At 45.2% G+C, this 237,552-nt stretch overlaps 12 protein-coding genes and 1 non-coding gene across 33 annotated transcripts; 5 read left to right on the forward strand and 8 right to left on the reverse strand.

The window, feature by feature from the left end:
* Nucleotides 1–1,801: 1,801 nt before the first annotated feature.
* NDUFA8 (NADH:ubiquinone oxidoreductase subunit A8) lies at nucleotides 1,802–4,104 on the reverse strand. The gene is made up of 4 exons (XM_076355471.1): nucleotides 4,001–4,104; nucleotides 3,736–3,899; nucleotides 2,525–2,690; nucleotides 1,802–2,049 (listed from the first exon to the last, which is right to left on the reverse strand). Exons 1-4 carry the CDS (start codon nucleotides 4,049–4,051, stop codon nucleotides 1,912–1,914), a joined length of 519 nt encoding a protein of 172 aa, XP_076211586.1. The 5' UTR covers nucleotides 4,052–4,104; the 3' UTR covers nucleotides 1,802–1,911.
* Nucleotides 4,105–4,245: 141 nt separating this feature from the next.
* On the forward strand, nucleotides 4,246–19,497 carry MORN5 (MORN repeat containing 5). Of its 2 annotated transcripts, XM_076355217.1 has the most exons (6): nucleotides 4,246–4,292; nucleotides 4,363–4,510; nucleotides 4,856–4,967; nucleotides 5,879–6,010; nucleotides 18,112–18,227; nucleotides 19,461–19,497. In XM_076355217.1, exons 1-5 carry the CDS (start codon nucleotides 4,246–4,248, stop codon nucleotides 18,189–18,191), a joined length of 519 nt encoding a protein of 172 aa, XP_076211332.1. In that variant the 3' UTR covers nucleotides 18,192–18,227; nucleotides 19,461–19,497. The 2 variants fall into 2 exon arrangements, with proteins under 2 accessions (XP_076211332.1, XP_076211331.1); XM_076355216.1 differs by lacking the exons at nucleotides 18,112–18,227; nucleotides 19,461–19,497 and adding an exon at nucleotides 7,783–9,212.
* A 62-nt stretch (nucleotides 19,498–19,559) lies between these two features.
* On the reverse strand, nucleotides 19,560–37,287 carry LHX6 (LIM homeobox 6). Of its 4 annotated transcripts, none has more exons than XR_012996753.1 (10): nucleotides 37,183–37,287; nucleotides 36,794–36,976; nucleotides 36,594–36,715; nucleotides 30,429–30,649; nucleotides 27,582–27,682; nucleotides 27,405–27,500; nucleotides 25,229–25,403; nucleotides 24,420–24,523; nucleotides 21,944–22,633; nucleotides 19,560–21,717 (listed from the first exon to the last, which is right to left on the reverse strand). XR_012996753.1 is itself a non-coding variant. In XM_076355213.1 (9 exons), the coding sequence occupies exons 1-9, from the start codon at nucleotides 37,285–37,287 to the stop codon at nucleotides 22,613–22,615; spliced, it is 1,128 nt and encodes a 375-aa protein (XP_076211328.1). In that variant the 3' UTR covers nucleotides 19,560–22,612. The 4 variants fall into 4 exon arrangements, 2 of the variants coding, with proteins under 2 accessions (XP_076211328.1, XP_076211330.1); XR_012996752.1 differs by having other exon boundaries at nucleotides 19,560–21,736; XM_076355213.1 differs by having other exon boundaries at nucleotides 19,560–22,633.
* Nucleotides 37,288–41,507: 4,220 nt separating this feature from the next.
* On the reverse strand, nucleotides 41,508–53,349 carry RBM18 (RNA binding motif protein 18). Its single transcript, XM_076355763.1, has 6 exons — nucleotides 53,281–53,349; nucleotides 53,071–53,187; nucleotides 46,749–46,875; nucleotides 45,420–45,506; nucleotides 43,527–43,612; nucleotides 41,508–42,137 (listed from the first exon to the last, which is right to left on the reverse strand). The coding sequence occupies exons 2-6, from the start codon at nucleotides 53,181–53,183 to the stop codon at nucleotides 41,978–41,980; spliced, it is 573 nt and encodes a 190-aa protein (XP_076211878.1). The 5' UTR covers nucleotides 53,184–53,187; nucleotides 53,281–53,349; the 3' UTR covers nucleotides 41,508–41,977.
* MRRF (mitochondrial ribosome recycling factor) lies at nucleotides 53,141–68,423 on the forward strand. Of its 3 annotated transcripts, none has more exons than XM_076355761.1 (7): nucleotides 53,141–53,202; nucleotides 54,372–54,608; nucleotides 55,063–55,218; nucleotides 56,452–56,570; nucleotides 59,469–59,560; nucleotides 65,448–65,607; nucleotides 67,153–68,423. In XM_076355761.1, exons 2-7 carry the CDS (start codon nucleotides 54,434–54,436, stop codon nucleotides 67,228–67,230), a joined length of 780 nt encoding a protein of 259 aa, XP_076211876.1. In that variant the 5' UTR covers nucleotides 53,141–53,202; nucleotides 54,372–54,433; the 3' UTR covers nucleotides 67,231–68,423. The 3 variants fall into 3 exon arrangements, with proteins under 3 accessions (XP_076211876.1, XP_076211875.1, XP_076211874.1); XM_076355760.1 differs by lacking the exon at nucleotides 53,141–53,202 and adding an exon at nucleotides 53,367–53,417; XM_076355759.1 differs by lacking the exon at nucleotides 53,141–53,202 and adding an exon at nucleotides 53,868–54,225.
* A 10,662-nt stretch (nucleotides 68,424–79,085) lies between these two features.
* On the forward strand, nucleotides 79,086–92,072 carry PTGS1 (prostaglandin-endoperoxide synthase 1). Of its 2 annotated transcripts, XM_076355459.1 has the most exons (11): nucleotides 79,086–79,209; nucleotides 85,085–85,201; nucleotides 85,365–85,505; nucleotides 86,302–86,445; nucleotides 86,866–87,047; nucleotides 87,155–87,238; nucleotides 87,648–87,894; nucleotides 88,479–88,765; nucleotides 89,717–89,864; nucleotides 90,226–90,601; nucleotides 90,679–92,072. In XM_076355459.1, the coding sequence occupies exons 1-10, from the start codon at nucleotides 79,086–79,088 to the stop codon at nucleotides 90,579–90,581; spliced, it is 1,830 nt and encodes a 609-aa protein (XP_076211574.1). In that variant the 3' UTR covers nucleotides 90,582–90,601; nucleotides 90,679–92,072. The 2 variants fall into 2 exon arrangements, with proteins under 2 accessions (XP_076211574.1, XP_076211573.1); XM_076355458.1 differs by having other exon boundaries at nucleotides 90,226–92,072.
* Nucleotides 92,073–99,623: 7,551 nt separating this feature from the next.
* PDCL (phosducin like) lies at nucleotides 99,624–105,088 on the reverse strand. 7 transcript variants are annotated; one of them, XM_076355149.1, is made up of 7 exons: nucleotides 105,043–105,088; nucleotides 104,622–104,654; nucleotides 103,757–103,790; nucleotides 103,393–103,436; nucleotides 102,758–102,932; nucleotides 101,493–101,674; nucleotides 99,624–100,380 (listed from the first exon to the last, which is right to left on the reverse strand). In XM_076355149.1, the coding sequence occupies exons 5-7, from the start codon at nucleotides 102,924–102,926 to the stop codon at nucleotides 99,829–99,831; spliced, it is 903 nt and encodes a 300-aa protein (XP_076211264.1). In that variant the 5' UTR covers nucleotides 102,927–102,932; nucleotides 103,393–103,436; nucleotides 103,757–103,790; nucleotides 104,622–104,654; nucleotides 105,043–105,088; the 3' UTR covers nucleotides 99,624–99,828. The 7 variants fall into 7 exon arrangements, with proteins under 7 accessions (XP_076211264.1, XP_076211263.1, XP_076211261.1 ...); XM_076355148.1 differs by having other exon boundaries at nucleotides 103,745–103,790; XM_076355146.1 differs by lacking the exon at nucleotides 103,757–103,790.
* Nucleotides 105,089–105,212: 124 nt separating this feature from the next.
* On the reverse strand, nucleotides 105,213–136,109 carry RC3H2 (ring finger and CCCH-type domains 2). Of its 5 annotated transcripts, none has more exons than XM_076355689.1 (21): nucleotides 136,048–136,109; nucleotides 127,447–127,743; nucleotides 125,883–126,000; nucleotides 125,207–125,440; nucleotides 124,088–124,263; nucleotides 122,589–122,789; nucleotides 122,053–122,185; nucleotides 121,682–121,800; nucleotides 121,193–121,305; nucleotides 120,251–120,559; nucleotides 119,279–119,493; nucleotides 117,872–118,299; nucleotides 117,278–117,448; nucleotides 116,003–116,158; nucleotides 114,448–114,661; nucleotides 114,206–114,290; nucleotides 113,601–113,682; nucleotides 113,075–113,209; nucleotides 112,410–112,517; nucleotides 111,202–111,331; nucleotides 105,213–109,544 (listed from the first exon to the last, which is right to left on the reverse strand). In XM_076355689.1, the coding sequence occupies exons 2-21, from the start codon at nucleotides 127,675–127,677 to the stop codon at nucleotides 109,513–109,515; spliced, it is 3,390 nt and encodes a 1,129-aa protein (XP_076211804.1). In that variant the 5' UTR covers nucleotides 127,678–127,743; nucleotides 136,048–136,109; the 3' UTR covers nucleotides 105,213–109,512. The 5 variants fall into 5 exon arrangements, with proteins under 5 accessions (XP_076211804.1, XP_076211802.1, XP_076211806.1 ...); XM_076355687.1 differs by having other exon boundaries at nucleotides 105,213–110,573; nucleotides 111,183–111,331; XM_076355690.1 differs by lacking the exon at nucleotides 105,213–109,544 and adding an exon at nucleotides 110,464–110,573.
* Nucleotides 122,274–122,387, reverse strand: LOC143168879 (small nucleolar RNA SNORD90). The gene has a single exon (XR_012996796.1). It is a non-coding gene; the product is annotated as a small nucleolar RNA SNORD90 (small nucleolar RNA).
* Nucleotides 136,110–136,510: 401 nt separating the features above from the next.
* ZBTB6 (zinc finger and BTB domain containing 6) lies at nucleotides 136,511–141,338 on the reverse strand. Of its 2 annotated transcripts, XR_012996790.1 has the most exons (2): nucleotides 139,828–141,338; nucleotides 136,511–136,868 (listed from the first exon to the last, which is right to left on the reverse strand). XR_012996790.1 is itself a non-coding variant. In XM_076355812.1 (1 exon), exon 1 carries the CDS (start codon nucleotides 141,282–141,284, stop codon nucleotides 140,001–140,003), a length of 1,284 nt encoding a protein of 427 aa, XP_076211927.1. In that variant the 5' UTR covers nucleotides 141,285–141,338; the 3' UTR covers nucleotides 137,040–140,000. The 2 variants fall into 2 exon arrangements, 1 of the variants encoding a protein (XP_076211927.1); XM_076355812.1 differs by lacking the exon at nucleotides 136,511–136,868 and having other exon boundaries at nucleotides 137,040–141,338.
* Nucleotides 141,339–144,989: 3,651 nt separating this feature from the next.
* ZBTB26 (zinc finger and BTB domain containing 26) lies at nucleotides 144,990–150,051 on the reverse strand. Of its 2 annotated transcripts, XM_076355811.1 has the most exons (3): nucleotides 150,012–150,040; nucleotides 149,678–149,758; nucleotides 144,990–147,287 (listed from the first exon to the last, which is right to left on the reverse strand). In XM_076355811.1, exon 3 carries the CDS (start codon nucleotides 147,275–147,277, stop codon nucleotides 145,961–145,963), a length of 1,317 nt encoding a protein of 438 aa, XP_076211926.1. In that variant the 5' UTR covers nucleotides 147,278–147,287; nucleotides 149,678–149,758; nucleotides 150,012–150,040; the 3' UTR covers nucleotides 144,990–145,960. The 2 variants fall into 2 exon arrangements, with proteins under 2 accessions (XP_076211926.1, XP_076211925.1); XM_076355810.1 differs by having other exon boundaries at nucleotides 149,678–150,051.
* Nucleotides 150,052–150,133: 82 nt separating this feature from the next.
* On the forward strand, nucleotides 150,134–225,381 carry RABGAP1 (RAB GTPase activating protein 1). Of its 2 annotated transcripts, XM_076355757.1 has the most exons (26): nucleotides 150,134–150,194; nucleotides 157,142–157,343; nucleotides 163,764–163,998; nucleotides 164,552–164,756; nucleotides 165,393–165,567; nucleotides 165,915–166,072; nucleotides 169,652–169,762; nucleotides 170,863–170,929; nucleotides 172,430–172,532; nucleotides 173,751–173,920; nucleotides 176,660–176,834; nucleotides 178,577–178,670; nucleotides 181,583–181,733; nucleotides 205,996–206,109; nucleotides 207,078–207,152; nucleotides 209,420–209,545; nucleotides 210,141–210,284; nucleotides 211,864–211,905; nucleotides 212,262–212,390; nucleotides 216,751–216,843; nucleotides 217,591–217,701; nucleotides 220,490–220,594; nucleotides 221,075–221,158; nucleotides 222,014–222,085; nucleotides 222,643–222,840; nucleotides 223,660–225,381. In XM_076355757.1, the coding sequence occupies exons 2-26, from the start codon at nucleotides 157,194–157,196 to the stop codon at nucleotides 223,780–223,782; spliced, it is 3,210 nt and encodes a 1,069-aa protein (XP_076211872.1). In that variant the 5' UTR covers nucleotides 150,134–150,194; nucleotides 157,142–157,193; the 3' UTR covers nucleotides 223,783–225,381. The 2 variants fall into 2 exon arrangements, with proteins under 2 accessions (XP_076211872.1, XP_076211873.1); XM_076355758.1 differs by lacking the exon at nucleotides 157,142–157,343 and having other exon boundaries at nucleotides 150,151–150,194.
* Nucleotides 188,406–191,245, forward strand: GPR21 (G protein-coupled receptor 21). The gene is made up of 2 exons (XM_076355287.1): nucleotides 188,406–188,472; nucleotides 188,912–191,245. Exon 2 carries the CDS (start codon nucleotides 189,285–189,287, stop codon nucleotides 190,329–190,331), a length of 1,047 nt encoding a protein of 348 aa, XP_076211402.1. The 5' UTR covers nucleotides 188,406–188,472; nucleotides 188,912–189,284; the 3' UTR covers nucleotides 190,332–191,245.
* Nucleotides 225,382–237,552: the final 12,171 nt, after the last annotated feature.

Consider the following 237,552-nt stretch of genomic DNA (forward strand, 5'->3'; position numbering starts at 1 on the left):
CTTAAACCTTTAAGGCTGCAGCATAAATCGCTATTTTTTTTTTGCTTACAGTACTAGCCAACTTAAGGGTGGGGTTTGTAAAAGGCTGTTTAAAAAAATTGCCCCCCTATTTATGCATGTCATTCTTTTCAGAAGCAATCTAATGGGAAAAATACTCTAATTATGATTAGAGGCTGACTACTGGAATGCCCATGCCTGTTTATTCAAAAGCAGATGTTCAGCAGTGCAACATTTCATACGTTATGCTGACAATAGTACGTTATTAGCAAAACATAGTAAGTAATATCTGAAGTGTCTTTCTGCAAGGTTGCCTAACTATTGGAGTGGGTCAGCAACAAAAGATCAGATGTGACACATGTTAACATCCCAGAACAATTTATCCTCTACTTGGCCAAACCTCATTGCACTCACTCAGCTGAATGTAATTAGACCTCAAGCTTGTCCTAATTTCAATCTCTGCAGAAGAGAGGTTATCTTTCTTCAGTAATACGTGGCTGCTCTGAAACGCCGGCGGTGATCTGGAAGGAGAAACTGCAAAGGTGCACACCATCTCACAGATTTAGGCAAGGAGCTGCTAAGACAGTACGACACGCACATTAAAATGCAAACATGTATGCCATAGCACCTGCTTGGAGTTTCAGTCAGCACACCCAAGCAGGAAGCAGCAAGAACCCATGAGCCACACAGTGCATGAGCTATTTTTAGATACAATTTATACAATTTCCCCTCTAGTTCCACGGATCAGAAACATATGCTGCAGGTACAGACACATTACAGTTTAATCCTACCCCAAACAAGGAGATGGTAAATCTTCAGATCCTAATAAAGGATCTAATATAGGCTACTCAAGGAGCAAAGCACTATTCAAGTCTTCGCTATGGTTCAGGCTACACAATCTGGCACGGAGCAAGCTAAACTGCATGTGGCTTTGTTAAAACAAGTTCATTTAATTTTTTCTGACCTTTGTAATAAGGTTCTTGCTATTGGGTGGAAGTGGAGGAAAGACTAGATCTACTTCCTATGAAACATATGACTTTTAGATATTGTAGAAAAGATTAATTTAAGAAAGCTGATTTACTCTTCTATCAAAAATATCACAGTGAAACAATGGGAAGGATCTGCCCCAAACCCCTCAAGTCAGGGCCTTGAGGCAGAAGACAAGCCACCTTCTTACACTGCGTAATGGGACAGGAAGATCCTTTAGGAGATAATTTTTCCTTAAAGGTGTTGAAAATTTAGTGTGATTTTTCTGAAGTAGCCTGTGTTCCCCCTCCCCCCCCCCCCCCAAAAAAAAAAAAAAGGAAGCCACTAACCTAGCCGCATGAGGAATGAGTAGCTGGTAAGCAGAACAAGGATCTTTGTGTCAGAAACAGTACTGACCTCATACCTAGCAAAAGCCAGATTCAGACTAAATCCCTGCTCCAAGACAGACTTTAGGTTAAACCTATACAGAAGGACTCCTTTGGAAAAAAATGCACAATTATCAGTTACAAGACTAAGGGAAGACATTAACGACTTGTTTGTTCCCAAAGTTTCCTTGATCCAAGGAACAGTGTTCTCAATAAGTAAACAAAAAGTCTCACATCAGCTTCTGATTGTGTGAAGCAGCAGTGAAAGGCTCAGGCTACATTCATACACATCTCAGACAAACCTGGTAGCCACTATCAAGCAACCGACATCACTAGCGTTAAGATGGTCCTAAGGGCTATATGACTGCAGAGAGCACTGTGCAAAACAGAGCAACACATTTTTTGAGTTGCTATGATGTGTGAGTACGCTTAAAGAAGTCTACTAAGCCATGTAACGGTTTGGGGTTCTTTAATCATTAAAGTTATACCCAACGCATACTGGACAATTTACATTTGCAAGCAATCCATCTTTGCACTTTAGTTACAGCACAGCCTGCCCACTTTACCAAGACCAGAAAAAGAGCCTACTGCCAAAGAGAGAAGGCTTCAGCTCTCCTTCAATGGGTGGATTTGGCTCTGGTCTAGGTCTAGAATGATAGGCATTCTCAGGCATAGGACGGTCCGTCTTCACTTTTGTAACCTGGAAAGAAAGAGTAAGAAATGATACAACTTCTCACAGCATTTAATAGAAAAGCTAGACTGAGTCAGAACTTAAAGGAAGAACTACCAAGAAGTACCAAACGACACTAAGGACACATTGTTGATCTGATGAGAGCTCCCATCTCCAGACTACTTCTAAAAAAAAAAAGGGAGGGGCATTTCACTCATAACTACAGAGTAGATCTACATGTGTGTGAGCTTCACTCCTAAAGGAGAGGTCTCTGCACTAGGAAAAGCAAAAAAGTAAGAGTAAGTGGCATTGTCTAAAAAGAGTGCAAGTCTTCTGGGAAGAACGCTGACCGAGTCTTGACTTCTAGTAAAGTCCGCAAGCTTTCAGTGTTGAGTTCATGAATCACCTTCTGGCCAGGAGAAGGGTTTGAGACCTGGTCTGGACAAAATGCCCCTAAGAAGGGAAAGAAGAACCTGGCCATCTGATCAAAAAGGTATGAAGTTACCTTAGAGAGCTGTCCCAGATCAGGTCTCACCCAACCCAACTTCTCCAGCACACAGTTATCAAATACTGCCTGCTGCTTTCGGCATCGACGGAGCTCCTGCAAGTTGGTATAGTCAATGCACGTCCAGTAGTCAGTGAATGGCTCCGCACAGTGCGTCTTAACCTTCCTGTAAGAGATTGCAGAAAGAAAATGGTTAGCAAGTGTTGTAGCTTTAACGTTCTTCTCTCTTACTCATTCAAACTTTAACTTGTGATTAAAGTGTTTTTGGAGTTTTAAGTTCTCAGGAAGACCTAAAGTCTTCAGAGAAGTTATTATTTGAAGCATCATTAAACAGAACTTGATACCAGTACCAGTAAAGTTTGTATCACTGTAGCTACAAGTAGGGATAGCAATAACTTAACCAATACGTGGAAGGTATTCTTGCTAGGTAGGTGTACACAGCTCCTCCATATGGGACACTTGTTTTGCTAAGTAACACAGTGTATGTTATACAATGCCCTAATGCTTCCAAATTAATTTGGTGTCTTAAGCTCAAGAAGACACGCTTAGGACAGAGGTTTCTGATTACTAGCTGCTATACTGGAAACGGACGTGCTTTCAGCTAATTAAACTAGGCCTTTTGCTAGCAACTTAAGAATGTGATGCTGGCACATGCCTTGATCTACATTTTTGGTCACAAGAGGTAAACTGCGTGTCTACTCGAGCTTGCACAATAGTACACCTGTGAAACAGAGAGAACAGACAATGCAAAGCTTAGGTTGGTTTCCTGGATTTCATAATACAGATGCAAGGTGCAGAAGCAGCCCCCAGCATTCCTTTGCTAACCTAACAAAAATCCGAGCCAGTTTCTCTGGAGCAGAGGCCACGGAACTGCATATGAAAGGATAAGTTCATGTATAAATAAATAAAACAAAACGGGCAGGGCTTCTATCCCCAAGAGTTAAAGTTTATGAAGCAAGAATGAAGACTCTGAAGGCCGGGATGGTGGCGGCGTTTTTAATTAAACCCAGTGACCGCCAGCGCTCGAATAACAAAGCTCGGCAAGGACGCGCTACACCGCCAGATGCCCCGAAACACCTTCACCTTCAGGGCAGACGAGGGCCTCCGGCGGGCGGGCGTCCGCAGCAGCGGGTCTCTCCGCCCGGGCGCCCTCCGGGGCGCTGGGAGGCGGGCGGCCGCCGGGGGAAGGCTCGCTGGGGGTCCCCGCTCACCTGAAGAAGTCGAGGGCGCACTGGTTGACCTGGCGGCCCTCCCGCAGGCACTTCCGCGGGTCCTTCTCCTCCCAGCGGCACAGCATGAACTCCTTGTTGGGGCGGTCGCACTGCGCGCCGTAGTGGTGGGCCGCGGCCTTCAGCACGGCCGAGCTGACTCTCACCTACAGCGGGGCAGAGCGGCAATGGGGGCAGCCCGCCTCGGCGCCGGCCCGCCGCGCTGCCCCGCGGGGGAAGGGCCCGGCAGCAGCGAGCCCTCACTCACCTCCTGCACGTCGAGCTCCTCCAGGGAGGGCACCTGCAGGGAGCCGGGCATGGCGATGGCGGCGGCGGCGCCGCTCTCCTTGAGCTCCCCTCAGCGCCCGCCCGCCACCGCGCATGCGCCGCCGGCAGGGGGCGGGGAGCGCGCATGCGCGGCGGCCGCGGGAGGTGGCGCTTTATGGCCCCGCGGCGCCCCGGCAGCGGCGGCGTTGCCATGGCGACGTCGCCGCGCCGTCGGGCCGGGCCGCCATGGAGGCGGCGGGCGGCCGTTACAGCGGGGGCACCGTGCGCGGCAGGTGGGCCCGGCGGGGCGCGGGGAGCGCGGGGGCGCCCGTCCCCCCTCCCCAACCGCCCGGTCTCTTCCAGGATGGAGGGACAGGGCTCCTACACGCTGCCGACGGGCACCGAGTACCGGGGAGCGCTGAGGGATGGGATGTTTGACGGCGAGGGAGAGCTGCTGTTCCCCAACGGCGGCAGATTCCGGGCGGTCTGGCACCGCGGGGTGCCCACGCAGGTACCCCGGGCGGGGGGGGGGGGGGGGGCCGGCCCCCGCCCCGCCTCACCCCGAGGGGACCCCGCCGCCGGGGAGCGGAGAAGGTTTGGGGTGAAATAAGCGGATTTCCCAGCCAAGGCAATTTTTCGTCCCCTCGGCGGCGTCTCGCACCCAAACGTGCGAGGGCACGGCTGCTCGTGGCCGGGCATCTTGCAGACGCGGTTCCCAACGCTACTTGAACCCGAGCTGAGGCCGGCACTCGCTCCGCTCGGCTGACGCGCGGTTTTGGCAGTGGGAGCACTAGCCTTGTTCGTACTCGATCCATCCATCATGTTTATTAACTCTGTGCTTGAACTTGTTTTGCAGGGGAAATACATTTTTGCAGATGGTCTCGAATACAAAGATAAAAAATGGCATTACTGTGATGGCTACGACAGAAGATTTTATACAGAAATCTGTTCTGGTCTTAAACCAGCAGGTACTGAATTGCGTTTGCGATCCTAAGAGTCTGGAAGGAATTAAACTAACAACTTTGCTTAAGAAAGATTAATTCGGCTACATGAGTAACATGGAGCAGAAATGCTCTGGCTAATTTCAGGACCCGACCATACGACGCTGCCAGAAGAATGCTGACACCACCTTCCACCAGCGCGGCGCAGGATGCAGCATTACATCCACAGCGTGGTCTCTTCTTGAGTGATGACCTGCAGGACAGGGCTTTGTTATCTACAGCTTTTGATACGCTGATTAACCCTTTTATACATTTCACCTTCGCTGCATTAGCAGTGTGCTTTTAATATAGAAAAGTTGAGCAAAAGCAATTAGTTTACATCCAGGACGTCAAATAAAGTTTGAATGTGTCTGTCCTTTTTTGTAGATACCAAAATAAACGTTTGTGTCCAGTCCATATTTTTGCTAAAAACTTTTATAATATTATTATTTGTCTGTAGTCCAAAGGTGAAAAGATTTATAAGGAACAAGTGAGTAAAATATGTAACGTAATACATAAAATACTCTTCTTTATACACAGAATATTTTAGTGATGACATGTAGTTCTGTGAGGCCAGCAAGACTCTCCTGGCCCCGTTTTGGAGTTCGGGGTCATATTTGTAATGTTAGCTTAGTGGGCTGAATCACAGGACCATGAATGAGGAAATCAAAGTGATAGCTTTTTATCACACACTTTTTGTGTATGGATTTTTCCATTTCCATTTTCTCCATCTGCAAAGTTGGCAAAATGTTTTATAAAATTTATTTTAAGGTGACTGCATTGTTTTTGTAGCAAATGCCATGGAGATGTAATATTTGTTAGTTATCTTGATCAAAGGCACAAATGCAAAAAAAAAAAAAAGGCAAAATAAAGCAAACCCTTTGTTTTTTTTTCTTCAGGCATTTCTCGTCTTACAAATCTGGATCCTCCCAAAAAAATCCCGGAAGGATGTTATGACTGTGGTGATGGATTCTATAATCCTGAAACCAGAGTTATTGTTGACTACAAACTCAAATTTCTGAGAAACGCAGGTATGATTAACTACTTCTGCAAGGTAAACTGAGTTTATTTGTCATATCTTCTAGGATGCGTGATTAAAGCTAAAACATAAAAAAAATCTATTATTTGGTTCTGTTATCACTGAGCTAAAATATTTTTTACTTATTTATTTTTATCAGTGATCTATGTATCCCCAGAGTTGTATAAATCATATCTTGCAAAATTACAATGAAGTATTCCCAAGCAGATATGAATAAATATATTTTATTGCCATTTGGTACGTTAATCTCAGGAAAATCTTCTATCTCTTCCATTACGATCTCAAGCAAGGGAGTGGTTGCAAGGTGTACGTCGTTGATCCTGAAAGCTAATAAACTCTGTGTTGTGAACCAGCAGAGTGCTTAAGCATGTGCTTATCTCTGCATGTTAGAATAGTCCATTTTATTGAAATGAGTCTTAGGGCTATGTTTAAATACCATGCTGAACAGGAAACTTTCTTGTCACCTTGGAGAGCTGTGGTTTGAGTGGAGTCTGGCAAATACTGGGTCTTGTGGGTAAGTCCCCAAATTAATAAGCCTTGGGGAAAATTAGTTCTCATCAAGCCAAAAGAGAAACTTTGCAAATTAAAAACACACAGAAGGTCCCCAAACAGTTGACACTGGGATAACTCAAAAAATGTAATCTGACCTGAAACAAACGCTTTGCGTTCTGGCTATTTAACCTTTGTGTTTATCACCTTTTAAGTGCAGATTTTTTTTTAAATGAAAGTGATTTCTGAAAGCAACAACCCACCCCACTTTTTTTTTTTTTCCAAATGTCCAAATTGCAAGGCCTGTTTTTTCTAGAAGACAGAACATTTCATTTTCAGTGTGCCACAGTTTAACAGTTTTGTTGCTTGGAAACTCCATTTTTCAGCAAATTTACTATTTGTTGAAAAAAATTCTGCTCAGCTCTACTTTCAAGAGCTTTTATAAGTATGCACTGTGATATTGGAGGAGGGAAGTGAAGGGGGGGTTAAATGAATTGGAGATACCATCTGCTATAAAATATACCCTATGATACATGGCCTGTTTTATAAACGTTGAATAAAAACTGATCTAGATTATTACAAATGGCATTGATCCAAAATACTGGAATGCAGTGGGCCTACTGATGAGGAAGATAAGCAACATGCTTTCCAAAAACACAGGAACCTACACAGATTAGTACAGGAGGGAACGCCTTGGAATTCAATTTATTGTTTTTTAATCTGTTCTTTGAACTCATTGTCCTTTATGACATTTATCTCAAACCCTACAAATTATATCAATCAATATTCGCTAACCAGACCAGCGCAGCGTGCAGTCTCACGGAGTCGTTGGAGATGTGCTTTGCGTGGCCGTTCCATTGAGAGCCCTGCACACAAAGTTAAACTTGTTGATGTGAGTGTGAAGAAGGAATGTGTCATGTAGGCCAGACCCTTCCTCTCGAGAACATGAACACAATTGAAAAACCCGGCACTTGTTCAACATCAGAGGAACTCTTACCGCCCCAGGAGAGATGATTCAGGGCACAAGGCCACTGCAGTAAAGAGAAAAAAAAAAAATTAAAAAAACCCAGCTGTAAGCAGAAGAAACTGAGGAAGAGGCTGGGATGACAGGGAACAGATCCAGAATTACTCCATTATAGGTTGGGCAGGAAGGAGCAGGAAAACCTCCAGGCTTCCAGCCAAGTCTTGAAAGCATCAAAAGCAGATGGTAGGAAGCATTCAGGAAGTTCTTACAACAGCTTGACAGGTTTACCAAAATGACACTATCTTCCTCAGGTCTGGCAGCAGGCTTTCAGAATACTCCAGTTCTCACCTTTCACCCTGGCCCTATTATGAAGCAATTTCTGATTGTTTCTCGGCTGTTTGTGAAAGAGGGCAAGGAAGCATACAGCCTTGGCACCGACTTGCCTCCAAACTGGCAGCATCCAGGTACCATTCCAGGAGAGAAGAAAATAGACGCCATTTGAAACTACCGAGTTTGCTTCCACCACTTCTTTGTCAAGATGAGTGGATGTAGAGTACCGTAGAGACTCCTGTTAAATTTGGCAAGCCTTGCATTTCACTAGCGTGGAGATCTGATACTCATTTACTTAAAGAGCTCTTACTGTTAAAGCAGTGCAAAAGCCCATCATGAAAACATAATCAGGCCCAGGGAATGAAATGACAGCAACAGTTTTGTTACATGTTTTTATCTAGCAAAGTTTTCCAAATTCTCATTACAATCTTGCAGTTATTACTCCGTCCCTAAACCTCTGTTTCCTCGGGGATGCTCAAATTTCTCTTGATTCTCCATGTGTTCTTCAATCTTTCCTTTTTTCCAGTATTGCGAAGTACGCAAAATTGGACACATAAATAAGAATGGGAGTGCTCATTTGTAAGAAGATACGTTGTTTATTTTGAATAGATACTGGGACTAGACTCCTGTTTCACTAGGAGTATTACTTTTTTTTTTTTCCCCCCAGAAATAGGACTCCTGGCACCTTTGTAACAGAGTTTGGTCAATAGAAAGATGGGAAGATTTCCCAATTTTTCAGTGAAAAGTAGAAAATATATGATGTTATGTTCAATGCAAAGCAGGGAGGTACAAGAAGAGCTGTGACATTCAGGTTTTAGGACACCTGAATATCGGAGAAACCCATAGCTTTCAAAGAGAAAATACTGTCAAAAATAGACATTTTCTTACACTGAGATGGAAAAGATTATAGGAGATTGCCTGGATCACCTCTCTTTTGATGAAAAGCAATGATACTTCTCATGAAAATTGCCCTGGTTCTCCTGTGGTTCTCTCAAGGATAGGTTAAATAATATAAAACATGCTTTTGCTCTTTGTAATAAGAGAATATTTGTGCTACTACTTTCATATTCTATCTTCAGGTTTAATTAGTGTGTGTATGGTGCACAGGGTAACTTTCTATACTGCACTCAATATTAACCTGAAATATATGCACCTCTTCATATAACATCCAGAGCAGGAAGGCACAAAGCCTGCCTTTACACCAAAAGCTCAGTCAGATAACTGAATTAACATGCATGTTACTGAGAGCAGGATTAGGCCCAGAAAACCAGGACAAGTGCCTTACTAAGAGGAGAGGTTTTGGTGTTGCTGCAATCCCAAACCAGCCAGCAATCAGCTTAGGATTTCTACAAGCCTGGAAGTCTTGTAAAAAGGAGCAGGAAAAATCCTGCTGCTTCAGGAATCATTATGAGCTGAAAAGGTCAAGATTCAAGAACATTATTTTATTATAGCTTAGAAAAGTCCGGGGTTAAAATGTCTGAGGTTCCTTGGTTGTGAGGCTGACCCAACTCCACAGGCAAGGGTTCAAAGCCATTTTAATTCTAAGCCTTAGTAATCACAGACTTACAGTTTCCTCACATTGTTACCTTGGGATGAAGGTTCTCATGCTTGGTCTGAAAGAATTTAGAAGCAAAATGTTTTGGAAAGTCAGCAGCGATGTATTCATCCATTTCAGGTTTATCCAAGTATGCAAATCCATGAGATAAATCTCCTACATTTAAACTTTTTTGTCTTACAACTCAGATCTGACTTGCACCAAGTGCTTTTTGGGAAATGTAGACTTTGACTTGTCTGAAAAATGTAGTTGAGAAACAGAGCCATAACCACTCAATAATTATGCAGGGTAATATTTCTGTACCTACCCTCATGTACCCCAAATACATGCAGATGTTTGCGTGCTCTTTCTCATAAACTACTGGAGAACTGGGTGTGGGATGAGGACCTGGCAATTTTTCAGGCCTGGAGTATTTCTGGAAAAAAGACAGCAAGTTTAACTTAAAGTCGACTGTGGTGCAGGAAAAAAGATTGACTGCACTTAGGGATCATGCACGGAGCTTTATTCCCTGTTCTTCTTTGAAATTGCCCATTCTGATGATGGAGGGAGTGGATGAACAGTCTGATTCCAGGCTAGTCCCTAGTCATTGCCTAAGAATGTAAGAGTTGTTTTGGCAGATGCCCTTAGCAGTGGAGAGGAAAGCCCCAGCAATACACATACAGAGGGAATATAGTATTTTTGTTCGAATGAATTTAGCTTCCCATAGATTTAAATGTCTACTTATAACGCAGGACCATTTAATCTTTTGTACATTTGTTTCTTTTTTATTTGACTTAAGATACTGAATTTAGATGAGGTTTAGTTCCTACATATTGAAACTCTTAAAAGCTCTTCAAATAATTGTTCTTTGGATACTTGTTAAGCTAAAGAAATCAGTTTTGATCGGCAGTAAAAGTTCATGCTATTTTAAGTGCAATGCTATAGCTATTTTCTGTTGTATATTTAATCATTTTGAATTATATGTCATGTAAAAGATTTTAGCTCTGGGGCATTTGCCAGATGGCTGATTCTGCATTTCACACAACAAAAGAAATAATGTTTGTGTAAAGCTCTTAAAAATAGTTGGTAATCAGTATATTCTACAACGAATAGGATCCAGACCTGTTTGGAAAAAAACCCAGCTTTTGCAGAAATTAATTTAGAGGATTTGGTCTCTACCTCTGGGCTCTGAACAAAACAAATTGTGTCTATTGTTTGCTGATTTTTTAACATTTAACAAGTTAACTGAATTGTAAATTTTACTCATTTTTATGTTAAATGCCATTTATTGCAATCCATTGATCTTTTTCTCTTTACTTTGTCTGACAAACTTATTTCTGAAAACAGGGTTTTGTAAAACAGAGAGCCAATACTACTCTCTGTTTACACAAGTAGAGCATACAAATGTGAGTAGCCCTTTGCTTTTCTTGCAACAGCTGGAGTGCTTGTCCTTTTTACTGCTAACTCCTCTTTCTGGCCTCTTTGATTCATATTCCTCCACAATACCATTGCAAAAAATGTTTTCTCTCTCCTATATGGCACTCAGCTCGTTTTCTTTGCCCACAAGGCTCTACACAAGTCCATACAAGTTCACCTTTCGGCCTGTCTCCTCTATCTCCCATATACACGTTCTTCTCTTGTGTCTAGTCCCAGGACATAGTTTTTCTGCCCACATTCATACCATTCCAGTTTGCTGGTACTTGCTTTCAAGACTCACTGCTTCTATGATAGTCAGAAGATTTGAAAAATATTATGTTAAGAAGGAGGATAGAAATTGTATTATAACTCTTTCATCTGGACCTCCAAGTGTCTCCCGTCTTTCTCTCCCTATTTTTTAGTTAGAAAGATAGCTTTTGTCCTGCTGTGAGAGCTTTGGACCTAAATAGGACAAGAGGAAATGGCCTCAAGTTGCGCCAGGAGAGGTTTAGATTGGATGTAAGGAAAAATTTCTTTACTGAAAGAGTGGTGAAACATTGGAACAGGCTGCCCAGGGAAGTGGTGGAGTCCCCATCCCTGGAGGTATTTAAAAGACGAGTAGATGAGGCACTTAGGAACATGGTTTAGGACATGGTGGTGTTGGGTCGACGGCTGGACTCGATGATCTTAGAGGTCTTTTCCAACCTCAATGATTCTATGATTCTATGATTCTAAATAGTCTTCAACGCTTAGTTGAGGAGCCAAATCTTAGAAGGAGAGGCACACTGTTAGCAAGTACCAAACTGGGGACTGCTGAGTGGGCAAGGCAAATGAATGAGTATTGAAGTGAAGATGGCAGAAGGAAATTGAGACTACTTCATTTAAAGAGAAGATCCCAGACTCCTACGAGAAGTAGCTCTACCCTAAACACTTTTTAAAACGTTGGACCAATTCTCCTACCCATCATATGCTCTTTTCATATCTTTTTATACAGAAATGTGTTAAGATCAGGCACATTTTGAATGCCATTGCAAAATGCATACTTATTATGTCTTTCTCGGTGTCAAAGTCTGCTCAGGCGACAGAGGTAGTTGGAGACCTCTCATCCATGTAACCAAGAAAACATTTTTAGATTAAATTTGGCTTGCATGTTTTAATATAAAATATCCTCCATTCAGTAAAATAGATTATGAACCAATATGATTTATATTCAATACTATAACCAACCATCATAATATTAATATATGCATCACAGTGTAGGTTACTACAGTAATTTCAGTAGCTATAGCTTTTGCAGATATATTGTTCCTTGTGGTTTCCTGGTCTTAAAATACTTATCATTTTGAAAACTGTGAAAGTTTCAGTTCCAAATAGTGGCATGCCAAGAATAACAACTTTGTGTGCTAGCCATCCCACTGTGAATCCATTAGATAGGTTATACACAAGTCTTATATGCACTTATATTCAACTATACAGTTCATGTGAAAACAAGTTTTACAAGAGGTGGAAAGTTCATTTGGGGGCCATTTTGGAATTACAGTAATTAAAAGTAAATGGAAGGGTGAGAATTTGTGGGTGGAAGCAAAGGTTAATTGAAAACATATTTTCCATTTTCTTGCCAGCCTTGATGTTGGTGGGGTCAGGTGCAGTAAGGAAAGTGGTGCTAGGGACCCGGAGAGGGCAGTGGAAATGAAAGGGGTGTGCCAGGCAGAATCCATGGCTGAGATGCTATCACATGTGATTGTAATTGTGTAGTGGAAGAACATGATAAACTGCACTGCGGGTGATGGGAGGAGTCAGGCATGCGAAAGAATTAAATGATATTGTTGTTTACAATGGTCTGCGTGTGCCTGGCCCTCTGCAAACAGAGAGGAAACTCAGCTCTTGTTCAAGGATTGTCTATTGTAAACACACCCTCGTACAAACCGTAGTCATGGAAAGCTGCTCTTACCACATGGCTGTGTCCTCAGGGTACGCTGGGGCTGTGAGCCTCTGATTGTCCTGATGGAGGCACATACCAGGGCACATCTACTTCCCTCCTTGCTCACATGGCCTTTAACAGAAGTGAGGGTGAACGAAGGGACGATGCCCACTCACGTCTGGTCCCACCTTGCCTTTGGGCAGAGGAGGGAGCCAAGGATCTGAATTTTGAAGTGCATCGGGGAGTGCATCAGGCCTCCAGTGTAGACAAAGCCTTTAAGACACCAGGAACACATACAGCTGCGAAGTGCAGTACGAAGACCTAACACAGAGTCAGACAAGGTTTTTAAGGTGAACGATGTAGTTTTTTCCCCTGTGTAAGCCACTAGGTATTCTAATTTCAATGCAGTACATCTTCCTGTGCACCTCTAGGTGATTTTCTGGGAAAGCATTAGTTAAGAGGGCAAATCCAGAAGCCTACATGACAATACTGCTGTTTGCTGACGGTCTCCGCTCTGCATCATGGCAGACACCTAAGCATGCAGAGCCCTAAGAAGTCTCTCACGGCTGAGGTTTCCATAAGCAACACAGAAACGCGATAGCTAGAAGCAAATAATTCTAAACTTTGCAATATGCATTTAATATAGGAAGATTAAATGCACCTAAATTACAGTGTATTTTCAAGTCGTCCCTTGGAAGCACCCTGAAGCAAGCCCACCCTGACTTTTCAGCTGTTTCTAATCCCAGTTGAGAGATAAATCTGGAGTGTGTAGTTGGGGAAGTCTCTTCTGCCACTACTTTTAGACTGAACATTGAAAATTAGGCAAGTGGTTTCATTTTGCAGAGATGCTGAGCAGAAATCCACTGATTTAAGTGGGCTGCAGTTTGAGCTCACCATAGAGTACACCTAGCAGCATTTTTGACCGACGCCTGTTTGGATTTTGCTGGTGTTCGGAGCTTCCCCTAAAGCCACCCAAAACAAGGAAGAAACTTGCAAAGCAGTATTTGTTGAGAAGAACTAATTTTGAAATGGACTATTTACAGGAACACAGTACGACCAACAGATTTAGTTGGGTCTTGCCTAGAAAGACTCTATCCAAACTGACCTGTTGACTGTGTAGACAGTGTCCAACAGTAGATCAGTAGGACTTGCACCCCTGGTTAATCATCTACTGTGGGCAGATGCTGTTTCTGGGGATCAGTTGTGCAGGTGGCTACCAGGGTTGGCTCCGTATGCCTCTGCCTGCTTAATGAAAACAGCTTGAATTAATTACAAAAATAAAAGAGAAGCTATACCAGTTTGAGCTGGCTGAGGATCTGACCCGCAATATTCAAAATATATTTTGTGGGCGCTAGAAAACTGATCTCATTTTTGATAGAGACACGGGAAAATAATTCAAAAGAATCAGTCGGTACTTACATATATTCTAACAGCTCATCCATTAAGATCTCTCGCTATCTCTCTCCGTTTCAAGATTTCAATGATATGTCATTATAATAATCATTACATTTCACTAACTTTGGAAGAAATAACTTGTTAACATTTACTAACTGAACAGGGATACACCAGATTGCAATAAAATTTTCAGACAAAGCTTTTTTTCTTTACCTTCAAATATCAACATGGTTAGTCCTCTTTCAGCAAAGTCTGTTCCATGAATGTTTATTCTACTGACAAAAATCTAAAAAAATGGATAAACTTTTAAAGATAAATATGCTGACACAGAATTCAGCACACAACATGAAGAACCCCATACTACCTAATTGTGCACAGGGTGATAATTTACCACTGATTAAAGAGTTTGGTTTTTTTTCAAATCTTTTTTAAAGGGAAAATTATTTCTGAAGGTGAAGATGTGCTTAGACAATCATATTAACATATTCAAACAATTGCAATTTGCAAAATAGTAATTACAACTCACTATCTGGTAGCATTAATCAAACTTCAAGGTTTAATTCCATTTTAAATATTGATGAAATGTGATTCTCCAATCTAACCCTGGTGTTGCAGGGTTATGGAAGCAGCCAGTGACAGAAAAAGAGGAACATGTAGTTAACAAGCAGCTGCCACAAAGAAGGATCGGCATCTGTGATTTAAATTGTTAGCTGCACAGTCAGGTAGAGTGTAAAAAGGGTAGTCAAGAGGCTGTTAAGTCCATTGCTGCCAATTACTAACAATCAGGGAGGAGCTTTAAGACTTGTTCAGTACAATAAACCCAGTTTGTCTTGTTTCAGGGGTTACTACTGAAGAGGTTGCAGCTGCACTGATTCAAATAGCCCTAAAACTACAGTAATTATCAACCAGTCTTCTTTAGTGTAGCAAAAGTATGTTTTACCATAGCTTAACTCTTTACATTCTAATATTTCCCTGCCTCTTCTCACATAGCTAGCCCCGGAGCCATTCTCATCTCTGGGGTTGTGGTTCTCACTATGCTGGATCAATTCTTTCATTTCCCCCTACCTAGACCAAGGACCAGTAGCACGGTGCGCTGGGTTGGATGGCAGTTCTAGGGATTTGCTTTAGGTTATTTTTTGGGATACTGAGTCATTACATCTATTTTTCCTTTTCATATACGAAGTTGAAATTCATATAGTTCATTCAGTTTTTACATCTGATTAAACTATATGCAAGCTAAGCAGTGCTTATGAACAAGTATTTAATTTGCACGGGATCAGATCACTGCATGAACCAAGACATTTTGGGACGGGTCTGGGGAGGCTAAAATCCTTAGAGCAACCTGTCTTGTGTGCTTTCCTAGGAGACCATGAAAACCCAGAGTGCAGAAGGAAACAATCTAGGCAAACCAAGGATATGTTGGAAACCTGTTATATGAAGCCAAGTTAGCACCTGCCTTTCTTAGTGCTTATACCCTTGATGCTCAGCTAAGTGAGCGCTGTAGATTTCTCACTAGGAAGGCAGGCTGATTATTTCTAGTACTCAGGTGAGCCAGGTATATCTGTACCCAAATACGAGCTAGATGGTGGTGATGTATCGCATGTGTAAGTTTTGTTTATTCCTTCACCATGGCAGAAACAGAAAAAGTTTCATTTTTGTGTAATTATTACAAGCTCAGATAAACTATTTTTTTAATTAAGGCGATTCCAGCTAAAATCACAGAGCTACCCAGGCTGGACAATATGTTATAGCCGAGGCTCACGTGATCACGTTGTTACCGTGCTGGAACACCTAGTGCATAGAACAAAAGCCAGCACATTGATTATGGCTTTGATGTTGTTTTTAAGAAAGCTTAAGGACCACATTTGCATTCCGGCTGCAGCCCTCAGTGGAATCTCTGCCTCTGTAACGATTGCGTGGTCTTGAAGCAAGATTCAGTGCTCATCTTTTTAATTTCCCTTTAGCATATTTTTCAGCATTTATTTTCTCCTAGTTATACCTGAATAAGAAACGTGCCATTAACAGGATATTTTGTTATGGACCTATTGATTCATAGGCATAGGGAATAAAAAAGAGATCACGTGAGTGAAACACAGAAAGAGCTGAACTTAGCTATTCTGTCCAAATGGTAACCATTTTCCAGTCATTAAAGCAAGCCTACAGGCTGAGCTGTTGGAACAATGGCAGAACAAGTGTGTTCTCCACCCATTCACCGTCACTGGGGCGCTGCTCAGAGGTGGGCGCTCACCACCAAAACCGAGCTTCTGCAAGCCAGCACCCCTGAGTGGGAAACGAGAAGAGGGTCAGTAGGCACAAGCCAGCACTTTGTCTGGAAACCAGTGACTGTATGCGAAGAGCAACTGGAGAGCAGGCTCCAAGGGAAAACCTCCTGTGATTCACTGGCCTTTCTAGTTGTCGAGGGTGGCGGACGAGTGCTGCCGTTCAGACAAGGGACAAATGCCTTGGCACATGCTTTCCTTAAGCCCGCTTTTACCAGGATGCCAACAGAGCTGCATGTGAGCAGCACCTTAGGACAAGCGAACGCCTGCACTCAACTCACTCGGCCAGGAATGAGAAAAAGGGGAGGGTAGCATGAAAAAAAAAAAGGCAGAAAAAAAGGAAAGACAAAGCTGACTTGATTCAAAACCTACTGCAATCAATAAGATTAACCCCCAAGCCTGAAGATTTGTGCATCAGACCTAATTTGTCACATACCCTTCTGTGAACTTTCACTTCTTAGATCAGCACAACTTCATTCCCAGGACCTTCCTACCTTCTGCATTTCAAATGCCACTATGCCGCTTTAACTTAAAGGTACAACTCCACAGTCAAAAGATCTCCATGAAAATTTGACTCCTTACAAGCAACATGCTTCTTTCTCGATCTATTTTGACCTACCTAAGCAGGGCACTCGGCTGTGCAGGGCGGCTGTGTAAATAAATGGGACTCTGCTATGCCAAGCGATGGTCACAATACTGGGACTACAGCCCCCTTGGCTCCGTCCTTCTTGCAATCAACTGTTCTTTCAGGTAATAAGGGCTGCTACAAACCCCTTAACATTTAGATGGAGGCAGGTTAGACACACACATCACAAGCAGCTAATCTGAATTTGTTAAGACAGTGGTAAACACAAGAAGCAGCTCTAATACATTTCATTTATATAAAAATAAATACAGGTATTGTTTTAAGTAATACTTTGATTTTTTTCAAGGCTTTTTGAAGTTTGTTTTTCCTGGTCTACTACACAGATCTCTCTTCCCATACACAAACACAAAAGTAAAGGCTGAAGAACAGTTTTTGGAGACAAGACCGTTTAAATCCCTGGAATTAAGAAGCCACAACTTAACATTTGCCAACTTATTTTTTTGTAATCATACGCAAAATTTCTATTCAAACTTTGCTGGACAGTTGGTTTTCTCTACATTGTCTTTGATTTTTTTTTTTCTTTCCACACTGTCATTATGCTCTGAGAATAAATATGACAGACATGAATACTAACAAGGGACACAGAAGATGGTCTAAAATACGTCTATCGGCCACTATATCAGCTTATCAATACCTGTCATAACGTACATTTCAAAAACAGCACTGAAAGAAAAGCTTGAAGACAAGAACCTAGGTTTTGACTATAGATTTTTCTTCACCTTCACTTTTCATAAACCGACAAGCAATGCAGACACAGAATTTTAAAAATATGTTGAAACTATCAGAAATGAAGATACACATCTCCTGCACGTCTCCTGCCAAAAAGTCAAAAAATAAAATATATACGTGTAAATCTCATAGTTCCACCCAAGCTAATCTTATCAAACAGATGAATAATCAGAGTCATTGCCATAGATCCAGTATCTCCTGCCTTGACAAATTCCAACACAACAGCACACAATCTTTTAAAGAAACAAAAAAATGTGTTCTAAGAGATGCCGATGGCTAAAAATGGATTTATTTCTCAAAGGAAAAATTGCTTGTTTGAGCTGGACCCTAGTGATGCAAAGAGCAGATTGGACATGGTGATATTTGGCATTCTCTTTATCTCCCTTTCAGATGATGATGAGCATGAATGGATCATTCGGACCTGCCGGAAAGCTTGGGATGAAACAATTGGACATAAACCGAAACCATGAAAACAGTTCTTGCTAGACAATAATATTCCAAAGCAGGTAATCTGATTCACAATAAATCTAATTTGTCCTCGTGGATTCGTCTCACCCTTTCCATCTACAGGAATATAATCTTTTTGTCATCTTTGTCAGCACAAACAAAAATGGAAATAATCATTTAATCAGTCATACTGAGAAAAAGCCACGGGAAAAAAGCAGACTGTACTCACAATAATATTCCTGAGAGGTGTGTAGTGTAGTATATATACACATTATTAAGCCTGAAAACAATTTGTTAAAAAGAGTGCCTCAGATTCAGTGTTGAAGTCATTCAAATCCATCTTAATCAACATTATTTTCCCAGATTTTAGTTAGCTGTCCTGGTGAATTCCTTTCCTCTCTTTTTGCTCAGTACTTTGATATTGATTGATCATTGTAATAATGTACACCAGAGGTATTCTTTAATGACTGGTTTGCTAACTAGGAAATTATATCCATTTACTACGAACGTTTGTTGAACTCTCCTGAAGCCAGAGTTTAACAAAATAATAAAAGAGGAAAACTGGGTGGGTTGCTGCTTGATTAGTAAGCCAGAAAATATTTAAAAATAAAATAAAATGGAATTACATCATTTTCTGGATGTAAGTGCCAGCACTTCTACTTGCATTAACTTTATTTATTACACAAATAAGACATTTACAAAGCACAACATTAAAAGTATGTAACAAAACAGACATTGGTTTTACAAAAAAGTGCTTACAATTTAGTTTTACTTTTTTAAAATAAATATTAGTCTTGACTGTCCACTCATTCAGAGATTTTTTTTTTTTTAACCATTGTAGCCAAGACATGCAGAATTGCAACATGCTACAACAAAATGATTGGCGGATGAAATAAAACTGATGTGTCTATAGTTGGCATCCTACAGATGTATCACTGATAGTAGTGCAGGATTGGTTCCCACTCCCCCGTCCCAACTAGTAAGTTGTGTAAGCACCTTTAGCTTGGGCATTGGGGTTAACCAGCATGAGCCGAAAAAAAAATAATTGGTAATAAAACTGTAAACCATTCCACTTTCAGACCCTAGCCATATTTAGTTACCTTATTAAACTTGAGGGAAAAGCCTTTCACTGGCTATCTTCGTTGCATTTTGACTGCAAAAGGTTTTGTAAATAGCAACTGGAAAAGTTTAGTACGTGGAGTCTGCATTGCTGCACCAGAACCCATTTGGCAATTACCGAATAAACTAAGAAAATGAGAATGATTTTAATTTTATTTTTTTTTAATCTACAGACAGGAGATGAATGCAAATGACCTGAGATAAGGTTTGGTTCAGTGGCAACAGTCAGTGTGAAATATGTTGTGAAACAATGTATTGAATAAATTAGAGGATTTCTTACATTCTTGGTACAGTTGAGTATTTTCCATACACATAATTAGCTCTAAAACTGCACAAGCTGAATTGCTTCCAGTTTTTGCAAACAATTTGGGCTTAATATAAACAGAGCCTGATTTCTGAATTAGCAAAGCTGCTCCTGGCTACTTATGGGGGAAAAGCGCCCCGGAGCACAGTCTGTGCGGGGCAGTTCGCCCCACGGGTAGTGGTGAGTCCACTTCCACTGGAGAGAAGCACCTACGCTCCCTTGGCCCTCTGCTTTGCACTCCGGTCCTGCCAGTGGTATCAGTTACAAACACGTTGATATACAGTACATTTCACAAGTGGGTTTTTTTTGATCAGTAACTAAGTTGATATTTAGCAGATACATATTTAATAGTTTCCCTTTCATTGCACCGCCGAGACAGAAGAGAAATGCATCAAACCATTTTCTCCCTCAACAAAACAGTTGTGGAAATCTCAAGTACTGTGGGATGTCGGGTCAAGTTACAGCCTGAAGTCTCTCCTTCAGTCCTAAATGAAGTAGCTACCCACTCATTTCTGGCACTAATTCCACAACTAAACGGTCATTAGGATGCGCGAGCATAAGTGGAGAAGAAAGTCGGGCCGGTGACCCTGCCGACCACCACCAGCGCCTCAAGGCTATTGCGTGTGGACGCAGCAATCCACTTCAACCTCGCAGTTACAAACGCTCCAGCGGCCAACAAAGGGAACGCCCGTCCTGCGCTCCTCGCTACAGACAAGGAGAAAAGTGACTGCAACGGATGCGATTTGTGACCGTCCCCTCCCCGAGGGGATGCTTCTGCAGCGGTGGTTCCAGTCAGGTCAGGCGTACGGGAGTGCCTTGCCTGGCTACACACTGGAAATGGTTATTCGCACATCAGGAGGTGACAATAATACTTTGCGGACTTAATTTCCTCTCTCCTTTCAAATGTTATTTTAAATTGGGGATAGAGCTGCTAGCTGCTGACTGCAATTAGACAGAATACTGGCCTAACTGTCCAAGGTATTACCATCGCTCTCTCTCTTTTTCTCTGTATTTTTTAAAATATATATATATATACGCACACACGTATACACACACAGAGGTATGTGTGTATATATACATATATATTTGTTCCAACAAATATCAATGCATGCTTGTACTCTGTTACTTCTCAAACCAAGAGATCTTGGTGGCCACCTCAGCAGACATCCACATCTCCTTACGCCATTCCCCGTGCGGGCAGAGCGGCGAGCGTGCCTCACGGTTAGCTGGAGCCGTATGTCCGGCCATCGGTGCCACACAGAGCCTGGGGGCACGGGCAGGAGAAGGCTTGCTGTGTGTGCAACAGGGGCTGGCCAAACCAGTGGGATGGCTGCCCACCTGGCCGATGTTGGAGATGATTGATCCAGGATCTCCCAGAGAGAAAAACACATGTATCTACAGTTCAAATTGAAAACAAGTTACGTAACGGATGGATTCCTGTCTTCTGCTCCTCAGGCACAGTTCGGTCATATTACGCACTAACTGTGGCTCATAGTAGGCTTTCACATTCTTGGGAACGTGGCCTCACAGACACTTAGCAGCAAGACAGACCCGTGCGCTTGCATGGAGAGAGGTTTCATTACAGACCTGCTCTTGGCTCGGTGCAAACTGAGAAGGGCTGGCAAAGGTTACTTGTTTACTTTTTGTTATTACCGTCAATGAAGGATCATTTCGGAGTTTTTTTCCTGATTTGTGGCCAGACTGCTGAGCGCTTCCTTTGCTGTTGCAATGAGCCCTGCGGTGCCTGCCCCGCCGGCAGCAGTCCTCCTGGGCTGTGCCTTTGTCCGAGGACTTGGCCGGAGCAACAGCCGTACTCCAGCAAGGGAGAACAACAGGAGGGCAGAGGGACTCAGAGCGACGCTGCCAGAAAAAGGAATATGCCATCATGTTTCTGTCCACTCAGCTAGCGACTGTTCCTGCTGGCCTTACTGCTGTTTTCGCCTTGTTAGCTGGTCTCTGGTTTCTACCCCACTGCTTCCACTGACTGAACTTGGGTCCACACCAGGGCAGAACATTTCTGCGCATTTATGGTCAGCTTCCATTGAGGATTTCCCAGTCCCGGAGTACAGTGTCTGAGAGTTTTGTGTAGATACATTCTGAAATCACCCATTTGTGATCCAATATGACTCCAAGGAAATAAAGTAGCTTGTTAATAAAGAACAAGAGTAAAAAATAAAAAAAACAAAGAAGATTTGGCAGATGGCTGTGAGAGGAGAGAGATATTCAGTGCTCTAAGAACAAGTCAGAGTGCTAAACCTGGCTCTGCCACCAACCCCCACGGTTCCTCTCGGTTTAGGACATCTCGGTTTCCCCTCCTATAAAACGGGGGGAAAAACACTAAGATTTACTTACCTTAGAGTGATCAAAGGACATGTGATTCTAAAGCACTTTGAGGAGGAAGAAAAACTGCCTATTTCCAGCTGGCATCATGTTTTCCACTTAGTGGAGTCTCAGCTACCTGCGAGTTTGGCTCAGGAAGGTCTGTGTATATATCGAGTTGCTGAGCCAAAAAAAGCCCATTTCATTTTTCACACATGCAAGTGGAAATAAGGAGGGATGTCCGGGAACCGGCAGCGCTTCACTGGTGCAAAAAGAGAATCAGGCCAAACCACGTAAATTCCTCCTTCCTTTATGTTCAGAGGTGATCATCGACCCCCCTGCGACTCGGCATGTTCTGGTTTGTTCATATTCCCATGGGTTTGGGAGCAAGTTTTGCAAGCACAGTAGAGTCACTAATTTTGACTGTGTCTGGCATTGCCTTGGAGAGACTCACGGTCATTCTACAAGTCCACAAGAAACAAGTGAAAAATGTAACTCTGCACTCAACACACACATACACAGTGTCGCTGGAGAAATAATAGTGGATGTTAGGTGCTGGTCAATGGAAATAACTGAGAATGCTGGATCTGAGTTTCTCCTGCATGACTGATAACAGTTGCCTTGGGCTGGACGCTGTGTTTCAGCGGCTGAGGGGCAGTGGTGCTGGTAGCGCCATGGGCAGATGAGGAAGAGTTCGCGCAGTCAGTACTGAAAGAGGATGACCTAGCGGGAAAAACGGGAATCGAGCGTTAGCTGCTTTCAGAGGCAGACAGCCCTCGCAGTGGAAATGTGTTTTCAGGGACCAGCAGAAGAGACATGTGCCCCGCTGCGGCAGCGGGCGCCCAGGCAGCCGCTTCCCCGTGGACAAAGCCCTCTCTGGAACCACTGTCTGCCCAGGAGCCACCAGCCCTGCCCACGGAACGGCGCCGGCGGGGGAAGGCACAGGCGGAGGTAATGGGACTGTGGCAGCACACAGCCTGGGAGGGAGGTGCACCTCTGGGCACGCCTTTAGCTGTGAAACTATATCATACTGGGCAACACACTGAAACCAGTATTTATTTGCTCTGTGATACAGCAGCTACCAAGAAAAATGAAGACCATTGCCAATGGTCCTTACTCTATCCGCCTCACTTGCTAATCATCACAGGCTTCCCTCAAACCGCTATACCTTGCTGCTCTGCAAATACAGTGTCTGTCCTTGCCATCAGTCAGGGGAAGCAGCCACTGAGCTGGTCACAACTCGGTTCTCCCACGGCTGCTGCGCTGGGTACCCCAAGAGGAGCGGGGGTGTGCGCCCCACGTGCAGAAGGAAACAGAGACTTAGCATTTACATGTGTTTTCCCAGGATCTCAGCTATCACTGCTTTTAAAAAATTTTGGATGTGGAGAAGGAAGCTGCTTCAGATTTCAGGAATTAAACATGCAAGTGATTGTTTGGAAAAGGAGCTGGTTGGGGGGCAGCTCCATGTCCTGAGAACCCGGTTCTGCAACAGCTGCGAGCAAGTAATTGCATTTAAAGCACAGGAACTACTTGCTGCAGTGAAGCTTCTCTGAATGACAGCACCAGAACTGTATAATATTTCCTGAAAACTCTCCAGCTTGCTGTGCAGCTATCATGACAAAATGGTAGCATTTAGACTGAAAAAGTAACTTCGCTGTGCCCCTGCTTGTGCTTATCGAAGCAGAGCTCAATAAGCTACTGTTGCTGCACTGAATAGAGATTTGAAAAGAGATGCTGAGAACTTCTAACAGTAAAGACCAAAGATTAAACCAATAAGAGTTGCCAAAGGCTCAGTGTTTCCTCAAAATGAAGCCACTTAAATTGGGATCCTAAATAAAATCTTATGAGCCTAAGCATGTTTCAGAAGTCTTGCCCCCAAATAAGCTGCGTGTTAGAGCAGACAGCTACTTTAAGTGCTGAACAGAAAAATATCAATATGCAATATGTTTCCTGGCCAGACATTGTGAAATAACATTCCTACTTCAGATATTGTAACAGCCAGTTGTTATTTTTTTAAGCAATACTGGAATCCCCGAGAAATGAATCTTTCTTATTAACTCATGGAAAACTGGAAAGTCAGCACATGCTAAAGGTCCCCCCCGCTCCATCGCTAACAGCCAGTCGCTGCTCGCACTGACAACGCGTGCAGACAGCTGAGGGACGGAGCAGGAGAACAGAGCTCATCATTGCACACGGGAAGGGGAGAAACCACAGAGGGGAGTTCAGGCAGGAGGATGTCAAAAGCCTCCAGTGAATGCAGGCGCAGCATCCCAGCACATCACAACAACGAGGGGTATTCAGTGAAGAACAAATGCCATTTTGACCAACAGTTGGTACATCGATCTAAGGCCCCCAAAATTAAGAAAAGACACATGAGCGGGCAGCAGCTGCCAGAGGTCATGGAGAAGCAGTGATGCTGACAAGAGACGGCAGTGGCAATGATGTTACACAAAAATCTTTGCTACAGTTGAGGTTTGGCCCCAAAGCCTGAAACAGGGACTACAATTACCTTCTCACCCCTATTAGATAGTGGTCCTTCCATGTCTGCTTTGAGGTGCACTGGTGGAGCAGTGTAGGGAAGTCTACAGTGCACTTGTCCACACTGTACCTGACCTGTGGATGAGAAGAGGCTTCAGCCTCTGTTACTACAAACAACACACGCCCTGCAACCGGCACGGTCAGGCTTCCACCAAGGAGCAGCTCGGGACACGCGTGGAAGAAGAGGAGCCCGGTGAATCAGGCGGAGGCGCAGCAGGAGCCACATTTTACTACGGCCGCGTGGGCAAGGGCGGAGAGAAGCCTCACAAGAGTCACGGAGCCAAAACCTCCGTCCAGGCATGACGAAAGCTGCCTGCCACTCGCAAATGATTCACCGGCACTTGGCAACTGTTAGAGAAAGCAACTCTGATCTTGTGAGCAGGAAGGAGACCACTTGACCACCGAGCTCAAGAGGGCACATTCACACCTCTTCTCCATGACAAAGAATACACAAGGAGAGCCAAGGACCAGTCAGGTAAAACCCGGGCAGTGACTTTCCTGGGGATGAGGTATGGAGGGAAAGAGGCTGCAGCAGCCCCCTCTCCCCTCCTTCTCTCATCTGGGGCTTCCCCGTGAATGGCGCTTCAGAAAATCCCAAAGACAAAGTTCATCAGACCACGAGGAGGAGGAGGAGCATGTGCACCAGCCGTGCGCCCGCAGTACACGGGCATTTTTGACAGCGCTCTGTGCCGTGGTGCTACCGCCTGCTCCCAGGGAGCACCCCACTGCCCTGCCGTCCCCCAGCACCCCGCTGCCGGAGCCCTGCGAGCCGGCACTTACTTTCTATGTATCCATGCAGCGTCACCATCCGGGCTCGCTCCGGGCTGCTGAAGGGCGAGTAGTGAATGTCATCGGAGAGCGAAGAAGGGATGCGGGACGGGGGGGCTCCCGAGGGCGGCACTGTGTGCTGGGGGGTGTGTTTTTTATGGCGGGCTCTGCAGTTTTGAAACCAAACCTGAAACAAAAGCAGCGAACCCTGTGTCAATGGAGAGGCAATTGGATTGAAGTGTGGTCCTTCACCAAGACCCTATGATGGGTATCTCTTCCAAATATTTTTAAAAAAGGAATTAAATTTAGAAATCTGCACACTGAAATACCTCACCAGCATTCCACCAGCTTTCGTAGTTTTGTTTTACACTCACTAGAGCAAGCGTTTTGTCTCAAGATGGTACAGACATTAGGGTGCCCAAAGCGGCATCTCTACTATTAATTTGCCTTGGTCAAAACCAACACCGTTCTTTATTAGGGTAAATAAAACTTTCAAGCTTGTTGCAGGAGTCACTGGGTGAAACACCCTGACTAGGTGATGCAGAAACTCACGTTAATGATCACACTGTTCCCTTCCACACTAAAATAATGTTAATGGCAAGCTGCTCCCTGGGCTCGAAGGGCTGTGAAAGCCCTGGGTAACAGCACCAAACCGGCCAGGGGAGCGGCCGGGTGGAAACATCCCCTGTACCCGAGCTTTGGCTGGGTTCATCCATCCCTGCAGGCAGAAAGCCTCATCCCTGCATGGCTTCCACGGCAAACGATGGGAGCACCCTTCAAGGTCTTATTTAGATTTTAACCTTCAACCCCAGCTAGCCTGGCCTAAAAGCACGGCCAAGATCAGCTGGGAAATGCGCGAGCATTGGCGAGGCAAGGCGAGACAAAACCCAGTAAAAGCTTAGACTAGGAGATGATGTGACTAGGGATGATGAAAACAATATTGTTTTAATCACTTGTGCTTTATTGTATTCAAAAACCACATCAGCAGAACATTAAAGCTGAGAAAAGAGTGTACTGTGGGACGCAGCCCTACTCCATCTGAGCAGCAGGTATGAGCCCTCTGACCATATCTCACTGCTTCTAATTAAAGGAACAGTTAGGGGATTACATCCTAGAGTTAAAACATGCAGGGGGGGGCGGGTATGCTAATGTGATGATTTCTTTCTTATGCTTTAATTTTTGAAAGATAGCTGGGAGTAAAAATCTTCTCCAAGGCTGAGCGAAGATCAGCTCTCTGAGGCCGCGCACGCTGGACCACAGAGAAGGAAACAGTCGTAAGCATTTGACAAATTGTTTCCTGTTCAAAGCGCCTTTAAAAAATATCCACATAAAAAATAGCCCAGTGTGCAGACTGCTTGATCTTTAGCTAAACGAAGAATCTCAATAACTGAGGCTTGAGCCAGATTTTCACACACATGAAATTTAAATGTGTCATTGGCAAAACAGTCCTGGATGAAAGCTCCAAATTTATTTTAATCACTCATGTTTTTATTGCATGCAGAAAGTATGTCAGCAGAAGATTAAAGTGAAGAGTATAAATGTCACCGAGGGGCAAAGCTGGGCTGTCTATGGGGATGGCGAGCTGGGAGTTGCCGCAGGGGCATTTCTCTCAGTCCCTACGGCACCGCTCTCCCTCCCCTCCCGAACAGCACAAGCATGGGGACTTTCCTGCCACCGCTTCCCCTGGGGCTGCAAAACCCTTTTTTTCTTTAAGGTTCTCAATCCCAACGCTTCCCAAAGCAGCTGGCTTTGCCTGCTCCCGGCGGGGACGGCTGCTGGCTGCTGGGGAAGCGCCCGCGCTGCCCGCGCCCATTGAGCTCCAGGGCAGCATGCTAACGGCAGCTTTCCCACCCTGCGGTTTATTGGGACTGGCTGGGGTAATGTGGTGGGGTTTTTTCATTGCATCATAAGAGGGAAACAAAAATAGAAAACACATGAGCAAGACAGAGGAAGGACGGTGTTGGCATCACTACGGGACCCGGCGAAGCCAACACGCCGGTGAGGCAGCACGAAGGGGCTGGATGCTGCAAGTCCCGGGTTCGATGTGTGGGAGCGAGGGGCTGCGGGAACGTGAGCCCTGTCTAGCACCAGCCTTTTGGTGCACCCCCCTCTGCCCCTTTCCTCAGCTCTGCTTGGGGCTGCTCGGCCGACGGTGCCCGTGCCCTGCCCGCCCCTGGCTGCCCCTCACCTGAATGACTCTCCGACTCAGCCCCGTCATGTCCGCCAGCTTCTGAAGCGTTTGTGCGTCGGGGTTGTTGTCCTGAGCAAACTGTGCCTGCATGACCTGGGGGGGAGAGGAGAGAGGGGGTCAGGATGAGGCCGGGGAGCCGCGGCCCCTCCAGCCCCCCCGGCCCAGCCCCGCTACCTGCAGCTGCTCGGCAGTGAAGGAGGTGCGGGCCCTCTTGGCTGGCTTTGGCTGGCTGTCCTGCTCCGAGGGCACAGCCCCCTCCAGCGTGATCCCGTTGCCTACGAGAGAGAAGCCCCGTGCGCCGCAGGTCAGAAACTCCCCTGCTCACCTGCCTGCCTGCCTGTCGCCCCCGCGTGCAACAGCCGCTCGACCGGGGGACAACACGCCTGACATTGCGGCGTGGGACACCCGCAGCATCCTTTTGCTGCGAGCAGTAGCAGAAAGAGCGGAGCACCGCCGCTCAGGAGCTGCCCCAGGCTGCTGAGCCCCTCCAGGAGACACGGCCGGCCCCGAGGAGTTAAGAAAAATGCAACAAGTTGGTGGAAGATGCGGGGAATGAGGGATGGGGAAACAGCAGCAGGAAGGTGGATTTCAAGGTGATGGCCCGCTGGCCCTGACTCACGGTCACCACTTGGCCGCATCCTCCAGCGAGCGGCTCAGAAGGGGACCCTGCCTCCACCGGGCTCACCAACATCCATCACTCCTGCCCCGTGCTGCTCCCTGTGACCCCGTCTTCCCCTGCGGGCACTGCCTCCATCAGTCGTTTCATTTGCTCAGAGCATTTCGATGGGCTCTTTGCTCCTTTCCCTGGCCCCAAATCCTCCCAGCACCCTGACCTCCTCCTCCTGGCTCCTGGAGCAGCAGCAGGAGCAGCGCCGTCCCCATGGCTTCGGGGTGCCCGTGATCTGAGCAGCAACCACACTAAGGGGGACGCGCCAAGGTGGGGACTATCCACCCACTCGCCAAGTACAGTGTCGGGGTGAGCCCAGCCGTGCTCACACAGCTATGGAGCCTGTGGGGAGGGCAGCCGGAGCCAGGGTCCCTCATTCCTCACTGGAGTCTCCACTGCAGCCCGTGTCGTGCCCATCCCGGCTGCTCTCGGTGGTACGGGTGACGCACCGATGAGTGATGGATGAGGGAGGATGCCTGAGCGGGGCTGGCGCTCGCCCCCGCTCCCAGGATGCGCCTGCACAACCCGGCGCTCGCTCTGCAAGCTGGACTGGGCTGTGATTGTCTTGGCTTGAGTTGAAGGACTTTCTCATATAGTTTGACTTGTTCTTTTAGGATGATGAATGGGACTCTGACTTCAGCAACATCTGTTTATTTTTCTTGTATGTAAAACCTCATGTGCAGAAGAAATTGCTGGGTAATTACTGGAGGGGGGGAGCGCAGCCCTCCAACTCCACAGCAACTGTAGCTCTCCAAAGCAATCCCATCCCCTTCTCAAAACCAGGGGACACTTGGACACAGGTACGCATGCAGGCCACTTGCCATGTGCCCCAGCACTGCCCCAACACCCTGGGGCTCAGCCCATACCAGCAGGACCCTACAAGCGGCAGCAAACTCACCGCCCCAGCCCTCGGCTGGGGTAACAGCTCTGCAGGACCCCCCGGCACCAGACCCTACCATCCTCACACCAGCCTGCTCCTCCAGGCCACGCGGCTTCTCCCCCTCCATCCCTGCTCCCTGCCGTCCCTGCTCCCCGCTGCCTCGCTCGCGCCTCCGCAGCAGCCGACCATATGGACCAAAATGCCGCAAGCCGCATCCCGACCCGGCACCCTCCCAGCCCGACTGGGCACTCTGTTTTCATCCTCTTACTCTAACACTGTAAACAGAAACACTGATTATTTTCATGTCAGGTTGTTAATGGTTTCCACATGCTGCACGGGCCGGGACACGGCGTTTGCCTCCCCGTGCCCACCAAGCACTAGTGAGGGGCACAGAGGGCTGGAGCCCTGCTCCCGGCCAGGGGCGATGCCCCAGTGCAGCCCCGGCCACAGGAGGGTCCTGGGCTCAGGAGCGCGTGGGAAGGCAGCCCCGGGCACTTCCCTCAGTGACTCTGCGGCTGCACAGCATCCCTGGGCAGCCTCCCCTTGCCCGGTGCAGCGCCCACGTGATAAAAGCAAACAGCCTCGCAGACGTCGCAGCCATCGCTCCCCACAGGCACGAGCGTGGGAGGGAGATGGACCAGGCCTCGGCCCCAGCCAGCGGGGCAGGACCCGGCTGGACTGCCTACTGCCCCAGGCACGGCCGAGCTCCCGTGGCACCAAGCCCAGGAGGCTGCCTGCTTCCCCGAGCTGTGATCGCTGCCACATCAACGTATCTCAGGTGCTTTCCGATGCAGGACAGCCCCGGCACTGCCTGGCCTCCCCGTGCACCATGTCGGACGAACCGCACTGATTCATTCCTCCGAGCACCTCTCTGGCCGCTGCCATGCAGGAGGATGGGGCTGGGCTGTGCCCAAGGAGAGGGGGGTGCTGCACTGCGTGACCTCGGTGTCACCAGTCCAGCCCTGGTGGGAGCGGGACTTGATTGGGAAAGCAGAGGCTGGCCGGCTGGTCATGGTGTGCCGCGGCGGGGACGGCAGCATGCAGCGCAGTCCAACTGGGAGCGGCATGTCCCTGGGCGGGCAGGGTGGGTGGAAAATGATAGGAAGGTTTTTGTCGGATCGCCAGCTTTCCCACCTTCTAGATTTATGACTCACAGCCTCAAAATCCCAGTGGCTTCCTCACTCACTGCACGCGGCGCGCCGGGCTGCGTGGGACCGGGACCGGGACCGGGGGCTTGTCCCCGGCATTGCCCACGGCACACAGGTCTCCCCCAAGCCGCGGGCGCTGCCGGGACATTGGCCACTCCCAGGAGCCCTCTGCCAGCCCGGGGCCTCACGCTCAACCCCCTGCGGGGCCACCCATCACCCCCTTTTGGCGATGACAGGACTGGCCCCGGCACCCTGTGATGGGGGTCACCATGGGGGACAGGGACGGCCCGGGGCAAGGCCGCGACCGCGGCATTGGGGCTGCATACCGTTTTCCGCTGCTCGCTTGAGGTTCTCTATCATGGTGTCGTAGTGAATCCGGCACAGCACCTTCTCCTCCACCAAGCCGAACTCCTCACCGGTGGAGAGCTGCCGCTTGCAGGAGAAGCAGGCGAAGCAGGCGAGGTGGTAGGCGTTGCCCCGCGCTCGCCGCACCCAGTCGCTGGCGTAGATCTGCCTGCCGCAGCGGGCGCACTTTGTACCAAACCGGCTGCGGGAGGAGAAGAGGCAGGGTGAGGGCAGGCAGCACAGTGCCGGGGTGTGGGTGCTGCTGCCAGCCCCATCGCTCACCCCGTCCAGCCCAAACCCCACAACACTGAGGCGGGGAAAGGGCTGCAGCGAAACCGCCCCACCAGTGCCATTCCCCTGCGGCAGGGTGGCATGGGCAGTGGTGTGGGCAGCGGTACAGGCAGGAGGCAGGCGTGACTCGCCGCATCCCCGTGGCACCAGACGTGGCCAAGGGCCTGAGGTGACACAGCGCCATGAATCAGCTTCCAAGCCCATGGGCTTTTTATTTTGATAACAGCCAGTGTGAGACTCAGATGGAAACTGTGTCAGAGCGGGTTGTCTCCCGTTGCCATAAATCAAAACATGTGTTTTCTCCTCACACGTACAGACGCGTGCATCTGCTTTTCCTCCTACGAGGAGGTCTCCTCGCTGTGAGAGGACGATGATCGCACTTGAGTGAGTTACACTGGAAAGTAGCTCAGTGCAACGAAGAGGCAACAAGGCAGCCAGGATCCCCGTGCCGGGCGCAGGACGTTTGCGTGCGCTTCTGAAAAAAACCCATTTCTGTCAGGATGTGCCGGCTGAGGGTGGGCGATTCATGGGGAGCAACAGACGTGGCCCCCACAGCCCCGTGGCCTTGGGCCAGCACCTGCCAGGAGGTGCTGCCCACAGCGCAGGCAGGGTCAGGCACGGCCTTGGTTTGGCTTCTGCATTTTAGTATTACTGCTGCTTAAAAAAAAAAATGCAATGAGCAGCAGCAGCAAGAGCAGCAGGGGAGAAGCGAGCATCTCTTCTGTCACCGCAGAGCTGGTGCTGGCTCCAACACAGCCCTGATCGCAGCCCTGCTGTGCTTCCCCGTGCACCCACCGCCTCGGGGTCCCTGGGGGCTCCCACCCGGCCCCACACCGCAGCCAGGCCCAGCACGCTCCTGACCCCCGCACTGGCCAGGGAGCGGAGCCACCGCCACCCCTGCCCGACCAGCTCCAGCATCTCTCAGCGCAGGCACAAAACACCAAGAAGAGCCGACCGCACCAAGCGGCAGGAGACACCTCGCACCGCAAACCCCTCGGTTTTGGCTGGCCAGAGCAGCCCCAGCCACTGCAGGCGGGCAGTGGAACAGCCCAGGTCAGCCCACCACAGCCAACGCACACTGCCTGTGCCCGACCCGACGCCGCAGAGCTGCTGCCCGCTGTGGGCTCAGCAAGATGCAGAAAGACCGTCCTGTGCTGGAATTACTAATTGCAAAACTATTTGGGAGGAAAAGAAAGGTTTAAATTTTTCAGCCTGACCATAGCTGACCAAAAAAAAAAAAAAAAAAAAAAAAGAAAAAATAAAAGGGCTGCCTTAGAGAGGACATTTCTGTGCTGAAATTATACAGAGACTTAGCTAAGAGACTTCACTAATTTACTTCAGATGGGAACATTGTAAACTGACTTTGTGCCAGCTAGTTTATATAAACGCACAAACAAAAGAACTGTATTAATTTTTTATTTAGAAGTAAAGATCATTCCTGTAAATTGAATTACTTTGAACAATGTGCTATGTAAACAATCGTACTTGCTGAACGGTATCAAACGAGGGGCAGGCTTACCGAGCTAATAGCACGTGGTAATCGCCGCTCCCCGCTCGGATCACAGCCTGCTGCGGGGAGGGGGGGGCACAGCACAGGAACGGGCACGTCCCGGCGCCTCTGGGACTGAGGGGAAACTGAGGCACAGGGCACCATGCAGGAAAGGACGCACGTCCCCATCACACACCAGCTGGGATCTGGGGGAGACGCCCAGATGGCCCCAGACCCACAGCACGGTGTCTCCCCAGGGCCAGGCGGGAGCCCCAGGTTGGCGGCAGTTCCCAGGGAGTGGGGCAGGGGCTGCCGAGGGCGCGGGGGCTCCCGGGGCCGCAGCAGCCAGCGCAGGCAGGGGCTGACACCACTGTCCCTGCAGAGCCGTGGTGCGAGCAGCACCCAGCGAGAGGCCAAGCCTTGGCAGCCAGATGTGGGCACGGGGGCTGCGCGGGCAGCAGCACCGGCAACCGCTGATACTGCGCCCGCGGCTCTTGGCCAACACCTGCCTCCGGCACCAACCGCAGCAATCGGGTTTTACAGAAACCAGGCTGAGCTGGGGCCGGGCACAGGCACCCGCTGTCACCCAACAGAGACTGCCACCGCAGGGACCGCCACCGATGCAGGAACGGGGAGAGAAATGCCTGCGAGCAGGCTGCCCCGACCTGTCACCACTGGAAATCACGGCTCAAAAATAAAATAGACTTTAGTTCACAGAGCTTGCGGGGCAGCAACAGCCCAAAGAGCCCCGTCCACTCGGGGTGGCAGAGCACCAGGTGAGGGGTTCCCCGTGGCTCCTGCCACCTGTCTGGCGGAGATGGGGACGGGGACGCACTGCAGCAGGAGACGCAGAGCCAGAGGCTTTCCCCAAGCCCAGCACTGCAGCACAGGTCGGGGCATCACCAACATCTGCCGGAGTCATCGGCTCACACCCCACACACGTGGTTTGTGGTCAAGTGAGTGGATGCTGCCGGCTCTCCACGACGGTTAGCGCCAGGAGATGGAAACTGCCAACAACATTACCAGGAAAGACTCATCCCAGAGAGACTCCCCCAGGGGTGGCCGCAACATCTGGGGAACAGGAAAAGCAGAGGCGGGAGGACGCCCTGGTGTGTCCTGGTTCTCACATGTCGCTTGTACCCGGGTGCCGCAGCTCCCTGAGCCCTGCTGTCCATCCCCCCCTGCGGGGATGGGGCAAGGGACACCCAGTGCCCAGGGCCACAGTTCCAAATGTCCCCATCCCCTCCCGGGCCTGCTCTGTAGGAAGCCCCTAGCACAGCCCCCGGAGTCAGCCGCAGCTTCCAGACATCATCTCAAATCACACAGCAGACCAGCGGCGAGTTGCCGCAGCGACTCCATCTCCGTGCTGAGCCATGGTGGTGCTCGAGTGGGAGCACCATCCCAGTGGGGCACGATGGCGAGGGGCGATGGAGGCCACCTGGGCCACAGCCGGGCCACAGGCGCCGGGCCACAGGCGGCACAACTCTTTTGCTGTCCCAGCCCCCAGGGACACACGCAGGGGCCAGCGACCCCACGCTCGCGTGCCCAAGGGCTGCCCAGTGAGGCAGGGAGCCACGGGGTTCACAGCGGGGCGCTGCGGGAATCACACCAGGATCACACCGGGCCCCCCTGTGACCACAGCCATGGGAGCTTGGCCACAAGCAGCCCTCACATCGCCTGGGAACACAATGTTCTGCTCAATGAGCTCCAATTTTAATTTGGTTCTCCTCGAAGCGCTGGAGCCCTGGATGCCAAATGCAATTATTTGACAAGACACAGGAAACAGCAGCGTTCGCTTAAAAACGCACACGAGGCCGCGGAGCCACGGCAGCGCCAGCACTTACGCAGCCCCTCACGTGAACGGGGAAGGGAAGGTCGGACAGACCAGGCGAAAACACGCTCACCGTCGGGCAGCGGTGCCTGCCCGGCAGCGGGGCAGTGCCCGGGGACGGCCCCACGCTTGACGGCCCCCCAGCCCCGGCTGCCCGCGAACAGCCCGACGGAATTCCCGGGGAATTAGCGCTGGTGCGATAAAAGCCGCCGTGTGCTCCATGCAGAGCGCATCCCGCCGCCCCTTCCCGTCTGCCTTGGCTCCGAAGACCCGGACGTGTTAGGATGGGTTTTCTGCTTTGCTTCAGAAAAACCCCAAACCCCGCACGCTTCATCTGCAGCAAATAATAAATAAAAAAAAAAAAAACCACCTCAAGAGTCAGATCTGCCCTTTGCCAAGTGCCGGGTCCCGGCTGTCCCGGGCTCGCCAGGCTGCGAGCCAGGATGCTCCCGGGGACCGGGGCTGGGCGAGCGGCCCCGGAGCCGGGTTTGCCGGGGGGCTGCCGGGGGGCGCCCGCCCCGGCCCCGGCGAGCGGTTCCCGGCCGCAGAACCGGCACCGACGGCAGCGGCGGCGCGACTCAACCCGGCGGGCTCCGCCGCGGCTGCCCCCGGAGGCGACGGGAGCGACCCCCGCCCGCTGCCCCCGCGGGCTCCGCAGCGGGACCGGCCCGGGGCTCGGCCGAGGGTCGCAGCGAGCCCCGCGGACCCGGGGGCTGGGGAGAGCCCGCGCCCGCCCGGCTCCGAGCGCTGCCGCTCCCGCCGCACGACGTTTCACCCCCCGCCCCCAAAAAAAAATATCCAAGCCATATTTTTCACCAAAAAGGCAAGTGCGAAGCGCGGTGTGGGAGCCCCCCCGCCCCCCAAACCAGCCGCCCGGGAATCGGCGGCGTCCTGCGGCGCCTGCGGCGATTTTCGTTTTAGTTTTCCTTTGGCATCCCCGGTCCCCGGCGGGCAGAGACCCCGCGCAGCGCCCGCTGCCTGCGCCGGGCGGGGGGCGCCGCTCGGGGGTTCCTCCCTGAACGGGTTTCTTTTTAACAGACGTTGTTCGCTGTATTTGCTCGAGGGCAATTTAGAGATCCGGTCGCTACTTTGAAACCGCCTTTGGAAAGGTCCACTCTTAGAAAAAAAAAAACAAAACCGAAAAACATTAACGGCACCGGAACGGTTGTTAATTAATGAAAAACGCTGGAAGTGCCCCGAAGCAGCACAACGGCACCGCCGACGTCCCAAAACCTTTCTGCCGAGAGCGATGGAAATGTCGGTGAAATAACCAAAAAAATAGCGGTTTAAAAAAATAATAACAAATAAGACCCGGGCAGGACGCGGAGCGCCGCGGCCCCGCGGGGACGGATCCGGCCCTCGGCAGCGCTCGCACCCGCCTCCAGGAACCCGAGGAGCCGCGCAGCCCGCGGCGGCACCGAGCCCGGCGGGGACGGGGGCTGAGCCGCGGTTTAGCGAGTATTTGGAGACACTCACAATAAAAAAAAAAAAAAAAAAAAAAAACAAAAAACCAAAACCCCCCAAAAAAACCCCAAAACCGCTGGAGAAATCTCAAAGGTTTTTCCTCCCGAGCACGCCCTGCCCACGGCACCTTTGTCCGCGGAGGCAGCCCCGACCCGCTCCGCCGCGGCGGGAGGATGCTGCCGGGCCCCCCGCGCCCCTCGCCGGGGTCATTCTCATCGCCCGCCCGCGATTCCCCTTCCTCCCGGGGCAAACGGTATTCCCTCATCCTGATGAGATGGGGACAGTCAGAGCGGGGAGCTCTGATGTTTAGTTAAACGCCAGCGAGGAGCTCAGGGTCCTCCATCCCCTCGCGCCACTCCTTTGGGGGAAAATTCGTGGTTTCAGGTTTATAACCAAAAGGCTGTCGAAGCCAGAAACTGCCTCCCTGCAGGACGCGCTCCCCCGGGGGATGCGGGTCCGGACCGAACCCGACGGCGCCCGGCGAGCCCCGGCCCGGCCGCAGGGGCTTGCGCTGCCGGGAATTTGTTTCGGTTCTTTAACACGCTCCCGCCAAGGACGCTTCGGCATTGGTGATGCTACGTCGCAGACAGAGGTTGCTAAAAGCCGTTCGGCACCGCAGACCCTTAGGTAGGCATTCACCCTCCTGGCAGAAGCCGGGGCGATGCCGTTCCGCCAGCATTTCCCCAGGCGAGGGGACAATTCCCCGCCGCGCCGTCCCCGCGGAGCCGGCGCCCAGACGCTCCCGCCGCGGTGCCGAGGGGCGCCGGGGCTCGGGGCGGCCCGCACAGCCTCGGCCAGGGGGCACGGGCACCCCGGCAGCGAGGCGGGGGGGGGGGGGGGTGTCAGGAACCCCTCCGGGAGGTGGTGCAGCTGCACCCCAAATCCCCTTCCTCCCCGTGCCCCGAGGGGACGCCTGTCCGCCGGGCTGCTCCGGGGAGCCCGGCGGCTTTTTCAAACCTTCTCCCCGCCAGCGCCGGAGCGGACCCGGCCCCTCGGCAGCCGGCGAGGACGCTGAGCCCCCCCGGAGCCGGGGCTTCAGCGCGGAGCTGCCCCCCAGCCCGTCTCCCCTACCTGAAGTAGTCCATCTTGCAGAAGATCTCCTTGTTCTTGATGTAGCAGCTGTGCTGCTGCCGCAGCGAGGTGCGGCACACGGAGCACTCCAGGCAGCGGACGTGCCAGATGAGGTTGTTCACCTGCGGCAGAGAAGGGGCTGAGACCCGGGGCCGCCCGCCGCCCCCCGCCGCCCCCCGGGGCCGCCCGCCGCCGCTCACCTTGAGCAGGTACCGGTCGAGGATCTCCAGCCCGCAGCTGGAGCAGACGTTCTTGCCGGCCGACGGCGTGGAGGAGGAGGAGGACGGCGGGGAGCAGACGGACGGTGTGGAGGGCGTGCTGGGCGCCGAGCGGGCGTCCTCCTTCTCCAGGGCGCCGGGCAGCGGCTCCCCGTCGGGCTGCGACTGCGGGCAGAGCCGCCGCGGGGCCGTCAGCCGGGGCCCCGCCGTCCCCCGCAAGCCCCCGGCCCGGAGCGTCCCGACGGGTCCCCGCAGCCCCCGGCCCGGAGCGTCCCGGCGGGTCCCCGCAGCCCCCGGCGTCCCCGGCCCGGCGGGTCCCCGCAGCCCCCGGCCCCGCAGCCCCCGGCCCCGCAGCCCCCGGCCCCGCTTACCATGGCGCGGGCGTGCGGGTCGAGGCAGCGGGCGCTCCCCTTGGGCAGCGGCTCCGGCGGCATCACCTTGCGGGAGAGAGCGGGAGAGGGAGGCTGCGGCTCCATGCGCCGGGGGAGCGCGGGGCACCCTATATAAACCGCCTCAAAACAATAAATAAGAACTTTCTAGTGGCCATTTAAATCCTTTGCAACAAAAGCTGCGTCTCTTTAATGAAGCAATTTGAATGTGGATTGAATTCTCTCCCTGCCTGCACTTAACCCGGGCCTCTTGAAGTAATCGCTCGGTTCCCATGCGAGCCAAAGCGCTGAAAAAACCCCACAAACTACCTGCAATTAGAAATTGCCGTAAATGCCCGAGATAAGAGGTACCCAGAGTGTCAATTCCGGCTGTCAATCAGGGAATCCATCAGGCCACCCAAAGAATTGCAAATTTGATTTTTTTAATGGTAGTAATTAAAAATCGAAATTCTTCCCCCTCTCCCTCCGCCGCGCACAAAACGCCCCAGAAAACGCCGGGATGGAAAATCCTCCCCTCGGGCAGGGGAGGCAGCGAGCGGCCCCGGCCCCGGCCCCGGCCCCGGCCCCGGCCCCGGCCCGCGCCCGCTCCGGGGTGCCCGGCCCCGCTCCCGGCCCCGCTCCCGGCCCCGACGGCAGCAGCGGCGGCGGCGCTCACCTTGCCCGCCTCGGCGCCGGCCGGGGCGCGGCGGCCCGGGCCCCGGGGCTGCCCGCCCTCATGGCTCCGGTGCATGGGGCGGGCGCGCCCCGCTCCGCCCGCCGCCGCCGCCGCGCTCCGTGCCCGCGGGCGGCGCGTCCCGCGGCCGCGGCAGGAAGGGCGGGGAGCCGCGCCGGCCCCGCTCCCCCGCCGGGGGCGGCCGCGGGCCGGGCAGGAAGCGGCGCCCCCCCGCCGCGCCCCGGGGGCCGCCCGCCCCGCCGGGCCCCGCTACCTGCGGCGGCGGCACCGGCGGCGGCGGCACCGCCCGCGGGCGCGGCGGGGCGGGGGGGGAAGGGGGGGCCCGGTCCGGCGCGGCCCGGCCCGGCCCGGCCCTCCCCCGCCGCACGGGCGCTGCCCGCCCCGACGGGGCGTACGGGCCGGGCCGGCCCCGGGGCAGCGCCGCCCCGCACCGCCGGGACCGGCCGCGGCCCCGGAGCCCCCCGCTGCCCGCGGGGCGGGATCGGGTGCGGCAGCGGGGATGGCACCCACCGCCGCGGCGTCTCGCCGCCCGCCTCTGCCCGGGCTTCATTAGTAACCTGATAATTCCCCAGCAAAGCCCCGGCAGCGGTTCCACCACGGAGTAATTGCAGGACGGTAACGTGAGCTGATGGCAGCCGGGGATGGATCCACGCCGTTATTGATTTTGACAGCTAAATTGTTAACCGAGAGGGAAATCAGATGAAAGCCATTTTAGAATAAATACAAGACATCAGGTTTAAACATTGAGGTTGCAAGAAAGCCCAGGAAACCCCTGGGAAACTCAGCCCAAGGCCCGCTGCTCGTCCTCCCCTCCGTCCTCGGCTCTGCAGAGGAAGGCAGAGTGGCAAGGGGACACGCACAAGTGCGGAGGAGCAGTGCTGAGAAAGGACGATTTAAACCACTCGTCCACGCTGGCGGTGTCTGAATTAGCTCCGACTACTCCAGAAGAAACACGTAGGAGTTTTCACGGACACAGCCATGAAAGCTGCCTGTCCCCCTACACAGCGTCGATCGGAACAGGGCACTGTGGGTTTTGTTTGCATCTGAGAGCGCGATGCAGGGCTGTAGCTGCCACGGCACACCACAGCACAGTAACGCTGGCAGCTTTCGCTACTCTAATAATCACAGACCAGGCACTCGGGGCCCTGCGGAGTCAGAACAGGCTCAGGAACAGGGTGAATTCAGCCCAGCCTCTGTCTTTCCCCAGCCTCGGGATCAAGTCTTGGCCCTGCAGGCAGCTGAGAACAGGTAGATCTCCAAAGCGCGAGTTACATGGCTGCCTGCGCCAGGAATGCAGCCCGTGCAGTGCTTGGGGAACGCAAAGCAGTGGAGTCGCCAGGTATTAGCACCAACTTCATCCCCTTTCTTTCCCCCCCCACGTGCTCCCTCCCAACAGCAGCGGAGCTCCTAGGAGGCTGCCTGTCACTGAGCACCCCAGCCAGAATCCCGAGATTTGGGGTTAGGCATGTTACATGCTCCCACAGGTGAAGGCATGGTTTGGTACCTGTCCCAAGTGAGGGACTCTCACCATCGGCAGGAAGATTGTTGAAATACTGAGGAAAAACCACACACTGACGACATGGTGAACATCGTCCTTGGTATCCCACCTTGCCCCCAGGGATTTGCTTGAAATACAGGGGAAGCAAAGAAACCCCTAAGGGGATAGGATCGTATGCCAGAGGTAAGAAACAGCCCCTAGATGACTCCTCACGGGAGCCAGGAGCCAAGCCCAGCTCTCCTTCCCACCACCAGCCTGCCAACCTCCACGCTTACGGCTCCAGAGCCAGCCGCATCTTCCACCAAAGCGATGTCACGCTTCCCGGTGCTTTTCAAACCTATTTTCTGATGGTTGATATGCAAAGCCCCAGAGCCGATGCTCATGAAAAACGTTACTGAGCGTTTACCTCCTCCCAGCTCCAGGGTTAGAAACCCTCTGGTTTTGCTGCGCTATCGCCGCCGGCTGCCGAAGAGGCGCGGGGCCTTCGGGAAGCCGCAGCATTCCTGGGAAGCGCAGGCAGCACGAGTGCCTGCCAGGCCGGCGGCAGCGGGAATGACCGACACAAATACCGACCTGCAATAAAGCTCCCCCAGGTCTGAGTCTGGCCAAACGACAGACAAGGCACTTCTGTTAGTGACTGTGGTAGTGGGGGAAAAAAAAAAAAAAAAAATTAAAAAAGACTAGTGCTATTGTACCCAGATTTGTATCAGTGGACTTCGGCTGATGCCAAGCATTTACCACCCTCACTTCCTGCTTGCCACCCTCACTTTCCTGGAGGAAAACATGCATTTTAAATGTTTATTTAGAGCCGTAAGAATTTCAACAAATTGTACTTAAATACAAATAAATATCGAAGTATGTTTCTGACAGGAACACAATCACATACCTGATTTGAACCTAGGTATTTTCTAAATTCCTAATAGAAATAGAATTGATTGCTCTTCTAAATAATGCAGATACAGATCCGGAGGACTACAAACGTTAGAGCACGCAAGAACAAAACACAGGCTGTTCACAGAGGAATGTAAACGGGTGTTATTGACATTCATAGGGGTACAAACTCCCAGTGATACTACTTCTCTCTTTACTCAGGTACCCAAAAACTAGAAAGCAAATATTTAACAGCACAAGACCTACTTTTGAACAAGTCAGGCTTTTAACAATCCACCCGTCATACACAAGCACAGCTCCATTCCAGATGCTCGGTTCGGAAGCAGGAAGCGTGCTCTGCTTGGAGGTAGGTGCGCCGCTTCAGGAATACAAACCTTACTCTGCCATGCCAGTGAGCAACACCTGCATACAGAAACGAGGGGCTGTTTAAAAATTAATTATTTTCCTCCTCTTGTTTGAGACTGCTGTTAACCAGCTTGGGGAAGCAACTCAAGAGCGACCGACGAGGTAAAGATGCACCATAGAAAGGACCAGAGAGAGCAGACATCGGCAAAATCAGACCAGCATCTCCTGGACCCGAGCGCACACGTTCTCCAACATCCCCCTTGCGCACACAGTCACAGCACTGCGTGTACTAAGGAGAAAACGCTGCCAGACAATGTTTTTTCCTCAGATTTCTATTTTGCAGGTAACATTTAGGGAGAAGAATGTGCTGCAGATCAAATGGTTTAAGTGAAGTGCCATCCATTAGACTTGTAAATTAAGCGCCTGGTGCAGGTAATCCTCAGCACACCGTAGAACCGTTTCGCCACAAACGCTTGTGCCACTTCGCACCAGGAGACAACCGACCACCTTTAGTTGGTCTGGCTGGGGGGCAAACGCCGAGGTCCTGTGCTTGACAGATGCCTCTGAGGCTGCAGTGTCATTCTCACACCGTCACATCTGGTTTATGAAGAGCTACCACTGAAGGTGATTACTGAACGCAAACATCAGATATGCCACTGCCGTGCCCTGAAGCTTACGGCACAGAGCAGACCTCCGGGGTGTGTAAATACACTCGTTCCTACACGGAGGCACATACCTACAGCCTAAATGACACTGAAAATACCCGTGCTGTGTCATGACTTCTCTTAAGGTTATCACATCATAAAGTCACACCTTAAAGTTTGCAAATCAAAATGCAACATAAATTTGCTTTGGTGCATATAAAATATTGCATGCACAGTTACTAAAAGTGTTGCAAAGTCTATTTAAAATTAATTTTATTGAGATGAAAGAGTTTTCCATGGTAACTACAGAACGTTAATCAAAACCAAGTGCTTCCCCTCCATTAAAAACACGAATTGGAATACTTTTTGTTCGAAAATACTTTAAAAAGTAGTCAGTTAAATGGAGTATTTTTGGATGTGCTTTACTCCATACACTGGTTACTGTTTCTAATCTTGCTAATGAATGCACACTAACGAGAGGTTGTCTGCGTGTTCATCAGAGGCTTTGAAGGGAACCTACTTTTCTGAACAGCGTTCAGCTGTGAAGCTGCACTGGCAGTAAGGAGTATTCAGCAGACCACCTAAGGTGTTACAAAACACTGTGCCATGGACAGTGGTGGTGTGCGCAGGTGGCAGTATCCTTCTCACTCTACAAAGTACAAAAGCATTGGAGGACTCCAGGTATACAAAGCAGTGTTTCTTGCTACCATCATCCATTCATAAGCATCATCTTCTAGATTTCCAGGCAGCTCTGGAATAAGGAGTAGTCCTTTTCTTATCCGGTGGTTTGAAGTAAGAATAAACAGGTGCTGCAGGGTATTCCGCATCAGGGTTTTCTGCCATCATTTTCAGCTTGGCTTCAATGGCCTTTATTTTTGCACTGACACTGGAAAGAGAAAAAGCAGAAGAGAAATTGAGCTTGATCTTAGCATGCAATCAGACTACAGCAATCCAGAGATTTTGTTGACATGCAAATACTTAGTCACACAAGGAGGGGCTAGGCAGCCCCCATCGCTGCATTCACAGCGGCGTGAAGTTGGGAGGCAGGAATCTACTGCTTAAAGCCCACGCTATTTCATTTCAATCCTCAGCATGGATTTGCTTAGGAAAGGTCCTCCAAGATATATCACAGCACCACGAAATAACGGTCCTTGCACCTACTCAGCACTTTCTTGAGGACACCGAGCAAGACAAGTACATAACAAGGCTTCCTACTTCATGTAAGATGATGTCATTTAAAGAGGTCTGAGCATGTGCAGCAGAGCGCAGCTCAGACAAGGCTGCTGGAAACAGCAGAGAAATGAAAGCCAGACTTCCTCCCAGCTACAAGACCGCTCGGGATGGGAAAACCCCAGACCCTAATTAAGTCAGGAAGAAACATTATTTCAGCATTAGCAGGGTTTATCCCAAAGGGAGAAGCTATCCCAGGTTACACCCCAAATTCCTAGGACTTTTGTTATTCGCTATCCTCCATTGGGTATGGACCGAGGCACGTTCCCTTCTCTGCTGTGGCTTCTTGCAGCATCCATCCTCGCTAAAACAACTCCTTTGTGCCACTGACGTGGCTGACAATCTGCATGACTCAAGTCTTTCTGCTCATTACTTCCTAGCGTGTTGCTTCTGAATTGCAAGCTTATTTTATCTGTAGGTAAATTCATTATCCCCAGTCCTGGTTCCTTATAGGGTTCCACTGACAGAACACAGAGGAAAATCACATACCCTTTCAACCAAACTGTGAATTAGCAAAGCAGTACTATGTGCTTTAGGTAAACAGAGGGGTTGGAGAAGTTAACCACATCCCACAGAGAAGACCTACCAGCCCTAACGCTCGCAAAAAAAAAAAAAAAGTTTTACGTGAAGTACTACCTGTGATTTTGTTTTAATCTTTTGCCACTGTAGTAGAAATTCTTGCTCATAAGCATTTTGCTTTATCAAATTAGTACAGTACAAAGCCTCTCACTGAAATTCATATGAAGAAGTGCAAAGCACATTCTGGCCAAAGGAGCTGGAATGTTACACATTCTCAATTCCTCTCCTCATCTCTTTTCCTTCCTAGTGCCCTAGTAGCTTCACATGTTAGAAAATTAACTTCAAGTCCGAAGCGTCCCACATCAAATGAGTTACTTTGCAGCATGCTGCCCTTCTAAAAACCAGTTTTTCTGCCACGTTATATTTTTAGCACAAAGATAATGGTAACAACTCCAGATATTATTGAAGAAGTTAGTTCCCCGCCACTCCCATGGTTTGGTCACCTCTCACCCACCCCACCTCCTACCTTAGGTTAGACTGGGGCGGCTCTGTGCTGGAAGATGGCTCCAGGCTGATTGGAAGGATCTTCTCACTTTTATTGTGATCAAATCTCTGCGAACAAGAGACCAAGGATTGAAGTCAGCTGGAATTACGAACAAAGAAACATTTGCCCACAGATACACTTTAGAGTTGGATTAACACCACCTCAGATTTTGTGAAGCTTTTGCTAGGAATAATTTTGGTGGCCACTGAAACAAATCCCAACCATAACACTTGTTTAGTACCAACATGGAATGTAGATTCTGATACCGAACACTTATGTGCACTGTACTATGGATCCTTAAACCTTACCCTGTCTTATCACTTCTTGTTCCCCTCTATATAAGACATGAAGCAAAGATGGTAAATTTTAAGGTAACTACTGTACTGTATTGCTATGCTCTTTGTACAGACATTGTGCAGATTCAGAAGGTAACCCAAGCACACAACTGCACAGAATCATGCAGTGCTGGGAGAAAAGAAAAAAAAAAAAGACCAGTTAGGAACCACCAAGAAAGCAGCTTGTGAGTCTGCCATCTCTGTGGGCAACGGGCCTCCTGAACTATTCGCAGTGTTCTGCTTCCTTATTTCATTTGGCACAAAGTCAGGTTTGTTTTTCAGCAGAGCTGCTCAAACTGACAGTGTCTGGTAAGCCTTGGCCGCTCATCTTAAAACTACTTAGCATGGTGCTGGTATTGTCTAAAATAAACACTTGTTACAATAAGCCAAAGTTTTGTGTTTTTAAATCTTTCCATTCACAGATTAGAAAATGCCATGCAAACTGAACTGATTATTTATGCATGTTCTTCACTGTACCCCGGACAGCCAAGCACCGAGCTACCCCGCTGAATTCCCAGCTGAGCAGACACTCACTCCTCTGGCCGAAACGCCTTTTAAGGCCTGATCATCCTTCAGGCATCCGGAAGCACGTGGCGAGCTAGTGGCTACAGAGCTGAAGAAAATGGAGACTGGATTTGCACAAGCTTGGATGTGCCGACAAAAGCCTGGAACCCTTGGAGCCAATAATTAAAACAACATGGTCTCCTTTAACGAAGATACCTGTTTTGTTTTGGTTTTTTAGCATCCAAAACAGATGCGCTGGTATACTTGATTAGAGAAAGGGTAGAAAGCTGCCTGTAGGATAATCAACACATGCTAAAAGCAAACTACCCAAAGGAAAGTGGCAAGAAGCAGCTCCCCCCACCTCCCCCAAAATCCATTTATCTGCAAATAAAGTTATTAAAAATAAATTGCTTTATCAAATACCAGATAGTAAATAACTGCAGGATAAACAAGACAAGAATTTAAAAAAATTAAAACAAGGATGTTCCAGAAAGTACTGCCTAAGTTAATATTAAAAACTTGATGTTTCAGGCAACAGAGCAAGCAATAAAAGGATATTTAGCTTAGATGTGAAATACGTTGCTTTAAAGTCAAAAGTAATTAGAGATGCTGCCACATAAGTGCTTTCAGAAGTGGAACAAAGTACTCAGTAATTGGGAATTTCCATGCATCTCCTATCCAAACAGGGAGCAAAACCACAAAGGGAAGGATTCAAACCTTCAGCCAATCACTCACTGAGTTTGGGAAAAGTTAAAACGTGGACATTTATAGAAGTAATCCGTTCACACCACTTTGATCAGAAACTCCCTTTCAAAGAACATCAGGTTAAATGGCCTATTTTTACTCACAGCTAATCCAGCACAGTTTAGGTAGACAGGAGAAGTGGTAGATTGTTAATACCGTTTCTATCAGGGTCATTTCCTAGAACAGACTGAAATTATCTTGCCAGGCTAAGACAGCCTTGAAAAGAATTGTTCCTTAATATTAAAGTTTTTCGATTTTACAAATTAAAAGCGGTTTACAACCACAAGCTTACCTTGACTTGTGCATGTGCCCACCGCACCACCAATTTCTTGGAAAGGGCCAGCTTCCCATTGAGGCATTGGATCGCTTTTTCTGCTTCCTGCACAGGAAGACAGTTCAATAAACAAACCAAGTCGTTAGTCAAAACCGACTCAGATTTAAAGAGCCTTCTTTCTTTGTTAATCAGTCTTCTGTAAGTACAGCTAACTGACAGCAAAGAAAGTTTATCCCATTGTATCCCAACCCAGGGATATCTTTGGAAGGCTCCAACATCCGAGTAACCAGACTTTTATCAGCCTTATTGGTTTATTTTTTCACCTGTTTTTGGGGGGAGGAAATGGGGAAAGTGATCAGTTTTGAAGATACCAAACCTAGAGGCCACTGGAACAGCATTCTGAGGGAGGTTTATGCTACAGGAGTTTCTCTAGAAAATATGGTGACTCATTACAGTGATTACGTGTCTCATCAACACCTATCTATGCTTACGCCAGATCCTGCTGACGTGCATGGGGGACATTATCCACTTGGTCCTGTTCTAGGCTCAGCAGTGGGATCTCAGTTTTGGGACACTCCCATAAAACTTGATTCACAGCAGCTGAAGATTTATGTTGCAATGCTGTTCCACCTTGCCATGAATAATTTTCTAGAGCTAACGCACTGTGTCAGGGCTCTTCTGACATCCTTACTGGCAACGGCACAACAAAAAGATGAGATCATACAACCACAAGCAATCTCCAAACACACCATTCTTCCTAACTTTTGAACAATTTTAGCAGAATTATGACAAAATAACTACAACCCTGATGTTGCAGGTGAGCATGACTTGAAATTTTGGTTTGTAACAAGAGCTAAAATCCCAACTGGACAGCCAGGGGCAGTTCACTCCAGGATGCTGCAGATGTGTCATGTTGTACATCTGGCAGCATCACACAAGTTGGTGTTTGTGCATTCATGAAGCCAAAAGAAAAACTAGGAGGACTTTGGAGCAGTTCTGGATTTCAGGTGGTCTGGCAGGCTGATCCAAGGCTCCGTGTGGATCACAGCATCTTCACGGTACCACTCCACAAGCTCACTACAAACGTGGACCAAAGAACTGACCCTTTCCGATTTGCATTAGAAAGCAGGATTCAGGAAAAGCCAGCACAGGAGAAAGGAAATCACTATTGCTACTTCCAGGAGTGGTCACAGAGTGGCTATCACAGAGTGGAGCTGTTAGAGTCTGTAGGTTTGTGTAGACAAGGTATTCAACTTATCCCTTCCTGTTTTAGCTTTACATTAACATAAAAAAGATGGGGAAAGAAGCCAGCCATTTAAATCAGAATTTTAGATAAAAGCAACATACCTGTTTGGTTTCAAAGTTCACAAAACAGTAACCCCTCGGCTGCCCCTCCAGAGCACCAGACTTGTGAAAGAGAAAGTCAAATTGCTTTACTTTGCCAAACTTCTGAAGGAGTTTGAGAAGGTGGTATCTGAATGGGAGAGAAGATGTTTATGAAACCTTTCACCACTCTCAAAACGAGGAGATAGAGGGGAACCCCCTGACACGCACACACGTATCATAGTCAGTCACATAAGCAGTTCAGTTGTGTCATACGTGTATTCCCAAATATCCGCAGAGTTGGGCGCCCTGTACAGCAACCCTTCAGCATCCGTAGCTCTGAGCTGTGTTATCAGTGACTGCTCTAAAACCCCAAGGCACAAAGCTTCCCTCCCAGCGGTGCCAGCTGAAGGGCATGCAGAAGATCTATTAATAGTTGGCTTTTGGACAATTATGCAATGGTTTGCTAGGAGTCTAGGAGGGCTTTGCCTCCTGCCTCTCTAAATCACACCTACTTTCAAGCGTAAACATCGTGTCTCCCCATCACACAGAAATGCAGCCACTCTCCCACTTGCCTGGCAGAGCTGGGGAAGCAGGAAGACAGAAGAATAAGCAGAACAAACTGCAACCAGGAATTGACAGTAGACCAGGCAAAAAAAAGGCACCAGACAGACCTCAGCATCATCCAGGCCAAATCTGCCAGTGCTTCTGGCTCAGACAGCTTTTCAGCAACATGCACATGGAAGTCAGACACTTATTTAGCCAATTATCTTCCTGCCATCCAGTGGGGAGTGTGCTGTTTTCAATAAAACTGGGAAAAGCCAGAGTAAATCTGTCTGCTTAGTATCTAGTGCACTGAGCAACTTAAAATAAGGAGCACATTTGTTGTACAAGCCACATCTAATCCTGCAAGTTCTTTGCAGCTTTTCTGGTTCCCTGTATCAAAGCATTTAACAACACTAACTGACCTAGAAGGAAAACGACACCTGTTACTATTTCACTGCCTGACCCCATCCCTAGAGTTTAAGAATTGTCTAAGGGTTTAATAAGGGTGTCTTAGTCAGGACTCATCTCCTGATCAGCTGTACAGCATTCAGTAGCAAGCCACATAGTCTAAGCCAAATTTTCAGCTTGCAAGATAATGCTCAGTGCTCTGAAAGCCTACCAGGATAATGCAACATGCACATGGAGCACCAGGCTCTGGATGAAACCTTGTATGTCCAGACATGAATGGTCAGTAGTGGCCCAAGACGGCCAAATGCACAAGGCAACTTTAGAGACAGTCCAAATAGGAAGAGCAGACAACATTTTTCCTAATAAAGCCCGATAGGATGTTTGAAAAGGGCCGTAGCCCTTTGTTGAGCTCCAGGAGCCAGGCAAGAAAGTTCCAGGAATGTGAGTCATCTCACAAGGTCACGGAGGACACTCAGGATATGCACTTTTAAAGAGGTGAAGGTGCAGCAAGTGTTCAGACGAGCAGTGCAGACGGGCCAAGTTATCTCCCAGGGGAATAAACACATTGTAATTGATTATGGAAGGCTTCCTACATCCTTCGGAATACAGACGAAGCACTGTGGTCTTCCAAGAGGCCTACAAACCTTCGGTCTCTGCTCAGAAGGCAAGGGAGACAGAAGAGCAAGAGCAGGAAAAAGAACGAGCTGGTTACACGGTAGCCAAGTTTCACCACGGCACCTCAAGCTACCAACGAGCAGTCACAGATGTACAAGTAAAAACACTAACTTTGGAGACGTGATGTATATAAAACCCACATGTTGAACTTTCAGAGCCTCCAAAATATGTAAATGCACCTCAGGTTTGTTTCTGTAAATATGTTGCTACAAAAAGCACTTGCAATTTCAGCAGTATGAAAATAAAGCCCTTACCACTAGAATGCTGTTCCCTTTTTGGCAATTACAGAGGCAGTGGAAGGGCAACGATGATTCTCATTGCATTCTGTTTAGCAACAACAAAACCCCTGCAGCTGCCCTGCTAAAAGGAATACTTTGTGGTTTGTTTTTTTTTAATCTGAGAACCTCTGCATTCATATAATACTTTCTTAGCAAAGTGGTAGTTCTTCCTTTAAAAGAAATTTCATTAATAGTCTAGAAGCAACCTATGTAATCTATTTTATCTAGAATCTTTAGATGGTAGATGATGCAAACGCTATTGTCCAACCATGCATGTGATTTTTACAACTGCAGGTCACCTACTCTCCATGGAACAGCTCAGAACTGAAGTCTTGTATAACTAAAAGTTTCAGGCTATGATTATGATTTGTTATCGTTACTATAGTGAGGGCATTAACAGTAACTCGACAAGTAGTTCTCCAAGCCAAGAAGAGTTCAGTACTGAAGGAAGACCTGTCACGGAAAACCTGAAGCCTTAAAAAAAAAAAAAAAAAAAGAAGTGAGAACATGTAAAAAGCTTTACTATGGCAACGACTTGGGTTATCCAGAGCTTGGAAGTTGCTCACACAGATGTGGCCCCACCGTGCTGTACAGATCACCGCAGCCAACCTCAATTTCCACTTCCTGTCATCTGATGCGAATGCGAGACAAACCAGCAGCTCCCCCATTTCCTTTTCCTCCACTCTTCCTCCTGGCACCCCGAGCGCTATTCAAACACAGGCAAGGCTTCCTCCGAACAATGCTGTCCCAAGGATACCGCAAAGGTACCGGGCCACATGCGAAACCTATTACTGCGAAGAATTTTGCCCCACTGGGAGTCAGTAGGAGTCTGTAACAACAACTCATGCACACATTGTTTTCTAGGTGAGACTCATCAAGATGGGATCCTAGACAAGCAGCACAACAGCCAGGGAAGTTGAACACCCGCTATTTCATACCCGCAGAAAATGAATGGTCATTCAAAGGCTACTGGAAACTAGATAATATGTATGTGTAGCTGTAGAGCTGGAAATGCAACATTTTGGACAGACAAAAGTTTAAAAATCTCAAAAGACTTTACAGACAGGAATGGGCAGAAGAGGCAGCCCTACTCTGCTTGCCACGTGGGAGATGTAACTAAAGTACAGTTTTTTTTCCCTGCAGGATGGGAGCAGTGAGAGGTGACGTGAACAAACGGTTGTGCCACAGCACATCTCCTACCCCACTGTGTAGCTGGGGGACAAATGCTGCACCAGGCAATGCGCACGGTGATGGTGAGGGGACTTCACGGCTTCCTTGCTCAGTGGTACCAAACCCAGAACCGATCATCTGCTGCCCTCCTCGTGCACTGCCGCGGCAGGCCCCACAGCAGGGATCATTCAGCATCAGAAGTGCCTGGAAACGATGTCCTACATCACGAACAGCTGCGTGGTCCTATGGTGGCGGCTCACCTGCTTCCAGCTGCTAAGAATACACTCAGCAGACTACTAATACTATCTTCTTCCACAGGCAGAACAATCCCCTAAGGATGCTGGATAAAAGAAGAGAAGTCACCCAAACAAACATTACTGGTAAGGAGGAATGCCCACCAGAAGACCCACCATACCCCAGTACGTAGGGTACGTCAGCGTTCAAGATCCTTTGAGACTCCCATTTGAGTCAGAGTTATTCAGTATGCGCAATAACCTCCTATAAGACATCAACTTGCAGGCTGTAATTTGTGGGCAGCCCTACATTTATAAATTCCTATTACTGCAGCTTGTGCTCAAATGTGTACGTTACCTATTAACTCCCTAGCACTTGATTGCAGCTATAGGTTGCTCTCTAAATCAAAATCTTGGATTAATTCAAGACTTTCTGAACTCATCTTTGCTCAAGAAAGTCACAACCAGTTATTAACCCTGCTAACAACTCAATCAATCAACTTTACTCCATCTTAAACAAATCTAACATAGAAATTGCAGGGGCAGCCCTTTAAAAATCAGATAAAAGCAGCAAATGAAGAAACAGTTATTTAGTTTTCAGGTGTATGTTTTTAGTCATGTGATCAGTAACCTCAACAGGGATAATTCAGATGAACAACTATGAGCAGAGATGCAAGCCCTTAGGATAAGAAAGTAAGGGCCAAGATGAAATCTCATAAAAGAAATGTTTTACGCTGAGGGTGGTGAGACACTGGCCCAGGTTGCCCAGAGAGGTGGTGGATGCCCCATCCCTGGCAACATTCCAGGTCAGGTTGGACGGAGCTCCGAGCAACCTGATCTAGTTGAAGATGTCCCTGCCCACGGCAGGGGGTTGGACTAGATGACCTTTAGAGGTCCCTTCCAACCCAAACTATTCTATGATTTATAGAAACTTACTGACCTGACACAGAACTGCACTCTTTCTCTCTACACTGACAACGTGTTAAAAGGAACTTCCTCTTTTTTTATTCACAAGGAAACAGAGATTACAACATAGTTTGCAGGAAAGAATAGCCATTTTTAAAGTAAAACCAAAAGCAAGACACAGAATTATAAAGCCCGAAATAAGCAACAAGCACTGTCACTCATCACTGGGCGCGCTTTAAACATTTAGTAGCATGGAAGCACTTTAGGTTTGGTGACGCTGGGGAACGAAGCCCCTTGCCCCCAGCCGCGATGCTGCTCTAGACACGGTCCCCGGCAGCGAGGGTACCAGGGCAGCCGTACCCCACACCCAGACTGCCGAATTCACGCAGCTGCAACGGGTTATTCGAAAAGGAACTGCCTGCCCATGTAAGAAGCCGACTGAAACCCACAGAACTCATTTCACCCAAGCTATGAAAACAGTAAGTTTTGCCATATAAAGCTATTACTTTTCTGGCCTAGATTCAGAGAAACAACCTGAAAGGTTCTTTAAAAACACCACTAACGATCACCCTGGGAAGTGAAGGATCTAATGCATTTGCAAACACCCACTATTCTTCCCCTCACACTAATCCACTTTCCTGAACCTTTAAGGACCCAGCAAACAACATACTCAAGAACTCCTATATCTAATTTTACGTGGTCAGTGAATGTGGACAAACCGGAGTAACGTAGCTGTGGGATAAAAATGGTAATTAATGCAGAAACCACCCAAAGCTGAAAGGCTGAAAAGCACAATGCATTAATGATTCCATTTAGAGGCTATTAGAAAACTGCTCTGCTAAGATGAACCACATTTAGAATAAAAACCTAGCACCTGCACACACACAAAAAGAAGCAGGAAGAAAAAGTATTCCATGACAGGCATATACAATAGTTAATCAAAAATGCTTGTTTCTTAGAAGTGTATAAATCCCAAATTGTTTTGGTTTGGTGTTTTGGGTTGGTTTTTTTTTTATGCACGACCTACTGATTTCTCAGCACACTATCCAAATATTGGACAGCAAGTCATCTCCTTGACAATTTAGCTGTTCAAATATTATGTTTGCTCAGAAGATCATTATCTGTAGCCTGGAGAAAACACAAAATGCATACACAGACACGTTTGATTTATGCACTTACCCACCATAAGCAGCCAGTCACACCGCACCCTACCTCGTTACCACTCAGTTACTCCAGTAACTCTCCTCTGTTCAACCTACACCCCGCTGCTGACACCAGCAAAATAACGAAGCAAGGCCCTTCGTCACCCTGAAAGCCTCAAACCTGAAAGTCTAACATTTCCCTAGAAATGAAGACGTTTTCAACCCCCGGCCTTCCAGCCCGAGCGGCGACTCAGAGGATCGCCGTACGCAGCGGTTAAGCGCCCGCCGCCGAGCCCCTTGGTCCGTGGGGCCAGCGCAGCCCTGGAGACACCCCACATACCCCCCCCCCCCACACACACACACACACGCTGCGGGCCGCAGCGCCGAGCAGACACGGGGCCGCCCGCTCAGTGCCGCGGGAGCTGGGACCAGTCGGCGAATCTGCTCGAGGGGGCGACCGTGACTCCTCGCTGCGGGGCAGAGGCGAGAGCCGGGCGCGCTACATCAGCCTGAGCTGCCCTCCTGGGCACGGGGGCAGCCCCAGCGCGGGTCCCCCAAACTGTCACCCATCCCGCACGCGGGCGAGCCCCCGGCACCGGAGAGCGGGCAGCGCTCGGACCTAACGCCGGGCCCTCGGGGGCAGCCAGGGCTGGGGAGGGACAGGGCAGGAACGCCAGCGGCCGGAGGGGGGGGGGGGGGGGGGGACCGGGGCGGGGAGACGCGTCACTCTCCGGGGATGCTGCGCTGCTAGGCGGGGGGGGGGGGGGGGCAGCACCGCTGATTGGGGGGGGGGGGGGGGGGAACGGCTCCATTGACGGGGTAACGGGGAGGGGTGGTGCCGCCGCTGGGGGCGGGGTAGCGGGAGGGAGGCGGCGCCCCGGGGGAGGCGGGGCCGCTGACGGGGGGTACCGGGAGGGCCGGCGGGACCGGGGGGGGGGGGGGGGTGGGGTGTGGGGGGGGGTGTGGTGCCGCGCACGCAGTCACTCACTCGGTGATCTTGGGGTCGAGGTTGCCGATCCAGAGGCGGTGCCCGTCCTGCAGGGCGCCCTCGGAGAGGATGGAGGCGTTCTCCAGCGGCAGCGTCTGGCGCCCCGGCTCCATGGCTCTGCGGAGGGCACCAGTGAGAGCGGGGCGAGAGCGGGGCGAGAGCGGGGCCGGGGCCGGGGCCGGGGCCGGGGCCGGGTGCGCACTCACTCACCATGACACCGCGGGACCGCGCGGGCCGCGGCCGCTCCGTCCTCGCGCAGGCCTCACCCCGCCCTTGGCGCCGTTTTGTGACGTAACGCCACGGCGCAGCCCGATGACGTTGGCTGGAGCGCGCGGGGCTGCGCGACGGTGAGCGGGGCGGCGGGCGCCCGCCCTCCCCCCTCCCCTTCGCCGCCCCCGGTCTCCGGCCCGGCCCGGCCCGGCCCGGCGGGCGGGGCAGCCCGGCCCTCCGCGGGGCACCGGGGAGCGGGGGGCGCGGGCGGGGGCGGGCCGGCGAGTCCTGAGGAGAGGGGGCCAGTGGGGGCGGGGCGGGACGAGGGGCGGGGCCTTTTGCCGGGGCGGGATCGGCTGGAGGGGGCGGAGCATCGGGCGGGGGCGGGCCCGGGCCCGTGGTGGGCGGGGCCCGTGCGCACGCGTGGCGGGGCCGGGACCCCGTGGGCGCGGGGCGGGCGGGACCCAGCGGGGCTCGGGGGGGGCCGGGATCCCCCGCGGGGTCCCCGCCGCCGGGCTTGGGGAGCAGGGGGCGAGGGGGGCGGCCGTCGTTACCCGGGCGCGGGGGCCGGGTGCCCCCGGAGCGGAGCCCGCGGCCGGGAGCGCAGGGAGAGGCCGGTCCCTCCGGTGGCCGCCAGCGGCAGCTTCCCGGCTCCCCCGGACGTCGCCCCACTTCCCCGTCTGTGTTTCTGCGGCTCTGGGCACAGCGGAGCCGCGGCCTGCGGTAACGCCTCGGAGCCCCGAACAGCCCGGGCTGAAATAAATCCCGTAAAATCGGGGCAGCTCGGGGGGTTTGGGGCCTCAAACCTCCTGTGACAGAAATTAAAGTTTCCACTCAGCTGACGTGCAAATACCAGATACTCTGACAAGCTGCTCCTACTTAGCAGACTCTTGCGTCACAGGCCCCTGCCCCTCTGGACGGATGTGCAGGGGCCGCGCAGATAAGGTGGGTAGGGGCTGGCTGCCACCGAGCCCCCTCCACTGAATTCACCCCTCGGTCACTGCAGTACGCCCAGGCCCGCTGCCCCACGTTGCTGAACTGTCACCTTGCACCGAGAGGTACAACTAAGACCTGAATCTGTTTCTTTTTAGCACGCCGAGTGGACCACCTGCCTTTTCTCTTCTCCGTGTGAGTTAGAGAAGAGCTGTAAACGATGGCTATGGCAATAAGGCGCTTCCGTCATCTGCCTTCCCTGCTTTACCGTTCTTCGTTCGCAATGATACGGGGGCTGCCGCAGGCTCCTGCAGGCTGCCCAGCCCTGCCCCTGGATGGCTGCAGGCAGTGTGTCCCTCAGATGCTGCTGACCAGACAGCTAGCTACCAAAAAAGGTAACGGTGGCAGCCTTTTTCCTAGTGTTTGCAACCCTTCAGTATGTTGCCAGAATTTCTTTTCTTGCCCCTTTTATCTCGCGTACCAGTATTGATCTAGCTTTGGCAGAACGCAGCTCTGGAGGAGCTGGTTTGCCTGACGGTGTTGCAGTGTACAGGAAACCTTAGCCCTTCCCGCGGGAGAGGTACCGCATGGAGCTGCTGCTGCGCTGGGGCAGTAGGTAGCAATCGTCACAGTCCAGGCTGGAGTCAGCGCACACAGCGTGACCTGCAAATACATTTCAGCTTATGTGCTCAAGTGCTGGGCTATTTACTCATTAAAAAATACAGTTACTTCGGTTTATCTTAGACTCGATTCTGAATCTAACAGTGGTTTTAATGTCTTCTTTCTACTTTCTAATGCAACAACTAACTGTTGTCAGAAACAGAAATTAATTTTATGTGTAATCTGCAGCTAAAGGTAAAGGGCAGACTCAAGCCAGAGTGAATATCAGTGCTGCCCTAGTTGAGGATATTATCAACTTGGAGGAAACCAGTGAGGACATGCAGGCGGTGGTGGAAGCTCTGAAAGAAGATTTCAGCAGAAATCTCAGTGTTAGAACCTCACCAGGTTGGTAACTTTCTTGTATGATGCTCTATTGCCTGTAAATAAGGATACCACTCCCAGTAACAGAGAACTCTTGATTTTTTCAAAATTGATTTTATTTTTATTGAGTTATTCACTGGGCACCCCATTACTACAACCTTGACGTCCCCAACTAAAGGCTTTCTCCACCCTGAGCTTGACCAGGAAGAATCCATTTTTGTTAATAGCTTCCTGGAAATAGCTTTTGTAAGTGGGAGATGTCAAAAGTGTCTAACTGAACTGTTTGCAGATGTGATGAAGAAGCAGGTTGTCAGCTAATGGTGCAGTAGGGCAGGAAAAATCCAATTGCCATTAAATTAGCCTTTTGGAAATTGCCATCAGGCTGGTGTCTGGCATATACAAACTTTTTTTGCTGTGCGTCTTTGTGGTTAGTGACCTTTACAAGCCTTGTTCGCTTAGTGAATTTTGTGTTTTAGGAAGAAATGTGAATGTATTTGACTAAGCTACAGTTACTATAACACTCTGAACATACGTATTTGTAAGTAGTATCAAGTTTCAGGGATAAAATTTAACATTAAACAATGACCAAATTTGAATCATTCACCACCCCAGCTCTGGCAAGGCCACTTCAGTCTTTAGTGGAGTTGGAAAGCATAGCTCAGTCTCTTAACTATTTATTTTAACCATAGGTATTTTTTTTAATTGCACTGATAAAGTACCTCTTGTCCCATGTGCCTTTTGGCCTGTTAACATTTTGCAGCAGAAACTAGAGAGCAGATTAAGAGTAGCTCAGGGAGAAACTGAATACTTTAAATTAGGCAGTGTACAACACCTCCTCTTGGGACTTGGAAAAAAAAAAAAGAGGGGTTTAAGAGAACACTGTTAAGTTAAAGACAATAGTTGTCTTGATTTTTATAACAACATTTTGATTTTAAGTTCTAAGAATTAAAAATTATTTCCTTTTAATTCTTAACAATCTTGCTTAGTTTATCTATTTGAGTAACAAAAACAAACGAGAGTTTTGTTTTCATGTTTTTGTGCTCTAGAGTAGCATTGAAGTATTTAGCTTGCAAATACCACAGGGGATGCATGAACACAAACAGCACCTGAAGTCTGAATAAACATGTTTTTTTTCTTTTGTAACATCTACATTTGGCATACCAGAAGGGAAGTGGGACACTGCGTACGCGTTTTTCTTCAGCATCGCTGTCAACTGCTGTATCATACTGAAACTCCCCTGTGTTTGGTTCTTTTGAGGGGTCCTTGATCACATAATCGTGGTGACAAAAGACGGGAAGTTTCCGCTGAACCAGCTGGGGCAGATCTCACAGAAGTCACCACAGCTTCTTATAGTGAACATGACCAATTTTCCAGAGGTAAGGACGCATTACTGAAGGCATCGCGAGGGGAGATAATTACCACGGGAACAAACAGGTTGATGCTGAGCAAAGGGACATTTAGACAAAATCAGTCAAACCTGGCAGGGGTGAGAGCTCTGGCTGGGCTGCATGTCACTTCGCGGCTGACACAAAACAGAAGCAGTATTTTGCTGCCGACTGCACACCGCGTGGGGCGAGCGACTCTCCAGCCCTGCCTGGTGCCCAGAGCATCTCACGTGCAGCGGCACAGGGCCAGACGAGAGTTACAGGCTGCCCGTCAGGCTGCGATTGCTCTCAGGGTCGTATCCAATAAATGCCACAGTATGAGGGGTTTGCTCTGGGGACTGGTTTCCCGTCAGTTGGATCTGCAAGAGCTTGGTTGAAAAACGGCGCTGAGCATGTCGCAGACCAGATGCCTGGATTAACTGCCCTGCCAGGTCTCCCCATTTCCCATGCTTTTACGGCACCCAGTAGTCTTGAGCGCACACACGCGTTCCTTTGGTTCACCTGAATTACACACGTGGAAGCAATGCTGCATCTGCCCCATTGCGTTTATGTCATTTCAGTTCCTTACGAAGACGTGGCCATGCATAGAACCAGATGTCTCGTTGGAATAGTCTGTATTTGTGCTGGGGACACCATCAAACTCCTCAGACTTGCTTACTTATTACCAGGGCTGGGGACACCCCCTGAGAGCTCATGGAAGAAGCTGCCGATTTAGCCTACGAGCTTCTGAAAAGCCTCCCTGGTAGGACTAAGCGGGGCCCGTGCTAAGTGCTGTCACAGGGCCTGACTCAGGCACTGCTGAGGTTAGCGAGCTCCTCCCTTGGCAGCGCCTGCAGGTCAGAACCCGAATTAGGTGCTTTGACCTCTCCTCTGGGAGAGCTGAGTTCCCTTAATTTTCTGCAGGAGCCTTAGTTAGACTCACCCCTAAATGAGGCAGCAAATCTGGATCCCACCTCAGGATCAAACACTAGTGGTCCCCTGCAGCGGGCTCACACAGATAGAGCCGGGCAGCCACGCAGATAGGAGCAGTAACGAGCGCGAGGTTAGCTGTTCATCCCGCTCCAGGTCTGGAGGTTTGCCAAAGCTTATCTCTATTTATTTTACAAAGGCTTTCCCCAGTTAATTAAGTCAGCAGTCTCAGAGGAGGTCAGTGTAAAGCACTTGATGCCTAAGTGTTTCTTAAAGTGTATCCAGCATGTATAATGGCTTTGAAGAATGAAGGCCCCTCCTCAGCGAGTGCACCGAGGTCCCTCAGAGTGCCGGGGAAGTCACTCCATGACTTAGCCCGTGTCCAAGCAGGAGCTCAGGCTGAGAAATGGGTATGTGAGAAATTAAATATCACACTATATAGCATTGCCTACATTTGCTTTCTAAGCCAAACGACCATTTTTCATTTGAACTAGAGCTAGAACTGTTTTTCTCAATGGAGTTGTTTTATACCATAACTGTTCCATGGATAGATTGAACTCTTTAAAACAGACATGTTTACTTGATGTCATTATTTACAGCATATAGTCAGTACTTCATGGCATTGCAAAGCAAATAACAATGCCTGAAGAGTCTGGGAAAGAAAATAATCATAGAAAAGGACTCGCAGGGCCAAATTCTGTTTGCCCGAGAGTTATAAAACCAAACCAGACTATGGTTTTTAAGCACGGCTATTTATTTCATGGGCTGTAAGAGGATGGGGGCAATATGGCAATATTTTCCCCTTGCTCTGTCTCCCCCAACATGTATGTTAAACACCACAGCTTTTACTGAGCGTTTCCTTCCTACAGAGCAAGCACTGTCCGCAGAATAACACGTTTACATTCCTAACGTGCTGAGATCATCTTGGTTACATTTTCTCTGCCCTTGCTGTGTTCTAGAGGACAGCAGTTGTCTTACAAAACACTAGCAGAGCATTCGTTTCATTCAGTGATGTCACGTGTCAGAGACCTAAACAAATATGCAGAGCTTTAGTTTGTGCCTCAGTTGACAAAAGCTGAACTTCATAAATACAGTCTACTGCAGCAGCCTGGAGCTAAAGTTAATGATGGGAAAGAGTATCAGAAATAGCAACGTGCCTTGTAGGAAATGCCACGCGAGTGCCACAAGAATACAGACTTGCTCGGTCTTGTTATTGTCAGTGTCAATCGTCAAGAACGAAGCAACCTGGCAGAGCCGGAGCTCCTGGCAAAACTCTGATTTAACTGTAAAGCCTGACACTCTGTAAAGGTACACCAGTGCCCTGGGATGGGGAAGGAAGCCTTTAATCACTTTCCAGTTACCAGGTGAACCTGCGCACCCCACCTTTTAAGCAGAGCAGAGTGTCAGCCAGCGGTGGTGGAGTTTTGAGAAGTTAATCCTAAGTAATAAGCTGTAAAATAAACACAGAGCTGGGCACAGGCGCTATTTGTCAACCAACTGCTACTGCCCTGATGTAATGTGGTTAGGTTGTAGTGCTGAAGTGGTTAAGTTAGTTAACGTTTCTAAATTGGCACTGTGTGATTTCTAGTGGGAAACATTCAACTGGAATTTTTAAATGCTCAGAATCTTTCATCTCCTTCGCCACAGTCAGGCTATGCCTTGGGAATTTATTGCGGTTTCACTCTGCATTGCCTCAAACCATTCAAATAGTTTCAAAGAAGCAAAACAGTTTTCTTTTGTTGTTGCTTCCCTTCCCCTCTCCCCCTGCTTCGTGCCCCCCTACCCCGATACCGAGCACGGCCGTAGTTTCCCATTCGGTTTGATCAAAGCTCTCTGCACCAATGTAACTTCCTGATCTTACTGGTAACAGAAGTAAATGTTTCCATGTTCCATGGAGATGGATTGCCAACTATTGACAGAGTTCTGGCATATGGGAATGATTATTTCCTAATTCCCTTTACCTTTTGATCTGTTTTACAGAGCACAGCTGCAGCTACGAAGGCTATAAGGGAGAGCGGCATGAACCTGAACCCAGAAGTGGATGGGACAATAATTCGGGTGCCAATTCCGAAGTGAGTATTGATGGCTGCCTGAGTTCATCATCATGCAAGATAACGCAATAGGTTGCAGTGAGTGCCCTTCAGAGGGTAAGCATGCATGATTGCTGTAATGTCGTGATGCAGCTGCTTTCCAAATAGCTGTATTTCAGGTTCAGAAAAAAATCTGAGCCCCTAAAGACGTCTGGTAGAAGCTCTTCCAAGTGTCTGAGCTCTAAGTCACCACATTTTGGCATCTGGTGTTGGTCTTATTGTTCTTTATCTTCCCCCTGCAGAGGAAAGTTGGTCCTAGCTGGCTGCAGCACTTTGCAAGAGACAGCTAAAGGCTTTTGAAGCTGTATTGCCTTAATTCAGGGGCTGATTCTTTGCTGCCCTGCTGTAAATTCCTTGAGTTACACCAGCGTAGAGCAGGAGTAACGCAGTAGCGAAACAGTAGTATTAGGGGTGAATAGCACCTTGCTGCAGAGAACACTAAAAGAAAGTGATGAAAGAAAGAGGGAGGAAATTGATAGCTTTGACTAAAAAAATCCACTCCCTCTTCTCGTGTAATACACATTGTGTAACTGACGGCTGCGTGGAAACTTTGGTATAGGGCTGATAGAAAAGCAGGCTACTCCTGGCCGAGGACTGAGCGTCGCTTCCCTCACCCATCACAGGTGTCTCCCAGCCCTCGGACAAGGCAGGAGGTGCCACTGCATCAGTGCTTCAGTTTGGATCAGGAGAGCGCTTTTGAAGCGATCCTGCTGATCCCTGCTTAGCGTGCTTTGGGCTGCAGTGCGCTAGGGTCTCTGCCTGTGAACGGATCCTTTCAGAGGGGTACCCTCTGGGAGCGCACCGAGTGCTCCCACGCTGCGCACACGTGTTCGGTCACTGGGACCAGGCTGGACCCTGCGTGGAGTGAGACCTCCCAGCAGCTCCGCTCATACTGTGCTGCGCAACTCGCTAGCGCAGAGACAGCCTGTAACAGGGGCAGTAGCACTGCTCTGCCCAGGTTTGGGTGGCGCAAGGAAAATTCACGGGTTCCTGTGGGTGCTCGGGCCCTGCAGCGATGGAGCCGTCTAAATACCCCGGGCAGATGTGGATGTACATGATCTCACGCCCCGGAGTTACATGGCGCTGGGGTGCTGCGAACAACTCCCTCAAAGGGTAAAGGCGGCTCCGTCCACTGCCTGCACACACAAACACCTTGCACGTGCGCTGCGTTTTACAAGCCGGTGACTTCTCAGTAAAGATGAACCAAGTATTTCTCGTGCTTTAGATCTACTTCAAGAATTCTATGGAATTTTATCTAGCATTTTGATCAGAGAAGTCTAATTGCAGCTTTCCGTTGCTGTCAGTGAGAGGGAATGACATTATCATTCTATTTGCTGATTTTCTTTTCCCTGTGCTCCCTACCCTTCCCCCATTCCTCAGGAGAGGAGGCAGAGGAGGAGGAGGAGGGCACCATTATCTTCATAATTGCTGAGGCTCCTGGGTTGCTGCACAGTGGTTTGATTGTTAATGGGCACTTGGGTCATCCTTGAATATGAATTGCAGGGGAGGAAACTCCAAAACTGCAAATCCCAATCTTAAAAAAAAAAAAAAAAAAATACTGTTTTTTAAACAAATGTGTACGGTCTGTCACTATCTTTTGCGGTGCTGCAGAGCGAAAACGAGTCTTCTCTCCCCAGAAGATCTGCCTAGTGTGCTCCCTCGTTCCTCTGGTGTGTAAGGGTTGCTGCTCCTGGCCCCTTTCTCCCTGGCTGGTTGGCAGCCCAGGGAGTCCCGAGTTGAAGAGGTTTTTGGCTTGGGAGACGTGCCCTGCAGGTCTGCCCTCGCAGGCACCTCCAGTCCCGTTTTCTCACCCGCTCTTTAGTAACACAACTGGGTCTTTCAGAGTTTCATCCACTTATCGAAAAGAGAAGCAGACAGTTTCAACCTTTTAAAAACCTTCTAATGCAAAGGGGAGTGGAATTAATCAAATTCTGCTAGAGGCCTCTTTTTAATATTATATCCCCGAATTACTTTTTTTAATTTTCTAAGTTTTTCATTTTCCCAACTCTCAGGATGTTTATGAAAGAATGTATGACAGACAGATGCAGCGAAATTGCTAAAATTATGGCAGGTGTGCAAAATGAGCAAACAAATCAGGAATGAGGAGACAATATTGTTTCTGCAGAAATTGGTTCTTTCACGAGGGGAGGCACAGTAAAAGTAAAATCAAACCTGAATTGTCCTTGCCTGTTATTAAAAACACTTCTTAGTCTGACCTATCAGCTGGACACAGATGCGTCATATTTTGCTCCAGCCACGCTTCAGTGCTTGAGAGTGTTTCAACTGAGCATTTTAAAATGGAGTTTACTTTTCCTTATTTATTCTACTAGTTTAGTTTTTGCATTGCAGTTTTAACAGAAAAAGTACACTCGTTTCTTTCGTGTTTACTTCTGCTTCCTGCTAGGATCCCCTCTGCTCCCTAAGGCATTCGCCTGTTTGTGTTGCTAGCACTGCATAGGCAATATTTATTTGTATAAAAAGTATTCTCTGAAGGTTTAAAAAGAAAAAAAAAAAAAAAAGAAAGAAAACCAGCCATGGGAACATTTGTATTGGTTGATCTCTTGGCCGAATTTGACCTGACCTTGTGTCTTTTATAGTATTGCCTCCTTTTTAGATTCATCTTTTTTGGACCCATTGTGTTACACTGGATATTGTTTGTAAATTAGTAATATTTTTACACATGCTTTACTGAAAGCCAGATGACTCATTTGAAAGTTTAATGACTCATTGTGAGCTTTTTTTCCTTTGCCCTTTAAGAAATGCAAAGATACCTACTATGGGGAGAAAGGACTCAAAAAAATTCATTTGAAAAAAACCCCAAAGCTGTTTCTGAGCTGCGTTGCTCTGGATCGCTCGTCATCAGAAGTCTCTTGCATGCTTTTTGTTGAGCAATATATGTTGCACCCTATGTTTATCTGCAATTATGCATGCAGAGTATCTAGTTAAGCCTACTTTAACTGATCCCTCTCGTTCACAGGAAATTCCTAGCATTTGAGATACAGAAATTACTCTTACCCGCATAAACGTCTTGCATTAGAGACGAGACGTGGCCTGCGTCGTGCTCGCTATGGGTCTGCTCCTGCCGTATGCGGGGAGAGGAGCAGCCAAGGGTTGCAGCGCTTAAACCACTGGTTGCTGGTAGAAGCAGAAAAAGAGGAGATGTTACCCGTGGGGCGGTGTGTGTTTCTGAACGCCCTGGCACGTCAGTCACCAGGCTCTGTCCTGATCCTGGCAGGGCAGGACCGTCCCCGGGGGAACGGCAGGATTTGAGCCGGTTGCTCCTTGAGCTGCAGGGGAGGGCGGTGTTCCCCCAGGGCAGAGGGGAAGGGGCAACAGGCGGGGACCTTGTCCTTGTTCCCCACTTCTGGCACCCCTTCCCCAGGTTCACTTCGCACTTTTTTTGGCTTTAAAGAGAGGGTAGGGGCAATGGTTACTAGACAGAAAAGAAATGATATCTAAGAACAGCTTAAAAGTCCCAGATCTGGGGGCAGGATTAAACAACTGTCCTTAGAAACCGTGGGCCTGGCTCGTGTTGATGGATTCCTTAACCAGAAACAGCATCTGCTTGAAAAAGTGTCCGTTTCTGGCATTGTTGGTAGCGTTGCTGAGAATTTACACGCAGTCGGGCTGGAACATAAAACCCGCTGAGAAACTCCACGGCACTGCACAGTGATAAAAAGAAATTGGTGTTAATAAAGACAGACAAGGAGGCATGAAAGCTGTGACCCTGTGCCAAGAAGCATAGGAAATCTGGCAGCACTGCATAAACAAAAACATTTCCTTAAAGGCTCGGCAGCCCCAAGCAGGCGAGTGATACCCTCAGCACAATTCGCAAAAGCTGAGCGGGAGCGGGGAGGCGAATAGCTGACGGCAAGCTCGGTCTCCCACAGCTGAGGCAGCCCTGCTGCAGACCGACTCGCCTCGCCACCCAGCAGGAGATGGGAGAGATTTCCAGCTCTGTCCTCCAAGTTTAGCAGCCGGGATTGACTCCCCACCCCCACAAAAAGCTGCCTGAGAATCTGACCTCACCCAGACCTCTGTTTGTGAGCTGGCTTTGCATGTGCCGCGGGACCTCTGGCTGGGGAGATCGAACACGAGAAGCCCTAAAGGCATCGATGTTGGGATGCAAAGGAAACCACAAGTAACCCCACTCACTTCTAATTAGGCGTTCGGTCCAGGCTCGAGCCTGCGCTGACCAGAAGCCTCTTGCCACATGTGAAATTCACTGGCCATCTCCCTCCGGCTGTCCTTCTGCAGGGAGCAGGACGGGCTGGGGGGGCTGAGCCGCTGCCTGCAGGGTGCCCCCGGGTGACGGCAGCGTGCCTGTGAGGGGGCACCCTGGATGCTGGGGCTGGGTTGCTGCTCTTTAGGTCTGTCAGCTTTTCTAGCGATCCCAAATTCCTGTAATTAATCGGTTCTGGGAAGCCTATTCCCTCTTGCACCATGATAAAGATAACTGGCGAGAGGCCAGTGCCTCTGCAGACATCTGCTGCGAGCAACCTGGCTGCCGAGGGAAGGTATCGGCACGCATGCAACTTGCTGGGCTGAGCACAAGCTCGGGAAGGGCCGAGGGTCCGATCATGTCCCGACAGCTTCCCCGTAACGCACACCCACCCAGGGGCAGAGCTGGCGCTGCCCTGGGAGCCCTCACCCCACGTTTCCTGAGCTCTCTGCAGGAAGAGTCTTGGCCTCAGTGCTTTAGTGACCCAGGCTGTTGCAGCCAATTTCTAAATACTGCTGTGAAATGTTTATTTTGCAATATCTTCTGCGAGCAGACGAGTGCTCTCTGCTAGCGAGTCTCAGTGAGTGCACAGGGGTTTTTCATTCTCAAGGCAGTCTGGAAACGTCAATAGCCATGAAAATAATTAAAATATTATAGTTAAGCACTAGCAGTTGATGTTGACAGTGATCAGCTGTAGGTGTTGGAGCATTACCAGAGCTGAGGTGACACATCAGCCATTTCTGTGCCTTATTCAGATGGCCAGACTCCCTCATCACCTGCAGTTTTTAGTTTGGGATGGAAAGTTGAGGATTTTCTTGCGGCACCACAGCAGTAACTGGCCCCGCGTCAGGGGGAAGGTGGAGCTGAAGTTCTCCTGGGCCGAGTTAGCCGTGGCTAGCCACGTCTAGCATCATCCTCTTGTCAAACTGGGCATTCAGCATCATTTTGGTGGAGAAGCCTGGTTGTGATAAGATGGAATAAGGTTGAGCGAAACATAAGCTCTGTAGCTTCCAGATGTATAATTCAGGCTCTTCAGCGGCAGGGAGACAATACCGAGTTTCAGGAAGGGACAGAGGTTTCCTCCTGGCTTTGCAGGATTACGCTTTTCAGCTCCATCTCTCAGGTCTGGAGCTGGATTTTTTCCCTCTTTCCTGCAGACGCTTTGGTAGCAGAAAAAAGGAAAGTCAGAACATTTCAGCATGACTTTCAGGCCCTGCAGTGACAACTATAAAACAAGTAAGATTCAGTCCAGGTCCCTCAGCTTAGGGCTGTGGCGGGAACTTGCCATTCTAGGCTCAAGACTTGCTTCACTGGGGTGTGCTGCCCTGGTGATGCTGCACAGAGGTGGCCGATTCACTCAGGTGGCCCAAAGCAGGATAAAAACACGCCCTGAGCTGTTAAGTCCCTCTGCCCCTGCGACACAGGGCCTCCATGCAGAGCGAGCTCTATCTTAACACAGGTGGCTTTTGGGTGTCCCTGCACAGCCTGGCTCAGTGCTGCGTGGCAGCTCTGTCTAGGCCAATCGGAGAGGTACCGCAGCGGAGAGGATCGCTGCATTTACCCAAAGTCCATCGCAGAAAATAAATCTGGCTGTGCTACACATGACACTTTTTCCTTTTGATGTTTTTTCTTTCCCCTCGCTGCTAGGGTAACGAGAGAGCACAGGGAGAGCCTGGCCAAGCTTGCCAAGCAGTCCACCAACAAGTCCAAAGAGGCCCTGAGAAAGGTGCGAAGCAAAAGCGTTAACCAGGTAAAGAAGTTCAAGAACAAAGTGTCTGAAGATACCATCTGGCTGCTAGAAAAGCAGGTAATTTTTTTTTTTTCCTTCTGCCATGTCATAATGTTTCACAGCTCAGTGGTGCGTTTGTCCCAGCCCTTGCTGACAAGTCTCCAGCACTGAGAACCCGACCGGGGAATGGGTGGTCCTGGCCTGAATTTTTGGAGTCAGCAATGGCTGTTGTATTTGCTTTTTCTTTGTGAGATTTGGGGCTTCAATCTCAAAGCCAAATTTATGATATGAACCATTGTAAGCTGACACAGGGAAAAAAAAAAAAAAAAAAAAAAATGTTCCCTGAAAGCTTTTGTACTAAGAGGGATTGTTGCACAAGCCAGCTGAACTTGGGGAGCAAAACGACCCACATCCATAGCTTTGCCACCATTTACACAGTGCCTGGCCACTGCAAAACAGCTGGTGTTAATGAGGATTGCTCCAGTTTGTTATTAATGAAAAGGCTAGCAAGATTATCTCTGTTAGGAGTTTTTGGCTCCAATTCAGGAAAATACTTAAGCACATGCCTAATTCCCTAAGAGCAGATGTCACTAAAGTCAATTACTTGGGCATAAACTCAGGCACAAGCCTAAGTGTTTTGCTGAATTGATGCCTCTGAAGGCAGGCCATTACTTTTTAGCTGTTTGTTTATTAACAGCTAAAGTTAGATACATTGCAAATGCTTCGGGACAGTTCTCTGTGTGCTCACAAAAATAAACATTGATATACAGAGCATTTGTGCAAGCAGGAAAAATGGCCATGCTATTGTAACTGAATCCTGTTGGGAAGCAGTTCTCCCAGAGCAGACAGATGTTTTTCTGCATTTGTAGAGGTAGTGTCTCAAGTCTAATTTTCGCTTGTACCCAAATTTTTCAGCATGAGGAAAGGTCATCGTCATATACCTTGGACCTTGGGAGCGAGTACATCATAATCAGTCTTGTAGAACTAGCGCATAAACACGCCCCCCCGATGTGCTCCAACCTTTATCTGCACTCACACAAATAAGTGCAGGCATTTTGATCCTGTTTACATGCTTGCTATATCCATCCCTTGTTACCAGGAGACCTGATCCCTGGGCAGGGCTTTAACAATAGCCATTTATTTCTTCTTACAAGAAATAAACAGATCTGTTACTTGATGTATGAATTCTTAGCATGTACTAAGGCTGCGCTCCTGCTATTACCTTGTTTGTTCTAGTAGTGGAAATGTTGCAGGAGGTAATGAGATAAGCCCTCTCTTCTCTGGTGCCGACACCAGCAGGTCTCTAACTCTGCCTTCCCCTGAAGTAGCTCTGTTAAATAAGGGCCCGACCAAGTCACTTAGGAGGCTCAGCCAAGAGTTTGTGTTGTGCATCTCTTTTCAGAGCCTCTGACCGGTCCCTGTTCTCACTGTACAGATGCAACACTGGCACAGAATCACTGAGGGCTGGTGGGAGCCCCCAGGAAGAGCCGGTGTTGCCCCAGCACTATTTTGGGTTTTATTAGGACTTTAAGCTTTGTTTCAGGAGGTGATCCAGTCATTCCTTTACCTTTAAACTCTGGCATCACCTAGCATGCGACTCAGACTTGTGCTATGTTGCTGCAGATCCAGCAAATGGCAGACAGCGCTGCAGCGGAGATGGACAAGCTGCTGGCAGCGAAGACCAAGGAGCTGCTTGGATAAGCACCATCCCTATGGACACACTCCCCCCTCGAGCAAGAACGGACTGCCGTGCACCCCGGTGGCCATCCCTGCCCAGAGTCAGCAGCCTCGGGCGATGGGCAGGGGCAGCTCTGCCAGACCTCCAGAGCAGCTCAGTGCTATGTCTGCTCCGATTCCCCACCTTGGATTGTACTGGAGAGAGGGAGAGCTCTCCTCGCTCTTCTTCATCCAGGTGGCAACAGAATTGGGTGAACTAAGATTAAAAATCTTAATAATAAATAGCAGGAAGGAGGACCGGAGGCTGCTGGAAGGGCTCCCACACAGATGCTGAGGCACAGGAGGAAAGGCTGCCCCGCTCGCCTTGCGCCCCAGCCTGTTTGCATCCCAGCATCTCACAGCCTGGCAGAAGCAAGGACCATGCGCAAAAGAAACCTGCACTGTCCTGCTGTGAACCTCGGCATTTATGTTCGCTTAAAATAAAGTCAAAATAAGATGTGGAGGAGCAGCCTTGGGACAGCCAGTTCCTGGTTGGTGTGTCCCCTTGGGTCCACACATCTCAAAAGAAGCGTTTGCCCGTTGCCGTGGCCAGCAGAGTTACCTGCAGCCTGGCCACCGGGAAGGCGCGAGGGAGCTCAACACCAACTGGTGCAGGGTGGGCCGGGGAGGTGGGCTTTGCGATTCCCTAGGCTTTGTGGATAGAGAACTGAAACCGGTGCTGTCGGCGTGGCTGTTTTAGCCAGGACTGAGAAGACCAAGAGCCAACACAGGAACTTTCCAAAACCAGCATCTGCCCTCCCTGACCAGTTATGGCATGCCCACACGAGCCACCAGTACCACATTTTAGGGGGTGGAGGAGGTAGAAGCAGAACGGGGTCCTGAGCACATCGTGCAGCTCACCTCACTACCAGCAGGTACTTCCCGACAGCAGCAAATGGCCTCCCCGCAGCCTCGGGCGATGGCAAGAGGAGGGAAGGTGGTGGCCAGCCCCACAGTCCCACTGCCAAAGCTTTTGGGTTCAAAGAGCACTGAGTGCTCTGCAGTCCTTAAATAAACAACTCCCAAAAAGTTAGTTTGTGTGCAGTGGGGAGGGGGAGGAGGATGAAGGATTTGCTCTGCTAGGGCCCCACATGTCAACAATTTCTCTGCTTTGTGTATTTTGGCCAAAGCGCTTACCATGATAAATGAATAAAGGAAAATGGCGAGCCCAGGGCGGTTACATGGCTCGGTAAATTGCTTTCAGCTGATTACTGTATGTCTTTTGACATTTATCAACTAGGCTTTTTTTGCTGTTGTCACAGCCTCAGCATCCCAGCAACAGCCTGGGCTTGAAGGGTTTGAGGAATTTCCCAAGTATTTACGGATATTCCTTATCCTGTAGCATCTCACTCCACCTCACGTGAATTAAAACCTAGTGGTAAAATTGCACCAGCACTGGGCTGGGGACAGAGCCGCCTGTCCCCAACGCAGCCGCCTGTCCCCAACACAGCCATGCCCTGTGCCTTTGGGAGGCAGCGGGAAGAGGTCCAGGGCTGGCCACGCTGGTGAGGCAAAACCAGGTGCAAAAAATAGCTTTTAAATGTGAAGAAAGGCAGAGACCTGTTCTCTGAGCAGCCGCACCTGATGGCCCCGTGGCAGGGGAGGGTTTGGGGAGTCCATCTGTCTGCATCCTCACCTCAACCTCCCCCCCCCAGTGCTCTGCATCAGCCAGGAGCAGCTGCAGCAAAGCAGCACAGGCAGCACATGAGCCCACGGAGCCGTGCCACCACAGCCCGTCCTGCTCTTACCCCCGGTACCGGCAGCACGTGAGCCTGCGGAGCCATGCCACCACAGCCCATCCCACTCTCACCCTTCCCTTGCCCCACGCCACGAGCAGACAAAAGCACCAGCTGCAGCCCTGGCACCTTCCAGCCACACAGGACCACGGCAGCACCCACCGCACACAGCCAGCTGCACGGCAGCATGCTGGCCCGGGAAGCCACCCCCCACCTGCCACAGCGCAGGCACCTGCCGAGGGCCACTGTAAACCACCCAGGAGAAGAGAGGACAGACACAGTGCTTACTGTGGCCGTGGCCGGCTGGCACACAGGGTGGCTCTGGGCAGGTCCCACTTTCCCTTTTGCTGCACAAATCGTCTACCGTTCTGGTGCTCCATGCAGGGAGGTGCAGCACAAGGCCAGCCGGCCAACCTGCCTGCTCCAAAGACCTCCACCAACATCAGCAGGAACCTCTCACTTGGCTCCAGCCTAGACTGCACCCAGAGCTGATAAGAAGCTGCAGCTGATGCTGTTGGCGGGTGGGGAAGGAGCTCCAGCTGCGCTGAATAACCCAGGAAGGAAAGGGACTGTGAGCCAGAAAACGGTTGGGCTGGGCGTAACATGGATCTGATGTCAGTGATGCCGCTTCAGCCACCAAATGGTTTGGCCTCAGCAGCAAATGCCGCTGGGTGGTGTGGGGCAGAGCAGGGGGGGCGAGGCAGGGCCGTGGCTGGACCCTCTCGAGCTGTGCCCTGGGCTCGCTGCACCTTGCCGCGCTGGCCCAGAGCCCTTTCCCAACAGCACGTGGATTCAGGGCACTGGTGGGTTCCTCCCCGGTGAGCGCTGCCGTGGCCCGATGGGTTGGTGGGCCCCGAGGGGGTTGCACCCCCGGCATGCATGGTGCCCCTGTGCGCATCCCCGCTTATCGCACCCCAGGCAGAGACCCCCACCCTTCCCCGGGGCTGCCCGGACGGCCGCGCTCGGCTCCGCCGGCACAGTTCGGTTTGCTCTGAGCCACTGAACCGGGGCAGGTGCACCAAGGGGGTTGCGGCAGGGACCGGGGTGGGCGCCAGCCTCCCACCGCCTCCCGGGCTGAGCCCCGCGGCTGCGGGGAAACGCAAAGCGTCGGCAAAAGGAAGGAAAAACTCCGAGGAAGCTGGAAGCTCTCGACATAGTTAAAACCCAACATTGCTCTTCAAAATAGATGTGATTGCGCTCCTTGTGAGTCATCGAGCAGAGACACCAAGATTGCTTTGTGCCAGGGACGAGCCCGGGCGCTGATTGTGTGCCGCCCGGATTTGTATAAAACAGACCATGGATGGCATGTCAGAGTTTACAGCTCGCATACATTTTCAACAGTGAGCTTTGCAAAATGTATCAATGTAATCTCTGCCTCCTATATTCCGTGTTGATTAGACACGATTTCTGGCTGGATTTTCAGAAAGCTCAAGTGCTTTTTTAATCACTACAGAAGCTCATTATTGCTTTCCAGTGACTCTTATGTCCTTCACTTCTCCTTTCAGATTAGAGTCTATAGTCAGATGAATATTGGATGATTTCATTACATACAAATGCAATCAACAGTTTTGCATAAATTTCTCCTCTTTTCTTGAGTTTCAATTGACCTCAGCACCCGTGGAGGCAGGCGCAATACACATGTAAATGAGCTGGCGTTGCTGCAAAGACACGGATGCGGATGCGGAGAAACAAGATAAACTGTCAGATAATATTCAGGATTTTTAAGAGATCAAAAAATACTTCCTTGTTCAGCCGAGCCGTAAAAATGGCACCTTCAGCTGCCGGGGAATTTACTTTTGTTTTGCTCAGTGTCTGGCTGTGGACAAAGGCCAGGAGTGGCACCGGCGGCCAAGCGAGAGGCTGAGCAGTGTTGGGGCGGCCGGCAGCGGCAGCAGCGTGGGGATGGGAGCGGGCGCCGTGGGGTGCGGGCGGTGATGGCAGGGGGCTCCTGCCAGCAGAGAAGCCGCTGGTGGGGTGCGGGCAGACCACCATGCTGGGGAGGTGCCCACCGCAGCCCAGCACCTGCTGCAGAGCTGGGTTTGGCGGCTGAGCCCCTGCCGACGGCAGGTACCGCCATCCCCAGTTCCTGCTCTGGTGTGACCATCTCAACCAGGGGATGCTGAGTTCAGAGCCCCCCAGACCCCCGTCTCCTCCCAGGCGGCCCTGAGCATCAGCCCCGGGGCAGGGGCACCTGCCGGGGCGCCGGGCTCGGTCGGAGGCTGCCCTCCTCGCACTGGCTGCCCTCCTTGGCAGGGCACAGGGGAACGACACGTTCAAAATATATTTAAACTAACACTCCACGCGAACAATCAAGGCTAATTTAAACAAACTATAATTAAACATAAAGGACCTCTTGGTAGGGAAGTCAGGGAAAACTGTCAGCGGTTACTTTGGATGCGAAGCCCTTACGTTTAAAAGAATAATTTTTTTGCTAATGTGAGCAATCCAGCACTCCCACACTCGCCTTTGGGGGCCGGTGGGGAAAGAAACTCTTGGGTTTCTTTTGATACCTTTACGTGCTAATCTTCTTAATAGATTTTTAATTAATGGGAACAGAGCACTTTGCAGCCGTGAAATCTATTGGTGTAATTGCCTGATGGATTAGTCCCATTAACCACACAAATTACCTGTCTCCAGGCTGCCGGCCCCACCGGGGAGCTCCCCGCGCTGGACACACGGAGCGGCCCCATTCTGAAGCAATTTTGATAAAATAAACTCTCTAATCAGGTAAATAATTCCATAAGGGAAATTGCTGCCTTCCCGCAGCCCCCCTCCAGCGGGACCTGGCTACTTTCAGGGGAATGCAACATGCCTCCAATTACAGACAAATCTCCAGCTCAGAGACCGTTTGGGAGAAGCCCATGGCACACGGGACCCCCTCGAACCGCAGCAGCCAAGGAATTAAGGCATTTAAGCTGTCAGCCGGAATCTGGCCCGGCCCCTGATTACCTGGGGGGACACGCGGTGTATTTAGGTTCGTGTCCATTGCAATTTCCTGGCCCCCAGCGTTGATCCCGAATGACTCGAATCTGTGTCAGGTTCCTGCCCGGGGTCCCTCTGACACGTGGCCCCGGGCTCGGGGACGCCGACCTTTGGGCAATTAAGGACATCCAGGCCAGCCTGAGCCCGGAGAAGTGGAAACGTGCAGCTGCCCCGAAGAGCTGCCGGGCGAGCGGAGCTGCCTGCACCCATTTCACCGCAGCGCTCAGCAAAGCTGCGTGGCTGTGCAGGCTGCCGTCACCGCTCAGGATGGGCGCCCAGACCCTGGAGTCCCTTCCCAGTCACATCCAGGGGTCTCTGTGGGGGGGTCTGTTGTAATTTTGGACCTGAATCCGATGGGGAGTCCCACAGCTTCCCTCCACTCAGACCTCAAGATGGGGATGTGCTGCCCCAGGGACGTCCCCGGGCAGTCGGGTCACTGGGACCCACGTGTGGTGGGCACAGCAGGGTGCAGGGCATCTGTGTGGTGTCACACAGTGATGCGCAGCCCCGACGTGCTTCCCACCCAGATAGCTCCAAACCTGCTGCACCAGCCGGGGCAGCTCTCCACCCTCAGCCCCACGCCCGGGCAGCAGGGAGGAGGGGTCCCTGCCGCACCATGCTGTGAGCACGTGTGATGAGGACAGCCTGGGCAGAAATGACCTGGGGGATTTAAACCCCGGCAGTGACATGCTGGTGCCCAACGCTGTGCAGTCAGCCATGGTTGGGATGGTCACATGGTGAGGTGGCCTTCAAGCATCCCCTGAAATGCTCAGGTGGGCGATCCCTGCGCTGGTCCCTGATGCGGCCCAAAACACAGGTGGCACAGGGCTGCTCTTCCCCCTGCAATGGGAGACTAAAACTCTCCCCCCCCTTGGCTGCCCCCATGGCTCCTGGCATGGGGAGCAGAGGGTGATCCATGGGGCCGCTCCAAATTGGAGGGGCCCTGTAGGTGGCCGAGCACCCCAGTGGCTGGGGTAGACCCAGGCGGGAGGGCCGGAGCGCGGGAGCCACCTCGCTGTGCGGTGCCGGCTAGCGCAGCCAGGGAACCCTATACCTTGGGTAATTGGCATCAGATGCTCCCTGACCTGCCGCATCCACCGGGAAGCTGGAAGCATTTATTTGTCTGAGCCGGCGGCTCTATCTGCGTGCGGGAGGCGTTGGTGGTGGCGGGGCTGGGCTCCATGAGCCTAATGAGTCTGAGCTGAAGATGATGAATATGATTGCTGAAAGCGCTTTCCTGAGTCCTCCTTTCCTGGGGCTCAGGTTACGAGTTCCCAGACAGCCTGTCCAGCCCCGGCTTTTCAGCTCTGATTTGTAGCCCCCCAAACACCGTCTGTCAGCTCCCCGTGCCGGAGGAAATGCTGGGTCCTCTGCCGCCGTGCCCAGTGGAGCTGGGGAAGGGGTCGCCAGCCCTGCTCAGCCATCAGGGACAGCTTCACTCTCCGGGCTGCCCCGCTGCTGCCCGCCTTGGCCCTGTGCCCCCACAGCCCCCCTGAGCCCAGCGTGGGGGGAACCGGACCAGACCGATGCCCCGTGAGGGGTCTCCAGCCACCAGCATCTGCTGTGCCGTTGTGCTGGATTGAAGTACCTGCGGCTGTCGGGGACCTTTCCCACAGGGGACTCGACACCAGTCGCCTCTTAACCTTAAGGTAGAAAAACAGGAGTTTTGGCTTCCTTGTTCTCTGCCCAGCCCCTGCAGCCACGGTCAAGGGTCCGCCTGCTGAGCCACGTCCCACCCTAGGAGCCTCTCAGGGATGTGCAAGGATGGGGCAGGCCAGGGGATGCTCCATGGACCATGCAGATCCCCTGGGATTGGGGGGGACACGCTTCTCCCAGGCACAGCCACCCCTGGAGCACAGGACTGGGGGGCCGTGGGGGTGCCCCTGCCCGGCTGCCCCATGGCTCCGCTCCCTGCGCAGGGCTCGGGCAGGGTCCACGCCCGCATCACGCAGCCTTTTGCCTGCCTGGGGTGGGCTCCCTGCACTGCCACCTCACCACCCACCCCATGGCTGCGGGGACGTGGCACGGGGTGTCCCCACAGCTCCAGCACCCCTGGGCAGACGGCGGGGAAGGAGTTTTGGGTGCCAACCTGCCGCAGGCTCTTGGGTCCTGCTGTCCCACCCCGGTGGCACTATGGCTCACGGAGGTGGTATCACCCCAAAGCCGGGGGAAGGGGGTCCCGGGGGGCCAGAGAGAAGCTGCGGGGTGGCCCAAGGCAGAGCAGCTCAGGACCAGCGGTGCTTTGTGCCTCCCGGTGCTTCCCGCAGCCCCGGCCGGTGCCGCGCTGCCATAGACGGTGTTTTGCTGCCTCCCTACGGGAGGCCGCAGCCAGCAGCACCGGCTCCCACAGCCCCGCCGGCTCCTCCGCCGGCACCGGGGCCTCGCCGTCCCCTGCCCGGGGATGTGCAGATGAGGCGCCCGGGACGGGGTCACGCCACAGCAGTGACCTCTCGCCGGCATCTCAGGCCTTGCACTGTGCGAGCAGAGCTGCTGCTCCGCTGGAGGGACTTGGCTGCATCCAAGCACAGCTGCAACATGCGTCCAAAAACACCTCCCATCCTGGGGCGCCCCACGGCCGGGGCGATCACCTCTGTTTTAAATTGAAGCAAGACTGCCATGGCAGTTCCTGCACCCGTCCTGCTCAGCTGCTGCCTCTTGGCAGAGACCGAGGTCCGGTGCTGGCACATCACCAGGGCAGCGCCAACTGCCCCGAGACAGCCGGAGCTGGAGTGGGGTCACAGTCATGTCCCCCCTGCACCGGGGGGAAAGAAAAAAGAAGCAAAACTCCAGTGATGCCTCCAGAAGGAGGAAGGAAGCCATGGGAGGAAAAGGGGCGAAGCTGCAGCCCTGACACCCGTGGGTCACTGCTGCGAGAAGCAGAAGAGCAGTGTGAGACCGGCATGGGGCTGGCTGAGAGGAGCCAGATGAGAGCGCGGCACGAGACATGGCGAGGCCCCAGCACAATGCAGGAGGAGAGGGGAGGACCTTTGAGCATCAGAAACTGCTCCAGCCACCCCTGAGAAGGTTTTGGGTGCTCAGGGCTGAAACCTTCCAGCCAGAGCCCAACCATCCCAGGCTGGCTCTGCCACACGGCCGTCCATCCTCCTGCTGTGTCCCACTGGCAGCTGGTTGGCGAGGAGTGCTCCCAGGAGCTGCGGCAAGGCCACGTCCCCGCTGTTGCCCTGCGCTCAGAGAAGCAGCAGCCACCCATCTCCACATCCCCCTCAGCCCCGCATCTGCCCGGCCCCAGGGAGGCTCTTGCTCTTCCCAAAGCCACTTGTGTGAGTTTCTTTTCCCAGTGCAAACTCTGGGCTGTTTGTGCATTTTGGGAACTCGCATGCTCCATCTCTGGCTCTGTGACCGGCAACAGCAGGGCTGCACGCAAGGCTGCAGTCTGGGGTCAAGAGGCTGGGGGAGATCCCTCATGCTGCTCGCCTCCCCCAGCCCTGCCAGCTCCTGCACCAGGACCACCAAGGGCAGAGCTCCCTCCCCGTGGCGGGGAGGAGGGGGGGAAGTCTTCAGTGAGCCACCAGATGCGGCTGGACATTGGCCTCTTGATCGCCTGCGTGGTGCTTGGCGCAGGGCCCCGCGGCGCCTGTGCTCCTGGCTGGGGTCAGCTGCCGCGGCGTGAGTGGTGCTGGCACCCGGTGAGCTCGGCTCGGTGCTCCCCCACACTGGCGCCGGCCCAGCGGCTGCTTCCTCCCACCCTGCGCACACCGCAGAGGCAGCAGCTGCTGGTGCTGCTGCTCCACAAGAGTGTCCCTCGCCCCTCCGAGGGGGTTCATCATGCCGAAGAAAACCTTTTTACTTGTCTGGTTTCCTCCTGCCTTCCCCCAGGACCATGGCGGTGGTGTACATGTGGGGCTCAGCAGCACCATGCTGGAGCTTCCCCTTGCTGCTACAGAGTGATGTTGGGGCGTTTGCTGGCCAGATCCAGCGCCCACGCTGCCAAGCCCGTGGCAAACCCCTGGACGTGCCCTCCGTGCCCCAGGTGGCCCTGTCCTCGTGCTTGCGCCAAGGAATGCTGAGAGGCCGCAGTCCCACTGCAATGCCCAGGCAGCACCGCCCGCCCTTGCCCTGGCTGGGGACAGGGACTCATCTGGGGACCCAGGGCTGGCTCCAATCCTGGGACATGAGGACAGACGTCCTGAGTTGCAGCTCAGACGGATAGCCATCACGAAGGGGAAGGGGGGAGGTTTGTTGGCAGCTGGGCTGGCAGCGGGGAGGTCGGTAGCTGATGGGTTTGTGCTGAGCAGCCCGGTGTGGCACCGAGTGCCTGCAGTGAGGGGTCTAGATACCGAGTGAGATGCCAGGAGTGGTGGGGGTGCGCAAGATGGCCAGGCCACCCCCTGCCCTGCAGCTGCCGGCAGCGGCCCCCTCCCTCACCCGGCAGCTCGGGGGCAGCCCCTCCATGGTAGCCCCTTGGTGGCCCTGGGGAGACAGCCGGCCTTGGGGCTGTTGCAACCATTTCCCATATTGTGCAAGCAAATGGTTATTAAAACCTGATGAGAGGGAAGGGAGTGGAGCTGCAAGTGCGCAGGAGAGTTCCCAGAGCTGGGACATCCCCAAGGACTGCCGGGCTGGCTTGGGGGGGCCATGGGGGAGACAGGCTCTGCCAGGTCCCACATGCTGCGGTCAACAGCACCCAGTGTCGGGTGTGGGGCCAGAGGGGGAAAGGCCGGAGCCGGGGCTGGCGGTGCCACCTGCGGGGACAGAAGGGAAAGACACACACCCACTGTCTGTGGGGCTGCGACACCGTGGGACCGCGACACCATGGGGCTGGTGGCAGCAGCGGAGGGGGGGACCCGGCGCTGCCCCGCTCCTGCCGCCCGGGAGCACACAGGCATAGGGCGTGGGGGGGTGGGGCAGCACTTGGGCCAGTGTTTGATGCCGTCCCCCTGTGCTCCCACTGAAACCATCCCAACGCCCTGCCGAAATTCATCCCTCTGCACTGAACTGCCAACCTGCCATGGCTTTATATTTGGTGCCCATCCAGGCGGCTCAGCCGCTCTTTGCCTCAGAGGCCAGAGGACGGGGCGAGCGGCTGGGCACGCAGTGCCCAGTGGGATGGCACTGCCCGCAGGCAGGCTCGCAGCAGGCAGGAGCAGCCCTGGCCCTGGCACATGCTGACCGCACCGACTGCATGTGTACAGCAAAACCTGTCCCTCGTTTCCAGCGCATATTCGTCATTGGGAGGCAGTCGGTGTCCCCACCCTATGAGAGCGCATCGAGAGCCCGCTGAGCTCATGTTTGCGTCATGGCTGATGCATTTGCCTGCTGAAGCACGATCCAATGCCCTTGCTTATTTTTGGACACCTGCGAAGGCTGCTTGCCCTGCGGGGAAGCTCCCTCCCTGCTGCTGAAACCCCACAGCTCAAACCCCCCTCCCACAGCCCCACTCCCACACCCCCGCTCCTGCCCCGTCCCCACCGCACAGCCACTTTCCACGCCAAGCGCAGGAACTGCGCAGGAGCCACTCACTCCCCAGCTCTGCCGGGGCTTCCTGCTGCTCTGCAAGGAGGTGACAGCAAAACCCGAGATAATCTTGAAACACATCCAGGCCTGTGCCGGGGTCTCCGCCACTGCTGCAGAGCAGCATGGGAGAGGGCAAGCAGCCACAGCCGCTGGGCTCCAGGTGCCACCAGGCTCGAGGACATCCCCTGAGGCTGGCCCAGCAAGGTCTGCAGCCCATCCATGCTCTCGCCCACTCCAGCCACATGCAGAGCCTCTCCCAGCTGGATGCACTCACCTGCGCCTGCCTGGGCTGGGCTGGCCTGATCCTGTCCCCGCTGCCAGCAGGCTGGCGCTGGGGGGCAAAGCTGTCAGGCAGGAAACACCCACCGATGGTTTCACTGATAAACTCAGCTTTTCTGGCTGTTGGCGGCTGTGGGCAGCCCGGCTCCTGGTGCCAGCCAGGCAGCGCTGCCGGGGCTGCCTCCCTGTCGTGGTTTAACCCCAGCCAGCAACAAAGCCCCACACAGCCACTCGCTCACTCCTCCCCGGTGGGATGGGGGAGAGAATCGGAAGGGTAAAAGTGAGAAAACTCGTGGGTTGAGATAAAGACAGTTTAACAGGGAAAGCAAAAGCCGCGCACACAAGCAAAGCAAAACAAGGAATTCATTCACTCCGTCCCATCGGCAGGCGGGTGTTCAGCCATCTCCAGGAAGGCAGGGCTCCATCACGCGTCACGGTGACAAACACCATCACTCCAAACGTCCCCCCCTTCCTCCTTCTTCCCCCCAGCTTTATATGCTGAGCATGATGCCACATGGTGTGGGATATCCCTTTGGTCAGTCGGGGTCAGCTGTCCCGGCCGTGTCCCCTCCCAACTCCTTGTGCCCCCCCAGCTTGCTCGCTGGTGGGGTGGGGTGAGAGGCAGAAAAGGCCTTGACTCTGTCAGCACTGCTCAGCAGTAACGAAAACATCCCTGTGTTATCAACACTGTTTCCAGCACAAATCCAAAACACAGCCCCATCCTAGCTACTGTGAAGAAAATTCACTCTATCCCAGCCAAAACCAGCACACTCCCACAGTGGGTCAGAGGGATCTGAGCCAGGCCTACAGCCCGTGGCCACACTGCAGGGATGGTGCTGCTGCCCAAACTGTAACAGGGTGCCCCAGGGCATGGGGACCCAGGCAGGGGGCTTGCGGATCAGGGGATGGGCACGGGGGTCCTGGGGGACCTGGGGACCAGGGTGTGGGCATAGGGATGCTGGGTGATGTGAGGACCAGAGGTACACGAGGACCAGGGCACAGGGATACTGGGGGATGTGGGAACCAAGGTGTGGGCGTGGGGATGCAGGGGGACGTAGGGACCAGGGCATGGGGACCAGAAGATGGGTATGGAGATGCTCGGGGAGGTGGGGACTGCGAGGGACACGGGGGGGACCTGGGAATGGGCAGGGGGCTCCTGGGGGACACGGGGCTCAGGGCACAGCCGGAGACCCAGGGGTGGCCGCGGGGACCCCCGGAGGGGTGCGCGGGTCGGGGCAGCCCCCCCCGGCGGGCCGGGCTGTCGGAGGCGGCCCCGTCCCGTCGGGGGCGGGAGGAGGTGCGGCGGGGGCGGGCGCGGCGGGGCCGGGCCGGGAGCAGCGGCGGGACGCGGCGGAGCTGCCTCTCGCCATGGGCGGTGGGTACCGGGCCCGGGCCCCGCCGGCCGCGGGGCTGCGCCGGGCCGGGCTGGGGCTGCTCCTCGCCCACGTCGTGCTGCTCTGCGCCGCCGGGAGCGCCGCGACCGACGGCTCCGGTACGCGGGGCGGGGGCCGGCACCGGGAGGGAGGGAGGGAGGGAGGGAGACCCCGGGGAGCCGGTATCGGGGGGAGCGGCGACATCCCGCACCGGGGAGATCCGGCACCGGGGGCACCCGGGGAGTGAGGGGGGACCCGGTCCCGGGGGAGCCGGTACCGGGAGATGCGGAGTGACCTGGTCCCGGAGGGTCCAGTACCGGGGGTCCCAGACCGGAGGCGCAGGGGACGCGGGGCGGTCGCTGCGCCCGGCGCTCGGGAACGGGCGCCGGGAGAGGTCGGGGCGTTCGCCCCAAGCCCCTGCCCAGCGCTGCGGGACGGGTCCGCGCTCCGCCGGGTCCCCGGGGGCGGGATCGCGCCCATCGCCCCGGGCCGGTCCTCGCCCCACCGTTGCCCGGACCCGGCCGTGGGGCCGCAAGCAGAAGCCCCGGAGCGGCGGGCAGGGCGGGCAGGGCGGGCAGGGGCAGCCGGGCGGCCGGCAGGAGCCGCGGCACCGCCGGCCGGGAGCCCCGAGGACACCGCCTGGATCGGAGTCCCCGCAGCACCTGGAGCTGCAGGGTTTGGCCCGTCACGCCTGAGCGGAGAGCAAAATCGCCCATGAAAAACAAACTTCCCCTCTACCTCCTGCTGCGGCCGTGCGGGGACCACACGCAGGGGCTGGAGGAGCCATCGCTGGCCCGAGCGTGGCCGTGGCCGCATGACAGGGCTGGGCTCCCGCCAAGCCCACCGCCGTCCCGCGAGCTCCTGGGGCAGGACAGGACCGTGGCTGCCCCGGGGTGGCCCCACCACTGGGCTGAGGGGCAGCACCCAGTTGCTCCCTGCAGCCTCCCAGTTGGGACAGGGCTTCTCAAAAGAAAGGGGGGCAATATCCATGAACGCTGGCGGCCAGGGCCCTTCCCCGCTCTCCCCAAACACATACCAAGTGATACTGCAATTTGGGGGTGAGGATGGAGGGCTGGGAGCAGCAGGGACAGCTCCAGTGGCCTGAGCCATTGTTTCGTTCCCGTGCCCACATGCCGCAGCAGTTCACTGCACACTGGCACAGCCATGGTGGGCTCGGGCTGCCTGTGCACCCAGGGATGTCGAGGAGTAACACTGCTTATGGCAGGCATCCACGGAGCGTGTTGCGAAATAAAATCATGTCGCGAATCCCATCAGCTCCATCCCCAGCCCCTACAATGCAGTTTCCTCCAGGTCCTTAACAGGGGGTTGACTCTAGTCCCTCTTCCGTGAAATGACCTTCCTCGTTGCAGAAAAATGCCGTCTCAGCGTGAAGCTCTTGGCACTTTGCAGGTTTTACAGTTCTTCGATAAAGTAACATTCTCAGCAAAACCAGCCCAGGCACATGGGCTGCATCCCTCAGCGGGGCTCCGGCCGCCTGTCTTGCAAACGGTGCTGATGGTGACCCCATCTCCAGCAGCCTGGCCGGGTTTACCCGCCGCTGTGGGAAGCAATGTGCCCAAACCCGAGAGCCCCCAAAATGTGCGGAGCTGAGCAGGAACCCCCCCCCCCATTGCAGGGGAAACGGGACTGTGGGAGAAGCGACCCGAACCAAGCAGGTTTGGGCTGAGCAGGCAGAGCCGGGTGCTCGAGCGGGGCATGTTGCCCTTCCCACTGCCCGCGCCCCCTCCCTGCAGCTGTCCCACCAGGAGGGGAGGAACTTCTCTGTGCTGGAGCGGCTGGTCCTGTGCAAAAACAGTGACCCCGAGGTGGGCACTTCCCTGTTTTGGCAGCATATGTGTCCAAAAGGGGAACACAACCCGGGGTTGCAGCACTTTGAGGCCCCATGGCCATGGCGAGGACAGCCGTGACTGCTCTGTGGTGGACTCCGGGAGTCGGAGTGTGACCTGACAGGAGATTGCAGGTCCACTCGCCGGGGACAGCGGGGCTGGGTGCCCCCAGCATGGCCAAGCCACCCTGCAGCCCTCCGGGCTTCTTGGCCTCAGGCTGTAGGGTCAGAGCAGGAGCAGCAGGAGCAAGGGCTGGAGGAGGGCCCGTGCCGGGTAGGCAGCAGGCATCCCGCTGCGGGGCCCATCGGGCACGTCTGCACAAAAGAAGGGACCCCATGGGATAGACCTGGCTGTCACCTGCTGGGCTGGACCACAGGTGGTAGGGACAGGCAAGGGACAGCCTCTGTGCGGTTCCTCCTCTGGCTTGGCCATCTCCTGGCATGGGTCTCATCTCCCCAAGAAGCTTCTCCTGAGGGTTGAGGACAGCCAGGAGCAGCATCCGTGTCCCCTGCTGGGCACAGGACAGGGCCTGGGGACCCACTGGGGACCCACATGCCCGAAGCAGCTGGGACAGACGCACACCGGGATGGCGCAGCCGTGACCAACCCCTGGAGCTGACTGCTGCACGCCTGGATCAAAGCAAATTTCACTATGTGGGGGGAAAAAAAAGATACCGAGGATATACATGAAAGGACTGCTCTCTTCCAAGCCTTAATTAGGGAAGAAGATATCTGATTGAGGAATTAGGGGAACTGTGCCGTGCCCCGAGGTGCTTGTCAGCAGAGCAGCCAGGCTCCTGCTCCTCCCCAGCGCTGAACTAGGAGGACCACAGCCCTAATCTAGCCCTTGGATCTGCTCTCAAAGACCAAATAACAGGATGTTGGGCTGAGGCTGGGATCTCCTGCTCACTTGGTGTTTGCTGCTTAGAGCACTTCTACTTGACTCCTTGCTGGCTGAACCTTGGCTCCGAGCCGTGATGTTTGCTCTCTGTAGACTTTTCCTCTGGCTGTGGGCGGCGCCAAGCCAGTCTCATGGTGTTTCTCTGTTTTCCCCAGCAGATATTGCCCTTGGCTGCTGGCTTGCCTTCAGGGGTGTAGTTTTGTACAAGCGTTCTTGCAAAATAAACCTGACCGTCCCCTCCACAGCCATTCCACAGCTCATGCCGTTTCACCCGCTGGCAAACGGGAGGTGCGGCAGCACCCGGACATCACCGTCTGCCCCAGCTCCAACCATGGGGCAGGTCAGGCATGGACCGCGCTGAGCGAGGGCAGGCGGGGACCTCTGGCAGGGCTGCTTCTGATTCATGCCTGTTTCCATAGCCCATGGTCAACCGCCTCCTCCCAGGACAGCCCCTCCACAATGGGGCTCACAGAGCTTCAACCTGGGCTGCACAGGGGAGCCTGCTGCCACACCGAGAGCCCGGGGGCTGCATCACCCCCTCCGGCCAGCCCGTCCGCCTGCCCGCAGCCCGTCCTTGGAGCCGGCAGCCCGGCTCAGGTGCAGGGAGGAGGATCACTGAGCCTCACATGGCGTGCAGCTGCGGCCCTGGCATAGCTGCTCTTGCTCATGGTGCTGCCAGAAGTGGTTGCAGATGACAGTCTGACTGTGCTGTGTGTGCTTGTGCTGTGAACAGCTCGTGGGCCCGAGTAAACCCCCCTGAATCAGAAAAACAAGTGCGTGAGCCTTTCATCATCTTCAAAGCCTGCTGCTGCGGAGCCATGTCCCATCGAGCAAGCCCGGCTCCAGCCTGGCCATGATTCACCCCAGGTTGCTTTGGCTGCGGTGCGCAGAGCGGATGTTGTCCCCAAAATCTGGCATTTTCCAGCGGTGATGGAGCGTGTTCACCAGCTCTGCCGTCACAGAGGGGGCTGTGCTCCAGCGCGGAGGCTGGCAGCAGCTTTCCTCCCACCTGGAGCTGCCCTGGCAGGGTCAGCGCAGGATTCCTGGCTGGGGTGGGGAGACGCACAGAGCTGCCGCAGGAGGAAGGCTCCGAAAGGACGCAAGGGGGTTGCTGGACATGCTCTGTCCCCCTCCCACCCTTTTGGCTGGAACATGCCGCTCCCGCCCCACCTCCGGGACCCTGCGGCACTGACACCACTGTGAAGCACGGGAGGAGGCAGCACGGCCAAGCCCAGCGTGCTGCTAAACCCGTCTTGGAGGAGTGCTCAGCCACAACATGCCATCGAGCCCCACACCAGGCAGAGCCCCGGCAAAGTGAACTTCTCCTGACTCCCCATGTCAGCTGGAGAGATGGGGCAGGACACTACCTGCCATGCCAGAGCCTGTGGCATGGAGAATCCTCCTGGCTCTGTGGCTGTGGCACCCGCGGGCAGCCCTGCATCCTCCCGGGTTGCACCAGGCATGGCACGGGACTGCTCTCTTAGGTGCTTGCAAAGTTTGCAGCAGAGTTGAGTGCAGAGCTACCGACGTAGGAATAGCCCGGAGGATGCTCCAGCTGCGCTGCAACACAGCCCCCTTTGCAAAAGTTCCCATCTTGCAAAAAACCGAACGGGTGGTCTGACCTTAATTTGTCTGAGATAAATAAGAACTTGCCTGCTGCCTCCCGCCTGGGTCTGTAATAGTGTCTGGATACATGAAAAGATCTGAGATGAAAGGGAGTCTGACGGAAAGGCTGGGAGCTGAACGCGTCTTTGCAAGCCGGCCCCTGTGATGTGAGGGATTTGGGGTCACAGGGCTGAGCGCAGCTGGGGCAGAGCTGCTGGCCAAGCCCCAGGCTCCCAGGCAGCCCCTGTCCTGCCCCGAGTGTGTGGCCAGCTGGGAGACTGAGCAACTTTGCAAAATTAGCTTCATTTTTCAAAGATGTTAATTTTTAGCTGCAATTTCCTATGGAAAAAATGTGGTTTCTATTCTGTGTGCCCGTCCCTCCACCCCAGCACTGGAACCTGTTCCCAAATTCCAGAAGAATCTGAACCAGGTCCGGCGGGGGCCTGGTGAGCTCACAGACCACGCGGAGCTGCCGATGGACCTGGGAGACCTTCCTTCATCAGCCGTGACACTGGGCACACCGGGAATGGCTCTCGGTCCCTTCTGGTGCTCAGGGCGCACTGCCTGTTCCTGTCCCCTCAGCCAGTGGCACCGGAGCTGAGCACTGTGTGTTGGTGGCACCCCTGTCCCCGAGCACTGGGTGTCCTGGTTGGGCTGGAGACCACCGCCCTGCCGGTGCGCACTGAAACCCTCAGCCAGGTGTGCTCCAGGAGGTCTTGTCTCTTGGCACTTTTATTCTCCTGGCACAAAGGCTCCATCCCGGGTCTGTGGGGACCGACCCAACTTGGTGGCAGTTCTGCTCCTGTCTCCCTCTGTCCCGTGGGATCCCGCCGCCGTGGGGTGGGCGGGAAGGGGCCCTTATCTTGCGCCTGCAGGCTGAGGCGTGAAGGTGCCGGAGGAAGGGGCCGGGAGGGAGCCGGGGGAGCGAGCCCAGCGGTTGGCCCTTTTCATCCGCTCGGGGTGGTGAGGGCAGAGGAGCCACTTGCCAAAGCAAACTTCAGCCCTGACAATTGCCATTATTATTAACACCGGTGCTGTGTTTGCACTGCTTTCTCCCACGCTGGGGCTCCGGGGGCACAGCAGCCCCTTGTGCACGAGGCTATGGCCCCAGCCGTGCAGGAGACCACCGTGACATGGCTCTGTGGTGGCATGGGGCGCCGAGCAGGGCAACAGCCCGAGCTGGGGCTGGGGCTTGCAGCACCCGTTGGTGCGTGGCCATGGGGTGCAGATGGTTCCTTTGGCAGTCCCGGGTGTTTCAGACAAGGCTAACTTGCACAAGGAAAGGAGGGATGGTGCTGAAGCGATGCTCCTGCCCAAAATACCTCACCAGGGAGGTAAAAGAAAAGCTGAGCAGTAATATCTACTGCAGACCTGATATTGCAATGGCCAGGGCAGTGCTCAGCTCCTGCAGCATCTGTCTGCCGTCTCTCTGCAGCACCTCATTGACACTGGACTTGGGGGCTGGGCTCACAGAGGTGGCTGGCATCAAAGCACCTTGTCTCAGGGGGACCCCCCCGGGATGCGTCCCCCTGAGCTGGACCTGGCTCGGCTGTGTCCAGGGCAGCGTCACCCCATGAGGAGCAGGGAGCCACTGGACGTGGTGACACTGTGGCTGGATGGTGATCTCTCTCTCTCCCCGCAGTGAATCCCTGTTGCTATTTCCCCTGCCAGCACCAAGGGGTGTGCATGAGGGTCGGCCTGGGAGGATACGAGTGTGACTGCACACGTACGGGATACTTCGGGGCCAACTGCACCTCCCGTAAGTCCCTCTCGCCCGGAGGACCTCTGGCACCCGTGGGTCCCAGGGTGGCACGCTGCGCCTGCAGCACACGCTCTCACTGGCAGCGACAGCGCGAGTGGGCCGGGGCCGTTAGCGGGCTTTGTTAGCGGGGCGAGCAATTTACCTGGTCTGTCTTTCCCAGCTGAGTTCTGGATGCGCCTCCACGACCTGCTGAAGCCCAGTCCTGCCTTCTTCCACTTCATCCTGACCCACTTCAGGTGGTTTTGGGACATTATCAACAGCACCTTCATCAGGGACACGCTTATGAGGCTCGTGCTCACAGGTGAGGGATTGGAGCAGGTCTCGGGGTGCAGCAGGACTTGGGGACACCCCGGGCATCAGCAGAGGTGTGGGTGGGGGCGGCGCAGCTGCAGTGATGCTGAGCAGCTCCCGCAAGCACGGTGGGCACCGGGCTTGAGTCATCTCACTGGGAGACCCAGGGAGGTTGTCACCCCATCACTCCATCACCCTGTCACGCTGTCACCCTGCCTGAGGGAGGCTGCCCGGGGGAGGCTGCCTGGCCACACAGCAGCAGGGTGCAGGGGGTCGCAGGCTGGGCTGCCCATGTGTCTCCAGCTGCATGCTGGGCTGCCAGCCAGCTGGAAAACACGAGCAGCTCTCAGCACAATACCCTCACTGGGCCAAAGGACTCTTAAGCAGCCACACGGAAAGCAGCCTGTGGAAATATGGAGCTGGCCCTTGTTACTCATGTCCCCACATTCATCACTTTGCATAAATATTTAGGTTCCAGCCCTTGGAGCTGTAGCGACACGTTCACAAGGCTCCGGCTGTTGGTTTTACCATTTCTATGTGGTTGTCATCTCATTCATCATCCAAGAATCCACTTAGCACACTAGCACGAGCCCTCCTCTTCTGCAGGGAATTGCAGCCTTTTAAAGGCTCGGAGCAAAGCCCGGAACGCCCACATGCCTCCGCTGCCTGTACCTTTCTGGTTTTCGGGGTGGCAGGGGAGGGCGTCTGACAGCACTGAGTGGACAGGCAGGGGCCAGAGGCAGAGCCCGTGAGGTGCTGCCCCATGCCCTGGGCCCCACAGTGGTGACCCCCATCTCTCCTTTCAGTTCGTGCCAATCTCATCCCCAGCCCCCCCACCTTCAACTCTGACTATGGCTACATCAGCTGGGAGGCCTACGCCAACGTCAGCTATTACACCCGTGTCCTCCCGCCCGTGCCGGACAACTGCCCAACGCCCATGGGGACCAAAGGTACGTGGCTGGCCCGGGGGGACTGGCACCACACGGTGCCAGGCGTGGGGCTGAGTTGCCGGAGCAGCACCCTGGGTCCGTACCTGGTACAGCATCGGTGTTTCCCACCCATGCCTGAGCTTTCACTGCCATGGACACATGTGCAACTGCTGGCAATGCCGTGTGGTACTGCTGTCCTGCCCAAGCTGGCCCCACAGGCAGGAGGAACTTGGTGGCATCTGAAACACTGCTGGGACAGCTCAGGTTGAGCTGCTGGGGCATGTCGCAGCCTGTGTGAGAGGGGTGTAAGGTGTCTGTGCAGACGAGTCAGTGCCTGATGCTGCAGCAGACACGGCAGCACTCACCGACAGCTCCACGGCCAGTACCAGTACCCAGATGGGTCGGTATGGGGCACCCGCCTTCAACCTCCATCCTTTGCAGGGAAGCAGCAGCTCCCCGACCCCCAGCTCCTGGCGGAGAGGTTCCTGTTGCGGCAGAAGTTTGAAGCCGATCCCCAAGGCACCAACCTAATGTTTGCCTTCTTCGCCCAGCATTTCACCCACCAGTTCTTCAAGACGTCCGGGAAGATGGGACGTGGCTTCACCAAGGCGCTGGCGCATGGGGTGAGGGGTGCCGGAGTGGGGGGTGCAGAGGCATGCGGGGAGCGAGGAGGGGGACCGGGACATGCACGGCCTTTTGGAGCAGCCTTGTCGCCATGCTCTCTTGGCAGGTTGACCTTGGGCACTTGTACGGGGACAACCTGCAGCGGCAGCACCAGCTGCGACTCTTCAGAGATGGGAAGCTGAAATTCCAGGTACCACCTGGCACGACTGAAACATGTCTCAGCCCTGCGCTCCAGGGTTGTTCGAAGCCCACATCCCTCTGGCAGCTGCTGGGCCAGAGACTCCAGGAGCATCAGGAGACCCCGGCCCTGTAGGAGACCCCAGTCCTGGTGCCCTGTGCAGAGCACTGCCAGGGCCCCCCTCGGTGGCTGCTGGCCAGAGGTGCCATATCAGGGGCATGAGCTTTGGGGTCCAGCTGTTCTGATGGCAGCAGGCGTCCTGCAGTTTGGGCTGTACGAGGGGGATGTTTCCATCCTGCTCAGTGCTTGCAGGAGAGTGGCCGTTGTCCCTGTAGGGAGGCAGGTCCCAGCTGGGCAGGCTTTCACCGGGGTGGTTTTCTCCCCTCCTCCCTTTCTGCCATCCCGTTCTTGTCTCCCCAAGGTGGTGGATGGAGAGGTGTACCCCCCCACGGTCACCGATGCTCCGGTCCACATGGTCTACCCATCTGCCGTCCCCAAGGAGAAGCAGCTGGCGATGGGGCAGGAGGTGTTTGGGCTGTTGCCGGGACTCTGCATGTATGCCACGCTCTGGCTGCGCGAGCACAACCGTGTCTGCGACATACTGAAACGGGAGCATCCCACCTGGAGCGATGAGCAGCTCTTCCAGACAGCTCGTCTCATCCTCATCGGTGAGGACTGGTGCTGCCGCAGGGCACAGGCACGGTGGAACCCCATGTCCCACCTCACTGGGCAAGCCCCAAGGACTTGGGCATTGGTCAGTCTCTGAGGGTGATAGCCTGTCTGGTTTTAGAGGCTGGAGGAATTTCTCTGGCAGCCTTCTGGGGATCATTGGCTTTGGTCCGTGTAGCAAAAATTGGCTTTGGTCCATCAAAAAATTTCATTTGTAATAATTTTGTCATAGTTTTGAATTATTTCATTTTTATGTTCTATGATAAATTTACTATAATCTCAAGAAATGTCATTTTTGACCAAAATCCAGAAGAGACCCATGTCACCACATTATCTCTAAGAAGCGTATCGAGGTCAGCTTCCTCAGGAGCCATTTCGCTTTTGGCAGACTGACCTTTGCTGGTGAAAAAATAATTCACTGAAAAATTCCCAACCAACTCAACAAGCTCGTAGTCAGAAAGGTCCCAGGTGGTGGGTGGGTGCTGGGACGTGCTGCCGTAGCACATGGGTAACATCTTGGGGTACAGAGCCGGTAGCTCCTGCTGCTGCCAGCTAACGGCTGCTTCTCTCACCTCCTGCTCAGGGGAGACCATTAAGATTGTCATCGAAGACTACGTCCAGCATCTCAGTGGGTACTTCCTCAGCCTCAAGTTCGACCCCGAGCTGCTGTTTGGGACGCAGTTCCAGTACCGGAATCGCATCGCGGTGGAGTTCAACCAGCTCTATCACTGGCACGGGCTGATGCCCGACTCCTTCGTCATCCAGGGGGAAGAGTACAACTATGAGCAGTTCCTCTACAACACCTCCATGCTCATGGACTACGGCGTGGAGGCGCTGGTGGAGTCCTTTTCCAAGCAGGCGGCAGGAAGGGTAAGGTCCTGCTCTCCTCTCCCTGCCAGGGCCAGGGCTGTGGGACCCCAGGAGGGATGCTCACGGTACCGTGGAGGCAGATGCTGCTGTGCTGTCGAGTGGTGGAGCCCAGCTCTGGGGCTCGCAGGGTGGCAGTGGGGTTTCAAGCTCCTCTTCTTCCACTGCGCAAAGCTCCGGTCCAAGGCAGCTCTGGTCCAAGACATGACCTGTCCCTGCAGTGCCTGGAGCACAGCTGTAGCACACCAGTATCAAACCTCCCTGTTTGGCAGTGGGTCGCTGTCACACATAGAGTCTTCTACCCAGGGCAGCACCCAACGTGCATGTCGTGACTCCTCCCCACAAGCACCGTAGCAAGGCTGGGCCTTGGCAGCCCCGTTTGCTTGTTCTTGGGACTCTGTAGTAAACATCACGGTGATGCCAGGAGCCTGTGGTAAGCTGGGATCTTCTGGCCCAGACTGGGCTGTGGAGCAGCCTGGGTACGGGAGCAGCTTGTCTGGCACTGTTCTTTGCTGCCATCACATGGATGTTTTCTTCCAAGTGATTACATCTACATTTCTGACCGTCTTTTCTTGTGCAAAGCAGCAAGGCTGAGGTGCAGACCCGCTGCTCTTTGGGTGTTTGGGTTCTCCCTGTGATCCCAAACCCCCGTAATCTCTCCTCTCCTCCCAGGCTGGTGGGTCACTGTCCATCCAGGGCTTCTCCTGCACTGTTCCCTGACCCACCCTGGGAACCGGACCAGCTTTAACCCAAGCTGCTCTACAGCTTTTTTTTGGCAATGTCCAGTGATTCCCCCTCTTCTCGCTGCTGCAATGACGTACTGGTCTCCTCGACATACCCAGGACACGGATGCTTTAGTGCAGGGTGGTGGGGCTGTGCTGTAGCTCCCCTGGCGCAGATGCCAGTGCCGCCTCATGCCTCACATGTGCTCCTTCTTGTGTTCTCACCCTCCAGATCGGTGGGGGACACACCATCAATGCTAACGTCTTGAAAGTGGCCATTGGGGTCATCCAGGAATCCCGGCAGCTGAGGCTACAGCCATTTAACGAGTATCGGAAGAGGTTTGGCATGAAGCCCTACAAGTCCTTTCAGGAGCTAACAGGTAGGACTGCAGTGCTGCTGCAGGAGTTCTCGGGGCTTTGCTCTGCGCTCACAGCAGAGTATGAGACCATGAGCTGCCCCCCTGCCGCTGGGCTTGCCCAGCAGAGCAGCCGTTCCTGCCCATCCAAGCCTGGCCTGGTTGTGACCCTCGCACCGGGGTGGACAGGGCTGATGCCTTGGTTGCAGGGGTCCTTCCTCCTGTGAGGCTGGACGAGTGGTCCAGAGGGCAGCGCCTGGCCTGGGAGCTGGGCTTGCCACTGTCTGGGTTGCAGGAGCTGCCACGGTCCCGTTACCCACAGCAAGGCCAGTCCTTGCCGGGGGTGATTCCCTTGCTAAAGCACTCTGATGTTCACTTGATGCAGGAGAGGAAGAGAAGGCGGCAGAGCTGGAAGAGCTGTATGGAGACATTGATGCTCTGGAGTTTTATCTGGGCTTGCTGCTTGAGAAACCCCAACCCAATGGTATTTTTGGAGAAAGCATGGTGGAGATCGGAGCTCCGTTTTCCCTGAAGGGGCTTCTTGGAAACCCCATCTGCTCCCCAGAGTACTGGAAACCCAGTACATTCGGTGGAGCAACTGGCTTTGAGATAGTTAAGACAGCATCACTCAAGAAACTCGTGTGCCTCAATGTGAAGAAGTGCCCATATGTGGCGTTTCACATGCCGGATGCTGCAGAAAATGGCAGCCCTCGGGCTGGTGGACCATCTACTGAGCTCTAGCACCAGAACAGCCTGCCCAGGTAGAGATCGTCCTTGCCCAGACACCGGCTGATCCGAGCTCCCGGCCTGGCGCTGAATGTCCCGTTCCTTCCTGCAGGGAGCGGCAGGGACGTGGGGACCTGCCCACCCCTGTGCCAAGCAGGAGCAGGACAGAAGATGGTCTCACCCTGGGTGTCCTCCACACCAGCCCTTGAGGAGAGGCTGGTTCCAGCTCTGTGAAAAGCTCGAGTGCCTCAGGAGTGTGGCTGCTGCCGCTGTCCTCAGCAGACCCATTTCTCTTGCTAGCTAATACCTTGCACTAAGCCAGCTCTGGGGTTCCCCAGGGGACGCCCACCTCCCCCGGATGCTCTGGACTCCCCTGCGCTTTGTCACCATCCGCCCCCACTGCTTTCCAGCACCAGGCCACCAGCAGCCCCTCTTCTGCAGGGCTTCCCCTGCGCAGAGGAGCGCAGAGCCAGGGAGCCCTTGCAGTCCTTCCTCCGCTACTGCACACGGTTAAGCCACTGAGCTCCCCAGGGGAGGTGGAGGAGGCAGGTGGCAGCGCACAGAGGGACGAGGAGGACATGCTGTGTTCATGTGGTGGCTGAGCTTGCAGTAGGAACCTGCCCCGATCTGCTTCTCCTGCAGCCGCTCCGGACTGCCCACCCCAGCCTGCCCAGCACATGGCATAGCCGAGACACAGCCGAGAAGAAGGAACCAAAGCAATGTCCCTGCGGGAGGAGACCAGGGGAGAAGCATCAGATCAGATTGCCTGCTGGGACCCCGGCACGCACCGCCGGCCACCTGAGCAGGGCTGCTTGGAGCAAGATGCTACCTCTGTGTAAACACAGTGATGAAGTGTCTTCCATCTCGCGATCGTTACACTTCCCTGCATTAATAGCTCAGCAAATGGCATCCCCAAAGCACACAGGGCCCGCTTCTGTCCCGCTCCAGAAACGCATGCAGATGTCAGGCCTCGCTGACATAATGACATGGTAGCTGGCAGCCACTGTCACTGGCATTGATCCCCATCAGATCTCGGTTCACCTCCAGGAGAATGGACATTTAAAATAATAAATGATTTTAAAAACTCCTTTCATTTCCTCCAGCCAGTTTCCAAGCTTTGTCTCACCAGCACAAGGCCCTGCAAGAGGGCAGGACGCTTGGGAGGCAGCCGGAGCTGGGGGAGAGAAGTCCCTGGAGCGTTGCTGGAAGGCTGGTGTCCCTGCTGGGACACAGCTGGGACATGCAGCCGGAGCAGGCCATGGTCACCAGCGCTGTGCTGTGTCATTGCTGACTGCATCAGAAGAAATAAACGGAGTGACCCTCCTCCTTAGGAATTGCCTCGGCAGGGGGGTCTCTGAGCCCGGGTCTCCTGTGAAGGTTTGAGCTACGCTGCCCTCCGGCCACCACCCCCCCATGTCCCTGTGCTGCCCTGCTCCAATGATGATAACACAGCGCTTACATCCAACAATATGTATTTCTATCACATAAAATCTATCCACGTGTAAATCTTGCTGGCCAGGTATTTTGTAGGCATGAAATAGCCACAGTCTGCAAGAGAGCAGTTGGCTGCAGTTTCCCCCTGTGCTGAGCCGGAGGAGGGGACCGCTCCTGGGCCCCTGCTCCGTCCCAGCAGGACTTCCACCCAGCATCGTGACTTCATGCCACAAGGCCACGGGGGCTGCGCTGCTCCTGGCCAGACCCTTCTTGCAGAGTTCTCCGCCCTGACCCCCCTGGGCACTGCGGGCTGCTCCTCTGCCCATCACACAAAACCATGGGAGACAAGAGGAGAACCAAGGCAGGGAGCCCTGGTCCAGGGTGCTGCCCCAAAACCTGGGGCTAGGCAGCACGTGGGGGACGGGGCAGGCAGGGGTGAAGAGGGTGACAGATGTGATATCCCCAGGTAGATATATCCAGGTAGACACAGCTCCCTCCATACTCTCTGCTGCCATTCCCTAGGTGGGGGCGAGGATGGATGGGGGTGTTGGCCATTTGTGGGGGGAGCAACAGTCCTGTGATGTCCCACCTTCTGCCCTAGAAGTTTCAATCATTTCTGGTCACACCAGCTGATTTTTTTATCCCTGATCAACCAAGTATGTCATGATCCAAATTCCTTGAGAGGGGGTTGTGAGGCACTTCCAGGCGATAATAAAACTGGTTATAGGGTGGTGTTACAGGAATTTCAAACCAGGGAGATTTAAAGAGCTGGTGCCTTGGCCAGGGATGTGTTGGGAGGACGTCATGGCAAAGGAACATCTGCAAATGGAGACTCCCAAGGCAAGAGCCTTCTCACTCACTCTCTTTAACCCTTCAGAAATGAGATGATTTTACCAGGGTACCACCTGGATTTTAATTTCCTTATGGCACACAGGGAGGCAGAGAGGCAGGTCTGACCCACAAAGGCACAGCGGGCAGGTTTGCCTGCTGCATGCTCAGCTGGGCTGGCCCTGCCCTGCCTGTGCCCTGCCCTGCTGGGGACCAGCATGCAGAGACCCCAGTCCCATGGCAGGGGCAGCACCACCAGGCACTGACAGGCTCCTAAGAGGTGTAGAAGTGCTGAGTAGCAAGCCACGAGGAGGACATGGTCCTTTCCCATCCCACAGTTCCCTTTCCCCTTCCCAATCCCTTTGGATGGGAAGTCAGCGCACAGTGGTGATGCTGTGCCCAGGTACCAAAATGACCAACACCCGCCGACAGCTTGTTACGTGGCAGTGGTGGGGGTCTCTCCCCCAGGGTCTGCCCCACCACCGGCTGTACCCTGTGCTGTGACCCCCCCCGAGGACCATGACCCTCATTGTGCTTCCCTCGCTCAGCCAGCAACGCAATGCTCAAGAAAAATGCAAATGGCAGCAAATGGGGAGCAATACATGGTCCAAAGACCGTCAGTGTGTTTCAAACCCACACTGGGACCCACGCGCCCCGTGTCTCCAGGCAGCCGGAGCACACTCCCAGAGCGTGTGTATGACTGCCCTTGCTCTGCGCCGAGCTGCTCCAGCCTCAAGCATCTTTCACCATCTAGCTAAAGGCACAAGCTTGGCTCGTTTCAGTTAGACCACAAACATCCTGCTTTTGTTTGTAGCTATCAAAGGCTGCCAGTGCTGTTTTGGTACCAAACGATAAGCGTATGATGGCCCATCAGGCACACAGAGAGCTGCCTAGATGCTCTCTGCCTCCAAGGAGGAATGTTTCACCAGGAACTAGCTCAGCTGAGCCAACACTGGCAAATCTGACATCTCTTCCAGCCGTGCCACCAGCTCCCACGCGGCACAGTCCCGGACAGCAAAACATCTCCCTCCTGTACCTCACCCTTGTGCTAGCAGGAAAAGCTTTGAAATAGTTTCTTTGTAGGACTAACATGTACCAACCCCAGGCACAGCATCCAACATGCTATTGAAACCTCCTCCTCCACGAGCCTGGGGACCCACAGCCCCACACATGGAGCTTCCCCCAGCCCAGCACTGCCGAGCCCTTGCGTTTTCTTTGCTAGTCTTTCAGCCATGGCAGTTTGCAGAAATCGCTCACATCATCACCACCTTGTCCATCACAATGCCGCAGCCACATCCAAGATAGAAGACAGTAGTTTGCATCTAAACGCGATGTTCAGTCTGGTGCATCCACCAGCATCACCCAACCAAGGCAAGGGCTCCAAGCGGTCCCCGCCACTGGGGAGCTCTGGGGACAGCGCAGAGGCGAGTGCTGCCAGATGTACCCTCTGTTTGAGCTCTTGGTAAACACAGCTCATAGGACGTCCTCTGATTTTTTAAACAAGTGCCTCCGAGGAGCCCAGCTGCATCTTGCCTGGACAGGGACGGACGTGGACAGGAGGACAATGCTGCCTGTGTTCGTGCAGTGCGAGCAGCAACAATGAAAACATCTGTCTGTTGTTGGGCGACCTCTTAAGCGATGGTTCACTGAGCAGGAGGTTATTGCTGACCAGAGCAGACAATACAAGGAAGGTCAATTGTCTGCAATGCTTTTTCATGCAAAGTGGTCCCTACGGTTAGAGGGAAAGGGGCAGAGGTTGCAGCTGGGCTGCAGCTGCCCCAGGGTTTCCCTCTCCGGGCCGCCCGCATTGCTCCAGCCCCACACCCGATCAAGATCCATGCTGGAAAGTCATCTAAACCCCACGGTGGCAAAAATAAGTAGGGTCCCGAGGCTGAATGGAAAAGCAATCCCCCGTCTGAGTAAGTCACCCAGACTCCCCTGAGCCCACCCCAGCAGGCCCCTTTGCAGCGCGAGTCATGCCAGCGATTGCACAGGAACATTTGTTTGGATTTTTAACAAAGGCATATGTTGAACATTCTAGAAAGAAGAGGTAGATCGGAGGCCAAAAAAAATCCATATAAACTTTTCTTTTCTAAATCTTATCCCTTATTGCCTGGCAGCCAGGTCAGCACCATGATTAAATGCCTGAGTTAAGCTCATCCCGTGATTTCATTCCTGCCCTCGCCGAGCAGCCATCTGCATTTCCTTGTGCATTTGCATTCTGTGGCCAAATTCTGCTGTTTGTACTGGAACATCATTAAAAGTGAACAAACTCAGGTGATTTTACACTCCTCTCTCCCATTGCAGAATTATGTCCTCCTGTAAAAATAGTTGTTTCTGGCTGCCTCTTTGCAGTAGGCTGCTTTTTCCAAAACAAAACATTTCCCAGAGGCAACACAACCTACCTGACGTGTTTTTTTCAACTCCTGTTTGTAGTACTTCTTGAACATGAAAATCAGACACAGAGATGACTTAGACTTGGTACATGTACCTTCTTGATCTGAAGGGTGTATCACATAAACCAGACCAGGCTGCAGCCAAGGTGACGCACAAAACCAACCGACCAGAGAGCCGCTACCTGCAGGAAGAGCCAAATCCACCTGGGCCACGTCTGCATGTTTGTGCTACTCTTGAGAAGTAGCAGATAGAAAATGGGACAAAGAAAAGGACAGACAGCAAAGACAGAGCACATAGCGTCTCAGTAAGAGGAAGTCTTGTTCATTAGATCTTATCCATGCGTTAACTTACAGTCATATTTTAGATATACAACTAGTGTAAATGTCTCAAAACATTTAAAGGTGATAAATACCAACCTTATTTTGCAGGACCAGCTGTTTTCTTTCTGAGCCCTCTTGTCCTGTTGAAACTAACAGATTTAAGAAAGCTTGCATTTATTTATGGCTTTTAGATGCTGGCAGAATTGCATCCAAAAAATGTTAAAGCGTGAACGATGCCTGCACAGCTCTGCCAGTGTGAGACAAGGTGACTCCAGTTGCTTTGCACCAGGACTCCAGACTCCCTTGGCCTTTCACGAGCGATGTTCGTATCTCACACCAATTTCATCAGATGCACTAAAAAAAGCAGCAGAATTGCTGGTGAGAGGAGGTGGGGGAAGAAACAACCGGGAGACGTCAAGAGACATAAACGCACAGGCTGGTGCCTGCCCGGGTTCACAGCCCGGCGCTGCCTCTGGACGCTCCTTCCCGAAGTTTGCTGCCTGGGCCCCTGCGGATCTGCCTGCGGGCAGGGGCTGCCTGTCCAGCAAACAGAAACCCCTTCAGGGAGCACACAGGGAGCTGTGGCTCAACGGCCAGGGAGCGCGGCTGTGCAAATCAACTCTTTCCTGACTTCAGCTGGTGTCTAGCAGCACGAAGAACACTTGGCCAAGGCAAGATAAGGTCTAGTGACAAAATAGTTGAGCGTACAACCCCTTCAGCCATCACAGTTGACTAATTTCTACCACCCACCATACCCTGCACAGTACCGAAAACCACTATCACAATCTACCAGGTTTCTGCCAAGAACAATATCATGCACTAGGGAAGCTGCTGTGCCAGAAAAGATAGATGAAACATCTTTGACAAAATTAAAAAGCATCCTTTATTCAAAACCAAACCATTTAGTAGGAGTACATCAATTTAAATGAAGTTCTGACGGTGACAGAGTACAATGGCTTTGGGGGATGGAGAGGCACCTGGATCAAACCGAAAACCTGACGCTCTCAATGCCAAGTTGAATGTTTCAAAACAGTTTTATTTTATGTAGGTGTTTGTACAATTTCATTTTCACTTTAGTCCCCGTATGGGTCTATAAAAATACCCCAATTCTTAATCTGCAGGTCAGGACCACATCTAAAATTAGAGAAATTGAGCAGAATTTAACACTTCAACCAGAACATTTACAGATACAGTGTTGGTACGAGTTGTAATTTTTATTTGTATGGAATGGATAGGGGACAGACACAAATTAGTAACTAACCTATTCTAAATTCGTTTTATTTTGTTATATTGTTTAATGCACATTAAGAATGCTGGGTTTTTTAGGGCACGCAATTACCAGTTGGTCAGTTTGGAAGGATTTAGCTTCAAGAATGGACGAAAGCATTGGCAGCAGCGCCCAGCACTGCCGGTGATGCTTCTCAGCAGCAGCCGCCGCCGCCAGCCTCCCCTTCCTTCTCATACTTGGGCTGTCTGTGATGAGAACAAGCAGCAGCATTATAGCACATCTTCTCTCTACTCCCCTCTCCCTTGTGCTTATTATATTCTTCCAGATCAACGATTAATTGGATTCAGACCTTTTTTCTTTTCCTTTTTGCTATTGGCACTGTAAACCATCTATCATATACCTGAGCACTGGAGATTAATAACCAGGAGTCACCTTGCTGCAGGCAATCCGACATAGAGCAGCAGGAGAGGTTTTGATCCTATTACAGTTTTGCTGCCATAGGGGCAAAAAAAAGCACTTTATAAAAATAAAACTTCAAAACAACTCAAGCAGTCAGCTCTCTCCCGACCCCCTCTCCAAGCCAGGTTTATTATGATGCTAATATGCACCCTGTCTGCACAACAGACTTCACCGAATCTCGTCCTGAATATAAATTACAGCTACTTTGATTTTTTTTCTTAAGTGTGCTGATATCCATGCTCAATGATTTAATTTCATATAACTTTCATGGTTTTTTTTTCTGCAATTCTAAGATGAAAAGAAATACTCTCTTACCACACTTTAAAACCTGGATTTCTGCCAGTTTCCTTAAAACAGCTACAATTTGTGCCAATTCAGTAATTTTTAATTACAAATTATTTATTTTTCTGCTTATACTACTTTTTAAAACACAGTTAAAATAGATACAATTACAAATTCTTCTTTTTCTATCCTAAGATCCATTCTTATTAAGAACCTAGTGCTTATACGGAGACATTTGCATTTCTTCCTGGTGTTCCAAAGTGCCTTACATAAAACTTGCAATTAAATTTAACCATTAAACATGGCATTACATTGGGTCATATATTTAGGGAATGATAGTCTACTTTCCTCAAAATTGAAAAATAACAAGCAAAGTAAGTAATGCGTGAGAAAGCAAACATGCTGTAATTTCAAATGAAGTATGTAGAAGACGATTCACTAAGCGCAGAGCGCACCCATTCAGCGTGCTCACTTGGGCTAGGTACGCTGAGCAATTCAGCCACGCCGTCATCTGGCCAGTAAAGCCTTTACCTCGCTCTGCATCACCGGAGGTTTTCGTGCTTGCATTCGCTGTAAATTGCTAATGGCGTCTAACGCTGCCCAGGTTATCTCACGGCTGCGTAGCACCAGACTTGCTGGAGGCAGGGTGAACTTTAATCTACTAGAAACCCTGAGAATTACTTCCCCATATTATGACTTGATTCATGAAGGAAGTAAAGCACAAACAAAATAAACAAACACACCTTAATGAAAATGTAATCACTGACAAATGGTAATGACAAAGGTGCTGCAGGAGGGAAGCGTAATATGCAGCTGCTGCGTTCAGTAGCAATAATGTTCATAAAGAGGCAAATGGGCTCAGCCAGTGCGGGATGGCTTTTATTCTGTGTCCAGAAGTGGGAGTCACCCTGTGTTTTTGGGGAAGATGAGAACTTTAAGATCAGTGTCACTGGGAACTGAAACAGCTGCGATGTTGTTTTTGAGGAGGCCTTTGTTATTTCTTACAAAGGACAGAGGGAAAAATTGCAGTCTCCACAAAGGTTTCACCTCCACCCCACAAGACTTTTTTCTGTTAGTGAACTCCACTGACGTGCGATACAAAAAACATGCTCCCGAAGAGCTGCCATCAGAGGAAAACCAGGACAGTGGCAATGTTTTTGATCCTGCTGAACACTTTGTGCAGAGACTGGATACTGACCTTCAGAGAAGGGAATCAGCTGGGAAAAAACAGGCCTGCTACTGAACACCCGTACTGATGACCTGGTCTCTTGGCTCAAGGCTGCTTTCCCACAAAGCCATCCAGTCATCTGCCAGGTCCAGGGGTTATTAATATTCAAAATACATCTGATGACCCAGCTGAGGCAGGTAATATGAAGGCAGACAGAAATGAACTTTAGCACTGATTTACTAATTTGAGAGAGAGATGAAATTCTGAAGTTATTCAAGTCCTAGTTCTGCATTTTGCCAACAAAATTCTCCTTGATGCTATTCAGCACACATGTTGGAGCTCTTTATATCTTTCTTAAGAGGCAGAGATCATTTTCTGATGAAGCGACTACTATGACCTCTAAGGGTGGGCATTTTAAAACCCAAGAATGTATTAAGAGCTGTAACTGAAGGAAGACTTTCTCTTAAAGTCTCAGGCAAGGTTAAAGAAAGAACCCTCTCCAGCTGAAAAGTAATTTTCAGGATGAAGTCTGGGGCTGTTGTTTTTTTGTAAGTGAGAAAGGAACAAAAATCTGATGCCAAGTGTTGGAACACGAAGGTACTTCCAAGAAGGAGACTGCAAATTGGGGAACGGAAGATGGGACCTTGCACTGTTAACTGGCAGCAGTTCAGCTCCAGATTAATAAAAGTCTTGAACACTTAGAAACTTCTTTATTTGCGGTCTCAATTCTTGTCTTAGTCTCAAGCCAACTGGTATTCACATACGCTGTTTCAGGAAACCTGTAAGGAGACTGACCATACACAGCTGATCTGAGAACAAAGTGTTTAAAAAAATCTAAGTGATTTGGAGAACAGAGATGACAATACACAATTTCCTAAACTTACTGAATTGTGTTAGAACTTCATGTTTAGTAAAATACATTTGAATTGCATAAAAGCAAGATTGTTTCAGTGTGTACTTTATTGAATTTATTTAAGAAAATGTTAGGAATTCCTTATGTTATTTTTAACAATTTTTTAATGAGCAAAAGTCAAAGTGCATGAAGGGGAAGAATACATACCCACATTAAGGAAGAACGAGAACAATCCCTAGCACAAGAACACCCCACAGTACAACTACACCTACTGGCCCCTTGGTACAAGTGGTTCAGTCTATTTCCAGATCACTGTCTTCACTGTAACATGCAGATGGATTATGTATAGAAGTCAGGAGCACGAGGTCTTTTTCTGGAAGCAAACCACATTCCTGCAGAAAAGCCTCCAGGTCTACAGCAAAAAAATCTTCTCCGAGCTGGTCAGTGATTCGCACAAAATTGCCGATGAGCTCACCTGCCTTATAGATCAGCAAAGCTGGCAGAGCATTATTAGTAAAGCGAGTGCTAGCACCAATGAGCGAACTCTTTACTCTGCAAAATTTAACTGTTGGATACTCAGCAGCCAGGCAGATCATACAGCCGTTCAGGGATTCGGTGCCAGGGATATCGTCTTCGTAAATATGGATCATGATCAGTGTGCTCTTATGCTCTTTATCAACTGTGTCCAAAAATGCTTCTCCACTGGTAATCTCAAAAACCTGTTTAAATTGCTGCCCACTGTACAACTGCTGTCTCATCTCCTCCATTCGCTGCTTCCTGTATCGCTGTAAAAATTCCTCATCATCTTCATCATTGTGAATCATGTTATATTCTTGTAACGTCATCTAAAAAACACATACAAAGATACATGAAAAAAAGATCTGCATCGCTATATGGGTCACTTATATAATGAGAATTTAAATCAAGAGGATTAACGTGGGTCACTCATCTTTAGTAACAGCGAAGTGCAACCCATGAAGGCTCAAGCACCCTCTGTATTATACTCCATTTTGATCTAATTAGAAACCATGTCCGGTGGGAACAGTGATTTCAGCCTTGGGTATTCTCGTTTCCACAAGCTGCACTAATAGCACAAGTGGCTGCTCCATGCTCCCACTTTAATTCAGGTTAACGGTGACTATGTGGTTTCACTAAGCTATGAGCACTGATTTGGGTACCGTGCCTGACCTAAGTCTAGCTTATTTTTCATTAGCTTTTTCATTTAGTTTTTCAGTTAACATTTTGTGGCAACCAAATGCACTATCTTGTCTGTAGAACTAAAATTAACAGGATTTTATGTATTTCGTATCTGTTCACTTGCTTCACTAAACATACTTGCATCACTCAAGGTATAGGACAGTGTTGCCAACTTTCATCATCTGAAAGCAAGAAACACTGTCTGCTAATTAGTAACTTCTCTGACTAGAACTGTAAGAGCTAGTTATACAGCCCAGATGATTAAAACCATTCACTACTTCCAACGCCTTCTATCTTTGGAGCTCAAAGTCAAAGCTAAATTCTCAACATTCACTTACTAAATGTGAAATCAGTAAGGACTCCTAAACTCTTGTTTTAGGCATGGGAGGCAGTATTCATAGGTTTGCTGTACAACTCTTTGTATTAATCCCCCGAAGTTGACTTATTTGATAAACAGATAAGCGAAATCTGGGAAAAGGATTTGGACTTCTTAGGTATAGCAGCTAAATTGCTTATTTCTTAACACAGGCAAACACAGTGCTCCTGGAATACCACTAAAATGCAAAATAATTAAAATTGACAACACCTGGGAAATACAGTTATAATGCACTTATACCGCTGCTGTGTTCCTGTTTACTAGGGAGAAACGATACATATCTCCTGACAGAACAAGGATTCCTATCTGCTTCACGTACGCAAATGATGAAACTGAAAACGTTAAACATTTAAGTGGCATTTTAATTCCTTCATGCCATGCTACCTTTCCATTGATTTTTTCCTGGAGCTCTTTCTGCTTCTGCTTATCAGTCTCTTCATCTAAGTGCGATCTGCATGTCATAGATAACTTTTTTATGAGTCGTTCCATTTCTCTGCGCTGCTCCTGCCGCTGTTCAGTTTCCAGTTGTTTAAATCTTCGCCAGTCATTAATGACTCCTTTGGGACCTGAAATTAAATACACAGGCATTTCGTATAAAAGGGTTAACAAAATTACACCTATCATTTAAAATTCAAGTAATAATTTGTAAGTCAGCAGTAAAATAGCGGCCCTGTCATAAACTTTTTGTATACTGTGCAAAATGTTGACATTAAATGAAAGAAGTAATTTGCCATTTACATGTCCTTGAGCTTGTATCTTTTTTTTTTTCCTAAGAAGACTAAAGTTTATCTAACTAGGCTACTCTCATAATTGTCCCAAAGATTATTCCAAAGATTAATATCTGTGCTCTTGAAATAGAACCACCAGCCCTCAAGAATTCCCCTGTTGTTTGCATGGATTATCATAAGAACAAAAATAATGATGGGAAAGAATAATTAAGTTTGCCAATGCTCTTGTACAGAAGTACATTCTGTGATGTACAACAGCGTTAATTCTTATAGACTGCACCTTGCTGTTACCTTGCTGCTGGGGCCCAGTGGGGTTACTTTTTCAGGTCCTCTCTAAGTATGCCAGTTTAGTACTATAATTCTTCCATTCTTCCTTCAGGTGAAAGATGTGAACACAGGCAGGAAGAAGATTTTTCATCATTCTTAGAGAAACCGTAAAACACAGAGGGCCAGTCTTTGATAAGAACTTAAGAAATACCCTCTGGATCATACCAACGATCCACACAGACTCGTATTGTGTCTCTGACAGTGGCAGTAGCGAACACTATTTTGGGAAAGCCCGGCCACTTTCTGTCTATTCCTCATGTACTTGTTCAGCACATGTACCTGTTAGTGGTTAACAGCTGTGAGGCTTACAGGAAAGAAATGTATGCATTATCAACCAAATTGTACAAATCAGCTTTGTATGCAAAGCCTAACTGCTTTAGATATAATGCTGAAGTCTCTCAGAGGAGACATCAAACATTAAAATAAAGAACCGGCTATTAAAAGTAAGGTTAGGCCATAGCCAGGAAATGATCAATCTCTGACTCAAGTACGCGTAAAACCAGGACTTTCACTTCGAAAAATGAGTTTTAGAAAAAGACATGAATCCTCCAATGAACAAAGTATTACAAAACAATTAGTTTGATATGACGATACCTGTGTTGACTGCACTGCCATCGCTGCTAAGCTCTACTTCCCCAACGCTTTCAGGAATGGTGCTCTCCCCTTCTTTATCTTCTTTCTCACTGTCTTCATCCTCACCCTCACTGCTGCTGTAATAATACTGGAGCTTCTCACCAAGCAGTTTATCATCCAAAGTAGTCATTATGTTCTAAAAAATAAATTCACAAAATAGAGAATGTATCTCTTATTCAAATATGCAGTGCAAGATACCACTTTAAACGAACGACGATAGTCCTTTACTTCCTCAGAGCAGTTTTTTAGCCACGTAAGAACAGTTTACAGCCCACTATCAAACAGCCTATAGCGCAGTCAGTCACGTGAGTTAATTCTTAGTCGCAATTTCAAACTCACTTAAGTTAAAAACCTTTACGAATAGAACTGCTTTGAGGCTCACTAGTGCAGAAACACTTTATGTGTTTTCTCATTCATGGACAATGAATTTTCTAACTGTGATTCAGGAGTCTTATCAGCCTCACTCAGACAGCTCTATGAGGTTGATTTCCCAGTTATTGAAAGTTAAATTTCCAGTATTATTTGCATTATTTTAACAATGATTTATTTGAGCTGAAAAACGATCAATGTAATTAATCAAATTAAAATGTTCTGACCTTTATTCCTTTCCAGTCTTTCAGAGACAAGCTTCTATCAAAACCTGGAAGAATAAATTTCAGATTATATTAACTCAAATTGTCGAAGACAATCTCAGAAAAACTTCTGTGGAAATGTGGCACGTTTAAATAACATACACATGCAAGGAAAAAAAGTTTAAAGAAAATGTAACCACGTTTGCTATTAATAAATAAAAAAGGTTACTCTCAAACACAGAAAACATACTTTCCAAGTATTGAGACAGAACATACAAATGCTTAGTGCAGTCAGTGCTACAGTTGTATGAACATCGCTTCCAGGCTAAGAAATAACATATCAAAAGAAAGATCTTCATGTCTGTCATCTTTTCACCTGTCCACTGACCACATCAGTCATCTTCACAGAAGTCAACAGCATCCTGTTTGTATGGACAACACTGAAATTAGATGCTGACACACTGATAAAGTGATTGCAACTATCCTAAAAATCCTCACTTTTCCCGAGTTAAACATTTTTTTCATCCAAAATACCTTCTGCTAAATAGAAATTAACAACAGCAGAATCCACCCTCTAAAGCTATGGGCAGCATCAGCATTTACAGATTTTTTAAGCCTCTCACATCAGGAGAACAGAAAGATCAGATGTTTCCAAGTGATGGAAAGCTGAAAAATCATGGGGCACCTTAAGAGTTTGGGGCGCTCTCTCCACTGACTCCTTCCACTACAATCCTCTGACAGAGCTGCTGATCGGATCTCATCCTGAATGGAGACGTAAAACGCCCGAGAATTACTCTTCTTTCCCAGGTGAGGGGCAAAGGGTGTATGAAGGAGTGCCACTAAGGTCAGATATGCGGCTGTGGACCTGTGATGCACAAACTACATCTAAATGCCCACAAAATTTCATAAAAAAAAAAAAAGCAATTTCAATCAAATCAGTTGATTTGGGCTCACGCTTAATTCTGCAGGACCCTACAAGTCAGCCCTATTAATGTATATTTGACAAAGACGCCCCGAGCAATGTATGGATAAAGTAGGGCTTTTAGTTTTTCTGCCAACTGCCAGCAGGTTCTGCAAGAGTTAAACCCAGATTAAGCAGATTATCGAGGAGGTGGCCAGATGGCCCAGGATTACTGAGATTACTTCTCAAGAGCATCGCAGAGCGACGTGGAAGAGGCACCCCGAATTCAGGCGGGGACAGGCACAGCTGCAGCCATACCCGGGGCATGACAACACACCGCCACGAAGCGTACCGTTTTATAAAGGCGGATCCTCAGCCAGGGGCACTGGACGATGCAAAGGCAGAAAGCAAAACAGTTTAGTTTCAGTAGAAGAGGGCAAGTGCTCTGCACCTCCATTCCCAGCCGCCCCCTCAGCTCGGCCGAGCCCCCCCGCCCCGCTCAACCGCTCCTCCCGCGGACCGACCGCCTCCTTTCCCGGCGCCCCGGGCCGCGCAACCCGGCCCCTTCCCCTCGGGGCGCGCTGCAGAGCCCCGCGCCGCCGCCTTAGGCCGTGCCCGCAGCCCTCCAGCCCACCCAGGGCAGGACGCGAGCCGCGCTCCGGCCCCGGGCGAGGCCGGCTCACGGGAGCGGCCGGCCCCGCCGGCCCCCAGCGCGCCCACCGCCCCGCCCCGGTCCCGGCCCCCCCGCCGCCGCCGCCCCGCCGCCTCCTCACCCGCTCCCCCGCCGCCTTCCGGGGCTGCCTCTCGCCGGCGCGGGGCACGGCGGGAAGGAGGCGGCCCGCCGGGGCAGGGGAGGAGACAGCCGCCGCTCCCCCCCCCCCCCCCCCCCCGCCCCGGGAGTGGCCCCGACACCGCCCCCTCCCGGTTGAAGGCAGAGAGACAATTAAGGTGGACAAATAATTTTTATTCGTGCATGCAAATACATGTCAATACTGCAAACTTCTTCCATCAAGTCTCTCAAACACTGAAAACCAGGATGCTCTACTCCGTGACCAGCCAAAGCTAAAACCTCTTCACTTCAGTGCTACAGCAAACACACACGGCACCGCCCCGCCGCCGGGGCCCCCCTACTTCTAACACGAAGGGAAACATTACCATTGGGAACTCAAAACCGAAATAAACGGAATAGAATTTACTCCCCCATATATCCCCATTTCATTTTACAGATTTTTTTAAATTATAGTTTTAAATAGAAGCTGAGAATGCGCCATAAAAATGAGCATTAAATCCATCGTAGCGATGGTGCCTGCTTTATACATGATGGGTGTACACCATCTTTTATTTCATTTACATTTCAATCGAACAATAGATTTGCAAAGAAAATGTCTAATACAGACGTAAAAATATTCACACTAGAGCTTCACAATCGGTTGTACAATTGACAAACAGGCCTCTTTTCCCAAACTTTCCAGCTAAGCAAATTTATAAAATGTAATCAATGCAACAAGAAAAAAAATTTTCTTTAAAACTTCCAGGGAAAAGAATACGCAGTAAACAGTATAAATGCGGACAGCAGATGCTGCAAGCTAACCACAATACTTCTGAGTGGCTGTACAGTGGGTATGTGCAGTACAAATAAAAGCCACGTGTGTTGTATCACAACTACCGTATAATGTACTTGTTTGCCCAGCTAAGAAAATGCATGCATTTCCATGCCTTGGATTAACTGAGATCTACTCTGGATAAATTGATGGGCTATGTGCAAATGACCTTGGCTTTTGGCAGTCATAAATGCAGCCAGGCTCTGTTTTATTTCAGCTTTTACAGCGAAATCTTGAGTGATTAAAAGCTTCCACAAGCATCCTTCCTAAATAACAGGGTGTAGTATTATGTTCGGGTATCAGTCATTTTGATTATTCAGATTCGTTTCATCTCATCACTGACAGTTTTGTTTTGTTTTGTTTTCCCTTGTCGTGCTCCCTTGCCAGCAAAGAGATACACGGTGATGACTACTGCCAAAGTCAGCCGTTCATTTATACTGGAAAATTGGGTCATTTAAAAAAGCACATTTATTGCGTTCTGCTTGCAGAAGAGGTCCCTCAATGAGAGGGAAATTCCTAACAAAGGGATTAAACTACAACATAAAGAATGGACTTTTACATACTATAGATAATCCGATCATTTCTCATTTTGTTACACTCTCAAATTCAACATCTTCCTTTAATAACAGTCTAATAATAATAATAATGAAAAGTCTGTTCACAAATATGATCAAGGAGCTGCTGGCATACAGTGTTTATGTACAGCAACAGGTACAACTTGACAACTTGTGCTTTAAAAAAAGCAAACAAAAACAATGTTTGGAACTATTCTGAGTTTAGATCAAGTTATTTTAAGCATTCTTTCCTCAGCTGTTTCTGACCACTGTGCATTATTTTGTACCTCATCCAGCCTAGTACACTATTATACAAGAACAGCATTCAGCTCTTGAGTACAGGATAAATTAAAGTTTCAATTGTATTATCAAAGCACTAAAACCTTCCAAATTAGACTTCTACAAAGAGCAATTAAGAGCTTATTTAACATAATCAGCTGCATACAACTTTTTTTCCTAAATCAAAGGTCAAACTTTAGTGTCCCTGTACTAGACTACCAAGAACCAACGCCAGTTTGCTTTGCAAAGAGTCTAACCTTTCCTTTGAAGGGTCTAGTATACATTCTACAATGCAAAATCTGCATAAACACTAAGATTTATTTCTTGTCACCTGTTTACAGGAACAAAATATCAGTAGCAGGGCAATCACTCTGCTATAAGTATGTTAAGAATGTACAGATAATTACTTTCTCACACAAGCATTCTCCCAGCACAAGCATTAGTCTCTATTAAGACCTATATGGGAAATGAGACAAACCAAGGAATGAATCCAGGTAGTGAGGCAACACAATTAACTTAGATACTAATAATTCCTGTATCTCTTGCATGTGAAATCCCTGCTGTTCCCCTAGTGGGGGGAAAAAAAAAAAAAACAAACAAAAAAACCCAAACCAAAACAACCCAAAATGCTTGTCCAAGCAAAGCAAAAGAGCCAATCTCTTTCTCCAATCTGCTATGGGCCTTTTTTCTGACAGCACAGGTTAAGTCAGGCCAAAACCTAAATGGGAATCACTGCTATTAACACACACAGATTAGTCGCTGTATCTCAGTGTCAGAAAATAAGCCCTTCCATAGCCCAAAGGCACCTGATTTGCAACTAGACAAATGAATACATACTTGTTTGTATAGGGTCAAGGGCTGAAACTTCACCAAAAGAAGAAAGCCAGAACTAGGTTCCCACCTTGTCAGGGCACTGGAGGGCATAGTTTCATGGCAAAAACCACACAGTCAGTGTTAAAACTGTAAGACAAAGCTGGCATGCCGTTAAAACCCCCAAATAATTCTTTTGCCTGCCATTCTATATATTAAAAATTCAACTAAAAAACCCCTAGGCTCAGTTAAGAACCAACTTTCCGTATAAAGTGTATGGTCATCCTAGAGAACTGCTATATCATGGGACCTCCTGCTGCAGACAAGAGTATACAGATACATTTGTTCTTAAATACGCCAATATGGTTGGCAGGAATATGTTAGGCTTATGTAATTTCACTGGACAAACAGGCAAATGTGTGTAAGCAGCTTATCCCAATCCCCCTCCAGCAGAGCACAACCAAGTTTTTAAAATTGCAATTTTAAAATTAAAAAGTTAAGGTAAATACACAATCAATTTATGTAGTATATATTCACCCTCAGATCATGCTGAAGATGTTCTGTGGAGTTCTGGTGCACAGAGGGCTCTTTCCCTGAGGGCAAATAAGGACTTCTCAAACCTTTATATTTTCTCTATTTTTGTAACAAAATAGCAATTTAAAATTTAAAAATCTTTTAAAAAAATTACATCACCTTCAACATGGAAGATCTCACTGTTTAAATATCCATGAAAGAGACATACTTGTTTGCATATCTGTTTTGGAATTACATTGTACAGCAAATAATAGTATCTCAGAAGCATTTCAAAAGTAATATAAATTCATATTTACAGAATGGTCTTGGTATAAAATATACAACAATCATATTTATGTCTAACATTCTAAGTTAAAGTTAACATCAATAGGAAATAAGTTAAGGTGACAAAGGTGGTCTTGTTCTTGTACCCATTCACTTCAAGTTGCAAGTGAAACAAAGCATCAGTCTAATCCTAGCTATGAGGTGGCACTGGCTATAGGAAGGTACAGCAACAGCCAAAGGAAACTAAGAAAAGACTACTTGACTGTTTTTCTACATACATTCCTTTACATTTGAGTATTAAATAGATGTGTAAGATCTTCCATACTGACACCAGAATATCAAAACTAACCCTTGGATTTTCAGGTATATTTACAACATAATTATTTCATGGACAGGTTCATTAGGAGAGATATCAAACACCAATATTTACTTAGTCTAATCAGTAACCCTCAGGGAAATGCCAACCCCCACCCCCCAGAAGCGTGCACAAAACAATTATCAAAATCTTACCCGACCACATAGCTGTGATTTTGTAAAATAACAACTCAGACGACCAGTAACATGATCCTCTTTAAGCATTTTGCTAGCAGGAAAAGCCCTTACATGCAGTACACCTGGTGAAAGATCAGCTTGGCTTAAAATATTCCAGTACAATTTTCAGAGTAAACAACTTCACAGAAGTTAATAAAAACATAAAAAAAAATTTAAAACTTGTCACAAAAAGTAAGAGGACAAACAAGAAGATAGTAATCATCAAGAGGGAGAGTCCTGCTTTCTTTCAAAAAAAAAAAAAAAAGGATTTTTAAGCTTCTCAGAAAAAATATGCCCAGGGCTCTAGTTCATGTGTATTCATGAAAACCAATTTTCAGTTGACATGTCTATATGATTCTCAGTCACATCTTAACAGGGCATAAATTCATACACTTTTCAGCACTCTGAAGGTCAGATAATGCTATATTATTGTATTTTCAAGGTCTTTGAAAATAAGTTGCCACTGAACAAGCAAAAATTAAACCTGAACACAAAATTATGATTAACAACATTTAACAAAGGTAATACAACCGCCTTAAATTCCCAATATTTAGTTTAAATTAAAAACAAAACAGTACAAAAAACAGCAATACCATCTTGTTAGTCAGTGCAAACACTACATACAGGGTTTTCAAAGGAAAGCCAAGAGCACCTGATACTTTTTGCCAAGTCATCTGGATTCTATAATCTCCAAGTTGAGAACTATTAATAAAAAGAGAAAAGAAAAACCAAAATTGCTGTTACATTAGTGCATAACCTCTCAAAATAGTTGAAAATTGTTTCACGTATAACTTGGGGAAATCAATACCTAGTACATTAGCTGGAGGACTTAGGCACTTGATTTACTTCTGATAACTTTACTTGGACAAGTAGCCTACAGTACTAAAGCAGAAATTTGGGCGGGGGGGGAATGGAAACAAAAAGCTGCAGCAAAGCACTGCACCACAGACCTGCAAATAACGTAGCGGTGCAAAGCTAATGGTGTGTTAACCCTGTAAAAGTCTCAAGTCCAAACCTCCACCTCTCAGTCTTCAAACAGGAAACAATACTCCATGCAAAGTTCCACAACTAAAGAAAAAGCAGCTGCAACAAGACACAAGTTCTTCTCTCATGAAATAAAATAGAGACAAATAAGTTAGTCTTTCTTTCACTAGATGTATCATCGTAGGATCCTGCTAGTTTAAATAACTGAGTTGTTAGTTTTCTACAGAAGCCATTTTAAACAAGAATGGCTCAGATACCGCACCGGATTGCTACAAACTCATAAAAAGCTGCTTTAAGCTTAAGTAAAACAATGTCCAAATTCCATTCATTTGTGGAAAGTGAACGCCTTACCCTAGTAAAGTAAGTTTTTTTTTTTCTTCAGAATGCTAATGCGAGAGGGGCTTGAAGTATCAAAGAGTCCACAGGAAATGCATGACCCCAATATTATTTTTTTTAAAAAAAATATACATTATATAATATATATTATATATATAAAAAGCTAGTGTAAATGCTTCCATGGTGTGGTCACAAGCTGGAAAGATGAATGCCTTTCAGCTGTTAACCATCCTGCCATTTGCAACAGGCTTTAAAAAGTCATTTTTATCCTCAGACATAACGTGAGTTTTCAAAATGAGGCTGCCAACACTGACTGATGTGCTGATGGGCAGGCAGCTTGCATTGCTAACAGATGTTGTGATCGGCTGACTGAAGCAAGAAGTTACGGGCAGGATTGTTTTCTGCTCCTCCCTGAGGAGAAAAATAAGTTACACAAATATTAAACAAGTACATGCACAAGTATCCGGAACTGAATTGTGTGCATTAAATAAATACTGACAAACTCATTTTTAGCAACAGGCTAAACATCTTACTATGGAACAGTATGCTCAAGATGTTAAATGCAGTCTGCCTCATTTTCAAAGGCTGCATTACACATTAAAGACTACAGAACATATAAACCTAGAATAGTGTATTTCAAAACCTACCTCTCTATGGAGATTTGTGCCAACAGTATGACATTTAACCTTTTGAAGTTTTTCTTAATTTCTGTTAACTATAAAAATACTTTTGCATTTTTTGCTTACTGAATGTGAAAGGTATTTAACAGCTGTGACACGTATCAGTATATACGATTACAACAATGCATACGAACAATGGTACCATCCTGTGACTTTCGTGTTTGTGACCTAGTTCTATTTCTTAACAAGTTCTTCTCACTTCACCATGTATACACAATGCAGATGTCTAATCCAAGTCTGAGTAGGTATATAGTTCATCCTTAAACAATCACGCTTCAACTATTCTGATGCTGCTGTTTGTCTAATACTGGCAGACACTGCTGTTTTGTCTAACACTCACAGAATCACAAGGTCTTCACCTAAACTTTGTCTCTTCTGTTCCATAGATTCTTTCTGATGCTGCTTTAGTGGATGCCCATTCTCTACAGTTGTTCCATTGAGCAGCTGATCATCTTGAGAACTAATACCTAGCTGTATATCCAGAATCTCCTACAGGAGAAAAGGAGAAATGTCCGTCAATACTGTCACTACTAGCTTTAAATTTTCCTATTATGTTCCACTACATAAAGCTGATGGAAATGGGAGTCTCGTCATAAGGCTCCTTATTTTTATTTCATACTACTGGAATGTCTACCACATTTTACTATAGGAAAAAGGAAAAAAAAAATTATTCAAAGATGGCAGTGAACGACAACAGTAGTATAAACATCAATTGCTAAAAAATGGTTTATCAGGTGAGATACAAAGGAGGCAATAAAGACAGTGAGAGCTGTTTCAATAATTAGGAGTAGAGGAAAGGCTAAAGATAAAGGTCCTTCCACTCATGTAATGGCGATTCACAATTCATACTACAGTACTGCATCACATACCACAGGCAGAGCAAACAAAAGCTGTAGCCAGTACTGTAAGCCAGTATTGGGATGTATTATGGAATATGTTCCCGGTAAGAACCTTAATTTCTTTTAAGTGTATGATGCTTTAAAAAAAATGGACAATCGATCCTAATGCCTGGAATGAACACCAGAATGTTTTATGACTGCATAGCAAAGGAGGAAATAGCATAGAAGAAACTGGGGCAGATGCACAGAATTACAAACAATGAAGTATCAGTGAAAACAAAAGAACACTGGATTACAATCATTTAAATTACTTTACTATTAGAATCAGGTGAGCACAAAGTTTAAATTAAATGATCACATTTAAATGTGAACTTCAGTGTAAAACATTCTTAACTACAGTTTCAACACTGGAGGGGAAGAGGAAAGGAATGGACTCCCTATCATTACTAATGCTATCAAAAGATAAAGAGCAAAAAGCTGAAAGCTATGACAAAGAACACAGTGAGCTGTTTTTAACTTCAGTAATATTAACCGCCAGGTATCTGAATGAGAAGTATGAGACCCCTAGTGTTAAAATAAAGCCAATGTTTGATATCACTACGGAGACTAAAACCAAAAGGCTTTGCTATCAACATAATCTACTAATTCACAAATAAATTTTAGAAGTTTTTTAATAACTAATGAAAGGACCCAGTGAGCTTTTTAGATGCACAGACTATTGTACTTACTTCTATTTGTTCACCTTGCCCATCAGGTTCATCTGTATCAAGGGCTGACAGCTCCAATTCAATGTCTCGATCTGGCTTTGTGTCTGCACAGTCTTCAGTATAATCGGTCTAAAAAAAAATTAGTATGTTCTGTAAATATCAAGTTGGCTTTTTACCGGCTTCACACAACACTCAGGTATTAAAGCGAAAAGAGATGCATTTCTAGGACACAACATTTCTACAATACAAAAAAGCTAGTTAGACATAAATAGAACTTCGGGCATAGACAACATAGGATACGAAGCTAAATCTAATCACATTACAGTACTGAAACAGAGAGATAAAATGAATACTTAAGTAGAAATTTCTGTAGAGTCCATTGGCAGAATGTTTAGATTTATAACATGTACAAGTAGAACGAAGAGTAATGATTGCATGAAAATGGATTGTCACATTCTTCCCATTTTGTAAATGGATGATTGGAGCAGCAGCATAGCAGATGCACCTACTTGATCTCAGGGAAATAACTGGGTGCAACAACAACAGTGACTTGACTTGCACAGAATGTGCTATAAATATTTGTGAATGTTAAAACTGAGAGTTTTAACTCTTAGTTAAAATGCATGCACTTACGTATATAAAAAAGCCTCAAAGATTTGTTTCATCCCAATTACCCCTTTCTTTACCTCACCATTCCTCAAATCAATTTCCTTGCTTAAAAGATTTAAGGTAAGACGACTGCCTTCATCTAGAGAATTCCACTTCTGTTGCATGGCTAGTGCATTCGCCTCTCTCTGAAGTAATAATGAGTTACTTTTGGCCTACGGAAAGAAACGTATCAGTTACCAACAACTACACTTGAACCATGTATTGTCAAATGGCAAAATAAACCAACTTACAAAAAAGAACAGGTCTCTTGCTAGATGGATAACTATGTATTCCTTTAATGCATGTCATTTATTTTGTTCTGCATTTGCTGGCATGTATCAGGCTCACCACTTTCTCCCAAAAATAGCCTTACTGATGTCAATAGAACAGCTCATATTAGCAGTCCTTATGCATCATACTAAGTGTTGCGGTGCTAGTGTCTAGTTAACCATTACTGATCATTTTGTCAATTGTACTATTTTCTGTAGGCTACACTAAGAAAATCTATTTAAAATCACTTTTTTTAAATTTAAAAAAAACACATGGTATAATATCTGATCTTACCTGCTGTAATTCAATACTCAATAGATCTCCAGTGCTGGAATGCTTTCTGTGACCAGACAAATCTGTAACTATGAACCTGTCCCTTTAAGAGAAAGAAGGCAAAACTAGGAATTAAAAACAAGTTCTCTAAATCAAAGGCCCCCATAAACTTCATTAGTCTATCAACATTAGATTTTTGGACAGAAACTATGTGACTAAGATAATGCGCTCTTCATCGGGGCTCACAATACTCCAAGACATTACATGAAGCAAACATCCTTATTTTACATATGGGCAAGATGTGGCAAGAAAACTAGAGGGAAACTACTCAAGGTCACAGATTTTGACATGACAGCTTGGCAGCACCTGACTCCAATTCTTTGATTAGGTGTCTCAAGGGATACGTTGCTAGTAATTGGGTATTATTAGCTGTGTTAAGTATTAAAGACCACACAAGTTTTAACCTAGCTTTTCCAAGGCTTTATGCTGGATAAAATAAATCTTTTACTTTAAAGTTAAGAACATCTATTAATAGTTCCAGATTTTTTTCCCCCCACATTCAGGATTTTGAAGAACAGCAAGCTATAGGAAATATTTTTAACAGAACACAGAAAAAAAGTCCATACCGTTCTGTGTAACGCGCTGATGAAGTAGAATCTGAGCCATAGGCACTCCATCTTGAGTCAACAGCATTGACATAAGGGACATAATCTGTAACAAATTAAGATACCATTCATTATCTTCTCTGTTCTCAAAGTGGGATATACAGGTATTTTAGCTCTTTGCACCTTCATTGCTGTAGTAAGCATAAACAGGATGAAATGCTCATGATGTATGCTATATTGTCATACAAAGCCTGTACTTGTACCTGATACACTGATGGGCTTAGTAGCACTTCCTTGGGAAGCAGTGGCCTGAATAGGATCTGTTGTGTGATAACCCGTGCGGGATGACCTGGAGATTGCACCCCACTTGGAGATGATCGGTCCATCGCTAAATGGGATTATAGGATCTTCTTCCTTTGCCCTTCTCTGAGTTTCAAATAAATGCACTCTCCTTTTAACATCCCCGCTGTCCAAATCCTATAAATTTAGGAGATAGAAGATACATGGACTCATTTGAGGTTATTCAGATTCTTCAGTTGGCCAATAACTTTGACTATTGTTGCCGAATACAATGCTGAAAATCTGTCCAAATGGAGAGCCACACAAGAAAGCTATTGCCAGTGCTAGAGGAAATAATTTTGCTTTTCCAAGCTTGCGTTTCCAGGCAGAAAGAGTTCCAGTATGCTTTAAGGTCCTTCAGTACCCTTTCCTATACTTGAAGTAGGCAGTATCAAAGGCGGCTTGGGATGAGATTCGGTGACACTTGTTTCATAGAACATAAAGGTAACCTGTTACACTATGTAGCAGAAAGTCTCCAAAAAGCGTAAGCTCTTACCCTTCCAAAGGTAAGCTGCATTCCATGATTCATACTACATACTTTTTGTTCCCTAAAGTCTTTCAGTACGCTTTTTTCCCTCTCATGGAAACTGGGTGATAAAAAATAAGTTGTATTTTATTTTCACAGATTTGTTGGTGCATTAAACTGTTTATTAGAGGATAACGTGCCTTCCAAACAAGTAAGAGGTGTGGTCTAGGAAAATAGTTCATACAGATTCTCTGTGGGTACAAAGCAGCCAAGATTAAGTTCATGCTGATTATCCTGGGTCCACGGTATTTCAACTTTTCTCTGTAAGCGTATATTGCTCTTGGGATTAACTTCAAAGTAAAGATTTTCTGAAACAATGGCAAGTAACAAATCTTAGATCCTGAAAAGGCCAGTGATTCATTCATACAGGATGGACTATCACACTTAAGCCAAATAGGAAATGCGTTTCTGCAATGGAAACACCTGCTCTGAACTGGCCTCAGTGACCCTGTATTAACCAGCCTGCCACTGCAACGTATTCCGAGACTGTTTTAGATGCCTCAGAAATTGTAAGGACATATGTGTACACATATACATTTATATAAAGAACTCTGAAGAGAGACAAACAAAATTAAAGCGGCAAAATTTTTTATCCCATTCTAATAATCAGAGAACATATTTAAAATTTATGAATTCTTATCAGTTTACAGACCATCTACTCAAAATATTTTGGCTACAAGTTTGATTTACAGAGATCCGTTATTAAAATAGTTGTTTCAGACAGCTGAGGATTTTACTCATGGCACTACATTCTGTCACTCAAGTAAATACATTGTTTATTTACAAAACTGGGAAAAGATATTCCAAACAACTTCAAATGGACAGAACTACTTTAAAATACTAAGAATAGAAGCTTTCCACTTTAAAAAAAAAAAGGTTGTTTAACCAAACAGAAGACACTTCAGCATGTAAGCATCATTACATTAATGAGATAACATGCAGAAAACCCCTACCATTAACACAGCATTTGAATTGGCAATCACATCCTTGGGCTCTGAGTCGATAGCATTTATACAAGAGCCAATAGTGCCACAAGACCACGGTGAATAGTGAGAGAGATGGTCTTCCTCAAATTTAGTTCCACTCAAATCACTGACACTCTCTGAGAACTATGGAAAAGGGAATAAATAAGCAGTGAATAATAAAAACACGAAATTCAGTATTAAAATAAGAAAAGACATTTACTGCTATTTAATTAAATTATCTCAGAAGTCAATCAAGGAGTTCCAGCCATATTCAAGACTTGACTCAGGGACAACATAACCCGTTTGGTCAAATTTTAAACCAGTACAGCTGACAGCTGTCAAAGAAGGGCAAGCTTTGCCACTACAAATAACTGCCTGGTCTGCCAAGATGAGAGACTGAAATCAGTGTCACTATGTTAGTGGCAGGTTTCTTCAGGCAAATACCTACAGTAATTAAATTGAGAGGAAGCCATGCATTTTCCTTTAACGTATAAACCAGTGGCAGACAGAAGTATGACTTGGAACCCTCCAACCTGGATGAAAAGGACTAAATCCTGATGTACCCTGAATGCACCCATAAGGGACTTCAAATACCTTACAAGACCTTTTCTGAATAATCAGTCTAGCACCTCAAATATCATTAATGGAACTGTCAAACCACAGCAAACAGTACCTGGCACAGTGGATCTTAAACTAGTTTCTTGGATGCATTTAATTTACATATAGAAAATAAGTATCACAGGATTTTTTTTTCCCTTCAAAGGCACACTGTTCCTATTTGTTGAGTTTCCATTCTTGTTTACATAACTTATCACAAAAGTACACAATGTTCTACCAATGCCTTTTGCCACTTTTAAGGGATATGTATTCTCTGGGACTTGACAAGCATTTGCAGCTTGATTCAGTCTACTCATCATGTCATAATGCCATTTGGAGTATGAAAGAGAAGGTCCTTAATGGAAAACAACTGTTGTTCCCTATACAAAAACCTGGAGGTTCACAAAGCTAGTTCAATAAAATTACATTTCCTTTAGTGAGGGTAAATTGAATCACTTCACTTCTTGACCTTTTTCAGCAATCATGTTTAGCATCACCTTAACATCAAATTGAATGCATTCATTATTAGATATTACTTTCCTTTTGCTAGAAGATTAAGTTAATTTTATGAACAATAGATGGCAGGTAGAAAATCTTTACTAGAAATATTAAATGGCATCTTACAGAAACAGGAAGGGAAAATAAAGAAGTTCTTTGGCTTCCCACCTCTGTGCTGAAATCTACACTGAAGAGAGGAGAAGGTGGTGTTGGAGATGGTGTTGCCATAGGAAGGGTTGACGATACCAGAGGAGTTTTCTGCGTGTGGTACTGCGCCCATTGCTCTGGCTTCCGTCTTAATTGCTCATCGTAACCAGTCTTCAAATGACCACAAGGCTCCTAGCAATAATAAATATAGGACTGTATATCCTATCATACTCTAACCTGTAAAATAGAAATACTTGCAGGGGACACACTTAGACCCCCAAATTCCCTTGGGGGGAATATCCCTAGAAGAATTTCACAAGGATTTGGGGGAGAACCTGGCCCACGTATGGCAACTCAAATACGTAATTAATCTGGATTAGGACCAGAGCCCCTCTGCCTCTTTAATTCCCATGCATGTTGCTTAAGTTAAAGTGGTCTGTTTTACAAGCCCATTTTATTACGGTTAAAAACAAAACAAGAACTTTGTCCAGGTCACATGTCTTGATCACTGTAACCCCAAATAAACAAAAGAGGTCTATGCTAATTATTTACCAACTTTTCAGTAATGACCTTCAGAATCAAGACTACATCCCTCCCTTTCTGGCTCTCACTTACCCTTGGTAAAGGCACAGTCCTCTGTTCATTTGGAGGTTGACAAGCCACAGAGTAATACCCATCCAAAGAGTTGTATCTCTCACGTAATGATGTCTGATAGACAGATGAGTGCATCACATCCATGGGAGGTAAAGAATTGCTCCTAATAATATCATCTCGTGGGTACATCTGTGGGCGCCAGATGCGCCTGCTGTCATAAACTGGAGCATACATTCCAGAAGGGACAGGAGGAACTGGTCCATACGGCTGCGGAGGAGGAGGTTGGTAAGGAGAATTCAGTCGATCTCGAGGGGGAAATGTACTGTAATGATCGGCATATGGCACGGAAGCAGGTGGGAGGGAGGATTCTGGAACGTTATTGGACCTCACAAAGCGAGGAACACAGGGAGCCACACCAGCTGGTACTGTTGGAGGTGGTGGATAATATCCTTAAAAATTGGAAAAAGGCATATTTAATGTAACCAAAAATGACCCAGAGTTTTACACCTTCTAAAACTGTAAATAGTGTTGATAAGTACTTTTAGAGAATGAAGAGTCACACTTCACAAACCTGTTACTGACCCTATCATATTTCTGTTGAATGTCATTTCATGTATGACAACCATATTTGCAGATGTAGTGCTGACCCTTTACCACCTTGACCCAATTTGGAAAATGGAGTTTCTCTGCCATTGCTCCTATGTACTATGGTATAACTATGTAACTGAAAAGACAGCATCTTTAGCACTTCTTTATATAGGAAGTTAAAATAGTTCTCTAAAATAAAAAGCTATATTGCTTAAAAAAAAAAAGTAATTCCAAAGGTCCATGAATAACCATTTCACACTTGGCTTATTCTTTTTTCTTTGGAGAGGATTGTCTGAACACCTCTACCTTTTGTTTTGAGAGCTTGTGAATGACCTGATGCTGTAACACCTAATTGTTTGCTTGAATATAAACATGCACACTACAACCTAAAAAAATTACTGAAACCTTTCAAAAACATTTGAGCAAGCACAAAGATGTAGAAGTCTCCCAGTAGAAGCATGCGATGCCTCTGGGTCTGAATCCTGTCTATGGATACCCTCATGGATAGGGCATGAGGTGAGGAAGCCTAAATAAATGCAATTAAATGCTAACAAAGGAAAAAGTAGATGAAAGACCTTGAGGTTCAAGTCCTTCTGGATGCTGAGGTACAAGTTGCAAAACATACAGCACACAAAGACAAGAACCGCCAACAACTGGGAGCAAACCACATATTCCTCCCATACTCAGCAACGGACCAGTATCAGTATTCCATTAAATGAAGATTCAGCTGATATTTAAAAAAAAAATCCACAAGACTGAGACAAAAGTTATTTCTCAGCATTTAGGCTTATCTAGAGAAAAGTTCAGAGCTATTTTTGATTCAGTGCTCATCTCACTCACCTGTCTGTGGGTACTGTGGAACTTCATATGACAGCTGAGTCCTGGGATCTTGGAAATATTGAACATTATCAGAATGCGGAGGGTAGACAGGTACTCTGGGAACAAACGGGCTGGATTTTGGAGGCACAGAATTAACTTCTGTTCCAATATTAGGAGGACCAGCTGAGGTAGCTGCTGCCTGGCTTACAGGAGTCTTGGGTGGAGAACCGATTTTACTGAAAAGGATTACCAAGAAATGATTAAGAAGATCTTTACTTATTTCAGTTAGTCATCTCTTCGTGTACACTCCCATGTAATGTGGAAATTTGGGCCATGTAATTTCCTCCGGAATTTTATTTTTCATACCCCAAACTGATACTATTAAAACATCTCAGCCTTTCTCCTAAGAGAACTCAAAAGTGGATATAAATGTTTTGGTATGTACCCAGAAGCTTACACGCCACTTGTAAGTGTATTCTGGTAAAGACAAAGGCTTTGAAAAGTTGTTTAGAAGCTCAGTGCTTTCTGGAGAAGTATCTAAAAATTTTTTAAGGGAAAACCCCAAAACTAGAAGGTTTCCAGGATTATTAAGGGAATACACACACGTGCACCTTTCTTGGTTTCAGGAAATGTCAAATTTTGAGTGCAAGTTTTTTGTTTTATTTTTATGTAATAACCCAATAGTAAGATACCAGGCTGAGAACAACGGAATAAAAGATGAAGGGAGAGATTTACCATTTTATCTATATTGCATGGGAGTATTCAACAGCTAAAACAACAGATGCTGGCTCTGACAGCTTGAATCCACAGACTTTGTATAATGGTATCTGTACTGCACTACAAGATCTTACACAACTCTGCAGCCAGTGAGCACCAGCAACAACTGCAAGCCAGGACCAGAATTCAGTATCTGTTGTTTGCCATCCACAAACTCCATGATAATCTAAAAGCAAAATGTTGTGCTTAGTTATCTTAATGAAAAAAGTTGCCTACTTTTCAGGTAGTGATTCTGTAGGGGATCCAGAAACATTCTGGCCATTGGCTCCAGTCTTCCCTCCCTTCTTGGTGTTCTCCAAAGCTCTCAAGGAGGTGTCCGCACAGCGAGGGATCAATTGGGGAACACCACTTTCTAGACTAGCTATTCCATTAGTACTTGGCACCATCTTCCCTGCTGCTTCAGGGCTTCCTATGACAGAAATTACATTTCCTGTTGTGGTTGAGACGGTGCTATTTACGCCAACTTTATTTAGAAGGGGGAATGTTCTCACTGTTGCACTGATTTTTTTGTTCCTCAAGCGGTATCTATAAACAAACACATGTACAAACACACAGAAGACAGACGATTTAAAACGTGCTTATTGTACAGTTTAATACATTTGTAAAACTAGCAAAAGGAAGGGATTGAGAGGAACATGATATCAAAAAATTACAGGACTTTAAACTGGTGCTTATTTTCAACAATCTGTAAATAGAACATCAATGTCTTCCTTGTAACCAAAGATCATCTCTCCTCTTAGAAGATCCACTTCTGTAGTTCTTTGAAAATGGATTTGGGTGAAAACAGCTTCAAGAATGCATACGTTGCATACTAAATAACTCACTTTATTCCTTAATCAATCAAAATGTAATTAACATTCTTTCTCCTGTAGGCGATATAACCAAACCCTGACAGACACTGAGCCTAGACTCAGTTTCAGGAAAGGAAATTTTACTTCACATGGGGTAAAATAAAAAATAAACCTGGAATTAGTTTACAGATATTGCTTTACTGTACCTTCAGTTTCATGTAAAGAGTTGTCACTTCAAGAGATTCACAAATCCTTCCGAATGAATAAATGTACAGAAGAAACTGTTTTCAAAATTCTATGGAGATTGCTTGGATTTAAATTGAAAAGAAAAAAAAAAAGAAAAAAGAAAAAAGTCTCCCACACTCACTTTTCAAGCTCTTCCTGAGAATGAGCAAATGTACAGTTTGTTCCTCTTGGACATCCCCCTTGCTGTCGAAGGTCTCGGCACATACTTGTTTTATATTTGCTATTTGGTTGTGGCTTTAAAAAAAAACAAACAAAACCACAAGACATTCCACTTACAATCTAATACACATTTACATAAAAATAGGCTTAAAATACACAAACACATCCATGATATGCTTTTACATTTTGCATCTTTAATCAGAAAAATAAGGAAATTTCTTGTTGATGGGCTAAGTACTATGCCATTGTATGGATCTCACTACAGCAAGCTCTGCTGCATTCCATATTCAGAAATGTTAAGTTCTCAAAATCTAAATGCAGTAAATAACAGTACGATCAGTTATTCCACAGAAAAGGCCATAAATATGAAAAATTACTATTGATTTGACAAAGTCGCATCTTTCAGTAAATGTACATTAAGACATATAATACAGCAATCGAATATAGTTACCTGTGGAGTTTCATGGCCTTTTCTACTGTAATTCTGAATGAAATCCACCAGTCCATGTACCACAGTCTTTACAGCGACCATTGCATTTTCCAGCTGCTCCCATGTTGGAGATGCTGCATCTAAAATTATTAAGAGCAGGCTTGTCATTCTGTCAATAATTCCAGTAGTATCATAAATAAGAGGCAACTCTTCTAGTACTTCAAAACACCAAGTACTAGGACAGAGCTCAGAGAGCCCTGAAGAAGAGTTTATGATATACTATGTTAATTAATGGGAATTTTGAAACCAGGAATGGAGGTTATCATCTTAATAATTTACTTTGCTAGATACGAAAAATATCAATAAATGTTTTAAAAGCTTGATTTGCATACCTGGATTTGGATCTATGTTTGCCAGCAGCTCTAAATGAGGCCTCAGCCTGTTTAAGTTTGCAGGATCCCCCGTGCGCTGCAAGACAATTGTCAATTCTTGTACACTCTTTGCAAAAGATTCTGGAGATTGGAGCTGAAAACAAAGTGAGCATTAGTGTGCTGCATCTTACAATTGTGAACTACTAATCTTAAAAAGATTTTCATTAAACTGGTTCCTAAATGCAATATGTAGTGTCTTCAGATGGCATATACAGAGTATCAGTGGAGAGAAATTTAATTTCTCAGCTCAGAATCTGCCCTATGAAGCTTCATCACAAGACACAAAAAAGGGAGTTAGACTTAAACTACTGGAAAACAAAATGTCTTCATGTGAAGAATACACTACAGTGGGGAGAAAACCTTCATTCTAGTTTTAACTAATATTCTATACGACTAAAAGACAAAAAGTTAACTCAAGCAGTTCTTGGATTTTTATTACAACATTTAGTAGTCAAATCTAATCCTACAAAGATACTAAAATCATCCCTTTGACAAACCTTGTCAATAATGGATTGCATGTGTGATTTATGTGCCAAGTCACCATAAAGAAGGGAAGACCATTGTTCTGGTGATATTCGAAGTCCTGCTTCCATAGCAATGTGAACAATTTGGGCATCATGTTCTCTCCGCAAAGCCTCATAACTCCGAAACTCTTCTTTAAGTTGCATCAGCGAAGAATCTTCATCCCTTTTAGTGACCTAATAAATAGTAATAGTTAAATATTCCTCCTTTAACAAAAAAATCTCCATCAGAAAAAGACAGTTACACAGCACCAATCACAAAAGTATTGCTTTTGTATATTCAGCATATACTTAATTTTCTTCCACGTATTCATCCGCTAGCTAGAAGTGCACAGGCAGAACAACCAGCTCTTCAAGTTTTTACAGGATCACAGGTGAAAAACTATACCAATTCCACTACTTCCAACTAGGAAAGTAATCAGATTTGCTTAAGTCACAGAAGATACAGTTAGATATTTAGTAGTTCTACTAGTAGTTTTCGCTACCCAATATTAAAGGATGACTTAAAAGAAATAGGAAAGTGTCTAGAAGTGACTTAAATAATACAAAGGAAAAAAAATTTAAGATATTGACATTTAAAGAACAGAATATTTAACTGAGTCCACTATAAATGTTAAGTAAAACTCTTAGGTTACATAAGACATTTGTCATAAAGGACAGCAACAGGTCTCACTATTTTAATGTTTAGTTTAGTGATGTTGTGATAATTGTGCTTTTAACTGTGATTCAAAAAGAAAAAAAGACCCATGGAATTAACTTTTCACTCTTCTCCAGATACAAAAAGTGGGAATATTCAGTTTAAACAACCCACCCCTATATATCAAAAATAAAGAGTCTCTTCAGTGCAAGGTGGCTAGATACAGACAAAAGAAAAAAGGAGAGTGAGTGGCAAGTGTGTTGGAACAGAACATCGGAGCTCAGGTTGATAGCACCCTCCGTGTATGGTGTCTCCCTCTCATGCCTGGTGTTGGAGCTAGGGAAGATCCCAGTACTACAGTATTGCAAAAGTTTTCTTTAGAATGCTGGGATTGGATTCTAATCTTTGAGAGCACCCGGGCCAGTCTGACATGTCTGGCCATGGCCTACTCTTATGAATCTAAATAAAGGCAAAAGCGATTATATTAAAACATCTCACTTCTTCCTGAAGCAGGCTAGGAGCGCCTACAGAGTCAGGTTTCAGGCCTCTTTCAGGGGAGATAATTTCCAGATGACGGGCAGCAGTTAATAATGAGGGCAGTAATTTCAGAATCTATTCCGGCTAATTCTACATGTGACCATTTGTTCCTTTTGCAGGGAATTTTAAATATCAAACAACTACTTCATGACAGTTCTAGATAAAATCTTATAGTCTACGTTATTTAAATGTGTAGAAACTGAATTTATGTAACATTTTACAGGTGAAAAATACTAATCCTAAGTCGGGTTCTCTGGAGCTGCACTAGTTCAGTGACAAACTTCAAATATTGCTATTTTACCTTAAAGCATGATGCTCTATACAGTAGCTGCACAACATGACCAATGCTTGTTTTAGAGGCCTGAGGAAATCTTGGTTCTAGCCTTTGTACAACAAAAAGTACCAGAACTTTTCTTGAGAGTGCAGAGCCATCTTCCAGTGCCAGTAATACAAGTTTCAGTGCCTCCTCTTGCATAGCTTTAACACACAAAAATAAAAGATAGGAAGTGAAATATATTGCCAGAAAACAGCAAGGCTGTCACATATTAACACCATAAGTAGGAGCATCCGAATCATCTTGAACATAATCCCTTATTACTTTTTATTTCACTAATCATAAGAAAAATCTTTGTAAATATTAAGAAATTTGCTAGTTTAGAAGAAGTATTTAGAAGCACTCTAAGCACAGCAAACTTAAAGAGTTAAGACTAATTTTCAGTAATAAACACATCAGTAGTGCAGTTTTTATACTTTTCTCCACTGTGCAGTCTTGTAGCCTTTGTTGTTTTGGACATCTCATCAATGCTACACCACGAAACTGTATAAAATAAATATGGGAACAGTACAGCAATGCTATCATCAGTTACTGGAATCGAGAGGACTACTTCCAGTTTAACCATAATTTCCTTCTCATTTCTGTGCTTGCTTTAGCAACATTCTTAACTAAGAATTTGCTGTTTCTATCAAAGATATAAACAGGATCATTATAAATTTTAAAGTTAATGCTGCAACTAAAGTTAGGCTGATTGTATTTACAGCTAAAGTATGAACAAGACAGCATCTGCAGTTTCCTATCCAATTCTAATCAACAGGCAGCAGTACAACCAGCCCCTGTTACAGCTACACTGCATTACAAACTGTGCAGAAAGCATGCTTATGTACTCTTCTTTGCCAGGATTTTTTAAATACTTCCTCACAATTTCAAAGAACAGTTAATAAGGGGGAAAAAAAAAACCTCACAACTTTAAAACAGCATACTAACTTGTAGTCTTTTTTTTTTTCCCTTTCTCCCTGGCAAAAAGTTGAAAAACAAAAGTAATTACATCTTCAATCAAACAGAAGAAATTTCCAAAGAATGTTTTTTGTTTTAAGAAAAGGTGTAGCTAAACATAATCTGTCGCAGATTCTACAGGTACTTTACCTGGTCCTAGAAACTGGCATCCTCGTGCCCTGACAGCAGCCCAAAGATTGGCAGAAAGCTGCTGAGGATTTTGGTGCTGCAAGATCAGTTCTGTAACTGTTCTCTCTCCCAGTGATCGAGCTGCCCTCATAGCTCTAACCCGACCCTCTTCCTCCACCAGCTGACAATTCACCAGCGTCACAAGCTTCCTTTGCATTGGACGGCTCAGTGCACTCTGATTCAAGCTTGCAACACCTTCAAAGAAATTGAGAAAAGGCAAACTATTGCTTCTAATCAGATTAATTCACCTGAATAAGACAAACAAATGTCTAATAGCATGTGTCTTTCTCTACAACTTGGATACTAGTCACAGGTATCTTCTCTTCAGCAACTCTGTGTAATTTATTATCAAAAAGAATTCTAATTAAAGTCTTAAATTGACATCAAACCCATCCTTTGACGAAAGTTCAGCTTTAGTACAAAGTTAGCCCCAAGGAAATATTAAGTAAAAAAAAGAATATTTTGTAAACTTAAAAAAATCCAAGTGTCACAGATGTGAATAAGTTTTTAAAGATGTAAGGGAAAATTTATTACAAAAATGAGAGGATTATCCCATTGACGCCTAAAATCAGTGCTGAAAACACAATGCTGTTAAAAGTAAGCTACATCAAAACTCTGCTGTTCAGTAGAGACTCACCTTTGCCTCCACTTAATGGCTTTAAGTAGAGTGCCAAATCCTCAACACATTTCTTTGCTACTTCATAATGTTTGTTCTCTCCTACATTACTCAACTTCACTGTCTGATGATCGGGTACCTAAGAAAATGCAAGGGGAAGGAGGGGGGAGAAGAATTATATACACCCAGCTGACCTATCTGATATGCCTATGATGGCACCAACATCACTACTGTTAATTACATAACACTGCAGATGTACACTGCTTTTTAGAGAAGTAAAAGACAGGACCCACCCAAGGTATGTAGAATGTAATAAGGAATAACAAAAAGGACTCAAGATGAGGATCAGGGTGATGAGAGTATTTTTGTTAGTACTCAACACATTAAGAACAAAGGTAGGATAGAAAACAATAGCCAAGGTCTAATGAGAAGGTACTTAAAAGATGAATGAAGAACACAAGATTTGAGAGGATGATCCATGTACAAGATCAGCATGACTTACTACAGAGAGACAAGGGAAGTTATAAGACAAAATTAACTGGCAAGAAAACATGAAAAAAAAATCAAATGCAAAGTTAAAAAATAACTTAAGCATAATCTGGGCATGCTGAAATCTTCAAAGAGAAGAACTAGCAAACTTAACTTGGTGGAAAAAATCAAAGTAGAGTAACAAGGTCAGACAATGAAAATAGAAGGAGTATTAGTCACAATACATTCAATTGTTTGAAAGACATTTCAAGAAGTTAGGAGATCAGGAAAATGAATGTTGTAAGATCAAGGCAGTGATTTGACACAAACTTAGAAATAAAAAAAATTAAAAAATTAAAGGAACATGTGAACTTGAGAAACAAAACCAATTTGACATAGATAACGTTATTACCAATAGCTGTGTCAAGGCATGTGATAAGACATTAAAAAGCAAAGTAAAAAGCATCTTCTTACTGCATCACCCAGGTGTTATAGCAAGAGTAATATGAAAAAGCATATGAATCAGCATAAGGTGAACAGATTTATTTAGTCTCCATAAAGTGCAGTGCTGATTATATAATCGCTGTTTTGCTACTGCTACGAGACAGCACAGGGAACATTCCTGGCCTGATTAGCCAGTGTCTGAAAACGCAACTGAAAAGCCATCATCATGCATATTTAAAAAAAATTATACACACACACTTCTGAAACTCGGTTAAGCAGCTAGCTACTTTCGAACATGTGACATGTGGAAATGAGATTCCTTGCAAGAGTACGATGAACAAGTGCAATCTGCAGGTTCACTTTCCTAATGACAATTGTGACAGATAATTGCCTATTTCCTAATAGGTATTTTTCTCCAGTCACAGTTCAAGAGCCTTTTTAAACCAGACTTAGCTTACAACTAATGGAACATGTTTTCATTTTATGAGAAGAGTATGGTCCCGAAAATGGTGCAGTTGCTTTTAGAGTATGTATGGACTTCTAAATATTACAAAGTTAAAGTCTTACCATTTTTTAGACTAAAATGAGGCAAAAAGATCAGCACACGTATTGCAACTGGCATGTAAATGGTAATAACACGAAGTGGCAAAACAAAGAGCTGCTTAAATCATACCTGGGCTCCAACTAACTGGAGGAGTGCAAAGTTTACAGGAAGCACATCGATGTCTGTATTGATGACAGTCTGGTCGAAAGGACATGCCTTGCGATGAAGCTTGTTCAGGCAGGTCTTACAGACAGTGTGAGAGCAACCTAAGCTGATGGGTTTGTGCACATTCTCATCAAACTCGTTGTAGCAGATTGGGCAGGACAGAAATTCTGTCCACTGAGCTGCCTGCACAGGCATTGTGGAAGCTGGACACTTGTTTAGCAGGCTAGCAGACCATTATTTCACTGTACTATGTTTTGGCAGCTGTAAGTGAATAACAGAGTATTTAAAACATGCTTTCTGCTAATTTAGAATGATTTTTAATTTAAAAAACCCCACATTTCAATATTTTACAGAATAAAACCAAATCCTTACATTGAAGTACTCAAAAAACCCCAACTTTGTGCTAGTTTAATAATTGTATCAAAAAAGGCTCATGAACTGAATTAATGCACACTACCGTAAGTTGAAGTCGAACCTACTCACAATAAATGACATTAAAGTTCTTCTCACAGGATTAAATACACCTTTAGTGTAGGAAGACGACGACATTTATTGGCACAGAAAGCGTAAAGGCATGAATCACAGTAACCATCTCTCACACTATCTCATCTAACCTCAAGTTTTCAAAACCCTGAAAGCACTCCCTGGTTGTAGAATGGGCCTGGGATGGGGAGAAGACACAGATTTTTTTTTTTTTTTTTTTTGCAGGGGGTGGGGGGGGTGGGTGTTAAAATGTTTTTTCCATTTGAAGTGAAGTAGAACAATGCCTTTCTTCTGCAGATCTTATTCAGACTTAATCAGACACCAAACTAAACACAGCTTTGCTTTTTTTCCCAAGACACATTTTCTCTTTCTGCAAAGACAAATCAATTAACAAAAGTTAAGAATCATAAGAAAACACAAAAAGAATGAGAGAATAGTTTTTAGTTTTATGATTCTCTTGTGTTACTTCCCCCTTTTCTCCCAAGAACCCATTGGAGCACTCAAGGGCAGAGATTGCTGTATTCAATTTTGCTTTTCACATCTCTACCTTACACAACAATGCAACTCCACTTCCATGAACTCACAGCAAGAAAATCTCTGATGTGTTGAAAATCCAGGTATTTAGGACAAAACTTATGATAAAGCAAACAGTAACTTCAACTGGCTTGCTATTAAGTCTTTTCTCTTGAAACATCTCACTCTGTGCAGTAGTACCAGGCAAATCATTTCCATAAATGTATTCCAAAGAAAATATGGATTTATAGAAATCGTTCTGAAAGACATCCCATCTTACGTAACTTGCGTTCTTGAAAAAAATAACAGACCGAAGAAGTTCATCGAAACCGTTTACAGTCAAGCTTTCATCATGAAGTATTAAATTCATAGCTTCATCTAAAGAGCTAAACAGCCCCACCCTCTGCTGCAATGTGCAACGATGTTGACTTTCTATGCAACCTAGAGACCAGTTAGTTCACTTCAAGGCTATGAACAAGCTTCTCCTAGCAGCTTGTTAGAAATGCAAATACACAAATGTTGTAATTACATGTTTAACATTCTATTTTTTTTTCCTTCGATGATGGAAAAAAGGTAGTTTTGAGGAAGCTGAGATCTCCCCTCCGCATTCGAATTCAGTAACTCTTTACTGTAATTCCATTGTTGGCTGTGCTACAGTTTAATTAATGCTAAAGTATCAGACCATTGAAATAATTACTAGAACACCAAATAAACTCGATCTGTGGATGTATTTTATGTTAATTATGACCATCTGTTTAGAAATTCTATTTAGTACTATGAACGTTCAGTGCCTTTTTAGTAACAGGATACTTGTACAAGATGTCCTTATCTCAGTAATTTCAGTATTATGCAGCGATTTTTCCCCCAAATGAATTCCCATAGTAAGTGTAAAACACAACAAACTGAAAGTTGAACCTGTCCCTTCAAAACCAAACTGCTGAGGTAACACTTTCAACATAAGCCAGAATATTCACATGCACTGGACAAAACAGATTTTCATCCAACTTCTAGGAAAGCACAATCAAAGCTCTTACGGGGATGAACAAAATTGCAGTCCTCTTTAATCTGCTATTGCTACATATGTCTTTTAACCAAGGAAATTCAAAAGCAAAACAAATAAAAGCAGAACCAAACAATGAGCCAACATGCCTAGAAAGATTTTTAATTCCTCTATAAAGAATCCCACCATTTCCTTTAGCACGTCTACTTCAGCTTCCCTACCAAAACGGCAGGATAAGAGATGCACAGAATTGTAGTGTAAAGCCTCGCAGTAAACACTTTCCTTGAAGCTTTTTGCCAGCACTACCAGAAATGTCAAGATACTAACACCAACGCTGCTGCTGACCTAGGAACGCTATCAGTGTTTCTTCACCTGTCTGACTGCACGACACAGGTAACAGCACAAACTTGATGACTCTGGGAAGTGTGCTACTACCATGACTCACACAGGGAAAAGTTTAAGAAAAGGCTAGTACACACACAGCTCAATTGCTACTATGTTGTTGGTCACTAACGATCTAATAAACAGTCTCTATTTCCACACCGCTCATTAATTATCTCAGATGCAGGAATCTCTGCTCTGAGACAGCACCCACATTCAGTTTCCGCAGATACTTCAGAGACTTGCAAGAAACAGCCACCTCTCTATTTACAAGCTTTTAAAATATAGTTGTTTGTCTTCCTGACCAGCACAGAAATGAAACACAACAGATTCTTTAAGTGTGCACCACCAATTTTTAAAGATCCATCTCGGAGTATTTAATCATCGTAAATGACAGCTTCTACTAAGCATGTGTTGACCTTCAGATTTCTTGACAGGAAAAAATCTAATTAAATCAGCAAACAGCTGGGAAAGGCTTCAACTCCTAGAACTTCAAGCAGCCATACACAGAGGAAGTCTCCATACTCTATTAAGCATGCCAGCTATCCTGCCATTCTTGCACTCCAGTGTGTTAAGAAAACAATCTCACACCTCCTAATTATCGTGTCAACTTCTACAAAAAGCATAAGCCAAATGTTTAATAGATTCTTGCTCCTTGTCAGAAACAATGTATTTCAGGGATGTCCTCTTGAAGAACAAATTGCTCCAGTGCTGTAAACTGAGCAAACACAAGGAGGAGAGCATAATAAAGAAGGTAAACTAGAAATCAGTTTGGGTTTGTTTTTAACAGGCAGCATACTCAGTTAGTCCAATTACCCTTGGTCTATCTGTTCATTCTGGCACACATGCTATCTATCTCTACACATACACAGGACTTCTCTTCCCCACTGAAGTAGAAGCACCCTGCAAAAAAAAATCCCAAAGAAATGGCTGATACAGAAGCTGGCCAAACATACAAGGTAAACAGTTTGAAAAGACATGGTAGTTTTTACTTAAAAGATGTTTACATAGTACAGTTACAATAAATTTTATAGTATTACTATTAGAAGCAATACTTCAGATGACAAACTGAAAAATGCACAAGCCTAAATTCAGAAATTACATAATAAATAAAAAATATTACAGTTGATTAATTTTCTGTTTCTAATACAGTAATATTTTCCCACTGCAGTAATGGTTGCAATGGAGTGGAGTAACAACGACAAATGACTGATTTTCTCATGATAATTTTAGACTAGAATATTTTAAGAAGTTGGAAGGGGATGTGTGTAAGGTGAAGCCCCAAAACCTTCCTTGAACAGCTGTACCATATACAAATGATAGAAGTTGTAAAATTTAGATTTTCTTAATTTACACTAATTTTTAGCTACCTAATCCCATTACATTCTTTACAACTAATCCAAGTCATTGTACTTACTCAACAACCTTTGGACATGATAAATATCACTTAATCCTGATTTCCTAAAGAAACCAAGCTTAGGTGATCATGCTTTCTATTAGCCTGTTCCTCTCCCACATGAACCTCAGGACCCCTGGACCATTTTTGAGCGAACCTAATGTGTCATGTCTGAAATGCATAGACATTCCATGAAATGGTATCTGGAGAAAGATCCAAGTTCGCATGCTTCCCAGGAGAGGCTACAGCACCAGGCTCAGCAGTTATCTGTCTGTTCTGCCTACTTTTCTGATCTATCAGCATATACGCACCAGCCAACCAGAACCCAGCCAAAAATTATCACATTTTGTTGAGATATAATAAAGGGCTATTTGGAAGATAGGGACATGACACAAATCTGCAGGAATTCCAACCAACCTTTAAAAACAGAAGGCTTGATCTATGAAGAGCAATGCCAAACATTTGGCACTTGGCCTCCTGAGTTCAGTATCACTACTTGTTAAGCAAGGCAAGGAAAGGTTTCAGAACCCCACGACATGATACTGAACCAGCACGTTGAGCTGAACGTTGCCTGGACTAGCTAATTAGAAATTCTGATGACAATGCTTTATCTTGAAGTCTACCTTTATCCAGGGCTTAGATGCCTAACACCAGGAGATGTTGACTTCCCCACACCAGAAGCTAACGACCTCAGGAGTTCAACAACTTTACACAAAAATAGAGAAAGGGATATTCTTTAGTTAATGGTGCTGGTGTTGCCTCACATCTTAATTCAGTGACTAGATTTCTCACCTACACTAACAGATACAAATTAAATTACTTTTAAATACTTTTAACCCATGTTTTCATCTTACAAAGAAGCATCCAAACACATGCATTTAGAGACGGGGCAATTTCAGTCCCTCCCCTTGAAGCTATTCCTCACACATAAAAGGACTGAATATTCAAAGACAACTGCAGCCTAGTCTTCAGCTGCCCAAGCAGACGACTTGTATTTTCCTTCATTTGTAAAGATCATTTGCGCATTTTTACTAATCAGTCATTGCATCAAGCCTAGGTATAGTTCTTTGAGCAAGGACCAAAAAAATTCAGTGCCTCCTCCCCAGCTACATGCCCCAGTTCCTAGGCATGGCAAGCATGGGTCTCAGCCTAAGAAAACTTTCTTCTCTTCAGACAGGTTCAACGCAAGGTAAGGAGTGATCCCCTTCAAAGCTGCACATTGCCCAGAGTCAGGGCATTTACCAAAATGTGAGCTATGCAAGTTTCATCCCTTTTCAAAGGAAGGGTTGAAGGCTTGAACTCAGCTCCCCCATAGCCTAGTAAAAAAAGATAAGCAGGAGTACCACCAGCAGCCATGTTTCTGAACAGAAGCGGCAGTCTTGTAGCTCCACGTTAGGTCTGCTCTGCTCAGGCCTACTTGATCAGGTCCCTCGTGGGACACGGGCAAAGGAAAGTCTAATAGGCAGAGCTTGTACAAGAATGCGACATGGAATAATTCTGTCAGAGCTGAACAAAGAAAAGCCTTCTCTACAGATGAAGGAAAATCTTGAAAAACTTGTGGGATTATATGGCATTTTCACAAATTAAGGTAGTCCAATTACAATCCCACAGTGGATTTAAGTCTAAATCTTAGAATTCAATTGATTTTTAATCACTAAATTAAAAAGTCCTTGATATTGACTTGCTTCTAATATTGACTGCAGAGATCATGGTATTTTCTAAGTGATCTCCATTACAATTTTCCATTTATGCAGATTAATTGTTTGTTTGCACTGCAAGGAAGTAGCTTTTTCAAGCCTTCCTTCCAAAGTTATGTCGTTCTGAAAGCATCCTAACTAGGTCAAAAACTTAGTGTCCACGTAATCAAATTATCAGTATTAAACAATTCTTTGAAGGAGCTAGAATCTTTTATTCACTTCTCTTCAACAGCCATCATCTATAGATCTAAAAAACTAGCTTCATTAAAGGCTTAGAAAAGGGCCATCCCCATAACAGCTTTGCATCATTCAGCTATGACAGCTTGAAATTAAAATAAATCCTCTTTACAGAGCAGACTTGCTTATTTCTATATTCCATAATATCTGTCACATGAAAATCTCTGTATCACGTGCAAATTCTATATATAAAGCAGGTCTTTAATGACCATTAAAAATAGTATTTCAATGCAATTTTTTCACTGAATGTTAATGCTACTAGGAGTATCTACAGGCCAATTTAAATTCCAGAAAACTATCAAGAGAAAACTTTGTGACATACTAGAATAAATATCTCTATCCAGATCATGTTTTGCCAAAACAGCTATGGGATGCTTCACTTGCTATCTTCTCAAAAAATTAAAGCTTAGATCTCCTCTGCCTCCCTAAAACATGTGGCTGAAGAATAATTCCCTATGAACAGTGGTACAATTCACTAATACAAATTTAAGTTCGTGGTTGCTCGGTGACTGCCAAGGTTCACTCAATTCAGAGGTAAATCCCCCCCCAGGTCAACACTACAGTCAGTGTATCCTCAACGCTTCACACCTGCTCTTTCCTGTTCAAGTGTTGCTAGCAGAAATCCTGTTACTAGGTTTTAAAAGTTTCCTATATAATTATGTAATGCCACTGTGGGGCTTTTTCTGTGTTTCGTAGGTGTCACTGAAAGGACAGTTTGTCCTTGCCACAAGCCTGATACCAATTCAGCTCCTGTAACAGTATTGACTTTTCAGGACTAACTGAAGGGCAAATAAATGAAAAATTTTCTTTGCCACCAAAATCAGCTGAACTTACACTGAACGCAGAGAAAGGGAATCTATTTCTAAGCAGATCTATTTTGACACGATTACTTCAAGAAGAAATACACTCAAGAATTCCTTACTCTTCATTAATATTTTCCGAGAATAAGGACTCTCATGGATGGCTTAGCTCCCCATGCCTTTTTTTTTTTTAGCATGACCTCCGTGCTTCAACTATGCATTTTACAAAAGAGAAATTCCGTATTCTAACATTTTTCAAATAATTTTAATGAAATACCAATTCCTTTCTGAGACATAAGCAAGAAAACAGAGGGTTCCATCGGAGTCGGAAAGCCTTTTTAAAGTTTGTACAGAATAGCTTAATATGCCCACGGATATAGGTTTTTTTTCCCTTTCATTAGGATTGTCCAGTCAGTAAGGAAAAACCACTTCTATTCATCCCATCAAGGGGTATACAAAATCTTACCAAACAAAATGTACCATACACCTAACAAAAATGCTACTAGCTATTACCCTCTGGATACTGTAAATATTCTATCTATTGTAAATCAAACCAGCCTTAAATAAAAAATAAAATTAAAAAAAAAAATCAACACTCAAGACTAGGACTTAAGTTTGGGACATCTCAAGCATTGACACTAAAATTGTTGGCATTTAATATTTTTGAGAGAAATGGCCATGACCTCAAACAAGACAGGAACACGAGTTAATAAGAAACCTTTTCTTGTGGAAAGCTTTGCTTACATTGCAGAAACAAGAAAAAGTTCATTAACAAGGCATGCAGGTCTCGGGAAAGTGATTAATTACAAAAATTAAGAATTCAGTGCTTCACAGAATAATACTTATACTAGCAACACAAGCTTCCATTTCTAGAATTTCCACAGATATTTAAGACAGACCAAAGGTCAAACAACAGTATTTTGATTCAGAAGATTTACAATTGTACTTATTGGTTCTCATTTAAAATGAGAAAATCTTTTCTGCCACAATTACAAATTTAGACTCTTGTAATCTGAAGGACTGTTTTTAATTTCTGTTTCAACATTCTGATATAGCTATAACGGGCATGAAAGAACGATCACAAGAGTAGCTACAGCAATTACAATTAAACCCAACCAAAATCCTAAGCTTGCACTTAAAGTGAAACAGACCTACGTCAGAAGTTTTCCTGGTTGCCAGCCTAAACTTTGTCATTATTTTCTCTCATTAAAGATACATGCCATTCCACTTTGAACCCTGACCGTAACCGAATACTCATCTCTCTCCAATCACATTGCTGCCCTTTTCTATGCTTTGTGCCGACTTCTACACTTAACTTAAAATCCTCAGTGCACCTCAAGCATCAGCAGAACTAGGACACGCTTTCCCTGCTCAGTTGTTTAGGTTTTTTGTTTAAGACACGTTAAACGTGACGCGATGGGTGCAATTCTAGGGCCTGTTTTCCACCATGACTCTCCTCCACCATTACCCTAAAGCACGGCTCCACAAGAGCGGGAATACTCATGATACCGGTGCAATTCTCCTCCGTACCGGAGGACACCACAGAACTGGCGGCTTGGTGCTGCGGCGCCCCGAAAGGTCTGCCAGCGAGGTAACCGGGAGCCTCACCGCCTTACGTTCGCCAGTGCCAGCGCGGAGCAGCCCCGGCACCCGCCGCGGGAAGGCCCGGCGGGTCTCCTCGCAGCCTCGCCCCCCTCCGCCAGGCCGCTGTCAGCAAGCCGCCGGCCGCGCCGCGCACCTGTGCCCGGCCCCGGCTCTCGCCGTCATTTCGGAGCCGCCACCAAATGGCTGCCCCACGTCCCCCGGCTGGCCCAGCGGCCTAGCGGCGGGGGCCGGCAGCCCCCTCCCCCGCGCCGCGGCCGGCACCCGGCGGGGCGGGGGCGCTGACAGGCCGCGCTCGGCGGGCGAGGCCCGGCCCCGCTCCCCGCCCGGATTCCGCAGCGCCGGGACCCCGCAGGGCGCCGGGAGGCGGGGGAAGGGGGGGGGGGGGGGGCGGGCGGGGCCCCGCCGGGTCACCGCGTCCCCCGCGCCGGCTGCCCCCGACCAGCCCGCTCCTACCTGCGAGGCGCGGGCGGCGGGGCCGGGAGCAGGCGGCGGCCCCGGCCTCTCACACGCCATGGGGCGGGCAGCGCGGCGCGGCCCGGCGGAGGCAGCGGCGGGGGCCTCGGCGGCGCCTCCTCATCGCGCTGACAGCCGGGAGCGCCGCCCCGCCCCCTCTCGCGAGACCCGCCCGCCGCCGCGCGAGAGCCCAACGGCCGCGCCGCGCCCGCCACCGCCCCGCACGTGACCACCGCGGTGGGAGGGGGGGCGTCGCGGGGCACTGTGGGAGCCGGCTGGGCAGCTACCATCGAGACGGCGGCACAGACGCGCCGTCGGACGTGCCCCGCCGCCACGGGGAAGCGGCAGCCGCCGCTGCCAGCGCCCCCTGGCGGCGCGCCTAGCCTCGGTGGCGCCTCAGCGGTTCCTCGTCGCGCACCGCCCCGTCTTCACTGCTAGCGCCGATTATTTATAGTCCTTTTTAAATTTTAATTAATAACTTTATTATTACTAGCGCTCGGAAGGATGAGAGGATTGGAGGCCGTCTCTGGCGCGCGTCGCTTGTCCCGGTGCCACCCGCCACGGCCTCCCGAGGAGGTGAGAGGCCAAGCCGCCACACGGACGCCGCCGGCCCGGCGAGGCCACCTCAGGGCCGGCACGGTGCAAAGGCGGTGTCGGGAGCGCCTGCGTTGCAGCTTTACCACAGGCCAACCCCAGAGAAAAGCCCGGGGGCTGCACCTCATGTCCCTGGTCAAGGGACAGTCAAGGCCAAGGCGGCGTAGACTTGTGATTTCTGAGGAGAAAGCGTTCGTCCGACAAGTAGGTGCTGCTGATAGACCCTTCTGAAGGACAGAAAAAACGCGTTACTAAATGATTGCCACTTGAACACCGTATTTTGTTTACAACATCTTGTTTACTCACTATAGCAAGCCAAAATAGTAAATACTAAGTAAGGTATGCACAGAATTATTTAACTGCGATTAGAAGAAAGCATATGTATTTCTGAAACAATGTCTTGTTTGCATTTCATTTATTGTGTTATGACAGGACAAGTGGTTACATGTATGGGCAGGGGAGAGGAAACACTAATGTGAACACGTGCACAAAATCAGTTTTTGTTCACAAAGCTTACCAAGACACTCTAGCCACTGAACAGAACATGCTGTTGGCCCGCCACACAACACAACTCCCTCTCATGTTTACATGCAATACAACAGCAAACCAAAATAACTAGCAATGCTGTTCCCACGGAAGATGCACTTCAAAAGATCAGCCTCTGTTTCCCCTCTGACACACAGGGAAATACCCATGCATACACCTACAAAAACCAGTCTAACAAAGAACAAGGAATGATCTTTTGAAGTGTTATCAGTGATAATCATACACCTGCCAAAAATGCATATTAACTGAACAAAAACACAGTTGAACCACATCTGTCCCATAAATGCACAATACATTTATTTACTGAACTACAGTAACAGCAGCCCAATGTAAAAAGGATGGGGGGAGGGAAGTAAACTTTTGCCTTGTTTTATGACCTCTTCCAAGGATGAAGGAGTTTAAGTAACTAAGTCAGTCTGTGGACACAAATGAAAAGCTACATACAAACCTGTACGTATATCCAAGTTAACAGCTGTAAATACAGTAAGAGCAAGTGCAGGTACTAGCATGCTTTTGAAAACCAGTGTCTTAATTTTTACGCAGATAAGAATCCAAATGAATGGTATTCTGTGAAAAACAAGCAAACAATACTAATCACAAGGTCAAAAAGGCTGTAAACAGTGACAGACTAATGAATGCAAACAGAAGACAATGCTATAAAATGCAATTTTTTTTTGCAAAATGTCAGGCAGTTGCACCATAAATGACTCCCAAACCTTTTAACTATAGTAATTGTCATGACAATTACTATAGTTAAAAATCACCAAAATAAAGCAAATTATCAACTTTTAGTATGAAATAATAGCAGAGATTGTGAAAGGTTGGGCCTTATGCTTAAAGTACTGGATAAAACAGGTGATTTTAATTCAGTTACTCTAGCTACGTACTCTGGGGGTGTCATTTCTGTCATTATTCATAGGGACACCCAGGTGTGCAGACTTGGCACGCACACCTTTCCAGTGATCCAATACAAAGGACTCCTTCACAAGTCAACTGCCTATGTAAAGTCAGACATTTTTGTGAATTTTTGGAGGAATACGGCACTAGTGGCGTGCTCGGCTTCAGAACGCACTACTTGCCTATTTAGACTACAGGGGTTTTGAGAAAGACATAAGCTGCCTACCACAAAAAGGACTAGTATGAACTGGGACCTGCAAACATTGCTGCTATCCAACTAAGATGTACTTTAAGTGTTAGTAACATCAGATAACATCATCGTAAAAAAACCCCTCGCGAAACAAGTTTTTAAAAACTCTTCAACTGAAATTTCCAGTAGATGAAGACAGTAATGCCTATTACAGATAATAACAGGAAACTGCACGGTAGATACTGTACACACCTAACCCCTCACGTAGCCGATAAATAAAACCCCAAACAATGGCTGGTGCACTCACAGACACAGGGAAGGAAAGTAAGTGAAACCTGTTAACTGACATTAAAAACTATTGTCTTGCATTTTAAAAACAGCCAGGTTACGGAGCACGCAGGCCAGACTTCTGGACTCAGAGCAAGAACTTCGTAACAGCACTTCTGAAACTTGAAGGAAAGTGTACCCTCGCGATACAGACAAGATTAAGAACTACTGCTTTTTGCTAATTGGAGAGAATCTAGCGTAAGTACCGTTATTTCATATTAACAACTGAATTGACTCTTTATTCGTATCACATTAAGTAGAAGAAACATATACCAGTCAACGACAGGTACAGGATAAAGAGTCTGCATTACAGGGCTTTCGATGCTTGTGATGAAACTGAAACGACCTTTGACAAACACACCTATCCAAGCACACGTAGTTACTGTTTTACCGTATCACAGAATTAGAGTATGAGAAGACCTCTATGTCTAAGCCATTCCTAATAAGATATAAAGGATTGTTTTTCAAAATTAACATAGAAACGGCTATTACTAACAGCACACAGCTTAATTTTTCACGTTACTGTATGTATCTAAGATTTGTAAAAAATGAAGGCAAATGTTACAACTCAACAAACAGGACTAACTTAATCAGAATTAGTCAAATACAGGTGCAAAACACTGGTATGACAGAAAAAAACGATCAGAAGAAAGAACTTTAGAAAAATTCAGAACTCATTCATAAAACTGAACACAAGTCCTTCTAATGAGACTATCCAGTTAAAAATGAACTGCAAGGCAATACTGTTTTTCTTTCTCTTTTACCAATTCTCTATTTGCAAGAGGCAATTTGAAAGCTTCCTTGAGTATTTTTTGATTATTTTTTGTTTGTTGTGTGTTCTTTCTTAAGTATCACAGACTTGAGTATGAAAACATGCCTTCTTTCCGTTGAAAGATCTAGCAAAGTTTGGGCAAGTAAGGAGATGATTTCACCATAAATGGTACATGAACTGGGTGGGAATGACTTATTTGCTTAATAAACATCCCCTTTCCTTAGCCTTTATAGATCAGGAACATCACAGCTCAGGCTTCAGCTTACTGCAGTATCAGTAATAGTTTGAAAATCGGCAGTGCCTGCCCTTGAAACAGGGGAGTGCAAAACATAATGGGGGGGGGGGGGGCAGGGAGCGAATCAGAATGCGTCCAGGATAATAGAAGAGAAGCATGAAATCATTTCCCGTATTTTGCAGTTTACTTTCAACTAGTAAACACCTTTTTTGCACTTACAGCAATAGCAACCTCAATACGGCAGGCAAGTTCGCTGCTCGCAAGGCCTGTCTGATCACCAGTCACATATTTGTGCTTCTCTCCATTATGTGGGGATCTGCATCTAGAATTTCATCTAGAATTTCACTAGGCAGGAGCTTTTTGTGGAGCCTGGCTCCACATCCAGCCATCTGTTAATCATAGTCTATTTTAACTTTTGTAACAGTGTTCAGGTTTGGTTTTTCGCTGCTACTCCTTCCATGAACAGAAGTCAAATGCTTTTTAAGAGCAGACTTGTGTTTAAAGTCCATGTCGCAACAATGGCACTTGTAGGGCCTGTCACCGCTGTGTATATTCAGGTGGTCCTGAAGCGTACTTTTGGCAGTGAAGGTCTTCAAGCACACCATGCACTGGAAGGGGCGGATGCCCATGTGCCCCCGTATGTGTCTGTTGAGATTCTTCTTTTGCGTAAACGTTTTGCCACACTGCAAACACAAGAAGAGTTTGTGCATTTTTAGGTGTCTAAGATAGTTCTCGAGATGCAGAAATCCCCTCGGACACTTCGGACATTGGTGCCGCCATGAACTGCCAGAATCGTCCAGGCTCTGGAACCCGTTCATCAGACTAGAAGTTCCTTCTGGATTGTCACTGACGAAAGCCTGAAAGTGATTTCCTGACATTTCTGTATTTCTGCTTTCAACTGTAGAATTTATCAAGGAGTGCTGGGTTTCTGGAAAATATAAATTTGTTTTAGAGGAAGTGCAAGGCTGAGGAAAATGCTCATTTTCTACATTGGCTACGCTCATAGAATCCATTCTGAAGATACAGATTTCATCATCCTTATATCCGATTTCAACCGTTGATATTTCTGGGGTTTTTGTGTCCTTTCTTTCCGAGATCAAGCTCTGCACTACAGGCCGCGACATGTCCCCCTTCTCCTGCTTCACGGGGTATTCTACGTTTGCTGGGCTGTCTTCAGAGATCTCAATTATTTCACAGTCTTTATCTAAAACGTCATCCCCGTTTCTCAGTTCAGCGTCTGATGAATGGCACCTCTCTGCAGCCTGGTTACCATTCTCCATGGAAGCATCGATTTCCAAGTATTTCGACAAAGCTTCGGTGCACTTCTCCACAATGTGAACCATCTGGAGATAACTCGCGGCGGTGAGGTATTTCAGCAGCTCCTTCTTCTTGACTTCCAGAGCACCCGTGTAACAAGACAGCAGCAGCTTTCTGCCCACCTCGGCGCTCTGCAGGATGGTGATCCGCACCTGCTTCGACTGATTGAGCAGAAACTGATCCCTCATGAAGGTGGAGCAGGCGGCGAAGATCACCTTGTGCCCCTGGAACTCGGTGTCGTTGATGTAAATGGAGACGTCGCAGAAGAGGTTCTGCTGCCGCAGGAGGTTCATCTTCTGCAGCACGGCATCCCCCTGCTGCTCGAACTGGAAGTGCAGCACCTCCGAGTCCGCAGCCATGGCGCCGCTCCTGCGGGGGAGGCACCGGCACCGCCGGAGAGAGTCACGCCGAGCCCAGGCCACCCCCACCGGCGGGGCCCAGCCGCGGCCTCGCCCCCCCACCCCACCCCCCCCCGCGGCGGCTGACGGGCCCCGCGGAGCCGCCTGCTGCTACCAACGGCCGCGCCCGCCCGCCGCCCCACTCACCGGCCGCGGCCCGGCCGGTCCCCGCAGCCGGTGCGCGCTCCGCCGCCGGTGCCGCAGCGCCCCGGAAGCGCTTCCCTCGCCCGCCCCTTCCGGCAGCGGCGCCGGAAACGGCTCCGGCGCGGCCGCCCGCCCCCCCCCCCGGGCGCCGTTACCGCGGCGGGAAATGAGAGGCGGCGGGAGACAGAGTTAGCAGCACGTTTATTAGAAGACTTGGCACTGCTACAGCGGCTGCCGCCGGGGGACACCGCACCGCGCCGACAACGGGGCGCGCCTCGCCAAACGTCCGGTAGAGGTAGCAACGTATCGGCCCGGGGCGCCCCGGGCCGCCGCCCCCGTAAGGCATCTCGGAGAGCGGCTGCTCAGGGGCTCCTCCTCGCCCCGCCGCGGGGGCAGGCGCCGCCGGCGAGAACACGCCGAGGGGCAGGCGCGCCGCCGGGCCGAGCAGCTGGCTTCTCCCCGGCCACCGTCCCGGCCCCAGAGCGGGGAGGAAGCTGCGGCGACAGCCCCTGACCCGCCTGCTTTGGTAATAATACTTAGGCTAAGACTTTTGCCCAGTCACTGAAGAGGTAGCTAATGCTCAGTCCGTCGATTATACAATCTCAAAGGAAAAACGTCCATTCTGCCTTCTCAGCCCTTACCAAGTCAGGAGGGCCGGCTACTTTCCCCCCTTTGTTGTTAAAAATCAAGATTTAACGTGACTTTAGAATTCTTTCAACGGTTTCAGTATGTCTCAACATTTTGATTCTCCCTCCTCGCCTTTAGTCCTCCCAATGACTCCAGAACCAAAATCAGCCCCACACGATTAATTTTTAAGTTACTTTAAAAAAAGTTCAGCGGCAGCTATCTAAGTTTTGCCAAAAAGCTAGGGGAGAAAAAGACTGACACTTCAATTTTATCGGTTACTAGCTTGCAAAACATGTCTTCTAAAAGAAAAATAAATTAAGGAAAGACTCATCCCTGATCTATACAGGAGGTCGTGCAGCCGCACCATATGCTGCAGGAACACATGCTACACAAGCTACCACCACTCAGAAAAGTGGTGAGCCTAAACCTCTGGTAAACCTAGGAGTTCTAAGATTTTCTTCTATATAAAAAAAAAAATAAATAAAATACCAACATAAAAAAAATCCTAATATATTCATGGAGTTATTAAAATATTTTTGTAATAGACTTCAGTTATTTTTAGGATATGCAGGAAGTTGTACAGCACATTAAGTTGTGAGACTATCCACTTACCGGCAAATAGTATTCTACACATTAACACACAGATTATGATAACTGCCATAGTCCTCATCTGAATATGCAGCATCAGTAGCAACAACCAATGGATCTAGTCTTTCACTAATCGGAACATTGCAATGAAGACAACATTTTACATACACGGACAATTAAGTTCATCTTATTCTATAATCCAGCTGCCTCTGTATATTCCATTTATAATAATTCTCACTCCATTTTAATCTGTAATTCAGAGAAGAAGCATTAGCCGGATTTTTCTTGTCTAATACCTCTTCTCTACTCTCCACTTGTCTGTTCCACATAGGGGCAAATCTTAGATGAACTCTACCACCAGTGCACTTTGCACCGTGCCATCAGCATATTGCCCTCTTAGATCTCCAGTGTTTCTGGAGTCACGCAGCTGTCTCCTGCATAAATCTTTTGGTCTGCACCCTTTTGCCAGGCCAAAAGCACAGACGTTAGTAAGAAGTCACTTTTCATCCAACAAATGCGTCCATTTTCATGGAAGAAGCAGTCTTCTGCATCTCTTCTTTTTCCTATTTATTTCTGGCATGGTCTCACCAAATGACCACAAACAGCCCTTTAACTGAACGGCCAGCAGTCTCAGCCTTCTCAGACGTTGACACCACCACAGCGCAGGGTGAATTTAAAACCTATATATCTTGACCAAATCATTTTTTGTTTCTTAGGAAACCCCTTGTCTCTTCTTATCGGCTTCAGGTCACCCACAGCTACTTCAAGCAGCTGTATTCTCCTTGCAGTAACATTACAGCTTCATGATTCCACGAAAAAAAACTTCCCAGACAGACAAAGCTTTCAATACTGTCCATTTTGCTGCCACTTTTTCTAGCATTTGTACAGTTTTATTCCTTTCTCTGGCAGAAGACCATTTTCTTTATCGTGTCCATATTCATATCTGGTTAGATTGTTCACTGGTCCCTTACAGCATGTTGACCTGGCTCTGCAAGCTCTTATTCTCCATGTCTGTCTTCGTTTTTATGTTAGCGCTATAACTTATTTCCATATAGTGAATATATTATCAAAATGTTTGAACAATACAGAAGATTCTGCCTGAAGACAGGATGCAAGTGTCAGATGCAACTGTCACGGTCAGTTTTAGCTCAAAACGATTCTGAAAGCAGGTTGCTTTAAGAGGAAAACCAGTTTTTCTTCCCATGCAAACCTATTTTCTGCCCCAGGAACCTGAACAGTAATTTTAAAAAGTTCCAAGTAGTTAGATTTTAGGCCTAAATATATTTGCTACAACTTGAAAGATGTAATGCCCTGACTCCATTTCCATTGCTTACTTCATAGCTGTCCATGTAATTGTTCATGAAACAGTCAAGTACAGTAGTTTAAAAACTCAATTGCAAAAACTGATTCACAGAATCACCTTGCTTTTCTACTTGAAAGTATGTGGATTTCTGAAAACGTTCTGCAAGATTAACGCTTTTTATCGTCCATCAGTGTAACGTCTGCATAAGGAAATCCTGGCTTCTACACACACATATCTGAAGATCAAGACCAACTTTTGATAATTACATACAAAACATTTTTTGCTCTAACACACCTTTGGTCATACCTGTTTAGCATTTTTAACCACACAATAGCAGCCTTTCACCCCCACCCCCTCATTCAAACACACAAACAGTACTACTTTAGGTAGGAAGCATCATCTCAGCCTCATGGCAAACCTTGTGGAAAAGAGCTGCAATGGAAGAAATACTTATTCCAAACACAAACAGCAGTTCTCTACCGAGGATCAGCCATGTGATTATTAGTCTATGCTACACTTCAATGTAATAAGAGTGCTGTTCTACCGGTAATGGTGTTCCTCAGATAAATTAGCTTCTTTCAGCCTGATTGGGATGCGGATAATTCCACGGCACTTTTGAGAAGCAATACGGCATAATCCCAGAATCCCAATTAACATGCCATTCCCACTACATTTGATGTTTAAGGCGGTATACAAGAGGTATTGCTGAGTACAGTCAATAGCTGATATATTAACCTACAGAAATTGTGCTACCTATACCTCATCCTAGGCTCTGTAAAACACTAATGGTCATGAACTATTCAGATCACTTAAAAAAAAGTATTCTTCGAGTGTCCAAGAAATGAAAAAAACTTTATGTCGTTAATGTTCTTATGGCAGGTATTTTTGTTTCTTTTTTCAAGTGAACTGACATGTGGCCCTTATTAGATACCAAGGAGAGATATACAAGAACTAACGGGGGGGGGGGTGGGGGTGGGGGGGTGGGGAGGAAAAGCATGGAGTTGTTACACGTTGCAGCTTTTAAAACAGATTCTTTTCACAGTGTCAAAAAGCAGTATTTCTCCACTCCAGCTTTGCTCTAAAACTAACAACTGTTGTGGCTTATGTGATGCAAAATTTATGGAAGATGGATGATAATTTTTAGTTTTGAAGTGTTTAGCTTGTCTCAGTACATACACTGGTAAGTGCCCTTTAAAAATCCTAGGTATGACAGCATAAGAAATAGGTCATACTTGCACTCCAGGCACCGGCCTCTCACATTCCAGAGCTGCAATTTATTCTCATTTTGAACAGTTCTATGCAACGATCAGCTAACCCTGCCAAATCATTTAGGGTTTTATCTTTTCATAATGCATGTCGAGGTTAAAAACCCTGAGAGCTTTTAAGATAGCGTTGATTGGCAGCAGAAGTTTCTTGAAATAGTTTAGACAGGGCAAAAAAAGTGACACAAAAATACTTCATTTCAACTGTAGGGGTCTAGGGGTAAGATCAGAGAAAGATAATTTTAAGAGGTAAGTTTAAATTTAACTATATGGAGTGCTTTCAGTTATCCAGTGCTTTAAAAAAAAAAAAACAATCGGGTTATCTCACAGACTTGTCCTCTTTGCTCTTTCCTCCATCTGCCCAGACACAGAGAGGCCTCTAACTGTACAGCAGATGGTTTACTTGCAGCCCACAGCAACAGTCTTTCAAAAGGTGTTAGTCTTGAGTCTCCTAATCAGAGAGAAATTAAACAATTAACCCCATAATCCACAGTAGAGACACAGACAGAAACCTGAAGGAAGATTGCTATTCACAGAAAATATCAAGTAAGACTAAGAACGATGGCTGAAGACCTGCCAGGTTTTGCAATCCAACCCGCCATCCATCCATCTATCCATCGCCTTTCAGGGCATACCACCAGTTTAGGTAAAAGCCCAAACCAGCTCTTTGCTCCTCTCAGTCACGATCCCTACAAACGGCTGTTTTTAATTGCTTAATTGACACAGGTACTATCATTTCTTAAACTGAGCACAGCCTGAGGCAGCTTCCCTGCATCCAGTACCTGGCTTGCATCAGCTTGCTGACAGACCTTACTGTCTGTAGCAGCGCTACATGTGAATGAATCGAAGTCCACTGTTATGTCTTGAACGTTTCTTTCATTGGCATTGTCAAAGCTATTTTTACCGTGTAGCTGTTTAAGATGTTTCCTCAGAACGGGTTTATGCGCAAAAACCATGTCACAGTAGTTACACTTATGGGGCTTGTCCCCACTGTGCAGGTTGAGATGGTCCTGTAAGGAACATTTCTGAGAGAACGTTTTCCCACAGATCTTACATTGGAACGGTTTGATGCCTGCGTGCACTCTCATGTGCCGGTGGAGATTGCCTTTCTGAGTGAATGTCTTGCCACAGAGCAGACACATAAATAGTTTATGCATCTTTAAGTGATTAGCATAGTTTTCCAGATGCCGAAATACTCTTGTGCACTTTGGACACTGATGGTGCCACTGGAGGCCTTTGTCTATACCTCGGTTGTTAGGCCCAAACATATCTTTAGAGGCCAGAATGATGTTATCGCTGCCAGCATATGAAAGGGCATAGTTGTGGAGGTGGTTTTGCTCCATTTCACTTGCTCTGTTTTCAACAGTGGAGTTGATAAGAAAGTGTTGAGGCTCTGAGGAATGCAGTGCAGTTTGTTCAGAAGAAATAAACTGGTTCTGATCCTTCTTATTCCTAACTTCTGTTACCTCCCCAATGGACTCCACCTTGATGATCTGAATATCACTATCCTCCATGTCCATACTGTCTTCTGAAGGTTGAATACAAGGCGAATCTTGCTGCAGAGAGTCATCATCTCCTTGATGGTCCTTCAGCTCAGAGGAGTCACTTTGCTGTTCACACTCCTTGCTCTCCAACGGCTGCTTCGGTTTTATAAACTTCCAGAGGGCCTGCGTACATCGTTCAACAATGTGGCTCATCTGCAGAAAGCTCGCGGCCGTCAAGTAGTTTACCAGTTCCATTTCAGGAAACTCCAGAATGCCACTGTAACAGGATAGAAGCAGCTGCCTCCCCACTTCCGAACTCTGCAGTATAGAGATTTTTACATCTCTGGAGTCATTTAGTAAGAACTGATCTCTTAAAAAGGGAGAGCCAGCAGCAAATACAATTTTATGTCCATGAACTTCAACGTCATCTATATGGACCACGACATCACAAAATTTGTTTTCTTCCCTCAGTTTGTTCATTTTCTGTAACATCGAATCCCCATAATTGTCAAACTTGAAGTGAAGAATATCTGACCTTTCTGACATTTTGGCACACCTAAGGAAAAGCAGCAAGAAAAAAAAAACAAGTGAGAACTTTTTTGTTTTCCAGAATGCAAGTTAGAAGGGTCTAAAGTAATAATATAAAGTGTGTGTTTAAGCTGACGTTACGTTTTATGCTAGATAAATACTCAAGTCCATTACAAGTTGAAAGTCAAAAAAATCAAGTTTATACCTCGCCTTGCATTATCTTTACCTTTTTTTTATTTAATGCAGCTTGAATATAAAGTAGAGATGATATGACAGAAATTCTCCTGAAGCAGTATCCTAAAGAGTTAAGATGTTTTCCACACTACTCGTCTGGAACTTAAACGGAAACCATGGAAGTATTTTTAGCAGCCTTAGCTCTTGTTAAGCTTTGCTTCCACATTAAAACTCCTCAGAGATTTTGTCTTTACCAAATAATGATGTTCCTTTAAGCTTTTGGTTCTTGGTTTCCTTTAATGCCTAAATAGCTTTCATAACAAATTAATTCAAGGCGAGACAGAACCTGGCACCTGCCAGACATACAAACATCCCTCTTAACCTTCTGCATCTATCACGTACTGCTCATAAGAGTTACAGTCCAAGAACAACGGCTACAGTTCCTCTAGGACACCCCACAATTTGCAGGAATATTGACATAGGACACGTCTCATTGGAAGTAACTGTAATTTTGACAAGCCAGTCTTCTAGCAGGAAGGACTAGGCAAGTTTTGCGACATCTGCAGCACCGGGTTTAACGCATCGTTTTAGATTGTCTTTTAAGTTTTTTTGCAGGGGTTGGTTTGCTGTCTTTTTTTTTTAATCCAGAGATTAAAAAAAAGCAGAGACAGGAAAAAAGCTTCCGTATGGCCCCTCGTTATGTAAGTCATGCCTTCTAAGCTCCCTGTTTTGAATACCTGGGGAATGTAGGAAGTCTTTTTTCTTGTCGTCTTTGGAAGATCACTCCTCTAGGAAGTTTGTTCTTGTTTGTTAGTATTTGGAATGAAGAACAATGGATCTTCCATAAAACAAGCGTCAATCTTTTGTCTTTCAACAGTTCTTTTAAGAATTTATAAGACTACACTGATTCTCAATGAAACACTGTTCACGCAATCCTGCCAGAGAACTGGGATTGCAGGAAGTGAAGAAATCACAGGAGACTACATGATGCAAGATTTGGTGAGACAAAATAACAAAACAAAGCAAAACTTACACCTCACAACTCTTACAAACACCACATAAAGCTTGAAAGGAAGCTTTGAAGTTTCTAGATAAAAGCAGATACTGCTCTCCTGGGGCATGAAGCATCAGCTCAGTGTACACAACAGGAATGGAGTCATGCCTAGTGTAAATGAGTGAATACACAAGACAAGGGTTCAGAGAAGAACATTTTTAGAAGTATCTGTTGATTATCAGGGTTGTTTCAATTTGCTGATCAGACAGCATCCGGAGACGTGACCTCCTCACTACTCGAGCCCATCAAATATATATTCCAGTGTAAGGCATGCGAAAATTAGAAAAGGATTTCACAAGCCTTCAGAAACGAGGGGCCATGGAAAGTTCGGAAGCAGGGGTAGCATCATTCTGCAGTACAACCAGTTCTGCTGAATCTACTTTTTGTAGATTTTGTAGAGCCGCCACAGCCTCTTAGTCATCCTGTCTTCAGCGCTGCCTGACTCATTCCAATTTCTAGGGCAAAAGGTTTGATTTTATGCGGCAGTAGCCTTTGACAAATATAAACGGTAGCAGCAGATCATCATGAAGTATCTTCAGTGAATTTCAAGTATCATTGAACCATTTATTTTTGTGTTTCTGTTGGAAGTGATGAAGGAAGTCTACTTGTGAGCCTATTTTTTTCCACCTTGGGATACTACAATATGAATGCAGTTAAAGCGCCCACGCCAAGGTAACACTAACTAACTAACCAGACACAACTATTCCAGCCACTCAGCGTTCCTCGGGCAGATTACAAGAGTCACATCACGAGAAACTGAAAACAGAAGTGACTTGCCTCGACACCCGTTCAGTTTCCGCTACTACTGATCTCCGAGGGAAAAAAGCCACCCGATGAACCCCCAACCCTCTTTCTCGGGAGGGTGGCAGACCAAGCCTAACTTCTGGTTAGCCGCTACCCTCCAGAGCGAGCGGGGAGGGCAGGGCTCTCCGCAAAGCGCCTCCCCGCTGGAAGCAGGTGCTTCCTCGGCTTTCACCGACCGCAGACGGCCACCAGCTCCTGGACACGTTCTTCCCGACAACCGGGAGAATGAGGTTCCAGGACGGCTCAGCCGAGAGCCTGCGCAGCTCTTCAAAACAGTGCCCAAACGCGGAGTCCTCTTCAAAAGCAGAGGACACCGCCGTCTGCGCCCGCCCCGGCCCCGCCGCCCCGCTCCCCGGCCCCGCGGAAGGCAGGCAAGGGGCAGGTACCTGTAGCGCCGGGCCGCGTCCCCCCGCTGGCACCCGCGGCCGCTCCTACCGCAGCGCACGCCGCGGCCTCCGGCTACGGACCTAGAGAGGGGAGGAGAGCCGCCGTGAGCCGCCGCCCGGGCCTGGGGCCGGGCCGTCCCAGCGCCGGGCCGGGCCCGGCCGCCAGCCGCGCCCCCCGGGCGGCCCCGCGACCCGCCGCGCCCTCGGCCGGGCCGGGCCGCCCGCCGGACCCGGCCCGCGGCGGAGGCGGCGGCGGGGGGAGCGGGAGCCGCGGCTCGCTCCGGACCCCGCTCCGGGGCCGCCGCCCGCGCCCCGCCAGCCCACCGGGACCTACAGCCGCCGCCGCAGCCCAGGACGGCGACTCGGAACCGCATTGTTCGGCCGCCGGAAGCGCTCGCCCGCCCTCCGCCCCGCACCCGGAAGCGCCTGGCGGGGCGCCCGCCCCCTCCGCCCGGTCACGTGGTGGGCGGCAGCGGCGGCGGCCCAGGCCCGGCACCGGGAGGCGGCGGCGGCCGGGGTAGGTGGGGCTCGCGCTGCCGGCGGGGTCTCGTCCGCCCCGTCCCTCCGCCCTCGGGCTGCCCCTGTCCCGCTGGTGGCCCGGGCCCGCTCCCGGGGCGCCTGCCAGGTGCGTGCGGGCGCTGCCCCGCCGCCGCTCCCCGCCCCTAACCGGCGAGAGGCGTGCGGGAGCCGGGGGCCCTCCTGCGCCCCGTTACCGGCGTGTCCCTCCCCTGCCCCCCGGGCCGCGTCTCCCGGTGCGGTGCCCTCCCGCCCCCTGTCCCCTTCGCCCAGCGGGGGCCGCGGCCTCGGCGCGTAGCCGCCCGGCAGCAGGCGCGGGTGGCGGCGGGAGCGGGGCCGAGAGGCCGCCCCGGCTCGCACAGGGCCGGGCGCTGTCTCGTCCCCGGGCCGAGTCCCGGGGCAGGCGGGGGGCGCCGGGCTAGGCCCGTCCTCGCGAGCCCCCCCGGCTCCGGGGGGGACCCGCCTCGCTCCTCAAGCCCTTCCAGCCTCGAAACCCGCAAACGTTCCCGGCACCCGCCTGAGCGCGTACCGGAGGCGCCGGGTTTCGCTTCCGCGGCGGGGCCGTCCCGTCCCGGGCCGCGCTGGGCTCCTTTGGGACTGACGCTGCTTTACCGGCCGGGCGGCCGCTTTCCCCTCTCCGTGGCCTGGCTGTGTCGGTTGTCGCCTGTGGCCTCCAGATGGATCTTAAAATGTGGCGCTTCATCGCGTCCAGACATCTTTATTTGGTTTAGGTACCGTAACCTCGGTGTTTCTCTCGGTTTTTTTCCCATCCTGTTGGCAAGGACACGTTTGTCTCACTTAAAACGTCCCCAGAAGATAATTTTTAAGGGCTGATTGTGTCAGTTAGGGGTGAGAATTAAGTCTGAACAAAGAGACTGTGCTAAGTTGGGTTAAAAACATGCATCAGCAAAAATTAAGTGAAAACCGAACCGGTAGAAGTAGACTTTGTGGTTTTTGTCTGTGTAGTTTTGCCTGTTCAAGGCATTTCAGGGGAGAGGAGGAGAAGGAGAAAAAAATACTCGAGAGGTTTGGGGAGAGGGAAAAGGTCATGTTTATTTTTTAAATACAAGTTGGAAATCGAGTACTGCTTACCTGTATTGTTATACAGTATAGCTTGATGTGTATTCCCAATTTTATTCTACTTACAGGTTTTGTTAAAGCACAACTTGATGGGATTTCTGAGATTTTTGGCTACTTTATTAGAAAATGCGTAACTGCATGGACTTCCCCATTGCTGATTAAATTACAGAAACAGTGTATTCTTTTTAAAGGCCTCTACTTAACATTAAAAGGTCAAGGACCTGAGCAAACTTAGTTTTGTGTACACAGTAAGCAAATTAACAAATGGAGCTTGGCAGAGGGGTTTCCTTTCATTTTCCAAATCCAAGTGCAGACAGCTTTTAGTAGCATGGACCGAATGCAACTCTCCTTTTTTTCAGTTCTTTCACAGCGTATTTTTATTAAAGTGCTGTGTTTGTCTGGTAAGCATAACTCTCTGGTTCCGTCTGAATCCTAATGAGAGAGGAACTGCAGAAGTATACAGAGCATCCTCTTCAGAGTTTGTTTAGCCTCTGGCTGCACTGCCTTTATCCCAGCCTCCAGCCTGTGTTGTGTCCTGCATGTCCTGGCTCCCCCGTGCAGACAGTGCATGGATGTGCCTGATGCTGATGGAGTGTCAGCCGCGGAGCGTGGATGAACCAGCCGTTCATCGTTAATTCATTCCAGCGACATTCTTGTGATGGGCTAGCTAAGGCAGTGTCAGCATTTCTTTTATAAACCATGGTTTCCCAGGACCTGCCGCATGTTTCTGGGGCTGGAGAATTTGCTTATTACAAGAGCCTAAAAGTAGAGTTTTGTCCTCTGAGCAGATAGTTCAAATTAAGATTAAAAGCAAAATTATGTTGGCATTAACTATGAATCTGTTAAGGATTGTTGACAAAGATTGCATTAGCTAAAAACTTGTGTTTTGTCTCATTCCTGGTTTTGCATACAACGGCCAATGATTCACTCAGCTTCCCGAGATCTGCGCTTCTCCACTCTTGAGAAAGAGGAGGGGGGGGTGAAATTTGAGGCAGCATTATCTCCAAATAAATACAATTTTTTCTGGCTCTCGAGGTTAGTGGGAACATCTGTGGCTGTTGATGTGTTTTAAAATGAACAGAAAAGTTAGCACTGTAGTTGCTATTTTTTATCAATTACTCTCTTTAGTCATCCCAAATCTTTATTTTCACATGCAGTATTCCACCGGCTTTCTTGCTTCATTTTGAGCGCAGAATACTTCTCGTTGCTTTTGAGAATGTGTTTTGCACAGGGGAGGTGGGTAAAGATCAAACATATGATTGTGCAGACTAATCATGTGGTATGTGAGAAGAAAAAGGTTGCTAGTGCTTGATCTTTCTCGTATGTTTTTTTTTCCTCAAAGCTTCAATAAAATACAGGCGGTGTTGTATGTGCTCAGAAAGAGTCAGTCCACAGCTCCTTCCCCACGTGTCTGTCAGCATGACATCACTTTTGCTCTTACATTTCTTATGCTGCTCAGACTGAAACACCTGGCACGACCACCTGTAATGACGGTATTGTGCTGTAGCATTTTCCAGGCTTTTTTCAGGACTCACTGTGTATTTGTAAAACAGTAAGTGTACACTATGTGAAATGTGAAGGTTAAAAAAAAATCACAGGTGTCAAAGACTGTAAAGAGCTAAGAATCCTAAAGAATGCTGGCTTATTTGTCATAAAACAGCTTTGCAAAGTGCATTGTAAAGCTGCTGAACTCTGCTACAAATTCCACTTTTCACCCACACTAAGATGCTAATGTTGAAAACTAGGAAAGTAGAACTTTGTATGTTTAAATTGAACCGTACTGGATATTATTGTTGAGTTGTGCATAAAGCCAGAGGAACAGAAACAGAAAATATGTTCTTTTCAGTGAATCAGTTTGCATTGAATCAGTCACATCAGCGTCTTGGCTGCGTGCTACCTCCTTGTTTTCCATGTTTTTTACCATTATACTTAGTGTTTTTATATTTTAGGGGATAGAGGATATAGGTTTATTTTGCATGCCAAGCTTTCTGACTTTGCTGTTCAAGGTAGCTTCTTGAATTACAATATTCTTCAGTAATTTAGTTAATATTGCTGTATTGTTCTATATCTGGTGCATTCTTCATCGGATATACTGTAACTTTGTGGAATTGCTATAGGAACTGCAGCTGAAGTACAAAAGCTGAGAAAGATATGAATGGGGAAAAAAATCTCTTTTCCTCTCTAGTTTGCATACCTGTTCTCATGCTTATTCTCTTTTCTGCCCTAAAAACCCAGAACTTAAGTATATTTTGTATTGTATTCCCCTCTAAATTCAGTTAAAGGGTGCTACATCTGCTGTTGACTTAAAGGTGACTACTGTTTTAAACAGTCTAAGAAGTTCACAGCTGAAATGTTGATTTTTCTGCTCAGCCTCTGGCTTTTTGTGTGGCTGTGGCTGCTATAAACACTGGAAAATGGGCACCCCTTTGAAATGGAGTGAGACCAGCCATAGTTACAAGTGCCTTGCTTCACTTGTTGCGTGTGTCTCAAGGTGGCTTCAAGCCTCAGTCTCTTACAGTAATGTAAAATGGAAGGGTTTCTGGTTTTCTTTTTTTATATACTGTTTGCTTTAAGCTCTTTTAAATTAATTCTGGCAGTACTTAGAAGGAAAATTTTGATCACAAGTTGCAGGTCAGGTGCCAAATACTTGGGAGAGGATAGGAAAGTAAAGGATAAATATTTTATAAATCTATGTAACTAATCTTGGACTTTGATAGGTTTGTTTTCCAGTTGTTTGAGATTTTAGCATGGTGAACGGTGTCTTTGCTGTACCTTTGCATGTTACCTTGAATAGAGAGAGTAAGGTAGGTTGCTACTGTCGTTTGGTTGCTTTAAAGATAAACAAGAACATTTTTAAAAAGATAGCTTGAGTCTTGGACTCTCATTGTAGCATTGTATAACAACAGCAAGCGTAGAGCGAAGGTGAATTGAAAGCAGTGACCCAAGAGCCAGCCATGTTGCCTTTCTCATTTTGCAGCTTTTTCCAATGATCTTTTGTGTGAGGAGAGGCCAGGATAATAATTTAATTACACAGGTGAGCAAAGAAATAAGTTGTTAAAAATTTGCCTCTTAGTATGCGTTTTACCTAGACACTCTGTCTCCTGTAGAGGTGACACCTTCAGGCAAATACTACATGATTGTGGTGTAGTTTTGTGTCAGGAACTAAACTACGCTGAATTCAAAAGCTCATATTTTATTCATGTTGAAAAAAACCAAAGTCTTTCCTTGTAAGGGATGAGACATTGGTTTCTTCTGAGAAACATTAAAACTTGAGATCTGCACTTGGCTGGGCTCTTTTCTCCTACCTCCCTACACTGTGAGAACAGAAAGCTTCAGTTCTTAGACAAGTTGCAGGTATTACTAAAGAGCACTGTCACCACTGTTGTTTGTTCTTGCTTTTTGATTCCAGAGGAGTCAGAAGCCTGGCACACTTAATTGCTCTGCTGGTCTTTGATGTGTGCCCTTCTAGGCTGGCCCATATTTTAATGAGCTCGTAGGCTTTCTGTTGTTGATTCTGCCGTTGTGAGTTTTCTGATTCAGGTAAAATGATCCATACAGTAATCTGCATGGAACAAAGTGATAGCAAGGAACAGAGGAAATAAAATGCATGCAAAGCAAAGCATGGGAATATGGAAATTTTTGTTAACTTCAGGCAGTATTTTAGCATTTTTAGTATTTTAAGACTGTGCTTTTGTGCCTCGACTATTTGAGCATCAATCCAATGAACCTCTGTGGCTGACTCCAGCGTGGTTGGGTAATTGAGCCTTGCTTGCTGATACATCACTAATAAACAAAAGCTTCTTACAGTATTCTATGACATTGTCCCCTTTCCTGTGCTCTCTCATCTTGTGTAATTTCAGTAAGACTTTTGCTCAATGTAAGGTTGGCAAAGTTGGACTAATCAGGACCTTCTGCTGTTGCAATTCTGTATTGTGAAACTACTGTAGGGGTTCGGCTAAGCCAGCTGTGCTCCAGGCTCAAGTGTGCTGTCTGTTTACACCGTGCTACTAAAAAAAGGAGTATACAAAAGCACAGCATACTTTTTCTTTAGTTGAAGTTAATGTTGGTGAAAGGTGTCAGATTGAAAGACTTTGGAAGTATGTGAAATTAACACTTCAAGACAGACGCACTATACCAAAATAAATTGCTAAATTGATCCTTGCCTAGATGATCTTTACAGCTGCTTGTGATCAAAGTCTGCTCTTCTACTCATACTGTCTTAGCGTGGCAGATGAGTTTGCACTGTTTGAATTAAAACAGTAAAGCCAAAGGGATATTAAGTGTTCAAAGCTTATTTTTATTCTGTGTTTCAATATACTTGATTTAGTTATTTTCAGATGATCTGTGTATTATGTAGATGGTGCAATAAGGAACTTCTATAGAAATGTTTTAGTATGAATTCTGTAAACAAAAACATCTTTAAAAATGAGAACTCTGCCCTACCTTTAAGGTACCTGTGAGTAATACCAGATAGACACATACAATGGGTAAAACTCTTCAAAGTATCTAAATTTCTCAGCCAGTAATTCTCATTGAAAGTCAGTGGCCCTTAAAATGTTTTTTGAAAAGGATATCTAAATATTTACATGCTTTTGAAAATGAAACCCAATAATCATAGGTATATTGTTATTCATGAACAACCCACATCCGTTCTTCCTCTTGCGCGCTGCTTCAGTTGTCCAGTGAAACATGTTTCAGGACCATGAAGCGACTCGGTGGGGAAAGTAATCAGGTTAAAAATAACCCAGAGGAAAAAAAAAAAAAATGTTGTCCTCCTGGCAGATTTTCAAGTCATATTGGTGGCTGTGGAGAGAAGGGTATTGATAGAAATAAAAGCAGGCTTTGCTATTTTTGGTGCATTGTTCTTGGTTAAGCGAGGAATGCGATGAGCCGTGCTTGTGGATATGCCAGGTTTCTCCGTTGTTTGGCTGTTCTGTTGGAAGCCAGGTTGGGACAGCGCTCCACCGAATGGAAGGCAGAACTTGAGGCTGAAAAAGCACTTGGGTTTGGTCATGCTTGGGAGTATGTAAAGACCCGAGCCGTTGTGATAAGGGTATATTTGGGTTTCTGGGAAACTTAATCACGCGTTTTTATCACAGCAGTCTGTTTTGAGCCACGGATTCTGAGAATCTGTGCTGTAGAGTTCAAGGTGTGCAGCTGAACTTCACCTTTTGTTCCTTTCTTCAAATGCCGCTCAGTGCCAGTTCCAGCTTTTTAAAATCCTCTCTTGGCTCTGATTCTCAGTACTGATCCAGCCTACGCTGTTCTTCCTGCTTCTGGGAAGTCTTTTCTTTTATTGTTCCTTACAGTACAGAAGATTCAGCATAGATTCATAAAATGCTTTATGTCCCAAGGTTTTAGAGCATCCTTACCACAAAATATCAAGAGTTAGATCTAACTCTTGTTTTGGGGGAAAAGAATGTGACTGCAGCATACAGTGAGCTCTCATAGCTACAAAAGCAATTTTTGCATGAACATAGATGAAGGCAGACAGATTACCTGAAGAAAGTAAATGGATTTTATAGTTCTGGCCTTCATGTGAGTCCTTTGTCAGCAGGCATGGTGTATGTTCCAAGGGCCTGTTTTGTGCTACCTGTGGAAAATGGTGCCTGACATAATCATGAACTACTGCAAAAAGATTTATTAACTTCCCTTTTGTGAGCTATGGAAACCAGTGCTCTAATAGTAGCGTGCTTCTTAGCAAAATCAAAGCAGGACCATGAGTGTACGCTGACAGAAGAGTTGTAAATTGGTTATGCTGTCAGATGTGTTACTTTTTGTAACTAGTCAGCAGGTTTCTGAAAAGAAACATTTGAGCATTTTAGCATGAAGTTTTATATAAGTATTTTTATGATTTTTGTTTTTCAGGAGTTTATAACATATTTAATCTCATTCATGAATCGAACTTCCTTTTTAAGTCATGGATGACAAGGCTTCTGTTGGAAAAATCAGTGTCTCTTCAGACTCGGTATCCACTCTTAACAGTGAAGATTTTGTCTTGGTTTCCAGGCAAGGGGATGAAACACCATCTACAAATAATGGTAGTGATGATGAAAAAACAGGACTGAAGGTAAGAATCAATAACCTGAGTTTGTTCCCTATTCTTCTAAATCAAACTAACCATAGAGAGCTTAAAGAGGGACTTCTTTATTGTGGAAAACTTGACAGAAGGGAGAACTTATTCAAGAATTGATTTTGCCAGTAATTTCTGCATTACTTTTGCTGATGTCAGAGGTGATAATTAGGTTTTGAGTAAGAGCTCTCCATCACTACCTGTGGGTTTTTTTCCCACTTTGCAGAATCTTTCATGAAGTGATTAGGATGAAACAGACTGACTGTCAAGAACTTGGAACTGTGATTTTATCACAGCTTTCAGATAGAAAGCAATATTAACATACACTTGATTTGACCATATCTGTTAATTCAAACATATATTAAAGTTTTCCCCAATGTGAAATGTTCTCTTTAAGAAATGTAGAAGTGTAGTTATAACTAACAACTTGGCATGAATCTGAGAATATAAGCCTATGTGGTAGGCTTGTGTGAATTGGAAGGGCATTGACATCTTCTCACTTTTAAAAGTACTGTTCTGAAAAGAGACCCTTGTCACTCTTTTTTCTTTTTTTTCTTTTTTTTTTTTGCTACTTAAAGAAAATCTTTCATCCCAATTTGTATTTCAGCAGTCTTTAAGCAAAGTGACACAAGCAAGGTGGTCACTCCAAATTCTGTCATTTTAATGTGTTGAGAACTGGATCTTTCCTAGAGTAAGTCAAGTTAGTGTGTTCTTTGTGGGAGATGGAAAGAGAGATTCCACCATCGCAAGAGACTAAAGTCGACAGTCACATCTGTGTCTTCAAAATAATGTCTTTAAAGATGATAAGAAATCACACGTTCTGCCTGTTGGACTGGGTGTTCCTCTCTTCCTTAGCAGCCGTTGTTACAGAGACTTTATTGAACATTTCTTGATGCTTTTGCTCATCTTGCTTTTACCTCCCAACTGCTTGCTTTGTTTTTCTTGCATTGCTTTGAGTCCTGGACAAGACATGCCATTATAGCAGCTATTTTCTTTTACGTAGGACTTCAAGCTGATTCTGTTAGTTAAGAGTCTCAAGATCTTACTTTTGCTTAATCTGGCAAAAATGGTCACTTATATTTTATTGCTATTGCAGAAGACTGCCACTTCACATCATAGGATAGTCTAAAAAAATTGGAATTTTTCTTGAACAATCAGCCTGGTGTTCTATAAAACCCACTGAAAGACTGTAACCTCATGCTTGTCTTTCTAGATGCTGCAAATACCAGCAGCTATAAATACTTAAGAATTCAGAATAGTCTCCATAGTGGTGCTTACCTTGAGAATGCTTATGTGGTAGCGTATGTGATTAGCTCCCAAAGTTGTGATGCATCATTTGAGACACCAGGAGACAGACATGGTCAACCAGATTTTCCATTCCATCCTGTTATTCCCAAAGAAAGTTTGGAAACATGAAATGCCGTAGTCTGCAACACTTCTTGCTCCACGTGGGAGCTATTTGTATTGCTGGTCTACTGATTGTACCACTGCTGTCTTGCAGTGTTTGTATGACACGCTATATCTTGTTTAGTACAATCAAAGAAATTGAAGAGACTTGTATATGAAGTCATCTTCATAAAGCTTGCAAATATTTCAGAGAAGAATATGCTTAATGACTTTCAAACCAACTCCTGAAATGTACTTAAATTTTCCTCATGTGTTTACTTCCGAAGTGGTTTATAAAATGCTGGCTACGGGTATGCTGTTTCTCTTGATGAGGAAAGAAGAACATTAGCACTGCTGCCTCCTGATCATCAACAATTGTAAAATAAAGTTATGCTGCTCCCTGATTTGGCACTGAATGTCACAGAGCTTTGCAGGTCTTAAAGATAAGCTTCTTTATGAATTTGGTGCCAAGACTGAGCACAATCCTTGAACAAAGTGATTCACCTTGAGCCTTTCAGTATTCCGGCGTTTGAGAGTATGTGCTATTTGGTTATTGGCTGCAATCTGGGTGATTAATGGAAATGTTGTACCTTAGATAAGCAGTCAGTGCGCAGTCTAAATTCTCCCATACAGGGATCTTCCTGTTACCCTCCTTCCTTCTGCTTAAGGAGGTGAAAATTTTTAACAGAGGAAGTGGGAAGACTTTTTAGCTGTTCTTAGGGACAGAAATTGTCTTTTGGTATTGCTCTACAAGAAAAGAGACATACTACCCTAGAAATATGGCTTTGTTCTTGGTATCTTTTTTTTTCAGCTTGCAAATAGTCATTCAGTAGCCAGTTTTACTGTATTATTAAAGTTTTTATTGTGTGCATGGATAAGTGGAGTTGTCAAGGTTGTCAGAGGTATGTTAAAAGTACTGTCACTGTGCTATCTAAAAGTGTTTTAGTAGTATATGGAAAATTAATATTAACAGTACATGTGAACTGAGGTTTTGTATTTCATATGAACAAACGAGTTTTTTCACGGAGAAGCAATTGCTTTGGTACTTAGAACTAAGTTAATTTGTTTGTATATGTCAAAACCCATTTGCTTTGATGTGCCCACTAAGAAAAGCAGAAAATAAGTTCAGGTTCGTATTTGAGCAGGTGTCATTTTCTGGTGTTCTGTTTCGTTAGAAAACAGTTTGAGGATCTTTCATTTGCTAAGCGCAGTCTGAGGATGGTGCTAGAAGTTTAGGCTTGTGTTTGCTGAATGTGATAGGCTGTGAAATTTGTACATCAAACCTAAGGCACTCATTTCAAATTTGTTGATATGTTGTAGTTTTAAGTAATAGTGCTGTGGACTGAATTAATGCACATTTTTATTTTTGTTCTTTCTCAAGTCCAGACAGAGAAATATTTCTTCTGAATACAATCAGAGACCATATTTTTCTTCAGTCGGTCATAATTCATAAATGTTTTTTTGCTTTTTGTCTATGCTGAAATACTTGGTTCAATTTAAAAAGGGGTTGTCAGTGATTGTTTTCCAGAAATATAATTTGCTAGCTGTCTCTGCTTTCCGGTGTTGTTTCTGTGTCTGCTTTTGCCCACTGCCAGTGGAGTGAACTGGATTTATGAAAGCCTTGTTTCTGGAGCACGCTGTAGAACAGGAGGAGTTCTTGAACTACACGGTACAACGAGACCTCTCACAGCAGAGGCCAGCAGCACATGCATCGGGAGAAAGGAATAAACTACAGTTCTAATAAATCTGTGTTGCTGTAAAGGAAGTTCGCTACATCCTATTTAAAGGTTAAGTAAAATTAGTTTTCAGTTTTGTGAGAAATGGAGAAAACAATGATTAGGGTGAATGGTTCCTTTCCTCTATCTCAAGCAAACCTACATGAAGCATTTATGAGGTACACCTTGTTTATCCTTCCCTTCTGCCCTTAGTTCAGCTGCACTCTGTCGTGCTGCCTCTTACTGGTTTTCTGGGTTGCAGCAAAGTTTCAAGCATGTTTACATCTTAATGTGCACTGTTCCCATGATGTGGTGAATTTATACGGTTGCATAAGAGACTTTGGTTGACATGAAGTTAGCTTTAATTTGTATTTTAGGCCTCGTTTCTCGGGCAGCTGGCTTGTTGCACTTGACTGTTGTACTGGGCTATGAGAACAGCAGAGCTCCTCCAGTTCAAAACTATATTTACTGTGTCTTTTAGAATTCTTTTTTGAGGGTAGTCTGGGCTGAGAAGGAAGGCTTTCTTGGAGGGATTCTTTTAAATTACTTTTTAAATGAAGATTTTGATGATGAGGTTTTAGAGTATTTAGGAGACAGATTTTTTTTTCTCTTTTTATGTGCTTATTTCCTGTCACACTGTAAACAACTTGGACTCCTGTTTTACCTGTCACTACTATTTTTAGGAACTTTTATTTTCAAGATCATGTTTTATAGGGCAGTATCTAGATATAAGTTATTGATACTGATTATTTTACCAAATACAGTAGATCACCGTTCAGACTTTTTTGGCTTGTAATCTTGATGGAATAGAACACTTTTCATGTGCTTTTTATGTTAATACCATTACAACGTTTAATTCTCACTGGATATAAATTCCTCACCTTCCTTTCCCAAACCCAAACTGAAGTCTGTTTAATCACTGTGAGCAAAAGCATATGAGATGCAGGTTTTTGCCAGAATGAATTTTAACTTCAAGTTTCATAGAAAACAGGTCCTGTAAACTAGAAGTTACTTTAGGTTTTTTAATATGTAGGCTTTAACAGGGTGGGCAGGACATTATAGTTGATTCATTATATTTTGTTGCAAAACATATAAACTGTGTGAAGTAACATGGTGCATCTTCCATCATCATCATCTTTCTGACGAATGCCTGCAAAGACCTGAGTAGTAAACTTGATACTTAAAAGGATTATGCCTTCGATGACCACATGCTTTTGCAAGATTTTTCATTGCTTCCATGATGGATCATGCAAATGAATACTAAAATTATTGGGAGGAAAATGCAAATCTGTGGATTCCTGTAACTAGTTACAGGTTACTGATACTTCTGTGGATGTACAGCTGAGTAAGGCAGTTACTCTGTCCTGCTCCTGGCAGATGATCCCGGATAGCACATGAATGTATTTTAATCCATACTAAAAAATTACTTTCTGTTTGAGCTTGAGTTTCAAGAGCATAAACATCTCACAGAATTTGTTGTTGTTGTTTAGATTCTGTAGTAAAACAGTCACTAGGTTATTACTTTTTTTTTATGTCCCTCCTGCCTCTAGGATCTTGTGTGCTTGTTGTTTTTTTCATTACCTGTGAATTTCATTTTTTGCCTACTTTCTTCTGCAGAACAGGGATCTGGGACTTTTCTTCTCTTAAAGTAATTGTATTCTGCTCTATTCTAGAGTAATTCCTGGTCAGAAGTTTCTGTTCTTTGTTAATATTCTTGTATATTAAATAGTTATTTTTCACCAGAAAACTAATAACGCAGTTTACACTTTTAATGCAATGTAGTTAAGAGGCTGCAGATACTGATAATTGTTTGGAGATTGTGGGTCTGAGTGTGAAAGAGAAGACAGTAGGTAAACTTCATGTTTCTTCCTTTTCCCTCTGAACTGAGAAGTTTGTCTTTGGGGATGCGATGGAAATGACCATATGTCAGAATTCTGACTTGGCTGAGAAACCTCTAATCTCGCTGTAATTATTCCTGAGACACGCCTGGTGGAAATGCACGTACAAATATTTAAGTGACGTCTGATGTTTTTGCTCATAGTATATTTAATTCATTGCAAGGCTTATCTGTGTGCATGAAGGTGTTCTGTTATCTGTTCCAGTGTTATTTCAGCAATCTTAACTGGACTTCAGGTTGATTTATTTACTGTTAAAATGTGAGAACCTTGGCCATTGCTTCAGGTACTTTAAAGATAATTCAATTTTCTACTATGAGGTGCTAGTTTTGAGGCAGATGGAATTTGCTTCAATACTGAGATTGTGTTATGGGCAGATTTCTGTCTGCTCTGTATTCTTTCTCCTGTTTTTAACCACTTCCTTTCTTTACTATCTTATTTTACAGATCTAAAAAAAAAGAAAATTTTCTTTAATAAGACTTCATTTACATTCTTTTTAAGAACTTGGGGTAGTTGCACAATTTGGATTTTATTAGCTTGTCTGTAGTGTCTTAAGTCAGTAAGCTTACAGAGACGTCAGGATATAGAAATGCATATCTGCTTATAGGGTTGAGTTTTGGTGCCAACAATAATAACCAGCAGCAGCTGAAATGGTGGAACCAAGTACCTTTCTCTGACTGCCATCTGGTAAAATACTTCTGTAAACTCCATTTCCGTGCTTAATTTCTAAACTGTGTAAAGCATCAGCCACTTCCCTATTAATTGCAGAGGAATAGACAAAGAGTTTCCTTAGATACAGTATCTAAGAGTTTGCCGAAACTAATGTCTTCGTTCTCTTTCTAGCTTAGGACCTAATTTTGTACCATTTAGGTTGCTTCATGCTTTCATGTTGACTTCAATGAGTGCAAAGTCAGGCTGTAGATGAGTGTTAGGAAATAAAACAATGCTACCTCTTCTCCTCAGCATGATGGCATAATCCTGTTCCAGATTCTTCTCTTCCTGTGAAACCTTGCTGTCTTACCCATGAACCACGTAGCATATTTAATTATGTTTGGCCCTTTCTGGTACTATTCTGAGAATTATTATAGACCATTGTGTTGTGGACATCTGTAAGTTTCTTCTGTCGTAAGCTAGTCTTTGTAGTTGGTGATTAAAGACTAGTTTAAAAGTAATCTCACTTTTTCCAGTGCTAGGAAATTCCTGCTTTGAGCTTGTTGATTTGTTAAAGCAGGGAGGATATAATCCATACTGGTGAGCATTTGCACATTGCAGTTTGTGTTTACGGTTGTAACTAGGTTAAATTTGTTAAATGCTGCTTTGGTTGGCAGAAAAAGCCATATGAACAAACCTGTGCCTGAGGGGTATTTTTCTTTCATTTGAACAGTCTTTTTTTGTGTCCCAACTCTGTTTGTGGCTCCTAGATTGTGGGGAATGGAAGCGAACAGCAGCTGCAGAGGGAGCTTGAAGACGTGCTGATGGACCCACCCATGGAAGATCAGTCAAGTGACCGGGACCATGGAGAAGAAGTTAGAACTGATGGAGATGGGGAAGACCCTGTTGTCCTTGAAGCTTCAGCATCCTCTACCATTAACCCAGTGTCGGTGGCAGGACTCCAGAAACCAGAAATGAGTTTGCCAGTGAAACCATCCCAGGGAGGTTAGAAAAAAAAAATGGGGAATGCCTGGTGGTATCTTATGAGCTAGCTTTTTGTGGGGAAGGGAAGGAGAATTTAGGTACAGGTGTGGCCACCAACCTTTCCCCATTTCTCCCATTATAATCACCTAGTGCAGTAAATGCCCGGTTATGTGATGCAAGAGTTAACATGCTGAACTGGCCTCTCTTCTGAAAACACTTGCTATACAAGCCTTGAGATGTGTGCAGACATATTATGCTTACTTGCCTGGCTGTATAAAATATTAGCCTGTTTAGCTCATGTATGCATCTTAGTGCTGTAATGAAAATTGGTGCGCTCATTTAAAAGAAGCCGTCTGAGTGAACTGGTTGTAGACTTGGGATAGCTGAGTTGCTCTCTGCCATCAATAACTCACTTTCAGGCAGGGTTTTCCTATAGTATTTTGGCCTGACCTGACTTTCTGTAATGTGTTTCTTGGTCGCTTTTGTCATTTAGTTAGTGATGAGTCAATCTCTGATAACTTACTTACGTATGCCTTGTCTTGCTTCTTACATTCAACTTTGTGTCTCACCCTAGACTGTGAGGATTTGAGCCCTTTTACACCTATGACAGATGAGGACAGCGTGGTGTTCAGCAAGCTCACCTACTTAGGCTGTGCCTCTGTGAACGCTCCCCGGAGTGAAGTGGAAGCCCTCAGAATGATGTCCATCTTACGAAGCCAGTGCCAGATTTCTTTAGATGTGACTCTGTCAGTGCCTAATGTCTCTGAAGGGACAGTGAGGTATGAAGCTCACTCAGGTGTACTCTGTGACCGTGTGCATTTAATCTTATTTCCTTTTAGCAAAGGAAACAAGCTACCACTTTACCTGGGAGGAAACATGAGCAACTTGGGATTTCGTTTAGTGGAAAAAGTGGGTTTTAAAGAGATCTGAGAAAAGTGATGCTTTGAATTTGTTTACCAAAGATGTTTTACGTCCAAGGACCAGTATGAAATATTATGATGATCCAAGGTGTCCCCAAAGCCATAGTGGGAGTGGTTATTAATGAACACTTTGGAAATAGCCTGGAAAGTATTTAGTTTGTAGGGCTGGAAAATGGCTGATACATGAGGCTTAACAGGGATGAGGCTATCCACTGCTGCATATTAGTGTAGCTTTTTGAAGGCTAAGCCCTGAAAACTGTGGGGAGATTATTGGTGGAAATGTCTGTTGCATTATGCTTTTTTTATGCTGTTCAATTTAAATACAATTATTCTGGTCAAGCTTTGCAGTAAATGACAGCCAGGAGCTAGTTTCTTTGTGACATACTTTCTCCATAGCTATGAAATTGTTAAAGCTTGCAAGTCAATATCTGGCTGGAATAATTCTTCTAAAGGTGCAAGCTTTGTTTTTTTTTTTTTTCCTGTCTCTTTTAACAGACTTTTAGATCCTCAGACAAACACAGAAATAGCAAATTATCCAATCTATAAAATCCTTTTCTGTGTACGAGGGCATGATGGAACCCCTGAAAGTGATTGCTTTGCTTTCACTGAAAGCCACTACAATGCAGAACTCTTCAGGATTCATGTCTTCCGATGTGAAATCCAAGAGGCTGTAAGTTGAATCTTTTTGTCAAATGATAATTATGTACATGTAAACATTATTACTGAAATGAAACTGAAGTATTTCAGGCACTTTAGAAGTAATGTAATTCATCACTTTTGGTTTTTTTTCTACCCCAAGTTAAATTACAGAAATGTCAGGTATGAAATAAGAATGCACGTTTAATAGTTTATCCTTTTAAGAAGTGTAGAAAACCAGTTCATTAGATGCTAAAACTGAATTATTTTCGTACAGTTACTTCTCATTCTATTCTCTAGTGAAAATTCAGGTAGGTTTCAACTGCTGCATTCTGTATGTCTGTAGTTTTCTGATCTTTCTTCGGTGCCGTCTAAATGCAGGTAAGCCGAATACTGTACAGCTTTGCCACTGCCTTCCGTCGTTCTGCCAAACAAACTCCGCTCTCAGCCATTGCCACCCCACAGACTCCAGACAGTGATATTTTCACCTTCTCCGTGTCACTGGAAATCAAAGAAGATGACGGGAAAGGTTATTTCAGGTATAGATTCTTCATTTCTGTGCATACAGCATCTGATTCTGTTGGAAAGTGAATGAATAGAGAGTGTGAGTCTGAGGTGATCCCTAAATTCTCTTTTTGAAAGTTTCCTATTCTAGTTTAAATGAATCCCAGACATAAATATTTTTGGGAGGTAAAACAGTGATGACCCTCTGGACTATTTCATCTTGGTCATTGAACTGAACCTGGTGCTACCTGCAAAGTGCTTTTTCTATTTTGTATTTTTCTTTTGTCTTCAAACCCTTTTCTATGCAATGCATTTTAAGTTGTGTTCAGCTGAATTGCTGCTGAAGCTGAAAATGCATTATTGTGACTGTGCTCTCATATCCAGAGTTGTGTGTGTTTTCGGCCAGGTTTTCAAAGGTGCTGAGGCTGTGTTAATACCACAGGAGGCATAAGGGTGCATATTTTTAATAAAGTCTCATGAAAGAAGGCAGAGAAAATTAGAAACTCAGAAAAAATCAATTTTTTAAATCATTTTGCTGATCCCAGAAAGATAAGTTACTCTCCAGAGAAGTATTCAGCCAAATCTGTTTGTCACAAGACACATTTACTTTTAATATCTAGTACAGGGCTCTTACTGCTTCATCAGCCGAGAGCTTGATGACCAAGATCTCAGACTTGTTTCCACATTGCTATTGCAGAACTAAATAAGGGTGTAGCTGTCCATAATGTGTTTTTTGTCTCCAGAGATCTGGCTCTGTATGCAACCCAGTGTCAGAAAACAACCATACAATCATGAATTTGTGATCAACAAGTGTCTAGAATTTAATGTAATAATATTATTTAAAACCCTTTCTTAAACAGTTGTTTACTTACAGTCATGGGAAAGATGTTTGTGTAGAGGCAGAAGGCTGAAATATTTAGGAACATAAAGACCACTTTGCATTTCAACTTTGGTCATTAGGTTTGCTTTTGCTCTGTGAATGGGATAAATTCAATTCAATCTTTCCTAAAAATGTTGAACAGAGAGAATTCTCTAGGGAAGTTTGAGAGCAGAATGTAATAGAAGAAATCGTACATGCTGGACCTTTTCTTCTTGACATGATAGTGCTTTGGTAGTTACTGGAGTTGCATAGTTCAAGCTGAAATCTTCCAGTGCTGCCCAGGAAAGGTAAATTTCTTCAATGACATTGCCTATGTAGACATGCTGTTATTTTCATCCTAGTAAAAATCCAGCTTTCCTTATTTCCTCCTTGTGATTGCAACTTTTCATTACATCATGCATTTTAAGAATATGAAGGATAAATCCTTCACCCTTACCCATTTCCCTGTGATTTCTTAGGATTGATCTCTGTGTTAGTTATTGAAAGCTGAAAAGAAGGCAGAATTCAAATTTGTTATCAAAGATCATCAATATTAGTTCTCCTTGGTTTTGCTACGATCTGTTTCATTAAAATACTCACCTGTTCTGATCTGTAGTGTTTCTTTATCAGTATCAAAAAAGCTTTATGAACAAAGCTTGCCTCTGTTTCTAACTGATTCTGTTTTCTGATTGAGTTCTCAAAACTAATCCCACCCCCCCCCCCCCCCGAACTAGGTGTAATTAGCAAGTGGTGGTGTAGGGTGAGAGTATTAGAGCAGCTTTTCACATTGTATTGGCTAATGCTGTTTTCATGTTAAGTCTGATGGTGGATAACCTTGGCTTCTAAAAAGACCTTTTTTAGTTTATGCTAAGAAGTTTTTTTTCTGCTTAGCCTATACACAGTGCCCTTAGACGTTTTATGTAACCATTTATAGTGTTCTGTAATTGCTGAAGTGTCTTTATTTCAGTACAGCATGTCTGCCAAATACTCTGGCTTGTTGAGCACATCGGCTCCTAGCCACAGCTTCAGAGATGTTTCTCTTCTTGGATTTACATCCAGCTCAAGTTTTATTTATTAAATAAATAAATCCCATTTAATAATCCAGTATTTATTCAGCACTCCAAAGGGCTGCTCAAGTATTGAAACTGAAAAATGATTTAGCTCAGGGCCTGAGCCTGAAAGATGCTGACAGTTCTTGGGCTTGGATGCAGCAGCGGCCACTGGGGTGCACGGCGGGTGGAAGCACGGCTGCAGCAGACAGGGATAGGCCAGGTGAAGTTCAGCCTTGCTGGCTTGGTACCAATGCCGGCAGAGCCACAGCAGTGCAGGTAGTGTAAGCCAGCCTCGGATTTGATGCTTACATGGTTTACAGAAGTTGTGCTGCTAAGAGCTGTTTCAGTCCTAGCCAGCCCGGAGATGTCAGCATGGACTGTAGACTGAACCTCAGCCTTTGCTATGGAGATGTATCTAAAGATCTTTTCGGCCACAAAAACACAGCTGCATTAGGGGTGGAACAGGGCATTTGTTTAAAAGCTATGTACCTACTCTATACAAGGTGAAGAAAAGTGGGTTTTTCTCCAGCTAAGCAGAATCCTACCTACGTTGGGCGTACAGTGCCGGTTTTAGTTCAAATAGCAAGCTTTGTCAGTTTGACACTAATCCTCGTATGACCCTTCGTGTGCAGACCCAGACTTACCTGGAAGTTGAGAGAACACTTTCCACATACTCAGTCTCTGATCTCAATCTTTAATGTACCTGAACCTGTCTTGGCTCATCTACCTTCACTTTTCACCCTGGGTCACTAGTAGTGCATTTCTGTCACGCCGGGGAAATGTGGTCTGACTGCATGTACTGGCTCTAAGTATGTAAATCCACTGTCCTGGCCCCAGAGACAAAACTCCTGCTGACAGTTAAAGGCAGTCTGCCATTCCCTGGCCTGGGTAAGCACCTGCTGTCAGAAAATAAACCCCAATTTTATTGGAGGTGTTAAGCTATGGGCAATACTCCACAGTCCATTTTGCAACTCCTGGGGGTAACAATGCATAGTTTGAAAGTCTGAAATAAAATAAGGATTATTTTTATACCCAAGGGAAAAGTGAACGTGTGGTTGACTTAGAAAGTAAAAACCCATCAGTCTCAGTTTGTCCAGTATTTAGTGCAACTGTGCTGCTCAACAGGGAATATTGATGCTAAAACTTCAGCGTGCATATTAGCATTGAAGTGTAATTTTAGGTTTTTCCACCACAGCACACTACCCCTCTTTTTGCGGCATTTAGGAGAAGGTGCTTTCTAGAGAAAAAATAAGGGAAGTAGTCTAAAGGTTGATACACTGTCTTGGCTTGTTGGCTTGTGTGCCGCAGCAGTCACCACCCTTGTGAAAGAAAGCGATATGCAGTTTCTTAAAAGTAATTGCTTAACAGATAATACTTGGTGTTACATGGGAAATCAGTATTTAGAAACTTTCTTGAAATGCTGCTGGAAGTCTCACAACACTAAGCCATGCAGTATAAAAACACAGTTTTTATTTTGAAAACTAAGTGTCCTTGGTTTTCACCTAATGATGATAAAATAACATCACCTAATTATGTTGCCATTTCTTTCATGTTACTGATTGCAGTGTGCAAGGAAGAAAGGTCTTGAGTGCTTTTGTGTAAGAAGCTGGCTTCACCGAGTGTCTGATGCTGTTTTTGATACGTGCAAGGAATACAGATAAATGACGCTCTGAGTTTTTTTTTCCTTTCCTGGTAAATAATAGTGCGGTTCCCAAAGACAAGGACAGGCAATGCTTTAAACTCCGCCAAGGAATTGATAAGAAGATAGTGATTTACGTCCAACAGACAACTAATAAAGAACTTGCTATTGAGAGGTAATTTCATTGATTTTTAAAAAATTCTTTATCTGTTTTATGTTTTGTGTTCTTTCCTCTGAGGCAGCGGATTAGTAATTGTTCTATGAATACTCCATTTGTGTGATTTAATGCCATGCCTCTCTCTTGAGTGGGATTGTGCAGAAGATCAGATTGGTTTGTTCAGTGCTTGTGTAGCAGGGGACACAATGCAGGCGCAGTCAAATCTTGCACAGATCTGGTTGTGGAATCAGTGGTCGCATCCCCTCTACCCATTTCAAAATCTTTTTAAAAAACATACTGCTTTTATTTTCAGTAGCCAGTTTGTCTTAAATGCTGAGGCTATTCAGTGAGTTATTTCAATTTGCTTTCCTTTAATCTCTGTTGCATCTGAGAATATTGTTGTACGTATCCTTTGAATCTGCCACAGTCTGGAATTCTAGAATATGAAGCGTCTGTGTAGGGAAGGGGAGAGCTCACACTTCAAATCTTTCACTGCTTAGAAATAAACTAGTGGTTTTTGACTACGAAGTTTAGTGCTGCTCATAGTACAGAGAAAAGACACAGCTTCCGCCAGCCTTTGCAGTCTGGAATGAAATGCAGGACAGTGTGGTAAACCAGAGGATGAAGTGGAATATACCTGTGTGGGCCAAAAGTCTTTGTGAAATGAAACCATAAAAGACAGGTCCTTGCGCTTCATCTGATTCTTGTCTGTATCAAAGGGTAAATTCTATGAAAATATGTCTCCAAAAAAAAAGAAGGGGAGAAGAATGCAGGCCAAGTTGTCCTGCGGGATAGGGAACCTTTGTTAGCAGTGTCTGTTTTATACTGTTCTTGCAAACAAAGATAATTGAACAACTTTCCAGGCTACTGTAGGCAGGGTAAAATCATACTGTAAATATGCTTATGAAATCTTGCTCGACATTTTTAATTATTGGTTTGATGTTGTTTTGCTTGACATGCTTGATGCTGCTTTCAAATGTCAAGGTTTGTTGACATTTGTTACTGGATTCATGGGCTGCACATGATGTATGACAGCGAATATTTAGATAAGGAATGTTAATGGTTTGTTTATGAGTAAGTCTAATTTTTGCGATTTAATTTTTTGCCTGGCTTTGCAGATGTTTTGGCCTTCTCCTTAGCCGCGGGAAAGATGTTCGGAGTGGTGACATGCACCTTTTAGATTTGGTAAGGATCTTTTATTAACAAAATTCAGTAATAATTTTGATTACAATTGTGCGTGATCTCAGGATAGAGAGAAAAGATTTAGACACTTATGCACACTTGTTGATGGGGATTGACGCTGTAGCTTATGCTATTGAGGGTGAGGCTCTGGGCAGCTGGGTTGAATCCCTGCTCTGCTACAGAGTTAGAATATGACCTGATGCTTGGTCAAGGGAGTTGCCCAATGTTGCGGTCAGTTACGGGCCTGAAATGAGAAACGTGGAACCTTATTTTTGGAAGTGCTGAATATTAAAGAGCTGTGCTTTGAACATAAAAAGTTGTATAGCATACTTATCACTGTAAAAATTGAGGCCTAAGCGGCTTAAAATATAACACTGAGAATTAGCGAGTGCTTTATTTTTATGACTTACTTTTCCATCTATAAAATGATGATAGAGATCATCTGACTTCACAAGTGGGTTGTGAAAACAAACTTGTTAGTATTTATGAAGCACATGCTTGTTACAGTAGTGAGTACCCAAAAAGATCCAATACTACATGAATAATTTTGCTTTTTACCAGGCTTTGGATTGCCCGGAAAATAAAGTTGGTGGGAAGACAGACACGCTGAATACTAAAGATAAAATATTGACTTGGTTCTTAATAGCTGAATAACGTGTTTTGTATGCTGAATAAAGCTGGATCTCAAGATGTTTTAGAGTAAAATTTACTCTATGAAATAGCTACTTAGGATAAAATAAAATACATCTGGTATATTAAAACATCATAGTGAAGTAGAAGGTGTGTTAATGTGAAACATCTTGCCAAGTTTACAAGTTCAGCAGCTTGTAAGAGAGTGTTCTGATTTAATTTGTTTTCTTGTATTAGAGGCAATGAACTACATCCCCTCAGTTCATGATTAAAGCCGCCTATGTTTAAATGCTTTACCACTTAGGCAGCTGTCATTCAGAGACTGAATGATGCAAAATGAGGCCAGAATGACTGGATTGTCTTGGATTTTCCAGAACAACTTAAAAGGAGCTTGAAAGGTGTTTCTTTTTTTTTGTTTGCTTTTTTCTGTTTTTTTTTTGTTGTTGTTTGGTTGTTTTTTTTCCCAATGGCAACAAAAAAGTAAAGCCTTTGCAGCTTGGGGTCCTGTCTTTCCAAGTACTTGGCTGTGATCTCACCTACACCTCTGTGAGCTGAAAGCTGCTGTCAAATGACCACCTCCAAAATGAGCTATTGGTCTTCAGGTCTCACTAGACAGATGTTCATACCACATACATATATAACAATTAGTATTAATTGGCCTTTTTGTGTTATCAGCAAGGAGACCAAAGATTGCATGGGAACTCTATTCTTTTCTTCAGAGATGATCTCTGTTACAGGACTGTGTCACATGGACTTCATTCAGATGCTTGCCCTTCTCTTGCCAGTGCAGTAGCTGTTTTATGGGGCTGAGACTTCATAATACAGAGATTTCTTTAATTTAAATAAAAATACATAAACTTACCTTGTTTCCAGGAGTCCATGGGTAAAAGTTCTGATGGGAAATCATACGTGATCACTGGGAGCTGGAATCAAAAATCTCCACACTTCCAGTTTGTAAATGAAGAAACACCAAAAGGTATGAACTTTGCCAGATGTTATCCCTAGCCAGGGCAAATGACTTACATAGTGGGCATCGGCTCAATTCTCTTTTCTTTTAAGATGAATCCCCCAAAAGGACTTTATCCATAGTATGGGATATATTCTCAGAAAGTAGGATACCAGATGTAACATAAAAAATCTAAACAAAATAGGAGGCTAGAAGAAAACTCCTGTGTTCAGTAATAATACCTTGTAAGAATAACTGTATCCCAGTAGGAGGCTGTGTAGGTGTGGGGGCAGGATGCAGATGCTTTGTGCACCATTAGAGCTTCTTAAGAATCCCATTGAGAATTGCACTAAATGACTATTGCAGATTTTTTCTTCGCTTAGTTTCTGTGGTCAGTTCAGGTTTTCCTGAATCCAAGTTTTTAATTAAAAAAGAAGAAGGATTCCTGTACCTATGAAAATGAAAGTAAAACACTCCCAACTGTAATCTGAAAATAGCTGATGCTGCATTGCTCTCGAGTCCTGAAACAGATCTGTCGTTACTTCTTTTAAGTTGTCAGCTGAATCATCATCTTTTCAATCTATTGTCACAGTTGCATGCCAAAGGTTGGGGAAGTTCATGGGAATTGACTGGGAAAAGTCATAAAAGTCAGCTGCGGAGTACAGCTGGGTACAATCTGCTGCTGCCATCCTACCTAAAGGACACAATTTATCATTTAGTACCAGAAGAGATCTCATAGGTCACTGAGTCCAGTTGCCTCCTTTCGGAGCATCGTACTGTCTAGTCAATTTTCTGAATCTCACAGCTGAGATGGTCTTAAATGCTACCTTTAATATGGCGGGACTTAAGTGTTGTCTAAGGAACTTGTAAAAACAAAACACAACTAAAATGTAATTAGGCTAGCTGTCAAGAGATCTGCACTGTGGAGTTAACTATACAGATCCTTTATAATGTTTAACGAAGACTTTTGATACATTTCAGTGGGATTTGAAAAAGCAAAATTTTTCTCTTTAACAAGATAATTTTCTTGGCTTGAAGACGTAAGTTTCCTTACTCTCTAGTGAATAGTGTATAGTCATCTTATTTTCCTGTTCTGAAATTTCGAGGGGTTTGAGATGTTAAATTAGGGAAAAAATTGAATTCTGAAAAAAAGTTTCTTTTGTTCTTTCATGTTACTAGGAAAGAGGTTATGGAATATTTTGTTTGAAATATTTCTTTTAATACTATTGCTTTGTTGTTTCTCTCTAGATAAAGTATTGTTCATGACTACCGCTGTGGATTTGGTGATAACTGAGGTTCAGGAACCTGTTCGATTCATTCTGGAGACTAAAGTCAGAGTTTGTTCACCTAATGAGAGACTGTTCTGGCCCTTCAGCAAACGTAGCTCTACTGAAAATTTTTTCCTAAAATTGAAACAGGTAACACTTTAATAAATAAATAAATAAAATCTACAGTTAATTTGGGATTTGGCAAGGTTGTTTTTCAAATATAACTGTGGTATGGTCAGTTATATTGTTTCGAGACTTGAGAGGTAGGTTTATGGCATAATGCTGAATAAATACAAATGCACGGGAGGTAAAGATGAATTGTAGTTATTAGTGCCTGTTGTCAGATCAGAATTTCACTATGGTTGTTTCTCCCTATGACTGGAAAACCTTTACTAATATAATGTTCATATTTCAACATCTTGCTCCTGAGTCAAAGAGGTACAATAAACGCCCTTCAATTTTCAGAAAGCTATCCTTCATTATGCTAATTATTGCTGGCTATCTAAAGTTCCCATAAAAAGCTGGATGTCCTCATTTCAAAGCAAATATTGACAGCTTTGATGAGGCTGCGAAGTTACGTAGAGGCTTATGGATTTTCCAGCCAAACCACAGAAATAAAAGGAACAGAGGATTTATCTGCAAACCAGGGCTATGCTGAGAGTTGCTTGCATAACGGTATAGTAGGGTAAGTATGTAAAATTAAGGGTTAAGAGGAAAAAAGGCTTTAATATAATCCTGGTGACGTGCTATCTGATATGTCATTAAATTGATTTTATCATACAAATCCAACTTTTTTAAATTTTTTTTTTAGATGAGCAAACACCCACCTGAGATTAGAAAAAAAATTATATTTTCTGAAAGTCTATATTCCCCCTTGTACGTAGCTGGAAGCAGAGATTTCACACATACCCCGAGTTTCCCCTGGGGAAAAAAAATCCAAGCAACCACAAAAAATCCCTAGAACTTGTTAAAAACTTTTACTGTTTTTTTCCAACTTAATTTTTAATCCTATCTACTAAAAAGGAAAGGATTATTTCTGTCCAGGATATTCATAATAACAGTACAAGGCAATAGCTTGGTCTCAAAATAAGGCTGGAAAGTTGAAGGTCCAAGTCACTAAAGAGATGATGTACTTGAAGTAGCTGCCATTTCTCCTGCTTTTTTCTGAAGTGAAAATCCTGTTTAAAGAAATGAAAATATATAGAAGCAAATAACAATGTGGATGTATGTGCTCTCTCAAGGTTTAATAATTCTGGGCACAGCCCAAAAAAGCAAGGTTGGAATCCTGATTTCTTGATAAGTGTTCTTTTTTAGAGAGGTTTTGAATGAAATAAGAGACTTTTCTTAGTTCTTTTTGCACTTGTCTTAAAGTGCTAGCAAATAATGGCATCTTGGTAGTAACAAAGATGAGGTTCACTAAGGATTCTTTTTTGCGTATGTCCTATTTTTTATATAAAATATGAATAAACATTTTGGAAACTTTCCTTCAAAATTTAAGGCGGAAAAATTCTTCATGGATGAGATCAGCCTTTTTATTTAGGGTATTTTTGAGGTGGAGCATAGAGATTTTGAACAGTTAAGGCTATTGGGCTATAAATATTCTGCAGCCTCCAAAAGGTGCCTTTTCTGTTTGGCAGTTTAAAGGAAGCTTATCTTACTTAGCTAATTCTGTATCTTTTGTCTTACCAAATTCACAGACATTGTGACTTATCTTAGCTAATTCTCTTTTTTCCACAGGCACTGTCAGGTTATCCAACTTCCAGTGTTTACTAATGGAAGATTGTCAAAATTCATAGTGGAAGCAACAAATATAGAATGTACTGCCTGATAAGCCTGGAAGGGAAACCTGTTTCTATGGAGTCATGATTAGCCTATTAAAAATACAGCTGTGTAGAATTGGCTTATCTTACTTTGGCAGTGTTTCTTTATTCGGAAATGGTGAAAGCAAAGGGATTTTATTTGCTCAGATTACATTTAGTGATTTAGTAATTTTTAGTTTTGATTCATTTCTCTTCATTTTTAATACTCCAAAGGATAAAACTGAGCACTGGGAGCTTAGTGTAGAGTATAATTATAAATCTTATTTCCCTCTTTTCTTCACCTTCCCTTTTCTACTTTCTATTTTTATTTCTTTATGAAAAAAAGTTCTAAATCCTTAGACTGTATTAAAATTTTAGAATCGCTTCGCAAAGAAAAATCTTCCTTTAAAGGAAAGGAAGGTATCAAAGCATTGAAAGTTAAGGAGAAAATGAGGCCACATAATAGACTTTGGGACTCAACAATTCGTGTTCCTGCAGCAATATATATATAGATATATGACTTGGAAGCATCGCTAAAGACAATTGCCACGGTGGGAAAATAAATATGAACAATTTTTATTAAAACTCTCCTTTTGCCACCGTCAATATCCCCAGAAAGAGAGAAATTAGACATAATTTTAAAGATTTTGCTTTTAATTTTCCGCTAATCTTTAAATAAAGGCAGAGTTGCTTCATATTAAGGAACCTTCCTCTCTTAGACCATTTGTTGGACAGATGCATTTACAGCTTTAAAATTCTATGCATTTGTGTCCAGTCCATTTATGGTTGAAAAGATGAGCTACCTATGCACGGCAGACCCGAATGACGCTTCTGCTCCTATCAGTAACAGATATTCATGCCTTTCGGGTACAATATGCTTACAGCTTGTTCTAGGGCATCAGGGATAGAAACACTTGCAGGCCCGCACGATGCGTTAAGTGTGCTGCAAGGACTGAACATTCCTCACCGTAGAATGTGATGAAAAATGTTTCTCATCTCTCCTATTCCAAAAAGAGAAGTTAGAGCCTTGTGAAGTAATCTGGGTATTTGTATAGCTTTTCTCAGTAAAATGAAACTCTTTTTTTCCTAGATAAAGCAAAAGGACAGAAAGAATAACTCGGACACGTTATATGAAGTTGTGTGCCTAGAAAGTGAATCAGAAAGGGAGAGAAGAAAAACTACAGCAAGCCCCTCTCTTCGTCTGCCCCAGTCGGGGTCACAGGGCTCGATGATTCCTTCTCCTCCAGAGGATGATGAGGAGGAAGGTAAGAAGTGGATTGTACACTTTGTATACTTCAAAAGAAAGGGCGGTCGGTAAATAACATAGTTATGAAACATGTTGAATCCTTTCCAGTCAGAATCTGGCCTACTGATTTTTTTTTTTCTCTTGCTTTAATGCTGTGAGTATTCGATAACCAGTGGCCCGGCATTCCTGGATCAGCCTCTCCCTTGTCTGACACTTCTGTGTCTATGCTTTTCTCAGCCCAGGCCTCGTGAAGCCTCCAGTGTGATATATTTGGAACAATGTGAAAAGAGGCTGCTAAAAATTTGGGATTATCATGTAGCTTCTGCCCCTCCCTGAGCAGCTGTGAACAGATTTGAGAGTAAAAATGAGAAGCTGCTATTATTTGGAAATATAAGCAAGCAGCAAGGCGAGTATAGTCATCTGTAACACATAAAACTATACCAGGACCTGCCCACCTTGAAACTTAATGCTTTTTCAAGATCTTTTTTCTGCTTTTTAAAAATTCTCTTAAACCAAAATATGGACTAGTTCTGAGTATATAAACATCTGGCTTTATAGCTCTGAGCTGAAATGTAGATGACTTGAGTTTCGACTTTTTCACTTTTTCTGCTGGCCTTCTATGTGGCCTTGGGTGAATTGTTTCACTTCTGTGCTTTAATTTCCCTTTTGGGTGGGGGGAAAGGAGGGGAAGGTTGGTTTGAAAAGTAACTCCTTTGCAAAGTGTTATTCATTAGCAATCTCTAACCCCTATGCTAAACCACAGTGGTATTGTTTTCTAGACCAGGAACGTTTTTTTTATGTATATATATATTTTACTGATACAACTTGCAGCATTGCAAGAGCTTGCTGACAAGTTCAGATGTCAGTTGAGAAAGCATAGATTTAATGAAAAAGAATGTGTTTCCTCAATAATGCAAAACCAATGTTGACTACTGTGTCAGTGAAATGTAGTTTTTGTATATGATACTTGCTTGTGAGTGTTTAAAAATATCTGGGAGTACATCAGTGTTGGTTTCAAAAAGAGTTACTGTGATTATGCTAATTCTCCCCCTCCACTGCATTTTTGAATGCATTTCATTCAAAAAGCTGTTTAATTCAAGCCAAGGAAGTTATCAAAAAGTACTAGCTTTCAAAATAAAAGTACAAAAAGGTTCAAGTAAAATACCTCGTGGACTTTCATGGATCTGCAACAACATGCCAAGTCTGCAGCTGCTCAGTAGAACCACGTTGATTTTATTGTCTTTTTTGCTTTTATAGTGTTGTAGCTTTTCACATACAAAAAGTTGTGCTCTCTGAGAATTTTTGTAGTCTTCCAAAAGTTTGGGGTAGAATAATAGAATTACTTCAGTGGGAAGGGAGCTCTGGAGGTCTGTAATCCTGCCTCCCACTCAGTGTGAATCCAGCCAGATAGATTGTTTAAAGCCTTGTCCTGTTGCATTTTGACCGTCCCCGATGGTGAAGTTTCTACAACCTCTCTGGGCCCTTGTATCAGTTTGGCCGCCCTCATGGTAATTTTTTTTCCTGATTTTTAACCAGAATTTCATGTGTTGCTGCTTGTCTTCCTGTCTCTTGTCACATCACTGCGTGCCTCCAAGAAGAGTCTACTTCTGCCTTCTCTGTGTTGAGTGCACAAGCACTGCATCCACAAATGAGGAGGAGTTGTTCTTGCCACACACATACCGTTAGGAGAGCAACGTTTAAATCTGTAAAGGTAGAGTAATGGCTGTTGGTCTCATAGCACCTCCTCTGTTTGGTTGGCAGACAATGACGAACCACTCTTAAGTGGTTCTGGAGATGTTTCCAAAGAGTGCGCAGAAAAAATTCTTGAGACATGGGGAGAGCTGCTGTCCAAATGGTAAGTGGCAAAATCACATTCTGAAAATTACAATTCTGAATATTCTCAGTCTGTTTGCTCCTTCTGCTTGGATTTTTTGTTATTTCCAGAAGCCAGCTGAGATGAGATTAGTATGGATTTAGTCCTCTTTTATCCCCCTGACACCCCTTATTCACTGGCTTCGTGTTTTCTGATTTCTTCAGAGGATGTTTTAAGTATTTTCATTTTTGAGTGCATGTTTAAATACTATATAGAAATTCACTTATGTTGTGTCTTTAGGTGGTTCTCTCTTAAAATATTACTTATCTGTGAGTTTCACTGGAATTTTGTTAAAGAAAAACCTAAACTAAGTAGTATAAAGAAAATGCAACTCTTCCTTTGTCTTTATTTTGCATAGATCACTTCCATTCCTCTTTGTAAGTCTGATGTAGTTCACAGCCAATTTTTCCTGCAGCTGTCATATCTTAGTAACTGTAGCTTAAGAATATGGGAGATTTGTACTTGGATAGCGAAGATGCTTTTCCTCCCTTATCTAAAGGAAGATGGCTCCAGAGCTTGCCAAGAAGGAAGTACATGAGCTCTTCTGTTTTTTTCCTAGAAATGCAAATTTACAAGAGTGTTTCTTGACAGCCAAGTTGCTAATGCAACACCTGTCCTCCTTTCATGAAGGATCTTTTATTCATCTTGAATAGCCTGAGCAGTTCTAAGAAAGTGATGCCGATTATTGCAAAATTCAGTATTTTTTTTCACAAAGGGGGGATGACAGGCACAACATCAGATTGAGCTCAGATATGTTGTATTTTGACTCTGGCTTTTGTTGCTGCCTTCTGCTTCCTCAGGTTACTGAGGAGCAGGGCAAAGGGTGTACAGCAGTTCAAAGATCTGAATAGAATACTAGATCTAAGGAGCAGGACAGCAGAGATCAGAATAAGTCAGGCACTTCAGATGATGTGACCTCTTAGCCAGGATTCTCTTTAAATTAAGGTGATAACAATTTAGCATTATTTTTTATTTTCTGTAATTACTTAGTACTTATTTGAATAAGTAAGTACTTTTACTTCCAGTTTGGTTTTGCATTAATATATTGCGCTAATTTGGTAGGAAAGCGGACGTCAGGAATGGACACGTTTGTAAGAAGGGGAAGGCTGTGGTAAAATGATATATGATCCCTTTTCCCTCCCTCTCCTAGACTTGTAGAAACATCTTTAACAGATGAGCTCTATGCATCTGCTGCTGTGAGAAAGTTTCTTTCAACTTGGATATTTTTTTTTTGGTAATTCTTCCAAGGGCTCAAAGATAATTAAACCACCTGACTCCCATTGAAAATGTTTTGGCAGCTCTAAGAGGATATGAAGTGCTTCTGTGCTGATGCTGGCAACAACTTTAACATGTATTAAAGGGCTTTCCTTCTTAACTAAAACCGAGTATTTGGAAGTAATGATCCTTGAGCTTTTAACATAAGAGGATTGAAAATCATAAAAATCAGAGTTCAGGTAGTTTCATGCTAGTTTTTTAGAATCCTGTAGTTAGATTTGTATAGCAATTAAATATGCATTGGTATTTTGTGATTTCTAAATAATATTTGGCTCATATCTCATAACTGCTGAGTCACACAATTTTCTCATTTCAGAATAGTTTTGAAGAATCTAGTAGTGTGTGGCTTTTAGTCTACAGCCTTACAGTTCATGGCTGTATTCACTGGAATTACTGTTGTACTTATTCTGATCTGAGATTAAGGCAAAGCAGTTTTATAGGCCTTTACAAAGATTTTTATTATTTTGTATATAACAAGTATTTTATATAAATATTTATATATTTATTCTAAAGGTATAATAAATGCTCTATAAATATATGATATATAAGTCTATAGACATGAATGTATATAGATATAAATGTAACTATTCTATAAATATTATTTTTATTATAGTTGATTTTGTTTAGAGAAAGCAAAGTGAAGGAGGACATTATGGTACTAGGTTCCGTGCACTATATGCTGATTTAAATGTCCGCATTGCTAGTCTCCAGATTACTGTGTTGGAACACTGTAGACTAGAGAAGGGCAACAAGGAGTCCCAGTCTGTGTAAAATTATCATCCACATATTTGTTAGACTGTTAACAAACATTACTAAATACCAGTTTATTGTTAAGAAGATAATGTGATCAATAAGTTCAGGTTTTTTGCCTGGCTTTGTCTATCAGTCCTCTTAATCATTTTACCTAGAACCTTGTTTTTTAGTAACTGCAGAAAAATTGTAATTTCTTTGATTTAAGGCCTCTGTGTCTTTTGGGGATTTTATGTATAAGCCACGAATGGACTGCTCAGCTTAACTTTCTGTAACTGCACAAATTATATGTAGGTTTAGTTTCTGCAACCTACAGTGCTGTAATTTATGAGCTGTCACCAGTCTCACTTGAAAAAACTGTTTAGATGGGACTAGCTTGTACAGTGGAAGCTGCTTAAATGCATGGATGTAGTTAGATAACCATGTGAGATTTTTTTTTTATATGTTTGCCTGCCTTCTCTCCCTCCCTCACCTGGAAGGTTACCTGCCTGCTTGGGTGTAGGAAGTCTAGAGAGCAGTATATGCTTCTGCAAACGAATTCTTATTTTGGTGTAGTGTGAGCTTGGAATCTTACACAGTGTGGTATCTGTCCTCCAGTTCTAGTTTTGCTGGAGAGTTTTGGTTCGTTGAGTGTTTTATAACATATGTCTATATTATATTTAAATTTAATAGGAATCAAGGAAGTGGTTTGGAAAGAGCTTCTCCAAATCTGTTTTATTTCATAACTTGAATTTCACTTACTCTGGCAATGTATGGACTGTCTTGAATTTCCCGTCATTTGACATGTTTGATGTTACACATCAGTTGTTGCTCATGTACTTGTTTATTTGTATTCGGATAATAGTAACAATGCCTTCACCTACATCCAGGCACCTCAATTTGAGCGTGAGGCCAAAGACGTTGTCAGCGTTGGTGAGAAGTGGTGTCCCTGAGGCCCTAAGGGGAGAAGTGTGGCAGTTGCTGGCAGGGTGTCATAATAACGATCACCTGGTGGAGAAGTACCGAATTCTCATCACAAAGGTAGAATGCTTTTTTTTCCCCCCATCTTTTTTCCCCCCATATCTTAAGGAATGGAAATACAGAGACTTCCAAGTGTGTATCCTCTTGCTTAAAGGTTCATGGGTGTATCTGAATATAGTGTGTCAGCTAGCGAGTGTAATTCAATCCTCCTTCCAGCAAAAAAACCTAACATGCAGCGCTGATTGTGGCATTATCTCTACTTGGAGTGCTTTCTTTTTAATAGTCCTACTTCTGTTTCACTCAGATGAGTTCTAAGTTAGTTTGTCAAAAATTAGTATTCTATTAATTGCTTTCATAATTGACAGAGATTCAGGGAGCTCATTTCCTTTGCTTGTTTGGCTTTCCTGAATGAAAGCTGAATTCTGCTGTATTGTCTTAATATTTATGCTAAAAATCCAATGCTAGTTGAAATTGCAGCCTTTTTTGATAGAAAAACCAGAACACTTTGGACACTTTTGCACTAGACGGCAGTTTTTTAAGTTCTCATGTTGAATGCTGACCTCAGTAACAGGAAAAGAAAATAAGAATCATGTATACAGACATCATTTGGTGTTTCTCAAAGTTCTAGAGTAACAAATGGGTCATGAAATGAAGTGTCACTTCCTTATCCAGAAAACCAATGTGTTAATTTGGATTTGACCATTATCTGTATAGATACATTGTATTTTACTGCTTTCATCAAACATGCAAGTCTAGAAGGACTATATTAGAAATTATTAATGATGCAACTTCAGTACGAATATAACAGAAATTAATTATTCACCAGTTAAAAAAGCAAAGCGACTGAATCAGCCTTTGTATATCTATGTTCTGATGGTACAGATTCGCAAGGAGCAATTAAAGACCTTATTCTGAGGGCAAGAGGGCTTCTGAAATTAAACTCAGTTTCTGCTGGAATCATGCAGCAAGGATCTTACGTGATTTGAATGAATCATGTTAGATTAGCTAAAAATGTTCTGCCATAAGTACTTTCACACACTTACTGAATATAGAAGAAACTTGATCTGAATTCCTTAATATTGGTACGTGCATTGTAGAACTATAACTTGGATTTTATGGTGAATAAATCATACAACTAATGTGGAGGTTGAGTACTCTGGCAAGGAGTATATCACAGTTACTCCTGTTGTGTTATTTTAATTGCCTAGTGAGTAGTTGACAGTGTCACTTGTTTCTCTGTTTCAGTGTTTTGGTATCAGAATGGAAAAGATTATCTCTTTGTGGCACAGTTGGTGACACGTACTGCTACTGTCTTTGTGAGCTAGAAAGGAATCGTGTAACACTTCATTTTTAAATCTGTGAAACCTTTCCACTCGTTTACATTTGGCAGAGACAAAGGAAATAACCTGGATCTAATGTGTTGGAAGCATCTCTAGAGTCCAAGTAAAAGGGAAAGTAGGCTGATCCAGCACTGTGCTCTGCAGCAAAAGGACTGGCTATACCTGCACTGGTCATTCAGCATGGAAACTAATTAAGGAATTAAACAATGAAAGACAATGAGTACTGAATGACCATTTTCAGGCTCCTCTGTGGTCATATGAGGTCTGTAGTATACTACCAGCATGCTACAATAACCAGCTCGAACAAATGAAAATGAAGTGCCGTATTAGACCATTGTTGAGGCTGTTTGCCTTATCGTGACTTAAATGTAAATTGCATGAAAATGGTCCATGGCTGTTTCTGTAGAATGGACAAAGATCGGTGCTCTGAGAGCAAAAGTATCTGGTTGGTTCACAGTGGAACTGTGATTTCCTCAATCTGCAGGCAGTGGAAGAAGCATAAGATTTCAAAAAAGGTTATCAGTGGCTGTGTGGAAGTACTAAAGATGAGAATAGGCAAAGATTGCTTGGGAGGCTGATGAGAACATGAATTCAAGACCCAGGAAGATAATGTTTGCAGACCCGTCCTATATGGTATATGCTAACAGTATAATAATGCTAGATTGCGCTTTGGCTTTCATTTTTTATTTTCATGCCTTTCATAGATTATTTGACAATTTTGTAGTTCTAATGTGACTAATTCTTACTGCTCTGAAAATAGCAGCTCAGTTACAGTCAATACGCAGCAATGCACAGGAGTAAACATGTCTGGAGAAAAAAAAATAAATTTGTTAATTATGTGAAGGCAAGGGTCCCTTATAATACATTGCTTTACCGTTCCCGTAACGCTTCGCCATGTTTTGCATGTCACTATTACAAATTCTTCTCTGGCAAGCGTGCAGTTATTTGCATTACCATGCATTGAAGATGGTATATCTGAGAAGAACTGCTGTGGCGTAGTGCAGAAGCACAAGGAGTTGATGTTAAAACCTTTGCTCTTCAGTGCAAGTAGGAGATGCAGTAAGCCTGTTTGAGTACTCATAATCCAGTGCCCCTTCTCTCTTAATGTTGACCTCTATTCCTGTAGCTGCATTTCATTTCTGTCAGGCTTTTCATGACCCCATGTGGCAGCACAGTCCCAAATTAATAAGGATCTGTGGTGACAGCTGCTTCAAAAGCTTCTGGCCTCTTTCAGGGATTTTTTTTTTTCCCCCTTGTGTGCAGGGTGTTGGATGCAGGCGCCTCAGTATTTCTTCTGGTGTTTGCTTTCCTGTGCAGTTCTGGCCCCTGGTGCTTGGCGAATCTGTGTGTTTTGCTTTCTTTTGCAAATTAACTGCTGCAAGGATAGGTTTTTGCTTATTGTTGATGTGTGGCTACTGAATGATTGAAAAGGAAATGTCTTCTGTTGTGTTCTACCAGTTAAGGCTGTGTCTAGGTCTCTTCTTGAATCTGACTTGTGCATTTAAAGCAGCATTGAAACCATGCCTCAAGGTGTGCTTGTTGCGTTCTAGTCATCATAACAGTATTTGTTAATTATTTGCTCCTTATTTCTTTGATAAACATTAGCTGGGTTTTTGTACTCTGTGCTTTTGTTATTGCGGTGCACCATTTTGGTGCTTCCACAAACCAAAGTGAATTTGCACACCATCTGTGTGCAATAATAAAGCTTTTAGCAACTCCAGATTGCTGTGCTTGTGGTGGGGAGTGTGGATGAAAGCCAGCCCAATGAATTAAGGTCATGTCCCTACTGGGGACAGAAAGCAAACTCTAGGTAAAACGATCTAGACAGTCCCTTTGAGAGGCATCTGTTCCTGGTAGGACTTTGGCAACCATGGTTATGGCTGTTAATCTTCAGGCTTCCAGCCACTGAAAGGTAGGAGAAGAGACATGGGGACTTGCTCCAGGCATTAATGGACACCTGCAGGGAAAAATACTTCATGTTTTTGACAGTCATAGGTGGATGGAAAGTATTGCTGAGTAGAAAACTTGTAAAGCTAGCCACATAGGTTAAAAAAAAAATAAAATCATGATACAAAGCAAAATAGACAATAGCCACTTTTCAGACAAGGTTTTTAGAAAGGATTAATACAACTACTGAATCTCTCAGATCAGTGGCGATCTCTCAATGGAGACGTACTTCATAATACCAAACTTTTAGGAACCTGACATTTACAATATTGAGGAGGAAGTAAAAGCTTTTGCATATAGGTCTGTGTGGGAGGAAATAATGTCGAAAGGAAAAAACCATGAACTGTTGTACCAGATAAATACACTATATTAAGAAAATTATGACGTGAGAGGGACATCTTGTGGCACAAATTAAAAAAAAAAAAAATCCAGTGGCAGGAGGAGTATCCTGGGACGTTACCCCAGGGTCACCATTTCTGGTAGAAATTCTAGGCCTGGTAAGAGGTGAATTTGTTCCAGTTTTCCTTCTAGCAGGACTCTTGCTACCCATTTTCTCATCTTCCCACTTTTTTGTCTCCATGAGCAGAGGATTACAGTACACAAAAGTTGTACCAAATATAATCCTCTGTCTTGGTGCAAATGATACTATTTTTTAATGAAGAAATAATTTAAAATGTCACTACCATTATTTTACTGACTGTGTTGCTTCATCAGTGGCATAAAATGTAACAGTACTTTAGCTGTGGGTGGCTAACATTTATTTTCCACTTGTATCACAATCAGATTTCCATATGTTCATATAAATTAAGAAGAATACATTTAATTTTCAGGAGTACAAAGGGCCATGATTGTGTACGATCAACTGAAATTAAACCTAACGTACATCTGTGAATCACGGTATAAGAAGTATGACGTAGTCTTGCTGTCTGTGTGCCCGAACCTTTAGATCCCTTGTTTGATTAGTTTTGATCATGCGGTGATAAAAGTTTAATTATCTTTTACAAGCAGTAGTTTTCCCAGGAGTTCTTGTTGTAACTTTGAATGATTTCTTGAATACCTTTTAAGAGTCTTAGATGAGGTTGTATTGTGTCACTGTATAGAGTGGGAGAAGTCTCTACAACACAGAAATATTTTCAGTCTCTCTCAGACCTCAGCCACCTGAACCACATGTTTTTATGTCATTTAGAAGTGGTTCTTCTCGGTAGGCTGGTTGTGCGCTTGACCAGAGAGCTGGGGTAGCAGGCAGGTTTATCTCCAGCCCAGGTACCTTCTGGTTGCAATTCACCCCCTTTGTTGGCCACTTCGGTCTGCCTTCTGGTGCAGGGGTGCTTGAGAGAATTAACTTGAGATATTGCTGGTCTGGACTGGGGTGTGTTAAGCAAGCAGGAGTAAGTTGGCATGAACTTCAAATAGAGTTACTCCTCTCAGCTTTGGAGAAACAATAGAATGTCAGTTAAAGGGAAAAACAGGTCTGTCGCTTCTACAGTAATACCTGTCAGCTGTGTAGGAGTTAAGCTTGTACGAAAAATCTAAACATCGAGGAGTTTGTGATTTGGTGGTGCATCTTTTGTTTTGAATTTCAGCAACCAGATGTTGTTTTGGTCAGTCTCACCATTTCCAATACTACTTTGTTTTTATATATCTGAGATATATTTAAAGTTCAATGTCTGTTGTTTTCTTAAGGATGTTTATAATGTGTCTATTCATGCCTAAGGATCCAGAAATACTATTTGAATCAATTGGTATGTAAATCATTCTCTGCTTTGGAAAGATAGGAGATCGTTTCTCCAGCGGTAATTCAATCATAGCTTGTTTTTTGTATAACCACAATACCCTTGCCTAAATTTAATTCAAAGTTTATGTTTCCTAGCTACAGTTCTAGTACTTCAATTGCCATGAGTAGAAATGCCATAAATTATAACAAAAATTAAGGACAATAGTAAAGGAATCTTTTTTGGGGTAAAGATAGGGCAGGAAAACCACGTTTTTGTTTTCAGGCTTTTGCACAAGACTAACTAAAAATCTGCCAAGTCATGCTGTTGTCCGGCCCAGATTTTTGACCAATACAAGTGTATTGTAAATTTTTTTTTTCTTCTACCTACAGGTCAGCTAAAATCCCAAGCATTGCAGTGTGATTGCTTTGAGATCTATCCCTTTGACTGCAATTCCTTTTCCATTAGGTATCCCACAGAATAACCAGCGTTTAGCTTAGGTTAACCGAAACCTTGGGTTTGTTGGTGTCAGCTGAATTCAGTGTGTGGACTTACACTCGTAAGGATGCCAGTTGCATGCTTTCATTTTTGACAAAAGGACTTCAGCTGCTGAAGAGCCTCACTCCAGTCTCTTACTGGTTTGATCAGTTCAAAGACCAATTCCTGTACCGATGGGCCTGTCCTAAGCCGTGGCAGTGGAGCAGTCTGGTATCCGCGAGCTTCCACATACCATGGGAACGTGTTTTCCAGCATGTCAAGTGACTAAAATGCTCTTGACAAACAACGAGATATGTGTCCTGTGATGACATCTTTGCCTTGTATGCATCGAAGAGGTTTTTCTGGTTAAATATGCGTGATGGTATTAACTTACGGTGTGAATACAAGTTTAAGTGCTATGCTGTGAATCTCTTGCGTGTTTGCTCTCTGGAATGTCCTTGGGTTTTCTAGTTTGTCTAGTTTGGTGTAGGTTGTCTCAGGGACTGTCAGGGACAGCGACGCCTTTGGGTTTTGTGTGTACATATGCAGGAGGTGCTTCCCTACCTGGAGCAACATCTGGATTACTGGTGGGACACAGTTCTCAGCTTTGCCCTTGGCTTCAGGTGTCTCCTAAGCAACACAAACTACACCTAGGAAAGACACGTTTATTCCAGAATAAGCATTTCCCCAAGAGGGCTCGGATGGAAAAGCCTTAAATTACGACTAAACGTTTGAATTCACGTCCTTGCTTGGACAGCTGTCATTTGCCGTGCAGAGAGGCGCTGAGAGGAGGAGCAGGGGTGTGCGGTGGGTGTCTGTCTGTCTGCAGGACCAGGGCGTGGGTGTATGTCTGTCTGCAGGGCCAGGGTGTGCAAGGGAAGAGCCTGCTGCCGCCGCCACTGTCCAGCGTGCAGCACGGGGGAGCCGCTTGTTTTCCCGGAGGCTGTGGGGTCGCGCCGGGTGAGGCACCCGCCGCCATCGGCCACTCGTGAAATCGGTTTGCCGAGCGCGTTTTGAGTGGAAACCCGCATTTCCGAGGCTGCGGCCGGCGGAGCGGGGCGGGCAGCGGCGGCCGGCGCCGCCAGGCTCCCCTTTCCCGGGCCCGGAGCTGGGGCGGGCCGGGGGAGCGGCCGGGGGGCTGCGGCCCCGCTCCCCGCCGGGTCCCCGCCGGCGCCGCGCCCTCCTCCGCGCTCCTGCCCGCCTCCCTCCCCTTCCTCCCCGCCGTCCCCTCCCCCCGGCTCCGCATCGCCGCGGCCGGAGCACACGCCGCCCGTGCCGGCGCTCGGCCGAGGATGCTCCCGGGCTTTTGTTCCCCTGCGGCAGGTAGGGGCCGGGGCGGCGGGGCAGGGCTGCGCCCCGGGCCGGGCGGGGGGCGGCTGGGCGGCGGCGGGGGCCGGAGCGGCGCGGTCCGGGAGAGGCGGCGAACAAAAGCGTCGTGCAAAATGGAGCCAGGAGAGAAGGGCTGGACCCCTTCCCCGCCGCGCATCCCTCCGCCTGGATGGCCGGCGGCAGGAATTTTGGGGAGGCTGCTTCGCACGGAGAGCCTCCCCGCGCTGCCCTCCGGCCGGAGCCCGGAGCCCCGGGCCGAGGGCGTGGGGAGGGGACGGGGGGAAGGAGGCGCAGCGGGAGCCTGGCAGGGAGCGGGGGCAGACGGCGGCAGGGAAGCGCCGTAGCAGGGCGTGGGGAAAGAGGGGTGGCGATGGAGGTGGTAGCGCGGGGGGAGAGGCGGTTCTGTAAAACACTTTCCCTTCTCTTCTGTCAGCCTTTGGGAGGACTCTCGTCCTGACTCGGTGAAGGTTCCATCTCCCTCTTCCCCCAACCCCTCATCCCTCCTCGGCGAGGCAGCCCACCCGGGAGGGCTTTAAAATCAGCCCTCTCCCGTGTGTGTGTGTGTGAAGTTGCTGACATGACTGCTGTTGGGTCCCGGTGCACCAGTAGCGGCGGGGAGCCGGATTTAAAGGGGAATTGTGCTGCAGACAATGCACAGCAGCAGCATCTGGAGCAGCCCTGGGGACTGGAGCTCCGGTTTTGACATTGCTACACACACAGCACCAGCCGCAATGACAGCAGCTGCTTGGAGTGGCTGCAGGCAGCAGGCAGGAGCATGAAGTAAAGAGATCACTGCAGCGCTCAAGATGAACTCCTCTTTGGTTGGCAACCAGAGTGGCCGGCCGTTCTGTCTCCTGGCCATTAGCTATTTGGAGACCATCAATTTTTGCCTCCTGGAAGTGGTTATTATTGTGTTCCTCATGGTGCTGATTATTTCAGGCAACATTATTGTGATATTTGTCTTTCACTGTGCACCTCTGCTGAACCACCACACCACCAGCTACTTCATCCAGACTATGGCGTATGCTGACCTCCTGGTGGGCGTGAGCTGTCTGGTGCCTTCTTTGTCTCTGCTGCACTATCCTATTGTTTTAAGTGAGTCCTTGGTTTGCCAAATTTTTGGTTATGTGGTATCAGTGCTGAAGAGCGTCTCCATGGCCTCTTTGGCATGCATTAGTATTGACAGATACATTGCCATCACAAAGCCGCTGACCTACAACACGCTGGTTACCCCATGGAGACTTCGAATCTGCATACTGATCATTTGGCTGTACTCCTGCCTCGTCTTCTTACCGTCCTTTCGCTGGGGAAAGCCTGGATATCACGGGGATGTGTTTCAGTGGTGTGCCAATTCCTGGAACACCGATCCCTATTTTACCCTCTTCATTGTGGTGATGCTCTATGCCCCGGCTGCTTTCATCGTCTGCTTCACTTACTTCAACATCTTCCGCATCTGCCAGCAGCACACCAAGGAGATCAACGAGAGGCGAGTGCGCTTCAGCTCTCAGGATGGGGAGGCTGGGGAGGCACAGCCCTGCCCGGACAAGCGCTATGCCATGGTTCTTTTCCGCATCACCAGTGTCTTCTACATCCTCTGGTTGCCCTACATAATCTATTTTCTGCTGGAGAGCTCCAATGTCTATAGTAACCGCATTGCATCCTTCTTGACCACTTGGCTTGCAATTAGCAACAGTTTCTGCAACTGTGTCATTTACAGTCTCTCCAACAGTGTCTTTCAGAAGGGGCTTAAGCGTCTCTCGGGGGCTATTTGTGCCTCTTGCGCTAGACAGAGGGTAGCTAAGGACTCCTCTACCTCTAGGAGCAAAAGATCTTCCAATGGATGTCATGTCTAAGACGCCTATCAGCTGGACTGGGAAGTGCAGGGACGATTCTGTAAATTGCAAAATAAGTTAAATATGATTTTAAGATGTCCAGATTTGCAAAAAGGTTTCTGAGAAATGCTGCTGACATAGAAGAATCAGGAGCACATATCATTGTGATTTCACTTTAAAAAATTATTGCTGTGGAGGAGGGCTGTGGAGTTTCACCTCCATATTAATTTTTAAGAATAAAGCTGTATCTTGACACTTACCTCTCCAGCTGGTGTGACTGAATGGAGTGGGTGTCTGAGAGCTTCGGCAAAATGTAGTCTTTCTTACAGCTTTACTAGGTTCTTTCGAGATTCGTGCTTCACATGTAAATGATAGATCTGAAGTGGAAATGTCACAGTATATGGTATATTACAGGGATTTTTTTAATATATGCCAAAGTATATTGACACAATGTTCCAGCATCATAACAGAAGGGGCCAAACAATTTGTTTTTCAGTGCTACCTAGACAGGACTTCTAGAACAGTAGCGAACAATGTGAACATTTTAGTGTGAACTTAAAGTCTTATTGAGCCATGAGTGCAGCGATGTGATCTGAACAGTCGTACGCTTAGGAGGACTGACTGGCTTCCGTGCCCCGTTTCTCTGGTAGGATGCATGTATGCGATCAGAGTACGGCATCTGCCTTTTCCTGTTTGTTGTGAAGTAAGAAGAAAAACTTGGATCAGACCAAATTTAGCAGTTAAATAAAATGTGTTTTGATAAGCTAAGAGAAAATACATGTCGCTTTATGATACCAGAGTTGTGGCAGCCACTCAAGGATGATGCCAACGTGTGAAAATTATTCTCAAACCAGTGGAGAAATGCCACGGTTTTGTATGTGGAAATTTTCTCAAGAACAACTTTAAAAATAACATGTCCTTTTTTTTTTTTAAAAAAATCTAAATTCTTCTGATATTTTACATACTAGAACTTAAGGGGAAAGGAAAGAAAACAATTGTCTTCTAAACAGCTAAGGGAACTATGTTGTAAATTTAACTGTAGTATTTGAGTTATTCATAAGTGCACAGAGCTAAATCAGAGACATTTTTCTTTAGCCTTCATGGGATTAAAGATGGTTCGAATATAGCAGGAGCTAAATCCTGTTGGCAAACACATATCTAACTGGTCAAAAAAAGTCAGTATCTGAGAAACAAAATCTCATTGACCACAGCTTTTTCAAGCTAGCTTAGATTAAATATTTTTGAGTACTGTAATGCTGTTAAGAAGGCAGTATGGCCCTCAAATCGATTCGTTTTCCTAAAGAATATCCTTGTCTTTTTACTGATGCCATATTGGAAAATGAAAGCGGACCATGTATTCCTGTAATAATGGATTACAGTCTGCATCGTCTTACCTCACCCTATCCCTGGTACAGGTATATCCCCCTGCCACGCCTCTGGTCTGAGAGCAGGTTATATACCGTGACTGTCCGCAGTTCGCTTCCTTCGTTGTGCTTCCAGTCGGTGCATTGGACTGCTGTGAGCCTGGGGAGTTCTGTGAGCTCGTGTGTTACAGTTGCTGTGTACTCTTTGTTAGTCATAGTGGGAAGGAAAAAATATTAGGGAAAAGTAATTTGATTTTTTTAGAGTTGGGGTAATTCTCTTGGCCAAAGGGAAGACTCCGTATTTTTGATAAATGGTTTCAGGTCTACTGTTGTTATATATCAAGATCATCCTCTTTAGTACTCTACCCTGTCCCTCCCACAAGCATACACATACTGTCCTCTCTGGTCTGCTGCGAGCCCCGGCCTCTCGTCTTCTGTGCTTTGCCCTGGAGGATAACAGTTTGTGTCTCTGTCCTGTGTTTGCACATGCAGCAGTTGCTACAGACCGTCCTGCTTGCTGCCCATCCACATTTACTCCAGTGCAGCCTTGTGAGGCTGCCAGTGAGGAAACTGAAGAAAAGAGAGAGCAGCGGGGTGAAGCACTCCTGGCATGGCTTGTACTTGTCAGTGCTCATTGCTGATGGGCTTGAGTTCCTCTTACGGGTATGTGTGTGTACCTGTTCCTGGGGAGGATGGGGCAGAACCCTCTACTATTGCTGCCTAGTTTTGGTTTGAGAGCCCCGTTACAAAGCACGTTTAAGTCATATCTTGGTCTGCTTTCAACGTATTTCGTCAGTAGTCCAAACCTCTCAAGATAAACTTCCTCCTTAGTTCATCTGATTTAAGAACAAAGGTGGTCTAAACCCTGATGCCTTCACGACGACACTTCTTGTTATCTTTTGTAATAAGGCAGCGTCTAGAGCCAGGGCTTACGCTGTGATCCTTGCACAGACACGATAGAGCTGATTTGTTCTGCAGAGCTCTTGCAGTCTGAATTTTGGTTGGAGACAGAGACAGCCGTGGGGGGAGCCGAAGCGTAAGGGTGTGAGTCATTTATAAATGGTATAATAAGCTCACAGCACATCAGCTGGCTAATTGTTCTCAAGTGTTTTGTAGGTATTATGGCAAAGGTGGGCTTTGGGGAACCATTTAAGGGCTTTAGTCACTAATATCAAAGCATGTATGGGGGGTATTTTTGGAACAGCCTCTCAGGTAAACTCCTAATAGCTTTTCTCTGACTCTTCACCTTACCAAGTCTTTGAATTGATGCAATCTATCACTAAAATAGCATTTGATTAAATTTAATAGAAAAGAATCTGCTAGGGCCTAAAAATGGTAGTTTCAGGTTTAAGTGGAAGCTGGAGAGCAAAGATTGTTGCTTTTTTTTCATGGCATGAGTAGAGGGTTTAAATAGGAGCATTGTATGCTAGTTTTTAAGAATATGGAAAATTTAAAAAAGCGGTAAGGGGTCTAAATCATGGCATAAAGATTTAACTCAAGGTGAAGCAGTTGCTACTTCAGCTATAAGCCTAGAACTGTACTTAAAGTGTAGTGGTTGTTACGGATGCAGATGCATGCTTGCAGCTGTTGCTTTGCAGCTAAGGTTCAGCTATAACATTCCTAACAGCCAGGCTTGTGTTCAGTTGCCTTACTCATCTGAAAGTCTTCATCAGCTCAGATGATTTCCGTGAGAGGTGAAAATCAGAATCTGGAAGACTCCAAAAGATGAGGATGGAGAGGAGTTGCAGCCAATCAATGCGTTCAAGTTTCATCCAGTGTTTTTACAGACACTTTTAAATGTTGCCTCAGTAGTTTAGTTTTAGTGTCAAATATTTCTATTTTTGTCCGTGTTAATTTATTGATTTTTTTTTAATTTAAATTACTTTTTTTTTCCTAACTTAATTTAATGTTGATCTAGGTTTGTATGTGATTAGATGTTTTAAATATTCATAACATTTGAGTCTGTTGTCTTCAGTGAGATTGCATGGGCGTGAATCTTGTTCACTGTGCCAACTGTGGAAGAAATAATTTTGAAATATACTACCTTGTTTGCTCAGCAGTCCATCTAACATCCTTTGTCATACAGTTAACATGAGGCACAGTAGTCCTTTTCATCACAATCTGTGCTATGAGTTGTTAGGCAGCAAACTTTCCAGTTGGATCACTTTCATCACTGTACGTATGAAACTAATCCTTTCTTGGCTATATTTGTATCCGAGTGTGCCTGGTGCTTTAGAAATTGGTATCAAGACCGTAGCACAGATGAATGCCACCCCAAGGAGAATACAGAAATCATATTACATCTTCATAAAAATTGGGTGTTGTGATATGATTAAATGAACTAAATTTGAAGTTCGATCTCAGACTATAATTTTTTTTTTTTTTTTAATTAGGGTTATCTGTCTCACTTTCAAATTAAGCTGCTAGAAGGTTGAATTTGCAGGATGCAATTCAGTGGCATTTTTTTTTAGTACCATGGAAAGGATTTCTATATGCACAACTTCTCAGAAGGTGATAATTTGCTTCATCTATAACTCTTGGTTTTGTGGTTGGTTTTTTTTTTTTTTTTGAGTTTACTGGAAGTTTAGGTTGTGATTATATTGTCATTTTCCAAATAGGTTGGCAGAAAATCTGTGAAATACTATTTTTTTTTTTTTATAATCTCCAATCAAGTGACAGTATTTTTTAACTCAACAGTTATCTCTTGTGTGAAACACAAGTTTTGCTGTTATGGTTAGGTTTTTTTAATTAAATGTTACTAGTTTCTACAGTCTTTATTTGCTATTAGGGGTTTTGTACTTGTTTTTAAGCTTCTTATCACTCAGAAATTTGTTTCTACTAGTTGGCATTCTGACGCGGCTCAGTGTCAGAGTGCCAAGGGGCAATCCTGAATATTTGTCACAAATCTTTGAGAATGGGGTACAAAGTACCGAGGCACAGAGAATCTCAAGAGTAGCACGAGGTTGCGTGAAGAGTCTTTCTTACAGCAGAGACTTGAATGAGAATTTTCAAATTTCAGTCTCGTGCTGCATCTCTATGGCATTGTTCCTTTCCTGCTCATATAAAGGTTTTACCTGTAAGAACTCCTAAATTTCAGCAGTTTGTCTGTTCTGAAAAAGACGCTTCCAAGGCATATATGTGATGTGAGATGGAAACATTCAGTGTGCAAATTTAATAAGCAGATTTTTCTATATTGTGGTATTACCAAGTGCTGTGATGATAACAGATGTACCGAACCTTCATGAGTCAGGAAGTCTGAAACATTTCAGTCTCGTCTTAGTCCACATCAGGGTTTGAAGTTGACAGAACTTCTACTCCTAATTCAGGTCGATGCTTTAAAAAACATATTTCTATAGGAACTAATATCCGAGCATAGGAGCCTACCTTTAGACATTACAAACAAAAGGCCCATTTAAAATTTTTCCAATTACTTGATTCATCTATTGTAGGTAATTTTAATAAGAGGAGGTGGAGGTTTTGGAGGGTTTTGTTGTTGTTTTAACATATTTTTGGTTCTGGGTACTTGAAGCACCTGCTAAAACGTTTGCCTGACCTGGTCCTTATTTTGTTGTTTAGTGTAGAAACCTTTTTCTTCCTTCTATGACTTTGCAGAATACAACGGCACATCCTTTCTGTGGTGTCATTCAAGATAAACTTGCATTTTTACCTCACTACCAACACTATCTGAAGTTGGCAAAGCACATGTTTGTAACTGATGTTCTGCTGAGATCCAAGAGGTGTAAAGCCCTCCATGGCTTTTAAACTTAAATGGGGGAAGAATAGCTGTCTTCCCTTACGCAACTTAAAGGAATGGACACTTTGCAAACCCCGGGGTTGTTCTGTTGAGGCTTCCAGGAGGGGAGAGGCTGGGGCATAACAGCGGCGGGGAAATGCCCAAGCCGAGTCCATTTGTTCTGCTGGTTGAATGCAGTGCTTCCTCCCTGCTGTCTCAGCCTGCTTGTGTCTTTCAATCCATTTTCTGCTCTTCTCTTTCCATTCTTATTGCTGAAATTCAGAGCTCTAGAGAGTGTGGTTGACACAGGCGTTTTCTTATATTTCATAGTCTTTATATGATGAATACTGTTGTTTGTATGTGGCTGCGGTCTCAGGTCGATCAGGTATATTAAATCTGTTACTCGCTTCAGGGTCCCTGAGACTTTGTAATAGTGTGGGCTTGGAATACATATGGCTGAGGTCAGGTTAGACCTTGGGGTAAGTCGTAGCTGCTGGGACTGCTGGGCCATCAGGTTTTACAGACTGTCTCCAGCAAAGTAAACAGCCCCTTCTTTAGGATGATGGGAGAATCCCCCATCGTGAAAACAACCCATTTTGCACTAGAAAAGAAGTGTTCTCCTGACTTCAGGACACCACTGAGGTCTTAAAGCTTCTCAGTTATTACTTCCCTTATTGCCTGTGCATTGCAGAGGTACCACTCTGAAAGACATTTTCTGCAGATAGGCAAAGGCAGACAATTTAATACTAAAATTTTATATGTAAAATGTTTCTGGAAGAGGAGAGCTCTTCGAAATTAAAATTTAGTATGTGTAAAACCAGATGCAGTTGTAGTTAGAGAAGGAAACTGAAAGTTGTGGCCAGTGGAAACAAACAAAGGAAACCCGCTGGACGGCTGTGCCTGTGCTGACGGTAGGATGTAAATTGCAGTTCTGTCAAAACAATGGAGTATTTAATTTGGGTCATATCCTTTACAATACATTTTTTAAAAGATGGAGTTTAACCTTCTTGCTTTTGCTTTGCTGCACTCCAGAGGCAGCTCATCTGAGCCTCGGAGCTCCCACACCCACAGCAAACGGATTCCCTTCAGACCTGGAGTGGCAATCCAGCCCCTCCATCTCAGTTCAGGTAAAATGGGATAATACCAGTCGGTGTCATGGTTGACCATCTGAGGTGTTCTAGCAATAGGGAGATAACCTGATGTGATACAGTTTGTTTAGTCAGCTTTTCAGTTGGTTTTTTTTTTTCTGTGACACAAGGTTTTCTAGACAGGTGAAATGTTTTGCTTATGCAGGCAGCTTTGCTGATGGTTCTCCACTCAATATTGACTTCTGTCACAGTTCAGTTTTTATTCCCATTGCAGAGTTTAAAACAAGCCACAGTCTGTGTCTGCTTTACATGCATTTAGTGGTGGTTGCAAATTAAAGTGTTTGCGGATTTCACCCATATCATATTTGGATCTCTTGAGCTTTAGCACTTAATAAAAATGTTAACATAAGTTATGTTCCCGTATCTTGATCCAGGTTGTTTATTTACAGCCTCTGGTGTACTTTAGCAATCTGTCCAGTCAAAACTGATTCTCTAGCTAGTGAATTTGTGGTTACTTAAATTGAGAAACAGAAGTTGTTAAAGTCATCTTTGTTTTGGCCTGAAGACATTGGGGGGAGTGTCGCAATCACTGAGCTGGTCAAAGGAGGTGCAGGTTCTGCTCCGGGGAGAGACCAGGAGGCCAAGTCACTGTGGGACTGTTACCTGTACGCAGGTTGATAACCAGAAGCTTTATTTGCTGAGAAGTTTTTAGAAATGCTGAGCAGATGCACACTGCATTGGGTTATGTTTAGATAGACAAACACATTTTGAAGTTAGCAATCGCTGCTTGTGCGGAGGAGTGCTACACCTGGGCAGTTCCTTTGCATGAGGCAGCGCCTGAGATACAGCATGTACCCTTGGGTGGTTAGGGAGAGGGAAGGGAGCCTGAACTTTTTGTTCTGACTTCTTTCTTTTTATGAATTTGTAAGACGAGGATAGCAATTTTGTAATTCAAAGCTTTGGCTTCTCTCTGATGGTCGTTACTGGAGATCCTTTAATTAAAAAGTGAAATAAATTCAAGTAACTCCTTGTAAAGATGAACTCAAATCTTGCTGTGCGTATGCGAGTCATTCTTAAATGTTACAAAGATGACGTGATAGAAGCAATCAAATGCTTAATGACATTGAAAATTTCTTCTGGGATTCCAACTGTAAATGAATCCTTGAAAATCAATAATTAGATTAGTAAAGGATGACGTTTTAATATGCTGGCAGGAACATAGAGGGATTTGTCAGGGGAAGCAAAAACAGACTTTGCACTAAAGTGGCTTAGGTATATTTATAGTGCTAGTGATTTTGTGTGTGTGTGTGTGAGATCTTTGGACTATTTTAATATAATGTAAGGCTTTGAGCTTTAGCTAACTCAAGTTGCTCGTTTTATGAAGTTACATTAGTACCACACTGTGAAGTATTTTTAAATATTAGCATTACTGAGTATTAAAAGTATTTCATAAAAACATTTTTTTAAAACATTTTCTGTAGATGCTGTCAAAGGAATTGATGTTTAGTGTACAAAGAAATAAAACCCTGAGGGCTGTAAGGTACCTGTATGTTTCTGATCACCTCGGTTTTTGAGGGGTTAGGTATTTCTTGAGGATAAATTGTTGTCATTAAAACCTACTAAAAATAATGGTGCAGTTAATCCTTTCAGGTAACAGGAAGCAGCATTACCTCCAGCCACGCTTTTGAACTGTCTGAAAGGATTTGCAATTGCATATATTGTCTTCACGGACTTATGTCTTTAGAAATGCTGTACAGCACAGTGTTTTGCAAGTTCCTATGCTGATAAATTTCTCTCCATATGTAACCTTTGAAATCTAGTTTCTATTGTAATTCTAGCATGTAAACACTAGACTCAATTTTGTATTCCTCTAATGAATGCAACAGGATGGAAATGAGTTTGCAATTGCTAATGATGAGCTTTTTTACTGTTCTTAATACTCGTGGGTATGTCTTTTCTTCAGGGATTTCAAAATTGTATTAGTACCTTTTTTAATTGTTTTTTTTCCACATGCTGTTTACAATTGAACTGCAAGCATGGGAGGCTATGCGTGCATGTGCTTTTAGGTTGCTTTGCTGAACGAAATACAGTGGAGCGATCTTACTTTAAAGGATGCTCGCTTTTCCTTGTGTCCCACCTGTCTCCTTGCGCCTTCACAGTAACTGGGACAGCAGAAGCCACTGGTGAGACTATTTCAGTGTGTCCTGAGGAGATTTGACATTTGTCAGAGGGTCATTACGAGGAGTTTTGTTTGGGAGACAGTCCAGCTCCTTACACGAGTAGTGTTACAACTGGTAGTTTTTTCCTGTGTCAGTGAAAAGGCCAAGGATAGACAAAATCACAGGTAAGAATGTGTTGTATGTGTGTTTGTAAGAACTTTGTGCACCTTTTAATGCTGGAAATTGTTTTGTATTAAAAGATGAGAAAGAGGTGTGAGTGCGAAACCCCTGCTATAAATAACTATGGAAAACAGTCCACCAAAGCAGATTAGAAAAGCAAACAGGTGAATTAGACCCAATCCGACCCTTAAGGCTCTCTAATGCTGTGTTTAATTCTGATACAATGGGGAGTATCAGGGTGTCAGTCTGGGCTCCTCGAATGTCCCCATCTCTGCCTGGGTTTGCTCTGTTTTGTACTCTGCAAGGGAAGGGGGAGATGGTGAAGATGGGTGTTTTGATATGCAAGGCAGCTGAGGAAGAGTTATCGTGGCTCCAGAATTACATATTTTGTGCCAACTCAGAGTTGTTAAAATACAGGGGAGAGGGGTGCTTCTACCCCATCGTTTTAATAGACATTTCTGTAGCTGATTTTTCAACTAAGACTAATAATAAGAAAAACTACGGTTGAGCCAAAAATGACAAATGTTACTGATAGAAAATAATACTTGCATATTTTTAAATATTAAATGGAACTAGATAAATCAGAAGCATGTAAATATCTGATTCTAAATCTTTGCATAATTATTTCCAAGAGGTAGTTTTGCTATGAGCTATTAAAACTCAAAGAAATTTATTATTCCCTTTGAGATGATCTGTACCCCAGCTGTGTCATACATCTCTTGGCTTGTTTCCTTTTTGCTGTAGATGTACATACTTATATATAATGTGTACTGTGTGACTGTACAATTACGGCCGTGTTAAATTGATTGTTTTAAAATATGTTTTTGTGTATATATGTATTTTAAAACAATCAATTTGACACGGCCGTAATTGTACAGCCACACAGTTTAGGGCTTTGTTCAATATGTAATTTTAAGAATGTCAATGTGGTTCTTAGGGAATTTTATAAACACTTTTCTGAATCTGTTAACAGCACTTCCCATCCTAAGAGAAACTGCACATTTTTCAGTGATTGTTCCACTGGTTACATTTTTGTCTGTCATTTGTTCTGGATTGATGTAATCTTGATACTACTAAAATTTCAAGGGCTGTTGACGCATTTCACGTAGCCTAGGATTGCCTGTTCTCCAAATATATGGATCATGCATCAACAGTACTAAGTAGCCTTACTGTTTTGCCTAAAAGCCTAGCTAATTTATTTAATATTCTCTCTTTAAAGAGAGGTCTCTGGAAGGGGTAGCATATTTTATGATGCTCCTTCTCTTTAAAGGGAAACTCAGAATTGAATAGCAGTACTTGTTGATCAGTGATATTATTGTAGCCAAAGGATGCATGGGTGGTTTAATAGGAAGTTTTTGCTTCAAGTTTCTTGATGAAATGTAGTGTTCTACAGAGCTGTGTGAAGAGTGTAGTTTTTTATTCTGAAATGCACTTGTACACTTTATTTGAAAGGTCTGAATGGATCATAAATACATTTAAGAAATAAATGATACGTCACATGTTTTCACGTCTTGTCTTGGATGACTTTTATGTAACTGTGCTGATAAAGGTGTGTTCGTTTGGGAGTGGATGGGGTTTTTTCCTCTTATCTTGATTGCTCTAAATAGTCTGGCTTGTACGTAATTGCCAAGAGCAGGAAAACCTTCCAGCATGCGTTTTGTGTTTATGCTTTATCCATACATGATGTAGGGCACTGTAGGCAAACTCCTCTCTATAATTTTCCTGTGGGAAACTTGAGCCCTAAAAGGAAACGAACACAGCGAAAGGGCTGGATATCACAAGGGATTCACTTTTATTTTTAGAATTGAACTATATTGCCATATTTGGACTGAAAGTATGCTGTATCAATGCACTATTGTATCAAATTGCAGCTGTTTAACCATTCCAAATTTGTCTAAATTATTCAGTTTTTTTCCACAAACACTATTTATTTATTAATGTTCTTGGTAAGTGCTAACTCCAGGTAACACTTACATTCTGCGAGCAGCATTTCTTGTGAGAAGTTAACAAGTACATTGCTTTGAAAGTGGATTTTGTGATACTTCCTTAAGGTCTTAGTAACAGGTGTAATTATTCTTACCGAAACCTTCTCACAGTGGTTTGGACGAAGACAAATTCAGGAAATGCACTGTATAAAAGTCAGTGTAAATATTGCCTATTAAAAGTAAACTTGGGAATGCCATCAACCTGCAAAATAGACCTGGTGACATGGTACCCTATTGACATTGAAAATAGCTATCGAAAGACCTTTTAATATTTTCAGATGCACTTAAAATGTACAGATCTGCTCAAAATAACTTACCCCATCGGTTAATATTACCCTTGTTGCTGCCCATGAAAGTTTTGGAGAGTTTTGGCTTTTTCTGCTCGTTGCAACTGCTGAAAGCTGTCAGCTGGCTTGTTGCTCCCTTGAATGGCTTGTCTATGCCTTGCACAGAGATGCCTTGCCACAGGATGCCACGTGCTGATCTGACCCTTGGCAAAGCAGGTAAAATTCCACTGATCGACTGAGTCTCTAGACCCTTCTCACAGTAATCTCTGACTGTGTGACAAAATCCTTGCAAAGTCAGTGGGACCTTCCTAAGCAATAATTGTAACGTGACAATCGATCCCATTGTGGCAAGAGTGAGAATCAAGCATAGTTTGGTCTTTGTGGTGGATGTGTCAGATAACTCACTCCAGTGAGCAAAATTCCGTATTTTGAATCATTCTGGGGGTGGGGGCAGGAGGGAATCTAAAGTTTGGACCTCACCATTTTTCCATTTTTATGTTGTTTTTGAAGTCAACCTGTGTCTAGGTAAAGGCTTTATGTTTTGTGCCCCCATCGGATTTCTCCAGTAGCCTGGTGAGGCAGGAGTTGATCTTTGGGTGGCAAGCCATTTCCAGCAGGCAACTTCCTCTGCTTCTCTGGAGATTTCTTATTTCAGCTTTTTTTCATCACAGGTCTTGTCCCTTCAGCAATTCTTTGCTGCTGCTTCTTCATCCTCTTGAGTTTATGTGGGGGATTAGGAGGAATAAACTTGAGCTGCTGAAAACTGCAAGTAGATCAGCCCCATGAAAGAGGTACTAGGAACTCCAGCTCTTCCATGTCTTTTAATTGTGGCTTAAGCTACAGAAAAAGCTTCTAAAGTAACACAGTCTCAGTCTGAAGACATTGATCGAGGTTGTAGCTGCATGATATGGTTTGCAGATCCCGGGATGGTCCCCGGAAGATCACGAAAATGCAAGGAAAATATCTTTTAAGTGTGTCCAGTTTAGGAGGTGGGAACCAATATGCTTTTACATACAGGCTGATACAATAGATGAGCTTTTATCTGCTGGACTGCATCCTGGTTTCCATAATTACTTGCATAGTTTCTTTTTAAATCAACTGGAGAGGAAGGTTTCAGTATAACTCCCCTAATATTTTAAAGTGCATAAAAGGGGGAGGAAGGGTATGTTCTTAGTCTGAGCATCTACATTTTCCTGCTTTCCTTCCGAGCGGTGAACTGTTGGGAGAATTTCAGTCTTTACTACACTTGCTTCAGTTCTCATGGCTGTTTTCCATTCTGTTTTCTTTATTACTTTCTTTTTCTTCCTGTCATTCTTAGCTTTCTATTTTTCAATCCCAGTTTGTGAAGGGTGTGGGTTCAGAAGGGTTTCCTTCAGTTCCCAGTCCCCTGAAAGCATGAGAAATTGCCCATTGAGCCAATTCTCACAGCAAGGTATAAAAATAGGAGTAAAGAAAAGGTTACACAATGCTTGGATTGCAGCAGTTTGTACTAATGGGGAGATTTCAAAGCTGTGGTTTGAAAAACATTTTTTAAACCTTATCATTTCCGTTAATTTTTCTCTCCCCAAGCTATGTTTCAGCTGCAGGAACTAGCGTTACAGATTACTTGAAGAATTGTACTGAAACATAGGAGTCAAGTGCTGAACAAGTCACGCAAAGCCAGAGAGAGACCACTAATTAGTTCTCTTTAGCCATAATGAGTCATTTGTTTGAGAAGCCTATCCTAAGAGTTTCCAACCAGGTGCTTTGGTCTCTGCTATTAAATAAGTGGATTAAAAGGCATGGGGGGGATTTAAGATTATTTTGCCATTGCAGCAGAACACAGGTAACACGCAGTAAACCCACTTGTTTGGTACCACAAATGGCTATTAGCAGTGAACAGTACCTGTGCTCTTGCAAAGCAGAGTACTTTACTGTAATTCAGTCTTGCAAACTTCTAAGAAACTGAAAGGTACCACTAAGGCTGTATTGACATGCTTTAAAGTTTTCAGAATTGTTTCTGAGCATTGTCTTTCTCTACTTGCAAAACTAGCTGAAGCTAACAGCCAGCCATTATCTTACTTGTCTTTGTTGACTTAAAAGGCTTATATTTATATGAAATTTATTTAGCATTGGATTTTGTTTGTTTCTGACTTCCTTATAATGAGACAGACCTCTTTGGCATGTTAATTATTATCAAATTGAAATGCTGAACAGTGCTTTTGATATAATTTCCAAAACAATCCAATAACTTGATTCTAATAGCAGTGTAATGCTTTCCTAATGAAATGTCTGTGTTAAGCCACAGAGAGGAGCATTAACCTTGGATTAAAATCAGAAGAGAAAATCAAGCACACCATGGTAATTTTGTTCTTGTTTGCAAAATTGCTTTTTGAGGAAAAAGATCAACTAAAAGCTGTATTTAATGATCTTCACACTGATTACATCATGTACTTTTTTACTATTTTACTTCTAAACTTTTTCCGTTTGTCTAACAGAAACATGGGTTATTTGGATTTAGTAAAACTTTTTAAAAATTAAAACATCTCTTCTGTTTTGCTTCCACAGAGCATCTTGTATGTTTGCAGTGTTAACGTGGGCACTGTTACATGGTAATCTCGCATGTGAAGGAGACTGGCTTTTTATTTGTGTTCAGTCATTGCCAGGGAAGCCACCTAACAAAGGAACCTTTGACCCTTTCATTAGCAGTGGTTGCTTAATGATTATTGTGGCATCTTTTCAGATGATTCCCACCACCAAGGAGCTCTTCCTCTCATTAGCTGTCCAGGAAAGTCATCTTTTAAATATTAGAAAGAGGGACCAATCATAGGCAAAAAGAAATGCCTACAGACAAACAGAGGGCTTTTGTTTCTGTTTTATTTTGGCAATTTGGGTAATAGCAATGGTTATAGTAATCAGCTAGATAACAGCTGGGTCATGACTGCCGCAAAAGGTACAAGACATTATGGTGAAACACATCCATACAAAATCTGAGATCTGATTAATCAGAAATCGCAAAATACGGCATAAAATTGTAGAAATAGTTCTGAAATTATAGAGGTCATTTTTTAATTCAATATGGTGAGCACAGTTTCAGATTCAAAAGGCGCACTAAAATGGCCTGTTGCATGCTGGGTAGATTAAGTGTTTTAAAGAGAGCTTGAGTGAGTGATTTCTGTTGTATGCTACTCATAGAATAACTTACGTTGGAAGGCACTTCTGGAGGTCATGTAGTCCAACCCTCTGCTCAAAGCAGGTCTTACCAGATCAGGCTGCTCACAGCCCTGTTGAGTTGAGTCTTGGACACCTTTGATGATGGAGACTTTACAGCCTCTTTCAGCAACCCATTTCCATCCACATGGAAGAAGCTGCTTAGTCTTCCAATTCGCATAAATGTTCCTTGTAAAGTAAAGGTTTTGGAGACTGCGTCAAATCTTTTGACAGCTTTTTTCTCGCTGCCCAGTTAGTAATTTTTTCATTTGTGTCACTGGTATGTGTTTTTTAAAATATATATTTCTTATTGTTGTTTTCTGTATTAAAGGAGGATGTATGATGTGTATGAACTATTTCCACTGGCTTCCTAAATAAGCAAATTACTTCGTTTGCTAATGGGGGAGGGTAGGTTTTTATGTTGTCAAAGGATACTTTTCCTTGCAGTGCTATGAGCTCTGGCTTAAATGACTACACTAGAAATAGTTTCAAACTGAACTGAATGAGATGGATCAGAAAATCTCACTCAGTCACATGTCTGATATTGGCAGAGACCCGAGAAGACCTCACTGTGAGAATGGCACCTGCTTATTTTCCCATTCGGAACATGAATCTGTTGTAGAGGGCAAATTAGGTTTAACTGGACATTGTTCACAAATGCTCATGGTTTCTCATGATGTGCCTGACACAAACCTCTTCCTTCCATATTCTGGAAACCTTGTTTCAGGATACTTCTCCAAGGTGGGACTAGGATTCCTTCTAAACCATCCTCAGCAATACTGACAATTCCTAATAGGGTGGGCTCTTTAAGGCCAGTATTGCCAACTAATTGCATGGAGATCGTTTGGTGTTTAAATCACTCAGATAAAAGTCAGGAGGAAAAGGCCATAAGTTTCCCTTTTACTGTTTACTGTGTTTATTGTTATGCTTTGTCAAGTTCCTTTCATCTCTACCAGGAGTTTTCCCTGCCTTTTGTGTAGGACTTGCCCTTGATGCAGACTTGTTGGGTGTTTCTTCCATCTGGTCTTTTCAGTCCATTGTTCACATTTACTGGTTTTCTTAATTGTATGCTATTTGTTATTGTTCTGCTTTCCAAATATCTAAGGCATCTGAAACTGATTGCCTCAGAGCAAAGTAGAGAACAAAGTTCCATCTTCCTCATGCTGAAATGCCCGGCTCATACAGGCAACTGTCCCTGCATTATATTATGTTTTACTATACAAAGCTGTCTTTCCTGGGCTCGTACTCAGTTTTCTACTTTTCTGTTTGTCTAATTCTGTGGAGGAGATGAAGAGTGGTTTCTCTAGCTGAAACTAAGGGACGCAATTTTGGACAGCAGCATGCAACCGCTTACAATTGACTGTTACTCTCTGCAGTTGTGAAATAAAAGAAAAGTGACTGGGCAGTATTTGCGTTCAGAAGCCTTCAAGGGAAGGCTGCTGTCTGCATTGCAATGTCTTGGAACACTTTTGTGTGTGTGCTTTTTCTACTGCTCACTGACCATTCCCAGATGTGCTTAGGTAACCGAATCTATCAAGATTGTGATCTGGAGCTGCCAGCCTGCAGGCAGTCTGTTTTGGTTGAGTAGACTGTGTTTTGTTAAATTTAGAACACACAATGCCAGTCTCCTAACTCTCAGTCCTAGCATATTGTAATTTATATTCTTTTGATGTGTTTTATTTTACTCCCCCCCCCCCCAGGAATCTCCACAAGACAGTGCTATCACCCGAGACATCAATCGAACGTTCCCTGCTCATGATTATTTTAAAGATACTGGGGGAGATGGCCAGGACTCCCTGTACAAAATATGCAAGGTATTCTTTAAATTCTTCTTGACTGGTTTTGGTAACTTGTATTTAACATCATTAACAGATGTAACTGTTATCTGAGAAGAATATGTATGTATTAGTTAACCGTGTCATGGAGACAGACTCTAGCACTAGACTCGGTCTGGTTCTTATTGTAGATGTTTAGCTGGTTATAGTGCCATTCAGATAGGGGACCTAAAGTAATAAGCCCTTCTGGATTCCTGAACGCTAAGGTGTTTGGTACAGAGACTTCGCATGATTCTAGACATGTCAGCCTGGCTCAAGCTGGACAAATGATAATCTGTGATGGAGATGGGGGCTGATTCCATGCTGATCAAGAGCAGGTCACCTTTGGCTGCCGCATGCTCCCTACTTGTCGATATTGTCTAAGTTGGGATGGCAAAGTTAGGGACGCAGGAAATCACACTGATGTTGCGTCTTGAAAAAGAAATGTTCTGATGGTTGGGTGTGTCCTTTATGTGTAATGTATGCCATAAGCTGTTGTCATACATAGTTGTCTTTAAAACTGGAGATAACTATGTACCTCCCATAAATGTTATAAAGCCATAGGCATGCATTGAAGTTGCTTATGAAAAGGAAGAAATTAGCAAAAATGGACAGGTTGTTGTTTTATTCAGTTATCTCAACTGGAATGTTTTAAGCTTCCAGCACTCTTTCTTTTGTGTAACTAGTGTTTCTCTCTCTTTCTAATGTCCCTGTAGCACCTGTTTAGAGGTAAAAGCACTCAGATAAGTGGTTTAATAGGCTGCAGCAGTCTTGGTGCATCACTGTAACCAGCCACTGCCGCTATATATCACAGTTTGATTTTCATACAGGTTATCCCTTCATTAGAATGGCAACTGATGCACCCCGTGAAAATTTTATGGAGCTATGTTCAATGCGGTGGTTTTTGTTTTCTTTGTGTTTGTAGCTTGAGACAGATATGCTGTAAAGCCTTGATTCTTTTTTTTTAGGCCTACTCTGTCTACGATGAAGAGATTGGCTACTGTCAAGGCCAATCATTTCTTGCTGCTGTACTGCTTCTACATGTAAGTGGTGGTTTTTCCCCTCGTTTGTTTTAAGCTTAAGAATAAATATTGCTCCACTTGCCTAGATTACTTTATCAAACATTGATAACTCCTGTACTAGTAGGGTTGCAGGCCACATACCCTCTTAAATGTTGGTCAATAATAATGTGATTTTAGGCAGAGAAGAGTACATTGTTTAAAACTTACTGTGGTATTGGTAACGAGTCTTGTCTACAGTCAGCGTTCATTTCACTGTGTTTCTGTTACAGGACCCCTTCCATTCGAATCTCCACAGGCTTGTACTCATGATCACTAGTAGGCATGGAATTTGTGTATAAGACAACACTGTAAATGTTTCTGTTAAAGGGTTTCAAGGTCAGATTTAAGCTTTTTAGAAGATGTTTCTATTGGAATCAGTCAGAAATATGGATGGTAATTGCCATTTGTCTTGTATACACAGAAGTGTATTTATGACATTGTTGGGATGTCAGTTTATTAGGTCTCAGTGCTTTGAACAATACGCTGCCTATGTGGGCTATTGTACTGCAGGCCTTTGTGCTTCTTGGTTTTAGGGGTTAGTGAAGGATACAGTAATATTTTAATTTTTTTTTTAAGATACTGAATTGTGCTTTTTTAAACTTAATTGTTGTTGGTAGAAGTGATCTCATCAGAGTAATATCCTTTAATTGCTTGCTTGTTCAGAAGCTAGATTCATGGTTACTGTATATTAGAAGCAAAAGTTTTAGATTCACTAACGCTTGGGAAATATGAGAGGACTAGAAATCTCTACAAATTATTTATAGACCGTTCTTTTTTAAAGTAATGTCTGCTTTTTATCAGTGTTTCTATTGCAAGCATGGGTAGTTGAAACTGAACAGAGTTCCTAAGCTCAGTAGTGTTTTGAGATTTCTTTTCCCCAGCTGCTTTTTAGTGATTGTTGCTACCAGAGAGAACTAAGCATGAAGACTTCTCCACAGTTTTCAGTGGAAGAGGAAGTCTGGTCTTCAGTGGAGTACTTTCCATAATGTTGTAAAGTCAGTGGAGGATATAGAAGAGACTGTCAACTCCATTCTTTTGAAAAAAAAAAGCCGAATTGTTAATGATAACAACCTTTTAGTTCTTTGTAACTGTAATCTGAAATATTTACTTCATGAGCAATTAATTCTTTATTGCTACACTGAATCAGATCAAGAAGGGTGATACTTTCTGATAGGAGAACTGAACACTTACTGAAACATACATGCTTTCTTTTAGCTTTTTCGTTGTCAAATGTCCATTTTTTTTAATATCCATTGCATTAGAGAGACTCACTGTCAAGAATGAACCATGCGTTATTCTAGAGTTCTTTCTTTAACAATAGCTGTTGCTTCGGGGAATAATGTATGCATTTTAAAAGGCTAAATATCAAATAAGTTTCTTTTTATTTGATTTTCTTTGAAGTCAGCCTTTGGAGTGTGGCTGCCTGGGAAAATAAATATTAAAAAGAAATGTTGCAGAAAAGGAAATTAAGTTTCTGCGAGTCCTTCACTACCAGTTTGGAATGTCTCAGTTTTCAGTTTTAACAAACTCCATCTGCAGATTAATAATAGAATACTTGAGATGGATGTTCTATTCTTTACAGGAACAAGTGATTGACCTGAAGTCAGACTTTACTATAGAAATATGAAAACTGAATTTTGATGTCAGGGAAAAATGTCTGAACGCTGATGAGTGTTTCTTCAGTTTTTGGCAGGAAAGGGATATTGAACTTTACCAAACCAATGCTGAGTTGTGATACGTGGAACTTTTGTTAGCAGTTACTGGTCTCTCTTATTCATGCCATCTAATAAATAAACATCAAATGTAATAATGTCATTTAAAAAGGTAAATATACCGTTAAGAATAAGGGAAAGATCCTGTTTAACATCCTCTAGTAATACTGCTTCTGTCTTAGTTATGTAGGTGACAAGGGGTTAGGCTGTTGAAAATCTGTAGGATTCTGCTTCTGACATGATTTGGAACAAAGACACCAAGAAACTGCTTCGGTCTTGATGTCTGAAAGATGTATTTTTAGTCGGGCGATTGAGAGGTGGTTTATTCCACAGAATAAGAATGAAATGCCGTTTGCAACACTAGACCTCATTTTGTGTGTTAATATTCTTGTTTACTTTTAAACTGGATAGGGCCAGATCAAAAAGTAGTGGCAATTTGGCCTTTCTGTAAGAGGGAGGAGAAGGGAGGTAAGGGCAAATGGAACCGATATGAAAGATTCAAATGCTCTGTGATAAATACACTTTCCTCTCTCACAGATGCCTGAGGAGCAAGCTTTCAGTGTTCTGGTCAAAATCATGTTTGATTATGGACTCAGGGAACTTTTCAAACAAAACTTTGAAGATTTGCACTGCAAGTTCTATCAGCTGGAGCGCCTCATGCAGGTAGGTGTTCAAACTTGCGTGAAGTGAATGGATCAGAGCCTGCAATTCAAAACTAGCAATTTATCTTATACATGAATAGCGTTTGTGACCTCTTAGTAAGGATGAAGAGTGAGGACTATCCATATTGGAGGTTTTTTAAGAGTAGAGAATGTTGACTCGAGACCAATCTGATGCCGCTGGCAGTGTGCAGTAAGTTTGAAGGCAGACGTGTCTGACCAGTTGGAGTGGCTCTCGTATGGCCTGGCATAGCAGTGACTTCTGAGCTCACTGCAGGCACACCGCAGAGTGGCTTTGCAGTGTCAGCACATCCACTGGCTGGGTTTCCTGCTAAGGTGAGAGCTCAGAGATCGCACTCGTTGTGCATGTGATACAGTGTCCTTCTGAGCATCCACGCTGGGGCAAGCCTTCGGCATCCTTAGAAGGTCCTTTAGCGTGTCAGGCAGCTGTCTTGTCAGGCATGGGTGCATACAGAAGCCTGCCTTGCTGCACTGATTGTCACTCTACCCTACTTACTTCTGTTACTTTGGGATTTCAGCTACAGTTCCAATATAGTATAAACTAACTTTCAGTATTTATGTGGTTTTTTTATTATTAGGAATACATTCCTGACCTGTATAACCACTTTCTGGACATTAGCCTTGAAGCGCACATGTATGCTTCCCAGTGGTTCCTTACCCTGTTCACTGCAAAATTCCCTCTCTACATGGTCTTCCATATTATTGACTTACTCTTATGTGAGGTATGTGTTATAATTGGAGACTTGTACTGCTAGCAACTTCTGACAGTTTCTCACTATCTTGATTCATGTCCTTCTTACTATCTGTTCTTTCAGAGCTAGGCACGTGATAATTATTTTTATGTAGAAGTGATATGTGTCTGCAATGAAAAAGAGTTCTCAGCATTTTAAAGATATAAATCAGGAGTCTATATAAAAGATTATAATCTCCTATTTCTTATAACACTTGAATCTATGTGAGATTCTGTACAGTGCTCATGAGATGAGAGTTAATTTACAAATATGTGGATTCCTCTGTTGTTAAATTGTATTATACACAACGATAACTTTTTTTCCCCTAGAATATTATTGCATGGAGGCTATTGCGTATAAAATTGCCCAGCTAACTCTCATGCTGGTAATGCAACAACCTTGGAGCTCTTTTTCCTGGAAACTTGAAGCCTCTTTATACTTCACAGCATATATTTAGAGAGCAAAATTATTTACATTGAGATTTTGTGTGTAATCATGTTTAGAACAGTATATTTGGTAGTATGCTGGTAAGTAGTGTAATTTGAGTCAGAGCTTATTAACATAAATGAACAAATCACATTTTGTACTGAAGTATCCTTGAGTTATTTAATGATTTGCTTTTTCACTCACTGGTTAACATTATGCATCCATTCTTCATTGGATCTGCAGTTGTTACTGTGAAGTGGCAGTTTGTCTGCATTTCCTCTACTGAAGGGTTTCAGCATTCATAAATCTCCTGGTCAATGTTTCTACCCTTTCTCTGTATCTTTTTGCAGCTTGCTTTGTCCATGTGCCAGTGTAATAGAAAGCAACAGATGGTATCGAGAAAATCAGTTCCATTTGTTTAGAAACACATTTTCAATTCAGAAATAGTAAATGTGTTCATAGTGAAGTTTTAACGTTTTTTTTACCGTTTTAAAGTGAAAGAAAAATTTAGTGGGGAAAAAGAAAGAATCTTGAAATAAGATGAGCAATGTGTCTTGATTATCAAAGGTACCCCTTAAGAAGGTGTATGCCACTACTGACTATAGAGACTGTATTTAATTGGGCAATATATATAGAACACTTCTAACAAGTAGTGGCAAAATAGATGACGTGGGACTCTGTCCTAAAGTGAGTCACTTTCTTTTTCATTACACGAATTATCCCAATTTTTTAATACCAGAACTTAATATATTGATGTAGATATTGCTGCATTTGAATCCAGTGTTTTCAGAGGTTGCTATATGAAAATTAAATGATCTTGAGCTGACCAACCAGTCATTAAAAAATAAAAATGTGCACAACAGTGCCTTCATCATTTCAGAGTTTCAGACTACTAAGGAGATAGTAAAACCTGTGTTGAAACATTGTTTTGCTATGTAAAATGGCTATCCAGTAAAGATACTTTCTTAATTGTTTGCAAAGTCATTCTCCTGGCCTTTGATTTAATATAGCACCTGGTTACACTTGTATCTTGGTTGTCCTTTCCACAGAAACTAGACAGACAACAAAACCCACCAAATAAATTAATATCCAGGCTTGTAAATACTGAGAAATTAATTTATTTTGTCATTATTTTTCTCTCCAGGGAATAAGTGTTATCTTTAACGTTGCACTGGGATTATTAAAAGTGAGTATCCAATGTTGCATTGTGTTCTATCATCATCATGCACAATGTAAAAAATTAAGATGCCGGTTACAAAAATATTATGCTTTTTTTAAAAAAAAAAACAAAAACAAACTAACAACTTCCTGTATTACATGTGCTGTTGTCTGGCATGCCCTGTATAGCACAGTGCTTTTGAGGGTGGGGTGGCGGGGAAATAGAAGGTTGCAGAAATAGAAACGAACACTATTTGCAGAAGGTTAAAAAGTAGTTATGTTCTTGGAGCTTTACAAAACTGTTGTCGTGTTATTGTCTCTGGGAATTGAGTAATTGTACAAAATCTGCTTTGCAGTTACTGGTTTTTCTTTCCTTGTCTCTAGACTACCAAGGATGATTTGTTACTGACTGACTTTGAAGGGGCTTTAAAATTCTTCCGTGTACAGCTGCCCAAGAGGTATCGTTCAGAAGAAAATGCAAAAAAGCTGATGGAGTTAGCATGTAATATGAAGGTAAAGACGTGGTGACAGCAACTGCAAGCATATCTTTAATGGGTACAATTTCTGTCTCCATATGTAACTTTGCAACTCACTTGTCCAAATGCAAATACATTGCAGATGCTCTACAGTGAAACACAGTAAAGCGCCAAGATCCTCAGAGTGATATGGGCCCACCTGGAGAACTCAAAAACAGAGTGGCTTTCAGAAAGCAATATTCAGTGCTACTAAAAATCAGACTACTTCAAAAAAAAAAAACCCAAACAAAATTTAAATGACTAATGACACTAATATAAAATAATTGCAGACATCTCTGCAGTTCTTTGGTGAAATCTTTCTCCAGTAGTGGCTGCAAACAGGGTAGTATCTTTCATTGAGAGGTAGTGGGGAGGTTTCATTTAAAACAGAGTAAATAATGTAGAAACACAATGTCATCTTTCAGACAGAATATGGCTGTTTTTTAATTGTGGGTGCATGTGATGTTTATGTACTGCAATAGGGAGCTCATTAAAAATGCATCGATTGATTTACAGATCTTCTAGGGAGATGAAGGAATATGATTTGGCATTTAAAATTTCTTGCAAGTCAAGCTAGGGAAATTACCTTGAGGTTTATGTATTCCCTGTGTGAGGTTTTGATTTGTCGTTGTTTTATGGTGGGGGATGTATACCGCTTTTTTAAAAAACATCTTAAGTTAATTTTCCATTCAAGACTATTTCACTTGTGGTCTAGGTAGCTGACAATAGCAGGTTAATCTGTTACGATCTTTGTAGTCTAACAAGGGTCTACTTTATATGAAATTAAACAAAGTGCTGGCTGAGTTGTATGTTGTCTAGTGCTGCCACAGTTAGCTGAAGGTTTTTAATAATGCAAAAAAGCACTGTTTTTCATGAGCAGCCCATGTGGGAGATTCACAGTATTGGCTTCCTTCTTGGCTTTTCCTTTGGGTACTGGAAACAAGTGCTAAGGCACTCTGGTTGGAAGTAGAGCTCCGACGTGCAGTGTTTCATGTGCAGACGTTTCTGAACATGAATCTTCTGTAAATACCTACTGCTTTCTGCGAGAGTGTTTTGAGGCTAGCAAACGTAATCTAGACTGTCTTTTAATGTGGTCGTCACAGCTGTTTGACTTCTCCCACCAATCATTGATTAACTGTTCATACAGTCAACGTTTAGGAGACACTGATGATAATTAGATTTCTGACTTCATAACAGAAACCATGTATCACAGTAAAATGTCATCTCTGATCCTTATAGGAGCCGCCTTTTGAACAGAATAGAAACAGAGAAACTAGAGTTCGGTGTGTACTGTAGACTAGAGAGATGCTGTCCCATAAATGAATTAATCTCAGTAATTCCTGTTTTCTTAATAGAATTTATTCAGAGAGCTCTGTGAGCTCTTCTGTATGTTTGAACTACTGAGGTAAACAGTGGAGGGTTTTTTTGCTTGATTGTGGTTTTTTTTTTACATTTCAATTGCCCACCAAGCCCTATTTCTTAAATATAACTATATGAAATAAAAGTTCTAGCCTTTGACATTAAGACTTTAGTTATATATAGCAAATATTGCATTACCTCATAGCTGAAAGTCAGTTGCTTTTCCGATCAGTAAATATTGTAACTAAAGCTTTATATGGGCACTTCGGAATAAGCCCTCAAAGCGAAAATTCAAAAAAAAGTTACAGTTAGGAAGTTATTGATTCCTCTTTTATAGATGTGGCGATTGAGTTCTAAAAGGGAACTTGATAATTTATTTAGTGTATTTTAAGGAAACTGTGATTCTTTCTTTACCGTTTCACGTAGATTAATTTTTAGTTAAATACACTGGTATGGTTCAAAGTATACTTTTTCCTTAAAATTCACTAGAGGAATTCTTTGTAGAATCAGTGCATAAATCACACAACTTCCCGAGTATGTTAACATGCAAGGCATCTTGTACTCCTGGTGTAGTAGCAGTATGCATAACAGTATTCTGCATAGAGTTCAAGCGTATCTTAAATGAAACTAGTGGAGAAATTACAGAATAATCAAGAATAAAGTAAGCTATTTTAGCTCTCCAATCGTTTAACATTAGCCACAGATTAGATGTTGCATGCGCATCTGGTTAAGATCATGTGTAATGACTGCATTTGCCTTTCATGTTTCCAAATAACAACTTGTTCCTCTTCCCACTCTGCCAAAATTCCCTGCATTCCCAGTGCTGTGTGAAGTAGTTAAAGCAAACAGTCTTCTCTGAGCGGTACACGGCAAGGTTGTCCACTGCTTCCTTGAGTGCTGTGTGTTTTCTGGGGGATTAAATGGGAGGTTATGGAGAAAGTACAGACTGCACTACTGGCCTCCGCACAGATGCGGAACACTTCTGTATCACATCCATGTGTGTTGCCCCTGATGGGAGTGCTGCACATAATTGATTCCTTTGACCTAAAGTATAAGTCCTTTGCTGTCAGTAGAAATCTCCAGCTCTGTATCTGGAAGTGTTTTTGAACAGAAAAGGGCCTGATGTCAAAATAAATCATTTATGTGAAGGGAGAAGTAGCCTGGCTAAGGCATTGTGATTACAACAGCATTCTGCTGGAAAGGAGGTCAGTAAATGATCAGCTTGAGACAGCACTGGTTTCTTGAAGTCACTCCTCAATGTTGCAGTCCAGTGTTAACAGAGTTACTGCTGCCTCCTGTGCCCCGAAAAACTGTGGTGGGACTTCAGTGTTAATTTCTGCTTTCTGTCACCATGCAAACCCAAAGGCCTTGCTGACTTCCCCAGGGCATGGTTCCCTCTCTAGGGCTCCAATGTCCAGAATCGGTGACAATAGCAAATCTTCTCAGGATCACCTCGTTATTGGTGTCTAGAGGCAAAACTGGTTTAATGTACTCAGAAAAGTAGAAGATGAAAATGCAGTGGTGTGCCTTCCTTCCTTTTCTCTCTCACATGGCTGGATGCCTCACTTCTCAAGATCTAACCTTTACATAGCTTAAGATTTAGTGTATGAAACCCAATAATTTGGGCAGTGTTTCAGCAGGGGCAGAGGAGTGAGATAATCAATTGAAGTTACTGGCTTCATTGTCAGTAAAGGGTTAATACTCTGTGTGTTTGTCTGGAGTGCTTAGTAAGAATAACTTCTGCAGTTGTGATGTGGCTAGACTGACTCCAGATAAATGGGCTGGCACCTCCAAAAAAACGTCAGCTGAAGTTTGGTGAAATGTTTCTGTGCAGCCCTCACTAGAGGGAGCCTAGCTACCAGTTTTCTACAGTTCATTTCAAGTAAGGTTGTTAATGATAAAACCAAAGATAAGAGAAACTAAACATGTTTTCCATTCTGCCTGTCATTTATGCCTGTAAAATTTGTTTAACATGTTTCTCAGATAAGGCTTTTTTAAGGAGGAAAACACAGCCATAGCTTTTAAATTTGTTTGGTTTACTGAAATAATAATAAAGGTTCAGCAGCAACTCTTATTACTAGAGATTTCATTTAGATGCATACTAACTTGCATGTGAAACGCTCACAGTGGCCTTGTCGTGGTCTGTGTTGCTAAACCATTGTAGCATATGGCACAGCTGACAGGTGACGCCAGGAAAGATGCTGGTCAGGATCAGTTACAGGTTCTCTTGTGTTCCCTGTCCCCGTAGGACTTGAACACTGTGCACAAAATACTGAATTCAACACCACCTTTCTCTCCCTTCTCACAGAAGGGGAAACTGTGACCCTGAGAGAGTCACTTTCCTAGTGTTGTGTGTCTGTCAGAGCTGAGGACAGAATTCCAGCCTTCTGAATCCCAGAGCATTAGGGGACAGAGCATACATGCTTCTGAGTTGTTGCTGCTTGCCGAGACACCTAGGCAACTCTAGGACTGGACTGTTTTCTACTGAGCTTGAGTGACACTAGCAGAAATGTCAGCTGAGCCTGCACTTGCCCTTTCAGCATTTGCAGTCTCATGTAAAGTAAACCAAACACTTCTGCACGATGATAAATGTTACAGCTGAAAAAGCAGCTGAAGAAACCTCAGCATCATGCTAGTTCAAAAATTAAACATATTTTGTGGGTTTTGAGGCAATCTGTTACACTAAGCCACTGTAGTATTTGGAGCATCAAATAGCTGTGCAGCACCAAGGAAAGCTCAGGTAGGATGCTCCTGTGGATGCCTTTCAAAAACTTTTCTGTGTTCCACAAAAGGATAAGAGGAAGGAACGCTTCTGTCATTACATTGTGTGGAATAGAATTTTTGACCATGTCTAAGGGTTTGATACTCAAAACTGAGTGAAGATACTAGCTGTGTTTTGTAGAAGGCAGGAGTTGCCTAAAGCTTGTACCATAACCCTTTGTGAATTGTGTTCTTTTATTGATGTTCTGGGCAGGAACTAATGGGCTGCTTTAATTTAGATTAGCCAGAAGAAGCTGAAGAAATATGAAAAGGAGTATCATACCATGAGAGAGCAGCAAGCTCAACAGGAGGATCCTATAGAAAGATTTGAGGTAATGCTTACCTACTCCAATCTGATTTAACACACAGTACCTGCAGGAAGTTCCTACTTTGACTCCTTTTTCTTTGAGCTGTTTTCTTTGTTTTGTGACTGATTATAATGCTGCCTTCACTCCTCTCCCTAATTTCAAATGATGTATGTTACAGTAAGTATATAATTTTATAAATATTTTATTTATCAAATATACTATAGGAATAAATTTTATATATAAAATTATGTATGCGTATACATAACACATTAACACACACATATACATAATTTTATATATTTTAAGCTGAAGAGTTTTATATACACTTTCTTTAATATCTGTCTGTGTGCTGGAAGTTGTAACAGGAGAAAATAGAGTGGTTTTCCCAGGATCCTCCTCTCCCACCTATTTCCAGCATGCAAATTCTATTTTGAGCCAAGAAAATCAGTACTTGTAGGAACCTCCTGGCAAGGTATTGATGGCAGAATGACACCCCTACTATTGCATTCTTCAAAATCATTTCTGTAGCTCAACAAGTAATAGCTGAGCAGAGTTATTTATACGTGGTTTCTTCTCAAGGCTAATATTTTATTTACTTTATTTTATCTTTACAATATGGCTAGCTAGTTTTGTCCTCATTGAATTTCATGCAGGTAGAGTTGTCTTTGCATACTTAAGATATAAGGTAGGCATTTGTGCTCAGGCACAGTAAGCATTGTGTTTCATATGGGAAGATCCTTTTCTTGATTTCTTTTGTTTTGTTTCCCACAGCGTGAAAACCGGCGCCTACAAGAAGCAAACATGAGGCTTGAGCAAGAAAATGATGATCTTGCACATGAACTGGTGACTAGCAAGATTGCTCTGCGAAAAGATTTGGACAATGTAAGACATGTCTTTATTGCTGTCTAGTGGAGACAAGGTACTAGGGCTAATTCCTCGCTACTCCTCTCATTGGAGAGGAGATACAAAGAGTATTTTTTATTTGGGTGGGATAGGATTCTTTCCTCAGTGTCCTTATTGCAGACTGATGATATATAGGCCTGTGTCACAGGTCCTCGGGAAACAGGACCGGTGACTGAAATACTGATTACTCTGAAAAGCATTCAGAGTAATTTGAGGGAGAGGAGAGGTTCTGAGCCTGTACTTGAGTAGTTGCTTTCTTCTCTATGTATATTAAAAGAAAGTCTAGCAGGAGCTAAGTCAAGTCTTTGAATTGTCACAGAGATAACAACATGGATGCTGTATTCTGTTTTCCTTCAACTGGTATTCTTATGAATAAGAATTCACAGCAGACAGGCTTTTGCAAAGTGCCTAATAAACTTGACAGTCTGAGTCTGCCTGGCTCTCAGTGGAATCAGATTCTCAGGTACCTTAGGCAACTCTGAAAATGTTATTGTGGTTTCCATTTGGCTTGTTGAGATTTGTCCATGTGAACTCATCAGCCTGGGTTGTTTCTCATATCGGCAGAGGTCTCAGGAGGAAACTTCAGGTTCGCTTTGTGATACAGGATACTTTTAAGCTTGCTGTCCCATTCCCTTCTTTAGATACTCATGTTTGGGAGATTTTATTAGGATATGCTTTTTTTTTACAGGACGTGCAGACACAGAAAGATACTGGTGTTAGTAGTGCACGTAGTAGGCTAGAACGCACTTGGTCTGTCTGCTTGGGGAGATGAGGGGAAGAGCTCAAGTGCTCGTGTTTTGCCATTCTTGTTCTGTACCAAGATAAGTGCATTTCTGAAATCTCAAAGGAAGATGATTTTTGAAAATCATGCAGTGCAGGAGTTGACAGGCTTTAAAATGTTTCAGCTTATCTGCTTCGGAGAATTTAAGGTTTCCCACGGTCTCCTGGAAACTTGCTGCTGGAAAAATATTCATAGTAAATGTTGATGCTAATGCGTGAATGTTGCTCTTAATGAGGTTTGGTTTATGACTTTCAGGTTTATTTCATCTACTGCTCTTTAGTGTTAAAATCTGTGAATCATAGAAGTATGTTCTAGAAGCAGAGTTTTCACAAAGCATTGGTATGTTCACTTCCTGTTACCTATGCTTTTTCACTTCATTAAAGATAGCTCATAGGCGGCTATGCAGACAGCCCGGCGGTTGCACTCAGAGGGTGCAAAAAATGTACTGAAGAAGCTTTTTGTATCAGCTGTTAACTGTTGTTTGTGGCTGCTTGACCCTGTATGAGACAGAGTTATCCTTTTACATTGATTCGTTTAAATGGAGAGCTGAGAGAGGAACAAAATTAAGCAAAATCTTTTGAGATACCTCATTGGATATATAATAATCATGCCTTCAAAGATGGTAAATGATGTTGGCAGCATTTGGGTTATCCCCCAGGAGGAGATAGGTAGGTTTGATCCTACCTTAGGACCCTGATTAATTCTTCTAATTGGGTCCTGAAATGATAAGTTTCATTCTACTAGCCAGATGTCCTGAAAGAAAAGTACCAAAGGACATTGTTTAACCCACCTTTTCTAATACCTTCATGGCATGTCTGAAATCTTGCAGCCTAAAAGATCAAAGCAAAGCATTTGGAAATACAAGAATTTCCGTAATATCCTTTGCACTAGACCAGAAAATAGGCTTCATTTTTCTACTGTTGTTGGACTCCCACATCCCAGTTTTCTTTAACTTTAAAAGAGCTTAAAACCCATGTATAATGAAAAGATGTTCTCTTTGCCTTTGCCATCTGTTTTAAAGGATCAGCAGGACTTCAAGGGACTAAAATTCACTTTTTGATTTTCTTCCTTTGAAGGGAATTTGTACAGCTACTTTCTGAAGATTTTATATATCAGTTAAGTTATTGATCTATTTTTATGTAGAATTCATACACCTATTGGGAAGTACTGTGTTGCTGTGTATAAGACAGGAAAAGGTGTCTTAACTTTGCAGAGAGAGTTTTTAGTGGTTTATAAAGAGACAGAGATTTTTCAATGATACATCTTTATTCTTAAAAAACTGCAGTAAAAAAAGATTGTATGGTTTCTGGTGGGACATCTCTTTCCTTTAAGGAGGAAAGGAGAGAGGGATCTGACTCTTATGTTTGCTTTGGCAGCTAAGTTTTTTCATGCAGTATTTTCTGGGTGACATAGTAAAATAGTATCACATCCATTGGTAGGTTGTCACAGTTCTGGATTTTTTTTAAATGTTCTAGAGGCATTTTTCATTAATTCTGTTTTCATTCAAGGTTGAATATTTGCAAATTGAACTTACGTCTAAGCTGGTTATAGTCTTTTATCGATCTTGCACGTTGTGAGCTGTTCTGTGCCTTTTGTTGTATTCAAAATGTATTGGTCAACTTCCAGTCTGGATGAGAAAACAAAACTTATTTCTGTTACTGGATTTCTTTGGAGCAATCCCTACTCCAGTTTTGCCAAAACTAATCACTGAAATCAAGGAGTTTTGAAGTGATGGAGTGTAGTGGTATGCTTTGTTAATTTTGATTTGTGGCTGCTTTGCCATTGCAGATGGTAATTTTTAGAAAAATAATTTTCAGAATAAAGTTTTATTGTTATTAATAACAATGAACAGACCCTTATTAACAAGAATGAAAAGACTGCCATCTTGGCTGTGTCCTACTGGAGCCTGTGCCCATGGCTGCCCAGCAGCATCGGCACAGCAAGAAAGCCTCTCTTCAGTGCTGTACTCCACTCTTTGTGTTTCAGGCGGAGGAAAAGGCAGATGCTCTGAATAAGGAACTGCTAATGACCAAACAGAAGTTGATTGATGCAGAAGAAGAAAAGAGACGCCTAGAAGAAGAATCAGCTCAGGTTAGGGGCATTTCTGTCATTTTCACATTTCTGTGCAGTACAGAAATGGGGGGGGGGGCGGGGGGAAGTGACATGTGTGGGAAGGGCTTAATGTTCTAAGTCATGTTTGTCCCTCTTCTGTAGTGTAAAGGACGTCAGCAAAGCAGAATTCTTCGCTTTCCTGCCAGGTGCTTCATAGGGTAGTGAATTTTTAACTTGAAATCACGAAGGCACAGACTGTGCCAGAGATTGCTGCACAGAGAGGCAATATAGGACTTCGGCTGTCAGCACTTTTTTTGTAATACTTTCTTCTCTTAGCTAGTCAATTCTTCTAACACCAAAGTCCAGCTTTTCCTTGGCTGCATGGAGCTGAGCTAGACCATTGTTCCCTGGTGTAGACTATAGCAGTGAGGTTAAAGAGAGGGAGGAAATACCACCTGCTTATTTTTCAGACTGTACAAATATATAAACCCTTTTTTTTTTTTCCCCCCCTCTCTGCAGCTGAAGGAAATGTGTCGTAGGGAACTAGATAAGGCAGAGTCAGAGATCAAAAAGAACAGCTCTATTATTGGTGACTACAAACAGGTAAGTACAACTTAATGGTGATGTGGTTTGCTATCAAATTGCAAGGCTTCTTCAGGTATTTTAGGAGATTTCTGGAAATAAGTGTAATCTGTGCCATGCATTTGAGGAGACATTTTAGCTATTTTAAATGGGAAGCTTGTGGTTGGTTTTGCATTTTCTTTTGCTGAGATCCTGATGCTTGGTGGTCAGTTCTGTTTGCCCCTGATGTAGGTATTTGTAGGTCATCAGTCACCACAGCCTCGATTACAGCCTAACGTTGTTCAGATGGGCTCTTGTATATCAAAGGTTCACCTCATTCCAAAAAAGTGTTCTCTCCCAGCTTCCCTTCTTCAGTCAAATGGTAACTGGACTTAAGAAATAAAAAAAAATGCCTTTTTCCTTTCAAAGATTTTTCTTTGGAATTCAAGCCTCCTGATCATAAGGTATCAAGGGAGCAAATTCATGTATCTTTTTAGTGAGCCCATAACCTTCAAAACATTCTTAAGTCTGCATCACACAGGTACCAAGGAATGAACCAGGGTTTTTACTACTCTGGCTGTCTTGCCTGGTTCTTTTATCCCAAAGGCAACAAGAAGAGCCATGCTATTCCTAACCTTTTCTGGCTCCTTTAGCAAGGCCAAACTGCTAATAACTTAAGTTGAAACTGCACCTTTTCCTGTGGGCATAGAAGAATATGTAGAGAATGAGAATATGTACAATGACACAACTTAAGCCAGCATCCCAATTTTCCTGGCTTTCTAAGAGTCCTCAGAATATCCATGTTAATATTCCTGTAGCATTTGTTTGTGCTTTAGCATTCATATGGGAGGAAATTTATATTTATAAATGGTCTGGTAACATAATTTTGCTTGTCAGATTTGTTCCCAGCTGAGTGAGCGACTAGAAAAGCAACAAACAGCAAATAAAGCTGAAATTGAGAAAATACGGGTAAGAGACCAAATAGATCCACAGTCTACAATGTTTAAATCTCTTAGCAAAATCGTAACAGAAAGCACACAATTTATTTCATTACTAAAATGGTGGCTGAAAGAGTTCCTTAGTGACTTACAGTTTTGGAAAGAAGATTATAAGGGGGAGATCTTGGAGAAGAGATGAATAACTGTCAGTTCTCTCCCATGCTATATTGGTTACATACTGACATTGATGCTGGGCAATAATAACTGTTAATTTTTTTTGAGGGGTCTTTTTTTTCTGGAGGAGATTTCTCTGACTGTCTTTCACCATAATCTAACATGTGGGCAATACAGAGCCCATTATTGTAGCAATACAGTGTTACCAAAAATACAGCAGTGTTTCCAGAGCCCATAAATCCGGGGGTGGCAGGAGTTCCTGCTTGGCTGTGCTTCCCCAAAAGCTCCTGAGTTTGCAAGTCATTAGTGGTCCCTCTCGTGTTGTGCTGCTCTTCCAGAGCAGAGGCAGGAAAAGGCTTTGATCATATCACCAGCACTTCAATGCAAGCATTCACAATCAGGTATTTACTTTAGCAAAAAGTGGATGACTGTGAGCATTGCCGGGAGTTCTTCAATAAAGAAGGCCGTGTGAAGGTTGCTAGCTCTGCCAAGGACGGTTCAGATGAGGACACAGATGAGGAGAAGGAAACGCTGAAAAACCAGCTGAGGGAAATGGAGCTTGAGCTGGCCCAGACCAAGTTGCAGCTTGTGGAGGCAGAATGTAAAATACAGGTAATGCTTTGGAGGTTCATTCTGTAGGCTATAGGGTATGTCTGCATTCCTAGAAAAATGTGTGTGTGTTGTAGAGGGATTGGAGCAGATCCTGTTGGTTGAAACTGTAACCTGCTATTTCCTGCATGGGTTATTTAACCAAACATTGGGTCTGAAACTTAGTGTATGCAGACAAAATAATTGAAATTGCATGAACTGTATTTACCAGCTACTACAACTTCCAGACGTCTGCCTGGCTGCAGTGCAGTACTTACTGACTGATCTTCTGCAAATTCTTGGAAGAAATCCAAGCTCTGACAAAGCACTGAATCATGAATCATGAATCATGAATTTCTTTATCTCACAATCAATGTTAAATGAAGAAGTAACGTGACAAATGTTAGACATGTTTCTTAAAACACGATTGGAAAGCACTTCAGGTATTTGAGGTATTTGTGTAAAATATGACAGCATTGTTCTTTTAGCCTAAAACTGGTATGTCAGTGCTTCTTGTTCACGGAAAGGTAAAAATTAGTTTGTAGAAAGTCCGCTTCCTGTGGGAATGGCTCCTTCTCAGATGGGAGACAATTAAAGGGTTTGGATGTACTAAAGAAAGCTGAATGTTTCACTAAGGGCAATGACACAAGTCTTGTTTTACTTTTCAAAGCTTTTTTTTTTTTCTTCATAAGCTTGTTGTGCTACTTTTAATTTATGTAAGATTTGTTTAACTTCTAATGTGGCCAAGAGATTGTAGATGTCCTAGAGCCTTCTAAGTTTAACTCATATAACCTTGTGCTATGAATACATAACAAATTAATGAAATTACTCTTCCGTTTGCAGGATTTGGAGCACCATTTGGGTCTGGCATTGAATGAAGTACAAGCTGCAAAGAAAACGTGGTTCAACAGAACAATAAGCTCTATAAAAACAGTGACTGGAGTCCAAGGAAAAGAGACTTGTTGAAAAGCAGTTCTGTCAAACACACCTTCTTAACACAACACCTTTTGTTGCCTTCCTTGGCCAGATGTTTAATTCTGTGACATGAGAGGACCAGAATGTAAATAAAATAGAAACACAGCATGTCAGGATTTCAATAGGTCAGTGATAAAGAGGATGGAAACACAAGAAAGGTTTTATTGTTAGACATGGGATCTTCATACTACTGATATTTAACAGGTGATGTAGCTAGATTGAAGCTCTTCAGAGAAACACTCCATTCTGCGGTCTGGCTGGAGGCTTTTCACAGACTAGGTACGAGAACTTACCAAACCCTAATTGTTAAGTTTACATATGATAGGTTTTTTTACAGTTATAACCTTTTTTAATATTTTATTTGAAAGGACAAGTGTCACTAACAAATAAAAAAAAAAAAAAGAAAAAGAAAAAAAAGGAAAAAAACAAACAACAAAAAGGCAACTTTAGCAAGAACTACATCAGTGCCAGAAAGTAGTCCCCAGAGGTAGGATATGGAGAGTAGGAGGTGACATGTTTTGCTTTATGAATGGGGATGATTTCAGCATTCCTGTCGAGCAACCCTACTTTGTTTTAGTAGATGCAGCATCCATCTCTCTGTGTTTGGCATTTCTTTCTGTTACTAATCAATTCTATGCAACTCTGGGCTTTTTTGGCATGGGCTGCCAAACAAATTCACAACCTGAGGCTGGGAGACTTGTCTAAGTGCTAGACAAGAATAATCAGAATTCTTGGCAAATTTCCGTTTCACTTCTGTGTCATATTGTTTGATCCACATATCAACAGCGTTAAAATCCCCAACACCAGGACTGCTAATAAGTACTAATTATGTGGATGGTCTGACATTTAATTGAGTCTTTGGTTTTTTTGTCAGGTTTTTTGTTTTGTTTTTGTTTGTTTGTTTTTACCCGGCTGTAGCAGGCCTTCTGTGAAGCTCTGAGAAGGCTTCCAGGATTTAGTTTTGCACATAGGTATGAATGGGACAAAGAAACAATAAACTGAGATATATATGAGGCAAAAATCACTGCGTGAGTGTAGCTGCGAGCATCTATAGCTATCCAACTCGCTTCCCTGGTAACATGTTCAGAGGTTGTGTAGGTCATTTTTCACGCTCGATGCAGTTGCACTAATAGGTGCTAAACGTGCTTGGATTTCTTATTCATTGGATTGTCTTGAGTTCTCACCAGAAAGCTGTAGAATGGAGTTTTGCACCTTGTAATTTTTTTAATTTATAATGGTTTGTGTTATGCTGAAGTATCTATTGCATCAGTGGATAAATTTTGTGTGCAGTGTGAGTATAAGCTGGTAACAATAAGAGGCACTGGTTTGTATATAAAGATATTTGGTTTATTTTGTATTTCTACCTTTTTCTTGTTTACCGTACTAATGCTAGCTAATGTACTCTGTAACTACGGAATAGAACATGCTATGTCCAAGCTTTTTTCCTTAACTGCATACATTATCTCTATTGTTTAATACCAAAAAAAAAATACTGTAACTCCATCAATATTAGATGCGTGGACATTGTGGTAGCATAGTTGCAGTGTGTATACTTTATGAATTGAAATATAAACTAGTAAAATTGTATAACTATTTTGTTGTTTCATTTCATTTTAACAGGAAATCAATTAAATATTTTGCAGTATAAACCTAATTCTCTTCTTAAAGTAGAGGCAGTAGCATCTGCAAGCTTCTCTAGGACCAAAACTATAGTCATGCTGCAAAGGGCTTAGCTAAAAAAGACTGCATGTTCTACGTATTGCCAACACTGCTTTATATAATAAAATCTAGGGTTTGCTTTGAAAAAAAGAAACTGCAAAAATGACCTTGTGCAGCTTGAGGCTTGTGACTCAGTATTTCTCAAACATGTCCAATTTAGAATTTTTTTTTTCCATGGCCCTCCAAATTCTGCTTGGATCTGCAAAATAAAGGTAGGCTAGCTCTGCTTATCATCATCACTAACAAATTCTGTGGGGTCAAGTGTCGTTCACGTCATCTTCACTAGGGTTTTCTAGTCATAGCTGAACGTAGGGTTTAGCTGTGCGACTGGATGACTGCACTAATTGGGTCACAGTGCAGCACAGGCTCCCCTAGCTGTGTGTGTTCTGCAGCGATAACAAGGAGTAAAAATGTATTTTTGTCACCAAAATGACTAAAGGTGACTCCGAAAGCAGCCCTGCTCTAGGAGGCTGTTATCACACTGCCACTTTTCTAACCATACTTTTGCTTTAAGAGAATGGCATTATAAGGTTGTGTGTAGTCTTTGCTGCTTTGTCTTTCACAGAGGTGCATCCCTTGGTAACTTCAGCTCTGCAATTTCTCAATAATTACAACTTTTGGAGAAAGTTTGAAGGTAAGTATGGGAAGGGGGAGCAGCGGGGAAGAAGAAGGAACAACTCAAGCCCAAAGTGCTTCATCCACTTATCTTTCCCAAAGGGACTGAGAAATAGTGTAGCTTGCTCTTTCCTCCAACAATGAGGTACTTAAAGCAACGTGTTCCCTCCCTTTATTGTTCAGATCTCTTCCAGTCTCTAAGTAAACATTACTTCAAAACTGCATGCAGCATATACTCCCCATTTTAGTATGGACATGTTACATGCATACTGAGAAACTAATTTCTTCAAGAAACATTTTATAGCCAGTTTCCAGTCATTATGGATTATTTTAGATACCTACCTGAAGGATTTTGATGCTCAAAAATAAATATTACCAATGTATTTCACATCTGACATCTAAAATATCCACAGCTAATTAAGAAAAATGGATCCTGTGCTGAGACGCACATCTTTTGAAGTGCAATTACTTGTGAAACACAAGGAAGCAGGTCATTTTTAAGATGAGGAAGATGAATTTGCAGATGTTTAAGACTATGAATAAGCAAGGAAAAAAAAAAAGACATTGAGTCAGAGCTGCTATAAGCATGAGTATTTTACAGACCTGTAAGCGAAAAGGAATGAGTGTATTTGGTAGCATTTTTGGCATTAATAAGATGGTTAGTTACTTGCTGGTAGTCAGTCACCTTTCTGTTCACATATGCTTCCCAGCTGGTTTTGTGCACTGAACTCAAGATAAGTGCCACTCTGCTGATGCTGGGTTTTAAGTCTCGTGCGCTCCAGGCTCCAACTTCCTAATGCTTTGCATGTTTGTGCTGCATCGTTAAGTTCCTATGGTCTCGTAGTGTGGTAGCTCTAGTGTTACGATCTCATTTTTGTTGCAGAACTTCTTGGCTGCTCAGGGTCTGCAGCTGGAAGTGGATATTCAAGATCTATCAGAAAGTTTTACCTTTAAGCATTGCTGGTAAGCCGCCTTGAAATTTATATAACCACCTCCCTGACTTTTTTTAGCTGCCCTTCTTATCCGTGGCAGCGATATAAAGTTCCTGTTATCAAGAGGAGGATTTCACTCCATCTGTTCAACAGCTTGGCTTGCGTTCATCCAGCCTAACTTTAGACACTTGAGAGTTGCCTAACGTAAGAGCTTAATCCAGCGAGGTTTTTCAGCCCTCAGCAGGAGAGGGGACGGCACTGCGGGGCGGGTGGCTTACCCCAGCCACGTGCCCTGACTGAACATGGAAGCTAGTGCGAGCCAACTAACTAAACTGAAGGTCCTTCTTAAATAAAAAAATAACAAAAATGTGGCATCTGCATGCAGTGAGGATTGCTTTCTATTTTAAATTTTCCTCCTTTTTTCCCCACCTTTTTTTTTTTATTGCGCAGTGTTATTCCTTCTGTATTACCAAAGGCAAGCAAGGACTCTGCATACAGAAACCTTCAAAATTTTGCTAGAATTTACTGCTGCATGTCCATAATGACTTTGAGGAATGAGGATTTGGTTTTGCTGCATTTTCTGCATGCTAATGAAATAGGACAAAGTGTAATCCTGTACTGAAGGCTTTTTCTTAGGATCATCTGGCCACACAGCTGCAGTCCAGTTACAGGAATGGCAGGAAAGCAAGGACTGCGAGAAAAGCATGATTGCCCCTGTTAAGAAAACGTATTTGTTGCCTGATGTGGGTGTAACGTTTAAAGTGAAGTGTTTTCTCACGAGATGAGTGGAACTGAGCTGACTTTGAAGTTTAGCATGCGGATGATTGAGATTGATTTAGTTGAGGAAGGGCAGTGCGGAGCACCCCGAATTCTTCAGGCCCGTCCTTGTACGGCTGCAAAGAGTAAAACCCCGCCGGGTGCACCTCCCCGCCCCACGGAAGCCGGGCCGCGGCGGCCACCGCCTCAGAGGCGCTCATGGCTCCCTCCTCCTTCCTGAGGAGCGGGGGGCAGAGCCCTCGGGTCCCAGAGCGATCTCTGATAGGCTGGCGCGCTGATTGGCAGCAGGAGCAGCCCTTGGGAGACGGCGGCTCGTGGGGCTGGCGTCGGACGTCCCCACGGCGGCCGCTTCAGGGCGCCATCTTGTTTGCTGGAAGCTTCGTGGTAGGTGGGGCGCTGCGCCGAGGGAAGGGGGCTGTGGCGCAGGGCGGTGGCGAGTGGAAAGGCTGGGTCTGCTCGGGCGGGAAGGAGGGGCTGAGTGCGGGCACTCGAGCAGCCTGCCTAGAGCTGCTGAGCCACCCCTGATCCTGAGGCCTTGAGGGGAGCAGGGACCTTTCAGCGTGGCGGTTCCGCAGGCGGTTTCCTCATTCCCCATACGGCGCCTGTGGTGTCTGTGGAAGATCCCCTCAGCGGGCTGCTCTCCTTGAGCTCTCCCCGGCATCTGCAGTGCCACGTGCTAGTGTGTGGAGAGCACTAGGGCATGGGAAGATGGCAGAAAACGCTAATTGCTGGAGGGTGATAATGCTTCAGGGGAAACCTATGCTTAACTTGGTAGTGCATTAATGGGTTTTGTGGAGAAGGTGTAAAATTTTATCTTAATCTGCATGGGATTTAAGTTGCCTTGTCTTTTTTTTTTTCTTTTTTTTTTTTTTCTTTTTTCTCCCTTTGCAAACAACACCGTAGGCCCCTCAGGTTGAGGAAGGTGGTAAGTTCTCTTCCTGGGTAGCGTCAGCACCTGCTATTCTGGAGGGGTAACTTCTATGCCAGCTTGTCACAGTCATAGACAGGTTTGTTCCTTTCTTGTGCCAACTTTGCTGAGAGGTGAATTGAGGCCTCCTGAAGTGGAAAGCTTTAAAACAGGATGTGAGAACTAATAAAGGACTGTGCGCTTGAACCATTTGATCTATAATGTGATGAGTGGCTGCCTTGTACTGTTCTTCCCATGGAGACCCTGCACAACAAGAAGCCAATCAAATCACTAACTACTGAGCAGGTTAAGGCAGTTCATGGTTTCTTCCTTCCTGTTATGGGCTCTGCTGAATGTTGGTTGTATTCTGATGCTGGAAATACAGAAAACGCAAATAAGGAAAAAAAAAAACCCTGCTTCTGTAAATCGTGGAACTACTGAGGTAATGCTTCTACAGATGTGTAAAAGGAAGCTATTTCTGTGCAGTACTAATGTGTGTAGAAAAAAAAATTAGTATAGCTTATGTGCTTACACATGTAATGCATACAAATGTATTTATATAGGGTAAAAACTTGTAAATAGAACATTTATGATTTCTGTTCTTGAAGTAATGGGAGGAGAATATGATTTATCTGATCTCCCCCTGAGGACTGCAGAAGCAGTTTGCTAACCAGTTTTATGAAATATCTTTTATTTTTAATTGAGTAATTATATTGCAGGGTTTGGCCCAAATTGGCATAGATGAAATTGCCGCAGATGGCACTGTAAAAGTCCTGGACCCTGCAAGACTTCTAAGGAGCAATGTTAAATAGCAAGGTTCTTAACAGAAATCATCTTTGTTGAATGATCTTTTAATGTTAAATTAAATGTTCTCTATACTTTAGGGAGCTAAAATCTATTTTGATAAAATTCAGCAATTAGGTAATTCGAGGAATGAACTAACAAAGACAGAATCTGTCAGGATGCCAAATAGCATCCAGCCAGAGATGCAGATTTCAAGATAATACTACTCTTCGTACTGTCTCATCCTTACTACATGTATTATTGAGTCTGCTTAGTGTGTCATATTAAGTCTGTGTATGTCGGAGAAGAGGTAAAGAAAGAAAACACTTGCAGGTGCTTTCTTGCAGGTGCATTTCTTCTGCTGTACTTTTCATGTATTTGATTTTTTTTGCCTTAGGACACTCAAATCTGTGCTGACTTTCTGCTTGTCTAATGATTAACTCCACAAGTCCTAAACCTTCAGTTTTGCTAAAAAGCACACTTTCTGATGAATGTTTCCATCTTCTTAGGTTCAGATTTACAGTGTGGTAGAACTGATAGAATGACCAGAGTGCACTAAAAGGTCAGCCCTTCTCTCCCAACTGCACATTCCTACTGGCTTCCTGGTGACAGCACTCACCCAGGCATACCAGTGCTAGCGTGAGGGAGGGGGCAGATCTACAGCCAGCCTGATGGTCATTTGCTATGGAGTCAAATCCTTAGTTTGCAGCAGTAGGGACAGAGCAGTTAAGTTTTAATGTACACTTAGGATCTTCTCAATCCAGTAGGATTAACTTAAGTATCTTAAAATGGTTTTTCAGTAAAGACATCCTGTAGCACTATCCTTATGACTCTTCTTTTTGCTATGGATAACTCTGGTGTTTTAATGCTGCTTTTCACTTTTTGTAGTGAAAAATTTTTGTACTGACTGTGCCAGGAGCTTGATGTTCTGTAGGTAGGTGGTGTAGGAAAGATGCCAACTGTTTTTTTGGAGATGCACTTGCCGATTGTGCATTTTCTAAGAGAAGGGTGTACCATAGGCTCTGTCCTAAAAGGTACTCTGCACTACATGTAGATGACACATAATGCACCAGCCTGAACCAAATGTGCGTTCCAGATATGCTTCACATTTTATTTTGTGTTTACAATTTTTCCTTGCTTTGGGGTGGAGGAAAGAGGAGCATATTCTAGCATTCTGGATAGATGTTATCTTCCAGATGCAGTGCTGACAGCAGAGGTGTTTGCCCTCGGATGCCAGTTGGTGTGGGCTGTTAGAATAATGACTCGCGCTGATTTGCCTGCAGAGCAGTTGGTAGTTTTTTATAGTTTTCTTCTTACAAAACGAGCAGTGGTTAGTTCAGACCAGCAACCGTACTGCTTAAACTGACCCAGCTGATTTTGCCTGGTACAGGCTGGGAGCACTTTCATGAACCGCACAGCTAGGAAGTCCGTGGCTGTGATAATGTCTGGGAGGATGACAGTGACAAAGCTGCCAGGGGCAGGCACCTGTTGCTTTGGCACAGCTGGATCTGGGAGACATGTTCATGAAAACCTTCTGCTTTCAGCATGCTGACCCTTGTCACTAAACTTTACAGACTGTTGCTTCTTTGAATGAATTGTTGAGAAATGTTCAAATCATTAAGCCTGGAGTTTTCCAAGGAATCTAATGATATTAGGTGCCCAGCATTAGCAAAAACCTCTGTGTGAACCCTCATTTCCTTTTAGCAAATCCAAAAACTACAATCTGAGCGATACCTGGAGTAGTTACAAGACTTGAACATTCCATATTATTCTCTTAAGAGTCTGTTCTGAAAGTTGTGTTATGTCCTTGTACAAAAAGGATCTGCTAGGAGGAAGTGTAGTAAAATTGAAGTGTGTTGGAAGTAAATCTATGGGATGTATTTCTAATAATACATCTTGAACTTGGCTTAGAGTACTGATAAGTCTTTCTGTTACTCTCTTGCTTTACTAATACTGGTTGAGATGTGTAGCAAACTTCATAGCAAAGTTTATCACACAATAGTGAAAAGTTTTTCAGAATATAAAAAACTTTACGTTTACCTTAATTAAAATGTTAGGGCAAAAGTATTTTTTTAATCAGCTTTAGTGACTTTAGTTACAGTTGGAGGTGATGTGACCTTAGTTGTTTGCTTGCTATATCATGATCTCACCTTACTGGCCTTTGGTGTGCAGCTTAATTCTACATGACTGTCTCTGGAGGTGGTACCTATTCAGAGTACAGGTTGTTTTATAGAAGTGAGCACGCTGTTTTAGTTACAGTGTTGCAGAGGTTCACATTGTATGACAGAAGTCATGGTTTTTAGGAAGGTTCTACAGTGCTTCAGATAGAATCACAGCCACTCTGGACTCTCAGACTCCAGAAGGTACAGAAGTGATGAGACTTGCAGGCTGCCAGATATGAGCAGAAGCCCTCGTCATGCAGAGTGTACAGTTAGTGTATACCATGAATACATCAAAGCTGTGTGTTTAAACTCCCTGCTGTGAGCATCTGTTAATGCATAGAGTTGTCTCTGTGATCCAGGGTAAAGGGTAGCCTTAGAGCCACATTCATAAATGAATTTTGGGAGGTGACACTAGAATGACTCCTGATGGGGTTTTCTAATCTATCTGGCCAGTTTATCCCACTTAGGGAAAAGAGAACTGCTGTGCAGATTTAATTCAATTTCTGTGCCTGAGAAAAAGTAGTAAAATACTTGCTGAGATGAGACTTAAGAGCTGTGCCACTATCAGCTTTCATGATGTGAGCAAAGGTTTTTTATCAGTTCTTTTAAGAATACCATAGAAAACCACTGTGGTTTTGGCACAGTTCTTGGCTGACAAGAAAAGAGGGAAGTGACTTAATGTCTTCTGTGCCCTGAAGACTTAATGCCAGTTTAAAGAAGTGGTTTTATGGTAGTTTTAATACCGGTGCACCAGAGTGAATGGATGGGAAAGAGAAGGAGGATGAACGCTTGTTGCTTACAGAGTAGTGTATATCTGAGCTCTCCACCTACTCAGGGCATGGTAGGACTGCTGCATAATTGCACTGAGAATCACTTGTGGAACAAGATCTCATCTAGCATGGAGGGGAAAGGATAGTGTTTATATGAGATGATGACCGTGTGTCTCCCTATGGTGTTTTTCACATGGTGCAGTGAAAAACCCAGTGTGCCAGAGGGGCTATGGAAGCCTCTGCCAGACTTCTATGAATTATGAATGAGGTGTCTGCTGCTAGCACAGACATGAACAGCAAACTGTAGAGCTCCTGGGTGCCTTCAGTCTCAGCATTACAGTAACAGACTGTTTTTAGAATCCACTAGGAACTCAACAGCCTGCTCTGATCTCTTAATGTCTGTAGAGGTTACAGGTGCTGCTCATTTCCGTGGTTAGGACAGAGTGAGGAGGCCAGTAATAAGTAGTGTAACTGGGAAGTTCTAAATTTTGTCCAAGTCTTCATTGATTTGTTCTTAGTGAGAATAATGTAACGTATTTGAATTTAGTTTTTGTCATTTTTCACCTGAATGCTGTTGCATTTTTCTGATCTGGGTATGTGCTAGTCTGGCCTTAGTGGTTTGTTTGGGGTTTTGATTTTGTTATTTTTGCAAGGGAGGGTGTTGTCTTTTGCTTCAGCTGTGTAATTTTTAATTTGTTCCAGTATTAAAATAAGCCAGTTCATTGTCCCAGACAACCCCGAATAATCCATGTACCCTTTGTACATAGCAAGCAAGGTGAGAGATTAAATAAGAGTATAAAATATCTTGAGATAGCTGCTCGGACATGCGGCCTGGTCTTGGCAGACCAGTTCTGTTGGGCTTCTACCAGATGCGATAAACAGATGCTTCCTTTAAGGGGCTCTGTGTTTTCTACCCTCAGCTATATGCATAACAAAATTTGCAGAACAAAATTCACAGAACAGAGGCTTGGAATTAATGACAAAGAATCTGTGATACAGCCCTTTCTGTACAGGTCAGCCAGAGTTGTGAGGGACAGATCCTTTTTCGTAACTGTGGCATCACTGGAATGGTTTATTGATTCTGTGCCTTCCATCTCCAAGTACAAAGCTGTTGTGTAGGAACAATCACACTTCTCAGCCAGGTAGGGTGCAGGCCAGGCTCTGCCTTCACTGTTGCCAGGGTAGATGAAGTTGACTCGAATGTCAGTTCCAGTCAACCTAGTTGGGGTTGAGGCTTGCAAACTGGCTCTTGGCTTTCTCTGCAAGAGCACCTTTCTTCTCAGACCGCATAGAAATGGAGCCCTCAAAGTCAGTTTGGAGCAGTTTCTTGCAATTTGGCTAAATTTTCTGGGGATTTAAGCCTTTAATCTTAACCAGCGTTAAGGAAGATTTTTGGAATAACTGTATTAATAGAAGATGGAGAAAGCTCTCATCACCCTTCCTCCAGTCTGTGGGATTTGGTCTCATCTTTGTCTTTCAGGTTTTTTTATTCACAGCCTAAGCTGAGGCATCCACAGATCTCTGCAGTTCCCAAGCTGCAGACACGGGAAGTTATGTGTCTTCAACATGTAACAGCATCTTTCTCAAAGCCACGTTGTTCACTAAAATCAGGATAACTGACCTGTAATTTGCAACTCAAATCCCTGTCCACATGCTTGCTTTGTGCTGCATGCAAAAATCCGGTTGCTACCTCAAGACCTGCAGTGTCAGTAATACAAGAGTTTATGCGGAACTGTTTTGCAGGGCAATGTAATTTGATTTACTGAGCTGTAGTTGTCAACTTGCCCTGTTTTAGCCTTCCCTCTTCTGCTGTAATCAGAAGTTACCTGGATTTAAAAAAAAAAAAAATCCCTTTGAATACATGATAACCAGCAGAGGGCTGAGTCTGCCTTTTCTGCAAGCAGGAAATCCCATTTTTGGTATGTGTCAGCACCTAAGCACAGGGTACTAGAGGGAAGTGTTTGTGCTAGGGTATGCGACCCTTTTTTGAGATCCAAAGGCCTTTTTAGGTTTTTGCCCCGTGTTCGTGACTGGAGCAAGAAAGGGCCTTTTTGTATTACTGTAACAAGAGTACACACAGGCTTTTTATAGCTTTGCAAATAAATGTGCTGGAATGTATAGCCCAAAGTGAAGATGAATTCAAGGCCCTGAAAGTGTGAGTTGCTCCAGTTTTCTTTCAGTTGAGTGTACCAAGGATTGGGGTGACAAAAGGGAAGGATAATTTACAGCTTAGCAAATGGGAAAGAGAAGAACTCTTTCTAGCTGACTTGCTGGAACTCAATCCTGCAGCAAACAACCAAAGTCAGCATTAAGTCGTGAGCAATTAAGTGAGGTGACATTTCTGTTCTTGCAGAAAGAGGGGTGCTGTTCATGAAGAATTTGTGCTCGCTTAGCAGGGGACAGTTCTGGTGTAGAAATTACTCTTTTATTGACGGCTTGCCCTGTAAGGATAGGTAATGCTCAAGTAAGTGTAAAGTGCCGGTAGGGAGTTCTGCAGCAGAGACGGAGATTTCTCTGGCATTGGGGAGACTAGGTGCTTGATGGAGGGCCTGAAGGAGAATGCAGTAGTTCTGTGGGACTTCGGTCTGAGGATGAAATTTGGAACACTACAGCTGGCATCCAGTGGACTGTTTTGTAATCTGGCTTCTTATATGCTCTTCGTGGAACAACAGGACTTGATCCCATGCTTAAGTCTTTGCTCTGAGTCACAACTAATAGTTGTCACCCAAGTTACCGGTCCTGTGGCGAGTAGGGTGTGGCTCGGACTGTCATGCACATAAGTTTTCAGAAACCTGAATGCTGAAATGAGTGCCTTCTGACTTTTTTGGAAGAAACCTGGAATCAACTGTCTAGCAGCCTTGAGGAAGGTGTCTGTGAGCCTGGGGAACATAGATGTCCTTGGTTTGAGATACTACTAAGTTATCCTACTTTTCTTTTGAAAGTAGACCTCTACTTTCACTCTGCATTAATTGCTTTTCCTTACCATTTTGCAAGTCTCTTAAAACAGACCAGCATCAAAGTAGACCAGCATGGGGGATGGTTTAGTGTTTGCTGTACACAGTCTGTAAGTGTGCTTTTGAGTAAATAGGAGCTTTTGTCAGCCCTCAGTGTCCCAAATGCCTGTTACAAAACCTTGCATTTGGGATGTTGTTTATTCATGAGAAAAGGGAACTGACATCTAGATAAATCAGGCTGCTGAAATCAAGAGACAGTAGGATGTGGAATTTCCATTGGTATTGTGTGTTTGTTGTAAAGTGAGACTAGAGCTAGTTCTCTGATATTTTGGCAGGTTTATAGATGCAGCAGTTCTTTGCACATGGAAGTGACAGGCTGGCTTGTTAGTTGGATGGACATCAGTCAATAAATAATTTTTTCCTGCTTCCTCTGTAATCAAATACACTTTTTCAAGGTGATGTTGATTGCAGCAAGATAAACTGGGCGTCCTGCTTGTTAAGCAGATGGTTCCTTCTGCATGGATCCCTTCAGTGCTGTGCCAGCAAGGGATGGGACTAGAGGGGTCAAGCAACATTGGGGAGGGCCTGAAAATGATGAAGGAGCTTTCTGTTGCAGATTTCACTGCATGCATTCATCTGCAGGTTGATAGTGAGAGACATTGCAGTATGCTGAGAAAAAATAGACAGACTTGGGTATTGTTTGTTGGTTTGGAGGGGGTGGGGGGAAGAGCTGGTAATAGTGATGAGTACAAGGGGCCACAAATTGCAGCTTCCATGTTCTCCCAAGCAAGACACTGTGTAACTTCCTGGGCAAGTTTAGGTTAGCTACAGCAGGACAGGAATAAAACTAAGTAGGAGATGTCAGGCAGTTTCACAGTGAAGAAAGGACATTCCAACCTCCTGTATCAAGCTAGACTTGGTATTGTATTACTTCTCCCATGCACCACTCCCTTATCTACCCCTTGTTTCATTGCTGTGAGGCCACAGAATGTCAGCCAGCTCCTGGAGTGGACCCAGCTCATTTCATAAGCTGTCATTGACCAGCAATTGCCAGGCTACTGCTGAAGAGCTGTCAGCCTTCTCAGCACCTCTAAGATGATAATCCTGAGGTAGCTTTCTGAATGACTTCTTAATAAGCTAGCTAACATTAAGCATGTACATAGGTATGGTATTATGCTGATATATAGGGTAAAACTGACCTCAGTTTCAGCCAGGTGTTAATGATGTTTTCTTAACTGACTATGTTCAGTTCTTTATGGATCTTACTTGCTAAATATTTGATGCAGCTCTGAATTTTAAGTGGCGCAGTTTAGTTGGTTTTGGTACAGTGGTCCCTCAGTAGCTCTTATGTGCATAACTGACTTGTTTGCCACACAACAGCAGACTCAGCTGGCTGCATACTGTTTTGTTGAGTGCAAAAGTCTCACACCAAGCCTTATTCCAGTTGTGCTAAGCTGTGGGGTTCTGTATATATCATTTTATTAAAAGCAATCTCAACTTTAGTCAGCTCACAACAGTTTTTAATCCTTCTTCAAGGTTGATCTCCTCCAAATTTGATTAATGACCTCTGCACTTAGACTTGAAATGCTGAATTAAGGACCAGAAAAAACACTTATAAGAAAAGGTAAGAAAAGAGCATATGATAAAATGACTTCCCTGTCTTCCCTTCTAGAGTAAAACTTTGTTCTGTAACTCCAGGCAAGTGGACATACTTGTATATTCCAGTAAATCTTACCATGAGTTGCAGCCTCAAGCAAACATCAACAGCCACACAATTCTCATGGTATCCTCAACTCCTGCCCTATATCGCTCTGGACAAGGAAATTGCTGGGATTTGCTTCAGACCTCAGTGGACAAACTGGGACCACAGGAATTTAATGTTTAGGAAATACAGTGAAATGAGAGGGGCAGGAGAGGAAAAAAGTTTGAGAGAACCTTACTCATTCTTTATAGGTGTAATTTATTTTTTAAGAAAATAGACATCCAGTTTTTCTAATTAGCTGAATACTAGGAAATGCCCAGTTTTCATTCTGAAGTAAAACTTGCCTTTCCTGGCTAGTCTCATCACAGCCTTCTCTCAGCTTTTCTGTTACTGCTTGCATTGGCTAACCCCCAGTGGTATTTGTGCGCAGCAGCCCTTGC

Source organism: Aptenodytes patagonicus, chromosome 18 (assembly GCF_965638725.1).
Source record: "Aptenodytes patagonicus chromosome 18, bAptPat1.pri.cur, whole genome shotgun sequence".
NCBI classification, from domain to species: Eukaryota; Metazoa; Chordata; class Aves; order Sphenisciformes; family Spheniscidae; genus Aptenodytes; species Aptenodytes patagonicus.

Coding starts and splice junctions, on each gene's coding strand:
- GPR21 (XM_076355287.1), top strand. CDS start 189,285: ATGAACTCCTCTTTGGTTGGCAACCAGAGTGGCCGGCCGTTCTGTCTC.
- LHX6 (XM_076355213.1), bottom strand. CDS start 37,287: ATGGAGCCGCAGCCTCCCTCTCCCGCTCTCTCCCGCAAGGTGATGCCG. Junction 24,524..25,228: donor GCTGCATGGATACATAGAAA/GTAAGTGCCGGC, acceptor TCTCATCCACAG/GTCAGGTACAGTGTGGACAA. Junction 22,634..24,419: donor TATCTAATAGGGGTGAGAAG/GTAATTGTAGTC, acceptor TTTTCCCGCTAG/GTCATCCTCTTTCAGTACTG.
- ZBTB26 (XM_076355810.1), bottom strand. CDS start 150,051: ATGCGGTTCCGAGTCGCCGTCCTGGGCTGCGGCGGCGGCTGTAGGTCC. Junction 147,288..149,677: donor GACGCGGCCCGGCGCTACAG/GTACCTGCCCCT, acceptor GCTTTTCCTTAG/GTGTGCCAAAATGTCAGAAA.
- ZBTB6 (XM_076355812.1), bottom strand. CDS start 141,284: ATGGCTGCGGACTCGGAGGTGCTGCACTTCCAGTTCGAGCAGCAGGGG.
- PDCL (XM_076355145.1), bottom strand. Junction 102,933..103,392: donor AAGACTGGAAAGGAATAAAG/GTCAGAACATTT, acceptor TTTATTTTTTAG/AACATAATGACTACTTTGGA. Junction 100,381..101,492: donor AGGAAAAAATCAATGGAAAG/GTAGCATGGCAT, acceptor TGTGTTTTTTAG/ATGACGTTACAAGAATATAA.
- MORN5 (XM_076355216.1), top strand. CDS start 4,246: ATGGAGGCGGCGGGCGGCCGTTACAGCGGGGGCACCGTGCGCGGCAG. Junction 4,968..5,878: donor TTCTGGTCTTAAACCAGCAG/GTACTGAATTGC, acceptor TTTTTTCTTCAG/GCATTTCTCGTCTTACAAAT. Junction 6,011..7,782: donor CAAATTTCTGAGAAACGCAG/GTATGATTAACT, acceptor TATCTTCCTCAG/GTCTGGCAGCAGGCTTTCAG.
- RBM18 (XM_076355763.1), bottom strand. CDS start 53,183: ATGGAGCCGGGGCGCCAGACGCTGCCGCTGGAGAACGCCTCCATCCTC. Junction 46,876..53,070: donor CTCGACCCCAAGATCACCGA/GTGAGTGACTGC, acceptor TCTCCCATTCAG/ATACCACCTTCTCAAACTCC. Junction 43,613..45,419: donor GGGCACATGCACAAGTCAAG/GTAAGCTTGTGG, acceptor TCTTGTTCGCAG/AGATTTGATCACAATAAAAG.
- PTGS1 (XM_076355458.1), top strand. CDS start 79,086: ATGGGCGGTGGGTACCGGGCCCGGGCCCCGCCGGCCGCGGGGCTGCGC. Junction 87,048..87,154: donor CCAAGGCGCTGGCGCATGGG/GTGAGGGGTGCC, acceptor CTCTCTTGGCAG/GTTGACCTTGGGCACTTGTA. Junction 89,865..90,225: donor GTCCTTTCAGGAGCTAACAG/GTAGGACTGCAG, acceptor CACTTGATGCAG/GAGAGGAAGAGAAGGCGGCA.
- RC3H2 (XM_076355687.1), bottom strand. CDS start 127,677: ATGCCTGTGCAGGCAGCTCAGTGGACAGAATTTCTGTCCTGCCCAATC. Junction 121,306..121,681: donor AAGGCCATGAAACTCCACAG/GTAACTATATTC, acceptor TTTTTTTTAAAG/CCACAACCAAATAGCAAATA. Junction 117,449..117,871: donor GGACTGTGCCTTTACCAAGG/GTAAGTGAGAGC, acceptor TATTATTGCTAG/GAGCCTTGTGGTCATTTGAA.
- NDUFA8 (XM_076355471.1), bottom strand. CDS start 4,051: ATGCCCGGCTCCCTGCAGGTGCCCTCCCTGGAGGAGCTCGACGTGCAG. Junction 3,900..4,000: donor AGGAGCTCGACGTGCAGGAG/GTGAGTGAGGGC, acceptor GCCCCGCTGTAG/GTGAGAGTCAGCTCGGCCGT. Junction 2,691..3,735: donor TGCGCCCTCGACTTCTTCAG/GTGAGCGGGGAC, acceptor AATCTCTTACAG/GAAGGTTAAGACGCACTGTG.
- RABGAP1 (XM_076355757.1), top strand. CDS start 157,194: ATGGATGACAAGGCTTCTGTTGGAAAAATCAGTGTCTCTTCAGACTCG. Junction 169,763..170,862: donor AAAGAACTTGCTATTGAGAG/GTAATTTCATTG, acceptor CTGGCTTTGCAG/ATGTTTTGGCCTTCTCCTTA. Junction 176,835..178,576: donor AGAGGATGATGAGGAGGAAG/GTAAGAAGTGGA, acceptor TTTGGTTGGCAG/ACAATGACGAACCACTCTTA.
- MRRF (XM_076355761.1), top strand. CDS start 54,434: ATGGCTATGGCAATAAGGCGCTTCCGTCATCTGCCTTCCCTGCTTTAC. Junction 56,571..59,468: donor ACATGACCAATTTTCCAGAG/GTAAGGACGCAT, acceptor TCTGTTTTACAG/AGCACAGCTGCAGCTACGAA. Junction 65,608..67,152: donor TCTGGCTGCTAGAAAAGCAG/GTAATTTTTTTT, acceptor ATGTTGCTGCAG/ATCCAGCAAATGGCAGACAG.